General features: G+C 43.5%; 5 protein-coding genes and 2 long non-coding RNA genes across 13 annotated transcripts in view; 4 read left to right on the top strand and 3 right to left on the bottom strand.

Annotated features, from left to right (window-relative positions):
* Nucleotides 1-6,525: 6,525 nt before the first annotated feature.
* LOC118233089 lies at nucleotides 6,526-27,749 on the bottom strand. Its single transcript, XR_004766448.1, has 3 exons — nucleotides 27,353-27,749; nucleotides 8,755-8,961; nucleotides 6,526-8,246 (listed from the first exon to the last, which is right to left on the bottom strand). It is a non-coding gene; the product is annotated as an uncharacterized LOC118233089 (long non-coding RNA).
* A 7,692-nt stretch (nucleotides 27,750-35,441) lies between these two features.
* Nucleotides 35,442-50,091, top strand: LOC118233580 (extensin-1-like). Its single transcript, XM_035429339.1, has 4 exons — nucleotides 35,442-35,454; nucleotides 35,694-35,813; nucleotides 36,920-37,802; nucleotides 49,998-50,091. Exons 1-4 carry the CDS (start codon nucleotides 35,442-35,444, stop codon nucleotides 50,089-50,091), a joined length of 1,110 nt encoding a protein of 369 aa, XP_035285230.1.
* Nucleotides 50,092-99,099: 49,008 nt separating this feature from the next.
* On the top strand, nucleotides 99,100-119,548 carry xirp1 (xin actin binding repeat containing 1). 3 transcript variants are annotated; one of them, XM_035428712.1, is made up of 9 exons: nucleotides 99,100-99,199; nucleotides 100,292-100,493; nucleotides 100,674-100,728; nucleotides 101,146-101,496; nucleotides 102,200-102,284; nucleotides 108,997-109,139; nucleotides 109,702-109,758; nucleotides 111,153-116,060; nucleotides 116,524-116,616. In XM_035428712.1, exons 2-9 carry the CDS (start codon nucleotides 100,351-100,353, stop codon nucleotides 116,530-116,532), a joined length of 5,751 nt encoding a protein of 1,916 aa, XP_035284603.1. In that variant the 5' UTR covers nucleotides 99,100-99,199; nucleotides 100,292-100,350; the 3' UTR covers nucleotides 116,533-116,616. The 3 variants fall into 3 exon arrangements, with proteins under 3 accessions (XP_035284603.1, XP_035284601.1, XP_035284602.1); XM_035428710.1 differs by having other exon boundaries at nucleotides 111,153-119,548; XM_035428711.1 differs by lacking the exon at nucleotides 99,100-99,199 and adding an exon at nucleotides 99,205-99,275 and having other exon boundaries at nucleotides 111,153-119,548.
* A 5,520-nt stretch (nucleotides 119,549-125,068) lies between these two features.
* LOC118233235 (serine/threonine-protein kinase OSR1-like) lies at nucleotides 125,069-194,113 on the bottom strand. Of its 2 annotated transcripts, XM_035428713.1 has the most exons (19): nucleotides 193,852-194,113; nucleotides 178,779-178,891; nucleotides 163,493-163,601; nucleotides 159,873-160,014; nucleotides 146,873-146,928; nucleotides 141,046-141,155; nucleotides 140,635-140,736; nucleotides 139,880-140,013; nucleotides 138,340-138,388; nucleotides 136,866-136,931; nucleotides 135,538-135,660; nucleotides 134,660-134,683; nucleotides 132,629-132,664; nucleotides 132,068-132,265; nucleotides 130,843-130,907; nucleotides 129,998-130,050; nucleotides 129,826-129,894; nucleotides 129,367-129,431; nucleotides 125,069-129,021 (listed from the first exon to the last, which is right to left on the bottom strand). In XM_035428713.1, exons 1-19 carry the CDS (start codon nucleotides 193,919-193,921, stop codon nucleotides 128,947-128,949), a joined length of 1,659 nt encoding a protein of 552 aa, XP_035284604.1. In that variant the 5' UTR covers nucleotides 193,922-194,113; the 3' UTR covers nucleotides 125,069-128,946. The 2 variants fall into 2 exon arrangements, with proteins under 2 accessions (XP_035284604.1, XP_035284605.1); XM_035428714.1 differs by lacking the exon at nucleotides 134,660-134,683 and having other exon boundaries at nucleotides 193,852-194,112.
* A 2,673-nt stretch (nucleotides 194,114-196,786) lies between these two features.
* On the top strand, nucleotides 196,787-202,320 carry LOC118234552. Its single transcript, XR_004766681.1, has 2 exons — nucleotides 196,787-199,193; nucleotides 200,199-202,320. It is a non-coding gene; the product is annotated as an uncharacterized LOC118234552 (long non-coding RNA).
* Nucleotides 202,321-205,918: 3,598 nt separating this feature from the next.
* Nucleotides 205,919-255,172, bottom strand: LOC118233621 (mitogen-activated protein kinase kinase kinase 3-like). 3 transcript variants are annotated; one of them, XM_035429428.1, is made up of 19 exons: nucleotides 254,711-255,172; nucleotides 242,817-242,904; nucleotides 241,863-241,910; nucleotides 241,037-241,081; nucleotides 232,887-232,993; nucleotides 230,925-230,962; nucleotides 227,420-227,519; nucleotides 226,016-226,126; nucleotides 225,490-225,607; nucleotides 223,743-223,876; nucleotides 220,674-220,747; nucleotides 219,907-219,968; nucleotides 217,935-218,000; nucleotides 217,282-217,437; nucleotides 216,640-216,782; nucleotides 214,850-214,981; nucleotides 212,912-213,041; nucleotides 212,031-212,208; nucleotides 205,919-210,759 (listed from the first exon to the last, which is right to left on the bottom strand). In XM_035429428.1, exons 2-19 carry the CDS (start codon nucleotides 242,833-242,835, stop codon nucleotides 210,531-210,533), a joined length of 1,890 nt encoding a protein of 629 aa, XP_035285319.1. In that variant the 5' UTR covers nucleotides 242,836-242,904; nucleotides 254,711-255,172; the 3' UTR covers nucleotides 205,919-210,530. The 3 variants fall into 3 exon arrangements, with proteins under 3 accessions (XP_035285319.1, XP_035285321.1, XP_035285322.1); XM_035429430.1 differs by having other exon boundaries at nucleotides 254,859-255,172; XM_035429431.1 differs by lacking the exon at nucleotides 254,711-255,172 and adding an exon at nucleotides 253,869-254,087.
* Nucleotides 255,173-274,344: 19,172 nt separating this feature from the next.
* Nucleotides 274,345-288,219, top strand: part of LOC118234126 (1-phosphatidylinositol 4,5-bisphosphate phosphodiesterase delta-1-like) — a 29,477-nt gene continuing 15,602 nt past the window's right edge. The window contains exons 1-2 of one of the 2 annotated variants that reach the window (XM_035430482.1): nucleotides 274,345-274,611; nucleotides 283,873-284,031. In XM_035430482.1, the coding sequence (XP_035286373.1) occupies nucleotides 274,581-274,611; nucleotides 283,873-284,031 (190 nt within the window). In that variant the 5' untranslated portion in view covers nucleotides 274,345-274,580. Of the gene's footprint in view, nucleotides 274,612-278,368; nucleotides 278,605-283,872; nucleotides 284,032-288,219 lie in introns of those variants that run through there. The other variant, XM_035430481.1, reaches the window with a different exon arrangement.

Below are 288,219 nucleotides of genomic sequence, written 5' to 3'. Positions count from 1 at the left end.
GAGAGCCCTTCCGAGTGCTACCCTCGGCCAACTCGCTCCCCGACAGCCAATCACCGTCATTATCTTTCCTACCATAGCCCCGGGGACACGCAAACATGGACTGAGAGTCACCGAGAGAGAGAGAGTAGAGCGAGAGAGAGAGAGAGAGAGAGAGAGAGAGGAAAGGGTACGAAAAATAAGTCGATGTAGCTGAACCGTGGTCACGCGCCAGTTGTCAGAGAGATATCAAAATATCTTGAAATGTTGTCATGTTGCATTAACATCGCGATCAGCTGACCTGAATGGCTATGGTCTTGTGGGTGTTCTGAACGGTAATTAACCAATAAAGACCTTGTTTTTGTTTTGTAACGTTGGTACGTTAGCATTTAGTCACTACAATTATCTACCCATGTTCTGTGCTGTTTTAAGTGCATTTTTCTCCTTTGTATCATAGTGACAATAACTAATCACTTTTTTTTCCTTTTTTTTTTATTTTACTTTTTCGACTGGCTATAATTACATGAGTGGAGCTTCAAGATAACACTATGTCCTAATTGTAAGAAACTGTAAGGTATGGAATTTTGACGTGGTTTCCGCAAATGTAAGATGGTTTGATCTTAGCCCCAGACAAATGTTTTCACTTTCTAATTCTACGTTCCTTTGAGCAATGTACAGCTGACATCTAGATTGAATAAATATCCCCAGTATACAGTAAAACTGCGATTCCAGTGAGTTATGTACGAATATTGTGGCAACTCATAATTATGATAATAATTCCTGGTGATTGTGATGATGACAAAGTGCTGTCATATCCGGGGCTTCTGTCCCACACTGCATCTGAGATGGACCTGTCCCCACTTGACCAGCCTGTGGTGGAGGGGATGATGTTTGGCCAAAGTGTAGCCTGGGTAACCATCCCCCACCCTAGCCCAGGCTAGAACTTCATTCTCAGGTCGGGCTGGTCAGGAGACGCTTCACCTCCACTATAAACCCCTCTGGTGTGGTACCCCCTGTCTTCGGCTAAATAGGTGAGTCTGTGATCGACTTGACCATGCTCCACAGTCCCCCAATCGGTTTAGTGACCCTTCTTTATTGTATCTTCTTAATTCCTGCTCTGCAGCCAAACTCCTGGACCCTGGGGCGAAAGGGCACCTGGGGTAAAGGTGCAATAACACACCTGTTTTCACAGAACAATCCCCAGGTGAGCTGCAAATGCCAGCTGACAACAAGCAAAGGACATAGATTTTTCCCCCTCTAAATTCTCCTTTTGTTGTCCCACTGTGCTGGCTTTCCCAGTTAAACCTGTACCTATGCAATTTTAAAGATCAGTTGAAAATCAAGGAAAGGGGAAAACACTGCAAGGTGCATGCTGTTGCAGTTCAAGTCAAAAACAAGCCCAAAGGTTCGCCAGGATCAGCACGTGTGCCTCAGTCAGCTGATCAGCTGGGTATGACTTGAGGACAGCATTAGAATGGATTAATAACACCCGCGTCACACTCCGCTGGTAGAACACGCTGTGTAGGGTGTTTCCCATGTTAATGCCACCAAGGGATATCCAGTCTCACACTCTTGAATCTGTTGAAACAGCCCCAGGACATGCCTATGACTTTGCTTACAAACAGATTGGTAAGGGCATTTTTTGTCTCCTTGAGCACAGAAGCATCAAATGCATTTACATGGGAAACACTCTACACAGCGTGTTCTGCATGCGCACTCTGCCTATGCGCTATTGGACCTCCTGTCACCGTGGAACACCCAGCCGCAATTAATGCATGGGTCTGCAGACAGGGCTCGATGACCAATCATATCACCCCCAGTCATTAGAAGCATCCAATCTCATCTCCACAACAGAAATCTGTGTCCATACCAAAAACAGCATTCTACACTGATAGACATTATAGACACACACACACACAATATATATATATATATATATATATATATAGTGTGTGTGTGTGTATGTGTGTGTGTGCGTGTGTCTTCTTAGGGTGAGAATGCAAAAGTACTCTTGATAACCTGAATGTGCTTGCAGAAGGTCAGAGTTCAGTGTGGGGGTTGATGGTGTTGCCTTGACAAATCCTTTCAGTCAGACCTGAATACATTATTGAGTCCTTAGAAGTGTGCCAAAGTCTTTGCTGGGAAAGACATACCATAATAAGCGTAATAATACACCCAAATGCCTTCCATCCGTAGGGGAAACCCATGACTGCATGTGTTCCTTGGCCTGTCGAAACAAAATGCCAAATTATGAAAATGAGATGTTGGATGGCTGCCATATTACAGCTAGAAGTGATACTGATAATAATAATAACAACAGCCACTACCACAACAACAACAACATCAGAACGTCTGCCTTATTCAATGAATGTTTATTTATTTGCTGTAGAGATAGAGGGGGAGGTAGAGAGGTAGGAAAAAGACAGAGAGGGAGAAAGACAGGGAAGGATAGAGAGATCAAACTCTGAAGATTGTATGCTTATACTTTTCAGCAGTGAAGTCATTAAAAATAAATGTAGAAAGAAAGAGGACTTACTTTGAATCAAGGGTTTTATAAACATCTTTGCATAAACAAAATCCTATAAGCATTATTTGATGGATAACATCCTGATGCAAAATAAAATATATATGTACACAAAATGTAAAATATATGCGAATATATTTTGAATATACCACACAATCATAGCATCATATCTTTTCATAATTTTTCTGATGTACTTTGTAATACACAGTACACTATGTGTTATACTTAGCCACACTTTACTTTTTATTAACAGAAATTACTGAAACAAATGAACATTGCATTTTTCTGAACAGGTCTTCAACAGAATCCATTTTCAGCTCAAGAGATGGGATATCGAAATGTAGCAATACACATCTGGCTGTAAATTTATGGTTAGTTAGCATAAGCAAAACACTGGGGGGGGGGCAGAAGTTTATATCATGAAAGCTAATCTGATTGTTTTTTATTTGTTGATGAAGACGTACTGGTATGTACTGAAACGCTGTGATTCTCACAAGTACAACTTGTTCCAAGACAAGTTTTGGTTTCACCAGAAAAACAGTTTTTAAAAAAAATCTGTATTCAAGAGAACACAGGGATCAGTGGAAAACACAATCCCCCTCGCCTCTCACACACACACACACACACCACACTCAGACCACAGGGCTTGTGTAGTGATGTGACATCATCTGCCTTGCACCAAAAGGGAGGCCTCTTGTTTTAAATCAAAGCAGACGGCGGAAATATTACCCAGTTCCCTGCTAACTCTTTGTCGCCAGAGCACCGGAACTCTGCAGTTCCGCTACCAAAACAGGGCATAGTATAAACAGCACCCTGTGTTCTCTTCCCAGGAAATTCAGTCTACCTCTCACTGCACTCCGAGCCAATGGAGTCTATTCTCAGGCACAGACAAATATCTGAGAGAGAGAGAGGGGGGGGGGGGCAGAGAGAGGGTGGGAGGACACAGAGGGGCAAGGAGAGATTGAGTGTGAATGAGAGAGAGAGACAGGGAGGGAGAGAGAGCGAGTGAGTGAGAGAGAGGGGGAAGGGAGAGAGGATGGGAGCAGGGAGAGTGAATGAGACAGGCAGAGAGAGACAGAGACAGAGAGGCCCTATCAATCAGAGTTCTCTTAATCAACCAGAGCTCACTTCACAATGAAGAATTTAATCAATCCTTTGTCTCACCGTTTGATTGATTGCAGGAGACAGCGCTTATTGTTGCAGACCCAATCGCCATGGCCAAATCATTGTTTGGAATCAGCAGGATCAGTTCACCTTGATTAAACATAACTTCATACACTGTAGCTAGGCTTAATGTAAATCAACCCCCCCCCCCCTCTAATTATTATTATGATTTATTGACTTCAATGAGCACTCAGTAAAGCATAAATGGGGCCCTTCATAATATACTACTCTGTCAGTTTTTACTTTTCTACTCTGATTATGTTCATATTCCAATAAGGCCTTTACAGAGGGAAATCCTTTCAGTTCCTTTAATATATTGCTCAGACATGTATTTGACAGCGAGACAAAGAAATGCATTGCAAGACAATCTGAAATCTTCATGACTGCCTCTTTAAAAACTTGCACTTCAGGGGATTAGCTTGTTTTTTATAGGTTGTTGTATTCCTTAAATGAAGGTACGCAGGTCAGTCTGATCTTAGGCAGTGTTAAGGGTTAATGACACGGTCACGGTCGCTGCAGCTCTCCGCCCACTTCCACAGCGGCGTTCCGTTTCCGTTCCCCGCCCGGGCCTGCCGTCAGCTCCGCCCCACGCCCCGTCCGTCCACTCCCAAATGGGAACGGCCGTTTCCGCGCTGCGACCGCCCTTCCCAAAACTCTACTCCGCTGCAAGGGAAGTGTTCAGAGCCCCGATGTACTGAACCTTGGCTGAACATCATCCACACTCTGTTCTCACAGCAGCTGACCCCTGACCCCCCCTCCCCCTCCCCCCCACAAAAAAAAAAAAACCCAAGAGAGCTTACTGTAATGATTTCTGTGGGGGTTCAGGTTGTGAACTTCCAATCTTTGACTCCGGCACCCTGGATCCTACCTGCCTATTGGTGGTAGGGTACACTATCGCTGAGGAAACACATAAGTATATGAAAATAACTCATTTAATAGGGCACACGTGTCTATGTTTCGTCCTGTTCAGCCCAGGAGATCGGTGCCAGTGAACGTGCTTGGTGCAGTGCTAGTAGTCCATGAACCTTATAATGGCTTGCATGTACTGATAAAGATTTATGGGCCCACTTTTATGGGCTCCCCGTGTTCAGGGTGTCAACGAAGAGAATACAAACAAATACAATTACAGACAACGCAGGAAACGGACAGTTCATGTTTTTACAGACCGACCTCTGTTGCTGCACCCTTGCTGGGGAAGTTGATTATCGCAAAAAGCATTTTATCTTTTTCAGAGAAGCGCTGAAGTCACGTGAGGCAGGAGCGCTCTCCAAACTCTGCTTGTTTTACTGCCTGATACTTCAGAGGATCAATAGCGCCCGGCCACCTGTCGAGAAGCCTAATGTAAATTCCGCCTCACCGCAACACTTCCTTGTTCCTTCCTTGTCCAATCGGCATGCTGAGTGTGCTGTCCCCAAAATTACAACACCAAAACTCCAAGCCAAGACATTGTGCAAAGCAAACGGCTTTCATTTACGTCTAATGTTTTTTTCCAGTGAATTGGCGGGGGGGGGGGGGGGGGGGTGGGCGGGGGGCTGAAAACACAACGGCTATTTTAATTTACCCCTAAGGCACCTTGGATGACGTCCACGACAGCGCCGTCTGGAACGCGTGCAGAGAGCCAGGTTCATGCTGCGGAGGTCGATTAGTGATGAACGTCTACCTGTGATCCATGGTCCCCGATGGCTACTGCAAGAGGCTCTGCTCACCACAGGATGCACTTCATCTCCACTTCTGCCTCTCGTATGTGAAACTCCAGTCAGCCCCACTTTTAAACTAGGCTAATCATTCCATTCCACCCATTCACAGGGTTATGGCTTGTGATGAATATGCCTTCTCCCCTTCTCACGAGAAAGCAGAAGGGCTGGCCCCTGTCAGGAGTGAGCAGTTTCTAAATATTGTATTTTTTTTATAAAGACATGTCATTAATCTATCAGAGGCAGCCACTTCCAAAACCACACTGTTCCATGTGGTTGTCCTGCTCAAGCAAAATATATGAAGTAAGAGGCGAAGTAAGCCAGCTACAAGAGTTATTGGATGCTTGTGGTTCATCCACTGGTTACACACAGAGGATTGTGCACTGTGAAGAGTCTGTACACAGCTGTGTCCTCTCTATGCTCCTGAGCGTTTGGGGGCGGGGGGGGGGGGCATCTGCCTGCTGGTGTTAAATTTCGACTGAGTCCTCCCCCACCCCTGGTCTTAATGCCTGGGAAGAAGTTTACAGTGCAGTTTGTGTTTGGGACTTCCCCTGTAGCACATGTCCTCTACATAAGAAACCACAGCTCTCAATAATACTGATACGTGTGTGTGTGTGTGCTTGTGTGCACGTGTGTGTGCATGCATCCATGACTGTGTGTGCATCTCTTCTGCAGCACTCACACAGAAACTTTTTTTCTTTTTGCTTGAATGGGAAAGGCACTATCACCTGTGAAAAACGCTCCCTTTTTCTGAAGAAGCTCTTCTTCCTGTGGTCTCAGCTCAGCGAGCGCGATTGGACGCGGCTGTGCTGCCCGCCCGAGGCACGGACCGCCACACTTCCTGCTTCCAAAAGACACACCGCTATAAAGCGGCTATATCTGGACCAGGGGCAGTGAAAAAGGAGAGACTGTCACTCTAAGCTTGTGAGTGCGCGCGTGTGTGCGCGCGTGTGTGAGTGCGTGCGTGCATGTATGCGCGTATGCACGTGTACGGTGACTCTCTCACGTACACATGTAAAAAAAATACACGCTCTCATGTGTGTGTGCACAAGTGTAGAGGAGACAGTTACTGTACACATGCACACACACATATGTGCTCACTCACACACACACACACTCACAGTGACACCCTCTCCTGCGTGTGTGTGTGTGTGTGTGTGTGCATGACACTGTAATTGAGGTCAGGGGTTGTAGGTGGAGTCCTGTGAAGGAAAACACACACACCACCCTGTTTCCTCTTAGACTTCCTTATTTCTCTGTTTTCATATGTATAAACCTGCTGCTGAAGATAGATATTGGAATAAATGCTAACATCTTGCTAGTGTTAAGCTTTTCTTTCAGACAGTGACATCCCCAGTAAAATCCCATTTATTGAATGAAACATCCTAAAGCGCCTTTGTGATCATATCAGAACACTTCTTTCACCAACTGCACAATATCTGTGGGGATATTTGCATCATAATAAACCAAACTTTCCAGTGAGAAAATAGAAATGCCTCTCTCTCTCTGTAAAGAAATGGATTAATGTTATTATTTTTTGCTTACGTTGATTTAAAAAAAAAAATATATATACATTTTTACTATCCTTATCACATAGGAATGTAAATGCTTTCATTTTAGATACAGAAGGATATCATTATTAATGGAATGTTTGTTTATGGCCTGCAGGTTATTACACCTTCAGTTTATGTGTGTGTGCTCAGAGAAAACTCTAAAAAAAATACCACAAATTTTGTTTTGTGACATGACCAGAGCAATTCTTCTCAGATGTTAACAGTTTATTTTATAGAACGTATTGTGTTTAAAGCTTATGCTAAATGGCTTTCAGGAATATTTATCTAATTAATCAGTGCCCCAAGGAGTATCTGGGGTGTGCTAAGCACTTTGCACAGACCTCTAGCAACTTCATGTTAAACCTGACAACAATGAATCCAAAGATAGTAACTGCCAAGATCTGCCTTAACAAACAATTCACACCTACGTAACGCTTTCAACTGGTTTCTGGTAAATTACTGTTTTACAAAGACCGGCAATCCAGAATAAATCAGCACAGGAGCACTCCCCGCCCAGTTCCAATCCGTTTGTGTAAAGAATCATGTCATGTGACCTAACTAATACCAACTAACTACTCTGAGGGGATTTGTAATTGGTATCACTTTGTAAATTGGCATGTTCAGTTCGGTATAATTGGATCTTGTTATCACCTGCTCTTTGCACTCCAAAATTCCGCTCCTCAAAATAGATCCCACATCTGATGCAGTCCATAAATACACTGGAGGTACTGTTCCATGCAATTATTAGTGCGTCAAATGGTCCCAGTTTGTCTACTTCAGTGCCCATGTTATCTTTTCTATTATGTGAACAAAGACAATACTTACTGTTGCATTTTAATGAAATACTTAACTGCTATTTTTTGCGGGTGATTTTTATGTGGCATGTAAAATCTGAAACATTGTGTACACAGTGCATTTGTTCAGCATAACACAAAACAAAGGCTGCTGATAAAATTGTAAACATGGGCCTCAACCTGTGGTAGATAGCTCAGGAAGTCTGGAGAAAGAGGAAACACACCAGACCCCGCAAACTGATGGGCCTACCAATCAAATGAGTCCCATCCCTACTGTGGCCATATTAACAGAGTGACCAGTCCACATGCTTCTACTGAGAATAAAATAGAGAGCATGGTGTTCGTGGTATTTAAATTAACTGGTGAGCGTTCTTCGCCTTTGATTGCCCGTGACTAAAGAGCTGGCGAGCTCGCACATAACGAGGCGGCGGGATCCTACTGGTCTCGTCGTGACTTGAGCATGCACGTTTCCATGGTCACAGGGGCGCGCGAGCCAACCGCAGGTGCCGCCGGCACTAACATCGATTCTCAATTAGAGACCCTGGAAGAGGGGGTAAGATAATGAAATTCACCCACAGGCTGGGGAGGGTTAACTAAACGCTTCTGCAGTTATTTAGAGCTAACAAAAGGCTGGCTTAGGAGGGCACTGAGCAGCTAAGTGAAAAAAAGGGGTTGGGGTTGGCGGGGGGGGGGGGGGGTTCCAGTGCCCTCCCCCACCCCATTATTTTACATTCATCAGAGCACAAGGGACCCAAGTACAAGCCCCCACTGTGTAATCGTTAGGAATTTCATTACTGGGGTGGATCAATCACTAATGACAGGTCTGTGCTAAAAAAGAAAAAAACACTGAGTGCTTTAGTGGTGGGTTTTGATGATATTTCCGAGAAATTTCATAACAAATTCATAACACTTAATGCACAACAAGCAGTTATTTGACCCCCACCCCCACAAATTCCTCTGTGTGAGGTTTACTCTGATAAAAATTTTACAATGGGCTTTTTTATTTGCCTTACAGATGCTGTCAGCCTGGGGTGCCCTGGAGAGCTTACTTTTATTGGCACCCTCCTGTTACAGCACCGCATGTTGAAGGAATCCGAGCAGGTAAAGGGAACAGGAACAGGCATGGCAGCAGGGTTCCACCGCGGATTTGGATCGGTCGCTTTTTCTGAGTTCCTGTGCCATGATCTGTAGCTCACTGGTGACCCATTTTACTTTTGCATCGGTGTCCACGTCAGCACGAAAGTCTGTCTCATGCTCTGTGATGAGGGAGAACAGGTGAGCATTTCCCAGAATGCAAGACATTCGTTCTGCCACGGTGAAATACTAATCACACTTCAATTTTATGACAGAATGGGGACTTTTTTGCTAAAAGAAGTTTATGCTCAAACTGGTAAGTGAAACCAGAGTAAAAGATAAAATAAAACTGAACAGTTAAATCAAACACTTCACAGAAACGCTAAGAACAAAGGCTCAAATGAACAGAAGAAAGGAGGTGTTAGTACTCCCCCAACCTCCACACCCACTTCCACACCCACACACACACATACAAACACATCAAATTGCACACTCACACACACCCACCCGCACATACACATACATACGCACACACACTCACACACATACGCATACACACACACACACACACACTCACACACATACGCATACACACACGCGCGCACACGGTGCATATCCCCTAACACAGTGTGACCGCTGAACCCGTGAGCAGGTTAAAGCCTGTATTTAAGACTACCCAGGAGGAGCTCTGGGAACCTCGGGGGCACATGCGGACCCCGACGGTGAGGCAGCGGGGGGCGACTGCGGAGCCAGCACGCACGGCCCCCCCAGCCCATCCCCCCGTGTGCTGACAATGAGAGCGGAGCAGCGGGAGAGGAAGTTCCGGCGGTAATGTGAACGGGTGGGGGGGGGGGGGGGGGGGAGGGGGGGCGTGAAGGACGAGCCCGGCGGCCGCAGTCTTCTGCCAGCGTGAGACGGCGCCCCAGCCAGGCCCTGCAGAAAGCCTTCATTAATCACTCCAGCGGGGCCTCTCTCCCAAACGCACAGCCTTACATCCCTTCCACCCAACACCCAAGCACCTGTACACTGCACAAGCTCTGCCCTGTGCCCTGCCTGTGGCTCACTGCTGGTGTACACACTTTACATGAGCCCCGTCTGTACTGTGTACTGTCTGGTGTGTGCGCTCTCTGTACTGTGCACTGTCTGTAATGTGTACTGTCTGGTGTGTGTGCCCTCTGTAATGTGCACTGTCTGTAATGTGTACTGTCTGGTGTGTGTGCTCTCTGTAATGTGCACTGTCTGTAATGAGCCCTGTCTGTAATGTGTACTGTCTGGTGTGTGCACTCTCTGCACTGTACACTGTCTGTAATGAGCCCTGTCTGTAATGTGTACTGTCTGGTGTGTGCACTCTCTGCACTGTACACTGTCTGTAATGAGCCCTGTCTGTAATGTGTACTGTCTGGTGTGTGCACTCTCTGTAATGTGCACTGTCGATAAGGTGTCCTGCTTGTAGTGTGCACTGTCTCTAATGTGCTCTACCTGTAGTGTGCACTGCCTTTAATGTGCACTGTTTCTAATGTGTGCACTGTCTCTCATGCGCACTGTCTGTAGTGAACACTGTCTGTCATGTACAATGTCTCTAATGTGCAGTGTCTGTAGTGTGCACTGTTTCTAAAGTGCACTGTCTCTCATGTGCAGTGACTGTAGTGTGCACTGTTTCTAAAGTGCACTGTCTCTCATGTGCAGTGACTGTAGTGTGCACTGTTTCTAAAGTGCACTGTCTCTCATGTGCAGTGACTGTAGTGTGCACTGTCCATAATGATTCACTCCATGTTTGTGGAATGAAATCATTTTCAACTTGGCATTTACTGTGCTGAAAAACGAGCTTGTGTGTTTTGTGTACCGGTCAGGGAATACCCTGATTTGAAAGATAGGTAGGCAGATGACGATGAATGCAAATAAACACTTTGCCAAATATTTACACAACAAACGTACAATTAAAGTTCCAATTGGAAAGCTACATTCAATGATAACTGCAAGGCAAGCGTTATTTTCCACAAGCCCGTCCACCTTAATATGTCAGTGTTGACCAAACGAAAAAGCCACACCACAGTAACTGCCTGCATAACAATGACTTTTTACATCAGGATCCTTGTAATTTTACCAAAGAGAACAGCAGGTACATTTTAACAGTATTACACATCAGAAAACCCACTGTGGTCTTTCAATCACAAGTGATATAAACACTGTGATCTTATTACAGTTAAGCTGGATGGGCCCAATTAAAGTCAGATTTACCAAAATAACAGGGCAAGCCAAAGGAAAAAATGAGTCCGTTTCTGAAGTTGTATTGCCTGTTGCATATAGCTCAATTTGGAAGTGCATTGTCTCCAGAGAAACTGGCTAGTGTTAATAATCAGCATTGCTAATGCAGTTGCTAATGTGCTCGATCTACCTGTTTGACAGGTAAGGGGGCATTGTAAACCCAACCCACCCTCTCCATGGCCGCATCACTTTTGCTACAGTCCATAGCATGTGCCACCATGACATCACACAGGTCTCATAGGGTAGGTTCCAGGGAATCTGCTCTCAGTAGGCACCAAACAGCCATTTTGGTGGTACAGCACAGAAGATAACCTTTGTATAGTGCTGTGGATCTTCATCCAAGTCATTTGGTAGTGATATCCCTTCGGCAAGGTCTGTTTACATCAGCATAAATACAGCAGCTGCCATTATTGGGGGGGAGGGGGGGGGCTGTCTATAGGAGAGCTCACCAAGGTTAAGACCTATATTAAGAAAACCATCTTCCATCTTAGTCTTGGCTTTGTTGAAGTATTTTTACCAGATTCCTAAAAATATGCACTAAACGCTCACGAAAATAGACAGCACGTGTCCTTGTTTGCCATCGTTGTACAAGTATTTTCCCCCAAACTAAAATAAATTGTATAATCATATATCTTTTTAAATACATTGTATAACATGCCTGATACAGGACCTAATCAAAATGGAAATAAAGTATATTTTGAAACGATATTGATCTCATATGATCTTTATGCATTGACATATTTTTCCCTAGGGACACATAAAAATTTTTCCCTGAGGACATATTTTTCCCATTGACATCTGTTTTCCCTAAGGACGAATATGCCATAGGCATCACCTCTGCCGCTCAGTACAGTAGATTTTCCTGAATGTGATTCCATTAAGATCCCCGGGTGCGTTTGCTGATACGCGGTTCCCAGCGTAATGCTATCGCGCTCGGCGGGGTCGCACAAGCGAGTGACGTGAAAAGTGACAAAGTCTGAGCCTCTTTCAATTTCCACAGGAGGGGGAGGATGGGGCGGGGGGGGGGGGGGGGGGGGGTGAGGCATTAAGTGCCGGTAAGCTTCCTGTTCCGCAGCCCTGTTCATCTCCTCTGGACCGGATCTAATCCCACCCCGACGATTAGAATTTACGGCCGCGGCGATAACTCATCCCTGGCGGAAAGCGAGGGCAGGAGAGAGAGAGAGAGAGAGAGAGAGGGATATAAGCAGGAGGTGAGCGGGCGCTCTGAGCATATAAGCCCCTTGTAATGAGAAATATTTGTGTACGATGGAGAGGGTCGGGCTGGGTTGGGGGGGTGGGGGGTGGACGGCAGCAGAGGAAAGGAGGGGGGGGGCGAGGCGACAGCGGTGGGCGAGGCGACAGCGGTGGTTTGCGGCGAGCGTGTGGGTTTTTGAGTTATGTTTCGTCCGCGGCTGCACCTGCGGAGATCACCCCGGATACCTGCCCTTCTCTGATCCGATTCCCAAAAGCAAAGCCCTCTGCGGAGTTCAGGCCCGTAAATCAGCCTGCTCCTGTTCAGCCGTAACTGTTTCTGTGACAAAATGTCCCCTCCTGCTCGCAGGCATGACCTTCTCTCCTCAGCTTCCGTATAACTTTGCCAAGCTTTAACCGCCGTGGCTCGCTCAACGGTTAACATTTCCAACTCGTGAAAAACTGTGAAACCCATCGGCACACTTTCTGACACTTTCACTGTTTCCACAATTCCTGTTGGATGACAAAATAAAACCCAGGGAAACTGTCTGAATTTGGTTTTTCTGTTTAGATAAATGTGCTACATATGGTTTCTAGGTGCCCTTAACAACAAGGGCACCACAGCCCACCCCTGGACCGCCATCTTTGGATGCTTCATGCAACCTCTCTGAAACTGACAGATTTTGTACCCGTGAAGCCACACTCTGAGCTGGCCCCTACTGAGTCTGGTTCTTTCCAAGGTTTCTTCCTACATATCGTTCAGGGATTTTTTCCTTGCCACTGTCGCCTCTGGTTTGCTCTGTGGGGTTTGAGCCCAAACTGTGAAGTGTGTTGTGACAAATTCTATAAAATAGAATAAATAAAATGTATTGATAGATTGATTGGCGTCTTTGCACACCTGCTTGACATCAAACCACTCGTGTACAATCACACCAAAGCCACTGGATGTACGCATGGTGATGTATTTTCAATATTCTTGCAATTCAGTCAAGAGAAATGCATTAAACAACTCAACGTTTAGCTGTAGAATTAACCTACTGTATACACAATGCACATACAGAAAAAGCAGCTTTATTATTCTACAGTATGTGCTTTGTCCATCTCATGTTTCTCTCTTAAGTTCGACAGAATTTAGTTATGAGCAGAACTATCACCCTTGATGCGTGTAGCTCTCTTCAGACGACTCTCCTGGTCGATAAATAAGAGCCTGGTTTTCCCATTAGAATGTATTCTGTGGTAGGTCATCCGCAGATCCGGTACACTGACCCACACAGCCACTGGAGCCAGCGACAGAAGCAAGGACTCTCCTCATAAATAGGTCGAGAGAAAGCGCACGTCACTGTCAGTTTGATGAAGGACCCTTTAGACGCAGCCAGCTTCTCAGGGCTAATAAATCTACCCACCTGAGGCTCTCGCAGAAGGGTATTAGTCCTGTAAGCAATGTTATGGATGGGGATTCAATTGATCTGCATCCAACAATAATTGCATCTGAATCTATTCAGGATGAATGTGTTTCATAACCTTTGCAACGAAAGGGGCCCCAGCTGTAAGTCTACAGAGACAATGAAACATGCCACGATGGGGCCCAGTGATTTGTGTACAATTGTGTGCACTAATCAAGCATGAATCAGTATAGCTGCCAATCATAAGAGCAACAGCTGATGATACATTTATATGAGTTTTTTTATTTCTTAAAAAAGGTTTAATATATTCAAACTGATAGATGAGTAAAAGTACAAATAAAATGGCATGTTAAAAAGGGTAAAATCAAACCGGGTACTTAAAATTGTTGAGAATAATTCATGAGAGAAATTACCCATCTATTACAGCGATACATGATATAACTAATCACATATGATAATTATAGATCTAGTGCAAATTGAGGCCTATTCAGAGGTCTGTTAGTTCTACTGAAGCTGCTATTAGCACAGAGCTTTTATAGCTATTAACACCATTTCACAATAGAAAATGAAATCAAAGCCTGAACAGACTGCTTATCTGAAGACCACAAAACACTGCATTGATGCTATTCAAGCTCAACGAGTAATTGGTTTTCAACATTGCTCTTATGGATAGAAGATTGAGTTCGACTTGCCCCGTGTTTAAATTGTCCCATACAAAAAAATGTGTGTTTCTCTGTTGTCTTTGTGTTCATATGCATCAAAAGGTCACAACCCGCTTTAGCACACTACCATTTTAATAAATGTTTAGATGTGGGGACTGACAAATACACCACCATTTAATGCTTATTCACACAATTATTGTCTGCCTTATTTCATTTGTAGTGTAAAAATAAAATCTGGATACTTTTTTTTTTTTTTTGTTGCTTCAAGACCACGTCATATTAGAGAAATAATTTGCTTTAACTAGTATACATTATGATATCAGCAAACAGGACATATTAAGTGTGCTCAAAAAGTACCTTTGGACTGTATTATGTAAGATTAGTGATATCCCAATCACAGTCCAGCTTGTGAGCAATCTGAAGTGATAATCGCTGGTACTTAATGGAGAGGCACTTACCATGATAAAGAGACAATAGAAAATCGCAAAAAGATTTTAATTAGCCTAAAAACCGGCAGCACGGTCACCTAATCCATTCATGAATAAGGTGTTTTTCTGATATCTTAACATAAAGACGGCAGGCACTTGATGGATAAGGGTCAGATTTCTGTCTTTTGCTAAATCTGAACTCCTTCCAAAAGCATTAAAAGCTATATTTAAAGAATCTGCTTTAATCACACCAAATGATTAAATCAACTTGGAGAGCACATATTGTACCTTTTCGGTTCTGTTATAGATAATCATCACCAGACCTCGTGCTGTGATCATCCCATTAAAAAGTACTTTAGGCAGGCCTTTCCCAGCCAGAAATCTTTTTGGGGTTGCCACAACATTCCTAACGTTCCCAACATTGCCTGCTGTCCAGTTCCCAAATTTCCCTTTTTTTAAGTCACAAGGATCGCATTGCAGAAATGGTCTTGGGACATTATTTGAAATTTGTTATTCCAGTTAAAAGGGAATTTGAATTGTGGGCAGCCATTGGTATTTATTCATTTTATTTTATATTTATTTTATTTTTTAATAAAAGGAGAGTGGATAGTCCGTCCAGTTTTGGTATTTTCTGCTGTATTCAGACTGGAGGAAAGCAGTGAGGGTAGCAGGCAGAGAAGAGATCTCGGAAGGTGCCACAGGGATTTATCTGTGGTTTGAGAGTCTGCCACCCTATAGACTGCACCATGTGTTGCCATTCATATCCATTTCCTCAGTAAACACAGTAATGTTCAACTAATCTGCAATTTCAATTTGGAACGCTTAAAAAATCCGTTCTTTGATTTTTTTTCATGACTAAATTTGAACCCCCTGGGTATGATACTAGTAGACCTGGATGCAATACACCTGTAAAGTTTTTCTGTGACTTTGACAGAACTTTTTTGGAACATGTTTTAATCATGTTACCTCACCAGCCAACTGGTATATTCCCCAACATTTCGTATTAAGCGAGTTACCATTACATTTACATTAGATTACATTTATTTGGCAGATGCTTTTATACAAAGCGATGTACAAGAAGGGCATATCGAAGGTCATTATAGCTACAAAACACAGGGCCGATAAGGTACAATATTCATTATGTAATAGTTATTCATAGCCATTAACACATTAAGTCCAGTTCACACAGTAAGCATAGGCTAGGTCAGAAAGTTACCACTGTTTTGTTGTGCAGTTATTATATTATTATACGAGCCCTTGTTAATCAAATCCTGATGCTGCCAGTTTCAGTAACCAGGTATTTCTTATCTTAAAGACTTCTGTGGCCCATCGCATGTCTGCCCGTGCCACTCGAGATTGCAGAATGGAAAATATGTCAACATGTCATACATCACAATTATTATGCAGGCGTAGCATTTACTGTGAAACTGCATAGCATATTCTACAACACACGCATGAAAATATTAATATGAACATATGAACTTGGCAATAACTGACACAGAGAGTGACTAAAATGACTGCCGCTGAGCTTGTCCCCATCAGTGAGGTGTGTTTGACTCTTCGAGTATGACTCACTTTCGCCTGATCGCTTGAATAATCACTTCCTACCTCTTCCCTGGGCACCACCACATATTGCGCTACATTTAAGTATGTATTCATTTTTCCAATGAGCTATAAAGCCAGCTGGAGATTATCAAGATCCCAGTGGTTTCATTTCTCTTGCTTCCTTTGTTAATACAGGAAGTCATTTTCTTCTGCTACTAATTTTCCAAAGTAGAAATTACATCCTCTATTATATCAGACAATTTGAGTTCTGTAAATGGTCCAATGTGCATTTTGACCATTAGGGACAAGTGATATATGATGTTACAATGCTGTCAATGACAACAGTAGTTGTTTCTAATTCATGCAGTATTGTAGTATGCAGTATGGTAAAATGTTAAAATTAGTGTGATATCTCAAAGCACTTTATGGTGAAGGAGGGGTGGGGGTACTCAAATCAACTATCACTCACATCTAATGTGTGTAGCCCCCACATGAGTGATGCACAGCAGCCATTTTGTGCCAGAAAGCTCATCACACATCAGCTGAGGTCAGGTGAAGCATATAGGGTCTGGGAGCTGAACATGCCACATTGTACTGAATTATATTCTCCACATCCTTTTCTGCAGGGCCAATTCCATAGAAGTATGAATTTGCAGGGCTGCAAATAAAAGGTATAATTTTTATTTCATGCATTACAATTGCTTTACTCTTTTTTATTTGTTATTGTGAATGAATAACTGTGAGACTGGATTGATAACTGTATACTCGTACGCGTTAATATATTACATCAAAAGAAGAACATTGAAAGTACAGCATGTTTTTCCAACACAACTATTTGAGGCAGCGTCTATTCAGGCTTACAAGGAAGAGCTTTGGATACTTAAAAATGCAAATATATAAATTCATAAAAGGCAAATTAGGCAGTCATATGACAAGCAGGCTATCCCCACGGACACTCTGCTTTCACTGGAATGATTGCCTTTCTTTTGGAATTCTTCCGTAACTCAAACACAGGGAAACATATTCTGCTTTGACCTACGACTGGATTCTCCCCTCCATACGAGCAGCCCTTTTGCTTGTTACTCAGAACCATTCACAACCCTGGTCGCTGATTGACATATATAATACACGGCATATGAACACATAATTATGCAGCTTAAAATAATGATACAAAGAAATTTGATGTGGTGAGGAGCCTAATGTCTTGTATAACTTGCTTTACATTTTCTTATTTAACAGTAATCTAGTACTTATCTGTACTGTTATCTTTTTAATAGCTTAACTTTAAATTACATTCTAAAGTGTGTACATAATTTGAAAATTTGACAATAGTTTTTCTTTTTTCTTTGTATTCTGATAGAATTCACTGAGAATCTGCCTCAAATACAGTGTTCAATTGAATGCACATAGCAACCACCTGGCAGCAGATTTATGCAGGTTAATTATGACTGGGTATTTTTCTGCCTGGCAGGAAAACCCTACAGTTGGTCACGTTAAACATGGTCTGGAGTTGAGACACAGATCTCCTTTTTGTTTCCACTGCATGGGTGTAATTTTCCTAGGGAACCCCCAATGTGGCTTCATGGCATGTTATTAAGGAGGGGGGAAGTACAGGCTAAAATGCAAAGGAGCTGCTGCACCACTAGCCTTGCTCTCATCGAGGAAAAAAAAAGAAAGAAAAAAAAACAGAAAACCTCAGTGGGATTCTGCTTCCTCATACGGAGAGATTGCGCTTGAATGGCCCCTAGAAAAGCACCAAAGCGTTGCGTTAATGGCCGTTTACGGCCGCACGTGCAGACAACGGCGGGGCTTTCTGTGAACACCTTTTCCTGGTTACGGCCACGGGTCTGTTTGTTCATCTGAGAACAGCCGAGGATCAGACCGTTTTAAAATCCAAACCGCAGCATTTATAGACCGATCATTGAAGCCCGGTTTTAAGAAACAGCCTCCGAAACGGAATCACAAGAGCTTTAGTTTTCTTGATGTTTGCTCACATATATCTACAGGTAATAAACTGTTAAATATATTAATTATGAGTATATTTACATGTTATGTGTGTGTTTGTGTGTGAACACATTAAATGTAATATATTACTAATATGCTATTTGCTAGTGAGCAAAGATGAAACAGGCAGCAGGGAACAGGTGCATCCCTGGAACCACCTACCTCACAAAATTACACCACATTTAAAAACAACAAAATGAATCAGTCATTTTCTTGAGGGAAGGTAGGCTATTAGGTAGGGCATTCATATTGATTTCTTAATTTATATTACACCCATGTATTTGAAACACTGCAAGAAAAAGATTGTTGAACCCAGGGTCTTCAGGAGAGGATTCCATTGCCCCTCTGAGAGCTCTCATGTAAACCTTGAGACGCGTGGCATAAGAGGTGGCGGTGCAGCCTCATGGTGAGGGAACTCGGCTTGCAACTCAAAAACTGAGAGTCTGATTCTCAGATGGAATGCTGCTGTTACACCCACAAGCACGGATTTTATCTGAATCACTTCACTAAAATATCCAGATGTACAAATGGGTATGCTAAAGAATGTAAAACTGTGAGATTCTCTCTTCCTAACAGCATCTGCTAACAGCAGTGCACAAGAGAACATCTGCATGCAGAGTGCATGCTTATCTAATATCAGCTCAAGCTTAATTGACTAGCGAAGCTGCATTCTTTTGGGCTCTTGTATTGCTTCCTTGCCTGTCATTTATCAACTTGCTGAGCCAAAATGTAATCTTAAACAGCGCAAACACGTGCATTTTTACTCAGAAAGAGACAGACCGAAACTGGGAGTTGCATGGAAATGCTAGAAGATTTCTGAACAGAACAGAACCATGCGTACCAGCATCTCATTGGCCAGTGTGTACAAATTAATGTTGTAACACTAATTTTACACATGGCTGATAAAAAAGGCTCACACTACTCAGAGTAAGAAAAATTCCAAGACGGAGAGAAAAAACTTGGCTAAAAGGCCAGCTTTTTCCTATATAAATTTATATACAACCTATAAAATATATACAGGAAAGCCTTCATAGACAAGGCAAGACTAATCAAGTTAATTTTATGGTCATTGATGACAAGAAAGCTTCTGCTCTCCACAAGGATGTAATTTTCTTACAATGGTTATGCTTAGCTATAGATACATACTGATGGCTACACTTACTGATCTTGTAACGGTTTGGTGTTTTGTCTTAATTTCATCAGAAAACATTGTGAGCAACTTCCAACCAAAACCAGCCAATCCTAACAGCTAAGGTCCAGCCTCAATATCCCTTTACTCGTAAAGCCCAATAAATCTTCAAGGTTTAAATGTTGTGATGGGTATTGTAACACCAAGCCCAGGTGAAGTCAGCACATGCTGTCAGTACTTCACTGATTTTAAACAATAACTGTGTTCCATTGCGAAAACCAAAACCTCTTGAGAAGCTCAGTCAAGTCACTGATTGACAGCCAATAGCGGCTCCACCCATTTCTGCAGTCATGACATCGCATTATCTCATCCCTAACATAAGCTCTTCCGCAGGAGCCTTTCTCACCCAACATTCACACGGAAAACCATCAGCACACAAAGTGCTCTCAGCACAGGAAAGAACCTGACCAGGGAGGTCCAGAGGAATTCACAGTGCCATTCAAATGCGTGTGTACAGAGGGGCGTTCCCCCCCCACAAAAAAGGAGGATTTTATTTTGGGGAGGGGATAAACACCATTTTGACAAAAGCCACTGAGGCTACCAAAATTCAGAAAGTCCTGGATCAGCAGGGAAGCTACCTCAGACATGGAGACACAATGCTGTGCACTCCAAAGGCCAGGGCCACGTCCTCCACAGCGACAGACAGGGTGTCTCTCACCAGCACTATCAGCTATGCTGCTTTTTCCTGGTTTCAGTTACTGCTGTAAGCTGTCTCTGAGGCAGCCAGCTCATGTAAAACATATGCAACATATATATCAATAGTTACTCTTATAATGAGATTTATGCGCTTAAGGGTCTGTTTTTTTCTTATGTGGTGCTTCTGGATAACAGGCATCCACAGAAAATGTTGATACGTTTAATTCACATTCACACGGAGTTCACATTTGCCTTTTATAATTGTGAAGGACTACTGTCTCCACTTCATTATCTGTGTTTTTACAATTTAGCAACTGCATGGAGGCCAAATTGGAAGGATGGCAAAGGGCAAAATAACAGTGATGAGACGTATTAAAGAAAATGTTATATTTTATAACATCTGTTAACATAGTTAAAGCCATTAATGGCAGCTTCTTTTTTAAAAGGAAGCAGCATGTAATGAGGCAATAGTTATAGTGATGGAGGAGTCACACCCAGATGGGGGGTACCTTTGGGTACCCCACAGACAAAATCCTATATATAAATACTGTGTGAATGTCTGTGGAAGTACAGGTGAATAAATTTCCTTCTGGAAATCAATGACACAGCTCTCTTGGAACTGAAGATAGCGTGTGTTGTTACCACCCTTCTTTTCTCTTCTGTGCGGGTGTGGTGAAATGACTGCAGTGATCTGGGCTGTCACTCACATCCACCCGACCCACCCAGTATGAATGGTATTATTTCCCATAATCCTCTGGAGCCATTTCCCCCTTATGTGACTTCGGCACGGACAGTGACACTGATGCCCTCTGCAAAGATAATGGGCTCACAATCAGCAGCCAGGCTAACAAATAATAGGCAATGCAAATGAATGGCCAAATGCAAATACCCAGCAATATGGCTGTGATGACATTCAAGCCACAATACTTTTTGGATGTTGCATTACTTCCATGGACTAAAGAGATTGGGCCTGGCTCAATTTCAGCAAAATATATTATTCATGTTTTTATTTTTCATTCATTTATATTTAATTCATTCATATTATATATTCCTTTTTTGTAAAAAAAAAAAAGGACTATTTTGAATTTTCTCTCAATAGACACATTTGTACTGCATGTTCAATGGTGAATTTATTCTGCATTATTTATGATTTCATCGTGTTTTTCTTTTCCAGTGAGACAATGAGCAATATATTAAAAATATATGTCCAAAATATATGTATACAATTGAACGTGCCAGGTCATATGTGGGGCAAACACATGGCAGCCAACTTTTGACCACGAGTCACCCAGAACATACATGGGTTCAATCCCATACCGTGGTACCTTCTGAGCTGCGACCCCTTTTCTATCCCCGTCTGAATAAATCAACAACATATATTACATTTCGGCATTTAGCAGGCACTTTTATCCAGGGCGACTTGTACAGCGTATATACTTCTTCACACAATCCATTTATACAGCTGGATATATTTCTGAATTAAGTCAGGTTAAGTACCTGCTCATGGCCACAACAACAGTATCCTGCCTGGAAACTGAACCGACAACTATAGTCCTCAAAGCATTTTTACACATTGCCAGCTCACTGATTGGCACTGGTTACTGCAAAATCAAGTCATGAAGTGGAAGTAGAGAGTAAGACATTAAATGAAAAGTGTCTATATGCATTAATTTATGGATTTTTCCAGATGAAATATCGTTGGTCATGGTCAAAGAAAAATAATGATATTCATTAATCAAATTATCCATGTTCAACCAGATCTCGTGTATGCTTCAGATCTCATGTCATGTATTGATGACAGTAAAAAGCTAAATTAACAAGTGGGATTGAACTGTCTAATCCTGTTTGGTTCATGTGGACCATAAACTAAAGCATGCAGAAAAGACTAGTTTCTTCCAGACCCGTGATAAAATTCCTCTAATCTGTCTGCCCAGTAGTGTGGCCTCGTTTCACAGCTGACGATATTAGGACAGGACCAGATACACCCGCCTCGCCCCAGCGCGGGCCGCTGAAAGGTTTAGTTGTCCGTGGGGCTTCGCCGAGGTTCAAAGAGCCCTAATCGCATTAAGAAGAGACATTCCCAGCTCCTAAAACCCACAGTCTCCATTCCCTGAGCTCCGATCAAGGAGGGCAGAAGCATTTAAGACACTTATGTGCTCCTGTCAAATCGGGCGCAGGTCCACCTTTGATCCAGCGGCTCGGCTTTAATCAGAGCCCTTCGGAGAACCGGGCTACGCTATTTATTTACCATAAAGGTGCAGAGACCTGAAGCGCAAAACCTAGGCCTCTTCCTCGTGTGCAAAGTTGGAATGCATGCCGGGAATAAAAGAGAAAAATTAACCCAGCACGCTATGCAGCACTGCAGCCTAAAACGCATGCTACTGTACACAAAGGGCCAGACGCTTACCCCCCCCCCCCCCCCCCAACCTCTGCCCTCAAACCTACCTCCCACTCATCCTCAAACCCCAGCGGCCATCGATAAGCCTCTTAAGGAAAGACCCCAACAAGCTGTTCAGTACATTGACAAAAGGAATTTCATTACCATCGAGCAACTCATTATCTTATTGGGAGGGGGGAAAACATTAAGCCGGACGCACCAGCAACAGCTCAACATGTACGCAAGTGTCAGATGAACTCATTCCCCAACAAATCGCATGTTGACTAACAGATAAAAACGAGGGGGGGTTTCATAACGAAGAATGAAGAGGAATGAAATAACAACTCCGAAGCCCGCTCCATTATCCTAATGGCACGAAAGGAACAAAGTGTGATCAGTCAGTTCCTCTCGGCTTAGCGTCGACAACAAGGAGACAGGACACGGAGCGCGCCACGAATCCCTTTGTGCACACGTGATGAATGGCATCCCTCAACCCTCAGCGTGCTGTAAACTGCCAACAGATACCCTCTCATGTGTGACAAATGAGGTGTCTGGAAGGGTACAGGGAGACACGTACACCGAGATTACGCACACATCTCTCACTGACAGCCAGGCTTCCCAGTGAAATATTGAGACGCAGCGTAACACGTTTACATTCGTTCGCGGTGAGTCGGCCTTTGTTGCCAGGGTTTCAAAGAAAAGATTTGTTGGGTGTGTCATTGTGAGTTTTTCCCCGGTAGCGTGTAGCGCCACAATTTCTTCATCTTTTCGTGCAAATACAGCAGACACATGACGGAATTCTGACCTGACAGAAAAGTAGTGATAATTGTATCCTGTCCAATCGAAGCTGACTGCTGCAGTTTGTATAGACAAAGTATATTTGACAACTTCTGGCGATAACAAACCTTGGAAATGAAAAGGAGTTCAAAAGTACACAGACAGGAAAAATCTCTGAAGTATAAGGATTGTTGACTTGCTATTAGTGCTATTAGATTTTGGACGTGCACTCAGGTACTTCACCTACTTGACAGCAGGCCAATGACAATCCTCTCAGTCCTGTGTTAGCTTTCTTTTCTTTTTTTATTCTGCAGATGTTTATTTTGAAAATGGTGACCCAGTATCTTCAAATAGAGAGCTAGCACGGGGCCCACACTGATGGACTGGACGTGCGGGACGGCACATTTGCAACCACGAGCGCTTATCTTTCTCAAAGATAGCTCCATGCATTATGCACCAGCAGGAGAGGAGTTCTTCCCTTCTGCACAATTACACAAGACGGTCTAATTGCCCGGGACGGTGGTTAACCATTAAAGTAGATTTCTGGCACGTTTTTCCTCTGGTGATCGGCTCCATTCCCATTGCGTAATGGTGATAATTACATAAACCAGTTGTAGCTAGACTTGTAGCAAACATGTCAGCGAATGAGGGGGAATAATTACTGGGGTACTGAGACTATGTATACATCACACACATGGATAATATGTCAGAACATATTGCTGTTTAATGATGACTTTGCTAGCTTCTGGGCATTGAGAGCAGACTACATGTTTTTCCCGTGTTGAATGAACAAGCTTCAGCAATTTAACACAGTGTGTCTAAGCTCAAGAGCTTCTCTCGCGCCGGTGGGCTGGTCCTTCATTCCAGGACCCCCGGAGTGCCTTAAACAAGTGACAAAACTCTGCCGGCAGATCTTATCGGCACACACCGAGCCATTGTTCGCCAGACAGCACAAAGGTTGCAGCAGACAAAAGGTGGCTCCTATTTAAAAGCTTCTCTCGTTTTCCTTCTGGCCCCAGATCTGCTCGGTCAGCAACTGCCAACGTCCCACATCGGGATGATTAATAGAGCCGCACAATGCAGGGAATTTTCGTAAAACGAAGTTCTCGTGGCGCGCTCCTCGCAATAACATAGCCGTGCCCACGCATATGTGTCAGACGCTGTTTCTGACACGCATGTGCTCTCTGTGGAGCCCCAGTTTAAAGCCAGGAGTTTTATGGCTCTCTGGCGCTGTTTGCACACATGAGACGTGATTAGATCAGACTGGGAGCGAATTGAATACTTGGGACTCCAGGAGGCGATATTATTGTCTGCGGCAGGCTCACACACATGGCGAAGAGCATGTGTGTGAGCCTGTTTGTGATGGTTTCTATGACCTTCTTTGTGTTCAAACGCAGCCAACCAGGTACCACTGACTCCGGTGGATTGTGTGGAGAATGGCAATTCTAGTTGCAGTTCTAACAAAATTCTAACAAAAAAAGAAGGAAAAAACTGTCATGGTGCTGATGAAGCTTCCTGCGAATGGAGTTTGTTCCCAGCCATGTGCTCCGAGCACATAAAACACATCTAAAGACGTGCCGCAGATCGTTTGCTCTCCTTCGGGCCCAGTTAGGAGGCCTTTTCTGTTGTGGAAGTGCTTTCTTTCAGCGATTTACTCCTCGCCACAAGCACACAAGTGAGATTTCCCGTGGCTGATAAAAGGACAAAAGACTGAGCTCAATTGAGCATAAAGAGCAGGTAAATTGTTCTTATGCTTCATTAGGCTAGCAGTAGCCTGGGCAATGGGCAGGTTCCTGTTGACTCTGGCCCTGACTAAGCAATGTTATTTTCTGTCTACACTTTAATTTCCCTTCATCTGCCGTTGCTTGTCTTTCAAAGTGGCATTCAGACGAAATCAGCGAACCGAATTAGCCAACATGCTCAAGATTTTCAAATGCCAATTAATTATTTAACTCTGTCTTAGAACCCATTGACGACGCTGATAAATCTTTAAACACGTGGCTTAAGATTCCGGTTAATATTTCAGGGCACTTTGAAAGATATTTAATAAATCTCCAGCTCGGCGTATGTGTTAAAACAACACTCCTGATTTGAGTCATGAAATATGCAAAATATTGTGAATCAGAGGAGAAAACTATTGGGATAAATGAGGAGTGTGCAGGGGTGAGCTCTTTCTCATTTAGAATGAGAAACTCAATTACTCGGTAAGAAGGAAACAGTAATCTGACTGATATCTCACACTGAGACATGTTTAATCCTTGAAAGGAATATGGATGGAATATGAAATGCCCAATTCAATTCACTCCCAGCTCTTGCTAAGATATTTTTACTAACCACAGGAGTCATCTCAGTTGCCATTAGATAAACTCTAAATATCTGAGTCGGGTCGCAAGTAGGTTGTTATTCCACCCACATATTATTGCAGGATGGAAAATAATGAGGAAAAAAAGAGTCGCATTGTGTTCAAAATGAAGTGTAACTCATTGATTTCAAGGACAATGTCTACAGAACACAGAGGGAGATGCTTCTAAGACTCATTTTTACCATAGTGGTGGAAAACAGTATCACTATTTTTGGACGGGAATATATTTGGAATAAAAAGAGAACATACAGTACAGGGGTGTAAACTTCCCCAAAGGCAATCCTGCTGGCAGTACTGAATGGGCACTTTATTTCAGTGCAAAAGTGGATCTTGTACTTGCATAATTTTTCTGTGACTATAAACTATGCAACAACATGTAATTGGCATTGCATCAATGTCAGTGAGTAAGCAGCAATTGGTTGCACTGAATTATGCAAATGAGTGGCACCATTATAAAAACAATTTTGAGTAAAATAATATTTCTCACGCTCAGGAAGGCTGGAACTGAAATGTGTGCCAAATATATAGTCATATATGAATATATCATTCATTCTTCTAAGTGTGGAATACAATTCTTCAAATATTTGGAACAGAAATGTTTGCATTGCAAGGATACACGTGCAGAAAATGTGTATTTGTTGCACAATGTTCATTCATATTTTGTGTGCCTTTTAAAACTTTTGGGGATCTTAAATAACCATTTGGCTTTAAAAACGGTTAATTCGACTGACACTGATGTTTTCATTACAGTGAGACTTATAGTGTCTGACTCTTCGCAAAGTGTCCATGGTGAGCAGTCAGAATACAGTTTACAAAGCTGAAATCTACAAAAGTCCCTCATACGCAGCTGTTTCCATTCTCAGAGCCTGGCCTTCCCTCTAATGACCAAACATTCAGTACAAATCCTAATATATTCTCAACTAAACCTCTGTATTATGCAATGTACTGTATAATACATGTACTTTTTTCCCCCACTGTCATAAGATTAAGACTGATCATATATCACATGCTATATTTGTCTCATATGCTTGATAAACGATCCTATGGTATTCCCAGGTTCAATTCAGATTCTTTGCAACTGAGTAAATAAAAAAAAATGTCAATGTGTTTATATGGGAGTTTCACTATTCTTAGAAATATGCCACAAGTGCCTTCATCATGGTGCATCTTCAGTGTCACTAATCATCATTTAACATGCACACTTGCTTGAGGCTTGCTCGTTTATGAAGTTTTTTCTAATTTTGTTTTAGAATAATGCTAATAAAGATTTGAAAATAAGCTCTAGAATAACGTTAATGTCAAAGCAAACACTTTACCTGGATTTTACTTTCTTAAGAGCCATCTCAGACAGCTTTTAAGGAAGTTCGAAGGAGAACAGGACCGGTTATCGCAGCTTTGGAAAGTGTGGGCTAGTAATACGCCATTTCTGATAACGGCACAAACCACTTCCCTTTTACTGAAATCGGCTATGGCTGCTGAAAGACAATTTGCAATTTTGTCTTCAGGTCCGCATGCACCAGAGGTGATTTGTTAAGCTAGAGGTCAGACCACGGTCACGCCTGTCCAGGCTAGAGAGGAATGAAGTCTTTGGGAAAGAGTGGCCAAATTGCATTAAGGTAGAAAAGTGCGGAGCCTTGCTCTGCGCAGGCTGATAAACGCGCGGTCTGCTTCCGCGGTAGTTAGAGAGAGAGAGGCTTCCACTGCATGTTGTTGTTTCGTGCGGGTGCAACAAACCCCGGTCGCGTTGGAAGGGGAACTCGGTTCACATCGTGCCCGACGCCGCTTCCCGGCCGCTCGTCGTTTCCTGGACGCTCGCCGTTTCCTGACAAGCCGTCTCAGTCCTCGTAAAGATAAGCAACTTCCGCAAAGTGACGAAGCACTCACTGTTAACATAAAACACGTGACAGCACGGCGCAGATAGAGTAAACGAACTAATTCTGTCATGTAGGATTCGGCCCAGGAGACATAGTAAAATCTTTTTCATGTAGCTATGAGAACATGATGTCCAGACATGAGATTTTCAAAAACATGGTTTTCGTCATATTATCTGATGCTATTATGAATTATGAGGCAGACTGCTGTTCACTCATCAAATGAAATGGGAAAGAATTTCTGATTAGGCAAACTTCAAATGACAGACCATATGAAACAAGAAAATAAATACGAGAACATCTTTGTACTTTTGTTGCATTATTGGACTTATGTAGCGTGCCAAAACAGTGAAAATATTGATATAATGATATTAAATAATGCTTAATACTGAGATTAGTTCCATTCCCAGTTCCAGGTCCTTACAATGTTGACACAATAACTATATACAGAGGGAAATGTTGCTAATGAACTTGAATGTATCTTTATTACCAAGCTGAAAAGCTAACGGCTTTTAGAGGCTGCTAGATCAGCTATTACCACCACTGCCAATTACAGGAATCAGCTCATTCTGTTCAGCTGACTTCCTGTAGCTCCGAAATACAGCTGAGAAGAATTTCCACTCTAGAAAATCCCTGGGTGGAAAAAAGCCCCAGTTTGGAAAATTAGATGATTGAGCAAAAGGAAACTATTGACAAAATGAATGAAATGTGTGTATATATTACATAAACACCTACAACTTGAGGTGCTACTTACAATTTTTGTAAAAACTGAATCACTAATTTCCCATCTCTGCAAGTTCAGTCACACTTTTTAATAAACATACTTTTGTAAAGTACCAGTGCACTCTGGGTTATCGGTGTTCTGTAATTTGGCTTTGGTGTCGCACCCGAATTGAACTTTAGCAGGGCCCAAAGGCCACGACTACAAGGGAGTCACCTCATCCCTGCCGAGCAACAAGCGAGCTCGATCGAAGCCACATCACACACGTATCCTGCATCTTTGTTCTGGATTCTCGGATTTGCAAGTCTAAAGTAAAGACACACCATCTAATTATCACCGTTAGACTCAATCCATCTCCAGCTGCGCAGCCTATAAACAATGCTCCTCTGTTCACCATATTTCTCTCTGAGTTATAACCACTAACTGAATAGCCTTGCCTTGTTCCAGCTTGCAGCTCTGAAATCTGTGTAATCATCTTATTTGTCTTTCTGTAGCTAGTTCCATGTGGTGTTGCTTACTGGTCCTTCTGAGCAGACATAGTAGTGTCTCATGCCATTTTAGGTTGCTGATCTTTAAATGCACAAGAGACAAAAAAAATTATAATTTAAATTTTTCTGCCACCCAACCACCTCTCTCTTCCTTTATTTTTTTTACATGCTAATTGGCTGGATCCCTCCAAGTGCTGTAAAATATTCATGACTACAGCGCATTGCCAAGAATAATGGGAAACACTCCTGGAGGTTTTGCACCTTGTTAAAAGATGGAGAGAGAGAGAGAGAGAAAGAGAGCGAAGGCAGGGGAGTGAGAGAGGAGAGAGAAACAGGGAGTGAGAGAGGGAGAAAAGGGGAACTAGAGGGAGGGAGAGATTAACAGTGCATATGAAAGTGAGAGAGTGAATAAGAGAAAGACACATATGCCACCAAACAGGCACATCACCCAGTTCTTCCTTTATGTCAGCTGCTGTAGTAGTCACTGGTTCTCAAGGTTAGGGCAGCTGAGTCTGGTTTACAGTGGTCATCCTCACCTTCCTCTCAGGGGGCTGTGTCAAATGTTGAGGCAGTTAGGAGAATTTAACTCATTGTAAACTGTATACTATGGCTAATTTTACCCTCTGTATACTGCATACTGAGGCTGATTAAACACACTGTGTACTGAGACTGACTTGGCCTGCTGTATACTCAGTTAACTCGCTGCACACTGTGCACCAAGCACACTATTCTGTACACTGAGGCTAATTTTACCCACTGTATACTGCATACTGAGGATAATTTAACCCACTGTATACTGCATACTGAAGCTAATTTAACCCATTGTGTACTGTATACTTAGGCTGATCTAACCCACTGTAAATATTGTGAAAATCGGTGAAAACTGTTAAAATATGAAAAAGGAGGAATTTTCTGAAAGACTTTCAATACTTTATATCAGTGCAAAGTAGCATATAGTATGTTCAACATAATCTCAACAATATTTTGCTGTAATAAAAAAATGCAATGCTTGCGAGGTACAAAACCTTAGAATGTGTGTTGAGTGCTTGACTAAGGCTTTGTATATGGCCAACCAAAAACTGCTCCAAAGTTGTTTTTTTTCCAAAATAGCAATTCAGGGTGTTGTACATTAATTTTCTACCACCGAGATGCACTTTTTTATGATTTATGATAGGTATTTTAAAGATTTCAAGATAAATTTGATTTATGTCTTTGCTTTATGGAGAACATAAAAACCTCCATATTTCTAGAAGACATTGGAGTCATTGGGTTTTACGTTTTGCAGCTTAGCTGTTTCTTTTGTTTCCTGTGCGATGTGATGTCACTCACCCTCACTTGCTAATAACCGTGGGCAGGCCAGATTCTATCTGTGACAGTCATATTCACACTGAAGGCTCACTGAGGGGAGGGTCGCTGTCGATGCTGGCAGGCAACCCCCCCCCCCCCCCAACACACACACACACAATGGCTGGTTAGCAAGAAACTCTGCTTCTCGTTACTGACAGGAAGTATAATGACAGCAACAGCAATGGAATAAATGCTGCAATTATTCTATAGAAACAAGCAGCCGTGCGCATGTAAATTAAGGCTAGTAGTACTCATACTTATATAATGATGTATAAATCGGAGGCATATCTTTCACTCATTCGCAGGGGATCACAGAAAAATCAGCATGTTGATGAGAGGATGACCCATCTGGTTAGCCTTTTTTAATACTGGCAAAATCATATGGACATTTTGGATTATTCTTCATTTATTTAAGAATCTTGGAGGTCAAAGATGGACAGTGAGTGCCAGCCGTTCGTGCATATGCATGGGGGCATGCGCACACACACACACACAAACACACACACACACACACGTACACACACAGGCACGCACACAAACACACGCACGTACTCACACAGGTACGCACACACACACACAAATGTATATCAAAAAAATGAAAGCCAAACTGGACCTGACTGATAGCTGACAAAATGTCATGTATTAATTAACCAGTTTTCACTTAAATAGAGCAGCATGTAACGGATCTATCACATTGATTAATATACCCCCTGTCATGTTTATTTTTTGATACTTTTGAAGTTTGTGTTATTTATTTACCAAAATGAATGAATTTGCTGTTATAGACAGATCTCTGAAAATTCTGCAAATGTTAATATTTCTATTCTATGTAGTATAACATTTTGTTATAAGTTTTTAAAAAATTGTTGAAGAATCGCCATAGGAGAAATAATTTATCCAACTAAGTTCTAAACAAACTGTTCACATAGACATTTTAGGATGTTTGCGCTAAAAAACACTGAAGGGGAAAAACTGGTTTCTTTAACTTGTTTGTTTCTGCTTTCAGGGGATCTGAATCCTGAGATAAGACATCCAAAAAACTGCATTTGAACAGTTTCATTGGAATTGTGAAGCCTTAGTCTGGAGAAATACATTTTACCGCAAATATGTATATAAATGATTACTGGATTATGCGAAGCCTCAGTTAAATAGCAAGATCATGCACTGGACTGAAATGCGATTCTAAGTGGGTGGATTACATTTTTTTCTCTTTTTTCTAGCCTGCTAGCTGACAGTCTCCGTTTTTGGCTTCACTTCCAAGGAGTAGAGCAGTAAAGTGCTCACTCGTTTGCAAATTCACCAAATGCATCTCCGTCGCTAAATTCATAATCTCCTCTTAGTGTTTGCAAAATGAAAGGGTGGCAAAAAAGCTCTCCCATCAAAATATTTAAGGCAATTACAGTGAGCCCGCTCTTATCGTGCGAAAATAGACATCTGCTTAAAAGCAGGGGACATCCACAGCCTGAGGGAAAGGAGACTTTGGCAGCTCCTCACAAAGTGTTCATCTTACAGTGAAGAGCATGGGGGGGGGTCAGTCTGCTTAATCAGAAGGGGGTTGGAGTATTGGGGGGGGAGGTTATGAGAGCCTGACATGATCATATGCCCCCTTATTAATGATACTTTCTTATGGGCGTGCGGTTAATGCATAGTCGATACAGTAATGGCATATGCTGTCAAGTGCCAAAGATAGACAGGCTTGCGTCACTCAAAATTACTGCCCGCTCTGTGTGCTCATACTTTTTATTGATTTTCAGAAAGGGTCTTGAGAAGAAACACTTGTCCAATTAGCAATCCAGGAGAAAGAAAAACAAGTGTCTTTAGACTGAGGGTTCAAGGCCATTATAACAGCAAGACAGGGGTTTTGGCAGAAACATTCTCTGTCTTGTAGATGACTGTGCTCATTTAAAAAACCAGAGCTGCTTTTGGTGGCACTTTATAATCCATCTGTGGGTGTAGGTGGATGTAGCTCACTGTTGATCATATCCATATTGGTAAGAGGGCTGGAAGCTGGCTTGTGATGTATGATCAGGGGGTGGGTTCAAAAATGTTGTTCCAAATTCAGGCCTTAATGTCAACTGGAGCAACATTTATCCCTTTAACAAACCAACTGTAATATTACTTACTGATTATCTGATAAAAGTGTACCCATCTGCATGCCTTTCTGATGGCCCATGATAACTGTACCTTTGTCGTTCATATCTCTTAAGTACTGCATTAATTCAGTTTTAATTCAGTTTCCTAAGCAAGGCTCTTGCTCTAAACCTGCTTTTTGTTTTTTTGTTTCTCAGCCTGGCAGATAAAGACACCCAAAAACAGTCCAGTAAGGTCAGCGCAGTTCTCTACGCCATGTGGTACAGGGGATGCCCGCCGTCTGTCAGCCAGCCTGCGTATCCTGTCAAAACCTCTGAGATGATGGTTTTTTTGTGACAAGGCAGAGGCACTGGCAGCATTCCCGGCCAGCAAAAAAAAAAAAAAAAAAAAAAAGCCCTTTTAGCCCCACCGCCTCACACAGAGGCGCCGTGACCCAAATAAACGAAGGGAACAGGCGCTCGGGCGAGCGTCCGACGCCGCTGACCTACATACAGAACAAACAGCGGAGACGGCGCTCTCCAATCAATATGGCAGCCGTGCTGCGGACGAGCGCTGCGTATTGCTGTTTGCCTCGTGGCCGACCCACGCCGTCGCCTGATGAAATCTCCTGGAGGCCCCGCTATTTCTCTGCCCGTCTCTGCTCGATTGTTTGCTTGGATCAAACAGCACGTTCCCGCTGTTCTCTCTGGCCACCTGTGCATTCGGTCTGCTGGTGAGCTAATGGGAATTAATACAAATCAGGTGCCTGTATGCTGTAGGATTAAAGTATGAAGCATCCACAGATATCGCTGCCATTCTACCCAGCCCTTTGATCTATTATTAATCAGGAGAGATCCTTAATTACATCAGGGAGAGCAAATAATCATGCCTTTCACCTGTTTAAATTAAATCACAGCGGTCCACGAATGACTATCAATGACAGCGCTCCAACAAAGGGACACAGAGAGCCATGTTGGAGGAAGAGAGATGTCTGTCCGTTTGTCTATCTGTCTGATTGCACTGCCTCTGGGCATACTGATGCCCTGTCTCAATCTCCCCATAGCAGCAGCCTCATAGATGCATGAGTATGCACTTGGACCACACTACTGATCACTGGACATCCTGGGCCATTCAGACATGTTACATGTTGGCCTGTTAATTCCTCTTATATGGCACCTAGAGTCAATTTTTCATAAAGATTTAACTTAGGGAAAGTAGTTGACTCTTTTTTTCAGGACTGTCTGATTAGAATGGGCAGTTTAACACAAGAGCGTAAATACAGACACCGCCAACAGCTGCTTTGGGGTTTGCTGATGCCACAGGCTTCACCGACCCCCCCAAACCCAGTTTCACACCGCAGTGCAACAGCAGCAATCTCTCCACAAACAGCCACTGATACGCCCGCCGTTTAAAAATGGCACCTTAGTGACAATGGAATGATCGGTTACTGCTTTGCCTACTCGCCCTGTTTTTATCGCTCTTATCTGAGATCTTCTGGGGATGCGCCCTTAGGCCTGAGGACAGGGCTTCTGTGACAGCGCACATTTGACTCAGCGCTAGAGGTCTGAGCGATTCATTCACTCTGAAGCCGCTGCGTCTTCCTTCTCTTAACTCTTCTCCCCGCAGATGTGACAGGGGCGCGCCGAGGTCTTGGTTTGGGCTGAGATGAATGTTTGGAGCAGGACTGCTGTGATATAGCGGTTCGGAAGGCTGCAGGTTTCCTCCTCAGATGCCACACTGCCCTTACACCTCTGAGCAAGCAGCCATCTGTGTAAGAGGGTAAGGTTTTTTTTAAGTAAGATTTCACAGAACAAAAATGCAAAACACAGGAGAATACACTAAACTAACTGAACACTCAAATAATATAAGCAATATATGTCCAAACTTTGCATAATATAAATACAGGTTGATCCAGAAACTCTTTGGATAAGAAGGTAATTCATCAATACAGCAACAAACAAATTTGATGTCAATGAAGATTTGAGAAAAAAAAAAAAATTATAGCTTTGATTCAACTTCAACATAAATCTAGGGCCACACTCCAAAATAATTGGCAAAATCTTTTGAAAAGCCTTTCCAAGAAAGGTTGATGTTGAAGAGCCTCCTTCGCTAGATTTGTTAACGTCGTATTTGGACTCAACACGTACAGTATGTGGACAGTAGTGTAACTTGAGATTCTGGGAAGGAGGTTCGGAACAGCCGACACAACAGGAGCCGCTTTAGTGGGGGAGGAATAGAGTGGCAATAGCCAGACATGGAATATAAATGAATGTGCAAAGCAGTCTATGCAAATTCCTTCCAGTGGGATCTTGAATTTGGTTTCAGCCTTACACTGAGGGCATCGGAATGCGATAAAGACTGTAGTCACACATCTTCAAAGCATCACCTTTTTTTCTTTTTTTTTGCTTTAATGAGAGAAATATTTTTTTAATGATTAAAAAATTCGAGCAGGGCTCCATATCCTTTGTCGCGCAACATTTATTAACATGAAGCAGATGATATGCCTTTCCAAAAGCAGCGTAGCCGCAGTCAACCACCATAGAAACCATCATTTTTATACGACATCACACGTCTCTCTGCTCCTCCCACTGCCTTTGAAGATCCCCCACCTCTCAGTGATCAAAGTAAAGGCTTTTTAAGATCCATATGTTATGGTCAAAGAAACGAAAGAGCTTTCCATTTAATTGCTAAAACCTCCCACTGACTTGATTCCACTCAAATTTTAAAATTCCCTGTCAAGCATTTTTCCAGGGCCTCATTAATTTATATTCTAAGCATAATTTTCCTTTTTTGCTCTTGCACAGAGTTTTCACGGAGTACATCTAAGGACAAATAAATGATATTGCATCTGTGACACATGAATTTCTGTAATAATTGCTAGAATGTCAGGCAATACTCACACTTGGTAATAAGTTCAAACAAAACTCAACAACTACAAATATTGAAGGATGTGTTCCATGTCTGGATCCTTGCTTGTGTGAACTGGAATGCCTTCATTTAAACTTTGAACAAGTACACTCTGATTGGTTGAAGGCTAGATGTAAAAACAGTAATGACTCCAACAGTCAACCGAGTAAGTCTGTGAGTTTGCGTCTGTTTACAGTGGACTTTTATGTTTTTTGGATCAGGTTCCTACACTTACATCTGAGATTCCTGTACTTGAGAATTCCACAGTGATTTATGGTTATGAGTGTGTGACACCCACAGCTAGCTTGAGGCAGTCTTTTCAGTCTCCGTGCAAGGCTGAATGGTGAAAGCTTATGATACTGATTGAAAATCGACTGGTGGGAAAGCTCTGATTCTCCACATTATCTCCAGGGAAAAACATGTCCTCTGAAAGTACGGAATTGTTTTCAAATTGCAAATGGTAGGTTTCATCCCACCAGAGACAAGAACAAAAGTATAATTTCAATAAATATTTTCCCCAGCAATATTCCCTCAATGGCCGCATAAAACTGGATTGAGAAGCCATGCCAAGCCTCTTTTGTTCCTCCTCTCTCCGTACACGCTGGTACCCTGCGAGCGCCAAACATTTCTTATTTACGCGTACGCTCCCGCATTCCTCTGGATTACCGCAGGGGAGAAAACTTTGGTTTCCCAGGATGCCGTGGGAGGGGCAGATTGGGTGATTCACCCTCAGGCGATCCCGCGCCAGGCGGCTAGCATTCCTGGCATAGCTCCCCCGCCGTCAGACGCTGGTGTGAAATTCTTCGGAGGGGTTACGGCAGGGTCCCGTCTCTAATGTCCCTACTGCCAGGTTTTCTACATCGAGGCTCAGAGCGGGGGGCTGCATGACTCGCCCAAATCTAATAATAGCCTAATCTAAGACGTAGGGGGGTGTCGTGAGGACGGGCTGGTTTTAAATAACTTAGCAGTCACACAGCTGCAGCGAACGCGCAGTAATTACTGGCTGTTGTGTTGTCAGTTGTCGTGATGCACGTTGCAGGTATTTTTTTTAAAGATTTATCTAGGAAAGAGGTTGTTGAAGTGGGGTGAATTAACCCATAATATATGTTTATTGATGTGAATCCTCATATAGACTTATTTCCATGGTCATCCAAAACAGATAAACTCATATAGGAAGTGCATTCTTATTGGTTATGTGTGTGTGCGTGTGAGTGTGCATGCATGTGTGTGTGTGTGTGTGTGTGTTCATGCATTAATCACATTTCACCCAACAATTTGGAGTTGCTAATATCTTCACAAATGTGTACACGAGGAATGTATTCCTTGAAACAGGAGAATTCTGCCATTTTTACATCAAACTGCCAGCATGTTAACACATGTCCAAAGACAGAAAAAAAACAGTGTTATTCTGAAGAATCCTGACAGTCAAAAGGAAAAAAGGGAAAGAAATGGGAGAGGTGGGCTGCCCCTCGGCTGCCTGTTTGATGTAGACATGAGCATCAGCTTCCAGGCTACAGAAAAGAGAAAAAAATCTATGCTGGCAACACTCTAGCGTGCTTCCCCGTGTTCCTAATTTGCTGGAGTGGGAATTGGGGCTTTGAAGCCGGGGCGGCGTTCCCGGTGCTCCCAGTCCGCTCTCCCTCTCCCCTCGTTTTCCCCGCATCCCCGGGCTGCGCGCACGGCCACGGCGAGAAGGTAGCGCACGCCGTGTGCAGCAGATGAAAGGACCCCGCCCGCCGTCTCCTCGGGAGCCGGGCTGCCCCACTGACTGACTTTTTAATAAGTGATGAGGTGGGGTATAAATAAACCAGGAGGAGCGCCGCCGCGGAGGAGCCGCCGGGGCAACACCTCGGAGCAGGTGAAGTAAACACGGCTCGGTTTGTGTTCCACGACACAGCTCCTATCGTGTTCCAAGACACGGCTCCTATCGTGTTCTACTACACGGCTCCTATCGTGTTCTACTACACGGTTCCTATCATATTCTACGACATGGCTCCCATCGTGTTCCACGACATGGCTGCTATGGTGTTCCATGACACGGCTCCTATCGTGTTCTACGACACGGCTCCTATCGTGTTCTACTACACGACTCCTATCGTGTTCTACAACATGGCTCCTATCGTTTTCCATGACATGGCTCCTATCGTGTTCCATGACACGGCTCCTATCGTGTTCTACAACATGGCTCCTATCGTGTTCCACGACATGGCTGCTATGGTGTTCCATGACACGGCTCCTATCATATTCTACGACATGGCTCCCATCGTGTTCCACGACATGGCTGCTATGGTGTTCCATGACACGGCTCCTATCGTGTTCTACAACATGGCTCCTATCGTGTTCTACGACACAGCTCCTATCGTGTTCTACTACACGGTTCCTATCGTATTCTATGACACGGCTCCTATCGTGTTCTACAACATGGCTCCTATCGTGTTCTACGACACAGCTCCTATCGTGTTCTACTACACGGTTCCTATCGTATTCTATGACACGGCTCCTATCGTGTTCCCTGACATGGCTGCTATTGTGTTCTATGACATGACTCCTATCGTGTTCTATGATATGGCTCCTATCGTGTTCTACGACACAGCTCCTATCGTGTTCTACGACACGGTTCCTATTGTGTTCTATGACATGACTCCTATCATGTTCTACTACACAATTCCTATCGTGTTCCACAACACGGTTCCTATCGTGTTCCACAACACGGCTCCTATCGTGTTCCACGACACGGCTCCTATCATCTATAGCGCGGGGTTCAGGGGGTCTCGAAAGAAGTGTGGAAAGCAAAGGCGTTGTTTTAATCAGCCGCGCCATTAACTTGCCGAATCGTTGGAAGCAGATGTCACGGTCCTCAGGTTGAAGTACGCCCTACTTAACCATGCTCAGGACTGATTAGGGTCTAATGAGGAATTTTATGGCCTAGTTTAAGAAGACCCAAGGAGGGTTTATTAGATTTGAGAAATCGATAGAGGGAATAATTATGTATTTATAATAACCTAAAAACTATAGCCAGATTATGTTTGACTCTATGCAGAATAATGATATCAGAATTATGATGCTGATCTCATAATGTTTTCAGAGGTTAATTACTGATGCACATGGGCACATTCTTGTAAGAAATTCATGATTTGTAGGTTTTCCTTCTCAAATGGCAGTTTTAGTTCAACTGAAACTAAAATATCCAATAATTAAATAGGACAATACCTATTCACATTTCAAAAGCATCATGTGTGACCTTTAAGGAGCAAGTTGCAATGGAAACTACAGCCATATTACATGCAGTACATTGTAACAAGTTTTCTCATTTCAAAACAACACAATCAATCAAGGTGTACGCCAGTGACTAATAGGCAATAAATCATAAGACCAGTTTATTTATTTTCATAATCATGCACCACACCATGTGAATCAGTGTCCTGAAAATACAAGCCGCAATATGTGTTATTATATTTGTAGCATATTCGTTGTATTCTGCGGCCGGTGGAAGAACTTCACTGTGTCCATGGTAAAGTTATTTTGTGGTCAGTTGCAGGGGAGGAGTGGGGTGGAATGAAATAAATCTTTGCTCCTCTAAGCAATGGCTGTGTTTTGTAACATAGCAATAACCTACATTCTCTCTCTCTCTCTCTCTCTCTCGCTCTCTCTCTCTCTGTCTCTCACTCTCTCTCTATCTCCCTCTCTCTATATATATATCTCCCTCTCTCTCTCTCTTCCCCATCTCTCTCTCTCTCTCCCTCTCTTCCCCTCCCTCTCTCTCTCTCCCTCTCTTCCCCTCTCTCTCTCTCTCTCTCTCTCTCTGAGGTTGTTGCTTCCTGATTCTTGTGTCCCACTTTCGCATGTGATGAAACGATGCCGGCCTACATAGGGTACTTTGCAAAAGTTTAGAGCCTCGGGCCGCTAAATCCACCCCCCTGTTCCCTGCAGATTATGTCTCTGGGAGGTGTGGGGGCATTACAGCCCTTGCCATTATTGCATTACTCAGGAACAGGAAGAGGCATCAAGGGTCTGATAATGGTGTATGACATGTCATTGTGTATTTTTCTGCAGAGAAATTCTCTTTCTCATGATACATCAGCCCGTATTAATATTTTAGACATTCAGCAGATGCTTTTATCTAAAGCGACTAAAGCAGCTTGATATTTTGCTGAAGCAAGTCAGGCTAAGCACCTTGCTCAAGGGTGCAACGGCAGTGCCCAAACTGGGAACCGAAACCACAGCCTTTGATTCACAAGCCCCTAACTATTACACTACACTGCCAACTGTGTGTCAGTGGATGTCTAATGGACCCCACATACTCATCTGTTGTGATGCCTTCTGTTGTCAGGTAGACAGGCAGGTTGAAAGTCGCTTCACTTTACATTTGGAGTTCAGATAACACATAATATGGTGCAACCATCTCAGTGAAACAACAAAATTATCATTTAAGACTGCCCTAACGCACCTGAGATGTCTTCTTGTTTAATGAGCACCACATAAAAATGCTCTTTTGAGTTTTTATTGTTTGTATTACCTCAGCACTTTGGTTGTACTACTCATCAGTTTCTGTGCTTGAGTGTCTGAATATTGAAGAGGATTTGATCGATCCATTAACTGCTAAATGCTCTTTAGCAAGGATGACATTTCAAATTCTCATTTAAACTCATTTATTTTTTATTTCCCCTCTTCACAGCTGAGCTCAGTAAAGATGACACCGTGGGTAAATACTGTAAATGTAAACTCCACTCAGGGACTTTTAGCCCTTTTATAGTCTGGCATCTGATAGTGCCCCACTGTGAAAACACACACTGTCTTGCTTGAATGATTACCACTCTGCAGGTTTTGTGATTGGCTTCCCCAGGCTCTAAGCCCACATTCCCTCTCTCCCCCTCTCTTCCCCAAACTCCAAGTCCCATTCTCTCTCTCCCCCAAGCTCCAAGTCCCATTCCCTCTCTCACCCTCTCTTCCTCAAACTCCAATTCCCATTCCCTCTCTTTCCCAGGGTCTAAGCCCACATTCCCTCTCTCCCCCTCTCTTCCCCAAACTCCAAGTCCCATTCTCTCTCTCCCCCAAGCTTCAAGTCCCATTCCCTCTCTCCCCCTCTTTTCCCCAAACTCCAAGACCACATTCCCTCAGTTGCCCTCTCGGTTGCATCCTAATCCTTTGAGCAGACCTTGGGAAAACACAGTGGTCTGTAAAACTTCCCTCAGCCATTCAGATTCATAAATAGCAGCAGTGGCCGGGAACCCAGGACTCACCTCACTTACTGCCGATCTGCCCCACGGAAAACCACACATTCCTCAGAAGCACATACTGGATTTCCTGCCCCTGAGAAGTATGTGTGTGTGTGTATTATATACAGTGTTACATGGGGGGGGGGGGGGGGGGGCAGTGGAAAGAGCAGCATCGTTTTGTCGAAGCTCGTTCTCTGACTCCGCCTGGCTGATAGCTGACAGGAGGGCAAACAGGCGAGGTCTTTCTGACATCCTGGATCAGCAGCCTGTGCAGCTCGTCCTCAGAGTTACAACCTGTGAGTGTAAGAATTAGCATCACGTCAAGCTTTCACAACAAGCGCTTGCCCAGCCAGTGGCCTTCAGCAGGCTTGTTTGGGCCATAAACACCAGACTTTCCCTCAGCTTGTACATCATCTTTCACTTGCAGCAGTTTTTACTTTCTTAGCAGGTGTCTATAAATTATGTTTTGGGGGTGAGGAGGGGTAGGGAGGGTGTGCAGAAGGGGATGCGCTTAATGTATATTTTTGGCAGGCAGACCAATGACTAATTTATTTCATCTGCATCGATTTCACCTCTGTGGCTGGGGTCCAGGCCTACATGGTCTGCACAGACGCACACGTTGCACGACAGTTGTGAGGTAAATGACATCTGCTTTATGTAGAATTCCGCTATGTGCCCTTTAAGAACTCTCATATACAAACAGTCCAGCTAACGGAGATGACACACAAAGAGAAGCATCTACAGTTTAGAGTGCAGCTGCTATTTGGTGGGATGAGTGCTGACCTCACCTCACCCTGACCCGCAATAATAAAGGCCACCATCAAAGGCCATGGCAGCGTAATTATCTATTTGCTTAGCGGAAGCCTTCATTGAGCTTCCATTACGCACATCTTTTATTTACACAGTTGGGTGTTTCAGCTGGAATCATTTTGGCTTAAGCATCTCACTCAAGAGTGCAACTGCAAGGCATTACCATGGGTTTGAACCCACAACCTCCTGGTTATAAGCCCGGTTCCCTAATCACACAACATGAATAGACAGCACAAGGTACCATGCATGTATATGTCATTTGCAACTTAGTTGCATGACTGTTGTGATATTGCCTTTAAAGACATAATGTTTCTGAAGCACAGTTTCCTTACAAAACCACGTACTGTGCTCTACTGCAATGTACATCATAATGCTTTGAAGACAGACAGTAAGCTATGTGACCATATAGAGAAGAGCCTAAACATACATAATGACCATTCAGCCAATCTTGGCTTGCCATTTACTTACCATTTATACATGACGAGCAATAGTTTTAATGTCAGTCAGCCCGCAAACCTGAAATAAATGATTAGAACAAAGGAAAACATAGAAATGAGCACTACCTGTGTGCACTGTAAATGTATAAACGAATACAGACAGAAAGAGCTCTTTTTACAGTATTGGGGTAATACTAATACTATAGGTACTGAGACGAAAAACCAAGGAACAAAAAGCTGAAGCATCTCTCCTAAGGATGGATTTATAAGTAGGACTACACAGGAAAAACAGAAGCTAATTAACTCAATCCATGTTCAAGAGCAGCAACGTTCGGGGCAGAGTAATCACATTAATTCTTCTAAGAAAGCGTGGTCACGTGACTGGCGCTGGGTAGTTATATCTGCTTTTCTCTTATTTATTCCAGGGGGTCGTGCGCCATACCTCAGCTCTGCCACCCCCCCCCCCCCCCCAGCCCCCTACCCCCCAGCTGCAGACGGCTGTTGGGCTATATATAGCCACACACAGAGAATAAAGGCAGATATGAATTAATGTTAATGAGGCTTGGCTCCTGTGACACACACTAGGAAAACTGCCTGCATGTGGGGAGAGCGGATGGTACAGTCTCAACAGCGCAAATACCACAGTAAATCTCCCACATATAGCATATGGATTAAAGTACACTCTACAGTACATGCACGCACATGCACGGACACACACACTTGCATATGTATATAATATGCAGTGAATACACACACACACACACACACTGCAGACACTACACACATACACTGGCGCAAGTCAACACTGGGGATGGGGCTGTCCACATGTGGAGCTCATGGGGAGATGATTGACAGTTGGGGCCCGTCCCCCTGTAAAGCCCAGAATGCATCATCTTGTCTGATCTATTTATACTTTTTTTTTTTATCTCAAGAGTCCCCCGGGACCCTCGTCGCAACAGCAGTTCAATTGTTTTCATTTGCTAATTGCTTTGCAGATTTTTATTGTACTTATCAATAAGCTAAAATCTGCACAACGCGCTTCACAGAGCATCCTGTCCCTGGAGATTGTGAATATTCATGTGTTGGTTAATGACAGAATAATAAGAACCAGATTACATTAATGATGTGCTTCAGTCAGAGAGATCTGCTTGTTTCCATGTTTGTTCATCTCGGATGGATGGCAGTTTATTATTTGTTTATTTACTTATTTTCTTTTGTTTTCTCTCATAGTCACTGCCATGCCACGCACAGGAAATGTACATGCAGGTCTCTCTTGAAGAAGAGATCTGGATCTCAATGAGACTACCTGTTTAAATAAAGGAAATATAAATGTGTTACAGGAGTGTGAGTGTGAGCGCTTCTCCAGTGATCTTGCCGACAGGAATAGGAGTGTTTAACGCTCATGGTGGACTACAGGGAAGCTGATAGGGAGGAGAGGAGAGGTGAACATTGCGCTGATGCATTATGGGACACTTTGCAGGGGTATCCAGAGAAACCCAGGCTAACTAAAGCCTATCCAGCGCAGCTGGGATGGCCCCCCACTGTGCCCAACCCCTGCAGATTCCTGCTCATTGTCTGGAAGTGACACAGGTCACGTCCGAGCTGGCGGAGTCTGGGCTGTGAGGTTCAGCCTGTGTTCACACAGACATGCAGGACTCTGGAGGGTGCCATTTTGTGTTGGATATACAGCTTTACCATATTGTTATTTTTTACTTTAGAGGTTAAATGCCACAATGTTCAAATGATTCAGATCAATGCTGTCACTGCCTCATTGAAAAAAAAGGAAAAAAAAAAAGATTTTTTGTGCAATGATTAAGAAACTTGAAATGCGGGTTCAACTCTAACAAATATCCAGTTATATAAATGGATTTCATATCAAATGTAAGTGTAAATTGCTCTGGATAAGAGCATCTGCTAAAAGCCTAAAAGTAAAATAATTATCTAATTGCTTTTTAAGACATTATCTCTCACCAGTCTCCTGTAAAACGCATCTTCTTCATGTAGTCTTCCTCAGCCACACTCATTTCCCAGGCTGGTCGAGCAGGGGACGCCTTTAATGCTAATCTCTGGTCCCGTTCCTCCATCCTTTCAGCAAATCGCCATATTGTGCTGTCATCTTTCCCCGCATTGTCTCCCAACACCAATCTGAGCGCTTAAATCCATAATTACTGATTTTCCCATGCAAATACGAACCCAATTAATACAAAGCCAGGAAAAAGAGGCTTGGGCGGTAAAAACAGGCCTCGTTAATCCGTCCTGGGGAAACGCTCTGCCCCTGTTGGTTAGCCTGCCTTTTTTTCGTCCCAAACCCTTGCTGTTCAAACCACTTCACCTGTGGAGCACAGCCTCAATTTGTCTGCAAGGCCAGTGGAACCATCGATTAGAAGCCGCAGTTTTTAATAAGGTCATCATCATTATTGTCTGTGATGACTTTCTGATGCTGTTCCACACATCAATCTGACACTGACGATCGTTTGCAACAAAGCTACATTTGAGTAACTTATGTTGCACTGATGGGGCTTTGCCCAGGGTATAAAATGACAGACACAAGATAGGCTGCAAGATTCAGTCTCATGTCTATATAGAGGTATATAAGATTTCACATCTGTATCTATTTACTGTATTTCACCTATATATATATATATATATATATATTAGCCAGATGGATAGATAGAGAACGAAAAGATGTATAAAACAACAGATCGAAAGATCAACAAGATAGACAGGGGTTCGAGGCCGAACTGGCCACTGGCTGTGTCATACCTTTTGTTTACTTATCTCGACCACACAAGACCCTTTTCTCCTGAGGCTCTGCTGGTAAGAGTGCAGGGCAAAGCCTTTTCATCACACCCTGTCCTTTCATCAGCGGCTGTGATGGCCCTCTGCACCTCTAACACAAGCTCTCTTTGTTCTACAAGGTAGTCCTTTCAGCCGAGAGAGAGACGCCGGTAAGGACCAGGGAGTATGCCGCCCCCCCCCCCCCCCCTTCCCCAACTCTGCCACACACTGGGAGAAAATCGGTGCAGGGACAGCAGATGGTGCCTGGGGCGCTGTCTGTCACTGGGGACGAGATCCCTGCACACACACACACACACACACACACACACACAAACACATACACACACGCACATGCACAGAGACACGCACTCACATACATACACACACAAATAGACACAGACATACGCGTACACAAATACTGTACCTAAACACACCCACACACACACACACACACGCACATGCACAGAGACACGCACTCACATGCAGACACACACACAAATAGACACAGACACACGCATACACAAATATTGTACATACACGCGCACACACATGCACACGCTCGTACGCACACAGCCGAAGAGTGTGAGGGGGTTGCGCTCAGTCGGGGTAATGTGACCTGTGTAGCCCCCGGGGGCGAATGACAGCCTCTCGCTCACAAATGACAGGGCTATTTTCCTGCCGTTCACACTCCGCTGCTCACCACCAATTCGCCGCAATTTGCTGAACACGGATTTTTTACGATGTTGACAAATAAAATTTCGCCGCACGTCGCTCTGCGTGCTCATGCTCAGTCAAAAGGTTAAGAGGGCACATGACAAACCTGTCTGTTTTTTATGAATGACAGCGGGGGGAAAGAAATATTTTTTAAAAAACGGATGAAGGCAGACAAAACGCAGACAAATCGGTTTGGGGAATATGTACACTCACATAAACCAGAGAATTCACAGCTATCAGCTATTCCATCCTCGACATTATAAATCAAGCAGAGTGAGTGAGAGAGAAAGAGAGAGAGAGAGAGAAGGGAGAGAAAGAGAGAGAGAGAGAGATGGACAGAATGAAATGGGAATGGAGATCTAGAAGATGCTATAAATGTGTCTTTTCACACATTTATTTCTTAATTTTGGGCACAATGAAACACAGTGCTCCAGATTAGGAGAAACCTCGTCCCAGCGGAATCAGCAGTGATGGGGGTTCCGGGGCCCTTCAGGGTCCGCTCTGGCAGCGGACGGAAGGTTCTAGGTCAGCGCGAGCGGGGCGATCAGACACCCCAGCGCTCGGCCAGCTCGTCTCTCAAAAGATCAGCGGGGGGGATAATTAGAGCTCGCAGTGAAGCGGACACTGAGGTCCGGGGGCGAGGCGAGCGGGGGTGGGCCGGGCGGGGGGGGGCGGGGGGGCGTCTCACGCTGCGCAGCCTGTGTCTTGGGGAGAGCTGGGCTCGGAGGCGAGCGCACGCGGGAGCCGCATCTGCCGCCGTCGCCGTGCTTAAAGCCGACACCTGCGGCCTCCGCCTCGCCTCTCCTGCGGCTCCCTCACACATCTGCGCTCCGGGTCAGCTCTGTGAGAGCTCGGGCTTTCGCTTGGCTTTCAAACCACTGGCTCGCAGCACCATTTGTTTTGGAACTGAGGAATTCATTTAAAAACACTGACCGTATTCCAGTATGGTGCTAGCCAGTAAAAATGCCCAGTTCACATTTGGGACAGTTATACACATCTTCTTAAACTATTCATTACTACACTCAGGCATGACTCTTCTTATATATGGAATATACTAGAGTAAATTCACTGATGACCTCATGCGAATCAACTTGCAGTTTTGCACACGGCACATTCTGTTGTGCACTAAGTGCAAGAGTTATGGAACACCGTTGCATCCAGAGTTATAACATGCCTGTTCTACCTGGAGTTGAAACGTGCTGAAGCGGAGTCTAGTGCTCTGCCCGTGCATCAGCTATGGGTGACGCATAAGGACACATGTTCCACAGGTTCCACAGCTGGCGTTCATCTGCTGGGCTGTGAACAGCCAGCCCACAAGCTGCGGCCTGGCTGTTTCCGCCACTGCTCTGACCCCAGATGACCTGAGGTTGAACGCTGCGCGAAGCTGCGCTAAACGCTTTAACCGCGGTTCCCGCCGCCTCTTAGCTAGACGGTCGCTCGCTTGCTCGCGCGCTCACACGGTTTCCTGTCCAGGGGAGGACACCGAGTTCCCACCACAGAAGACAGAACAGACTCCGAATCTCCAACCGGCCCCAAGCCTGACACAAGCCGCCATCTATTATTAGAGGGAAGGGAAAAGATTAATTAATTTTTTTTTTTTTTTTTACGGTGGAAAGGGAAAAATCCTCTTGGCTCAGAGACGAGACCGTCTGCGGACCAGCTCGACTGACAGGAACGGGCCCTCTCTGGAATTACATTACAGGGAAGCAACAGGGGATGATCTGGGACATCAGGAGTCACGCAAGCAAAACCACAGGTTGTCAGAAACGACGCATGCTTCCTCCCTATGGTCGCTATTTTCATGCGAGATCTGACAGTGTTCAGGGAAATCAGTGAGCTATGCCTTTCCAGTTGGCACATTACTACTGCAATCATATTGAGGAGGGGGGCGGGGGGGCGACCTGATTTATTACTGGGGTATATTAAAGATTCCTTTCATTTGGAACATGGAAATTTCATAAAATTCCAACACGTCAGTGATAACAGTGCCTAATAAAAAAACTGCAAATGTAAACCAGCTCTGAAAAGCAAAATTTATGTCTGTTCTGCACAATGTCCTGACCCATTAAACACAGAGCCAAGCTATTCATAGACCCTTACCTCATACAAACCCCTGAAAGGAAAAAGGTCACAGGGTTAGATCTTTTAGACCAGTCTTATTCAGGCCAAGTGCTGATGAGAAACATTAATCATGGTGACACTGGTTTACGTGAAGCAATCTCGGTGCTGTACACTATGGCAAAAATGCGCGTGCGAAAACTACTGAACTGGCAAATTCCCCGAGCAAGGACACGCATAATTACACACACAACCGAATATGCAAGTGACTGGCAACCTGTGGCATCTGGGGTCATTTCCAGCAGTTTGAATACAGCTGGGCCAGTAGACTGCGCGTGTGCAAGTCTCCTATGTCTCCTAGGACTGGAGCTTAAATTCTTTGCTCAGTAAGAAACCTGAGCATGGCTTCCAGAAATGCTGTGCGACTTACAGGGACTACTCTAGACCATGAGGTACAGGTGCCCAGACCACAGGACACATGTGTTTTGAAGGCTCTGATCTGATTAGTTATTTATGAAGAGTACATATGTAACCTTTATGAATGGTACAATTTGCTGTTAATGATTTTATATTTACGACTGTGTTTTTTGCTTGAAGCTGCAGTGTCTCATTTGGGATTTGAACCTGCAGCCGTTTGCTTAAAGCCATAATGCGTCTTCGGACTGAGGGCATAACACTTTGCCCAGTGTGGTGGGTTTCCAGAGGAGACCGCAGCATGCGGTCAAGTCAACCGAGGCGAAGTGTTTCACAGAAGCGCCCGTCTCCCCGCCTCTCGCGACCGACCGCAGCCGAGGCACAGCGAGAGCGGAGGCAGAGGCGGCCGGTCCGATTCTGTTTCCAAGGCGATCCATCACTTTCAGTTAATCAAAGAGGGACGGGGTGCACTCGATGACTTCAGCCTCTCCGCCAGGCTCCACCAGGACACGCAAGGTTACCTCAGCATAATGAAATCTGCCAATGTCACACTGTAGGACAAGCTGTGAGGACCGGGACGCACAAAGGAGGAGTCACGCTGTTCAACCAGGGAAGGATTACCCAGCCGCTCTAATCTCCGTCGTTAGCATTTACATAGGGTACCAAGGATTTCACAGAGAAAAACATGAATAAATCACCATATGTCATATGCTGCCATAAATTTGATACAAATTAGGTTTGCTGCATTGTCAAGAGATAGATAGCGCCCATGCTGACTTCAAACACGGGTGAGATTTCTGAAACAGTTAATGTGGAGAATCTTTCAAATCATTTTTCAGGAATTGGGGTTGACATATGTGGTAAAAAGCCATTGTTAAAAAATAGAAAACATCCCCATAAAAGCTGGTCAAAGACACACCCTCTGTATAAGCAGCTTTAAATATCGCCATAAGGATGTCTCATTCAGAACAGTACATAATAATCATTAATGCCAAAACCAATCTACAAAGTAATTAACTTGACCACAGATTATTTTTATGATGTAACGCCAGTGTACCTAGTTATTCCTTTAAGACTATATTATGCATAAAGAAAAAAGATTAAACTTATATTTTTTAAGCTGCTATAGCATGTAAATTCATAAATGTAACATTATGGTTTGTCGATGTAGCAGCCTGAACTCTGTGCCGTGTCGAGCTGTTTGTCATTATTAAACACTGTCCCAAGGGACCATTTTTTTATGGCTTCAATTTTTCCATTCCCCGCCCCCCTTCAAAAACAAGGGCATAAGGACCATTCATCTCCGTTTTCTCCTCTGACGAAACCCCTGAAACAGAACTGATCTGTCAGGAGAGGGGAAAAAAACCCGTTTTAAAAGGCCCTTCCTCTGGTGACTTATTGAGCAATTGAGCAGAAAATGACTGCGAATGGAAGCCAGAGACTGGCCAATCTGTCAATTATGCCTCTTAGAATGGATCACCTCTGGAGTTTAATTGAAGCCTTTAAAGGGCGGGATGTGAACTCTTACACTCAGGCGGCAGTGCGGCTGCTAGTGCCTCACTGAGAAGAAAAGCCCTAAATGACACTGGCGACTCTAACGTAAACATTCATTAGCGTGAGCCAGCCCTGCTGTGTACACACAGGTGTCGGGGCTCTGATTGGCTGAAGAAAACAGTAATTACAGTATAGGTGTACAAATCTTCAATAAAAGCTTTCTGCAGAAGTCTGCAAAAAAAAGGAAAAAATAGAAAAAACTAAGTAAAGGCCCACCGCTGCTGATCTTGGCCTCGAACAAGGTGCCTAATCTGAGCTTCCTTAGCAAATATCCAGTGTCATGGTCAAAATATTGAGAATGCACACCCACTTGATTAGAAATCAATAAAAGGACGCACAAAATCCAATGCAATTCCGTTTGATGACTAATAGATCTGACCTTGTGGATGAGCAGTCTGATAATTGGGCTATGTGCACACGCAGTCCTGCGCTCATCGAGCACAAGGCTTTTCCCCCACCTGCCTCTGACCGGGGACTCAGCAGGCTGACATCTCCTTTATCTGTCAGGCTGTGACAGGGAGGAGGTGCACCAGCAGAGATGACCTCACAGCTGTCAGAGCGTGTTCCCATAATGCACCTCACCTACAGTAACAAATGTCCTGTGTTGCTAGAGCTGTGTACGCTGTCCACTCCCACCAAGGATCTGACGGCAATGCTAATCTCACGGAGGTAGGGGCTGATAGGTCATTGTTTCTCATTCTTTATCGGCCCCTGAATTTAAGTACAAAAGGCCTAATGCTGACCTACTTTAAATGCAAGTGTTCCCATTTTTTTCTAAAGACTCTGGCAAGTGTAGAAGTAAATAAACAAATAAAATTTGTGTTAATAAAAATCAAATAAACCTGAGGGTGAGTATTGACTGACAAGCTGGGACAAACTTATGTGATCTGTTTTTTTTTTTACCTGTCTGGTGTCTGTTACTCACACTGCATTGGTTGTTGTGAGGCAGACTGTGCACCTGAATGACATTAGGGTCTGTGTGGTGTCACCGAAGTCCCTGGGACCACCTGCAGCAGGGAGACACAGACTCGCGACCTCACAGGTCGCGTAAGAGTGAGAGTTACGAGAACGCCGCTCTGCACCTGTGACCGCGTTAGCAACCCCAAGCACCTGCCGCGCAGACACGCTTTCTCACACGCCGAGCCTGTCGACCGTCTTCCTGTCCAGCGGGGGGAGGGGGGGCGTTACACATCTGCTCTGACCATTTTGCTTCATTCTGAAGAACAAGTGTACAGTGTCATTATTCATGAAAGTTCTCGGCGCAATGGACAATTTATTTGTATCAGCGTGTGTGGCACTCCTCTGCACTTCACTAGAGGCATGTCTTTGCAAATCATCAGGAGATCAGAACCTGCATGCTTATTTGGATCATTTCATGTGCACAGTGTCCGTCAGGGTACGCAGGACCAGAGTTTAATTAGGGTAGCTGCATGACATCATGGATACGGCATCCATTTCATAAGCAGAAGGTAGCAGGCTCTTAACTTGGACTCAAACTTGCCTTTGCGTTCTCGCACAAAGTATCAAAATGAGTGATTGCAGTAAAAATCAAGCGTATAAATATGACAATGTTCCAAATGCCTGATGAATTAGCATCTCTGGAACCTGTTAAAAAAATTCATTACATAATGCATACAATTTGTGCTTTAAATTTTTTTTTAAAGAATAGCACATCTATTTTGTCAAAAGGGTTTATGATATATTTACAGCCATTTAGCAGGTATTCTTATCCAGGGTGACTTATATACACAGAATTAACCCATCAACAAACACACCAGTGAGTCTCAACAAACTGTCTATCTTTTATCTGAACCTTGGAGCTGTGAAATATTTCCCGCTGAAACAATACATGTGGCAGCATTCCATGTTTGGCTTGAGGGCTGGGCTTATTACAGCGAGGCACTGTCACTGACACTTATCACTGTCACAGCAGTGATAAAACCATGCTTTTAGCCCATTGTTCTAACACCATGTGACTTCTGATGACCGCACCAGGTGTGACATCATCTTCGACCCACACATTAGAACCACACAATGTGTCAATGCTTCACCAAAAGGGAGATGATGGAGCTTTCAAATCATCTAAATGTGTATCGTTAAACAGCGAAAAAGTAAAAAAGCAATAATATAATCTGCAGAACTCTTCAGGATGCAAACCAACGCATTAATGTAACTGTATTCGTGATTGTGTGTCATTTTATTTGTGTACACCTGAGTGTGGGTGTGCTTGTGTGCATACGTGTGTGTGTGTGTGTGTGTGTGTGTGAGCGAGAGGGTAATAGAGCATAAGTACAAGCGACTGCTTTCCCCTGCTCCCCTCAGGGTCACCACGGTAGCATTTTGTAAAACAGGCTGCAGTTTGTGTAATGGTAGTGTCCCAGGAGCCACTACTGAATTCAGGGGAAGGGTTATTTTGTGAGGTGCTGTGTCACCCAGAGCAGGGCCAAGGGAGCTCTCCTCAGCTGACCTGCCACCTTCCGGTGTTCCTGGAACAACCCCAGGGTACACTCTCCATCTTATTAGGCCTACGTCAGCTCAACTGATTATCAAAGCAAATGTTTCCTCAGCCCGGAGACAGAGAAAATCCTGGTCGACATGTCACTGTTCCTAAGAAGCAACTGGGTCTTTTAGCTAAATATGTAAAACACACAAGATCATATCAAATGTCTGTTGGCATGCACTCTCTTTAGAAAAGTAATGAATGAATGAACAAATTAATGAATGAATTCTGAAAAAAGTTTTTAAAAACAAAAAATTTGAAATCCACACTGCAGACAATATCAAATGCAAAATAAAAATAAAATAAAAAAACATTTTTTCTACAGCCCTGATTTTAACATAAAATGTATACTGCTTAAATTTTGGGTTTCATATTTCACCAGTTATTGATCTTCACATGCACTTAATGATGCACTTAACAGTTATTTGATATTGTCCCCTTTGCTTCATCTTAATGCTTAATAAATATTTTTAGTGTAATACCATAAGGAGAGTAAATTACTTTATTTTCTCTCAGAAAAAAAATATTTATTAACTTCCCATTAGATTTTTTTTTTTTTTTTCAGAGCGGTTGCATACACAATATAAATTGAGACGGGCTAATCCAGTGACCATGAGAAGAGTCGTCCTCTCCCTCCACAGTACTGCCCCTAACACACTGCTGTCAATCACTGAGCATTAGTGGCCGTCATCTCCAATTTGCTCCACATCGCTCCTCCGCTGGACACGCAGGGGCTGCCAGCTCTAATGAAGCGCATGAAGCTGGAGGGAAAGTAGATAACGGCCCCTTGTTTTGTTGATTTGCAGGCCTTCCTCTGCATGTAATAATGAGCAAAATGCCTCCGACTGCTGCTTCTCTAAAACAAAAAGGTGAAGAGGGAGGAGAGGAGGGAGGGGAGAAAGAGGTGAGGAGAGAAGCAAAGAAAGGAGAGGAGGAGAGGGAAAGGAGGGGCAAAAAACAGAACAGAAAAAAGAAGAATGGAGGACAGAAATAGAGAACGGTGGAGCGTAGAGGCTAAGACCGTGATGCGGATCACCGCAGGAGGCCAAATGCGGTTACCGATGACGACGGGGGCAGCGGAATCCTGGGGTCAGGAGAACAAAGCCTATGCTCCAGTGTGGAAACACAGCACCTGGGCCTGGATCGCCTCCACAGACAGGGAGAAAAGCAGCAATCCTCATTGGCTGAGTGTCCGTATTGATCGCAGGATTACTACAGACAACCCACTTTGAGCCTGGATTCTGGGACCGAAGCCAGAGCTCACAGATGGGGTGCAGGGGTTTGGGGGCAGTGCTAGGGGGGCAGTGGGAGCATCTGGGAATAGCTCCCAGGACCCCTAATCCAGTGCCCCAATTCCACACCATCATGCACCAATACCTCTATGGGCATCTGTTGCACAACGAGAAAGATGTTTATCACCAGATGTGCTTGTGCACCTGTGTGTGCGCGCATGCGTGTGTGCGTGTATGTGTGTGTGCGTGTGCGTGCTTGCATGTCTATGTGTGTGTACGTGCATGCGTGCACATGCATATCCTTTTTTTCATTATGAAATGTATATCCTCATGTATATCCATTGGTTTCATCATGACACTGCCACTGCGGACAGATATGAAACAGCAACCGCAGAAATGACAGGCGCTTGCAGTGAACATGTGGGAGGACCTGTCTGCTCCGCATGACAAAATCCTCATTCCGCCATCAGATGACACTTCAGCGATCATGTGTTTCTACACAACAGGAAACCAGACTTCAGCAGTGCGAGCACGCTGAACATTTATTCCCTGAAGATGTGCTCACTGACTTCCATCTATAACAACAACAACAACAACAACGATGGTTATTATTCTTTTGTTTTAAATTTATTTATATGACACACAAACTGAGCGTGAAAGAATTCACAAACAAATAAAAAATTCACAGAAGCAGAACCAGATAGTACATTGCCCATGTGACATTTGATGCCTATAGCCTAAAATAGATCATTTGAAACAAAATATAGAATATGTTGGAACTTCTCGTGCAGTAAGTACTATAAGAAGTATACTACAGTCATGTTAGAAATATTTGGTCAAGTTTTGTAAGACCTCAGTGCCCTTGGTCCAAAGGCTCTTGGATCTTCAGGATAGTCCTGAATCAAAAGGATGTATTTTTAAGGCATAAAATCACACCATGGTACGCCATGTAGACCTGCTTTTCTGCCAACCTGCTTGTCTGGTATTGCAACACATGTACAAACTCCCCTGTACTGCTGGTTGCATTTGCTTCACAAGCTGTCATGTGAGCGTTCTTGGATCGGAGCTAGCACGAGAGCAGACACAAGAGCTTGTGTTTGTCAGCACCCTCAATAATAGCAACAGCAGCATCAATATAGCTGCACGCCAGAAATCTCCCCCGGCATGAGTCATCACATCATACACAGCTTCCTCAGCAAGACCCCAAAAATAACCACAAAAACTCACTCCTGAACACGACTGACATAATACACCACACAGACCTCTACAGATGAATCGAGTTTACATTAGCCTACCCCTACCAAGATGTACACCACTGCCTGTCGCAAGCTAAGGACTCTATTCAGACCAATCAAAATGTGTTGTCTTCAAATCAGAGGGATATTAAAGTTATTAAATTTAGATTCTAACAAAAATGAAAGAATTTAGAAATTGATTTATTTTGTAAGAAACAAACCAGCAAGCAAACAAACAATAATATGGCAACAGACAAATAGCTTGTCAGGGCTAAGCACACAGTATTTAAATTGAAAATATGAATTATGGTATTAAAAAATGAATAGTGCCTTGCAGGGTGAAAAGGATATGTTAACAAAGGAATCATTCTTTCTGCATAAACGCTTTTTATCTGCAGTGAATTTTTTACTTGTGATTGCATTGAAAAAGAAATGATAAATAACACTGCACAAGATGCGTATAGGAAAAATCTTCTGAAAGACAAAAGTTTCTGAAAATAAAAGCCCATAGATGAAAGTGTAGTCTTTTATCTGTGGTCATCAAATGACTGGGGTAAAATGTCAAGCCCACGGTGTACAAATCAATTGAGTCAATTCTTATAAGTCTGTAAAATAAAGTAAATGAGTCAGCTCTTTTCTATCGTAATTCTTTGGTAATTTTATGGTGGTTGGAATTTTTTTCTTTCTGTATCTGTACTGACATTTTCAGGTGTTAGGTTCTCAGAAATCCCTCAGGGGTCATCCTGTATGTGTTCACATCATATACTTCCTTATGGAATAATTCAAGTAATAAACATCCTCCTCTTTTTCTCACATACTTTTTCATTTTAAATGGTGCTGCATGTTAAACAATCTAATTCAGAAGCCAGATATCTATACCATACCTTTAGCCTTATATCTATACTATGGATTACCATTTTATATAGTCATCAGGTAATCATGTGAACTGTCGTGAGTGCTAACCAACAGAAATTTAGTACAATTCCAAGTTATATAATTGTCTTGCATGCAGTAATTTTAAAGTACTCAAAAATACTGTGTATTTTCAAAGAACTAATCATCTCAATTCAGCTGTTAACAACAGAAACAGATTCACAATGTGGGCTCAGTACCCAGGAGAAGATGTGTGGTCTCCCACTCATAAGATCACTAATGTGTGATAAGAATGTTCTTAACTGAACATTCTAATGCTGATGTAATAATCACTACTGGTAATTAAAAGCAACAGTGACTTATAAGTATGAGCAAACATTCCAAAATCTACTCTTCAAAGGGTTAAACATTCGAACTGTCAGAATTCTCCGAGCAAGACTTGGCTCCTGTGCAACACAAGAAGCAGGAACCTTATTCACGAGCTACCGTCTGGCGGCAGTTACACCGTACAAGCTGTTGTCTTGTCTCCTCCCTCTTTTGGCTGATGGCCATGTACTTTTTGTTACTCCCCTTTCACCCCCTTAAACGCTGGGTTGCCAGTTCCTGTTGAATTCATATGGTAGCAGGTGTCTCTTAACTGTTGCAGAACAAAGGGGTCTTTTGGTTCCCTGCATGTGTGGATTCTACCCTCGTAACCACTCGGCTCTGAATGGACAGGGCCCATGCTTGTTTTCACAGAATTTTTTATTTTTATTTTGTTTTAATTGAAGAAAATATTTCAAAAGGTCACAAACACAGGCTTCCCATAATCAAATGCCACAGTACGCTACCAGCTCAGAAATAGCATCAATGTTGCGTTCTATTCAGAAGGAAGGAGGTCAACAAAGTGAAGACTGCACAGGTGCAATGTCATTGCAACCTCCGTAGAAATGACAGTCCCCTGAACTGCGATGTTTTTTCATTTGAACTTTTTCCAAATAAAACCTAACCAATGTCATTGTGATTTCAATCTATACAACCCTTTAAATTCATGCACAGGTACACAGAATTGACCATATCTTAAAATTTAAATCAAAAGGCAGTGTGCTGGAGTGCCATTGATTCATTCTAACGGCCTTGTGTTCAGATCTATGCCCAATTAATTGTCTTAGGGAGGATCAAGATAAATTATGAGGGTACACCGATGAAAATTTGTGGAATGTGGATTACTACAGACTTTCTCGGATAGAAGGAGTGGGCAGTTAAAGTTTTTGGAGCAGGGGAGGGGGTGGTGTAAGGCAACGGGCTTGGTCTGACCTTCTGTTACCTCCATTCACCTACACCTTCCCCTCCCCCACTCCCAACTCTCACCTGGCCCCATCAAACTCAGGCAGAATGGTGCCGTGAGGCATGGCTGTAATCCAAAACCTTATCTTCAGTGCCTGTGAAGAAACTAGAGATGCAGATTACAGAACAACAGTTATCTGGGCTGTAATGCAGAGGTTAATGAGGAACGATACATTGCTGTTGACTAGTTTAAACACAGTGGTGACAATTTACATATATTCTAAAAAGGTGTTTCACTCCATTGAATTTCAGGCAATCTGTGAAAACATAGGAAAGTTCTTGTAGACCTTTGTTAGCAGCCCAGTGTCTGTACACAATACACATGAAGAATAGTCCTGTGTATCTGAAGGCATTGTATTCACCAGGTGGTTTGTTATTTTTGGCGATGGTGCTTACCCCCACATTGAGCAACCCATCAGGTTCCAGGAATGCTACAACCGCCAACCCTCAAAGGCCCGTTCCATCACAGAGCGGGATTTTGGCGTGAAGAAAACCAGGTGGCGCAGTGTTTTCTTCAAGGCCCTGGAGGTGGGCCACTTGTTATGCTAGCTGCAATCACCTGTCATGCAATCCTGGACAGTGCCTGCCAGAGAGCTGGGGACCTCAAGGAGCCGGTACTTGAAGCAGAGCGGGACAATGTGGATACAGCACCAGCACCAGGGCCGGGGCCAACACCAGCACCAGGTACTGGTCAGGTCAGTGGCTTTGCCATGAGGAACAACCTGGTAGGCCACATCACTGTGCCTGTCCAGCAGCTACTGGACCATGATGATTTGCAGCTATTTTTGAGGATTCTTAACACAAAAATGTGTGGACTTGCAAATAGTTTCTTATGAAAGGTATTTAATTGCATTTTTTGCACTTTTTTTCACAAGTCTGTCAAAAAACGTATTAATATTTGCCTTGATTTATTATTAGTCAGCTCACAGTTAAAAATAAAATACTGGAAAAAGTTATATATAATAGGTTCATTTATAACTACGTTATAAGCACGTAAATATTTTGTAAATAAATAAAGATTACACCTTATTTGACGGCAGTTCAGGACATTCTAGGAATCCGCAGAATAGTCCTAAAAATTAATTCATAGGTCAAATTCGTACAATAATGAACTGTAAACATTGATAATAATAGGCTGTTATCCGTGCTGTCAAGTGAGGGTAATGATGATGAATGGTTAATGGTTAATTAAGAGCACTTAGAGTAAACACTATCAAAATAGCATATAGTAGAATTCTGAGAGCATCACTGCTTTTCATTGGATGAGAAAAGCATGAATGGAGTCAGCTCAGCTCAGCATGAACAACAAATAAGTCAGTGACCCAATACGGATCCAGTCTTATATTCCTTTGTAACAGGTGCACGGGGAAAAAAACACGGATTCACGCGTGGTTACGAAAGGAATGAGAGAGAGAGAAAGAACAGGGTCACTTCGCTGCCGTTTTTCCGGTGGAATGACCATAGCGGGGCCTCGCAGTGTTGTCTTTGTGCGATGTGAATGGGGAGAAGGCTGTGTGGCCACCAGCCGATCACCACAGCTGACTGGTGTCAGCGCGACTCCGGCTCATTCTCAGTGCTTAAGAACGTGAAGGTCTGCGATGGGCAAGGGAGGCCGAAACAAAGCAATAACAGTATAATGATGCCACATAGATATCGTTCACTGCTTTCAGCCAATCGAATGTTTTCTTTTATTTAAAAATATATTTTTTGGGCTAGAACAGTGTAGAGAGACAGGAAGAACTAGGAGGGGAGAGAGGGAGAGAAGTGCGACAAAGGTTGGCGGTCGGATTCGCACCGCCGATGTCGCGGCTCGCATTGAGCATGTGGATAGCGCGCTACGGGCTGCGCCACTAGAGGCCCCCAATCAAATGTTTTCTGCTGTGGAGAGCAAAGTTTTGATTGGTTCATGTGACTCAGTGACTGACAATACATGGTACATAATTGTAGCTCACATGACAAGCCATTGCAGGGAAATATGAAGCTGGTGCTACCATCTCATCACCTTTGTTTTCTCCTTTATTTGTAAAACAAATGTCCCTGGCCACAACTGGTTCAATTAGCCATAGCTAGCGTGCAATTAGCTTTCAGTGTTTGGAAATATTGGCACATGCAATCAAGCTCGTCACATCAAGCTGTGAATGAGCTATGAAATCAGCAGATAAGCACATGACGAACAGCAAAGAAACATGTAATTCTGCAACAATGAGATTGTAAATTGAAACATGCGTTGTGTCGACACGTCGCGCGTAAAGCCATCCGCCCCCGGGTCACGATCAATTTACAGTTTTGACACCATCATCAGGCCTGCTTGCAGGCATGTGTATTTTAGTCCATCAGAGACGTCAACGCTGTAATTATAGCACCTAAACCCAATCACGCCTTGCCATCTGTGATTAACCACCGAAGATCTACGATGTCCTCCACAGACACCCACTTATCTACTGAGCCACAAAACTTAAACTCTTAGATTCTGCACAAAACATGCATATCATTTCAAACTGTAAAGCCTGGAGGACTGTGATTTTGCTAGAATATCATCATGATGTCCTGTCCATTTTCTAAATTTTAGTTGGAGAACAGTCCAGCGGGAGAAGTTCTCTGACCTTTGGATGTTATTTTTTTTTTGTTTAGCTTCACGGTGGCCATTGAGCAGAAGAGATACCAGAACTAGAACCCCACCCAACCAGAATGTTGAAGGCTCACTGACATACAATAAAAACGATGCTTTAAATGCTGTTTACATAATGATACTGCTTGTCCAAAATATTCATGTGTGTATGCCAAACTGGATTGTGGGATACTGATATAGAAGGAGGTGTCACATGCAAACAAATCTGTCATGTTTGAGATGTGCAAACCAGTGGGCAGTACAGGATTTCACTTTTCAGTTCAGAATGTGATATTCATTTTTTTTCTCTGAGTGTTCGTCTTGATCATCATCTCAATGCATGGATGTGACGGAAATGAATGCAGCTTTCGCTCGAGGTTCTCATCCACCGCTTTGCACGGCAACCCAGGAAGCGGCACTGGAGAGGAAGCCCTGAACAGCGCGGCCCTCTTCCCCCGGAGTCTGACCTTCGACCCATCCTCCGCTCTCCGTCTGATCTGATAATTGTGGGGTTTGTACGCTGAGGAGGAGGAGGGGATGAATGGGGTCATTGTGTGGGTCCCGGGCCCCTCGATGTCGGCCTGCAGGCGATGGGGAGCTCGCACATCCTCCGGCAGGAAGTGTCAGTTAATCACATCAGGAAGCTGCAGCCGAGGGCAGGCAGCCGACCGTGAAACCAAAACAAGCAGCCGGGGTGAGACACAGCCAACAGGCAAGTTATACACCGCAAAGCTATCAGCTAACAGCTAAGCAGGGTACAGCACAGCACAGAATAGCTAACAGGCAAACCATGCACAGCACAGTTAACAACTAACAGTTAGGCAAGACACAGCACAGTACAGCCAACAGGTAAGCCATGTACAGCATAGTTAACAGATAAGCAAGGCTTAGCATAGTGCAGCACGGCCAGCAGGCAAAGAACTTACTGAACTTACTTACTGTTACTGCCTCCCCTCACCCTGGGACTGAATGCAAATTAACCGTCTCATTTCAGAAAACACCGACACGGGTTGTTTTGTTTTGTTTTCTCAGGAAGCGCTGAGCTGTGACGGGTGTTAATATGTCCATAAAGGCTATTTCCAATCACTGATCCCACATCAGCCAACTTACCCTTCCTCTCATCAAAAAAGATAAAGGTGCAACTTAACAAGGTTTTTAAACAACTTTAACTTTTAATGGCTCCAAATGAAAGAGCAGCCTGAACCCCTCAGCAAGTCAAGGCAGGACAGCAGAACGTGCGGACCACCGAGCGGCAGGCAGCGTCCGTAATGTCTGGGACCTGTAATGGCCCCAAACCCTCCTACGGTAATGCGACCTGGACACTGTGTCCACGCTGACGCCGTTCACTGACTGATGGCCGCGTGTGATGTAAGCGCAGCGCAGGGACGCCTGATTTAACGTCGCAATAAAACTGCAGAAAGTGCCTCCCAGTTTCCTCTGCAATTAAGACATTGTCTCATCAGGAGGGACTTCTTAAGAGGCTTATTATAAAAGCAGCAAGGCTTCCCTTAATAAGAAACACAATACTCTCAGCACAGCTCAGGGCTGAGGAGGCCCACCGGCTCGGCTGACTGCTTTTGATCAGAACAAACACCAAGAACAACACTGCCCCAGCAGCCACCCCCAGCCACCCCCCCATCCTCCCCCTCACACACATCCATCCTAACCTCGCTACGGCTACTGCATACTGCTGTCTTTGCATAATCCCTGCTTCTACAACATACTGACCCTGGAATGACCACACATCGGCCTGTTGGACCTGTCTGTGAGAATGGACTGCAGGGTAGGGAGCTGAAGGTTTGGTATGTTCACAGTCTTGTTCTACTGGTATGAGAGATCAGTGGGTTTACTTTGCGGTATTAATGAATTTGTTCTGGCTGCTGTTAAGGAACAACTCTTGACTCTTTTTGATGGTAGCCTGTCACTGAAATGGCTGTTTGGTTGAGAACAATCCCATTTCATTCAACCTAAGCAGGTTCATAAGCTCTGAGCTTTCGGTCTAACAGCAGTATAGACTAAAAAAAAAAAAACGTTTTTTACAAATTTACATTTTTTTGCTTTCTGCAATTTTATTTGATTTAAAATCTTTTTTTTATTTCAGTTAGCATGAAAATGAGATATGTCAACCATAATGTAGTGTAAAAAAGTACAGGATTTAATGCGTGCTTTAACATGTTACTGAAAGTGAAAGGGGAAGAGCATTTCTGCTAGACTGAATAGAGGTCTTTTCCTCTTTCTGATGTCTTTCTGTTGCTGGTTTTGAGCCAGGCAAGCTTTTAAGTGACCTATCACAACTCACAGCAGTCTTGATTCACTCTCGCTTTCATTCTGAATATATTGATTTCTCTGACTTCTCACCACAGACTGAGCTTTTAATTATTAATGAACTCTTATCTGAATGGCAGTGTCTGGTCAGTGAATATAATATGCGGTTATCAATCAGGACAGGACAGCACCAGTGTATCAACATCCACACAAAGGAGAAGGAAATAACAGGCTATGCATCGCTGATTAATATATCTACTTAAAAAAATCCCTCCTCTAATCTATAGCAAATATGCGTCATCATCATCATCATCATGTTCTCTTGGGTGACAACGTAATTATTCTTCACAATGATTTTATACTGTTGAGTACTTGAAATGTGTGTGTGTGTGTGTGTGTGTGTGTGTGAGCATGTATGTTTGTACAGTTATCCTTTCTAGATACTGTAATAAGCAGCATAATCAGACATGTCCAAAACTCTGTCTGTTCTCTGATGTAGGTGCGCGCTGCTCTTGTTTATGGCTGAGTCAGCATACTGAGCCAACAGTGGCACTGGACCCAGACCCAGACATTAAAGACTCGCATGGGAACCGACCTGTCCAGCCCTACTGCTCTACAGGACAAGTTAAACAGGATATAGCCAACCCTAGCCTGACCCTCCACCCTCCCCCACCCCCTTGTTATTTCCCACAGTGGGGTCACAAGGTCAGCTATGGGGATGACCACCATAAACTTCATTCTTCTGTACTTTATGATGCCCCAACCCCCACTGACTCACGCACTGACCAGAACCATTAGTGCACTGAGCCCAAATGTGTTTTACCCCCCACCCACCCAAAACAAGTATACACAGCCTGCATGACTCACTTGAGGGTGCTTAGTAACAAAAGCAAAGTCTCTCTCCCCCCCACCACCATAATGGTAATAACACTACTACAGGTCTGTTTGCTAAGATCGCTTTCTGCACTTTTGACTGCAGGCAGAGTTTGTGGCCTCAGCAGAGCTGAAATTAGCAAGGATCCAACTGGAGCCAATAACAGAGTGCTGTTTATGTCTGAGAGAAATGTGTATTCTCTGTTTGTGTGTGTCTGTGTGTGTGTGCACTTGTTTCTGTATGAGTTGTATTTACTTTAGGCAGAAGTAGGATCAGTGTGAAACATATTTGCAATCTCTCTCTCTCTCTCTTTCTCTTTTTTCCTCTCTTCCTCTTCCTCTCCATTACAATGACTTCTAGGCAGTTTGTACAGTATCTACACTGATCTCCAGAATTAAAAGTGATTTATACCACCCCAGTCTTGCCTGGATCAAGCCTCTAAATCATGCTAGACATTTTACAACCCTTCCCAGATCCTTAAATGTGAGTAAACGTCACTTACTGCTCAACTCCAAAACCCATAACTAAACAACTACGTCAGATCACCCAGCTATTGGCCTTGTTTGCTTTGGACCTGAAAGACCCGAGTTATTTTGATCATTTCTTTTGATGGGTCTCCTGTTCTAATATATACTGTACTAGCTCCCAGCAGCATGCTGGGACTTTGAACTTGGAACCTTGTGCTTTACTTTTATCTGTGTGAGTAGTGTAGTCATGGCGATATGGAGTGACAGGTGCAGGCAGATGCAATGCATTGTTTTGAGGGGAGCCATCGGTGGGAGAAAACGGGCCACAATTGCTCCAGACCAGCTGTACCTTTTGTGCACTTTAATAGGTTAATGCACCCTACCTTATGGTGACCACCTGGTGCTCTCGAGACCAGTAAACCCCGTTTCAGCCAGACCCCCTTCACTCCGCCTCCTGAAAAGGTCTCCTCACCATTCATCTGACTAGATTCTGGCTGCTGGACTGTTCTGTGGTACAGTAGCTGCTGCAACATCTCTCAGTTCACCACTTAGATACATTTATCTGAGAATTTTTTTTGAGGTCAGCTGCATTTTACAATCAGAAAGCACAGAGTACGCACACATACCCTAACCTTAACTACCAAAGAGAAATGCTATTTAAAAGTACCATAAATCAACCTTATTGGGGAAATGTACATCTGGTTTGCAACCAATGCTGTTAAAAATGCAGCAGCTCTGTATAGTAAGTGAGCCCGGTCGCAGATGAAAACAAAGCATATAATATTACTCTTTATAACACAAATAGTAGTGTAAACTATTAGTACAATGCACGGTATGTACATGTTCTGCAGACTTTAAGGAAGTAAACATCATTGGTATTCGAAGTAGAGTAGTACATTTTGAAAAATAAAAATGATTTAGTTATAAAAGCCAAAAAAAAAAAATGAGAAGGGAGACTGAAAGCATGAGAATTTCTCAGGCTTTCTTGAGAACCACTAAACCAATTAAGCGGCAGTTTTACGGCCCTTGTTATCACTGTGCTGTTTGTTCGTCTCATTCGTCCTCTGTTCACAGACTCCCTCGGGAAGCAAGCTGCGATTCCCAAGAGCCAATCCTATTTCGGCAAAAACAAACGGGAAGTTCCAGGGAAGAGATTTACTTCCCGCTAAATAAATTATCTGGGAGGAGATTCGTGGTATCCTGGCCTCTTTTGGCTTTGGCATTTAATGCCAGTGCTTTCCAGAAGCTTTTCACGGGCCTTAATGCTTAAGTTTTGGCGAGCTGCTTCTGGAGAGCTGAAATTAGCGTAGGAGCGTTAGAGTCACGCGGGGTTTCGTGCTAGACAGAGTAACAGGAACACAGCATGCCTTAGGCTAACAGTTCCTCACAGTCAGTGGGTTTACATAATGTTTGAAAAAGTCGATTTATTGTATTAGTCCAGCTAAAACTGGACTTTTAAAAATCATGTAAACACTTAGTGGGTTTACATGATGTTTGAAAAAGTCGATTTATTGTATTAGTCCAGCTAAAACTGGACTTTTAAAAATAATGTAAACATCATAGTCCGATTGAAATCGTACAAAGTCAATTTTTTTTAAGTCGGACTAACATACCTAGATAATGCGGTTCGGGGTCGATTTACTACACCATGTATATGCTTCAATCGGACTACAATTGGCCTAGGCATTCTGCGCATGTTCCGTAATTTACGTAGCAACTTTACGCTCATGGTGGCCAAGCGGAATCGATAACGTGGCAGAAAATATATAAATTAAAAGATTTAATTCAATCTTCTACTGGGACTTTTGCCGTTCATTGAGGGTGTGACAGAAAATTTTGGTGTCGCTGACTATAATCGAATGTTTTTCACATTTTCCATTCGATTGAGCAAGTACCATTCAAAGTACATTTTTATGGGTTAGTGCTGTCCGATTGTACTTCACATTAACCTTGTACGGTGATCAATAAAGGCTAACAGCACAGTACCACTTAATTATTATCACTTCTATCACATTACATTACATTACAGGCATTTGGCAGACGCTCTTATCCAGAGTGACGTACAACAAAGTGTATAACCATAACCAGGAACAAGTATGACGAAAACCCTAGAGAGAAGTACCGGTCCAAGTGCAGGGAACAACCGCATAGTTCAACTTGGACCCTGAAGGTTAAACTGTTTAACACTAACACAAACGAGAACAGCAACAACGCAGTCTATGCAAAAATACAAGCAGTAGTTAAGACAGGTGCATTAACTAAGTCACCTACAAAACAGCTACCTAGTTACAACTATCACCACTGTAATGAACTAAAAAAAAGGCGACAAAGGACCTTTTCTGTGAGAAATGAATTGTCGAGCTCACGCGCATACATTGCTGGTGACATTCTAAAGCTCCATTTCACCCTCCCTAGTATCATGGCGAAAAAAAACACATTTCTGGATGGACGAGGAGACCAACTTCATGCTATCGCAACTAAAGGAGTTAAATATCCTAAAATACATGAATGGAATAAAAACGCGGAATGGCAAACTATTCAAAAAAGTTGCGACGAAATTGGAGGAAGCAGGATTTATAAGAAGCCTTCATCAGACACACCTCGGTCAATAATTTGATTCTTTCTGAGTCATGTATATTGGGACAACGACAATAATCCAATTAAATCTCATCTTTGGCCAAATCAAGCTATTAATGTAGCTCGATTTAAACTGTGCATGTAGACGCACTGACTGTGTGTGCTGGGACTTAGCTTCCATCCACTGAAAAAACAAAAAAACCCTCCTCAGAAATCACCTTAACACTGTCTGAGTATTTTCCATCTCTCTCTCAAGATTGAATAGTCCCGCAATTCCATGGAAACATATGGAATATGCAGTGCGACCTGGAAAGGTTTCCGGTGGGAAACGTTCACGTCCTGGTGGGCTGCTCCAAAGCGCTCAAGGTTCCACATTTTTGAAAGTCTATTTTTCCCCAGCTACACAACAAACATTAACAGACAAGGGACAAATGTTGCATGGGAAATACTGAATTCCTCTGCAGCACTGTGAAGTGCTCTTGCTGTGCGACATGAGTGGCAGATTATGTACATCCAGTCGGCGCGTCTCCTTCCCGATGCCAAGCCACGCTTCGTGTTGGGAAGAATCCTGAGAAGCTGAGGCTGCTGGGAGGCGCTAATGGTGTCTCACACTGCCAAGAGCTGGAGAACAGAACCAGTGCCAGAGGCACAGCAGTAGTTCTCCTATTCCTGGAGAACTGCATGTAAGATTTCCAAGGGTGCACAGTGTGTGTGTGTGTGTGTGTGTATAAATGTGTGTGCGTGTGTGTGTGCATGTGTGTGTGTGTATGTGTGTGCGTGCTCCTGCAAGTGTGTACGTGTGTGCGTGTGTGTGTATGGCGAGAGGAGTTATGTAGAGACAACAGAAAGTGTGTTTTGGGTCCTGTGCAAATTGGTGCATTTTATATTGTGGGTTAAAGCAGAGTACCTGTGCAATCCAGCAAGTCCTTCAGCTGGGAGCCAGAACAGCAGGTGAGCACTAGATTCTAATTTCCTTATAACCCTTTCCCTGGAACTTCCAGAGCATTCTGGCTCTGTCCCCATCAATAAGAAACTTATATGACGCATTTTATAATGTGATGTAATAGGTCAACAGTTGCGCATGATTTTATACTGCATGACTAATGAAGGATAGGAAAAAAAAAAAATCATGTCGTATGGAAAGGGGGATGACTTCAGTCATAACAGTAATAAGGGGGAAAACGGTGTCCATTCATAAACTTGTACACCTCCAGCTACGAGTCATTGACCACACAAGAGGAGGGGGACAGAATTAGAGTCCCACTCATCCGCCGTGGAGAGGGATCACCTGCGCTCTCACATTTGATTGACTGCTTAGCCGTCTTATATGACGCTCGACATTAATGTTTAGCTGTGACTCACAGTGTCACACACTCTTCCCGTGCTCAGATGACGTCACGCAGCTCCATGTCCTCCGTGGAGGAGCACCAGCTCTGTCACCCTCCCTGGGTGGGTGGGGGGGGGTGAGTCATTCACCACCTGAACTGCTCCTTAGCCTGAATCATTCTTTATTAGCAAATGAGCTTGTTGCTGGAGATTCACAGCTGCATCACTAGGAATTCAAACCAAGATGTTCCTGTTAAAACACCTGCACTCTCACATTTGATTGGCTGTTTAGCCATATTACTTGATGCTGAACATTAATGTTTATCTGCCTCAGTAAGGCGAAAGGTTAGTTTAGAAACTCCTCAAGCACGAATTGTAAGAATTGTGTGCAACACACATTTCAAAACATTTCATCTTCATAGAGCCAGTTTGAATCATTCAGCTGGAATGATACACATACATAGTAGGGTTCCATGTTAAAACGGAATCATGAGGGCTCTCCTAATATTTAAGAGGTTCACAAACAGAATCTTGTATAAAATATTGTGTGTTTTTGGAGAACACAGATCTGCGAAACGTGAGGCCCTTGAATACAATGAATTGAGGACAAAACAGCCCTCGGTATATTATTTCTACACCCCAAATTAGCAGCCTCTTCAGCCTCTTACATGCTCCCTGTCTCTTCAGACCAGCCGTCTTAAAAAGACAGATATATTACCTCCACACTGCCCTGTGCTTATGTTCATATGATATCAGTTCCTTTCCCTGCTGCCTAATCACTTCCCTGAGTTCTGGTTGCCTAGCTACCAGTCCCTAGCCATTAGAATTTTTATGCATCACTATGTCCAAAATGATGTCACAGTTGCTATAGTTACTATCATACAAGGTAACCATGACAGTGTTAATCATCTTCTTTTTTTAAAATTCCAACTTCTCCATACTTCTCAAATCTCTTTAATATAGCAGGACTAAAGTTTGGGACTGTGTTAATTATGTCCCCCGGACCCACGACGTCAGGCATGAGTCACACTCAGTAACCGCAATTAAACAATGGTTTCCGTCTACAGGGATCTTAAGCAATATACTCGCAGTACAGCCAGTCGAGTAGTGTTTCTTGGAACTGACTCCTGCATCTTGATCCGACACCTTGTTTCAAACCACGTTTCCATTAGGTGAACGATGAAGTCTGCCCTAAGCACAGCCCTAAGCAGGCACTGTGATCACCCTGATTTTCTGTAAAGCCCGCTAATCTGATTTCTCAAAACTGGTCCTTAAATCAGAAAGTTAATATTTTTCCATTTTTAGTTATCTCAGATATGTATTCATCGCAAAATCACTATTAATCCAATAAAAATAATGGACAAAACTGGTTTGTTATGCAAGGTTTTTTTTAAGTAAAAGTAGAAATAAGGCGATGTGTTGGAACAGCAGAGCACTTTACCATCCGCGCTTCCATTAGTGTTCATTTGTGTGATTCGCAATTTTGTGCAATGCTCCTAATGGGAACAGACATTAGGCATGTAAAGTTAAAACAGACCTGAGTGCTTTTAGTCAAGAGTTCATTAAAATGTAAAACAACGCAAGTAAACATGCATTGGAAACAGGTGTGCACACCATCCAGTGTCTTGTCTACCTTAAAAAATGGACTGCTTTCTTATATATAGATGACTTATTCAAGTCATCACTAACCACAAACATGTGTCTTGGCAGGTGATTTGCAATCCCAGCATAACACACACCACTCAATATCAGAGATACACAAACTCCCTGCAATCCACATGGGGACAATGTTAGTACTGTGTAATTGCTGTGATAATAGAATTGTTATTTCACTAAGAATTATGTTATGAAAACTTGCCCGTGGTGTTCTGACCACAAGAGAACAGACAGGATGTACTCAAGGCAATATGTTCTGCGCTTAATGCAAATGCCACAGGAAAGACTGGCACGTGGTTATTTGTCTTTTGTGACTGAGATTTATTTGAATCTCAGTTCAATCATAGAAACCTACCCACACATCCAGCGGGGCGCAGTGCGTGTGCTATCACACAGATGCTGAACTGGCACAGCACTTTGGACTTTGTGATGGTTTAAAGCCTTCAGAAGCAGCTTTCTCCCACTACGTGATATTATGCTTTGCTATGCTACCTCATGCTGTGCTATGCTATGATATGCTATGCTAATACTACACTATGCATTCCATATGGTAGTATCAGTAGCACAAAGAGGCAGCAGTGGTAAAACTATTCTCATCTTTTTACCCAGGATAAAGGTCAGTTTAATCCAAGAGTTCTTGTTAAAATTCTCAAAATCCGGATTCACATTTGCTTGTTTAAATAAATGTTTTAAGAGGCAGCACTTGGTCTCATCCTCATTCATTTTTAGCCATTTTCATCCATAATGGCATTGTTCCATAAAAACATTAGACCTTTGAAGCAACTATACTCATGATACACTGTATTAATTTCCTGCAGTGGGGCTCATACTGGACTGGCTTTAAAGCTTCAGTCATTCTAACAAAGTGGCAGATGTAGGCATGTTACCCATTCTGTTTTAAACACAGCTTTCTCCTTTACTTTTACTCAAAATGAAATGTGCATGCTCAGAACAAGGAAATCTCAGAACAAGGAAATGGTGAAGGTAACACAAGCATTTTATTATTTTACCAGAATCCCTGTTGCCAGTTCTAGTATCGAGTTTGTTCACGCTAAATATCTTTATTTTTATCCTGAATAATAACCTCATTAAAAAAAAATTTATGGAGCCGTCTCCAATAATAAAGTAGGTCAGGGCTTATCTCCAGCCATTGCGTCTTTATGTATCTCAATCACCTATCAATCGACTGTAAATGAATGCTGCCAAACTGCAGCAGGATTCATTCAGATTGCTTTCTGATTATTTTACTGGGACTCCACCTGGCTGCAATTTAGCGTCAGCATTAGCCAGCCTAGGAGAGAGCTTTTCCGACCGGCCCAAAAACGAACTCGAGTGAACCGGTGCCCCTGTGAGAACACAGCTGCTTTTTTAAAAACCACTGCGCTGCCGTTCCATTATGGAAAACAGGTCACGGGCTGACACCACCGAGAGCCGAAGCCACAACCTGCGCATTTCGCAACTGAAGCAGTCAAGGAGCCGCCGTGCTACCGGCGCTAAATGTCGCTTCTCGCTTCTCATCGAGTGGGGAAATCGGGGGCGGGTGGTGTGTCTGAGGAGAGGCCCAGCCAGTACATATCTTCACAACTCTGGCCTAAAAAAAGCAAGCGGTGCTTTGTAAAATGTTCAGTGTTGAATCAGCTCTTACAGAGCACTTATGGTCTGTATTGGACTCACGTGCACTCTGTTAGATTAGAATTAACACTGGACATTTAGCTGTGTGCTGCTAAACGCTTGCGTGGCAGAGAGCATCGCTGCCTGAGTTCTGCAGGACGGCTGCATCTTGAGCGAGGAAGCTGTGCTCTTTTCATCACTCTGTGAGCTTATCTGTCTGGCGGTGGCGGCAGCCTCCGATTTGTGCGCTCCCGGGGTAAAGCCCTACCAGAACAGGCTGCTCTACAGCGGATTATTTGTGTCAGTTTCTGCTGGGCTTCGTAGAAAACAAGCCCTCGGATTGCAGACTTGCAAGATTGAGTTAAGTTCATGGATTCCTGTGATTTTCTTTGAAGAGCCACTGCATGGGAGACACTTTAACTGCACGCGTGTTGTGCACATCTGTTTGTTTAGCCAGGCTAAAATTATGAGGGGGAAGCCTATAGCTCATTAAAAAAAGGCTCAAGCAGTGAAGTCAATGACACACACAAGCGCGTGCACACACACACACACACACACCATCACCACCACCATGTTCAAGAGTTTCAGTTCACAGAAAAGAATTGGGGTATTCCTGACCCAACACCTTATTTAACAACTGAACATGAAAGGCTTGACAGGTTAATTAAGAGTTGAAAATAGACAGCAGACAGCTAACAGCTACTGTATTGAACAGAAGATAAATTATTAAGTGGCTTGTATTTCCTGTTGTCACTTCTCGTGTTAAGATAGATGTTTTTGAATCCTCACATTTCACATCACCTGCAGCTGGATGCCACGAAATGAAAATGCACAGAAACTAATAATGCATGATGTTGAATAATGGTTAGGGAACTGGGTTTGCTACTGTGCGGTTTCAGGTCCAATTCCTAGGTGGGGCGCTGCTGTTGTACCCTTGAGCAAGGTACTTATCCTGAATTGCTTCAGTAAATATCCAGCTGTATAAATGGACTGTATGTAAAATCTGCATAAGTCCGTCTGGTTCAGAGCATCTGCTGAATGCCTAAATGTAACATAAAATGTAAAACAGAAGATAAACTACATTTATGTATCTCCTGTGACAGTACTGTGCTAAGATAGTGCTGATTTTGCAGGAAGTACCAAAGTCTGTAAAATATACATTTTTTCCTTATATCCGAAAAAATGTATATTTGAAGAGGATAAACAAATTTTAGAAAACAGTTTTAAATGTTTTTCCTTCAGTTGAGTTCAGGTTTAAAACACCACAACTGAAGCTGATTTATTAACATAAAATGAAAAATCCTAATTGGTATTCTTTGAAGGGAGACAGCTTGCCTCAGAACAACATTAGATTTGGCACAGAGTAACCGTTAAATTTTGTTGAATCTGGAATCGTCCAATGGTCATGATCCAAGACATTAAAACGCTTATTTTGGCTACGGCACTCTGGAAATTTATCAGTGTGCTTGGACAGATACACTTAAGTCCTGCTGCAGCTAAACTCCCGCTGTGTGAGTAGAGGCATAGAACAAAGAAGGTGGAATCCAATGATAAAATAAATGCTAATAATTGACATAATAATGCAAAAAACTTCATTACCGCTTGGAAAACCTTCCTTATTAAAGTCAAGTGTATATTCATTCATATATGTACTTATTAATGCCTTATACATATTCTCCACAGATGTAAATAAATGTATGCAAATCTGGTCATTGTATGACCACTACACATTACTAGAGTATGTATCACCATCAACATGCACAAGATCATAAATTTTGCTTCCTTGGGCTTGGACTCTCTCTGTTCCCCCAAATATATATCGTTAAAGTGGTGTTTCTGAGCAAAATGAATACTTGCATTTATTTATTTTTGCCAACATTTAAAATGTTGATTGAAACCAGGCCATTTCCTCGGAACTGAGGTTTCAGGTGTTGCTCTTTTAAAGGTTCATTTACACAAACTTCAACTGACATCAGCTGTTAGATTAAAAAAAACTTTTACTTTCATACAAATCTACCGCTTTACCTTTTGTACTCTGCTGTTGTTGGTTTCTTTTGATGGAAATGTCACTGTTCAGTTGAGAAAAAGCTACACTTTGCAATACAAGTTTGGTTGTGGAACAAGTCTGGCATTTTTACGGCCCAGATACCCGCCGTTAACAGTGCCTAAGATGGGTGTTCAGCCACAGTGTGTTTACATCAGAGGTGTCAAACTGCAGCGTCCACAGATTTTTGTGGTTTCCTTTCAGTCAGCAGCCAAGCATGGCCTTGTGGACATGGTATGTGGATTCTCTGGCCAGTCAACAACTCAACTGCATCACTGGTACTGAAACATGTCACAAACCAGCAGACACTGCGGCCCTCCAGGACTGGATCCTGACACCTGCATGAAATGTTGTTGCACAGCAGTTGAGTTTATTTCCCACACACACACACACACACACACACACATACAAAACACCAAGCAAAAATGTGCACCTAACATGTGTGCTTAATATGTCCAACTGGACACTTTCCCTGTGTTTTTTTTCTTCTTTTCTTAATACAGTGTACATAGGTCCCTATTGCACTTTTAGGTTCTTTAAAAGCCCAGGTCCTGGCTACAGTGGACTTGTTCACTACCGACAGAAGCATAAAGGATTTAAAATAGCAGAGATATATGAACAATGTGTAATGAACCATTTAGAGATCACTGCAGTACACCCTTTCTGTGACCATACAATTCAACTACATACAAATGTTTGGCATGCGCTTAAGGAAAATGTACGTATTTGTAAAATAAACACTTCATGCACACTATACAGGTACTGAATATCAAGCCATCTGTTTCACTTTCAATTCAACTCAAAATGGAAGCGCTCAATTTGCAATCACTTATAATGCTTGCTGTTTAATTGTGATTTTGTGGAGCTGACTGTGGTGTTGAACACACAAGACATAACGTGGGCTTTCCGCATTTCTGAAATTGAGGGAATTCACCCCTAGAGGTACCACAGCAAGACACAGTGCACCCCTGCAGCTGTGCGCCAATTTAAACCGCGAGATTTCATTCCCTAATCCATAACCACTTCTCCGTTCTACCCATCTGATAAAATTAATGAACATTCTGGAAATATTCCCCCACTGTGGGGAAGGAAATATATTGTGTTGTTATATTCTCCACAGAGAGGAAAATGATCACTCACGAAGCAGGTGGCTACGTTTTCTTTTTCTTACATTAAAATATTTTCCAATTTCATATACAGCTCGCTGGATAAAAGGATACAAGGGCACAATATTAAAAATACCATCTGTATTCAAGGTAGTCCCCAAAAACTTCCCATTTTTGTAACAGTGGTAAATATTCATGACATGTCTGCAGACCTATTTTGCTGTTTTCTGGGAGCAGCCAGCAGCTGTCTGATGTGGGGCTCATTCAGTGTAGGCTGAAGGAGAGAACAGACACTCGCTACAAGCGGCTCTTTCTCCACACATGCAGTAAACAGCACATGGTGTGTTCAAAAATAGGCATCCATTCAGGAGGAAAGGGGCAAATAAGCTGCTTTATTAAAAAAAACAAAAAACAAGTTCCCCTTTCAGTGCTTCATGTTTAACACAGCACTTGAAATGCGTGCGTGTGTGCGGTGTGTGTGTGTGTGTGTGTGTGTGTGTGTGTGTGTGCATCTGTGGATATGTACATGTGTGTGCTTCCTTTCTGTTATGAAGTTTTATTTTTATGCACTGTCTTTCTCGGTCTCTCTCCCTACATCTCCCTCTCTCTCCCCCCTCTCTTCTCTCTCTCTCTCTCTCTCTCTCTCCCCCCAGCACACACTGTTCTGTTTAGAAGTTCCACTCTGTGGGGTTTCCTCTGTGAGGTGGACTGCAGGGCCGGGGAAAGAGGGGGGGGGGGGGGGTGTCTGGAGGTACGGGGGGGGAGGTGAGGCGGTGACAGGGGGAAGGGGAGCACAAGGGCACGGAGAGTTATTAGCCGTGTGGAAAGATGTGCAGAAGCTGTGGGTCTGTCTGAGGCCAGCGCCACTGGCCTTACAGGCTTAGTGAACATGCCCCTCGCACCGTGCCCAATATTTAAAGATCGTCACAAATCTTCTAGTGGCAGTGTGATTTTGGACCTGGGCTTGAGAGAAGAGAATTGTGGGTACACATCAAAGGCGTGATGTCACTCTGTTGAGTGCCTGACTAAAATTGAACAGAATTGCAACAGCATGTTTTACTGCATGTATAAAATTAATAAAATATGTTTCATAAGTCTAGATAAAAGTGTATGTTGATCAAATGAATAATATATGTACAATTCTAGTGGTTATTCAAAAGATGAAACCTACTTATGTATGCAGTTTGTTTTCAATCAAACATCCACTGCTGAATTTATATGATTTCAAAGAAGACAAGGGAGGTCCCTCTTACATGGGAAAGTGCCAGGCCACTTTTACGGCCTCTAATGTTTTTGAATATCACTGTTTCATATTGCGATGACAGCAAAAAAGGGCTGCGCCAGCCTTAGCAGTTAATTAGCCATGCTAACATAACACACGGTCTGGCTCCCAGGCTATAGGGTGGCCCCATGAGTAAACACAGGGAAAGCATCTGGTTTTAACAAACCTGAATACATATGCAAATACATATGTAAATCTAAGTGGACGTGGGTCTTTGGTACTTCACTTTTACGGAACACAACATTTCAATCGAGTTCCAATTAGCCGTTCCTTTTAAGCGGGAATGGGTCCAAGTTCCATTTGAAGTGCTTCTGTCTTTTCATGTTTGAGCTGATTGTTCAGTGATTTCCTTGCAGTAAATGCCCCCAGCTGTTTTCCAGGAGAGCAGCAACATTGACGGCATGGGGCGGGGGAGGGAACTCCCGCTTGCCCGGGTTCAGCCCCGTTTCTGCCCCGGCCTGCTTTGAAGACGGGCTCATTTCAACTCGGCTTGCCGTCGCATGGACGCACAGTGCTAGCGGGCAGTTACGCAATCACATGCACTTCTGCACTGCTGCTCCTATCAGCGCCTTGCGATCGGCCTCAGAAAGCCTGACACATACCAAGGTCTGCACAGGTCCGATTGGGTCAAACCGAGTTCCTTCGGCCACTCCCCCTGAAGGAAAAAGGCCCTTCCACCTCCTCCTGGGACTCCCTGATAACGGCTCTTTGCGTAAACACTCATGTCCTCCCATCCCGAGAGGGACTCCAACCCGCGCAGTCGCAAAGCGAGGCTCCCTCCCTTCCTCACGCTCGTTCGTGAAGTACACGCAGCTAGTGGTCTTCGCTGTGACGCAGAGTTCAGATGTCAGCTCTAGAAGAACAGGACACTGCGCACATGAAGCGTGCCTGGTCCCGTGTAAGGGGATTCTCCGAGTCCCCATTGAGAAGACATGCTGAGCATTCCCCAACCCCCACCCTACCTCCCACTCTCTTTGGGAACTTCTCCAGATCTCCCAGTCTGTCCTTGGCCCACTCTCTGTCCCCTACACTGAAGAGGGAGGAGAGAGTGAAACTTTCTGGAGATTCTTACTGTACCTCACACCCGGTGGGCCCCTAAAAACACACAGGTTGTGGGGTCAGTCACGTTGTCTTCGCAGACACAATTTGTTTACTGCCGCTGTTAAAATGTGTAGTTATTGCAGATAAATCACATGGCAACTTTCTGAACACAAGACAGACGAATATATCAGCCACTCCATTAGTCATGAAAACGGTAAACTCCAACAAAGTTGAAGGGGCAAAAGTGAACTTTTTTTTTAGCTTTCTGCATGCACTCTTGTGGCCCATTTCTCAGAGCAAAGTGCATGCATTACACATTACATTACAGGCATTCAGCAGACGCGCTTATCCAGAGCGACTTGCACAACTTGTACATAGCATGCCCCAAAGGCCTGCTGCCGTGAACTCGACATGAACCGAGCGAATCAATGACCTGAATGAAACATCAGTGCGTTTAGCATGTTTATGAGAGCATAGTACCCGCACTGAGACAAACACTTCACGCCAGTTTTACTGCCACAGCAGTCAAAAAAGAAAACATAGCGAGGAAGGAGAGAGAGGCTCAGAACAGTTATCTGTGACCACACTCTGTGGACACACGTCTGTAGGTGTAATCTTTCTCTTTTTCGAAATCGCGGAGTAAGAACACATTTACACACAGTTGCAGAGGACTTGATCTGGTTTCAGAGAGGATGAGATTGACTGCTGCGGGAGGAATCATAAAAACACGATCTTTTGCGGTGAACATGCACTGTGAGAAAAGTGCATTACTGGTTTCACTATGTATTTCTGAGGTGATCGTTCCTCTTCATACTCACGAGAGCTGGTGAGAAAGCTTGCAGTGTCTATGGTACTGTATTAAAGGCGTAACAGAAGTAGCAAAACATTAGCCGTCTTCAAGAAGCCCTTTTTAGCACAAAGAGGCCGTTTCCGTTCGGCACATACACCTAATGCTTTACTTCCCTTTTTTTTTTTGCGGTTATTATTAATGGGCTGGCCTGACAGAAACATCCATGTGTGTGGCACGCCGTCCTCTGGCCCAGTGATGCTCTGAAAATCTGCTTTGGAGCTGCCTGACCAGCGAGACAAACACAGATGTTTACCCGCCTAGATTAAGACATGGAAAAAAACAGCAATAAAGCACAAACAACATGTTTCCACTGAGAATGTCTGTGGATAAGGCAAAAGCATGTATCAGTATAATCTGTTATTCCAGAGTAATCTCCAGTCTCGCATTCTAACTATGTGTCATTGCTGTCCCAGTAGTGAGTAATCCCATCAGAGCCCTTAATTCCTTGAGGTGCACAAGACTAAAAAACAAGGAAAAGAACGTTTTTTGTATACAAAACTGACAAGTGCTTTCCTCTCAGCGATTGCAGCTGAAATGGAAAGCATCCGTCTCCCAATTCAAATGAAGGAAAAGCAATCTATACCAATAAATCATGCAGTATAAATATGAACATGTGATATACAATCTAAAGAGTCTATTTTGAATGTATTACATTTTATTGCAGAGTGTGCAATATACAGTATAACCAGCTACCACTTTCATGTGATACTTGTGCGTACACACATACTACATGCACATTGTAGGCATTTAGTAGATGCTTAAGAGTGATTCATACAGTTTACATTCTTTTACACACAATCCTTTTTATACAACTGAATAACAGTTGAGCCCCAGCTAGGAATCCAACCTACCTTTGGTTATAAGACCAGCCCCCTAATCACTATACTGTACTGCTATACGACATATCGTGAACCTACTTTGAGATATAAGCAGTATATTTTGAATTTTTTTATAATAATAACTTTTCATGTATTGGAATATATTCCAGTTTTTATATAGAGTCTATCTGTTACACAGTCTAAGAGCTTGAATCGGTTAGGTACCGTTAATTAGTATGATAAAATGAAAAGGATGTAAGGTCTAGAATCTAATTATATTAGTTTAAGCAGCATCTCTGAAATTTTGAGGTGTCTCCAAAGTCTGAATTCTCAGAAGACTGTGATCCTGAACAGAGCAGTACTCTGTTACATATTTCCTGTTGTTTCCCAAAAATCGTTCACCAAGTGGACTAGTAGGAAGACCACACTTGTCAAATTGACATTCATCCAACATATTCAGCCACTGGAAGACACAGAGACATACTTAAGGATTTTTGAAACCTATTACTTCTCATAAACCAGGAGTCACAAGGAGTGTATCTGATACCCTTTCTCAGATGAATCCATAGGTCTCATCTACTCCTTGAAGCGCATGCCAAGGTCACATGACTGGGGCTCCTGGCACGTGTCACTTCCACTCCAGTTCTTCAGACTGAATGCTTCTGCACTGACAAAACAGCATGAACAAAATCTAACCACAGGCAAACAACATTTATAACCAGCAAGCAGTACTATGCTGTCAGGGCAGTTCCACTCCCTTTCTTGTTTGTTTTTTTTCCCCCATTCAGGGGATAAATCAATGACAGTGAAGGCTGGTGCACACTTCCGCCAAGAGACGGATAATCTGTCTAGATCACAGACACTGACAGTGATAATCCATCCTGTACACAACATTCCATACACCAAGACCGTCTGGAGCCATACTGAAGCATGGCTAGTACAAAGTAGGTAAAGCGCTTGCGGGGTGGAAAACACCAGGAAATCTGTTATCGTGGACAAATAAACACAGCTATCTTTGATATTACCACTGGTAAGGCTGCAGAGCCCCTATAGGTAGACAACGGTAGTGCACCTGGCAGGTCACAATTCAGAGCTGTGCTGTTTCGTGCAAACGGTCTGAATCTATTTTGACTGACTGCCAAAATAAATACACTGACAAGGAAATAACTCATTTTACAGACTGTTGTGCTATACAGATATGGATGGAGCAATCAAATATGCGCTCAAACATAACTCAAATGATGAAGAAAGCCAAAATAATGACTATTCAATATTATTCATTGTAGCAGATTATTCTACCGTGCTGGAAATGCCAATATAATTATGTTTTTTTTGCTAAATCCAATATAATGAGAGACTACTTTGCCATAAATAATTCTATTAAATACTTAAATACATTTTGTTTTGTTTAACATGGATAAGGTACAATGTGATTCATACAGCACAACTGTCTGTGGTAAGAGCATTGTGACCAAGTAGACACTGGGCCTCTTCATATACTGGGCCTCTACGCTAACATTTTTTTTTCCAAGGGGCACAAGCTGAAACATTTAGGAGCACACCAATGCATCCCAATGGATAGATGTGCGCCTAAATTATTTTTCCAGTTAGCGCACATCAATTTTCAGGGTGCAAACGATCCTAAAAATGGGAGCACCGTAGAGCCCTGATTATACCATGCCACACAGTAGCCACACTAATATCCAGTGGTGCATTACACACCTGTCCCCGTGTCCCTTTGCAGTCTTATCTTCGGCCAGTCTGCTGCACTCCATATGTTTGTAAACACAGGAGAGAAATAGCCAATAAAACGGCAAGACGAACACAAGCATCTTAGGGCGATGTTTAAAGGCGCAGGGGTGCAGTTAGAGCGCCACTCCGCCCAGGTGTCCCTCGTCAGCAGACGCAGGGCGCGTGACGCCGCTGGAGCGTGACGCGCTGGGAGGCTTTGAGCACGCCAGCGCAGAGCGCAGACACTGCGGCTTCCGGAGCGCACCGAGCGAGCCGCACGATGTGAAGAGTCAGCACTTTCACGCAGAGCGCACACGCACGCGCACTCGCGCAGGCGCGCACACACACACGCTAACACTTTAACACATACAAATGTGCTCTAAAATAAGCACATGCATCGCTTACACCCATACACAGTCACATAAATATAGGCACACACACACACACACACACACACGTTAACACGCTAACACATACAAATGTGCTCTAAAATAAGCACATGCATCGCTTACACCCATACACAGTCACATAAATATACACACACACACACACACAAACACACACACACACACACAAACACACACACACATGTTAACACATACAAATGCGCTCTAAAATAAGCACATGCATCGCTTACACCCACACACAGCCACATAAATATAGGCGCACACACACACACATATATATGCATACACACATACATACATGCATACATACACACATACATGCATACACACACATACACTAATACATACACATACACACATATACATACATGCACGTAGACAGTATACACAAACGCCCATACGTTTCTGCCCATTATTCATTCCTGCAACCTGAGGACTAGGCTGGGGTATAGTAGGCTGGGATGGGGTATGGGGGGGGGAGAGTTACGTTGCTGGCTTTGATCCATTTCTGAGGCAGCGAGTAAAGACAGAAGCACAGGCAGCACGGATGACCCCAGAGCACGAGGCCCTGTCTGTGGGCCCTGAGGAGGGAGTCACATGTGACTGCATGTGAGGAGGAGACTCTCACTGTACTGTGAGCCGCCCGCACAGGCTCCCCCCCCCCCCCCCACCTCCCGAGCAGCCCGTCCGTGTTCTCCGCTTTGACCGCAACACCCGCTGCTCGCAGCTGGGCGGGGGGGTGGGGAGGGGGTCCGATAGGGGGACCCCAGGAATTGACCCCTCAGTTCTCTGGCAGGATGCCCGGACAACTAAACACAACCCCCCCCCCCCCCTTCCCCATCCCCCTCCCTCTTGCAGGACAGCTGGCAAAACAAAAAAAGCAAGAGGCCTGCAACTGGTGGGACAGAGTCGGGAACATCTTGCCACTGCAGCCGCGTCACAACGAACGCCCGGCGTGACAAGTTCACCCCGTTTCTGTTTTTTTTAATGTTTTTTTTTTTTTTGGGTTGAAAACGTGCATTCGATTAAGCGTCGCTTTGCTGCTCGCCGAAGAACTCTCCGCAGTTCCTGTGCGGGCATGTGACTGCTTTCAGAGACACGCACAGAACTGGTTTTTTAACCGACAAAGGAATGCAAATGATCAGGCACGGATGGACAGCGGCAAACACAAAAGGCAGAGCCTTTAATCCAGCAGCCAGCGCTGACGATTAACCCTTTAAGGTGTAAGATCACGAGTGATTAGAATGTTCTTAACTGAACATTCTAACGCTGATGTGACAATCGCTACTGGTAACTGAAAGCATTTGAGTTCCAGAGCACTGACTTAAAATGTTGAAATAACATTCCAAAAACCTCATCTTCGAAAGGTTAAGAGGTCCAAATACTTCATTTGCAAGATTAATACAAAGCCTGCCGAGCAGAGATCGTGAAATTAAATTAAATATGCTCTGTGCAAATTTTGGTGCATGACTGTATGTTGCCAGTCAATTTAATTCAATACAAATCTGCCATTGGAATATATTCCAATTGTTCAAAAAATTGCTTTGATGAACCAAGCAATTAAACTATTACATTTTTACAGCCAGAATGATTAGTAAACCCCCTCTTCCATCGACCAAGCATGTTATTTTTTTGCGGACTGCAGTTGCTGTACACCTATACGTCCAAAGGAGAGTTCATAAATCACACTGATTAACTTTGACCAGACCCGACTCCAGCAGGCAGAACCAGGCCGCCATTACTGCCTTTATTCGCAGAGCGAGGCAGCGTCCTTGCTCTCCGGCGCGTCCTCGCTCCCCGGCGCGCTCAAAGCGCCGCCGGGCGGGAGCAGGGACGGGAGAGGGAGGTGGCGGGAGCGGGAGAGGAGGAGGAGCACGGAGATCGGCAGTAACCCACAAGCCCAGACTGAGCAGCACCCTCCCCGGGGCTCTGCTCCCTGCCTGTTCCCATGGCGACAAACAGGTGAGCGGATGGGCCCGAGGACTGCTGGCGGTAACATGGGGTTGGCGGGTGGGGAGGGGCAGGGGGGGGGGGGGGGGGGGGGAGTGGGGGTGCCAGGGGAGGCTGGAACACTATCAGCGGGAACAAAACGTACAGACACAACGCTGACAGCTGTTCCTTCAAGTGCCCCCACGAGATCAGCTCCCCTTCCGGGACAGGCACGAACATTTAGTTCCCCCCCCAACCTCATTTAATGACCGATTTCTGAACACCAGGAACACAGCGGATCAAATTAATGACCTTAGATTACAGATTAAAAAACAAAAAGAACAACCACAAATAGCAGTAACAATAATTTGAACCAATCTCTAAAACAACGGACCACAGGCAAACAAATTCAGCGTTTCGATACTCGCTTTCATTTTTCAGATCCTCACAGTCGAGGTTTTTCTATGGCCCAGTGAGAATTTGAATAATTAGAGGAGTAGGGGGGGATGGGAAGGAGATGGGAGTTTAGGGGGAGATTAGGGCCCAAGCAATTAACAGGGCAATTAATAAATTATGGCTAATGGTCTGATTCTCGGCATTTGATTGATTGGGCTCTTCCACAAATATGATAATACAGACCTGTCCTAATTTCTCATGCCGGTTAAAAATGCAGCCTGTCTGTGACTTGCCTGGTGATCTGATTCGTTTTTCAGTTGTCGTTTTCTTTAAAGACGGAATGATCCCATGGCTTTAGGATATGTTGGGTCCCAAGGCCAATGAAACATCCACCGGAAATGCTGCATGTAAAACCATTTTAATTATTTATAATTATTCGCTAATAGCAGAAACAAAATGGATTGAAACACTACTTGGCTTTCTCATTATTAGGCCTTAAAACCATCCCTAATTAGGCTACTATACAGTATGTGCTATATTTACATTATAAAACCAGAGGATGCTTTCAATTTGGCAAACCCAAGCTGGAAATAGTGAACTCCTGCATGTTGTACGATGTTCATCTGAAACAAGCAAAAGATAAAGACATAAAGACATAAATCGTAAATTTAGTAACGTCAACATTCAATGTCACTATCAGAAGCGAGTACTCGTGTATTTTTTCGAAATGAAGGCGTTTTTTTTTTTACTTATTTATTTTTACCATAAATAATACATTTGCAATCACCACCAAAAGAAACCACGTGTACAAATAATACTTACCAGAAACAAAGAAATATATTTATTAAAAAATATTATACTGCATTTATAATATTATACATGCATTTTTCCAAGGCACCACACCACTTTCCTATAACCAGTCTGCACGTATGCTGTAAAAATTACTTACATTGTGAAAATGTGAAATACATTCACACATCTACTCATAGCAAGATTATAATCATTGGCAGTTGTTTTTAATAAAAGTGATGTATTTAAAAATATATATGAGATATGTTTTCTTTTCTTTTTTTAATTGTTGAGACCTCTATCTAGGGTGGCTTACACACCACATTTATTGCAGGCTAGACATTTTTCGTTTATGCAGCCGGATGTTTATCAATGCAATTTAGTGCAGTAATCATGCTCAAGGACATCACAGCGGGATGCCATCTAGGACGCAAATATGCAACGTGCTGATAACTGGTGCTTTGGCCTTAACCACATCACCGCACCAAAAACATCTCCCTCTCAATCACAGGTCACACAAGACCAGCCTGTGCAGACGCCAGGCTTCGGGACACGCTTATAATTAAATACAATACGAGCTTGCATCTCAAAGTCGCGAATTCTGGAAACGCCTGTGGATCGGTTGTAGCGGTCACCAGAGAATTGCGCTCCTGTGTTGGTGCTGCGTTGCACTGTCAGTTCTCCTAAATCGGAAGACCTATAATTAAACCGAGACGTGCACGTGTAGCTTCGATTCCTAACGCATTCCATTATGTCATCAACAGGAAACACTTTATATTTATGTCAGCATGCATGTGCTTGCTGAATCATTTGCAGTCTTGCTATTCCAATTACCAAACAATCACATACACCCATATAGACATGTACATATGTACTCATATGTGATCTATACATTTCAAACGCGTTAACATCCGCATCCTGTGAAGAATTTAGGCTCGGTTGTATTTACAAAAAGTTCCAAAAATTAATTTCACCGCAGAAAATACACGATCTATGGACTCGATAAAAGATCAGAACGAAATTCCAGGAGTGAAAATTACAACGTTCAGTATTAAAATGTGAGACTTGATCCACTGTTGAAGTCTCCACTTTGGACCAAGATAACAGGATCGACGGGTCAAGCACTCTAATCTTTAATGACGTCAATAGGATTAAAAAATCTGTACTTGGCTGCAATTCACCAAGACTGCAATTACGGAAGTGGTTGGTAATGCGATGGATATATAGTTTTACAATTCAGTAATGAGTAATTTTTTTTTCTTAAATGTTCAAAATATGTTGGCTATTGACACATTTATGCTTGCTTATATAATGTGCATATACAGTAAAACTGCTTCATAAAATGGGAAATTGTTTTGACTATTTGGAAATAGAATTATGTGAAGCATTTAAATATGCTATATACAGTCTTTACAAATACAGTAGGCTCTCAAATGACCTGTTATTTATAGCTATTTATATGTGTATCCATTTCACAACATAGACTCATTATTAGGTACACTTATCTAGTACCAGGTAGGACCCCCTCTTTGCCCACACAACAGGCTGAATTCTCCACAGCATGGAATCATCAAGGTGCTGGAAACATTCCTTTGGGATTTTGATCTGTGCTGACTATACAGCATCACACAGTTTCTGCAGAATCTTTGGCCACATATTCATGCTGCAAACCTCTCATTCCACCTCACCCCAATGGTGTACTGCTGGATTGAGATCTGGGGAGGTTATTGGAATAAACTGAAGTCACTGTCATGTTCATGGAACCAGCCTGAGATGAAACGTGCTTTCCGACATGGTGCAATACCCTGCTAGAAGTATCCATTTGAAAAATGGTAGACTGTCAATAAAGTGCATGGTCTGCAACCGTGCTTAGGTAGGCCGTGCCATTCAAATGATGCTGAGTTGGTATTAAGGGGCCTAATGTGGCCAGGAAAACATTCCACACACCAGTACACCACTAACACCAGCCTGCAGCATTGACACAAGGCAGGGTAGATGCATGGATTTATGCAGAAATTGAGCTTTGTCAGACAAGGTAATGTGTCTCCAATTTTCAGACGTCCTGTCTTGGTGATCATGTGCCCACTGTAGCCTCATCTTCCTGCACTTAGCTGACAGGAATGAGACCCAACATGGTCTTCTGCTACTGCAGCACATCCACTTTGAGGTTCGATGTGTTGTGCATTTAGAGATGCTCTTATGCTACACACTACTGTTGTAAACAGCTGTTATTTGAGCATGTGTGGCCTTTCTGTTCACTCGAATGATTGTGTTGATTATCCTCTCACCTGTCTCATTAACAAGGTGTTTCTCACCCACAGAACTTCCACTCACTGGGTATTTTCTATTTATTGCACCATTCCCTGTAAACTGTAGAGACTGTAGTGCATGAAAATCACAGAAGGGCAGCTATTTCTGAGATGCTGGAACCTCTACGTCTGGCTCTAACAATCAGACAAGGGTCAAAGTCTCTTATACAATGCGTCTTGGCCATTCTACTGTTTTGCTGAACAACTACTAAACCATGTCTGAATGCTTTATATATTGAGTTGCAGCCACGATTTGCTGTTTCAAGGAAATGGTTATTTGAGTTTACTAACAGGTGTACCTAAAGTGGCCACTGATGTACAGTAATACACTGCTTTATTAAATGACAAATGTAAAATAGTTTCTACAATTTGTAAAAAAAAATTGTGATGTATTTAAATGTTATATGTTTCGAAATACAGTAGGCTATTAAATGATCAGTTATTTACACATGTCTGTTTATTTTGCAACATATACTGTATTGCATTCTCATGTCCACCTTGTGGAAAGATAGTCCAGCCTCATCCTATCCAAGGTCAAGCTGACCCACACTCTTTCCGGTTTCTGTTGTTTGTCCGATAGGTGAAGGTGAACGAGACACAGCCTCCCCCACCCCCTTCAGACATGATTAATGTGTGCCTGATCATGACCCTGGGGCTAAATCGGATACCTGACCAGCCAGAAATGCGGGCTAGCGGTGCGCGGTGGTGCCTACGCAGGCTAGCGGATGGCTGATTTCTGCACCGCTATTAATTTCATTAAAGATCTATAAAAAGAATCTAATTTGCATGCAGTTTTTTGTTGTTGTTGTTACTTGGCTGGGTTTTGTGAGCCTCTGTTATTCCAGCGAGCGGAGGGAAAAATAGCATAGGTGCTCCTGTCTGTCTGGAGCGCTATAAATAGCTTCAGTCAGATATTCCTGACTCTCCACCGAGTGGGCTCAGTGATGCAAGATATTAATATCGGTGCTGCCGTGGTGTTAAAAAAAAACTAGATGGAAGCCCCTGGGTGAAGTTCGGAGGTTCATTTTATTCCTCTGCACAGAACTGCCAAACGCACCTCCATCGAGGGAAGACAGAGCCATGGTTTCGATTCTTCTCGTGCCCTCGTGTCATGACAATATGGGCCCACTGGATCACAAGCTTCCAGAGCAAACCACCATTTATTCAGAATTTCAGCACCCAGCACCATTGCCTGCCAATGTCACAAGCTAACAGCATTAGTAGGACATGGTACTGTTTCCAGGTAAACAGAAAGGTATAATCTCAGTCTGCTCTCTCCTACTGATGTAGCCAACAAAGCCTTGGGAAGTCCTTTCACCACTGTAATCACTGCTGCTCCCAGTGCCATGACCTGGACTCAGGAAATTACAAAGAAAGCTCCCTAGTACCTCTCATTTTGTACGTAAAGTACCTCCTGCTGAAAACTGCTTTGATCATCTATCTACTGAATGCATTACAGGCCAATTACCCATGATTCCATCCAAAGAGGAGCACATCTCTTTGTGACAGGCGAGAGTAGGTGTTTTTGGGTTCTACAGTGCAAGAACAAGGCTGTGATGAAAATATCAATATGGCAATACATCGTGACATGCCTCTTGACAATCCTCATATTGACAGTGATTGCCGCATTGATACGTTTATAGTTTTTTTCAAATTCATATCCATAAAATGTTGCATTTGTATTGCCAATGAGGTGCTGTTTTAAGTGTAAATGTTTGAGAAAAAGAAACTCTAGCCTTCATAAGCATTAATACTAATTATTTTTGTATAAAATGTATTGTGTGAGAGTTCACTGAACTCAGAGGCTTTTGTATATTTTTTGTTGTTCCTTTCTTTTATGTTTTATATTCACAATTAGAAACAACTTTAACTCAATGACATTTTTCCCAGTCATATCCGATTTGTTTAAAAAAAAATTTTTTTAATTCACATCCTCATGTGTATCGGAGGGTCACTACCAGGGATTTTTGGCCCCATGAAAAGAGGCCCAGCACCCCACCCTTGCACAATTACAGCACAATTTTTTGAGGTCCCCTGTCAGTCAGGGCCCTTTGAATCATCCCGCTCTTACCCCTGGTATCACAAATTGTATTGCATTGTGCTACACATATTGGGATATATATTGTAAAGGAACCCCCATATCAGAACTTGTATTGCATTGCAAAGCACCTGATAATAGCTCACTCAATTAAGACCCCTGCAGTGATTCAACCAAGATCAAAATACCAAGAAGTGTGCAATGTCATTCAAACATTTCCTGGACCAAAGGCTTTAGTTTACAGTCCTGCAATTAAGTGCCGATGTGCTTGTTTTCACCACTGTGCTAACACAGGACAGGATACTCTACACGTAAAACATTTACTCTGTAGTACATGTACTCTGTTACTGACTCTAATGAGATAAGTGGGCTGAGGTCATCTGAGAATATGCTGGTCGGTGATAATCGCTTCCGCAGATAGGCCTTTTTTTGCCGGAACAAACCATTTAGTTAGTTTTTGTTGTGAACCGAACATTTGCATAATACTCTCTCTTCTCCAGCCAGCGAATCAGTCCAGCGTAGACCCAGACTGAGTCAGACTGGGGAGGGGGGGGGGGGGGGGGGGGGGGGGGGGCAATGGTGCAGAATGAACACAGCTTAATTTAACACAGCAGAATTCCAAAGATTTAATTCTGGTGAATATGCAATGCTAGGTGGGTCGAATCTCAAATTTGGATGCAAGTTTGGGAGTTCATGAAAAACAATTTTATGCATTTATGTAACATAAAAATATTATGTACATGTTCCATATTTGCTAATATAGGAGTTTATCTAATCCTTAGTTGCTGCATTATGTAACGCCTAATAAGAAATGTATAGATGTATATGCAAAGGTTATTGTGCAGTGTATGATGCTTGTGAAATATTCCCACCAAAGCAATAACCTAATATCTACACCCTAGTCGTCACTCTAATCCTATGTTAACCTTTACAACTATAAACAAATCCCACACCCATCCATTATACAAATAAAAACTGCTAACTGCACAAATACCCAGCATCACATATTTCCAGAGTACATAGTTTGATTGCATATATTTACATACAATTACATCGGTTTATTGCCTACTAAACAGGAAGTGTGACCTTCTGTTTGTGCCGTGCGAGCGAGAGCAGGCAGTCAATCAAGTGTGAGAGTCACTTGAGAGTCACTTGATTTGTTCAATCAAGTAGAATATAAGGTGAGAGCAGCAGTTGGGGTGTTCCGAAGGACAGAGACTACAGCAGAATTAATACTGCAAAGCGGCAGCCGGCTTGCCTTTCACCAGACACAATGCGCTCTGTATTGAATTACGCGCCCATTAAGAACAAAAGTTAGCTATTTAGCACCTCGTGCGACAAATAGCGACGCGCCACTATACTTTCCAAAAAAATAGGGCGAGCAACTAGTGCCTTCTTTTATTGGCGCTTTTTGCAACGGAAGCCAGGCTAAAAGGCCTATCTGTGCAAACTAGCGGTGCATGAAACAATGAAATCCTTATTTTCCCTCTGTTGCACCGACAATGGAGCTCCCACAGTGGCTTATTAAACATGTATACTGTGAATAACATTAGTGAAATACTTTAATTAAATCACTGCATGACTGCAGCCATTTCAAAGCAATTATATTTTATGAAGTCATTTGCGGCGTGGGGGAGTTTTTAAATCAGCGTAAAATGGAAACGCCGTAGGTCAGGGCAAACACCCTGCTTATCTGGCTCCCGATCAGGTGCGTATGCCGCTGCTCTGACTCCGTCTCTTCAGTCTGAAGCTGTGGTTTGGTTTCATGTCTGAACATGGTGTGCTTTACGTTCAATAGTCTTAAACCCTCAAAATACACAGTGTACTCTCACTGCACTTCCCAGTAAGAATGCCAAAACATTAAAACTGCTTGCACCTGAGAATAATAATTTTTTTTTTTAATAAGAAAATTAAAAAACAATAAAAAAGCAACAACAACAACAACAACAATAATAATAATAATAATAATAATAATAAAGAAATAATAATAATTATTATTATTATTGTTATTATTATTATTATTATTATTATTAATATTATTAATAATAATAATAATAATAATAATAATAATAATAATATAAATAATAATTATTATATTAGGGCTGATGCCCCTATCCTTGCTGAAGACCTTGATGAATCCATGTATTCAAAAGTAGACTAATAAATGTACTTTGTTTAAAAGACAGCAGTAACGAGTACAGTAGTAACACAATTCATGCATGCTTACAGAAGATACGGTGCAGCACAGTGTGACAGCATACATTCATTCATCTATAATGTCAAGCGCCCCATTGAGCACTTCCCTCTACCCCTCCACCCCCCACTGCCACCCAAGACTCCCATTGATTGCTTGCATGTCTTTAAAGTGCATACACACACACATGCACTATAACAAATCAAATAAAATGTATATAAATATATATTCTATTTATTATTTTATTCATTATTTATATATTTTATATGTGACTGTGTGTGTGTGTGTGTGTGTGTGTGTGTGTGTATGGGCATTGCAGGAGTTGATTAATGAATGTTATTTACGCAAATTATTCATGATATACTGAAAATACTCCGATGAGAAAGACTCAGATGAAAGGAAATGTTTATATATATAGAGAATCAGGAAAACATTGACAGATTTTTAATACTAAATTATGTGTCTAATTACAGATTAATGGACACATTTTCTCAATGTTAGGGCTAAAGTACTACAGCACTTGGACTTCAAATGCAACACCGTTCTGCCCTTTGAAGCACACACACACACGCATGCACACACACACGCGCTGGGGAAAAGGGGAGATTGATGCACATCTCTCCAGCAGAGTAAGGCTGTGCAAAGCTATATCATTAAATATGCTCAGAAATTCATTTGCATTTGTATGGTGGGTTTGGGATTGGAAGGCTTTCATTTGCATGTGCAATACATGCCCTTGAAGTTCCCAGTTCCCTTCCATTTGCTTTCAAATGCACTTATTGCAAATAAAATACATCAGAACATTTGATACGTGAAAACTGGAATTTAAATATGTCTAAACAATTACATAACAAACGGTAGCCACTCGTGTTGTCAACATCTATGATATAAGTGAAACTTCTGCCCGGTATATCCTGTGAGGAGAAGTAAAATTAGATCACCAGAAGCATTAGTCCAACATTACAAATGCTATCAGATTGTCCATTTGGATGAACCGGGGGAAAATTCCTTTCATTGAATAAAAATCTTCTAAAAATCAACAGACCCAAAAATCCACAAATATTAAATATGATAAAATATTTATTGCATGCCATTCACGCTAATACTGGAAATCAGATGAGTGATTTTTTTTGACTCAACACATTTCAGAAACATTAAATCAGCAGAAACATCGCCATCAGGACTATTACTGCTGAGTTCTGAATGTTTGCACATCATTGCTAAATCCATTAGCCTTTATAATTTACATTTTATTTCGTTTATATCATCGCTAATGTGAGTAAAGATCAGGATGCATATCCCACATTAGCAGGCATTTTGTTATGGAGGCCTCTAAACACAGGAGTATCAGCGTGAACAGATTTAAGCACACCGAGTCCGATGCATCGGCCAGTTGTGAAATTAGTTACGACACATTTGCCTGGGCTGGCACATTTAAGCAACATTGTAAATCTGATTCTCTGGACTGTGACCACAGTGCTACTCTACATGTTTAATGATTCACTATTCAGGTTTACCTCCATATTTGCGCTGTCCTTCCTACAACATGAAAACATTTAAGAACAGTCATTACCAAATCGAAAATGGCAGTTTGCAGTGAGCTTACTGGAAAATGGAGACTGAAATGAGTGATTGATGACACTAGTGCACATTAGGATAGCTCATAAGGCCTGCATGATTAGCATTCTTGTGGAACACAGACGTGCGGCTTCTGTGAGCACTGAGATGAATCCTTGTCAGAATGCTGCCACCTACAGCCACAAATTGGCCAAACAGCTGGTGAGGGACTCCGTGCATAAATGCAGGTGTACACACACGTGCAGAGTCTGCAGACACATACGCTCACATGGCACGGATGCACACACACACACACACACACACACACACACACACACACAAACACACATTTTACTTGGACCTCATACGATGATTAGCATAGCTGCCCTGGAAAGGCAGAGGGAAGCCCACTCCCTGGCAGGGGTTACAGCTATAACGGGACCATCAAAATCAAGGGGTGTCTAAGTCCTATTTAATCCTTCAAATTTTATCACCAATTCCTGAAACAGAAGTGAAGGCCTGCCAGTCAGTCAGGAGTGAATCTCTCCGCAAACACGGCCCAATCGGCTGGCGGGAACAGGTGCCTGGCATCCACCTGAGCTGCCCACCGCGGCCTCGATCACTGCCGTCACCTCAGGAGAGGCACGAGGGAACGACAGGCGGCTTCAGCCCAGCGCGACAGACAAAAGGAACTGCAAAGACTCAACCTGAAAGGTGGCCCAAGAACTGAAGAGCGTTCAGGGTCAGAGACAGAACCAGACTTATGCCTACTGTATAAGATGTACTGTCTGTAGGCTAGAGGCACACGAGAAAAAAGCTTCTGAGCTAGCAACATGGTTGTGATTTTTTATTTTATTTTTTATTTTGGTTAATTGCTAACAGGACAGTATCATTTTTTGGCTCACTCTCCTTTAAAAAGCCTGTGAGTGAGAGAGCTTAATCACTTCAAGTCTTTCCAAGCAGCCTCGTGAACATGTAAAGTTCACACATACTACAGTTGCCTGTGAAAGTCTTCATGCACAGAAACATTAGTATTGTCGTCAGGAATAACAAAGGCGCAGCTGCGATAGCTACAAGCGAGAAGCAGTGGGAAATCACTGGGCTCCACGCTAAATGTTGTGGCAGGTCTCAGAACGCAATGGTTCTGGAAAGAGCCTCTGAGAGCCTCCAGGAAACTTCTGTCTGGCTCCCTGCTGAGGACAAACGAACATCTGAGCTCCTGCCAGGCTGACCACACGTGTTCAACGTGCACGCACACGCCCAGAGGCACATTTCCCACTCGCTGAGCAGCACGGAGGGGCGGAGCCACAGAGCGCACACGTTCTGCTCTTAAAGGGCCGGTTGGAGGGTCGGAATGTGTCTTCTGTAGCCAGCCCACGGCACGTTTCCTCCACACCTCTCTCTGCACGATTTCAGCGGTGACATCACAGGAAAGCTATGTCCCCTCTCACAGCAAACAGCAATTATGCAGAGAGGGAGAAAACAAAGGAGATGTGTTGAGTCGTCCGTGTCCTGGGTCATTTAAGAGTCGACCAAAGCGGTGTTTTGGTCTCTCGCATCTGGAAGGCATTTCATTACCACATCAATGGCGTGAACGCTAGACCTCTGACATCAGAACAACAAAAGCTGGTGTAAATCACTAGCTTCAGGCGATGTCCACCTGCTGGCAGTGGAAGCGGAGGACCTGCATCCATTTCACAGCACCAAGAACTGATTACTGTGCTGTGCGATTCTTTCAAAAAGTAATTCACATTCACATTCACACACTAAAAAAATAAGGTTGGAATGTTATAGGTCAGAGGTCAAAGGGTTATACCTCCTGTGGTGCACATGCTAAGCATGCCCAATTAAGCTTCTTTTTTTAAAACAACGTTGGTCGGGAAGATGATTTTATATAGTTTAGCATCACAAGTGAAGGTTTCCTCTTCATTTAGATTAAACCTTCACTAAGGGCTTAGTCTTAAGGAAAAAAATCCACATGATAGATGAATATGTCAGTTTAATGTTTAGTTTCCCATTAACTGATACTCAAGATATGGAGTCTTCGTGGGGGGGGGGGGGGGGGGGGGGAGTGATAAGCTTTGTTGGGTAATATCAATCAGCTTCAGAGGATGAAACATATTAACAGTCCAGCTGGTCAGATCATTTTGTCACACTTTCTTCAAAGTACTGGGCTTTCCTGTCTGTGACCATTTTATAATCCCTATGAACACCAGGTCTATGAGTTTGTGTTGGAACTGAAACCGTTCAGCTTGGGGTTAGTCTACTTTCTATGGTCATCGATCATAAATTAGTTGATGTGGTTCTTTAGCGGGGGAGCAAATTAGAAGATGTCAGCAAATGATACAGTTGGATCAGCAATTCTTGTTAAAACGCTTTTCACCAAGCCCATGGAGTCAATGGGAGACGTTACAGTGACTTGGTTCGTTTTTTTCTACAGTCTATGTGCTTTACACTTTAAAAACAAATGCTTATCTTGATTGGAAATGTATTATTATATTGGTGAGGAAAGCCTAGAGAAAGGAAAATGGCACAGAACCTTTGCACACTATGTGCAAAAATGCTACGTAATTTCATGTAGTAGGCATGTACTGTAATGCCAAGCTCCCAGAATGAGAGATAGATTTTGCATATCCAACTCCCATCAAAATTTACTAAAAACAAGATCAACATCCTTCAGGCAAGACATAACCGTTTTTGAGCTATGGGAAGAAAAGGGAGACAAGCTAGATGTTTTATGACTTCTTATTTGCTTTCAAGAACGAGTTGAGCTTTTTGCCATGGTAACCAGTTTTTGTGATGCCGGCATGATTCAGATAAAAAGGGAGAAAGGAAAAAAACACGGCCAAACAATCGTTTGTCTTTTCATGGCAACAGGGGCCAAAACCATGCGTGCGCAATGGCGTCACACTGCTGGTCCTATTTTTACAGAGCGTGAGCCATCGTCTTGTGTGTCTGGGATTACTCACTCTTCCTTTAACAGCTGTCCTAGGAGTTACCGTGGTGACACCCAGCGGGACCGCTGCCGGTCGGGGGAGGCGCGGGCGCTCAGATTACCGACGCACACAGTCCGGTCTGAGTCACAGAATCCTCGCCGATTTGCATTGTGCGAAGGCTGCTTCCCAGGCTTCTTTTGGGATATTTGACTGCGCACTGTTTAACGCTGTTGGCTAGAAGACAAAGTGTACAGCATCCACATGAAAGCTTCACATCTGTGTAAACTTGCTAGCTATCACAGCTACTTAAATGAATTCAGTTAATTCAACATCACAGTACTGTGCTGCCTATCGAATTCTTTCTTTCCTTCTTTCTTTTTGTCACTTTCCGTTCTGCTCATTAATCTTCGTCTCGCGTTTTAACAATACTTCCACTGAGACCTGATATTTTCCTTGGCCAGAGATAGTCCTGTATTGAAGAAAATAGCAACCTTAAGCCAATAAAAATGTGTTCTGTTGAATTGATTATTCTTCTGCCAAACCACTCGATCAGTTATTTTAGATTTTTTGGCAGTTTTCAAGTATTTCAGTTTCTCCTAAGTGATATTGGTAATATAGTGGTTACCTGTTGCACCAGATTCTATCATATTGTATTTTCTAAATATTAAATAATGATGTATTTTAAAAATATGAGTAAGTATGGTGATCATGAGAAAGAGCTCGTATTATTTGGTTTTTGGAAAAACACGAGTGGCCTCTCTGTGGAAACAGAAGCACTTTTGGACACTGAATAAATAAACAGCACCCTCTTTTTGCTGAGACCAACAGTGCTGACTTTACCACATTCATACAAAGAGAACTACTACAGGCTCGCATTGTCCAAGGAAAAGAGTAGTCGGTCTATGCTGTGAATACTGGTCCCTCTGCTGGTCATTGGCTGAAATTACCCTTCAATTTTCATTTGGACAATTTATATAGACGTAATTTCGTCCTCAAACAACATTTTTCCCCTGCATTTCATCTTCTACTCAGTAAGATATGAAAACAAGCCTATCTATTAAAATGTGTTTCTAAAAGTCAGGTTCAAAAGCATATGGAATTTAGACTGGAGAAGCCATTAATCCCATATAAGGTTGTTAATAGACAATTATCACTGGGATTCATTCTGTTTGTTAGTGTTTCTATCCTAATCTTAAAGAATATGATTAATTATTGTATTCAAGAAATGCAGACGAGCTTGCATTCAGGGGATTCACCATTTCATCCACAGAGACAGGTTATCTGCCCAGACCAGAACATCAGCTGAACACTGTTACAACCTCCTGTACAATAATCAATCACTGAAACAAGTATCAATCAAAAAGTTAAATAAATAAAGCAGAAATATCAGGGTTGCTGGGCAATCCAAGAGAGGCCAGACGCCCAAGGGATTTTCTCCCCAGCAATCCATCATGTTGAATGCGCGTGTATCAGAACTGAACGTCCCTGTCTGCGAGTCAGCCATGCGGCTGCGTTTCTGCGAAGCCCGTCCATCCCGGCGTGCACGTCAAAGCCCCAAATTAGAACCCTGCGGCTCACAGACCGCCACCGCGGCGTTCCGACCCTCCGGATCTTTTTAACCCGCTCTCCTGGATGGGGGGATGGGGGTGGGGGGGGGGCAGATTGGAGGAAAACACGGTGGGGTAAAAACGCAGCCGGCAACGCTCCTGGCACACGAGCGGCGCTTTGCATACAGCTGTCAGAACGAGCGCTGCACACAACGAGCCGCTCTTCTCCTTTCTTCTCTTCTGCTCGCTTACGGAGAAGGCTCTCCTGTGCAGCGCGAGACAGAGAGAGAGAGAGAAAGAGAGAATGAGCGCGTGTGTGTGCGAGTGTGTAAACCTTCCTGCCCCGTGCGCATTCCTTTCCGAGGAGCCGGGGCTGCTCGTCGCTGGCCCTTTAATCACGGCTGACAGCCACGCAGCTGCATCAGAGAAGCCGGCATTCCGGCGCAGGGGCCATGGCTGCGTCTGGCTCACAACGCCGCTGAGTTCAGTCAGGGGCCCCTGCTTAGCTGTTCCCTTTCATGCTCCTGCAGCCTGAGCGAGAGAGACAGAGAGAGAGAGAGGCTTGAGGTGATATTCAGCGTACCCATTAAAATGTCAGCCCCCATTTTGTTTTGCCTGGAAAAAGTCCTTTGTTTCAAGCGAAACTAAAACAAGGCTTGAACGGCGATGGAAATTGTGCATTAAGTAGCAGAAGTGACCCGCAAGAGCACAAGCTGGTCCGCATTTTTGTGGTTTTGTAAAAACAAACTGTAGTTAATTGTCTGTATGAAAGGTGTGCCAGAGGCAAAGGAACACTGATTGGAACAATGCTAAGCCTATTCTTTATCAAGGTGAAGCAATCCATTTTGTTCCAGTTCTTTAACAATGAACACAGGGTTCTGCTTGTTTTCCATAAAGTGTAGGTATATCATACTTGTGTTGCATTGTTACCCATAGCGACTGTACTATGCACAAACCCAAATTTTGTTTTACATATTATTACCTGGAGATGCGATGTTAAAAACACACATATTGGTTATTCCTTCAATATTTCTTTGAATGAAATGTGAAGTGCCACACATTACATTACTGGCATTAAGCAGACACTATCATCCAGAGTAACTTTTACACAGCATCCATTTATACTGCTGGATATGTACTGAAGCAATGAAGGTAAGTACCTTTCTCTAAGGCAGAACCATAGCATTCTAGCAGGAAATCAAACCTGCAAACTTTGGATTGGAAGCCCATTTCCTTAATCATTATAGTACGGAGTACAGTGCCACCCAGTGTACAGTGTACACTGAAAGTACCAGGTGTTCTAAAACAGGCTATTTTAAAAATAAAGTGGGGCTTTTGTGATATTGAGATAAGATTTTTCCATAAGCGATCAACTTATGATTGTGGTTTCCCCATTACACAAGAGGGTTCTGTTCTGGTGGTTGGCTGGGCTAACTGCTCCCCCTATGGTCCTTAAGTGATGCTGCATATTATCATGCAGATAGCTTGTAGGAGACACAGAGGTCAGCGGGACAGCACAGTTCAAGGTGAGTAATTATTTAGGTGAGCAGATGGGGAATATTTTATGATTACCACACTGGAATTACATTTTCCTTCCCTGTGGACTCGGTGGAAAAGTTGCAGGGCAAGCTTTTTCTTGTGATCAATTATCAGCTCCCGTCCATAGAAATGAGTAATTGAAGAAATTCACTTTTTAATGACCATGCATTCTTAACACAAATAGGGCAGAGTGGTTTTCCAACTTAATAATTTATGTCCCAGAATGCCAAGCTGAAATTTCCCAAATGAGAAAAGGGGGAAGGCGCTGCCAGACTCGGAAACCATGTTGTACTTCTCCTCTAACACTTCACCGCTGTTAGACCTCTCATTTAATGTGCATTCCACAGGGGGCCCGCTCTGAGCTCTTCTGCTGCAAGAAGCAACCTTTCCGCTGAATGTGATTTGTGAGCAGCCTGGAGGGGGCGTGTGTCAGCGTGCGCCCTGTGCTCTCTGTCGGGCCTGAGGGTGCTCCGAGGAGGTGGAGGAGCAGATGTCCTGAGCCATCTGTGCCACGCAGCACGGGAAGAACGGGGCCCAACTTTGAGTCGCCCTCCGAAAGATGTTTCTGCAGCTGCCGCAGTCACGAGGAGGGCTGCGCAGCTCCCTCTGCTAAGTAGCTGTGGAGCCACGCCCAGTTGATAATCACAGCCACAACAAATCAACAAAACAAACAAAACCATCACTACTAAAAATGCATTACACTTAATTGAAGATTCCAACACAGTGCAGCACAAATACACCTTACTCTCTGAGGGTAGTAGATCACAAAACCCGCTACGAATGTCTACTGTCACAATGCGGAGGTCAGCATGCTCAATATTGCAGTACCTCTCTATCTGATTGTGCAGTTCTAGATGCTTCCAGAAGAGGGCCCTAGTTAAACACGATGAAATATGTTCTACTCAAGGAAGATGTATATTCTTTCTTTTCATGTAGTAGTGTAGTGTGCATTCATGTATGGAGTAAATCTGAGAAAATATTTGAACTATAGAAACATAAACATACTTGTAGTCAAAATTATATAAATGACAGAAATTAATTTCAAGCCAATATTGTCAAATATATTTTAAAAATTATATATATTATATTACATCATAGTAAAGAGGTGTTAAAATGCCAATTGCATTATTTTCATTTTATCATATTTCTCAAAAGGCAAAGATGATCATTAATATCTTAAAGCGAGATCAAATGTAGGCACAATTACATGTAATTCACCATTGCTCTAACACAGCAACACAGCTGTGTAAACGGGTTACATAATGAGCAAGATTTATTGTTGTACAGTAGCATTGCAAGCATAGCAATCTAAAAGCCTATGGCAGTCTGTGAGGTAAATCATTGATGATGTGGAGATAAATTACTCTTTTCAATGCAGGCATAGAAGCAATAGCAGAAAGTGGTTTCCAAAAACTATAGTCAAGGAGCAATAGTCTGTGTCGTTTATGGGCGCTAGGAACCCAGGAGAAATGAACGCAGGTTGAAATTTCATATCAGAAACTGAGAGTATAGCCTTGAGAGAGATACATTATCCACCTGTATACCAATAGCTGTGCACTCTTGGAGAATCTTTCCAATATTGTTGGAGCAAAGACATTACAATGCAATTATACAAACCATGACTGACATAATTTCTGCTGTGCAGCTATTGATAAATGTCTTTTGAGTCACACACAGCTCTGCAGGATTACCTTACAGTACAGTTTTTGTTCTGTTTTCCAGGCATCCCTGTCCATGGTGTCTGACAATGCATAGTTTACATACTGCTGGTTTATATACTCCAAGATTTTACTTATGCAACAAGCCCATATGAGAGTGATGGCAACCTTTTGTGCAAATGAAATTATGTCTATTACTATTTAGTAATTTTTTGAGAATATATAGATCTGTGGAAATAATTAAATATTTATTTATTACATTTTGCTTCATCAACACCTTTAACTATACATCCATTTGAGTAGAACGTACATCAAGGGTACTCCAGCTGTGCCTCACCTAGGATATAAACCCAAACCACCTCTCCACACTTTACACTAGATATAAAAACTGAGGACAGAGAGGCTGTAGTTCCTCCAGCAGCCAGGAGTTTATAACAGGGCACTTAATAAATAACCTTCTGTTTGATGGGCAGAGAACAACACGATAGCATTCACCAAAGGTGCAGGCAGTCTAGAGCTAACCATCCATGTGATCTACGTGTCAAACACACCCCAGGATAAGGAGGGGTCTAAAGTGATTTTCGGCTGTGGTCCAAAGGGTTAATGTGTCAAGCGCTTTCTGTAAATTTGCCACTGCTACTGCAGATTCCGGCACAGCGGGATGAATCTCTGAGCAGACAATGTCTGGCATTCAGCCTGTTCTGTGCCACCCAGCATCTGCTTCAACCAGCTGGTGGGGCGGCCATCCCAGCTATTCACCGCCAGACAGTAGCTGTGCCAGCATGTCTCCCATAGTGCCTTGCAAAGCGATACTGTCAAGTGTCTATCCGCATCAACATTTAAATGTATCAGAAAAAATAGGATTATAGCATTATTAGATAAAGAGATATCACCTTGCAAAGAGACATTGTACCCTAACAAGGAGAAAACACTCCGAGAATAAAGACTATATATATATATTTTTTTTTAAACATTCTCTCAAAGTTTCATGTTAGCCATTTTTTAAATTGATAGTACATTATTCCATAGTTGACTACTCCGTTATCGCTGCTTACAGTAGTAATTTTACACTATCATAGTTGTCTTGGTGATACTGTACACTGCTTAATAAATGTTTAAGAAAAACTTAAAAAATCAAAGGCCTACATTAACAAGACAGAAAAGGATTACACACAATCACTTGTACATTATAATACACATGCATGCATCCATGCAAGCACACCCACGCACACACACAGAGTTAATCAAGCTTCAGCAGTGGGAAAAGTGTGATGGTTTTATGACATGTTTTTATAGAGATGGCAGCGGATTCAAATGTGAAAGGCTGGTTAATCTTTCCCAGTTTTCCCAGTGCGCAGCATGAGGTCCGTGAAGGAGAGGACTTTGCTCACTGTCAGGGGGTTTCTGCAAGCAAGTCTACTAAAACTGCTCCGTGAGTCAAAGAGGAACATGGGAAGCGGTCGACTTCTCTGAAGGTGAGCGTTTCATCTGTTGGTTGGCTCATTTTGACACTACATATATTTAGAACTACTCATGCACTGAGTGCTTCAGGTATGTTCATCTATGTTTTAAATTTATGCACAGAAGGGTTTGTGTCTTATCCTACCAATAAGTCTTGATGGTTGTGAGCCTATGTACGTTTTATTTAATATTGTTTTTTGAAGATTTTCTGAGCAATTTCATTGTCTTTATAGTACAATAAGGGGTACACATACAACTACAATAGCATGACTGTAGTTGCTGTATTTCCATCTGTTCTATAATCTTCATTAGTAACATTGTTCCCATCTATTTGATATTCTTTGACCGTGTTAAAATAATTTATATTATTCTTTGAGTTCAGATTAATTTCATCAGCCCACTAATTCAATTTAAGACAATTAATTGCATATACTTCTCCTGTATCAGCTACACACATCACTAATGCTGGTACTTATTGAATTGCCTGCTCTTTTGCTTAAATCTAAAAATCTAATTACAAAGCCAAGATGCTGATGTTAGGAAGAGTGAATGTTAAGGTCACACGGGAGTGATAAACATTAACAGGATCATGTGAGAGAGAGAGAGAGAGAGATGGTGCACATAGGTTGAGCACTGATCCTATGTCTGCCTCCGCATGACATTCAAGTCCTCCAATTAAGACAAAGAGCTGAGCTGAATAAAATGCAAAATGTTGGAGTAAAATAAAACAACCTGTTCCTTTGATATTCTGAATTGTCTTTTGCTGTCATTTACATAGGTTTTATTATAGGGTTTCTTTTTTTCCTTAGAAAATTGAAGTAAAGTCTTGCTTATTGTGTGACAGAATGTTTACAGGCTAAACAGAAAGTAAAGTGCCTGACCTCCGTGCATACAGTATCTGCGCTATAAATCTGTGAAAAGTGTGTGCTTTTCCTGTTGATAAACATCTTCTCACACTTTCCCTGTGCAGTTAAGTAACTGAGAATGAAAATATCAGGGAAACATGAGCCCTTGCCGTGTCTCCCACAGAAAGAGGACAAAATGTCTTCATCAAAAGGGCTCCTCCCCCTGGGGTCTTAATGTTTCTTCATCCCCCCCCCCCCCAGGCCAGGTCTGATCTGCATCCAGCAGCATTGCTTCTGACAACCTGAGTGCCGTCACCACGATGGAGATGAGGACCACAATGAGGAGAGCCCAGTCCCTGAAGAACCTCTCCACGGGTCACAATGAGTGGTGGGGGGCCACGGGGACGGGAATCGGGACAGGACGGTGGGACCGGAGGAAGTCTGTCTCTCAGCTTGTAGAACAGTGAGTACAAGTATGGAGCTGTTCATTCAAAAACGTTTTACTAGTACATCATCAACCGAAAATAAAGCACATCTGCACCAGATGTAAGTACGACTTCCAGGTTAGTTATACATCAGTTATGCGTACATATGTAATTATATTAGCTTCACATGGTGTATGATTTTGTGTATGTTTTGGCAGGTATCAGAGTTCCCTAGAACTCCGGAGCATTGGCACAGAGGAACACAAGCAAAAGGTTCAGTTGACCGCTTACTTGAAACTTTACATTGAGTAGCCTTAATTCCCATGTTATTACAGTTTAATAAAAAGACTATTTAATACTATTGCTGATATTTAAATACAGTACACATTGCTACGGAGTATTTACAACCAAAGATTCTGTTGCTGGCTGTATTTTATGTATTTCATTTTGAATTGGAAATTCATTGGCCATTCATATGCGTTAGCTAGCCAATTAATTTACTTTCTTTCACAGAATTTAATACTTCAGAACATGTAATATACAATACAGTTTTTGTCACTGTAAGTATTACAGGGTCAAAGTACACAGGTATTAGGGCCATATAATGTAAAGTGGAACTGATGGTCTTTTAGGAAAATACTGCGTAAAATACTGTGAAATGCTTATTCCTTTGTTCCATTCCCAATGTAGTTCACCCCTCCCAAAGACCCAAAATCCACAGGCAGCAAAGTAGACACCCTCCTGAGGAGGTATGAAAGCAGAGAGTGGGCCAGGCAGTCAGCCCGTGACGGAGGGGGTCCTGTTCTGTCCCGAAGTCGCTCTATGGACTACCTGCCTCCACACAAACCCACGGGTACTGAAGCCATGAGGGCGCTGTTCGAGTCCAAAGCCGCCCTGCAGCACAACTTCTCCAGCACCCCCTGGCTCAACCCCAACCCCAACACCAACAACAGGCTGCTAACTGTGGGGGGCACCAGGGGCACAAAAAAACAAACACAGAGCGCCCCTCCCACTCCAGCCAGAAAGGAGACCACTCACCAGGTGAGGGGGTTTGCAGAAATATTCCCCTTGTGTGTCTCTTCTTTGTAGAATGAATGCATGAGAGCCAAGAATTGTTAGTTTCGGGATGTAAGTAATATCAAGAGTTTAATATATTGTGCAAAAAAAAAAAAAAAAAGAAATTCCACGGTAAGTCATTCTTGACAAAACTATCAGCTAAATTTCTATAATTGTAAGCTCTCTAAGCACTGATTTTTAAAAATGCATGGCTCATGTATTTTGCAGAAGACCCTTTCCTTTAATTAAAATCAGCGTTTGCTGTTCTCTCCTGTTTGCGATAAGTAACTCCAGGAAAATTCAGTATGTGTTTATGAATATGTATGAGCAGGCTGGCCTGGAACATGTTTTTGTTCTGACTGAATAGGAGTTGCACAGTTTATTCACTATGTAGCAGAATTACCACAAGATGTACCGAGATCTCAGCGATAATAAATATTCATAAGTCCACACCTCCACCAGAGCTAGAAATGGTTGCTATGAGACGGTAAGCTAAGCCAATTGATCATACCTTGTGTAGTGGATATTGGAATTCAGTAAGCAGAGATGCCATAATCCCACAGAAAGGAAGCATTAGACAGTAATATGTCAAATCCATGTGATTCATGGCATTGTGAGATAGGTAGTTTATTACAGCATGTGGCTTTGAGCGTCTTACTCTGCCTGAAACTGTTATCTTGATTGCCAGCGGGTGAATACCGTTCAGCAAGAGCGAAGGAAGACAATTAGCGGTGTCTCTGTGACCCCTGACAAAACACCTAGTCTACCGAATGGTGAGTTTATTACTTTTTTGAGATTATGGAATGAAATATTATTATTATCGTTAGGGCACACAAATGATTTCAGCTGTATCTCTTATTAGCCAATTTCATCATAACCCGGTAAAATTAGATTTAGCAAATTTGCTTATAAATCCACTATCGTACAGGTCAGAACATTATTAACTTTATCAATCACTAAGCAACAGAAAATAATTTTCTACTTCACCTTTTTTGCAATTGGATTTTTTTTTTAACTAGACATTATTCCTCAACACTGGCGATGTATTGAGTTTGTTTGTGCAGTTGATAAGACGCTGCCTTGGCTGTGACCTTTGCAAGGTCACTAAATCCTGGGCCGCAGCTTCATGCTTGAATGTTTCCAAGCCCTTCTGTCGCTACGACATATAGACACTCTAAATAAACGTATAACTACAGAAGTATTTCTGCAGTATTTCATGGGAACCTATTTGTACGCACCTAATTACTTCTTGCGGCTCAATTTCACATTACATTTTGAAGAGGGGAGATTGATAATTTGTCAAAAGTTTTTCCCCTTTTATCTCAAATTACAATTAAGCTCAGATGGTATGCCACAGATAGTGAATGCAGCCTCTGCAATGGAATTTTGGAAGATCAAAGAGCGCACGAATATGACACCGTCGCGGCCACCCCTCGCCACAGCACTCAGACGGCAGGACAGTTGTTAGCTGGCATCTGAGGCACCCCCCCGCCCCCCTTCCCTGAGCGGTATCTGAGACACCCCCCCATTCCCCACCCCGCCCCTCCACCCCCCCCCCCAGCGTTCAGACACATCCATCAACGACCACTTTCTTCATCTCGCTATGGCCACCAGTGAGCTTGGGGGACCGTAGAATAAGTTCTCCTGAAGAGGCTGAGAAGTGGACCGTCCAGCCCCTTCCGCACACTTTCATGGGCGGGTCATCATTTGCCCACGGCAAAAGAACGCAATAGCTGACCATTCCCAAGGCGTTAAAAATATTCCCAAGGTAATCCAAACATTGTGTTACTCTGGAATTCTGTCAGAGGACAGAAACCCATTAAGCCAACAGTAGCTCCAGTTTCCTGACCTAGAACCGGGGGAAACTGCCAGGATAAAATTAGTCCAACAGCGCACAGCCGAACAAGCCTCTATGCGTATAGTTCTCATGCCAAAAGACACACAGCTGGTCCCGTTTTGGTAAGTGACACAGTCACAAGGCCCGAGGATATGATGGGGTAACTCCACAGACTGTCATATTCTGTTCATATTATGCACAACTCTTTGACCTGCAGTGTCAGCAAGGTGGCTGTGGCTCAGTGGTTTATGGGAGTAGGATTAACCTTCGGCCCCGAAGGCTCAACATCTTCATCACCTTGCACACATTTAGGCCCATTTGGGGGTGGGGGTGGGGGGGCGGGGGGGGGGGGGGGTCTGTGACAGTACATGCCAGAGTAAATCTTTACACTTGGTTCCAAATATAATATTTACCGAAATTAACAACAAGAAATATTCAGGAGCACCAATAAAAATGATATCAAACACATTTCCTGTTTAAGTAATTACATGTTGTGTTCATGACTTACAGTTATACATTGAAAACAGTAACCCAGAGTATAATAAAACTAGTATTTCCAAAATGAAAAATATATCTCAAATTCCTTCGGGACATTCATTGAAGTAAAATTTCATTTAAAGTAAATTTGACCTTAAGGGCTAACCTTTTTAAGAGTAGCCAATCAAAAAAGGACAAGAAATTTAATGATTTTATTGAAAGTAATGAGTAGAAATACAATTTGAATAAAATTTGAATTCGTTTTTTTATTTATTTTGATTATGGCTTTTTCAGTAGGGCTACTATTACGTCTCACCTTATGATATGACACACCTCAAAGTCAAATTATTTTTACATTATTATTATTACAGTATTTAGCTCTCTTGCTCTTTAGCATTGCTCATCCGTCTCTTCCAGTACTTGTATGCTCATATGAGCGAGCATTATTATTAATAGACTGGGCGCGTTAAGGATTCACTAAACGTTTTCTGACTGACAAGCAATCCAAAAGAGAACCTGAGCAGAGCAAGAGGGGTGACGTAGGGACGTTTCGCTTGCAAAACACCTGATGATGTCATCAAGTGGGCAGTTCTGCCGACACAAACAGGTGGTGACATAGCGGTGGAAATGGGGAAAGGGGGCATTCCCCCCGCCTCTTTCCCCATACTTCTCCAGTGACTTCCAGAAGTAGTGATTGACTCAGCCTGGTGGAATACTGGTCGTTGCCCATTCCAAAAATAGCGGTCTGGCTTCATCTGTACGGCCTGGCCGGGGCTGATAAAAATCAGCTGTCACTCGAGCAGGGCCAGTGAGAAGCACAGTGACACTGACAGGGAGTGAGAGCAGAGCAGAGCAGAGCAGAGCAGAGCAGTGCAGAGCAGAAGTTCCAGCCTACGGAGCAGCAACACAGAGACCAGCCGTGAAACGGGACCGGTGCACCGCCACAGAAACCAGGCTTTATAATTTACACGGGCGGAGAAGACCCCGGGAAAGAGACTCAGATATCTTTAACCTGCTGCGTGAGTACTGAATTATGTTGCAGCATGCATATCATCTTCAGTGAATGAGTGTTTAAAAATTTTGTCTTCTGCGCTAGTGGCTGGCCTGTTTTAAAAAATGATAAAAGTGTTAAAAGCGATGACAATTATGAATGACACTTATGAATGAGGCAGGGTGCTCCAGAATAGTGATGCGGTAAGATGGCCGGTGTTTGAAAAGTATGAGTGATAAAGTCTATCCGCTGCCATTTAACAGTATGATATACAGTATAGCAACCAATTGGTGGATGTGAATCTCTCAGGTTATATTAGTTATCTTGCAAAAGAATATAGACAAGAAAGATTATGTACATTTATAATAATAAAGCTGCAGTTGTGCAGTAGCTTCAATTTTTCAGGTCCGATATAAAAAGCACACATAGTAATAGCTTATAACATACCATTTGTGGTTTCAACTGAACTGTATATGAAGTCTTGATAAAGGTACGAAAATACAACAACAAAATGTAAATAATAATGTCCTTTAGCTTTAAATAATCTTTGTTAATCTACAGACTTGTCTTTGACTGAACTAATGCTTACAATATCAGAAACAGACCAATATGCTTTAAATATCGCAACCTGAACTGAGTAAAATTGTTATTTGTTCTCACAGATATATCATTTTGAAGTACATTCACACAGCACTTGTGCTAGTGATACGTACTCTAGTTTATATGCGTTATAAATCTATAGGACTTCATGTCCACACACTCCTTACATGACTTTGAGTAAGCACTTGTTTCAGGCCCCCTTTTCAATGCCTGGATCAGTTTGGTCCTCTCATCTTTTAATCTTGCAAGCTTGTAAAGTGTCCAAGGTCAAAGGTCAATCCTGCCCAATCACTGTTCTCTCAGTGAGGTGATGACACACATTCAAGACAGCTCTCCAACTCTTTTTAACTTTTTCTTATTGATGTTAATGGTGTTTTAAACCAAATTGATTAGAATGATCCTTTCTGGAGAGAGGATATGATTTTCACACAGATTTATTTTCACAGATTGTTTGGCAATGCAACAGTCTGTAAATCAGGCCATGCGGTTGTATTATCTACCTGCTTATGCCAGTTCAAAGAACCCGCTCACGTCCGTTATTGGCAGTGTGTCTTATGTATAATATCACTGAGTTGATACGAGGTCTTCCCCTGTGAAGTCAAAGAGACAAACATTTGTAATTGATCGTAAATTTAACCTAGACTGAGACACTGCAGTAATGTGGATTCTGACAAAACAGCTGAAAGCTTTTTAAAACACCAACTGCATCTCCCAGCCATTTGAGCAGCTGTCGGCGAGCTTAAAGATCTTCGCATTTCTGAGCTTCTAATAGCTCTGCCCCTCATTCCCAAGGCCTGACAAAGGCAGACAATAGCCAAGGCTGAAAATCCACCGGATCCCTCTTTATGTGCATTTTACAGTTCAAGAATGGTTTGGCCTCGTTAACAAACTGGAAAACTGGTCGGGATGCAACCTCTATGAATCAAGCTACATGCAAGAGTATTTTTGGCCAAACCTAATTGTCGACTCTCATCTCACAAAAAAACATTGATTTGATTGCTTTTTTTTTCACTTTTGAGCAACGTTTCTATGTGTTTTATGTGGCTGTGCGCAAAAAAGCTATGATATTCAATTATGTGCTTATGTGTGTTAGAAAGAGGTACCGGCCAAAGAACAAAGTCTGAGATATGGTGTTATGGATGCAATTAACTTTATACTCAGCAGTAAAAGCTGACAGTTCACTCAAGTCCTATACTGTATTACGCTGAAAATATGTCATATATTAAACAAAAATTACATTTTACTGAGCAAGAACAAGTTTTTAATTTCTTGTATTTGCGTTGTAAAAATGGCAAGACTGATGAGTACCATGAATGGGTATGCAGTGTTAAAGGCGATCTGTATCTCCAGTTTCGGTGAAGAATACGCAGTGTGGTAAACATGTCTGCATGCGCCAAAAAGCTATGTGGTGAAATCACTCCACCAAGATCCCAAGCTCTGTCAGGCTTAAGCAGGGCTGTGCGTGCTCATTCTGCACGGTCACCGAGCTGTGAAAACGTTTTAATGCCGAAAACGTGCGCGTGGCGCCAGCTTCCTGGTGGTCCTTTGTCTAGCGAGTGCTTACGATGTGAAAAACAGCATAGCTCCAGCCGGGCCATCGGGCCTGCGTAAGGCTGGAGGCTTGTTGTTTATGTCAGCTCTGGAGTTCTAAAAGTCTGAGGGCAAAGAATGCTGATGTTCATAAAACAGCTTTATATATATTATTTATTTATTATATATATATATATATTTTTTTTTTTTTGCTTGACACGTGGAATATATTTAAATGTCATTACATACACCTGTTTGCTGTTGAAGGCTTTATCTGTGCCATTGTCATTTTTGGCACTTGCATTCCATCAAATGCTCGATTTCTGCATTGAGACATTTAGAATTTACCAACAGAGACTTCATCAGAACTATATATATATATATATGATCTGTCAAATGGTTATTTTTTGTGACAGAAATACTAAAATATTAAAAATTCATAGACAATTAATTAAGACGTGCATAATTGTATGATTACATTTTTCGGACAAAGATACATTTTTGCTTTGACGATTATGAAGTTACTTGAGTCAGAATTTTGCCCAAAGACTATCCCCATCTTTCAAAAAGACTTTGTACTCTAAAATGCATTGCACCTAATTATAAAGCACACATAAAGTAACATGGAACTGAATTTACATAAAAAAGGTTTTATAAATATTTATCATATTTTCGTGGATGAACTGCATCATATGGCATAAACACCTGATGTCTACTTGAGGGGTGGGCTGACCTAGATGCTGTAGAAATGTTGTTCCTCCTTTAGAAAAGTCAAGCATTTGCTAAAATGGCTACATGTAATGTATAAAAGAAAGTGAATGCTTCTAATGAGGATCAGAAATAGTCGTATACAGCAGCCCCCCTCCACTCCCCACCCCACCCCACTGACAATGACAGGAAAGGGCGCTCCCTCTGCCCATTGAGCCTGCTCCAGTGCCGATGGCCTCAGAGGTAAGCCACAGGCACATTGTTGGCTGACAATCCGGAGCGGGCTCCAGCTGAGCTTGCAGCTCTTTTCTGTGTTATTTGGCCAGCCGGCAGATTGTTGGCATGGCTGCGCAGCCGGAAGGGGGGATATCAGACGCTGGTTTAGCTCAGGGTCCCGCAGAGCTACAGTGTACAGCAGCTTCACTGATCTGAGATCAAAGGGGAAGTGATGCACTCTAACCTTAGCTCTGGTTACCAAAGAATTATGCACAAATACACTAAAAATACCATGTCGGGATATGAACTATCATTGGTTTTTGCCAGTCAAGGCTGGAGATAGATTGAATCTGTTCCCTGATATGAAATTATGTTAGTGTGTTCGATATTTTTTTGTTGTTGTTTAGTTTCACTTTTTTTGTTTTGCCAGTTAGTGAATGACTGTGCTTGCATGAATTAGCTTCAATCATGGTAGTATAATCAAAGGTAGATGTTCCTGGATGTTATTTCTGAATTCTACCCTCAGTAAAAATGCAAAAGATGTAGTTGTTTCCTGAGAATGACTTAAAGGAAAGTCAGTGTTTCAGATAGTAAAGGCCAGTCATACATGCATTTCAGGGTTCACACTTGATTGCAGTCACACCCTTCAATGACTGAGACAGCATAGTTTCCACAGGAATTTGAGGTACAACAACAGTAAATAGATAAGGGTCATAACAAGTGCCCTGCTGCTATTTATACACCGCTATCTGGGCTTGTCTTAACAGACGCCAGACACACATTTCTGAATGCCACGGCCAGTCATGGCACAGGGCAAGGACCATTACTGCCTTATCACTCTCTTCCGAACGGGGTCAGGGAATTCTCAGCAAAAGGCACGTATAGAAATTCCCACAGTGTCATGCCGTGATACTGCCCAAAATATCTGTGCTAGAGAACATTTTTGTCACAGGGACAGACAATCCTTTCAGGCACTACGTATCATTTCTCTAATTCATTATTAGTGAATGCTTATCAGCTGCCCAATCTTTGCACAAGGATGAAAGGATATTGTCCAGGTCAGAATCAAAGAAAAGCTTTCATAACATTACACACACTAAGTTGCTTTTTTCATTCTCTACTGTAGGGAAGAACAGACCATCACAGCCAGACCTGAGGGGAAAATCTGCCATCACACAACTAGAAAGATCCTCTTCGGTGAAAGCCAGATCTGCTTTCTTTCTCTCAAAGGCGGCAGCTGCTGACTCCACAGTCAGTCCCATAAAACAAGTAAATACCTGTCATTCCAACCAGTCCTCCAGTGCAACCTTTGACCTTGGTGTCAGGGGTCAGGTTGTGAGGACCCTGGTGTTCAAATGGCCTTTTTGGGGTTGGAGGGGACAGATTGTTAAGGGCAATGTCAAATATACAGTCAGCATTCTGGTATTGAGGCCTCTACACCTAAATAATCATAGTCTGACATTTCTTAACTTGGATGGAGGCATGGTTCTCTGGTTTATTTATTCACTTAAATAAACTGAGTTAATTAAATTAATGATTACATTTCAGAGAAACATTTTGAAAACATGTTTAAAATTGAAAGCAACCACTGGATAATGAGCTGCTATCTGTTTTTTTTCTGCAGGAAATGTTCATGTTCATAAATAGCACCAGTTTGCATGTTAAAGGCAGCGGGTGACTGATCATTAAATTTACACACTTTAATTAAACTCTTAATTAAATGTTTGATAATCACATCAATCTTAAAATTGAAAATGAATGTATTAATTATCCAGTGATTTCTGTTAGATTTAAATTTTTAATTCACTTTCATGTCACTTCTTTATAACAGGGCGGTGTAATACAGGACAGTCCCATTTCTTCTGGAAAGAAAGCAAAACCAAGCAAGGTATGACCAGAGTTGTTGAATTGTTAAATAAATTCTGTGTGCAGTGCAACTGACTAACCACCACCAGGACATAACAACACCAAGATGATAAGCATCTGGAGCATGTATTCTAGTGCTTTAAGGTTTTTACAAGTATTTAGTTTAGGTAAATAAATCAGACTGAATGTGGAAAAGTTGTCTTGGTGGATGATGGAGGAAAAAATGAATGAATTAATGAAACATTTATATAGCACTTTTCCGAACGCTCAAAATGCTTTACAGTGATGACTGGGTACTCACCTCACCCACCACCAATGTGTAGCACCCACCTGGGTGATGCACGGCAGTCAATTTGCACCAGAACGCCCACCACACATTAGCTAAGTCTGAAAGGGAGAGAACATTTTTAGCCAATTAAATCAGGGGATGATTAGGTGGCAAGTTTGAGAGAGCCAGGTTGGGAATTTAGCCAGGACACCGGGGAACCCCCTACTCTTTGCGATGAGTGTCATGGGGCCTTTAATGACCACAGTGAGTCAGGACCTCGGTTTAACGTCTCATCCGAAAGACGGCATATCCCACAGCACTGAGGGCACTGTCCTATTCATCGGTCTACTGAACTGGAAAAACAGGGAAACCATGTAGACACAGTATTTATGGAAAGAAAGAAAGAAAGAAAGAAAACAAGAAAGAGTTAAACCAATTTCAGTATTTCAAAATTAATTTCAGATGGTAATTTTAGCACCTTGTAAACAAATTTTTAAAGAGTTGGCCGGGATAGGCGGTAGCAACGCATAAAAAGTAATGGGCCAATGAACAATTTTGTGATTTCAGGAACACAAATGCATTCCAGCTTTTGACATGTCAGTGTTACATTACAAAAACAAAATCAGATTATCCTGAACTAGAATAAGAATAAGAATAAGATAATCTGGTTTACCATTATACCATTGGTTGCAATATCATTAAAATGCAGTACCATTAAATACCTTTTCTCATGTAAAAAACATGGATGCAGCTGAACACACAAGTAGCAATAGGATCCTCTGTGTCTCAATCTTATTATGTCTCATATATTTCATATCTTCTCTTAAGTCTTCACCTGAATAAGAAATCAAATCACAGATGACAAAAGAGCATAAATTCAATCTCAGAATCAAAGTGCAATTGAATCACATAAACACGGGATACTAACCAGTGTGGAGTTCAGCTAACCTTGCTTGGAGTGAAGATGGTTTGCAGTGGCTCATACTCTGTGATGTCTTCGCAACTCACACAAAGGTACAGTGTCTCAATTGTCTTGTGCATGTCTATCTAACATTGTATATTTAAAACAAATATTGCACTAATTTTACTCGTTATTTTAATGGAAGATGAAAAAATAATACGAGGAATCCCTTCTGTTTTCACCTAAGATGGCTGACAAAACCCAACACATAAAGGTTTCACATGGACCTGGTGAGGAGGATGAGCTCCCACCTCCCCCCCCTCCCCTGCCCAGACCTCACCTGGAAGGCTCACCTGCCACAGGGGACCAAGGTCAATCATCACTGCCTATCCCTCCACCAAAGGAAACATTCTCATCATTCTACCAACAGCGGCAGAAAAGCGAGCTGAAAAGGTTGTTTAAACACATTCACCCTGAGCTGGGGAAAAAGATGGAAAATGTTGTGGATGAGGAGCTGGTGGAAGTGCTGAATTCAGAAAATGCACAGTCGGCAGCAGATGCAGGGTATCAGGCCGAGGTCCAATCCATGAAGTGGATCTTCGAGAATTGGACTCTGGACAACATCGGGGATCCTCACACTACTAAAAAACTACTGGAGGAAGAAGGTCTCCAAGTGGGTGATGTGAGAGGCGCTTCGTCCATGTTTGAACACCGTGAGTTAGACAGCGCTCAGTTTTCCACCTCCACTTCAAGGAGAGGCCAAGTCAAAGGAGATGTCCACACGGCAACGTGGCTGTTTGAAACGCAGCCTTTAGACTCTCTTAACAAAATCACCCCAGAGGAAGGAGAGCTGGTGGAAGCTGTGCTGAAGGAACCTATCCCCAGAGGGGACGTTAGAGGTGCAAGACTTCTGTTTGAGTCGAAGCCCCTTGACGCCCTCGGCCGCTGCAACTCTATCGAGGACCACAGCTTCCTCAAGCTGAAGTCAGAGATTCAGGAACAGAAAGGTGACATTCAGAAGACAATAAAGCTCTTCCAAGCAGAGCCCTGCTGTGCCCTCCAGGACAGCAGAGGAAACATTCATGAGATTAAGTCCATCTGTCGTGAAGAAATCCAGACCAGTAATGTCAGAACAGCCCGCTGGCTGTTTGAGACACAGCCCCTGGATGTCATAAATAAGGATATGTCTGGGGTGAAAATCATTCGCGGGATCTCATTGGAAGAGGCTCAGAAAGGTGGGGTTGACTGCAAGAGATGGATGTTTGAAACACAAACCTTAGATGCCATTCATGAGAGTATCCAGGAAGATCAATTCAAGGGGACTGTAGAGGTTGTTGAAGCAGCCGACGTTGGGAGCAAGCGACAGCTTTTTGAAACGCAGCCTTTGGATGCACTAAAAGGGGAGTCCTCAGGAGAGGCTCAATCCAAGGAGGAGATCATTGGAGGAAACGTAAGATCCAGCCTTTGGCTGTTCGAAACCCAGCCCATGGAGACTCTGAAGGAAAACTATGAGGTTGGGCGTCTGCAGAAAGTTACTGTTTCTGAGGATGAAAAGGGAATGGTGAAAAACAAAAAGCACACATTTGAGACCTGTACCTTAGATACAATCAACAAAGAAGAAGCTGAGGGAGAATCCAAAAGTGAAACCCAGGAGATACTAAGGGGTGATGTTAAAGTCTACAAGAACCTCTTTGAAACAATTCCACTTGGCACTATTTCACACCCTGAGAATGTGCAAGTTGAAAACCCTTATGACATCACAGCTGGGGATGTAAAAGGCAACAGAACTTTATTTGAGTCCACACCTCTGTATACTATCAAAGACTGGTCTGGGAACTTTCACAAGGTCACAACCGTGAGCAGAGAGGAATCAATCAACGGAAATGTCCAAAACTACAAATGGATGTTTGAAACCCGACCTCTGGACCAGTTTGATGATGGAAAGGAAAATGTGGAAGTCATTAGAGGCATCACCAGACAGGAGGAACAAGCTGGTGATGTCAAGACAGCAAAATGGCTTTTTGAAACTCAGCCTCTTGACTGCATCCATTCCAAGGTCGACCTGGCAGAACAGCATTCATCTGTGCAGAGGAAAGAATCACAAGGGGGGGATGTAAAGACATGCAAGTGGTTATTTGAGACGCAGCCTATGGACATATTATATGAAAAATCTGAAAAGAAATCAGAAGAAGAAATAATACCAAAATCTGATGTGAAATCCCACACATGGCTTTTTGAGACACAACCTCTAGACAGCATAAAAGATGGTGAGGAGCATCATTTGAAACTGTGCAGCACCTTTCAGGATGAGAATAAGAGCGATGTGAATGTGAAAACAGTGAAGCACCTTTTTGAGACAGAGACTTTGGACAGCCTGTCAATGACAGCAGATGCAGACCAAGATGTCCGGTATGTCAGCAAAGTTGACGTCCGGTCCGGGGATGTTTCTCGAGTCAAAGAAATTTTTGAGTCAAAGTCACTTGATGAAATAGGCCTGTCATCTGTGAATGTTTCAGAGGCTGAGGATCAGGGTGATAACATCCAGGCAGGCTCTGTTCACAAATTTACTTGGCTTTTTGAGAACAATCCAATTGACAGCTTGAAAGATCAGGAGGATGGCACCACAAGCAAATGCACTGTCGATGATGTGGAAGGTGGGGATGTTGGCAGTAAAAAGTTTATATTTGAGACTTTCTCTCTGGATAAGATCCAGGATAAGGACAAGCTTCTTGAGCACTCCTCTGTCTGCGTGGAACAGCCTGTGAGTACGAGTAACGTAAATGTAAAATCCAGTACAATGCTGTTTGAATCCCAGCCTCTGTATGCCATCAGAGACAAAGATGGGCAGTTCCATGAAGTTACCACTGTCAAAAAAGAGGAGGTCATGAGTGGAGATGTCAGAGGAGCTCGGTGGATGTTTGAAACAAAACCTCTTGACACCATCAAGCCACAGGAGGAGATTTTTGTTATACGAGCAGTGACCCAAGAGGACGTTCTGAAGGGTGATGTGAAATCAGCCAGATGGAGGTTTGAAACGCAACCGCTGGATTCCCTCATGAGTCGAGAGACACCCGTGGTTAAAACGGTGGAGGACATTCAAAAAGGTGACGTCCAGCTGAACAAACAGCATTTTGAATCTCAAGCAACTGCTAAAAATAAGTATGTGAGAATGGTGAGCGTCACAGATGTCCAGCAAGGTGATGTCAGAACATCCACTTGGCTATTTGAGAATCAACCCATTGACTCCCTCAAGGGGGAACTTCTGGAGACAACCCCTGTGCACAGAGAGGACATTCAAAAAGGGGATGTGAAGAGAAGCACCTGGCTATTTGAAACGCAGCCACTGGACACAATCAAGGAGGCTGATCCCACTGTTGACAGCACTGTTCAAGAGGAACTTCCACAGGCAGATGTGAAGAGCACAACCTGGCTGTTCGAATCAACTCCCCTTGACAAAATAAGTTTTCAATGCAAGGAACAGTCAGTCATCTGTGAAAGCGTGAAGGAGACTTTATGCCACCTCTCTGCTTTCAATGCCATTCATTCACATGGAATCGTGATTGAAGCCAATGAGTCCCGAAGTGTGAAAATGGCTAAATACCATTATACAAGCAGTGAGGGAGCACAAATCCAAAAGGAGGAGATAGTTGAGGGGAATATCAAGAATATTATGTTGCAGTTATTATACAGAACAAACCTGGCACCACAGGTAATGCTCCTTAAAGAAGATGAAAAAGGACATGTGAAGGCCACCAAACTAGAGATGCCAACCCAGCAAACGGCATCTAGTGCAAAGCAAGACAAAGAAAGCAAAATGGAAAGTGTAGCTCAAGTTATTGAGAGTATTCTCAGTCAAGATATGTCTTTGAAAAAAGGAATTGTGATACAAGAAACTGAAAGTGGTTATGCTGAGATGACAATCTACTCACTTTATGTTCACACTGAAAATACAGAAGAGAGCTCTGAAGTAATTAAAGGAGATGTGAAGTCCACCATTGGCACCCTATTAGCTACTGCACAAGACCAGAGGACCCTTGCATCATTTCAACCAGAGCAAAGTGAGAAAGGAAATGTCAACCTGTACAGGAGCTGCATTGAGAAAGGTGACCTACAATATCTAAAAAGCCTTCAGGTGGAACCATCTGAGGATGAGCTTGACTCTGCCCCAAAAGATCAGATTGAGATTGTGCAGGGAGATGTAAAGGAAGCAAAGAGAAACCTTAACCAGCTCAAGGATCAAGTAGAGAGAACAGTCCTGGATGTTGTACCTGGGGACGTGAAGAATGCCAAAAAGGTCTTCTCTGAAGGCTCAATTGATCAGTCTATTTGCGTGCAGAAAGAGGAGATCGTTCCTGGAGATGTTTTCTCTGCAAAGCAGTCTCTTGGTCAAGTCATCAACCAACCATTTGTAGTTGAAAAGGAGGAGATAGTGTCAGGGGACGTTAAGGCTACTATGCAGTCTCTGGAGAAAGCCAAACAGCAAAGTATGCGGGTGGAGCGTGAAGTCATTAGTCCGGGAACCATCTACGACCTGGACGTTACGTCACACGAAACCTCTGCAGAAGAAACAAACAAAGCCCAACAGCATGTCACTGTAACAAAGGAAGAAATTGTGTCTGGTGATGTCAAGGCAGCAAAAAAGTCTCTGGAGAGAGCAAGAAAATACAGCAACCACGTGGAACGTGAAGTTGTAGTTCCAGGAAAAATTTACGATCTGAATGTTCGATCCCAGGAAGAATCTTCCTTAACAGAAGGGCAACAGAGGACCCAGACAGAAGAGGCCTCTTGTGAAAAACTAGAAATGGGGAAATCATGCCAAGAGAAATCCACTGAGGTTAGACCAAATGAACAAAGACCCAACCTTCAAGCAGCTACGCAGAACCTCTGTCAGACCTCAAGAGGAGTTAAGGTAATTCGACAAGAAACACAAGAGAAGCAACACATAGTTGTGCAAGGAAAGCAACAAGTTGTTTCTCAGGAACACTCAACGCAAAAGAAGCAGGTAGTTTCTCAGAAGACTACAGGAGCCCAGCAAGCGAGGAGCCAGCAAACATCAGTGCAGTTCACTCAAAAGAAAGCAACCACTCATGCCTCAACATCAAAGCAGTCTACATCATCTTCAAGGAGCCAGCAGGTCACATCAGCTAATCAAAAGGTCAGTGATTCTGAGAAGACTCAAGGAACTGATGAGAAATGTGAAGGTTTCCAGAAAAGTGAAGTTGCAAGCGGTGCAGATATAAATGTTAAATCAGGCGACATGCAGCCAGCCTTCTCTCTTGTAAATCCTGTCGTAAAGTCAGAGAGTGATTCACAGAGTTCAGAAGCACAGACAGAAGCAGAGATTGTTGTGAGAGGAGATGTCAAGGCTGCTATAAGATCTCTGCAAAGTGCTTCCACAGAGCACAGACTGGTAGAAAAAGAAGACATTGTAAGAGGCAACATGCAGGCAGCTCTTGATTCCCTGGAGAAGTCGAGCGTTAATGTTTCCAGGGGCGACTTTAAAGCAGCAATGATATACAGGAATGCAGGACAGAAAAAGAAAAAAAGTTCAGACAATGTATGCAAGCAGGCTGATGTAAAGTCTGTATGTCCATGTGACACTGAGTTATCTCCTTCAGTTTCAGTGACTTATGGAGAGCAGCCAGCCACCCCAGCACTGAATTTGACACCGGTAGCAGATTCCTGTCCAGATGACATCTCAGAGAAACTACCCATTTCCTCTGCTTTGACAAGTAAACCCAAGAGCCCACCACCACTTCCTGCCAAAGCATGTGAAAAGCCTGTGGCTCAAAGGCCAGCCCTTCCACCGAAACCCCATCGCTCAAAGACAACCTCTGATGATGTCACAGGATGTGCACCTGTTTCACCAAATATGCCTGAGCAACTCAGAGAAAGCCAACAAACTCCAGTAATACCCCCTAAGGCAAGACGCCTGGGAAGACCACTATCTCCCCCACCACTGCCTGCAAAACCTGCATCTAATCAAGAACTGTCCAAGGACTTGCCGCAGGATGCTACAGAATCTAAACATATACCAGTAAACTGTGACCAGGCACAAAAGCATCATTTTGGAAATATCATTGGAAAAAAAGAGCATCAACCCATCAAGAAAGAGACAATTCAGAACACTGAGACAAGTAATCTAAGTACCAAACAGCTTAAGAAAGAAGCTAAATGTACAGAGGCTAAAACAGACAGGCAGGAAGAGTATATCAATAATTACTCATCAACTCCAACTTGTGCTGAAGTGGAGAGGGAGAAACTGAAGCAACATCAGAAGACACATGGATCCGAAGAGATCCATGCATGCGTGGACTCTGAGAATGGTGACAGCAGTAATGAGATCCATATAGATTTTCAGGCAGCTCTTCAGAATTTTGGAGGGAGGAAAAAAGGCGTTGTGGTCACTAACCCGGTCCTACCCAAGAAAATTAGTGTGGTTCATGCAGAGGACAATAATGAAAGAAGGCAAATGGCTAAGAAAGACACCTGCAGTAGGCAAACATATGTCAAAGACCAAGAAAGCCTTCACTTGGACAGACTAAAAAATAGCAGTGCTGATCAAAAAAGCCTTTCTTCTCACTCTGAAACACATACCCCTTCCACAGACAACAGTCATAGTAATTATAACAACCACGAGGTACAAGAGAATAAAGTAATTCTCAGGGAGAAAAAAACAAAAAGAGAGACAGATGATGAACGTAGGCAAAGACTATCAGTCCATAAGGATGAAATTATGAGAGGTAACGTGAAGGCGGCAATGGAGATTTTCGAAAATCTGAGGAAGAGAGAGGAGCTAAAGATAATTCTTTCAAAAGTAGAGGAAATAGAAGGAGAGACGAGCAAAGTTGATGTGCGATCTTTGAAAAATTTATTTGAGAATGTGCCAGCTTGGATTGTTGCTCCTGGCAAAAATGCAAATGGGGGGAAGCCCAAAGGGGAAAAGAATGTTGAAAGGACTGACTCAATGAAAGATTATTCAGAAAATACTTCCTCCATGGAGGTTGTATTTGGAGATCTTGAAAGAGCAAGTGTAGAAATAATGAATTTGAAAGAGCAAACGTTGGCTAGGCTTATGGATATAGAGGAAGCCATAAAAAAGGCCTTGTATTCTGTCTCAAATTTAAAATCAGAGTCTGATATTGCTGGGTTATCTGGACTGTTCAATGAATCCCTGAGAAGTGAGCAAAGTCCTGCCACACCAAAGAACATAAGGAAGATCAGTATAGTTTCCAGCAGAACCAAAACGGAACAAGGAAGGGAGGCATCAGGAACAAATGCAAAGCAAACAACCGGCTTGTCAGGAAAATCAGAGGAAGTACAAAAGCCAGGACTACAAGCATGCACATCCAAACCACAAGCAGTTTCTCCCTCTTCTCCTTGCTTCATCTCCATTCAATCTGCTGCCAGAAAACCTGTTGAATCTCCCAAAACACAGTGGTCTCATTCAACTGCCACTCATCAGGGGACAGCTGAGAGGACACAACATTGCCACAGCACTTTTGAAATTAATGGCAACCTTGGCCAGCCTTCGGCTCATAAGGAATCAGAGGCTGACGTCAACAATGCTCTTCGTCCCAAGCGTAAAGTTAGCGTGCTAGAGGTACAAACAATGCCAGAGGCTACTGGAATTGTGGGCACCAAGACTGTCAGTGAAAAATACGAAGAGACCGATTGCTTTGGCAACAAGTTTGTCTCCTCCAAGACTTCAACCATTGTTACTAAGCAATCTGAAACAAAGACTTCCTCTACATTTGAAGTAGTTGCCAACCCAACCAGATATGAAGTAATGACATCACCTCTTATCCGGAGACCCGTTCACACTTTCACAGAAAATCCTCAATTCACAGGCAAAGAGGAAGGAAGAGTTTTTGTCACATTTGGCCACCCAAAGACAGGGAAGCATTAATATCATATTCAGTGTAATGCTCATTCAATGCTGCAGGAGTTGCTGGGTGATTCCTTTATGTTTTCCTCAATCATAGATCTAATGCTATATATCTTCTGTTGTGCTTATCATGTAATATAGATGTTTCAACCTGTGATTTGTTCTTTTGTTTTTATTATGTTGTTAGTATAGTATTGTGTATAACTATTTTATTTACGATTGCCTTTGTACAATTTCATAACTTTTTCTTCAATAATTACTGCACATGCAATTTACTAGATTCTTTTGTTTTCTATATCAGAGGTAAATTGTTAGTTAATTACAATTTCTAAACAAAATAATTTGAAATGTATATTGTTGTAAGCCAGAAATTAAATAAAGAATTTGTGCAAATAATAAAAAGTGACTGTTTCATGACACAATTATATTATTGTGTTCATAATTCATCCAGTTGTACCCCTCCACCACAAAAAATCTCCCACCCATCTCAATGTTACTGTTCACACTTCAATTGTCATATTTTGTTATTGTGTATGCTGTAAAAATATTAAAGGTCACTATCATGACATTGAGAATCACTTATATAGCATATGCTTCAAGGTCTCAGTGTCCCAAGCAGTATATTCAATATCTGAATATTCAAACAATGAAACAAGTGTTGAATCATGGGTTCAATATCTATTCCTGAAATTCAGCAGTAAAGATACACTTTGCCAAAAAAGATACCCTTTGTCACGAATGACTTATAAAGGCATTAATGGTTACAATTACATAAATATTATAAAGTCATTTTGATTGTTGATGTCATTTAATAGTTTCTAATAGTGATGATGTCATTATGACAGTTCCAGCTGCCTCCAAAGGAACTGTGCTCTGCTTGTTTGGCGCCAGTTTACCCAATGGAGAAAATGGTGGCTGACAAATTAATCCTCCACTACAACTGCTTTTGCTGTAAACACTGCAATAAAAAGCTGAGGTGAGATATGTGGTGCTGTAATAATAATCAAAAATACAAATTCTTCACCCACACTGATGGCAAAAAAATAATCACACAAAGAACAAATCACACTATAATAAATCATGAAATGCATAGTCCAACTCAAAGACTGGATTTGCTCGTAGCTTTTGCTCCTAGCTCCTAGTTGTTTGTGGGAAACTGTCAGTTTTTACTCTGATTTCTTTCATACTGTAGTATATTAAACAACGAAATTAGTTTTAATGGACTTTCAAATCCTTAATCAACCTTCCAACAATATGATCATGAATCATACGAGTTCAAATTTCCATATGTTTCATATTTTTTCTCTCGTCTCTGCTTTATCACAGAATTCAGAACTATGCAGCACTTTATGGGGAGTTCTACTGCCTGTTTCATTATCAGCAGCTTTTCAAAAGAAAAGGGAATTATGACGAGGGATTTGGTCACAAACAGCACAAGGACCGCTGGCTTCCAAAGGCAACAGAGAAAGAAGCTGATGACACAAGCAAGGATGAGGGTCCCAAAAGGGATGTCAAGGCCAGGGAGGTCATTTTGGAACCCCCTGCTGGTATGTTCATGCCATCACCTGATAAAAAATTCCAAGTACCGAAAACTGAGAAAGGTTCAGATGCCTGGAACAAATTGAGAATCAGTTGGCCGCCAGAAAAGAAGGGCCCTGGTATGCATTCAGTGCCACAGGAATGTAAGGAGACAAAGAGACTGAATGATCTGATCAGAGAGAAAAAGACTGAATTCTCACAAAGCAAACATGGTTCAGAGAAGGATCTAAAAAGCCCAGGCAGAAACAGTTTAAAGTCAAGAGAGCTTGAAGTGGACACAACAGGTCCTTCCTCTTCGACAGTGAAAAACAAGGCCCGCTCTTCTTTTGTAGCATTAAGGGAAAAGGCCAACATAGAATCATTAAGTCCAGCTCCTACATCTTCAGATGCTTCTCAACCATGGAAGGTTTCATCAAAGATTGCTCTTTTCCAAGAAGGTACACCAACAAAGTTTAAACCTCCTTATACACCTCCTAAAGTCACTGAAAAATCACCAAAAACCACTTCCACCGCAAGAACAAATTCAGTCACTCCTGGCTCCATTTATAATGAGGCAAGCACTTCCTCTGCTAAAATTAAAAAATCTGTTCGATTTACATCAAGCATAGATGCTGAGAAGGAACATACAGTGACAACTGGTGCAGGTACGGCACCTAAAGATAATGACAACACATCTAACAGAGGCAACCCTGAAGCTGAATTTAATCATGATGAGATGGATAATTTGACAGAATTTACCTTGGAAGAGGATACTAAGGATTCTCCATTAAAGGCAAAGGTAGGGGACCCTGACAAATTTCATAATCCTCATGCAAAGTCACAAAATGGCAGGAGAGAAGTGAATTTTGGAAGCAAAGAACATTTGGATTTTTCTCAAACAGATGCACCAGAAGAAACAGGCATGAACATAAAGAAAGAGATTCCACCCACCTCTGTTATTTCAGAGCTGCCTGAGGCTTCCATCCCAGTAGTGGCTGGCGTTCATGGAGGCCTGATGAAACAGGCTAAGGGTAGTGATGGTATTGATAGTGCACAAATACATGAGAAATTGATCGAAGAAGGAAAAGAAATTACTAATATGCAACAATGTGTGGAGGAACAAGATGGCAAAAAAGTAGATTTGGAGAAGCTGGATCCTGAATCTAGCATGTCTTCAAAGGACACACAGTTGAATCCAATAGAGACAGGAAGTGACAAGCAGGAAGGGGACACAGACACTCTAGAAGCCAATGCTAATCAAGGGAAGGTATCCAAAATGGCTGAGGACAACCTGAAGGTCTCAGAGAAACCAAATTCCCAAGGTCCCTCTAACAAACCGAATGGAAAGACACATATTCGAAAGGAGTCATGGTCTAAACTGTCAGGTAAAAGCCCTATATCCAAGCTCTTTTCTTCTGGTGGGAAAACAGACAAGAAGGAACCTGTGGAGGGCAAGAAACCAGAGGCTAAGCCAAGATCCATCCTGGGCAAATTTTTCCAGTCATCACCAGAGAAAGGGAAAGACCCAAAGAATGCTCAGGGAATTAATGCCGACTCATCAGGTAGGAAGTCAGATGTGACCAATGAGAATGCTTCAGAGGTTTTCAGGGATGAAGATAATCTGCTAATCAAAGGTGGAAAAAAATGCAATGATGATATGCATGATCCATCACTCCCAGGCAAAGCTGAAGCGACCAGCACCACGGACATAGCAGAGTCTCCAAATCCAGATGCCTACAGTCAAGGGGAAGCAATGGATTCAGCTGCTCCATCTGCACAAGACAGCAGTGAAGGTAATGTCAAACCCCCAGGCCCTGGTATAACTATATTTGGTGAAGTACACCCCAGTAACACCATTTCCATGAATGAAACCAGCCATAGTCCAATAAACATTAGTATTTCTGACCCTATTCTGCCCCAATGTGAGCCTAGTGTTCACATCACTAATGAAGGCAGTCCTGGCATTCTTGAAACAGGGATCATGGATGTGTTTGCCTCATCTGAAGAGCCAGTCTACCAATCACAAATCAAAAATGGTGATGGGAAGGGAAATCTGCTATTTTCAGATCCCAGCACACCCATTAGCTTTGATCTTAACCAATCAGGATACTTACCACCCCATATACCTACAGATGCCATTGTAAATCCAACTGGTGTGGAGCTACAGGCATCAGACACAGACTTCATTAACAGTAGCACTGTCTTAAGCCCTGTAGATAACAGTCAGACCCTCAATCCATTTGGTCCAAATGAACCAAAACCGGATGTCAATAAAAGTATGCTTGATAGGTCACAGTTAGATACCAGTCACTCTGCAATTAATCCTGGAGAAAATCAGCTTGATGTATTTGGTATCAACAGTGGATTTGTGGTTCCTAATCAAGCATCTGTTCAACCAGTCAATGAACATGTAACAACAATGAATTGCACTGAAGACAAAAGCAGTCATCCATTTTACCAAAATCTGGCACCTCAGCTTGGGGATGAATCACAAGCAGAACATGTCAGCTTTGACATATTTGGTCCTGACAGCGGAATCCAAGATCTTTCGAGCCCTACCGATGTGTTTGATAAAGATTTAGATGGTTTAGATGCCTTTTCAGCTCCACTGTCTTCGACTCTTTTAAAAGACCCATTTGGGACAAATGAATTTTCAGACAGTGGAAACAACCCAGCTATGATAGCATCTCCTGGACATTCCAACATCTTTGATGACTTCTTGGGGTTGGGCCAATCAACTGTGGCTAGTCCGATTAAGTCCGATCAGGAAAGTCTGTTTGCTGATGATATATTTGCATCTGATTCCATTGGTACCCCATTATCCATCCCAAGCGTGGCAGCTCCAAATTTGGATGGGATGGCACAAATGGGTTCAGGTAGTACAGACACAGTAGCATCAATGGAAAGCATGAATGACAAGTGGATGGAGGATCTGCTGGGTTAACGGCACGTTTGCAGCCCTGCTCCTATCTTTGAAAACAGCCATTACTGCTCGTATCTGATAATATGGCCATTTGAGAGTTCATATATATGAACTCTCATATGGCCATATTATCAGATATGAGCAGTAATATATATATATATATATATATATATAAAGGCCCCAGTTAAGGGAGTATTCTACACAAAAAAAAGTTTTAATAATTGAAATTAAGTTTGCACTAAGCCTTTTCTTAAATATGGTGATCGATTTATTGATTTTTTCCTATAAAAATCCATATAAAAGCTAAGAAAGCACAGGTAGACCAATACAGACTGATTATACTGAGTGTATTTCCCTGGACTCATATGACTAAACTTTCAAATATATATGCACAGAATGTTTCATAACCGCTGGATTAGCTTTGGAACCTAAATTCCTATGCCTGTCTGGTATTTAAGCTCAAGTAAAAACCCATGATTTTAAGATTGCAAATTTTAACATATACATTTGAAATTGATTGCAACATGAAAATGAATGTAAACATGAAAATAAAAATTAATTACTTGTGCCGTACAGTTTTCCAGCCCTTTTGTCACCTTAATTGTTGCAAACCTGGGATACAGTATCAGTGTATAAAACAAGACACTGACATCTAGTGGATAGGCATAGGAATTAGACCATCCTCTTCCTCCTGATTTCCTATTATCCCAATGGAGAAATTATTGTTGAAAAAAATCAAAGACACTGTCAATGGCAGATCATATATTCCATGGGTTAAGATAGACTGATGTACACATGTATTAATAGCAAACCAGCAGGAAAAAAGCCATGTAAACAAATGAAACTACCGTCTTAACTCTACCTTTAAAAAATGTGTTAAAACTAAGAGTTTACACTTGCCTTTTAAAAGATGAAACCATATTGAATTCCTAACATACAGTAAGCAGAGAATTTATTTCCAGTTTCATTGTTATATTTTAAACTTTCAAATTTTTAAAAAGGTTTTGCAAATTCACTGATTAAACAATATATTTCAATAAAGAAATGCAAGTAAATCATGTAAATAAGGAGAAAGAGTGAAACAGTCAAACCATTAATTATTTTTTATTTTAAAAAACACTTGTTTTTTATAATTATGTCTTTTTATCATTCTTGATTTCAGTTCTTTTTGTTAGATGCATGTGCATTACATCACATCTTGTATTACTGACAGTAACTAAATTTGTACATTAAAAGTGAGATTCAAGTTTGAACTATTTGTCATTTTTAATAACACACAGTATGTTATGTGGCATTACGTGGTTTGTACGTTATTACATCAATCTTTCATGTGTGCTCACACACGTCACATGTATGTTGAGCGGCGATCATGCGAGACGATACAAAAGATCACCGCTGGATCCCTTTGTTAGTTTCCAAAAAGGGTTGCTAATATGAAGGTGGTGTCATTAGCAAAGGAAGCTAGCCACACTGATTCTAGCACTACTGCTTCTTCACAATAAACAAAAAACAGTGCAGAAAAAAAAGAGGAATTCATTTTAAATTCAGTTGAGGTGGAGATACATTTTCAGAACTATAATCCCAGATATCAGTAAAATTGCCTCTGTCCCCAGTGCCGTGTGTCCACGTTTGAGATTTGGAGTGGTTCTGCATACTGCAAGAGCACAACACAAACAGGCAAACACAAAGACATTACACAATTGCCACAATGTGTAATCACACATGCAGGGAGAATCAGGCATACTCCGTACCCTTCTTCAAAGGGGAGAAAACTGAACATCAGCAATTAAATCTACCGCCTTTTTGATGAAGCATTAAATAAAACAACCAGGAGAAGGATCTGACAAGTTCATTCTTTATTGATTAAAAATAATAATTATGGAAACATGCACTGAAATCCAAAAAAACAAAAAAACAAAAAAAAAAAAAAAAACTTGAAAATAACAGGAAGGGAAACTGAAATATCTTACAGCTTTGTGTTTAAGTCTACAACACACAAAGTCATGTGTAAAGGTGTTCTGTCCCACTGATACAATGCTGTTAATTAAGTTCGATTTATTACAGATAAGAAAACAGACAAGGAAACAAAAATAAAAGAAGTGGAGCAAAATCAAATAAATGAAGATTTGAATGCAGTTTGATCCAGGGTATAATCCAGTGGGTGCCACTGATTGAACAACGATTATACTCATATAGCCATACCAGCCACAGCAGTCAAGTACAGGCAAATGGCACTCAATACTTCAAGGTTGGGATAATACCTAAATCTCATTATTACTCCTCAGTTAAATCAATACCATTACAGAAAACATTTATTTACCAGCTGGACAATTAATAACACTAGCCTGCATAACACCCACCAAACTTTAAACCACAACGGTGCACCACGATATTCGGACAACCTTACGAGAACATCGGCGCAATGTTTCGTAAGGTTCTAATGGGGCTTTGGGTATCAAAGTGACCGATTGACTAGAGAATGGGAAAGGTGCTTTTGGAAGTCCAGTGGAGGAGTGTTAGGCCAGACATAATGATAACTGTACTTCTGACGAAAACATTTACCGGTAAACAAGCATCTTCTGTCAGGAGACCCATAAAATCAAAATCAAATCAACTTGACATAACTAAACTTTCTCCCAATCCAAGCATTCAAGTCACACTATTCTACAATTCACAGGATTTAACATACAGTGCTACATAAATCAAGAAAGACCACGACTTACATCAGATTGATTATATGCATTTCTCATGTCAAATGTCAGACAGCCCACTACATCCAACTTTATATTTGACCAATAAAACATTAAGCCAATAAAAACTGCCCGCCATGGTGAATTAATGAGGACAAATGATGTCACACAATCATTGACACACTATATTGTGACATCACAAAGCATTGGGAGAACACAGGCTGCTGAACAAAAGCACAGTTCAAACACTACAGGTGACATCACTACTAGAGTGTGTACATATTCTTGTAGCTCGATTCACGAGTGTAACTCATGAAAAGCTAATGATACCATTTTTTCCTTTGTAGTTTCAGAGAAGCACTAGGCAATTGAGAGCAGTCAGTAGGCTTGATAAAACATGCTGACATACAAGTCCACCATCACAATATTGCTTAAAATCAGGAGTGGCGTTTCAAAAAGGACTAGCCAATAATCACAAAATACATATAGTTATATTTTTTTTGATTTACACATGGCAATCTAGGGAATACAAACACCAATAAGAAAGAGACAGATAACCCCAAGTTTTCAAGCGTGCACAGTCAAATACATCAGTGGGTCAGTTTTGTCAAGCTGAGAAAGATTGAGAGAAAGGGTCAGTGATATCTGGCACTCTATTCACCCGTCCAATCGAAAAAGGCTTAAAGGCTTAATGAGAGAGAGCACCTCCAGCGAGACGAGCAGGAGGCCGCGAGGGAAGCAGAGCGCTGGAACCCCGTGAGCGGGGGGAGAGAGAGAGAGAACACGGCCGTTTCTGGATCAAACCCTGCCGCCACATCCGCCGCCGAAAGAAAAGCGAACGAAACGCGCGCGCCCTCCTTTCTCTGGCCTCCGCGCCCCTCCACCTCCTCTCTTCTTTTAAGATACAAAGGCCAAATGTGAAACACCCAGTATAAAAAACAAATCGACACCAAATTTCATTATTTACACGCTAACGTCGTCGATCAAGTACTCTGCAGCCGCTTGCCATCCGTGCCAAGCTAATGTGCGCTACGGTCTTCCGAATCCAAAGTCTGAGCCGCGAACAGACCCCAATGCGCCACAGGCAGAACGTGTGGCTTCAGTTACTCCGCCGTTAAACTTCTTAAAAATGCTTTTTTTAATATATAATATATATGTACACGTTTAAATACATCGTCGTGAGGATCAGATTTCAGACACAGAGCTGTGGAATACTTAGTGAATTAGTGAGATATGTTTGTGTTTAAACTTCTTTCAAAAAGTGGAATTATCAGAAATTCTCCAGAGCCTTTTTGCCAGAACTTGAGATCTGAGGAGTCTGAGATAGTATGAAACAGCCAATAGCGGACCGGGGTTTGAAAGTCCGGTTCCTGCTGCCGTGAGCAGTGACTCGCTGGGCCCGGTCCCTTCATGGTACCAGAAGCGGTCGGGCCCAGAGGAGAGCATGCGCCACGTTTCTGGGCATTGAGCGTCACACCTTAATCTGGAGAGGGTTGGCCAGGGCCAGGGTGCCAAACCTGTTTCCTGTGGGCAGGACTGTGGAGGGCGAGTGGGCATTAGTAAAATGCACCATTTTCTTTTTTACTGTAGTGGGGCACGAGAGCTGGTACACTGACCCCAGTTCCTCTGGGACCAGCCCCTGGAAAGTAGTTGAAGAGGGTCTTACCATTATCCTCTAGCTTTCAAAACATACCTTTCACTATTTTATGTCATTTAAAATTTGATGTGAAATTCTAAATCCCAGATTCAAAGGTTTTGACGAGGTTTTGGTGGGAAGCGAAGCCTCCTTCAGGGCTTTATGGAAATGATATAATTTATTGTTCCAAATCCAGGAGGGCTGCCGTGTCTGCTGGTTTTAGATACGTTCCAGCACTAAAGTCCTAAATTAAAGTCAGTGATTGGCTAAAGAATCTACACACGCCTTGTTTCCAAGGCCTAAATTGGCTGCTGATTGAAAAAAAAATCACAAAAACCAGCCGAGACTGCGGCCCTCCAGGACAGGAATCTGAAGCCCTTTGCTGTAGAAAGACAGATGAGGGAACAAATAGGATCAAATCAAATGGATTAAAGCAGGGACCCACAGCAGTTCCAGGGGCAGGCTGGAATAAAGAAAGGGAATTACACAAGGGATGCCCAGGAGCATTTAGTAAAACCTGGAACCCTTTCGCAATGGGAGTCATTTATTTTCTTGGTTAAAGTGTTTGTCCATTTATCTTAAACCACTCCCACAGCCTAACTTTCCTCTCTCCATGTGGTGGATTAGGACAATGATATTTCTGGCCAATGTTCAACCCAAAAATCTTCCAAATGGACTGTGCTGGAGCCAAGCAAAGCCACTTCAATGCAACTGTTTGATCAGTCGATAAGTGCGTTTCACACAGCTGCGACAGACGCAGGCGTTTTGGGGGAGACACTGGCTGCAGCTCCATGCACAGCTCAAAAGTGTGTGTGTGTGTGTGTGTGTGTGTGTGTGTGTGTGGGTTTACATGGTACGGTATTGCCATTCTGACAGCACGTGTTCACAGCTCCAAAATGGGATGGTTTAACATGAGTAACTGAAACCACATTAAATTCAATCTACAGTTAAGCTCCACGACTAAACCGGGGACAGCCCCATCATGTTCTCAGTAGTACTGTTGTAAATAAGGCATTTTACATTACCAGGACTTGCAGGAGTTGGTTCAGATTGTGCAAACGTACATCTTAAATTACAAAGACGGAAAGAAAGACAGACAGAAAGAAAGAAAACTCAGAGGAAATGGCAGACTGGTGAGTTGTGATGATTGCGTCCTTCTACACACACACACACATGTAAACCTTTTAACTGTGATTCCTACAGTGTACAATGCATCCTCAATGCACATCCTATTAAATGGTTCTGGTTCCTATGGGCTGATGACAAGGTCTTTCTCTTTGGCAGTAGTGGTTTCTTTAGGCCAATGAAAGTCATTAGAATGCACGGGTGTGCCATACTGTTTCTGTTTCTTTAGGCAAGTGGTGTCCCTGGTAGCAGTACTATGGTCTAACTAATGCTGAGTTGTGCAAATCCCATAAGTTTAACATCGTCAGGAATTTCAGAGCCTTCCACTCCTGAAGCCTGGAAGGAGAAACAAGCTTGTTAGATCAGAACTTTACTATTCGTTTTATTATTATCATCATTATTATTATTATTATGACTACTACCACTACTAATACTACTACCACACCCAGTAGTAATAATAATAATCATCAGCATCATCATCATCAAACTATTATTACAGTCAGTGGTGGTAGACCACCTACCACAACAACCATCAAAACAGGCAACAGATACAGAACATCCTGTTCTGGAACCTTTAAAATTACTTGGATTTATGGGGATACAGTTCTCATATTACACCAGGAAGCAGATGGCTGTGCATGCACTATGTACGGTATACAGCAATAATATTTCATAACTTACCAACTTGAAAGTGACATTTTTGTTTGTTTGAGGCTCATCGACAATTTTCTGCAAGTTAGCAGCAACTAAAAGGAGCAGAGAGGTCAGTGTAAGAGAACTGCTACTGCACTGAGAGCAGAACTGCATTCAGCTCTGACCCGCCCGCACATATTTACCACACATCAATAATCTGTCCTTTACCAGCATCCAGTACATACATACATGTTTGGGTTACAGCAAACAGGAGCGGCTCCTATACTTTTACATGCCTAACATGTTAACCACATCTTATTCGAATTAAATAAAGCTTTTAAATGTTTGAAGGATTGCTTCGCACCCACAATATTTCAAGCGGAGGCTTCGGGCTGGTTACCCTCACATTCCCAAATCTCTAACATCCACACTTTTACGTTGCTCTGGCAACCACCGTGTCCAGCCATTGGGCCCCTCCAGCCTCCTGGGCAGGGCCCTCTCACTCACCTATTACCAAGTCCCGGCCGTCCACCAGGCCCGCAGACACCAGCTCCTGGGACACTCCGTCCGCCGTGTCTGAGCGGGGCGACAGGCGAGCATTTTTATGGTGTTTTTTATGGCTTTAAGTTATATTTTAATGTTTTTATTTCAGCTGAAACCCTCAGATGACTCTACTCACCCCTCCCGGGCATGAACTCGAATCGGATGTCGTTCAGCTCCTTCTTTAAATTTCTGAAAGAGAGGAGAGATAAATGAAGGGACGGCCTATCCACACTCACATGAGAAACCTCAGCACAAAAACCTGATTGGTTAAAATGAGCTGCTGACACAGCAAAATTTAAAATCGAAAAGGCACTGAGTTCACACTGGAGAATGTATAATTGCTAGTTGACTACTTCCTGGATCGATGCTTTCTCCCAAGCTGTTCTGTCACACAGTGGTGACAAACCATAAAGGAATTAACCGTATTCAATTTTCAAAATGGATGCGTAATTTGCAAAATGATCCTTAAAGCAACTATATTTCATGGCACACATTCAAATAAAATAAGTTGTATTGTTCATTCATTTAATAAATACATATTTTTACAGTTATCATTATTGCTGCCACTATTATTAGCATTTATTTATTCTCGCTTTTAATTCACTGGTTCAATATTTGAACTGCACTAAAAGCAACTGCATTGCATGTTAGAACAGGGAAAAAAGCTGAGTGCTACTGCCCTCTTCTGGCCATCCAGGACATTACAATAGGTAGAATAAGTGAATTACAGTTGCTAACAGGTAAAGTTTCAGGTAATTTCCTACATTCTAAAGTACAGAAAACAATAACTGACCCTTAAAGAGTTGGGAAACAGCATTTGATTAACAACAATGACAGAACCACCATCTCTTCTCTGTATGACAGGATGAACACAAGCAAAGGAGAACCAAAATAGGACAGCACACAATACAGGGCCGTATTCAATTATGTCCAGAGTATATGAAGTCATTTGCACAAAAATGTACTACACGTGACACACACCTCAACCTTAATACCAAGCTAATGGGAGACTTGGTGGCGTCGTACGAGAGAGCTGCAGCTGGGTTCTGTAACGGAGACCAGAGGTTAGGACAGGAGGAAATGGCAGAAGAGCGTACACAGAGCTTATGAAGAGGAGTGCTCCCTCATCATCCTCAATTTAATCAATATGAATATTAATTAGCCTTTTGGGCACATTTGGAGTCTCACAACCTGTAAGTTGGCTGCTCAAAATGTAAACATTTTTTTTACAATTATTACCAGTAACAAAATCACCATACGTCAGTGTTTACCAATCCTAGCCGTGGAACCCACATGAATGGGAAATTGAAAAAGGGGAATTCATCTAAAAAAAAATAAAAAAATAAAAAAACCCTGGTGTTTGTCGCTGTTGGAGTGCGTTTACAAATACTTAGCCCCTTTCAAGCTCAACTTCCTGCTATAATTTATCCTCTCGCCCGCTTCACTGGAAAGCAGGAGATCAGACGGGATGCTGGGACTCACAAGTGCATGAAAACAGGGGCGTTTAGCACGACTAAAGCCCTCCAGCAGCGCCCACTGCAACTGCCAACCATCAACTGCCAACTGCCAACTGCCAACTGCCAGCTCAACAGAAATGAGGATTCTGAGGGGAAATCGGCTTTGTGCTGCGAGAGGCTTACTCCTGGCGAATCGAGCTCGCGGCTGGATTAGTGATCTAAATACCCCCCCCCCGAAAGGGCTGCCAGCCGTCAGGCTCGGAGCGCACCTGCGCTGCCACACCGGCTCGCGTTCGTCTCCCACGCGCCACAAGCTGTCCCAAACACACCCCCGGCAGCGTCAAAATGCAGAGAATAGATTTACTTCAAATTCTGCATCACTAACACGGTCTCAAACGACCATACTATTCCTCTCAGGTTCAGAAGAGCTGTTTAAATCAGCTGTAGCTGTGAGCAAATGTACAGACACATAACCCCAGAGTGAACGGTAAGGACTGAGGGCCCCAGTCTAGTACAGATACAGTAAGCTGGTTAGACGGGCTACGAGGTTGTGTGGTTTAGGCACTGAGGGGAAGGATGATGAAAAAGCAGCAGGTGGGGAGCTGTTACTCTGCCTACACCACAGCAGCTGAACCGTTTTGGTAACCATCCAGTCAGGTGAATGGGTAATGTGAAGTGCGGAGGGGGGTTGCTACGCTGAGCGCTAACAATGTGACATACAGGGAGGAAAGGGAGGTCCCGGGCCGTACCTGCGTGGTGGCGGGCGGGCCTGGTGCCACGGCCGGGGCCTGGGCAGCGGGTGGAGCGCTGGCTGGTGGTGCCTGCGTGGGGGCTGGGGCGGCAGGCTGAGGTAGCTGGGCCTGGGCCTGGGCCTGGGCCTGGGCCGGGGCTGGGGCCGGGGCTGAAGGCTGGAGGTGACTACCTGAAGGTTCTGTTGATGGAAAAATCTAGAAAACGGACAACAGACGTTAATCATGACAAACCCCCCCCCCCCCCCCCAAAACACAAAAATTGTACTGTAAATTTGATATATCTGGTTAGCAGATTTTACATTATTACATTACATATACTTAACAGGCACTCTTCTCAAGATCAACTTAAAATGCAAGGCAACACAAGTACACGGATGTGTTTTACTTTCACGTTAGCATTCTTTTCAGTAAAAACAGCCCAAAGTACATCACCACAGAATGCGATACAAATCAAGATACATTTTAAATTTTATTGCTATATTTTCAGGGGAAAGACACATTTACCATATAAACACGTGCAAAGTCTCAAAGACAAGCCCAAGTGCATTGAGAACCCACCTCTGAATTCTGCGACGCTTCCTTCACTCGAGGAGACTGAAAGACAGACACAATGCCAGTAAGAATGTTTTTTCTGGATTACAGAGAAATTATTATTATTTTTTGCTGTCACCAAAAGCAGTACAAGCCAATATACAACTGAATCAGCGGGCTAATGGCTACACAAATGACATTTAAAAATGAACCCACAGCCACTAAAAGAGAAGGATTATGGGTAATGGCCCTACAATTAGACAATCACAGCTATTCAACAAAATGAGGATAACCTTGAAGCCTCCAAGCTGCTCTGCTTGGCTACAGCTCTTTAAACTAGCCTGCTGATCTTCCCATGTAAATATGAACAAATTACCACATTTTCTGGAGGAAAATATAAAAATAATTGATATTGATGAATTTCTGTATTTGTAAAATAAAAGCCAGACAGTATGGGGTCAATTCCTTTTCATGTCAGTAAATTGAGGAAATTAAATTAAAATCATGAATTGAAAAAAGCCTGTAAATGAGGATTTTTCAGTGAAAGGAACTGAAGTCGAATTCATTTCCTCAAATGACCGAATTGAAATAGAACTCCAACCTACCTTGTGAGCAACAGTGTGTGTCTGGCATGTTGAACTTAACTTTTACCAGTGGTTCTTCTGCACTTGGAAAACTATTAAGCAGCAGTTGTACTGCTGACACAATCACTGAGGTCTTCCTGAGAAAACTACTATGAAGCGAATGCAGGCCGTTACTCCATTACATACAATGAACCTCTAACCAGCACCCTACTACTCTCTCAACCAATACCTGTGAGCCAAACTTCCGTGAGTGACATCACAGTGCTCCTCGCCCTATCAGAGTGGAATGGGGCTTCTGGGAAATCAGTCCCTGAGGCCTGAGTTATGAGGTGACTGGCGGAGTGCACGGACATCCTGACGCTTTCCAGGCTGAACAGGGCCGAGCAGAGAAGCCTAACAGTCATCCCCGTGACTCCCTTTCCCAGAACCCCTTAGGAAGACTACGCATTAATCAACCCTTCCTCCTTTACAGTATGACCCTGATTTGATTTGAGTTCATATTTGCCACTTTATAATTCACAGTGAGTGAGCACTGTGCCTCTAACGACAGTTATTCCGTTTACTTTAGAGAGAAGTTACTTCACGCACTTCGGCGACACAATTCTTTTAATGCAGCTGGCCAATTCTTGCATGAGAGCCATTGAAAAGAAAAAAGAAAGAAAAACACACTTGAGCACATTATTTGGGCTTTCTGCGATCTGTGAATGGATCTTAGCCAGACTGAATGACTGCTTTGAGCCAACAGCAACAGCCAAGCAAAAGCGGAAGGGTAAATATAGTTGCAGGCAGCAATGTCGGGGGCCAAGCAACAAGGGTGAGCTGTAGTGCATTAGTGGGCATTTTGTAAAGGACTGCAAAACTAATTTTACCATTTTGTATTGGATGTAAAATTAACCTACATGGATGCAATTGGCGTAAATTTGTGGCTATAAGCATATCCTGGGTGTGATCAGGCATTTTTGCTAAATTTACAGTGGCCATCTTTCGACATATAAAAATTTCCTTCAGCGACGTGGCGTAAATTACACATACCATGAGAATCAGGCAAAAATTGTAAAGTATGAAAAAAGTTTGTTATTCCAAAAATTCTAAATGGCAGAAAATTCAATATAGTGCATATTATTTCTTCAGAATGACAAGGTTGACACATGGAAGAAATTTGGTGCATGTATGAGAAAGATGGGTATAATAATTTTTTTAATGTTACAATTTTTTCAGGTGGCACAGCAGCACCACCTAGAGTGTCAGTTACTTTGGTGCCATGCATAATAAATTGGCAGCCATTCTAGACCTGCCAGCCGAGTTTCGTGAGACTTTGAGCATGGGGAAGGGTTGAAAATTTAGCAAGTAGAAGCAGTAGAAGAAGAAGAATCCTAGCCAAAACTACAGGGGCTCTACACACCCTTGGCTTGACCCCCTAAATAAGCTCAGCGCTGGATGAACACAGCGTGTACACATCCAGCCAGTCTCTTACCACAAGCACGGCTCTCAGTCGACTCTGGAAGCCATGATTTGAAGCAAGAGAAAATACTGTATGTCAAAGGAACCCCATAACCAAATGCTGCGGGACTGGGACTGTGGAACACATCTGGGCTACAGTGCAGGAGACGATGAGTAAAAAGCAGAATGAAGAGACGGGAGTCAGGCCTCCTTGTAAGGGGGCAGGACGAAGGTGCCCTGCTCTGCTGTCACTGGGACTTTGATAGAAAGGGTGAATAAAGGTGCTGTGTGGCAGGGTGAAGAGTGAATGGGGAGTGATGCGAAAGGGGTGTGATGCGTATGGGGTGTAATGCGTATGGGGTGTGATGCGTATGGGGAGTGATGCGAAAGGGGTGTGATGCGTATCGGGCGTGATGCGTATGGGGCGTGATGCGTATCGGGTGTGATGCGTATGGGGCGTGATGCGTATGGGGCGTGATGCGTATGGGGCGTGATGCGTATGGGGAGTGATGCGAAAGGGGTGTGATGCGCATGGGGTGTGATGCGTATGGGGCGCGATGCGTATGGGGTGTGATGCGTATGGGGCGTGATGCGTATGGGGAGTGATGCGTATGGGGTGTGATGCGAAAGGGGTGTGATGCGTATGGGGCGTGATGCGTATGGGGTGTGATGCGTATGGGGCGTGATGCGTATGGGGCGTGATGCGTATCGGGCGTGATGCGTATGGGGCGTGATGCGTATGGGGCGTGATGCGTATGGGGTGTGATGCGTATGGGGCGCGATGCGTATGGGGTGTGATGCGTATGGGGCGTGATGCGTATGGGGTGTGATGCGTATGGGGCGTGATGCGTATGGGGCGTGATGCGTATGGGGTGTGATGCGTATGGGGCGTGATGCGAAGCGACCCCTCACCCGCAGCGCTAACACGGCAGCCCTTCCCTCCTCGCTCTCCTCGTCCAGCTCATCGTCGCTCCACTCCCACTCGCCGTCCTCCGTCTTATGCAGCCTGCCGCTGGAGCCTGGAACTCTCCGCACCTGCACATATGTGCACGCACGCACACACACACACGCACGCGCACGCACGCACACAGGCATACACATACGCACACGCACACGCAGACACATATACACACACGCAAAAACAACACACACGCACACACATACATGTACACGCACACGCACACATATACATACGCAAACATGCATACACATACGCACACACGCAAAAAAAAAGCACAGACACACACGCAAAGCCAATGCACACACAACAAACACGATCAGCAATCTGCCATTACTGAGAGAGCAGGTGCTGTTATATCATGCTCTCCCTATCGCACTGCTTCTACACGTGTGACACGCCAGCGGTATGAAACAGAACCCTGGCTCTCTCTGACGGGGGAAGCCTCGGAACGGCAGATCATATTCCTCCATTTTCCACTCCACTGTCCAGCCGTCCCTGTTGCTCCCTCACGTACATCTGCGCTGCTCAAATATTCATCTGGTCCTGCGCTCACGCCTCTCTCCCTCTCCCCCAGCACGTCCTGACACGCCCTAACACGGACATGGGCGACCTCGGTCCTGGAGTGCCAGCAACAGGTGTGGTTTTGTTCCATCTGAGCTTCACTGGACAGTCTGATAATTCTGCTAAGAGTCAGAGCCAGAATGCAACGGAGTAAATGCATTCATTAAGCTGAATAATTAACCCAGTTACGGTTAAAAATATACATGGAACAAAAATCTAAATAAAAAGACCCACGTTTGTCCCACACGCAAACAACAGCTCCCTTCCCAAAACACAGTGTGGCAAAACGCATTTTGCAGAACATTAATACAGAAAAGCAATCTGTCCAGACCACAGATGGGGAGAACTGGCGAGAGGTTCCAGCTGAAACAGAATCCCCTCACAAACAGCCCTGAGGAACCGAGAGTCTTCAGGCCGCGGCCTCTGGACCGTTTCTGGGGGAGCGCGGGCCGCATAGCGCGACAGAGGTGCCTATCCAAAGCCCGCAGCGGTGTTTTCTCTGAAAGCACACCTAAGAACTCACGCTGAACTTCAAAAACTTCTTTGACACTAAGTGCTTCAGAAGAGGCTCGTTTCCTGTCTGCCGCCAGCAGGAGCGGCACCGCGGGACGCACGAGGCTGAGCGCCGTGGGGAGGTTCTCGCGTCGGAGTAAATCTGAGGAGCAGCTGCCCGAAATCAAGCTGGCGTTTCTCCTAAGGTTCTGCTCGGTTCTCTTACCCTTCTGGATCGTTCTCCTATTGTGGGGGCCCTCTGTATTAGCCTTTCTTGCAAGTATTCGTTGTTCTGAGGAGGAAAACAAAATGCAAAAAGCTGAAAAATCCTGCATTGCATTCGATAAAACTGTGACAGTGATTTAACACCTCGGTGATTAACCCTTTTGGAGAGTACGTTTTTTTTTCAAAAGGTTTTTCAAAACTCAGTCAGTGTTCTAGAACTCCATTGCTTTCAATTACCAGTACTGATTGTTACATTGGCCCCAGAAGGTTCAGTTAAGTTACACCTTAAAATCATCCTTTAATGTGAAATAACACTTCACTTCAGTGCAAGTCACAAACTTTCCTGGAAGAAAGCCTTCGGTAATGCTACCATACGTAAAGGACGATGTCACAGAGTATTTCTGCAAAGTTATATGTAGGGAATCACATCAGGAAGGAAATGAATCCCCTGAGCTGTCCACACAAACACTACGAGTCAGTGATATACACAGTGATTCACTTTAGTAGCTGTTTTATGGATTAAATGAGTCCTCCTGATGAGACACAGCAGCCGCCCGCGTGCGTTTAAACGCACAGCTTTATGGGAGATATTCAGCCGCTCATCCCCCATGGTAATGACCTCTGTGTGCAATACATGGGGACTTCTATGGCTGAGAGACCTTGGGATTTACCAGTTAAAACTACTGTGCTGATAGACAGCCACCTGAGTACAGAAATAGTAGCCAGTCGCTTCAGTGAGAAACTGAGAAAGCGCAAGCTAAGGGGAAATATTTGTTGGGTTGCGAAGTGTTAAGCAGGAACGTTATTTTCCAAAGTGCTAACTAAGCATTAATATTAGCAGGTGTAACATGTAGCTGGAAGAGGCTGACCACCTCTAAAATGTTGTGATTTAGAACACGGCTGCGGCAGTGACACCTACAGGCTACATGTAGAAATGCAATCCAGTTTAACCCTTCAAACAAGAGGTCTGATAACATGGGAACCACAGCAGCAAGACTGACGGTCAGTGATGCAGGGCAAACTAACAAGGGGTGTGTCTGTTTCTGCAGGGAGGGGGGTGTGTGTGTCTGTGTGTCTACGGGGAGGCGGATGTGTGCGACTGACAGTCTGTGGGGGGTGGGGGGTGTGATCTCTTCTTCCAAACAGCAAACTGCTGATCCAGCACAGCAGTTGTTAGGGCAGAGCCCGTATCAGTTAGCCAGGCAGCTAATCCCCCCCATTGTTACAGTGCACGGCCCTTCAATAGCGAGGCCGGCTGCAGCGGCGTGCGGAATGTTCCGGGTGGCCCGAGCGCCTGGGTCACGCGTTCAGCACGGGCGGATCGGACCGCTCTGAGCGGCTCTGGGGCGGCCGGGTCTGGGCGGCAGCGTGACCTGCAGGTGCCCTCTGGGCGGGGCATCGGGGGGTGAGGGGGAGGGGCGGGCGCTCGCTCAGATTTCTCCTGGAAACGGGCGGGGCGCTCAGCCGGGGCTCACCTTGGCTTTTGTGAAGAATTTGTGCTTCAGGAGCTCAGCAGCTGTGGGTCTGAAATGGAGTTGCAGTTTAAAACAATCTTACCATCAGAGCACACAGAAACTACACTTTACAGGAGCAAACGCCTCATAATATCAGTAAAATGCCCTCACTAATGTGCATTCAACTGGCTAATGATCAATGATTCCAACACCAGCTCAGTAAAAGTAACACCCAACAAGCAAAGCAGCCCTTAGTGCCACAAGGAGAAAGGAAACGCATCAACTGGAAAATATATCAGTAGGGATTTAAGTAGTTTTTGCTACAAACCAAAGAAAAAGTGCTTCCTTAATTAGTTTATAACACAGCAGGAATACAAGCTGCAACTCATCAGGGAGCAAGCACACAGCAACTGGCCTGTAACGCAGCCTATAATAAAGTTAAACATGAGGGGAGACACTTCATACACACATAAAAATGACTCATACGACACATAAAAACTGGCCTCGCTATTAAAGGGCTACCCAGGTCTGTGCTTGCAGGTGATGTCCACTGAATCATTTTCCTCACACACACAGCTAAACTACACTCCCTTCATTCATATTATAGCCATGAGAAAAGAAGACACTAATACTCGAGCACTTTAAAAAAAGAAAAAAAAAGAAAATAAAATAACTGTCCTACACCAGGACTAAAAAACCCTGGTTAAATGATTAACAATGACAGAAGTATGTGTGTGTATGTATGTGTATGTGTGTGTGTGTACGCATGTGAGAGACTGTGTGTGTGTGTGTGTGTGTGTGTGTGCGCATGTGAGAGACTGTGTGTGTGTGTGTGTGTGTGCATGTGCGTGTGTGGATGCATCTGTGTGCGAGAGACTGTGTGTGTGTGTGTGTGTGTGTGTGCATGTGCGTGTGTGGATGCATCTGTGTGTGAGAGACTGTGTGTGTGACTGTGTGCGTGTGTGCATGTGCGCGTGTGGATGCATCTGTGTGTGTGTGTGTGTGTGTGTGTGTGTGTGTGCATGTGCGCGTGTGGATGCATCTGTGTGTGAGAGACTGTGCGTGTGACTGTGTGCGTGTGTGCATGTGCGCGTGTGGATGCATCTGTGTGTGAGAGAATGTATGTGTGTGTGCGTGTGTGTGTTGTGTACGCATGTGAGAGACTGTGTGTGTGTGTGTGTGTGTGTGTGTGTGTGTGTGCGCATGTGCGTGTGTGGATGCATCTGTGTGTGAGAGACTGTGTGTGTGTGTGTGTGTGTGCATGTGCGCGTGTGGATGCATCTGTGTGTGAGAGACTGTGTGTGTGACTGTGTGCGTGTGTGTGTTGTGTACGCATGTGAGAGACTGTGTGTGTGTGTGTGTGTGTGTACACATGTGAGAGACTGTGTGTGTGTGCACATGCGCGTGTGGATGCATCTGTGTGTGAGAGACTGTGTGTGTGACTGTGTGCGTGTGTGTGTTGTGTACGCATGTGAGAGACTGTGTGTGTGTGTGTGTGTGTGTGTGTGCATCTGTGTGTGAGAGACTGTGTGTGTGACTGTGTACGTGTGTGCAAGGTCACCTTTTCTCTGGGTCCTTCTGCAAACACAACGAGATCATCTTTCTGAAGGACTTGCCGTATTTCTTGACCATCTCCTTGTCGGTGACGCCCGTCTCCAGCCCCGGCGGGTCGTTCTGCAGAGTCAGCATCAGCACCTGCAATGCGGCGAGGGCTCGTAAAGCGCTGCACCGGGACGGGGTGGGATCACAGCCCCTGAGGGGTTTGGGCTCTACTCCTGAAAGAGGACAGCTCCCCAAAGCGCATATTCTATATAAGTGCTAATTCAGCAATTAATGCTATTCAGATCAAGCCAGAAGTTACAGCTTGATTATTTCAATAACTTCAAAGCCTCCAATTATGTACGCCCATCTTTAACAATCCATTTCTACATTACCTGTTTCATGTTAGCCATTTAGCAGACACAGCAACTTATACAAAATACATTATTATAAACAATCTATTTATACAGCTGGGCATTGTGTGAGGTAATTCAGTAATTCGTGCTCAAGGCCACAACGGCAGAGCCCCAGTTGGGAGTCAGAGCTACAGCCTCAGAGCTGCAAACGCAGCTCCCATAGCCGTTACACTGCACCGCCTCCCTACACAGACGCATAGGGCAGGACTGTGTGCGACCCAGTCAAATACAGAGCAGGACACTTACAGTCGGCTCATTCCCTCTGAAGAGAAGAGACTTCACTCATGCATAAACTAGACGTCTTTACAACACTAAATTCCTAGGCCTTGCTCATTCCCTTTCACCACCCCGTCTATCTTACCTTCATGGGGGGGTACTTGTGATAGGGGGCGGCTCCTGTCGCCAGTTCGATGGCTGTAATCCCAAAACTCCAGATGTCCGCTTTGAAGTCATAACCCCGGACCTGAGGAGAAAAGAAAGATCATTTAATTCCCGTTATGCTGAGATGACCTGCTGGCACATGGCGAGTTCAATAATAGGGCTTATTATACATGTAGTGAATTTTATCTTTTCAACATTAAAGAAAGCTGGAAATTATTAAAAAATGAAAATGTAAAGTAGGACATATTGGCCCTCCAACCATGACACAGGGAGGCCTGTTTCATTAAACCAACTTCCCAACACAATACCAGAGCTATATGAGATTCAAAGATGAGGTAGCCCTCCTGTAGCCACATCAAAGGGCATGCTGGGAAACTGCAATGTCACTCACCTGCTCCATCACCTCTGGGGCCATCCAGCAGGGGGTCCCCACAAACGTCTTCCGCACCTTATTCCTGGTGATGTCGCCCCCGGTGGCTAAAAAGGCACTGACGCCGAAGTCTGGCAAGGAGAGGGCCGAGAGGGGGGAGGGGTTAAGAGGGAGGATAGATATGGAGAGTTGGTTGCCAAGTCAACAGATGTTGTCGGCATTCTAAACATGGTGGTGATGTAATGGGTCGGTCAGAGTTGGGCAGAGTTCTGTGGGGTGTCATTACAGACACAGCCACACTAAATCACTCGCAAGCATGAGAAATGCGCTTCTTGGAAGGCCCAGCTTTAAGCCCCCTGGTTTCCATGCGCTGCTAACTGACTCACTATCAGCTGCAGGTTTAACCCGAAGAGCCCAAACCACAGAGGAGATGGATGTTTATCCAACGTGCCCTTTGTGAAAACTGCATGGATATCTGAGGAAAAGTCCTGACATGGCTCTGATCAGATGACTGCCAAGCCAATGAGAAGCTAGGCTGTGTGGATAATGATGTCTGATTTACAATATTCATTTCATTCATTTCAATGAGCTCTTATTCAGGGCATTGCGAATAGCTTGCCTTCTATATTAATCCCTTATCCGACAGGATAGTTTACCAAAGGACTTCAGGTTGATTACTGTACTTCAGGGTACACCAGCATTGTGCAAAAAATTTGAACCGGCAACCTTCTACAATAAAAGCTACTACCCAATACAGCACCATTAGTGGCCAATATGAGAGTAGACACATTGTTCCATATCGGAAAAACCAGAAGCGATTACAGACAAATGAGCACGGAATATTAGTGACATCACACACGGCAGGGCTCATCCGATTCATCCAACCACACGGCGCGGTTGCCCCGGCAGCCCTGTTAGCGGCACGCGCGAGCCGGCGGAGAGGAGACAGAGGCGGACCGGCCTGATCTTAACAGCAGCAGCAGCGCTCCATTAATAAGCTTTCAGAGCAATCAGAGCGGACTCTCCTCTTACTCAGCTGGGGAGGAAGAGCCGTTACTCAACGTTTTAATTACCCTGCAGCTTCCTGCCAGGCTGGGGCCGCTCCAGCACGGGCCCCGACGCAGCGGAGGAGCACGCTCGGACGTAATGTACGAGGGGGGAGGGGCCTGTTAGGGCCGTTTCCTCTGGCCAGGATTCAGCGTTGGCCTTCTGCGCGGAGAACGGACCGAGAGCAGGAGTAAGGAAGTAACCCGCAGTCTCACAGGCCTGGAGCTCTGGCTTTCCGTTAGCCTGCCAGGCTATAGCAGAACGCCATCTCCTGCGGTCAGGAAGCTTTCCTCCTCTGACAGAGGCCGGTCAGTTTCCCTGCCATGACACTGTGATCTTCGACCCTAACAGGAGAAAGCGTTACCCCTACTAACCGCCAGGCGTTACAAGCACATGATTTTACACTGCTGTGGAAGACCTCAATTCGATGGTACAGCTTCCTGTTGCGGTGTCGGTTGAACATGAAGGACGATGAGGGCTGCAGAGGCTGCACTTGCATGGTGTACACCAGGCAGGACACACTTCAGATGAACCAGAGGACGATAGCAGCTCTGTTTTCGTTAGTTGGACGCAGAGCGTCGGTGGTAACATCACTGACGCGTCGGAGAAAACAAACTCCTCGTTTGCTTTGCTTTCAAACGGCCTGTTATAAACACTCAGGAATCTGATTTCATGGGCACAGAGCTGGGAGCGGAGGTGCAGAGTCGGTCGTGTTCGGGTTTCATGGTCCTGGCGTCCGCAGCGGTCACATGCTCTGAGAGGGGGGGGGGGGGGGCGGGGGCCCTCTGCGCCTGGCACCTTTCTGCCCTCACAGTCAGAACAGCCTGACCTTTCAAGGAACAGGCATGGAAGTCCAAGGCTCTGCAATGCACACTAACCCTAACCCTATCCACACTGACGGGTGTCCTGTGAGGCGTGCGTGTGGCGTAGGTCTGAACACTGTTCTTCCAGGAGTCTGAACTCTTTTGGAAAGGAAACACAGTTAAAAAAAAAATTAAAAATGAAAAAAGAACTTTCTCAGGGGTGTACAAGGACACTTTGAGCAGCGCAGGTGAGGCTGTAGCAGGCTTAGACCCAGAGAATTATAAATCACCTCTATATAAATACAAAACTTTCAATTTCTTCTGAGTGAACGAGTGCTGGGGAGACTCATCCATCAGAGAGCCGACCTTGACCTTTCAGGACTTCATCAGCCCACAGCACCAGCCTTTCCAAGACCAGCCTCCTTTCAGAACGCAATATAAATCAGGCCTTCTCATTCACAACCAACTGCTCATGTCTGGCCACAGAGGAAAGCAATTTGCCACAAGCAGAGGACGACTGGCTGTGTTTTTGGCAGCGACCGAAAGTTGAATATGAGTGAAAAGGCAGTCAGGTACGAGTCCACAGGCAAATGCAGTACTCAAACCTTGGGCTGGGACCGCCAAGGGAAGAACTCTGGGGGGGGGGGGGGGGGGGGGTCCAACTGCACTTAGAAGAAATGCTTTAAAGGCTGAGAGAACAACATACTGCATAATAAACATTTCACAGACAATATCAGTGGGCAGTGAAATCCTGCAGAGCAGTGGATCCTGTGGATAGGAACCGCATGACCGCATGCCCGCTATCCCGCATGCCCGTTATCCCGCATGCCCGCTTTCCCGCATGCCTGCTATCCCGCATGCCCGCTATCCCGCATGCCGGCTTTCCCGCATGCCCGCTTTCCCGCATGCCCGCTATCCCGCATGCCCGCTATCCCCGGGCACACTGAACACAGCTGAACAGTGAGCACCGGCAGGTTCGTTTACACGTCGTGTTTGGGTCTGGAGGCGTTTGGGCGTATGTCTGTGGAATCTTCCTCACCCGGAAGGCGGGTCTGTCCGAGGTGGACGGGAGCAGACATGAATGATGATTGGACACAGAGCCGCCTACCCCACAGGCAGCGGCGCGTTGCTACAAACACCGCTAATGCTAATGGCCTAGCCTGTGGTTTTCAATTTCTTCTGTTGTGCTTTAATCAATGAAGAAAATCAAATCACAGCAGCCGGCTGGGCTAACAAACCTAACCACCTAACTACAAATTTAAAAATGCCCTGATTAGATGTAAGCTAACAAGGGAATTTCAGTTAGTCTTTTAGCTCAGCAGGGAATTTTCCTTTAAGCACGAAGCAAACGTCCATCCATGCTGACGATAAAAAGCCCTACAATGCCTAATTTAACTGACAACAGTGTCTTTGCCATTGTCGTTTAGTATGTTCCCTTGAAATCTATTACAATCGAGCTTTGTTCATCCAAAGTGCTTCGGAAATAATTCAACGAATAATTAATACTTAAAACACTATATATATATACGTATATATAATAGATTTTTTTTTTCCCAATGAAATCACTCTTGAAAGTTTTGTGAAACCCATTTACTGCCTGCATTTCTGTCATAAGCATTAAAAAACCCAACCACCATGACTATACTACCTTAGGTTTGGGCTCAAAGACTCATAAAACCTGTGATTTTAGAGCAGAGGATCTTCATTTGCAATGAGAGAGCATGACATGCCATTCTGATGCAGGGCTGTTTTATCTGCTCAATATCTTCCTACAAGAGCACTGGCTTCTAAACTGGAAATTACGACAGAGCTGAAGATTATAAGCTATTGAAACTGACCGTGTGGTGCAAGAAAAGTTGACTTTCAGGAGTCTAAGCAGCTGAAGAAAGGGGATTAAAAGACTGCACAGCTAGTATTCTTCACCATCCAACTGTCTTTCTCTCACTCTCTCACACACACACACACACACACACATGTACATGCACAGGCACGCACAGCACGATTCAGGTGTATCTGTTCAAACCACAGACCTCCTCCACACACACTCAGGCCTGAAAGTAGCAATACCAGCAGTACTATATTATTACTCATCAGCGTAATGGACGCCTGCTGTATGCTAGCCTCTCACAGCTGAAATCTGAAATAAATTTAACTTCATAGCCACTGATGGAAGTCAAGCCAAGTGCCTCATACCACGGGCCGTGAAGGTAGCGCCTCGTTTGGGATTTGAACCTCAAACCCGCAGGCTCGATGTATGGCCCACTGCTCACTAAACAGCGAGGCGCACTTTCGGGGCGGGTCCCGCCTCTGGGCTTTTGTTTGGGATAAGCAAGTTTGGGTTCTGGCACGAGGAGGCCCCCTCCCCCCCGCTGACAGGCACCTGGAGTGAGGCGGGGGCCGCTTTCGCGGAAAGGCCGCGTTTCCAGGAACCGGCCCGGAGAAAGGAGCGGTACGGTGAGGAGCGGCGTGCGGGGGATCCCAGCACAAGCCCCGCGTGCGCCAAACCACATGTGAGCCGCCGCACATCCAGCCCCCATCCAGCCCCCGACCGCACGTCACAAAGCTCCGCTTGTCTGCTGGGAACCTCACACTCCTGGCCTTCCGCTCACCACACTCCCCTTCCCCACTCCTCACTCACTCACAACTGGGAATACACTGGAAAGTACCGCATAAGCTTTTAGTGAAAAAATCTATGTACCATTTAGGATTGAAATGAATAATGATGCATTAAGCAAAAGCCCTAAAACAGCTGCGGGGGATAAATTTAAAAAATGTCTTCAGTTTTGGCGTGTGCTGAGCAAGTGACCTCACCTAACCTTCTTCTTAGGGCTTTTAGTATTTGCAGTCTGGATGGCCACCGTCCCCCCCAGCCCCCCTGATATTTGCCCCCACCACCTCCATGACCTGGGAAGGGCAGTCCAAATGACTCAATTTGAGCCATACCATTACCAGTCCCGCGGTCACTCACAGAGGTTAGAGAAATACGGGAGAGCAGGCCTCTTCATTCAGAGATATGTGTCCCAGCTGAGCCTGTCCTGCTAGTGTCTCCAGCCTTTACAAGTTCAGGATATTGCACAGGGTAGAACGGTGATAACTCTGGAAACTTATAGCTGGATTCAATCAAAATCACAAAGTTGTCTTCAGGGATAGTGGCGATAGATTAAAAACACCTTCAATTTTCCTACAGTTTAAAGACGATAAGTTATATTAAAACCGCTGCCACAGAAAAACAGCACTTTTTCAGACTGAATTACAAATTAAGATGAATTGGCAGATTTGATTGAATCCCACCGTGCTGCATCTCCACGGTGACATTGATACACCAGCTGGGGAGAGGTTCACACTAAATGTGCCCCCCGTCAGTGATGACTGCCCCCTCATGCTGCAGCAGATCGTCCTGTAACAAGCTCTTGCCCCTGCAGGGTACAGCCTAACCCACAGAGATGCCAGCCTGCGTGTACGCACGTGCGTGCCCCGCACTGAAACAAACTAACTTCAGAAACACAGCCATGATGAAACAGTCCAAGCGACACCCATGTCATTTCCTCAGATATTAATGCACGTAACATTTCCTTCTCTTGATGAAATTTAAATGTATGTCACTGCATACTAAATTCTGAATCACCTGGGAACAAAGAAAAAACGATCCATAATATCATATCCTGCAGTACCATACTTACAATTGCTGCAATAATCTATAAGTACTGCATCAGAACCGAGCCATGTTTTCAGTTACACACAGCTCAGTATGAACACGCGCCATGCTAAATGTACAGCGATGCTGAGCAGCAGTCATGTGGGACCTGCGTGCAGATCTGAACAGCAGGCAGCGTTCGGGCTCGGATATTTTCGGCACTTGCGCTGAGGGCGTGAGAAACGTGTGGTGTGTCTCTGGCACTCCTCCTCCTCCTCCTCCTCCTCCTCCTCAGCTCCCTCGGAGGGGTGGGGGCTGGGGGCGGCGGCGGCTTGGTTATGTAATAAAAAAAAAATGTATTTACCTGCAATTTGTACCGAGCCGTCTTCTCCCAGAAGAATGTTTCCAGCCTTCACATCCCTGCCCAGGCAAAGACAAACAGCAGAGTTTAACGCACAGCTTATGGAAAAGCAACACACTTAACATACACTGAAATAAAATACATCATTACATTAGCAAAAATACATTACGTAATACTACACAACTTCATAACATATGGCAAAATGTACACATTATTGCTGCTTTCAGATATTGCCATACATTTATAATAAAAAAAGACACCATTATCAGAACTAATTCTGAAAAACTCACATATGTAAACACTCTGCAGTGTGCTCTGTTTCCATAAGGCATCAGAGCAGCACGGTGAAGCAGTAAAGGGGGACCAAAACAGACAGCACCCCACACACAGGAAAATAAGTAACATTTCCGTCCATGCCACAGCTCAGAATTAAGTTCTCTCATAAAATTCCCAGTTATACAGTGTAAAATGTACACAGGCCACCCACAGAAATCACTGCAATACACAAGGCCACCCACAGAAATATGGAATCCCAGGTTGCACCCGGTGTGACTGCACCAAAGTGGACTGCTGTGAACACCGAGGGGTTAATTCCAAGCACGACCAGCGGAGCGCTTTGAAAGCACAGCCGGCTCTCACCAATCGGCAAAGAGCAGGCGACGCGACGGACGCCCTAAAGGGACTGGCAAGGGGGACGCAGGCGGTGTTATGACTAGAAGATTCCAGCCCACTCATGTCTTAACCGCGTGCAGGTGCCATTTTGGAATGCATGCGCAGCACTATCGTTTGCTCTGTGGATTTTCAGCACCGCGTGGCGTGCCTTTTTGGAGCCTCGCGGTCTCGTAAGGGACCAAGAAAGCTTCCACCAATCACGGCGAGGGCCGGACAGAAAAAGGCACTGTCCGCCCTGAGGAGGTCTACCTTCAGGCAGAGTAAACGCCGGTCGCTTTGCTAGCGATTATACTGCAGCGTCTCTGATCTTGTTTTACATGACGTGCCTGAAATTTACATGACACGCATGAAATGCCTGAAAGTTCTTAAAGCTTTACCAGGAGTGAGTTAAAGGTGCCCAAACATACTAACATATGCGCCAGCCTATCTGTCCACTGCCAGCCTGCCCGTTCTGGACAGGTAATAAATCGACGTGCCCGAGGATGCTTCTCGCGGCTGCCCCCTTCCGTCAGGCCCTAATCCCTGTTCGTGGAGCCCCTGACCCTGTTTAACATCCCAGTCCTGTCCTCAGTTCATCTCTCTCCAGAAGGTTCTCTAGAATGCGGACTGGCAGCCTCCCCTCAGCTGGGAACAGGGAGGTTAAACTGCAGCATCTCTGGGGGCAGCAGGGGGACGTACAGGGGGAGCAGACCTGAAGTTTTACGATAATGGACTCAGCGGTGATGTGGGGCGAGGTCACCAGCTCACGAAAAAGGCAGAAGACTTCCCCGACCGCACATAAAAACGTCTCTCATCAACGGGTACAGTCGACCAGGGACAGAGCCATTCACACAAAGCAAACCCGCTGTTAATATTCATATTTAAAGGGCATCAGGGAAATCCAGTGAAAGCACGGAACATTAAACCACTTTTCAAGAGTCACTTTAGCACAAATTTACTTTGTTTCTAGATTTTTAAAGTTCTATGCTTACTGATGTGAAAATAAAATTTTAAAAATGAATGATAAAAAAATTAATATAGCATTTTCTTACGCTTCTTTAGTGTGCGTTTATATATCCCTCACAGAAATAGGTTCATATGAGAACAATGATGTATCTCATTCACCCTAAAACAACAGCAGCTTTGTTCAGCATATCAATCGGAACAGAATTTATTCATTTATGGGTACATCTGAAAGAGAGAAGCACAGAAAATATTCTTGCCAAAGAAACGGTTGCATCTAATGCTCTGTACATGTGTACATACATGAAGCTGATGCACGTGGATTTTCTCGTTAATGAACGAAATGTTAAAGAACACGACCAATCAAAACCTCCCGGCAGTTTCAGAAGCCCGGACAAAGGCAAAGAAAATCCCTGTCCATCGAGCAAATAAAGGATTAGCCCATCTCTCATAATGAGGCACTCAGTACTACACACATCTTCATTTAGGGGCTTGTTTAAAGGTGGAAATAAGCCCTCCTGCCATGAGCCAAATTACTTTCCCGCGTTTGCCTGGCTTAAAATATTTGAAACGCCAGCTTATTTTATGGAGGAGGTTTGCTCAGGGAAAAAAAAAAATGTAATCACCACTTGCTGCACCCAAAGAGTGTTTGAGACCCGACACAATTAAAAGGGCCTTAGAGAGTGCTTGGTAATCCTCCAGAAGAGCCCTGTGTGTGAGGCTTTTGTTGGGGTTCTGACGAGACTGGGGAACGCTCGGAGGGGGGCGAAGGCTCCCCGCTGATCCCCGACGAGCGCGGCCAGCCGGGACGAGTCCCGCCCACGGCGTCTGGTGACATCACCCCTTTGTCTCTGACCCACGCCCGTCAGCCTCCCGCTGCGGACTGACGTCATACAGCCACGCTGGACTTCCTGTCCCACAGGTCCCCCGATTCTATGCCACTACAGCCAGGCTCAGCGTTCATTTACTTTGAAATTTAGAGTATATTCATTCAAACAGAAACAATCAATTCACAATCACAAGCACAATCATGCTTAAAATCACGTCATCAACAAATCTACAATTATCTTTAAAAAGTTCACTTCTACACACAACAATGTTTGTGTGAATGGCACTTTGCTATGACCTAACATAACCTGACATGATTTATAAGTGACAGAAAAATGAATGACAGTAGAGAAGAAAAAGGTGAGCTAAGGTTAAAAGTGCTGAAAAGTGCCTGTTCTTCTCACACCTGGCACTGAAGGGGTTAACTTAAGGTGGACAAACCAGTTAAGAGCAGTTGCTAGGCGAATAAACAGAAGCACACATCCGAGAAGTCACATACATTAGATAATACCCGCACGATTTAACACCTAACTTCACCACCACCCGCCCTCCACCCTGCATTCACGCCAAGGCAGGTCACAGTGTTCCGGGAGCAGACCAGTTATGTAAAACAATCTTCAATAATAGACCAAACTATGAAATATTGAACGTGCTACAAAAAAAACGCCTTCATTTAATAATTTTATTGGACCTTGAAGGGGGACTCTAGCACAGGAAGAGGGCAGAGCGCGTGTCAGCAGAGAGGGCGTGCACTGCTGTGGCCTTGCTGGGACCACACAGGGCACTGAAGGTAAGGAGCCTCTTTATGCACCAGACTAATGCCTCTCAGTGGACTCAAGGCCCCAGCAGTGCTTTCGTTAGCCGTGAGCATTAGCAACACAAACTCTGTGTCCTATGGTGATGGGACAGGAAGTGACATCATCTCCTGGAGCGACTGTTGACCCACTGCTGCCCCAAATGCCGCACTCCAGGGTCTTTGACCAATGGAGATTAAAAGGTTTGATTCGGTAGTTTGTGTCATGTGGTTCTGAGGCCACACCCACTCATACGGCTTCCAGTGACCACAGCAAGACACGTTACCGTAGATAAGATTCCGATCAAGGACTCACAACGTGGGCGACCTCCCCGACCACTGCCCCAACGTGGGGGACAAGAAGGGGAGTGACGCGCATTCCAACCTCCTTCCAACCACCTTCCAACCTTCCAACCTCCTACCGAAACCTAAAAGAGCACTTATCGCAAATGACCTGCGCCCACTGCTATCAATCACAGCCCGGCTAATCCCATGTAAGAGCGCGGTAATTACCACTAGGACTAAGGTAGCAGCACAAAGTGCTCTCCACAGAACATTCAGAGGAAATCATTCATTTATCCATTAACCTAACTTGCAAGAGAGACCAGCCAAGAACACCATTTTTTCATCAGTCAATGTATATTTTATACTCAGTTTAAGTGGACCAATGTTCACACAGTTATTTATTATGAAAAATTAAAAATAAAAATAAAAAAGAGAATGGGATTTATTCATGCTCAGAATATAATGCATAATTACAACTAAGGTCCTTTGGTCAAATACAATATTAAGGCTATGCAGTAAACTGTATACACTACTGAAGAACACCAATAATGGCCAGCCAACCCTTACACTATGCTGTTTAGAAAACCAGGAAGCGTGAAGTTTAGTTTGGGCGCGTCAGTAAACAGCGTTCTGAATTGTGTTTACGCAGGGAGTGCCAGCTTTACCAGGGCACTCTGAGGCCCAAAAAATGGCTCTTTAGTGCAAACCGAAAGGCATGAAATGCCCAAGTGTAGCAGAAAGCAGATTAGCATGGGAAAACACATCCCTGAGGAAAGCAGCAGGGGTAAATTTGGCCTTTAGCTGAGCGCGCTAACAGTAAAAGGCTGCGGGTTCAAGTCCCAGGTGGGGTACTGCCATTGTATCTCTTGGTCAGCGTGCGGCGAGGCCCGTGCTTTGAAACATACACCGCAGTGCCAGGATTCAGCACTGCTGCTCACGAAACTCTGCCAAATGCGGTGATGATATTTCAGCGGCTAAGTCGCGCTTTAAGCCAAAATGACCTTTGACCTCTGGCGTCGGGGGAAGCTCAGGCGCTCAGGCAGCCGCCCGCCGCCTCCCTGGAAAGCGTCGGGTTTTGTTTCCACGGCGGCGGTGGCCCGCAGGGGAGCGGGCGACCTTCTGCGCCTCAGCTGCGGTCGCGCGGCTCAGCGCGGCGCAGCTGCGGTCGTTCGCGCTCCGCTCGCGCGCGGTACACGGCGGGGGAAACCTGTCCGGGGCGGGGAGTCCCACTCTCGGCCGCGGGAGGCCTCCCTGCGCCCGCTGCCGGTAATTCCCACCAGAAACCTTTCCCAAAAGTAACAAGCTGCTAAACGGCGTCGAAACGAATCGCCCACTTACTGCGAACAGCCCTCTGTGGCCGTGTTCTCTTAAACATGGATGCCTGACCAACCCAGAAATAATCTTCCTTTTTATTAATGGACTCACTGTTAAACAGGCTCAATCATCAGGCTTTTATTTTCTCCGATGCGCTCCAACTGCTTTCAGAAAGAGGCTATGCTTTCCTTCATTGATTTGTTCGACAGTCCTGCAGGCAGACGGAATTACAATGTAAACATAAAGTCTGTCGTTCCAGAAATGAAACACCTCCCAGTGGAAAAGAAGCCATCAGAGAAGGAACTAATGCAAGTCTGTGAAAGATGCACCTATGCTGGCTTTCAAATGCGTATTTGTAGCAACCTCAATCAACCAAAGGATTTATTTTAAAAAACAGGTCTAAAACTTTAAGGACATTAGTTTAACCATTATTTTTGTAGAACTTCCGATTCTAGTAGTTATGATTCAGTCTGCTTCATCTCTGTGACTACCTAATATATACAGTGATCTAAACTAATGTAGTGATGTCATTATATAAACATTTTAAAAAGCCCATGCTTTAAAACTGAGGATTGAGCCTGAGGATCAACCCACTCCAAGGATCTGTGCCTTCACGATTAGCTGGGTCTGACAGAATCCTATGCAGTGAAATAACTGAAATTTTCCCGGCAACACCTGTATGACGATAACTACTTAGGTTTCTGATATTCTATTACTGCCACTCCGTACAAGCAGGCATATTTGATAACTGTAAAGGCCAGGAGCTTACATTCCATCCATTTTGAATTTCAGGAATAATTACATCACCACTCCATCAGGAGGTGCCAGAACCATAGCGACTGTGCACTGCACAGAGATAGCATTAAAAATAAAAAATCCACTCATTCATTTTACTGAATGAGATACCATAGAACCCACAGCACACACGTGAGTCACACTTCAGTAAACTGGGACAGATGATCACATTAAACACATCAAACGAAGCGATACAGACTGGCAAAACCCCTTAACCACAGTTATCAAAGATGAGCGATACCAGGTAGACTCACTGTACATTTCTTACAGTCCAACAAGGCATGGTCTGCACCAGTCATGTGACTTTGTCCTTTTTTAAAATATCTTTGGTAGCACCCCTCCCATCTGACACAGGCTCGGGACGGACACTGAAACGCACGTGTCAGATAAGCTCTTCCTTTACTGCTCTGGACAGAGGGGTGCAAGCAGACCAGCAGACCAGCACGCCTCAATCTGCAGCGTTCTGCAACATCAACGAAAAGGTTGGTCGGGGGTCAGCTGTGCGGTAAAACGCAAGCAAATACAGGCATCTCCCAAGCTAATGAATAATTCACTGGACTCAATATAGCAGCCTAGCTAAGCCAAAAAAACACTCCAGTGAACACACAATATTCTCAAATGCTCACGCTTGCACGCAAACACACGTGCTCACACACACACACACTCAAACAAACACACACACACACACACACACACACACACACACACACACAGCCACACAGGCAGGCACACGCACGCATGCACATACACACATCAGCTTGTCCTAATCCATGTTATCTAACCACCAGGCATTACATGGTAGCATGATGGATCCAGTCAAGGCCTTTAATGCGCAGTTTCAGTCAAGTTTGACAGGCCCCAATGCATTCTGGGAGGAGCTTCACTCTTCACATCCGAGCTCATAACGTTATCAGACAAAATGAACATGGCTGCTTCAGGACCCTTTACATCCAAGGCACAGACGAATGGAGTTCTCCCACTGTCGTCCGTCCATGACAGCACCTCCGTTCTGCAGGCCCACAATAATCATTTCACATTTACATTTCTGGCATTTAGCAAACGCTTTCATCCAGAGCGACTTAAACAGCTTAACATTCTTTTTACGTACAATCCATTTATACAGCTGGATAATTACTGGAGCGGCTCAGGTTCAGTGCCTTGCTGAAGGGCACAACGGCAGTGCCCCACCCCGTGAACCGAGCCCACAATCTTGGAGCTGCAAGCCCCGCTCCCTAACCATTATGCAAAGCTGGAGAGGGAAGCGAAATGGGCTCAAACAGACACTAAAGAGCTGAATGAGGAAAGGTGTCTCTGTGAAACCAAAGCAGGGCTGTCCAAGCCTGTAGCTTCTCACTCCAACCCTGACAAAGCACACCTCATTCAAAAGCTAGAGATCTGCTTGAACTTCTGACCAGTAAAATCAGGTGTGCCAAATGAGGGTTAAAATGAAAACCTAGAGGATGGCAGATCTCCAGGAACAGGGCTGGGCAGCCCTGAACTGAAGCCCGCGGACGCTGCAGCCCTGCGGGATCTGTGGGCGGAGGCCCTGAGGCGGGACCGGCCCTGTGACGCCCCGCCTCTCGGCTGGCCCCGCCCCTCTGAGTGAGCAGTCCTGCTTCCTCCTCAGCCCCGACCGAGCGGCCTGCACCGCGTCCCTCCCCGTCACGGAGCTTCCTCCTCCCACATTTAGCAAAGTGACAGCGCGTCCTATAAAAGGCACTCTGCTGCAGACGGGCTGGCTCGCGTTCAATTCGATGCCTTTTATCTACTGCAGATAAAGAGTCTTCCTCCTGCAGACAAGATGGCCTCCGGAGCAGGGATCAGACAGGCGGCAGGATGGGGGCATTTCAGAGCCCCTAGAAGAGGACAGTGTGTCACAGACTGTGCTCAGAATGTTTAAAAACTCACATGTCAATGAATGGCCTCATAAGAGGCCAATGCCATTAAGTGTGATTCTGCTTATACCAACTCAAACACTAACCATTACAGTCTTACCAAGGACCGCGCAACAGAACAGTTAAGAGCCATTGTCTAGGTTGTTCTTAGAATGGCCAATATAAACTTTCTCTGGGTTTGTTTTAAAAATATATATAAAAGTCTCATTTTATTTCCATTCATAAATTTATGACAAACTCATCCCTGTGAATTTTAAAGCATGCCTCTCCATATAGGGTGTCGTTATGCCGTGTGTGGCAAACTCAGCACCCAAAACAAGCACAAGCCTGGATGATTTAACAATTCCTCACGATGAGACAGGAAATGATAAAACATGAGGTATGGCCACGTACCGCCCGGCTGCAGTACTGTTATGCCTTTAAATCTGCCGGTCGCAATAAAACACGCGCTCCTCTCCTGGGACCCGTCTGCTTCACTGCTTCAGCTGGTCACATGCGCATACCAGGAGCTCTCCGTCTTATGCCATCACATCTTCGGTCACGTGTTCAGTTAAAGCAATCACTGCAGCAAATCAACCAATCAGACGGCAGGAGCAGGCATTAGCCCCGGCTGAGATGATAATTGAAATGAGGGGGCTTCCTCGTGCCGGGTGCGAGCCTGCCGCATTTAAGGCAGCATCATCTCTCAAAGCCTCGGGCAATCTCCGCACGGAAAGAGGCGGAAAGAAGACGCACGTTTCCTCAGGAGACACAACGGGATGCTAACGCACGCACTTTTATACCCAGAACTCACGGGCGCTCCCGCGAGACCTCAAACGAGCCGCGAGGAACCAGCTTTCTGACACCGTGCTACTGATTTTTCCCCCTTTTTTATTTCCCTAATAAAGAAAGCTCACATACATTTTTTTTCCACCAGGTTTAAGTGGTGCGCAGCACTAACCAACAGAACAGGTTCAGCTGGCGAAGCATATAATTATGAACGACGAAGACAGAAATACCGCCAAGGCGTCAGAACCCCAGCGCTATTTACCGCTAAACCTCCCACATCGCCTGAGACCGCAGAGTTGGGGACAGGCCTGTGAGCAGCCCAGGTCATTAGGGTCGGTGTTTCTCCCCCCCACTTCAATCCCCCACCCGTTTCCTCAGGGAGCCTCTAATAAAATCCCACATCCTATGATCTGTGATCCCATGATCCTTTGCTCTCAATGAGGCAGGAGACTGCCGCAGCGCTGAATTTAAGGAACAGGGCTGATATCAACCCACCGCGCCACAGCGCACTGGAGAGTACATAATATAACGGAAAAGCGAGACTCTCACTCCTGTCCCACTCGCTCCACCTCATTCTGGAGACTAATTTTATAGCTTGGTTTAGGTTCTGACATTTCATCCAGGTTATGCACAACGTTTACACTTGCTGTATTGGCTCTTGGGGCGTTATTAATGTGGTGAGCCAAGCCTGTCATCCTTGCCCCTGGGTCCTGTTGCGGGAAAGAGCTGGTATCCGTGCAGAATTCTGCAGTGCTGACATCATCGTGGGAGAGAGAGTGGAGTCTCGGTTGATGGGAAGGAGAGGCTGTTTCCAGGGGGAGGGGGGTTGGTTAACCATGTGACCACACAGGAGACCTGCAGGGCCCCATTAGACCCTGTACAGGTTACAGCTTGGGGAAATATGCCCCCTTCTCTGCTATATGGCCTGCACCTACACGGATTTCAATACACATGCAATAAAGCTACCAACCATTCAAAATCCAAGTTCAAACAAAGGTTTCTATCAATATGTATTAATATTATTTACATAATTTAAAAAAAATAATAAATGTATAAAAATAGATACCTATCAATCTTGTGGCCCCTCAGAATCCGTATGCCTTTGTCTGTCTGTCTAGGCAGTATCACTTTCATCTCTGAACTTGCCCTCTCTCGATCCTTCTTTCCATACAAAGGATACTCCCATGGCGAGTACTGACACAGAGCTGCTGATGCAGCAAATCAACGGGACTGCATGCTGGGATGCGTACGAGGACAGACATTCCTCCGATGCAGCAGCTCTTCAGAGGCCAGTTACGGTAAAGCAGGGGCCTCCTGACTGACCGTGAGGAGAAACCCGGGGTGTCTTTAACTCAACCTGACGTGCTCGGGCGCTGGCTTCTCGGCTGCGGTTCTGACTCACTTCTGAGCAGGAGAGACGTGTCACCAGGGAGCTGGCGGACGACACGCGCGGCCCTCTCCCTGGGGTCTGCAGACACACCCAGGGAGGGGAGTCAGCGGTGAAGAGCGCTTCCCAAAGCGGGAGAGGCTCCGACCGCATCCGACCGCATCCGACCACAAGCCTCCGCGGTCTGCTGCGGTCCGAGAGGCGCGGGCGCGGTCGGGAAAGCCCTGGGGTCCCGTGGGCCATTGTCTGCGTGCTTCAAGGCAGGGCACACACATACACCGAAATTCACAGCCCCCACTGCAACCCTACAGCCTGCATACTGGCCCCTCAGAGAGGAGGAACACTACTCTAAGTACCTAGCATAACGCCCTGGCTCTAAGCACCGGGGTGTACGATTTTATTACAAGAAAGAGGAAACGTGTATTATGCATTATAGTTCTGAAACCGGTCTCAGATTCCCAGGAAAAACAAATCAAATGTTCCAGTTATCTTGTTGCTTCCCGGCTCTAAAATCACCACTTGATTATTACAGATTGTGCAAAGGTTGTGCGTGCTCATGCATGCTTAATGATGCAGAAACAGCCAAGTGTGTCTCTGACTTGTCAGGGTTCAGCGTATTATGACATGACAGCATCACTAGCTCTACTTCTGAATGAAGATTCACGAGGCCCACAAAACTGGTAATGAAATAAACTGCACACCAGTATTGTCATCATAAATAGGGCAGTCCTTCGCCCTGGCACTCCGTGGCCAGATCATTTTACACCTCCTCCTCCTCCTCCTCCTCTGCCCTGGAGTTCCGTAGCCTCATCGCATTGCACCTCCTTCGCCCTGGCACTCAATGGCACTCATCGACAAACATTTCTTCCTCCTCCTTCACCCTGGCATTCCGCTCCTCATCGCTTTACCGCTCCTCCATCGCTCTGGCGTTCTGCAGCCTCAGTGCATTACGCCTCCTCCTCCTCCTCCTCCTCCTCCTCCTCCTCCTCCTCCTCCTCCTCCTCCTCCTCTGCTTCCTGTCTCCTGCTCGTAGAAGGCCAGAGCCTCTTGGCACTCGCGCGGCGTCGGTGCGGCCGCGCCACCTGATGTTTTATCGGGGCCGTAAATCGTCTTCCGAGGCGCTCGTCTCATTTCGTACGCCGGCGTGCCCGGGCGCCGTGACAACCGGACGGCGGAGGTCGGCGGGGAAGGACGCGCGGCGTCGGGAACGCGGGCCTGCCAATCAGGCGGCAGGCTCAGACGAGGTCGTGATGGACGGTTCTCCTGCACCGCACCGTAATCAGCGCTGTTTAATTATGGGATTCCAGACCCGTCGTACCTCCCGCATCAGAACCTCTCTGAGCCTTGATTTATCTCCACTGTACATCTCGCACAGGGCTCTCTAATGACACCCTCCTCCCCTCTGTAAAGGGGGGTCTGCCCCTCCCCTCTGTAAAGGGTGTCTGCCCCTCCCCTCAGTAAAGGGGGGTCTGCCCCCCCCCCCCATGGTAAGGCCAAGCCAGCGCCTGTCAGAGGTGCAGAGATTTACCTGCGTCCTCATGTCTCCTTGCGCTCGGCTTGTGGAAGAGGGGGGGGAGGGAGACCCTCCATAGCCTTAGACTAAAGAGAAAAAAAAAATCTGTCCAGAAGGCCCTTTCCATTATCTACAGATTGGCTATGTGAATCAATTTCGAAATAAAAATAAATAAAATTCTGTATTTTAAAGAGCCTGAAGTTTCTATTAATATTTAAACTGTTTTTTTTTTTAGCAGTACACCTTCCCAAATATCGCTTTTGAATTCAGATAGATGCCTGCACTCATGACACTCAACGGGAAACAGCTTCTTACAAAAATGAATTAGTGCACAAAAAAGACCTTTTCGAAAGAACTTCTTGTGCTGTGTTCAAACTACAGGTGCAGAAGACAACTGAAAATAATTGGCTCAGAAGAACACATATGTCTGCTCTTTTGCTGCTGAGTTCAGGAATCTGTGGAATGCTGTGTTTTCAGATAAAATGGGCCTCACCTGCCTGGTTTCACAACACAAGCCCGCAAAGCATGAAAGGTTCTCATAAGGACTACAGAAGCTACATGAGAATATTTAAGGGCCTACCAATTAAACAAATTCCAATACATAGCCAACCCCATCTCCCCAGACACATACTATTTGTTCTGAGGTCGCATGCAAGCCAAAAAATCATCTTAAAATTTCAAACAGTCAACTACACAACTTATTACTATGGCCCCAATGAAGACTATTTAATAAGGAAATTGCATGATAACTCTTAAAAGGCAATCAAAGGTTTTATGTCCTTTCTACAGGTATACTGCCATAACAGCACACACCAGCGTGCACAGTAGGGACCGCCCAAAGGTGATGAATAATGTATTAATCTTCAGCAGCTGGCCACAGGGATCATAGAGCTGAGGGTCATCAGGGTTTCTTTAGTGTCTCCGCACAGACGGCTTGCCTCCATGGGGCTCTCTCTTACTGTATGTGGATGGCAATGAAAATACAGCAGAGGCAACTCTGGAAAAATCACTCTTTCGTTCGCCTTACTGTTCTTGCTTAGAATTATTACTGAAAAGTCCCTGGAACAATTTAACCGGTGTTGGAGAACTGCGCCCAGGAACAACTTGGAAATAGGCATTTGATAGAGACCATGTGGTGTCGTCCACATGGCAACTGACTCTCAAACCCATATGTGAATCCCCCCCTGCATGTCCAGTGGTTAGACCCCCCTGCACAGCCCTTCCACTGGTCCCACTTCTATCTGTAACCCTCTGCAGTGACCCAGGCGGAATTAAATGAAAAGGTATAAGGAGGGTGGACTGTCTGCTCTACTTTCAAAAAGAAAAAAGGCAACAGGTTACAAAGTACCAGGCATCAAAACATGCTGAAAAGTAAGAATCAGATCTACCAGCTAACTATAAAATGCTAGCGTTGGGGTACTAGCCAGCTCTGGGGTTAGAACCATACAGCGCTGGTGCTGGGGTGCTAGCCCGCTCGGGGGTTAGATCCATAAAGCGCTGGTGCTGGGGTGCTAGCCCGCTCGGGGGTTAGAACCATAAAGCACTGGTGCTGGGGTGCTAGCCCGATCTGGGGTTAGAACCATACAGCGCTGGTGCTGGGGTGCTAGCCCGCTCTGGGGTTTGAACCATAGAGCGCTGGTGCTGGGGTGCTAGCCCGATCTGGGGTTAGAACCATAGAGCGCTGGTGCTGGGGTGCTAGCCCGATCTGGGGTTTGAACCATAGAGCGCTGGTGCTGGGGTGCTAGCCCGATCTGGGGTTAGAACCATAGAGCGCTGGTGCTGGGGTGCTAGCCTGCAGAAGAGCGGCTCACCTGTGAATCTGTCCGTTCTTGTGCAGGTACTCCAGCCCCTCCAGGACCTCCCTCAGCATGGTGGCGATGCTGGCCTCATCCAGGACCCCCGTCTTGTGCTCCCCCCGGGAGATGATGTGCTTGATGACGTCCAGAACAGAGCCTGACAGAGGCGGGGGGGGGCAAAACATAACTGTCATCTCAACTCTGCTTTTCATTTTAACACAACTTATATCCTTAACGCTGACTGTTTGGTCCAGTCAGTTAGCGATTTGTCAATGATTTGGATGGTGATATTTTATGCTTTATGATTGCGGTCATATAAAATCAGGTTGCTTCTTTTCCTAGGCAATATCAAACGCAAGTAGCTGGCTGCAAATATAATTTTAAATAAATTACAGGACAATGCCAGGTATATATATATATATATATATATATATATATATATATATGTAATATTTACAATAATTTATGGAGGTACTGGATCCTGGAATTCCCCAAAAAATGTTGAACAGACATGTCAAAATTTGGCAGTAGCATTACGTTCATTAGAATTCCAGAATTAAGAGAAACGTCCAATCACCACATGTCGTGGACATTATAAGAATCTCATGAAAGATACAACCTCCAAGCGTATTACGCCAGTACAATATGTTTAATGAAGCAACTGCAAATTCTAAAAGCCAAAATAACAGGAGATAACAACATATGATAATAACATATTCATCAAGGCTGCTGGTCCTTCTTAAATTATTAATGGACTGCTTAAAGAATGAAAACAATCTTCACACTGCGGAATTTTCCAAGGTCTCTGGCTTCAGCCTGGCACAGCTCTGGGCAGCAGAGACAGGGCCCAGTGCCAGCCAGGGCAGGGATACGGACTCTTTATCAGCACCAGCACTTGGAGACGTGCACCTTCAGCAGATAATAGAGGTGTTTCATACGGCAGCTCTATCCCCCCCCCCCCCCCATTCCCCCGCAGCCACGGAGGCCAAAGTGACCGCAAGGCTGTGGTTATGACTCAAATACTGGGGGAGGTGGGGGGGGCGAGCAGTGTGACTGCACCACGGGCTGCTGACATCGCCAAAGTTTAGAACATTCATTTGAGAGGGTGCTCCGCACAGAATGAAGTGAGTGTGAGATCTAACGGCATTCTCTCAGCTGCCAACTGCAGCGAAGGTGTGACATTTCAGTTTGACTGGGGGGCTGCTGTTTGGATGGGGGGGTTGCAAAACAGAATGTACTACCTGAATGTAGTGTTACAGTACAACCACATCCTCAAACACTGACCCAGAGGCCTGATGACAAAGTGCTCACAAAATTCTCAAAACATTTATGTTGAAGCACGATCACTATTATAAGGCTATAATCCCAAAAGGAGCCATTGAGAAGCAGTGACAAATGTCTATAAGATGTATTTTTAAAAAATCCTGAAACCTTTTTCTAGTTACACATTTTCTTGACCGCAGGAAATGGCATAGCCAGCGTTATCATTAAAAAAAATTGCTAACACTAAACTGCAGACTATTGCACACAAATTGGACATAAGGCAAATACAACCTGGCAATAGTTCTGAAAACTAAGAACCAGAGCCAAGTTCAAAGAAAAAAATTTCTTTTTAATCTAAACCAACAGGGATTTATGCGGCTTTATAAATGCCTCCTCTGTGTTGTGTTCACTTTACAGAAGTTACAAGGTGAGATTAGCAGCAGATAAAGAGACAAAGTGCAAAAACAAAAACCAAATTGTTAGATGGTTTGTATTATATTCTGCCCTTTCCTATGTCAATCAATCCCGATACCTCTGAAACGCAATGAGTAATGAGTCACAAATTTGTAAGTAGAGCACTTCGTGCAACAGGGAAAATGGTCTTTCTTCCTTAAAAAAAGTCAATGTACAAATTGCAAGATGGTGTTCTGAAAAGTGATTTGTTTTATTAGTGATACCACTTATTCAGAATACATATTTATGAACATCCTTCCTAGAAATATATACATACACACACACACACACACACTTTTATCTGCTGCTTATAACAAACAAGACGTTTATCCTACCACTGTAATCCTTCATGGCCACCAGTTTGCAGGCGTTACCATGAGCTTTATCTCACGCTTCCTTATCAGAACATTTCTCTGACAAAGAGACTTCCGTCTTTGAGGTGTGGAGTATTAGAAGACGACTGTGGCTGACCACATGCCTCCATTCCACCTGGTGAAGGGAATGCAGATTACCCCAAAACCGCGAGGGGCAGAGAGGACGCAGTCAGACAGCCCCCCATCTCACCATTCTGAAACCCGGCCTTGAAATCCCATTAGCAGGCTGCTGTGCTGGCATGCTTCTCCGGGGACTCATCCGTGGTTAGCGTGCGCTACGATAAAGGCTAATATAACGCAGGCCTGAAATCTAATCCTCACCCTGCCGCTGGCATGTTATCGCAGGCCGAGATCAGGTCAGGGGCCTGGACCACAGCGGCGGAAGGAGCACTTGCGTGGGGCATGGACCGAGGTATGCATATGGCAGTTTATAACAGGCTTACAACGTGCTTATGGTGCGTTTATGATGGCCGTACTTCTGCCATAATCATATACATATATTGCGATACTACAGATTTCAACCCAGGCCTTGGGGACCAGTGTACTGGTGAGGTGTTTCTCCATAGTTTTGGTATCTGTCCCAGCTCTGGAAGGATGGGTTGCCCCTCTGGGAAATAGGATTCCAGTACAGCTGCCCGGTGGAAAAGCGATGGGTCCAAATCCAGCCATGCACAGCTGCTGCTGTCTGGACAGCCATGCTGCTTAGAGCTGGCTTCTGCATTACGCTCACGGCAACTTCCTGTCAGCACACGTCACACACGCCAAGGCCACAGGGCTGAAACAGGGACCTCGGTCACACTAAATTTAAGACCGCCTACGATCATTCGCTCTCAAAGAGAACAGAGAATGGATTGAGAGATACCCAGTTGAAATAAGGGTGGTGAAAATTTCTGTTAATGTACAAAATCGTTGCATAAATGACACAAAGTTAAATATATGAAAACCAGACGCGTTGATAGACTGTAGGAATTCAGGTCCTCCATTTGCATGTTTGCCTCTATTGGGTCTCATTGCAAACGAAGGCTCATTAAGCTCTTTGTGTGTGCGCCTTTTTGAATGAGCATCACTTCGGCTAACCTCCTCTGCAATGGTAGCAAAAACATGCTATGAAGCTCTGCCCACTGTCCCGGTTAAATGGACTAGAGGGCTTCTCATGCAAAGCAAAGTAGTTAACTAGTCAGTTAAATTGGTGCAATATTGGGGTGGGTGATGTCACACATAACTACATGGAGCCCTAGAGAGGCCATGAAATTAAGGGAAGATTATGCCCTGCTTTGCTTCAACGGTGCAGATGAACAGTTACCGATAAGGGTGTGCCATCAAAGAGCTCGGCATAATGAGTGAATTCGTTAAGGTCTCTCAGAGGAGGGCCAGGAGCACAGAGCAGAGAGCCGTCCCAGCGGGGTTTGGGGTGCAGGCGGGGTGCAGACAGGGAAGCACCGGGGTGGCGCCAGACTCCAGAAAAACAGGCAGGAGTGCCCTGAGGGATAGCAGGAACAGCAATAGAGAGAGAGAGAGAGATAGGAGAGAGGGGCTGTCACTTACCACCACTGAGCAGCTTCATCACCAGCCACAGCTCATCCTTCACCACAAAGGAGGTGTAGTAGGACACTATGTTGGGGTGATGGCACTGACTCATGGCCTGGATTTCTTTCTGTAGAGAGAGGGAGAGAGAGAGAGAGAGAGTGTCATTTTGTGCCAATTTGTGTTAAATTATATTTAAATGATGATGTGTAATTATGAGTCAGTACTCCTTGTTAATATGAGCTGCTAGTATCCTAATGGTTAATATCATCTGACGCCTTCGATCTAAATCCAAAATGCAAATTGTCATGAAGTCAAATTTAAGCAGGCCAAATGATTTTCTTCTTTACTCAACAGCCTGAAATTAGGTAACCGTTAAAGGTAGGCTATAATTCTATAAAACAAAAAAAACATATTGCACCCAGATATAAGGACAAAGCACAACAGACTGGAATAGACAGCCCAGTATTGTTTTTGTGAGAGCAATAAAATTGACCAATGATGATAAACTTTCACAGCGTGAAGCTAAGAAGGGCCTCAACATTCAGCAGAGATATGGGGCTATAGGAGAAACTTCTCCCACATAACAAACGGGAATATGGGGCCATTTCCTCCCTCTGTCCTTTGAAGCAGAGTCTTCTGGGCCACAGCGAAGAACATGTGCGTCAGACTCCTGCAGTGGAGCGATGATGTCACCCAGGCAGAATTACCCAATCTATCTACACCCAATGCAATCCTTCAGTTCTCCAGAGTTCAATAAAAGAAGGCTTTTCCAATTTTCCATTTTCTAATTGAAGTCGCAAGGAGATCAAAGATTTACGTAATCAGGCACTGCCTGTCCAATAGAAAAGGCCATGATTGGGTATACTGAGTCACTGCAAAAAACAGCACATCCACATACTCATAACAGTCATCCTGAGCTAACAAGAAGAAAGGTAGACTTCTTTTGGATCATGTCCAGCGATAGGCCATAGGAAATCTTTTGTTCCGCCTATGACACTGTGAAGATACGATGAAAATAAATCAGTTTTCTGAGGAAGTGGTGCAGGCTGTCCTCACAGGTAAACATTTGAAAAGAACGGGATGAGATCTGGACAGAACACATGCAGGAAGGAAAGAATGGCTCTTTTTGGAAACCAGAAACGTGCCAAAGAAAGAGTCTGCCAATAAAGTTTGGAGATCAACGAAAGGGAGAACTAACAATGAGGCCCTCTATTCCTCAAGCCACTGACCCACAGAAAAATGCCCTCTCTTTTACAACAGGTCACCGGAGGATTTACTCAATCTTAGACTTGGCACTCTCAGAATACCCCACAAGGGTAAACAAGCTACCCGCTGCCATAAAGTCACACCCGAACACAGTCCTGGACCTCTTAGTCTTTACAAGCCAACCAACCAGGCCCTGCCACATCTAAACCACCTTCCCTCATCATCCTGGGAAATAAAACAGAAGAAAAATTTGCAGGCATTCCAGACCTGAACAGCCGATAGCTGAAACAGACTGAAACCTCCATACACCTGACAGTTCATATCAATTTTATGTCTGCTGTCCTGATGTCAAGCATGGGCATCTAACATATTTCACACCACCACCCAGCAGAGAGAGAGAAATCACGACATGGGGCGACCTTCCAGCTCTTCAAAACTAAAACAAAATCAAAGCAAGACCTTGCAGAAAAAAAACACGACACAATTCTTTCAACATTCAGTGTCATATTGGTGGCATAGTGTCTCAAGAATGTCTCAGTTTTGCCAAAATGCAATCACGCTGAAACGGTTGGACAACAGAGACTGTTCCAGCATGAGCAGGGGTTCCAGTTCCAGACCCAAGATGCGAGTTGGCCGTCAGCCTGGCTCAGCCACAGGGGCTAAGACCAAGCCATTAATACGGCCTTCAGTCCCCTGGGGTCATCAGCGTTCCCTGTGCTCGCAAAATTAAACGGGGCCCCTGAGGAACCCCCTGCAACAGAAAACTGCGGCCATTGCCATGACGCCATGCTGTTCCTGATCAAAAACAGAGGGAACAATCTCAATAAGAATAAGGAAAAAACAGGAAAACAATACAATAATCGAACAGCTGCACTGACACACAGCCGAGCTCGAGTCCCACATTAAGCCTCCAAGAAAGCCTGAATACCATGACACACCCTGCTCTTCTGAAGACCACTGCACCCTTTCAGAATGTAATGTATGCAGATCCAGTTTCAATACACAAAGCAAAGAGCCTTCTTCAGCAGAACAAGTCTTTCTATAACACTCTAATTTGCCGTGTAAGTTCCTAGACAAAGAGAGAGCGAGGTACAGGGTTACAGGGGGCACAGTAAAAGGGGGGCGGGGGTAGTAAATTTAACACTGTTCAATTTCTTCAAGTATAATGCTATTATTCCCCCCAATCGGCAAGGCACCCCCAGCAATTCTGCAGCACCACTTCAAGCCCACCCTCCGGCCTGCATTCACGGCTCACGCGACTGCATTTGGGTTCGCAATTCTGAGACAACTGACTTCCAGAAATGCTCTCAGTGCCCCTGTTCTGGGGTGTTAGCCAACCTCTACCTGTGGGGGGGAAAGTATTACAATTGTCCAATCCTAATCCTACAACCGTAGTTCGTTTTGGAATGTGGTGCACTCTAAGGTGTAAAACCGGATTTATGAGAAGCTAGCCCCTTCCAGAGAGGCTAAAACGGTCCAATTAGACTAGATGGGAATGTCCCATTTACAGATTGTTCACACTGCAAGTCGAAGTCCTTGACAGATGGCTGCCTTCATTCCTTGGATACATGTACTGATAACTACACCTGCCTGACTACGAAATGATGTAAATGCACCTTTCATTTAATCACATTATTACACCGAAAAGCTCTTATCAGATACTTGGTTCTAAGGTCTAAATGGATATGAATGTCAGACATTCATGTATAACCTGAAGCCCTGGCATTAGCAATCGCACCAAACTGCTGTTATAATTCCTGGATTCATGTTAGAATTTTGCCAACACGAAACCATTCTCAGACTAAATTTGACTTCACATTGTTACTATTGAAATAATAATTGCCTCGCTGCTCTAGACAATTTGGATATGAAAAGTTTCAGCAGAGGACTTCATTCAGTTCCATCGTTCCACTGCATCCACATATCTGATACCAGCTGAAAAACCAACGCAAGAAGTCTCAGAAAGGGATCTCCTCCTCACAACAAAGAGCAATCTTGATTATAATCATGTGAGGGGCCAATTTCCTCGAACACAAATTCCTAAATCGAGTGTGCACCTGTATTTTTAGTCAGCGCGTCTAATTTTTGGCGTTTCGATGTACTGAGATGCAAGCGCCTAACTTTCTTGTGCTCACTTGTCTCCCTGGCGAGGCGAGATGGGAATTTATTGCTCATTTTCTAGCCTCCTTTCACACGCCTTTGATTTGTGCAGCCAAAACCCCGCCCGCTGAAACCTCTGATCACATTAAAGCACTCAGTAACCTTAAACACCCCGCCGTACGGAGAGAGCGTGGCGGCGCTGCGGCAGTTTTTACGACACCCAAGCGCGAGGTGAGGAAGAGTCAGCCCTGGACTATGAGGACGTGAAGGAGGAAGAAAGGTTCAGAGGACAGGCAGATGACACAGCCGATATACAGCTGCTCAGTTAATTCCAGAACTTTGACACATCCAGCTTGCGACACCAGGTTTCAGTACTGATAGGCAACACGTATCCCAGCATGCACTGCCATGACTGAAACACATAGACATTTTACCAAGTTAAAACGCAGAACTAACGGTAGCAACTCCATTACAAATTACAATTAGGCCTAGTTCTAAGCAATCAGGGGAAATAAAATCAGCAGTCTTGAAACCACAGTCCTTTAAAAACATCTCAACTTCATGCTATTAATTTCATAACTCTCCAAGCACTGAATATCAGACACAGAAATACCAACACTATGACAAAAAGGTGTGCAATGATGAAATCTGATTTAAAATTCATGAGAAAATACTTATTCATCTACCTAGACCTGCATCGAAATAAATATTTCTCATCATAGGACATTTTTCTAAATGACTGATTCTAAAATAAGCAGGAAGTCTACTCAAAAACCACTGGCAGGTTTACTTCCAAATGTCCCTTGTCAATAAGCAGACCCTTCAGCACTTCTGCGCAGCATGCTAAATGCTCCGTTTACTTCCTCTGACATCATCTGGATCACCACGGCTTTAAACTTGGTCCATGATGGTACAGTGAAACGTGCGTGTCAGACAGAGCTGTCGGGGTACAGCCGGCCCCCAGTTCCATGAAATCGCACAAACACTCAAAGTCTTTTCCAGGAAATGTAGTAAAGGTATGAAAGCGAAAGCTGTATTTGTGGTGCTAATTCAGAGGTCTCGCCAAGTCAAACACTTCGGTGAGGTAAGAGGTTCTCCTCTCTCTCTCTCTCTCCTGTGGATTCAGATTTCAGCTTTTCTCCTGCCCTCTCCCAGCCTAGACTTTAGTGACCCGGCCGGCTGTGTGATACAGACTTACACCAAAGATCTCACAACAGGAACCACCTTATTCATATCAATGCTGACTGTGAGGAGCCAACTATTATCAACAGAACCAACTTCAAAGGCACCTAGAATACATCAATAAGAACCTGAACCCATGGGAAAGTGTGTGGCTGGACAACCCAAGGCCTCAGACTGACAACTAGGAGCACAGATGTTTAGTGTAGAACATCCAACTCAAGATTTTCGCTGGTATTTGATGCTGACTATCAAAAATGGTCTGTTTAAAATGATATGCCTTTAATACAAAGTTAACTAGTTAAAGGTGTCATAGGGAATGCATTTGAAGGGCACAGCATAAAAATGATGTCAAGAGGACACACTTTATTACTCATGCTTATTTGTTTCGGCTATGTTGAATTAATTTGTAAAAACCCTTTTTTACACCCTTTTGAGTTCCATTCAGAATTCATGGGTGACAACGATCCACCTCAGAGGTACAACAGCAATGCTACTCCCTGAAAGTACAACCCCACATCTGCCCTCAACACTGACTAAAACACAATGGCCAGCAAACAACAGTGTCTCTATACAAGCTCTCTAGTACATTCCACGGGTATCAACATATCTCATCTCCATTAGAGGAGAGCTATTATCCAATCAGAAATGACAGTTCAATGTTCAATTAAAATAAAATTACAACTATAAATAGGCCTATAACTTGCAAATTAAATTCAGCTGGTGCGGTCTGGTGACTGGTGGTGTGTGAAAGTCTATTTGACTCTTCTCACCAAACTTGGAGACCTAGAGAATTTCCACTACTGTGGCAGGTCCATGGCTCTCGATGAGCTCTTTATTATCATTATGTCGAGACTAAGAACAATGGAGCGGTTTAGCGGCACTCTATCCAGAGGCACCAGCTCTGCACAGGTAGGGCAGCAAGCCGTTATACAGCCAATTAACCTTTTTATACGTGCAGCTTTTGACAGAAGCACTGGAGGAAAAAGGGAAGTCGCATGACTGCACAATCATCAATTCAATTCAGCGAAGATTTATGAAGTCTCACCTGTTGTTTGATACCTCATTTCACTGTTATAGGGCCAGGCAGACCAGTTATGAGCCTGCCCAAACCAGACCTGGACTTCTCCAGGTTTCAGCAGCTGACAGTGCAATACAGATGGCCAGACAGAAATTCTGGGCCGGAACTACTAAGATAACAAATCAACTCTTCTAGCTATTGCCATGGGATTTTAAATTACCACAGTGAGCCTATTTAACATCGTACCCAGCAGATTTCACATCCTACAACAAAGTGTCTCTATTGAAGCATTGGATTATGGGCATTGGATTAATCCAGAGGGAAGCCTACTTTCTATTGCCTCACCAGCATTACTTCCAGCAGTAGCCTGGATTTCCTAAGTCTCCCATTCAAGCACTAACCAGGCTCAGTCCTGCATAATACCTGGGTTACTGCACGTATAAAAATGGATTATTTATAGCATGCAAACGATTATACAGTGAGGTGACTGCTCATTAAATTCTGAAATACGCATGGCATATGTGCAATTAATCAACTGCACATGTAAGACAAACCCAATTAAGAGCACTTTACATCAGTGATTTCTCTCCTCCACAATTGGGATCATGACATTACTCTAGCAGCAACCGTGCAGCAATATGCCTCAGCTTAACCCGGCATAGACACGGGAGGCAGTGCAGCATAGCGCTTGGAAACTCTGAGGTTGCGGGTTTGATTCCCAGGTGGGGCACTGCCGTTGTACCCTTGAGTAAGGTATTTGAATATATCCTGTTATAAAAATGGGCTGTATGTAAATGAACACGCTGACAGTCATAGCAGTACTTTTCCGTAGACTGACGAAGCTCAGCCTACCGCAGTCACAGTCACCCGCCGCATACAGGAAGTGTGCATCTTAATCAAGTCACTTCCCATTTAAAGGTGACTGGGATAAATCAGAGGACACGACTGCAGAGATTCTGCCGGCTCCACGCCCCCCCCCCCCCCCCCCCCCCCTCACCCCGCCCCCCCCAGCCGCACGACCTCCGGAGCAGTTATATACGACTGAATGGGTCAGCTCCAGGTTCCATCATGACTGCAGAAGGTTTTGGAGTGCAGTAAAAAGTACATTCAGTACCTGCGGTGTAAAAGATAAAATTAATCCTTAACATCAAAATTATTTTTTCACTAGAGCAATTAATATCATCCATGTAAATAAATATTTAGAACGCACATATACATATATGTTATATATTATCTTTTTTTAAAATACATTTTTTTTTAATCTTGGGGAAAGCAATATATCTTTTGTCTGGAGATGGGTCTGCCTCCACAGTGAGACGACCACGCCATCTGATGCTCGACACGTCCGACCCGTGACGCATTTCAGACCGCATACTCAGGACGGGAAATTTACTACTGCAGTCCCGTCGCCTGACGATGATCCTGCTGTGAATACTGAATCACTGCCGTCAGCTACTGAATCAGAGAAGCGCCGATGAAGCTCCGCGTTTGACAGGAATGTCGGGATCGAGTGCAGGAAATTGGATGCCAGCCTGCGCTACTGTTGCTGCGTGCTGAGGGACCTTAAGATGAAAGATTAAACGAATAAAAGAAAAAAAGGAAATTCATTTCATGTTTAAACTCTCTCTGCATATTAACTCTTGGCCCCTCTATGCAGTGATGAACCTCTGTTCTGTTTTTTTATATTCAGTGTCTGGGTGAGAACAAATCAAAATATAAAACACCCTTGTTCAAGAACAGCATATCACAGAGAAAATGTAAAATGATATATAGCCTAATTAATAATGGAATTTAATGTCACACTGCTCATTACTTTATTTTGCCTACTTATAATATCAAGTCTATTTTAGTTAGTTGAGATTTTAAATTAGTTTTATTCATTTTTAATCCTGAAAGTAAAGTTCTAATGGTGCCCACTACCAGAGCATTTGTAATCGTACATTTAAACAGTCAGAGATGCACCATTTTGTGGGCCACCAATCAGAGATGCACTGTTCAGTGGGCTGCCAATCCAAGGTGCACTGTTCAGTGGGCCACCAATCAGAGGTGAGTATGCACACATTATGCACAGGTCATGTCAGTCCTCACACGATCATGTCACATGACAGAAATGATAAAATATACATCCAAAAAAATGTCTATTATATATCTGTAAATTTTTATTTTATTTATTTTTTAAGTCTACATCATTATCTTGTGGCTTAATGAACACACGAATTGCCAGAAAACAGTTATTGTGCACTTAATTGTTGCTGACGAGACAGTTATCCTGCACATTTAACAGCATTTAGCACACCATGCAAACCATTTACATCACAGAATTTAACTGTCGAAGTTTAAAGAACAATCTTTGCTTATGGGTTTAAGAGCAGCACTAACAGCTGCAAAAGATTTCAAAAGACCCTCCACAGAGCATTACAATAAATATGGATATGTACACACTCTGGTTGGCTTGACAACTGAACACAAACAGCTCCTGTTGGCACAGTCAGTTGTGCATGCACTCAAATTTCATAACTGCCTTATGGGTGAGAGCACTATTAACAACTGAAACCAGAATGTTACACACAATCCACATGTTTCTGGTCACTTTTTGTTCAACGTTTTTGTGGTTTAAGTGCATCGAGATAACACACAGAAACAGTGGACACCAAAAAAGAAGAAAAAAAAACTCAAAGCAGCATGAAATATGGTCCAGCTCCCAGGGAAAGCCAAATGTGGGAGCCAGCATCTACAAGTGGATTTCAGAACAGTTCCCAGAGAACAGGCCTAGATTTTCAGAAATGGAAAAGAAACCCCTTTCTCTCCCCCCCGCCTGCTTCACTATCTCAGGTGACTGTGGAAATGAGCAGCTGACCCTAGGGCTGCTCCGTAGGTAATGAGATTAAAGGATCTCGGGCCAAACACGGAACGGACCCTCGGGCCAGGAGCCGCCACCGCGGGCCTGGCGGGAGAAACCCAGAGAGCAGGAGAAGGGGCCTGCTGCTGAGCAGCGCCTCATTACCGCCACTGACATTTAGAAACTGGACACCGGAACTGAGGGAAGGGTCCATGACAGCAACGCTCAGGCTCGAGGCTAGATCAAATGGAAAACTCGGGCTATGAGGTAAACAGCAGAGCAAGCCTGTCATTACCACTAGACCCACTGGGAGAAATCACGGTAACAGAGTTCAGAACAAACGCAAAGGGAAGCACATCCCCTTTCCTGTTTAGGTTTCAAAACAGTGGAACTCGTATTCATGTGGAGAACTTTTTGACACATGATCTTACAATACACCTCACGGTTCACCTGCTCACCTTTAGACCACAAGACAAGGCAGTCCTAAGTCGACCTTTTTACGCCTGTGACCAAAATGGCACTTTCCCCGTACAGTACTCACACTGCCGGTCTGCAGATGGGAAGCATGAAAGAGCTTTCAGTGCCAGTCCTACAGACAGCAGGAGCAAAGGGATGGAGCAGGACCCAACGTGGCAGAACGTAATGACGACTGCAAAGTGGCCGGCCGGTGGCCAGGGGCTCATCGCCACAGCTAGCCTCTTAATTCTCTTAAGACAGTTTTTTCTCAATCATTCAGGTCCGCAGTGTCCTAGATCAGCACTATTGGATCCGCGCTGTCACACGCAAGAGGAGCTCCCCTGTCCTGCCTAGAACCCCCTGGGAGTTCAGAGCACATCATTCTCCAGTTCTTCATCCTCCCAAATCATGCGCCCAAATCATACGCCAAATCCATCTCCCTCCCCAACCTCTCTGCCTGCAAGGAGGCTGGCACCTCTGCTTCTGGCATTTGTTCAGATTTGTGAACAAAGTGACCAAGCAACTTACAAAAAATAGGCTAAATGAATTACAAAAAATGTTTTAATGTACATAACATCCCCTCGTTTTTGAGTAACCTGGAAGGGTGTCGGGCACATTGGCAGCTGCTTTACGGCGAAGCCGAAGCCTCCATTAAGGTCCATCACCAGAGTGGTGGAAAGTCTGGCCATTAATCCATATAGCCGACGGACGCGTGACACACAGTATAACTACAGATCCATTACGGGCATTAAATCAGTCACCGCCGGCCACTCCGAAAACACTACATAACCCTGTCCTCCCTCCAGCCCTGCTGCAGGGAAGGCCCACAGCGCACTAACCAACATCTCATCCATCGTGAAATCAATCATTACTCCCATTAACTCATCCTGCCCCTGAAAACATTAGCTAAAACCGCGCTGGTCTACCGCGCAGGCAATCACCAACGCAAGCAGCGGAAGGCTAGCGCTTGTGTTGTCCTTAAGGAAATGTCGTTTTGCCAGTTGTTCTACATAGTGGTAACCTGCTATGCTCTTGGCAGTGCCATGACCATGGATGGGTAGCAAGGTTTCTGATATAGCTAAATTAAGGCTAGATCACGGTGAAAATAATAACTAGGCTATTTATTACATCTTTTATAAATCATTAGAGAGCTTGCACACCCGCTTCACACACTCTAAATACCACATCCTCTGCATAAAGTAGTTCCTCTACATTGAGTATTACTTCCAGAATTTAATAGAATGTATAACTAAACTAGAATTCAATAGTTCTACATATTTTATACTCAAATTCCACCTCAATAACAGAAATCATTGTGAAAGCGATAACCATTAGCCTCTTCTCATCTGGTTCCAACTCCATTAAATTCCCATTACAATAAAGTTCCATTAATTTTGTGATATTCATAATTTCATCAGTCTGGTCATTTTCCCCAGTGTGATTAAGGCATAATGTATAATTAGAGATTTAAAAAAAAAAAAAAAACCAACACAAACACAATTTCAATTTCCACACACTCAGGCTAAGGTCAACGCGGCCCACCGGAACACAGTCCACTTAGCCGAGATGAGTCACTCCATCAGTCTTGAAGGATGGAGGGCTAAGAGTGGCTCTCAGTTCTAACGAATTACCCCCCCCCCACCCCCACCAAAAGTGGCATCCCACAATACCCCGGGGGAAGCGTCAATCCCATGACCGCAATAGCCTGTCACACCAAGTGCTGACCACAATCTGCACCCACACGACACATTATGGAGACAAGGGCCTATTTCAGTCTGTGCCGAGGAGCCCATTAACAGCAAGTCGACTTCACTTCCTGGTTGGTGAAGAGTAAGATCGCTAAAGGACGTGGCTCTCCAGATCTCCCCATTCCCTAAAGGAGGCATTCATTAGCATCATCGGTAAACAACGGGCCATTTCCTCGCGCTGAGGTCAGCAGGATCATCTGTCACATGTCATGTGCACAGAGTTCAAGGGGCGTTCTTCTTCAGGCATCAGCCATAAACCATTGCTGACGCCGCAGGACTGTGCTGGGTACACACGTACTGCATGCTACCCCTGGAGAGACAGTGTTAACATACACACACACACACACAGCTCTGCGCTGGAGACACACGTGCTGCATGCTACCTCCAGAGAGACAGTGTTAACATACACACACACACACACACAGCTCTGCGCTGGAGACACACATACTGCATGCTACCTCCGGAGAGACAGTGTTAACATACACACACACAGCTCTGCGCTGGAGACACACGTACTGCATGTTACCTCCAGAGAGAAAGTGTTAACATACACACACATACTGCTCTGTGCTGGGGACACACATACTGCATGCTACCTCCAGAGAGACAGTGTTAACATACACACACACACACACACACACACAGCTCTACGCTGGGGACACACGTACTGCATGCTACCTCCGGAGAGACAGTGTTAACATACACACACACACACACACACAGCTCTACGCTGGGGACACACGTACTGCATGCTACCTCCAGAGAGACAGTGTTAACATACACACACACACAGCTCTGCGCTGGAGACACACGTACTGCATGCTACCTCCGGAGAGACAGTGTTAACATACACACACATACAGCTCTGCGCTGGAGACACACGTACTGCATGCTACCCCTGGAGAGACAGTGTTAACATACACACACACACACACACACAGCTCTGCGCTGGAGACACACGTACGGCATGCTACCTCCGGAGAGACAGTGTTAACATACACACACACACACACACACACACACACACACACAGCTCTGCGCTGGGGACACACGTACTGCATGCTACCTCTGGAGAGACCAGAACAGCTTTAATAATAAAATACACACTCACAGAGCACTGCTATTCCTAAAACCTGGGCAACACATTCAATTACACACAAATATAAAAGCTGGAACGTAGAGGGTTTCAGTGATACTGGAAGCTAAAGGCAAATGAGAAAAAAAAATGCAGATTTGTTCATGATGAAAAGTACATTTTTTATAAAGGAAACAGAGTAGAAAGGGTTTTACTTTTTTCCTTTTTTAAATAGCGAACACCATTCTGTCAAGAGAACATAGCTAAATATTTATATCCATTGCAAAAATAGTAAAACACAGTTTTTTATAATACCGGCATCAAGCATTGTGGTTTTCTTGCATCAGACAGGCTGTATCTCACGCAGCTCAGATAGTCACAATTCATTCTGCGTTCAGGTCCTGTCATCTCATCTCACGTCACGTCACGTCATGTCAGAGACAGCACACTGATTATTCAAATAACAACCAATGAGCTCACTAATCATCAGCTGACTGTCCCACCAGAAAGTCTGAGTGAAAGCAGATCTAACTCACTGAAGCATTATCTTCACAGACAAAGCACTGGACATTTGTAAAGTGTATTTTTTTTTTTTTTGGGAGTTAATGCTTAGATTAATATTGAATAAATAAAAAAGTATGTGCATGTTTAATACTTCAAGCATTGTGTGATTAAGTACACCCCCCACCTCCCTAGCCCAAAAACATCACCCCAGACACCATGGCTGAAGTAGGCCTAGCCAAGAAGACATTTGTCCTTGTGCCTGTAAAAGTTTTTCAGCACTTTTTATTCAGTGCTGTCTGTGTGATTGTGCAGGTGGTTATATCACTGCTCTGCATTACGCACCCAGGGAAAGAGCCTGAATAGAGGCGACACCCTGAATCCAGGACGTTTTGTTACACGACGGGCAGAGAGCGAAACATACAGACGCCCGATCGCGGGCGCGTAATTCACTCTGGCGGCCGGCAGGGCCTGTCTTCGCTCTGGACTCTCACCGCCGCCGTCCCGTTACAAATCAAGGGTCCGTACCCCCCCAGACCCCCCCCCCAACACACACTCCCCATTACTCCAGCTTTTATATTTCCACTCGAGCACTCTTCGTTCTCTGCCGTCCTGTGGAAAATAGGGTGGCGGAGTATGACCAAAAAGGAGAGCCGTTGATCAGTGAAATTACAGAAAGAATCTCAACTGCAGCGCATGCTCTGAGGCCCATGTGCAGCTTATACTGTACGGCGCTCTCTGCATTATTGCCACTGCAGTTCATATTTTATATTTCAGCCATTTAGCAGATGCTCTTATCCACACACACTTAAACTATATCCTGTTACGTATAATCCATTTGTACAGCTGGATATTTACTGACGCGATTCAGGGTTAAGTGCTCGAGGGTACAATGGCAATGCCCCAACCTGGGATTCAAACTACAACCTACAAAGTTATATGCCACCTTCCCGAATGATTACACTACCATTGCTGTCCTGTACCCAATGGTACATCCACACTCCAACACAGCTGCCCAGTTTGGATCGCCTTGTTAGTGGCACCAATTTTTACTTTATTAGGACCGAGATCCCAGAGACACGTAACCACGGACCCACCCTGTATGGCTATGGGGTTCCGGTCCGGACATGCAAACGTGACACTTCACGTCTATTTTAGACTGCCTTCGCTGGCAAAGGCTGAACCGCGGTCCACGCAATGCTTGTTTCACCAAACAGGAATCTGCAGTTGTTCTGACAGGTCCACAGTTGGACTGAACAATGCGGACCCTTACGGCATTTTCCTGGCATGTCCTTCCAGAGGGGTTTAGGGATGATGATATTGAGGGAGAATTTCTTGCATCTATATTTATAGAAAATGTTACATTTTTTGTCTGGCCTCTACTGTAGAGCCAAAGCTGGGATACTGTAGACTGCTGGACACATTGCTACACATGGGGCACAGACCAGTTAAATAATGTAAACAGCCTGAACTCATGCTGACTGCAGAACACCCTTCAGGAAATCTCTGACTACAGAACACCATCATACAGTATGTTCAGTACGTTTGGTAAAAACACAACTGAGCGACTTGGCTGTGTGGGATTTGAAGGTAAAGTTCGGCCGCTGTACAGGTGGTGGCCAATCCCAAGGGCTGAAAGCTAGTCAGACAGGATTATAAAGTAAAGGCGGAGGTTGGCGGATGGGGCTGAATGAGGGAGTTCATTGGCTGGTGAGCTCAGGGGAATGTAAGCCTGGGTTGTGGGCCTGTAGGCTCCTGGATGGCTCCTGATAAGAGGGTGACTCTATCCCCTATGAAAACAAGCGCCTCCGATCGCAATGGCACATGGCCCGGATTGTGACTCTCCAAGATTCCTGCCTGTTGACCTTTCATTTCTAGGAATGAGGCCGCAGTGCCTGAGGAACCGCAGGGCCGCGAGAGAGCTTAACGCAGAGCTGCAGGGGAGCTTAACGCAGGGCTGTGGGAGACCTTAACGCAGAGCTGCAGGGGAGCTTAATGCAGGGCTGTGGGAGACCTGAACGCAGAGCTGCAGGGGAGCTTAACGCAGGGCTGTGGGAGACCTGAACGCAGGGCCGCGGGAGACCTTAACGCTGGGCCACGGATGTCCTTAAAGCTGGGCCACCAGAGCGCTTAACACTGGGCTGCTGGATACCTTAACGCAGGGCCGAGGGAGAACTTAACGTAAGGCCGAGGGAGACCTTAACGCAAGGCTGCGGGAGACCTTAACGCTGGGCCACGGATGCCCTTAAAGCTGGGCCACCAGAGCGCTTAACACTGGGCTGCAGGAGACCTTAACACAGGGCTGTGGGAGACCTTAACGCTGGGTCACAGGAGACCTAAATGCAGATCCACAGGAGACCTTAACGCAGGGCCGCGGGGGACCTTAACATCCACCGCTGGTTCACATCTATATGTACTGCACACAGTCTGCTGCTTTTCATTCTGCAGAGATTCACCTCATTAGTTTTGATTTGAGTTTTTCATGGAATACCAATCATTGGCCTTTGGATTTCTACACAAAATATGACATAAATACCTTAAAATAACTGTGCCAGTTAGGCTACATCCATTGTTTTTTTAGGCAAAGGCATTCACTCAACATATTTCAGTTAATATCAGCCCCTATAAAACTGCCAGCAGTCTCAATTAAGTTTGTTGCTGGTTCGATTCATTTTTATAGGCTCAATTTCATTGGTAATTACACTTAAAAACTCACAAATTAATATCTGTCTGAACCCACACAGGCAACAGTATGAAAGGACTAACAGTGGCTAATTTATCATGATCTTGAAACAACAGTCCAATCCAATTATAATGAAGGTCATTTATCAATGAAGAGATCTCCATTGATAGCCCTATAGTACTGGTGTACGTTAAGCAATTAACACTAAAAGGGAGCTAATGTGAAGGAATGTACAAGAAAGGATTCAACAGCAGGGAAGCAACATAACAGGAATAAATCAGATTCTTTAATCCTCAGTTCCCTGGAGACCATTCTGAACTACTATCCCAAAGCACCTGGACAGAGAGAGCAGGTGCCATCGAGACCTTTATTCATCTTATATAAAAGGCACAGATTTGACACAGACATCACAAACCTAAAATCTATTTTCTATCACCGATAGCCTCTGAAGGTGAAAACTGACTAAAATCTACCCAGTTTAAGAGAAAGACTTTACCAAAAGCTCGTCCATGCTGGTCTGGCACTTCTCCAGGTTGATGCGCTTGATTGCCACCTTCTCCTTCCTGGGCATACAGTAGGCCGCCTGGACCACCGCAGTGGCTCCACTCCCTGAAACCAGACGGGGACAGACATGAGACACAGGTACACTTCCCAAGACCACCCAACTGGCACCACCATTAAGGCTCTGCTGCCTAAAACCAGGCAGAGATAGACATGACATACAGGAACATTGAACTTGCTGAGACTGCCCACCTGAAACTACCATTGTGGCTCTACTCGCTCGCTACCTGAAACACACCGAATCTGTGGAAACACCAGTAAGGTGGAATGTGCTACATCTAGCCACAACACCCAGCAACATGGGGACGAAGTAAGTTACTACATCAATATGAGACCAACTGACAAACCCAAGAAGCTGATAGTGGTAGTGTCAGTCAGCCACTGGGCACACTTCCATCTGGACTAAAACAGAAAACCAAGGACCTTGTGTAGTGAAGGATGGGTTAAACAGAGGCCCTAATTGTGGTCACCAAAGACCCTCTGACAGGTAAAGGGTAGGAGTTTCATTACATCCATCACACTTCCTCTCTCTCCACCTCACTTATGTACTAAGTGTTTTCCTGCAAAATGACTGCCATAGATCACCCAGTGAGCGACACACACTGGAAGTGTTTTGAGTGTAATCATTCCTTTACAATGTAAAGTGCTTTGCGAACCATGAAAAATGCTAAACAAATGTATTATTTAAAGGCACACATTTCCCTCCTAAAACCACTGCTGCCCAACCCTTGAAATCTGAGTGAAAGTGTGTTGAAGCCACAAATTGAGTATTAGCCTATCAGTAATAAATTGGAAACAACAATTATGGCTCTAGTGCTGAAGTAGCTACATTAAACCCAAAACGTCACCGTGGCTAAAGTCGTAAGAGCAGGGGAATTATTTTCACATTTCATTTCAAGGAGATGACGCCATCAACACAAACACAAACTAAAACACAAACACAACTGAGTTGGACCATCATTGTATTTTTAGCCTCTTTAGCCACCACAGGAGTAGAAAAGTCATTTGGATCCATAAATCTTCAGTGACATGAAAAACAGAACTGCACAGCGATTTGTCACAACTGATGTTTGCTCGGACATACCTTCCGAACGTAACTAACGAACAGGAAAACAGGAGGGCGAGGGTGGGGGTGGGCGGGGCAGGGGGTGTGTCTGTGTTCTGGCCGAGCCGCTGTGGGTAGTCACATAGGGAAGGACGCGGTCCTTCCAGCCGGCCGAGCTCGAGCAGCAGGAGACCCACCGCTGGTCCCAGTGGAGAGACGGATTTAGAGTGGCTTTGTTGTTTCAGCCAGCGCACTGCCGGCGAGGGGGTCCCCGTGCGGCACTAGGGCTGGGCCGCCGCCGCGGTACGAGCGCCTGCCCCCATCGAGGGAACGAACAGCTGGAGCCCTGAGTCAGCGAACCGCGTCCGCAGAGGGACGTGATCAGCGCTGACACACAGCCATGCGCGGGGAGGGAGGGAGGGGGCGAGCTGCCTGACTCCAAACCCCATCGCCCGCCCACCACTATGACCCCCAACCCTCAGAGAGCGAGCCTGATGGGTAGGGACCACTCTGCTCACAAAAGCAAACCCTCCCCTCTGTTTCTGTGATGACTGCGATCTCTGACAATTAAACCGTTATTCCCTCTCTCCGTTCATCTTCCACACATATGTCAGCCAGCACAACTCACGAATGGGAGCAGACACCTCACATACAATTTTTCACCTGAAATAATGTGGTGGTGTTTCAATTTAAACGTTTAAATGTTTTAAATGTTTTATTACTTTTTAATCTCGCATCAAGGGTTGGTTCTCAGTCCGTTTCACCAGATCCAGAGCCAAGATTAGCAGCCAGAGGCGTTGGCGCTGTCAGCGTCGAGAAGACTCGTCCTCTCAGTGGTGCTGCCAACCATACCGACCACAGGAATGTGATCCCAACTGGAATTCGCCCTGCCATGTTGAAAGCGCCGGCATTTTCGACAAGTACCTCTGAGCAAAGGCAGAAAAAGTCTTTGTTCCGCGGCACAGACGCCATTTTGTTTTGAGGTGTTTTTATACATATATTCTTTGCGGAGTCACACCTGCAGCTTCCATGTTAGGCTCTTATTTGGCAAATAGAATAGCCCTGCCCCAGTCACCTTCAAAATCCCTCCTGCATGGAACTCCACTCTTATGGGGATAACCTCTGTTCCACTCTCTGCGCAGAGTGCCACACGGCACCATAGAGACTCACCTCATGCAGCCGATTGGCCAGTTCAAAAAACTACTCGAGGAGCGCAGCCTGAACGTCTCTGGTGGTTATGCCCTTCCGCACTGTGAGCTGCAGAACCGTTCCCCTGACGGGAGGCCGGCCACTGAGTTCACGCCCATCTCCGTGCCCAACGACTGGAACCGGATCCTTATGCTACGGAGTTATTTACACCCCACTTTGTTTAATGGAAAGAGGTTTTGCCAAAAGCACATTGTGGTTCCGAGCCCACACAGCCAATTTGTTTACGGCAAGCTTGCATCAACTTCCAGATTTAAACAAGGTCCTCATTGTCCTCATTGAGTCAGCAAGGAATAATGGCTGTAAAAAAGGAAAAACTAGGCTAAATCTGACAACAGTTCTCAATTATTAATGTTTTCCACCTCTCCAGTTTGGGTCAAAACTCTTGGTTTATTGTTCTTCCAAATTGAAGAACATAGGCTAGTTATTTCCAAAAGAATATTAAAAACAAATAAAAAAACTAGTATTATAAATTGAGAGTATAAATTATAAGTTCCATTTTGATTGGAGAAACCACAAAGATAAACACGCAGCTGATTTCAAACAACCTTCCAAGGGTAACAAGTAACGTAATCTGTAAGCAATCAAAGTCTAGAATGCAATCTACACATGCAGGAAACACAGGAATGTACTGCTTTCTCCAAATCAGTTCCACACAATAGACTTTCATTCTAAAAACAGCAAAGAAAACACCAAACTACATTTTGACTCACTGGTTTTTTTTATACAACCACATTTATTTTAAACCATTCATGTTCTCCAAGCAAAATATTCAATTCAGTGTTTAAGTACACAGAGGAGACCGCAGCACGTGGGCGTAAAAATGTCAACCTGCCAGTCAGCACAACGCGGATTTCACAAACGTTTTCATTTGTGACGGATCCGGCAGGTGATGTGGCGCTGAAACTAATCCCTGCTTAATAAAGCCTCCAGTTCAGCAGGGAACCCAACGCGAGCCGTGGGCATTGCTTTGTTCAGTAAACCGAGCTCAGCGTTAAGAACGCAACCCGCATGCCTTCACAGCACGACAAGAAACACCCGAAGCCACGCTCTGAACAATTCCAAGCGGTTTGCTGGAGAACGACCATTCAGCATGTAACCTACATCCAACTGGACCCGGACATAAATATCAACGTTCCTAGACATAAAGGTTTTGAAAATGAGGCAAAAGGAAGGCTTGGCGTGCACGCAAAAGGCACGCCTGCATAGCCTTTTATAAATTCTTTGCATGTCCACTCCAGAAGAAACCCCGCGGGCATCAGAGACTCACGTTTAAGAGTTCCTCTGCTGGGATGTAGCCTATATAGCAAAGAATGCAAAGGAGACACTGAAATGTCACCGATCAGTCAACCCTGAAGGGAAATAGCCCAATGGGGGGTCACTCTCAGGTCACATGATGCAGAAGGATGAAAAAGAGGTAATTCAGGTCTTTTTTTTGTGAACTCGTTAAGCCAAACAGGGAGGAATATTCACAGTGGCCACGTGATGTGACCATTTGAGGCCATGCAGCAATTACCGGATGAAGCTCCTAGAGGCTTCTGGGAAGACAGGACACAGCAGGGTCTGCGGAGCACAGGTCTCAGCACTGCAGTCATTACCTTACTCACACGGATAGAGGAGACCAAATGCAGGACTTCTCTATGGGCCAGGCATATTTACATAGCAATCAGCTATAGCCAATAAGGACAGTGCTACGGTAACCAAGGAAACCTGGCTGAGGAATGTTCTTGTAGCACGTACAGAGGGAATTACAGTGAGAATGGCGAAAAGGCGGAGCCTAGAGCAGGAGAGGGATGAGATTGATGACTCCACAGAGAGGTACAGAGGTCATTGGTCAGCCCACATGGGTGAAGTGGAAGAAATAAGCAGGGGTCAGCGACATTGGGAAATGTTCATTTAAGATGGATGGAATGGCTTTGTGGGAAGATGGCCAACAAGAACACTGGACTCCAAATGTAAACCTGAGACCCGGCTGGGGGGCAAAGATGGGGAAAGCTCAGGAGCAGCTCCACAAATCAGATAAAGCAAAGCCATTGGATACCAGTGCAATACGCAAGCATTGGTCCTAAAGACCAAACAACAGTAGCCCCAAATTAGAGCCTTGGGGTACTCACCCAGGGAGGGGGAAAGGAATTATAACCTTGATCTGATAGCAGTTACAGTAACAGAACCAAGCATCAGGAACGAACTACGTCAGTGGCACTCAGTGGTCATGCTAGCACATGGAATGCTGCGTCTTTGGAACGCAGCATTCCATTTAAATTAGGCTTTTTACACGAATCCACTTGAGTTCTGATCAAAAGAACTACTTTTGCCTTAATATGCCAAACTCACAACAATAATGTAATAAATGTAGCCTAAGCCATGTCATTCATAATTTTATTACGACACTTGTAACAGAAGCAGGGTGAAAACACCGGGATTAGCAGGATGAAATAAGCAATAAATAATGCTTGGGCATTCTGATCGAAACAAATTGTTGGCATGCAAGCTAATAATAAAAAACCAGAGGAGCAATTTCTGTTTTAATTTCCTCATGTTGAGCACGCCAGCTAGAGCGTGGCATCTCCTTTTTGACTTTTCATTAAAATCAAGTGCTTTGTCTTTGAATCGTGTAATGCTACCAACAGCTGTGTAAATATTATGATCAATAAACAACAAAAATGTCATTACAATAAGACAATTAGCTCAAAGAAACAGGTTATTGTTGTTGGGCTGTTATATTGCTGTACTGGTTCAAGTCTGGGCCATCACCAGTTGTAATCTTCAATCCAATATGTGTAGGCTACATCTTGTGTACATCGTGTTTTGCCCCTTGATGAGAATGTTACCTTAATATTATACGAGGAGAAAAGTAATACACTGGCTCAAGTTTATGATAAATAATTCCAGCGGATATTGCAGGACAACATTCTCTCAAGCAAGATCATCATCTAACTGGCAGTTTATTAGTCTCTTACGGGGACAGAATGCCGACAACACCGCAAACAGTCAATGATGCACCGGGGAATCCATAAAGTACTTGTTGGAGGAGTCACGTAATCAGCTCAGCAGTTCAGAAGGACCTGCTCTGAACAGAAGCAGGAAGGCAGAAGCTGAGCGCTGGCAGCTTCAGGGTGAAGCGTGGAGAGGTGGCCGTTTTCGGCACGGCCTGCATTGCTGTGAGCAGGAAAGGGCCCGGGGCCGGGGACCATCCCGCCATTTCAGGTGCTACTCTTTTGAATCAGATCGTTAGCACCAGGACACAGGATAGGACACATCTCAGGGGGTTGTGGAGGCCAATACATAGGAGGCCAATGCATGGGCAAATGCTGCTTTAAAGATATGTGTGCTGCACACACGATTCTTCTCGCATTTCATATAGCCTATCTGGCTGGATTGTACTATGAATAAAATTGAACTGGTAACTTCATTTAAATTTACTTAAAAGCAATATAGGCCCATCAGACATGCCTACTTTGCTGTATAATATTTCTGTACTGTATTATAACAAATAATTTTCTGACTAAACACTGATGGTTATGCTACATTTGAAAATCATGCTATTAAAACCCTGGGAAGTTGCTTCTTACAGTACAGCAGTGTACTGATGTACTTCTATTAATAATGACTTCATGACGGGTAGGCTAAATCCTGGGGAAACTGCTCCAAGTCATTCAAAACATTTTGTACATTCCCATCCAGAACAAGTCAAACACCACACACAAGCACCACACTTCTCCTTGGGAGTCAGTAGCACTCTAATGAAAACAAACATGAGACGGACACAAACCCACACACACCAAACTAAAAACAAACTAAGAGAAGCCTCTCAAGAGCTGTCAGGGACTCGAGGCTAGAGCTCCGAGCTCTCCTCAGAGCTCAGAGCCGAGCAGGCCAATCGCTGGGGAGGTGACCATGACTTTGAAGGCTGAAATTTCAGCCAGAAATGAGTGAAGGCTCAACTGGACCGGGCAGAGAAACCAGAGTGCTGGATTCAGGATATATTTGTAGTAAGGCCTGAAGATAAATCGGCCCAGACTCTGAAACTGTACCCGGTCCAACTTTTTACAAGTCAATAATATTTGTCTAGAGTTATTACTGCATGAGGTCACCTCCCCAGAGCCATAGTAGTATGCTACCACACACATTCCAGGGCACCACGTTCAGATACAAACACCTTTTCTGCCCCAAACTGCCCAACAGCTCTCTCCCCCCCTCACACACACACACTGCAGAAGAAAATGCAGCCCTACCAGCAGTCAAAAACAGGCAGTTTCTTCACTAACTCCCATAAACTGCTCTGGACATAAATATGGAAGCACCCTTCAAGCTCCCTAAAAATGATTCAGGTCGGGAAAGAAGAGAAACAGCCATGAGTTTAATTCTGTGAGCAGAGCCAGGACGCAGACATGTTTACTGCAGCAGGAGAAGGAAATGCTCTTCCCTCAACTCCCAAACTTCATTTGGCGAGACAGCGGAATGAGACGTGTGAAAACAAATGTCTTCCCCTGAGAAACTCCTTCAGCAATCATGTTCAAAGGAGCGCACTCAGAAAAGAAGCTCCCCTCCCGCCCAAACCCCCCCCCCCCCCCCCCCCCCCCACATAGGTTGTGACAAAGTTGAGATGATGGAATTCTCTGCTGTCTGTATGGGTGCCACAAATTGCACAATATGAAAAACCCGCCACTAAGCTCTGCTGCTTTTTTCCTACAGAATAATGCAATTCTGGCCTATGAACTCCCGCCCACCCTGTAATTACAGGAAAAACACATTTGCAAAACGACAGGTTTTTCCTAAAACCGCTGCCAAGTTTGCATCTCCGAAGAGAGTGAAACAACGGAACGTTTAATCTACGAGGACTGAACGAGGACGACCCGCGCTGTGTGTGGCAGTGAAAGGGATCGATAACTATACGTCTCGCGCGTTGCCGTTTTGATAAATTGGCAACATGGGAAGGACCCAGTCGCTCACTCCGCCATGTGATCAAGACGACGGGACCCTGCTCAGAAGAGAAGGGGGAGGGGGGAGGCTCCCTGGTCGCTGGCGAACCAACGCGTAGGCCGGCTCTTCCCCCTCAATGGCGCAAGGCGCTCTGGCGCTCCACGCGAAGTCTGCACACGACAGCCCATCAGAAGGCGGACACGGAGGCCAGCCGCCAACGCCCGCGAGCAGGAGGGGGGGCCCCATGAAAGACGCGGCCGGGGCGACCTGAGCGAAATGTCAGGGGTGTAAACTGAGCGCGCGCCGGGACCGTAGAGGCGGGAATGGCATTTAACACGTCCTGCAGAGCGGAATTCTCCAGGGCCCTAATCAGCGACGAGCACAGCGCTCCTCCGCAGCCCCGGTCCGTAGGAAGAAGAGCCCCACTCCGGGCTCCCGAACCACGAGCGCAACCCAAAATCATCTCGCAAAGGACTCGGCACGGAGAAAATGGCACCCTCACAGCACAGGAGTGTTTCTGCTAAGCGTCACACTTGCTTAGGTTACCAAACGCAGTCTCCAGGAAAGGCAGCTGCCAGATTTGCTTTTTGCCGCAGGACGACAATTTCCTTTTTTTCCCCCCAGTGTGAAGCGTATTGAACAGGGAGGTTTTGGGGGGGGGGGGGGGGGGGGGGGGGGGGTATTTCTCATTTGGGTTGGACAATGCTCAGAAAGAAATAGGCCTATATAAATTAATTACCAGCTAAAAGGGGATTCAATATTGGGTAGAGGGGGCAGACTGAATCATTTTTTTTCCATATTTAAACCAATACTAAATCACCCAACATGAAAAAGTGGTTCTTTCACATATTATAAAACAGACTGCAAACAGAAAACATTAAAAATTATTGTTTGTCATTTTATAACAATGGCTGGAGTTTGCCCCAAAAACAAGAATTAAAAACAGAAAAATGAAATATGAGCGATGTCTGGACACAGACAGAAGTAAAAATTATTTGGATCAGCCATGGGGAGCAGCTTATTGGGGTAATGGTAAGGCTCCAAAGCAACTGCATATAATTTGGTCCTGATGTGGAGGCATTTGAAGTAGCTGGATTAATAAATGTGCTACTCTGATGGTGATATGTCTCGCATAATGAACTTTGATTGAGCAGACGGATAGAGTAACACCAAACAAATGAGTAACCAGAAGCCTAATGAATGAGGGAAGAGTTCTGGGACCACATTAATTAGCAAAGACGCGTTATCAAACTGGACTAAATCACATTCTGAAAGGCTGCTGGGGTCGGGCAGCTGGTTTTCATTCAGGGAAATCTGAATGAAATGATAGAGAAGAATACGGAGGAGCATCAAGAAAGAACCTGTGCATTGATCTGCGTGCAGCTAGTGAGAGGAGGCCACAGTGTGTATGACTCAGCAGCACCACAGCAAAATATCCCTACGCCTCAGGAGAGAGTGCCAGACAGTGTGTGTGTGCGCGTCTGCGTGCGTGTGTGTGCGTGAGAGAGGGGATGAATCACGCAGAGGAAGATAAAGAAGCTGCAAACACGACTGAGAGAAGAGTGCTTTATGTGTTATGTGTTTACAACCAAATGTCATGGTTAAGTTACTCTGCCAGTATTGTTTTAGCTTTTTATGTGAAAGACTCATTTCATAGTCTGCATTATAATTATTGTGCTTTGGCCATATGTAGCCAACTAATTGCATGCCATGGCAGTAAAGCTTTGTGAAATTAAACTGAACTGGGAGATGTGGAGACAGACAGACAAAAAAGGAGGGGGGGGATGGGGTGTCACTGAAAAACTGCCCAGAACAGGAATAGTGTTTGTCATTGTTGCACACAAGCCTGTCTGGATCAGCCCTCATACAATATTCTGAAGCATTAAATGCATTACTAAAAACTGTGAATTAAAAGTATCAATGCATTTTCCCCCAAAATGTTTGTTTTATTTGTTATTTTCTCATTTCCTTTTGATAAAGGCTTTATCTGCCATGTATCAGGAAAGAATTTAGCCCATTATTCTGTCAGTCTCCTAACTTGACAGTCCATCACAACTGACTAGTCTAGAGATTGTGACAAAGGGAGGTAGTATATATGATAAACTTGTTTTCCCCCTGGGACCTAGCATCAGTACCTTGTGAGGCCCTGTTAACACCAGTCTGGAGACAAACAGCCCAGTGCCAAAGAGTAACCCATCTGCCATGACGTCAGCCAGGTATCCTGAGTCCATTAGCTTTGGCTTAGTGCAATACAATGCTAAATTAACTAATAAGGTAAATTAATCAGTGTCGAATGTTGCTCTGTTGCACATCAAAGGTTTTCGTACTAGTTTTTACTGTGTAGGCCTCTGCTCAATGTCTTTTAGGTAGGATTTATTTCTTCATTCCCATACATTACTGTTGTGGCTTGAATAATGTTGGAATACAGCAGTTTCCAACATCAATCGCTGCTTTCATTACCAAAACAGCCTGAAGTAACGGTCAACTTAACATGCACCTCTGTGTCCAGCACATTTAAAAGACTAATGCTAAAATTAACTTTGGCCAATATCTACAAAAAACCTGGAAGCAGTGCTCACTTTAAGTCATCTAAGCGGTAAACCACAGTTTTCAGAACATAAAGGGGAAACCAAGTTTGATGTAACCAAGTCATGATGTAAATACGTATTTGCCTGTGCACACTGTTGGAGCAGCATCCTACTCCAGCTCCTCTGCTTTTGGTACAGGACTGTGCTTTTCAGCAGAGCAATATAACAAAACAGGTGAAGCGTGCTTTCAGTACGTTAAGGCAAGACAACCATCCAGTCACATCATTCCATGTAGTTTCAACAATGCAGAGACAAAGAGCGCATCTTAATGAATACAGCGACGACCTTCCCCACATTCCACAAAGGGAAGGCAAATCATTACTCAATCTCTGGCTCGTTGTTCAATCGGGGGAGCTAGGGCCCAGCTATTTCTACTCATCTGTCTGCACCTTTCCTTCCTTTCATGATAGAAGCTCACGATCCACTCCACTCCCTCTCAAATCTCCTAACCCGCACATCACCCTTCATATATTTATTTCAGCCTTTACGGACAGCAGTGCCTCCCCTCCTCTAAAGCGCACAAAGCTGGTAATTAGGCAGTTCTGAGTACTGGTCCATTCTTCCTTCTTGCTAATGGTCCCATCCGTCATCAGCCAGCCATGTGAGCCTTGTGTTATCAACCATTCTTGTGTTCTGTAACAGCAAATGTTTGGCGTGCCGTTAATAGTATGGGACACAATAGAGTGACACAAGTCATGCAGGAGCAGATCGCTCCAACCCACGTCACTGCCGTTCCCTCTAAGAAGAGATGAGGCATTTATTAAAATCAGTGTGCAAACGCAGTACAACACCAAGCCAAGAGTCAAGGTGTATACCTATTTCATTCAACTACAATACAATAACTTCAAAAGAACCCCTTGGTATTTTTTTTTCCATAAAAACATGAAATCTGGCCTGGAATCATCTCTGATTTGAAAAGTGGATGGTAAATTAGAACCTGAGCAAATGACCCAAAAGTTTGAAACAGGAACGGTCGGCATGCTGCGACTACGCTGAACATGCTCAGTGGCACTCAAATGTCTTGAGAGCACAATGTCTCCTTCTTCAGTCAAGACAAAAGTCTCTGGGTATTTATAGAATAGTGAGTCACCTTAGTGCTCATACAAAAGGTAAACACAATTTAACTGCAAGGAACCAAAACGGTGCTGGACTTTGGAAGACTATAAGGGTACCTTGCCGTTTTCTGAGAAGATATAGGCTATCCGCAGTTCACTTCATAATTATAAAGTTACAATGAATTATACATTACTTCAAACATGTTCTTCTGACAGGGGATGAACACAGCCAAAACGTTGTCTCCAGGGTGGTGCAACTGATTATTTGGAAAAGCAATCCAAGTTCAATCAACAAGCCAAGCACACACCAGGTAAGTGGTCTTTCACATCTTAAAAACCCAATCATACTCTCAATTTACATCTATATCATCATGGAACCACCAATATTGGTGCCTTTCAAGCTACTGCATAAGGAAAACACACTTGTTTTCAAGACTTTGTCATTCCAGAAGTTTCTCAGCACACTAAAGAATAAAGATGGCAGACCTCTGACAGAAGACAATTACAGAAATATTACAATTACAGGGCTAACACAGAAACAATGCACCCTCTCAAGGTAGAGTCACTCCATCAGAACCTGACTCAAGTAAAAGTAAAAAAGGATGTAGCCTATTATTCATGAAAAAACATAGCCTACATCTGACTTGTGGAGCTGCTTCAATACAATGCAGATCACGACCCTGCCTGAACTGTCCAGGTCGACCCAATTCAGCTGCTGTCACTTGCAAAACCAGAAGGTCATGGCTTGTGCTGTGTATGAAGGTAGCTTTATCCACAGAGGTCTGCGCTGATTAATTCTGCAAATAAGCACTTTTTACAGGGCCGTCCGGAGTTAGCCTTTCTGAGAGGGTGAAGGCAACGGCGACAGCAGATGAAGCTTCTTCCCCGGAAGTAAATCAACAGACCGGATTCCAACATTAACGCTGATGCCATTTCCTCACAATGTTACAATTAGATGTGTGCAAGTGCTTTCAGGTCCTTAGATATTAAGAGACAAAATGCAGAGACAAAATGCAGGTAATACAACATGACCAAAAGTATCAATGTGGCACATTATGTTTCTGTCACAGTAGCTCCATGCCATTATATGAATATGAGAATAATTTCACTTCAGAGGTAGAAATAAAATGTGGAAATAAAATGTGGAATTGCTACAAATGCTGTCATAATAGAGGAACAAATAGCCTGCTTTATGTTTTAAATGTTCATAATAACTGGGTGCCCACTCTTTTTCAAGATATAGGCTAATTTTCCAGGACATTTTGTTTTTATGTGACCACCAACACCTATACAGAGTGGAACATTGCAACAGCGGAACAGGGGAAGGGGGGGGTGACAATTGCGATTCAGGACCAGTGGGGGGGGGGGGGGTGAGGTTGCGATTACGAACAAGGAGGTTGTCATCACAGACCGGGGTGGGGGAGAATGAGATCACAAATGGCACCTTAGGCTTTGGCCTCTAAAATACTATACAAAAAATACTTTCCAGGAAAACTAATTGTTTTCCAGGACATTTTGGTAATTTTGTCATTTTCTACAAATTTTCCATGACTGGAAATCTGAATCAAAAAATTACAGGTTTCCCAGGACCTGTGGGAACCCTACGGAATCATTTGATCAGGAAAGTATGTATCTTAATATCATATGGCAGCCCTGTTATTATCTGATAACTAATCATTAAGAAGGACTTATCAAGCAGAAAAAAGAATGCCCCTTCCTACATTTTAATTGGCTCTCCACTCTCCAGCAACCTGTCACTCAGCCAGTATTCCACATAAACCTCTTATGAATGGATGAGTAGAGTGGGATCTTTTATTTGGTTCAGCCTAGGGTCAGAGCAAAACTACCAGAACATACTAAACTGGACTAATGATTTACCAACCACAGCAAGCAATAGGCACGGGGACTCATGTGAGAGCCTGAAACCATTCGAACAGAACTGCAAGTACGCATCTGTGAACCAAGCGTGGGGTACATGCCAACATCTACTCACATAACACCTAGTAGGTGTTAGCCAAAATGAAATTTTAGATCTGCAAATGGCAGAAAGGACAACACAGAAGTGTTCAAAAATATAATCCATCACTAAGGAATATGCTTAATATGACACAGATTAACAAGGAAAAAGAATCTGTGACAGATGACAGATCACAGATCGCAAGGCAACAATGTAAACTCAAATTAAATGACAACAAGTGCATCTATTCATTGTTAGCCATGTGTTAAAAGAACAAAAGGCACTGAAACAGTTACTGAACATGGACTGCATCATGTTGAGAGAGAGGACCTTTAAGCAACCAGTGATTAGGTTTCCAAATAGGAAATTGGTTTAACTAGCAGATCAAAATCACAGGACACTGCAGCTGCCCTCCAAGCTAAGGGATTAATGTCTGCGTGGGAGCAGAGGGACCTGCAGAAATCTCAGCATCTGTAGAAGGCAGGGGGGAGGGGGGTTGGTGGGTGCACAGACTGATGGGATCTGCTACTTTTCTTTTCAAAAGAACAGGGAGAACATTTCTCAATCATATGTAAATATGATTCATTCATGGTTCATGAATAAAAGATAAGACTCATTCACAAAGTATTTAGTCCACCCTACTCATTCACTGAGGAAAATTGAGACGATCCCTTGTCTGAATATGTCAGTCTTTCAGTATTTCGCTACTGTTCCATAACACTTCACAGCGAAACGTGATGATGTACATAATATGAGGGTCCAGGCCACACACATTACAATATTAAAAGCTCTTATAAGGTTTCAAGCCAGTGTACGGTATATTGTGTTTCTAGTTAGAAAGTAAAAAGCATTTGGCATTTCGTTCTTAGATTTTAAAGTAACTCAGTTTAACTTTTTTCTGACTGGCAAAGTTTTCATATTTAAAACAAGGTTATTTTTTTACTTTGGTACAAAATTCAAAACTTGAGGAATGATGACAGAATGATGACAGTATGATGGCATCTGTGAGCCGAGTCCAACCGATTAGGACAGTAACGCTCAATTGATCCATATCAGCAGACTGCATAAAATAAATGACCGTCTCAGTATGATGTACATTAAAACGGTAGCTGAAACCAAGAAAGATACTTGGCCAACTATGAATCAAACTATGCAGCGATAGCTGGTAGCTACAACTTAGCGCATGTTGGCTAGCTATCGTGCTCTAGCCAGGAAAATACATACCAAGGTAAACTTTGCAAATGAAACGATATGGTTTCTTTTACGCAATCAAGCACTTCATGATTTTTTGATAGGTAACTCATTCTAATCTTTCCATCAGAACAAAAAAATCTGCATAGCGACAATTAACGCATGGACAACGCAAAAGTAGCGTTATATTGGGCCCAAAGCCTTTACATATTGCAATAGAGCACCACCCACTTTGACAGGCATATGGACACCACGCTAGCTTTTAGCAAGCTACCTAGCCTGTTACTACGTGTGGCGATTAGTAAGCTAGCAGACGTTAAGTTAGCAAAGATATGACAGCCTTGTTTGTCAGTAACATTGGCGTAAGCGATCTAGTCTATCTGGCTCGCCAACTGGTCATCAGGACCAGTATTTCAGCCAACTTCGTGATCCCAACAGAAATGCAGTCAGCTCATTGAGGCTACCTAACGCTAACGAACTCCGTAGTATGCTGACAGCAAGAGCTCTCATGAAAAAGACATGCTGTAGCAAGTTTACTTTACACACCTATGCTGACCAAATATACACAACTAGCTAGCTAGCGCTTCTATTGCAAGTTCCATTGCCGAAGCCACTCAGCTAGCCAGTAGCTAACGTATTTCAGCTCAGAAATAATTTCGCTTGGTAGATCGCCAGCTAACATTAGCCCCTAGCTAGTTAACATGTTAGCCGGCTAACGTTTTACAGCAAACTAGCAAACGAAACCTGACAGAAACATCCAGTTCTGCTGAATATTTAGCTGACTAAGTTAGCTGCTAGCTACCTATACACTACATAGTCTACAGTCTGCGATGACTCCACATGAAAGGTAATTGTCAACTAGCTGCTAGCTATCTTGCCACAGCTATCCGACAGGAACGGAACGCACCCGTTATTATATTCAAGAAAGTTTTAACAAACGTTAGCCGGTAAAATCTGTACGACCAGTTAGCGATCTGCTTGCTATACATCTAATTTATCGCTTATCTTAGGAACATTAGGCGGTTGGCAAACTAAACACTCACCAATCACCTCCTGTAGCTCATAATCATCTTTGTTGATGGACCAAGGTTGGGAGCTCAGGTCCTCCGACATGGCTTTAGTTTGCTTTTTTCAAGGTGCACAATGCAGGCAGTACTGGATCTCGAAAGAGCGGCGTATTTTCCTCCTGAAAATGAAATATGGTTATTATTCCACACGGATCATAAACGCTACTCTTCCCCTCAGTTGCAATCTTTCACAGCTCCTACTATCATTCCCAAACTTTGCCACTAGCACGGCACTCCCCGCCCACCACGTCCCTGACACAGCCATACAGACGCGGAAAGCGGCCATTTTGTGTGTGGCAGATGTGTTCCCAGGTCGGTTATCATGCTGTCCTGATAATTTTGTATCCCTACATATGTTTGTCCAATGAACGCCATTAATGATAATTGGTGAATATTCCCACATAATTATTATTGGGGGCCAAGGAGCGAAGCTGCGTAGAGGCACCCATTGTGTTTCTACCTTTTCTTATTATTATGCATCATCATCTTTTTCTTCTGGCTAGGGTGTCTATGGCAGCCCCTAGAACCGTAAGGTAAAACGTTTTAAAATTTGGCACACTGATTAGGGACAGTCCCATGATTCTTTTCTCCACGATTCATGTCTGCACCTCGAGCGCTCTAGCGCCACTAACGGGTCAAAGTTTATGCATGTAAGTTTTGAGCCGTATGCCCGATTTAAAAAAAAAAAAAAAAGGTACCGTTGGGTTCCTTGGATCAAGCCGAGTTCAATGTTCAATGCACCCATAGACGTCAATTCCCACCATATTGGATATTCCGCCATATTGGATTTTCTGAAAAAGTTTTAAAAATTTTCACAGGCCACAAATTTTGTCCAATCGTCACCAAATTTGGCACAGATGGTGTTCAGATCAAGTTATCAGATGGATTTTTGATTTTTGAAAGTGTTCGTCCTTCACAGCCAATTGAAATCGGTCATTTCACCACTGGGGGACGCTGCAATAAGCAAAAACAACTTTTTGCCTCATAAGTGTTGATGTGTTTCCCTTAACAAAAGTGATTATTGTGTCAGGTGATACTTTGGGAGATCCCAAAGATGAGATTGGGTATAGATGATCTTTGGACCAAGTTTCACTAAAGTTATCAGATGGGTTTTTGATTTTCGAAAGCATTCATCTGTTACCGTCAAAATCGGTGGAAAATCCACCAAACAGGATGTGAGGTCATATTTCAGCAACGCTTTGATGTGCTGACACTAGACTTGATTGACATACTCGGTACCCAGTTCCCTTTAGGATATCCAACAAATCTTGAGCCATTTGGCCACTAGGGATGCTGCAGTAAGCACATGTGCATCTAAACATCTTTTGACCACTGCCATCCTCTAAGAACAACTTGTCTAATCCCTCTGCATAGTACTGCGCTTCCAAACCTGGCCCACCCTGTTCGTTCGCTGAATACACCTTAATTAAAACAATCAGCCCCTCAGCGTTCACAGACACGTCAACTTCACCAATACTGATGAAGTGCTCTTGGATCACCTCCACATCCCTCATGGAATTGCCCTTTTACCTCAAGTAGGCATTTCAACACCAACATAGTTTGTCCAATCTTCACCAAACTTGGCACAGAACATCTTCAGACCAACCCTCAAAAAAGTTTTCTGATGCATTTTGAGCATTTTATGCAATTTGAGCATGCTAACAGTGTTAAAGGCAAAACAGCATGCTCTTTCTTTCTGTGATGGGCCAATTAAGTAATTAAATGCACAGCCTAAAAATGTATATTACTTGTAGGCTATTTGTTCCAAGGCTACTTGTTCCTAGCAGCGGTTACTGTCAGTTTTTTTTTTTTTTTTACTTCAATCACTTGTTCCTGTTGCATGTTATTTCAAATGTTTCCCTTTGCTGCTCATGAGATCTATTAAGTAATTTAATAAATAGGGTTTTTAAACTCTGATTTCTTTGCTTTTTTCAGGCTTCTGTGATTTTCAACAACTTTGCCATGACTGCTCCCTGACTTGAGCCTATATTTTCTGTGTCAAACACACAGGCGTATGATGATGTACAAAATCTCCCAGAATAAATCAGTTTACATGGAACAGTAGGATAGATGATGTAATTATGTCAAGGCTCAAATTTCATCACACTTCCTTAAACACAAATCATTGTAATGGATAAACTGAATTTTGATGTCTATGAGAAATGTAATGTAAAAGAACACGTTTAACATGTATTATTGTACTGCAGTAAGTATAATGAAGAGAGGAAAGGTTATATAACAAGGTGAGAGAGGTTGGCCGGAGATGGAATTTGGGAGGGATCTTGGGGGTGAAATGTGGACTGTAAATACGGCACTGCAGTTTTCTTAGAGGCACGAGGTTAGAAAATAGGATTTTAAAAATTAAGGGGAAATAAACATGCATTGAAATGAACTACACATTCCGGTACAGTAGGTGGCGGCATCCACATGTAACGTTGGTCATTCGTCATTAAATGCAAAGAAGAAGAGGTTTAGTTGTTGTTCAGCGATCCGCCATTAAATGCAAAGAACGAAAAGTAGAAGTTGTTGTTCGACCAAACATTAAAATGGGCAAAACGCGTGATCTAAGTGACTTTGACCGTGGTACGATTGTTGGTGCCCGATGTTATGGTTCCAGCATTTCAGAAACGGCTGCCCTCCTGGGATTTTCACGCACTACAGTGTCTAGAGTTTACAGAGAATGGTGCGATAAACAGAAAACATCTAGTGAGCGGCAGTTATGTGGGCGAAAACACCTTGTTAATGAGAGAGGTCAGAGAAGAATGGACGGGCTCATTCAAGCTAACAGAAAGGCCACACATGCTCAATTAACAGCTGTCTACAACAGTGGTGTGCAAAAGAGCATCTCTGAACGTACAACGCGTCGAACATTAAAGCGGATGGGCTACAGCAGCAGAAGGCGAAGGCAAGTTCCACTTGTGTCTAGTGATGGGCGGGAATCGGGAATCGATTCCAGGGAACCGGTTCCAAGCGCGGAACCGTCGAGCCAGTTTAAAATTGTTGAACGTAACGATTCCGGTTCTTCGTCGTCTTGTTCCAAGTTATCCCTGCCTGAGTGCACTATAGGTAATAATTAAATGGACTACATTTGGCAAAACAGATATGAATGAGTTCAAAAGCAACTTCCGGCTACTTTTAAGAGATTATTGGAAAGCACAGTGACCAGTGACGCTTCACATGACCGTGCATGCTTGAAACAAGCAACGGAACGTGAGAGTGAATCCGATGCCTTTAAAAATCAAATTGTTGAAATGAAGAAAGACGTTTGCTATACATTACATGTAAATAAATGTGTTTATTAAATAGCTGCTTTATGTCAGTGTGTTAGATTTTACATAATGATTTCACTTATTCATTCTAATGGAACTTTAACCAAGAATTCCTGTGTATGTAGGCTCTTATGCAGGGTCAAGTGCAGTGGTATAAGCCTGGAGATTAGTTGACACCAATGAATTATAAAACTATATGCGATTAATGATGACCTATATATGGAAACTTAAACTATGAAAAGGAAAGGTTGTTGGCAAATCTGACCAGTGCATGGTTTGTTTTGGAGAGTGGTTTCACTATCCTAATCAGTTAACATTGGAAATAAACATATTTGCTCTGTCAGATCTGTCTGTCGGTTGTGTGCAGGGAAGCAAAAACCATTTTGAAGTGGGAGAGTGGGCAAAGTTTTACATATGCCTATTTTAGGCTCAGTTCCTGGGTGAATTCAGGTATTCTGGGACATCAAGTAATGTGGGACCTATGCCTAAACTACCTAGACTTTTCCACCTCAATAATAATGCTTACATCAAGGAGACTTTGTTTATGTTTTCATAGATTTATTTCATTAACATCAGACAGATTACATTTTATCAGACAAAATACAAAGCAGTGCATTGACTTTTGTCAGGATTTCTTTAGACATAGTTTTGAAATGCATCCATTGCACTTATAATTATGTTGAGTTTTGTTATAAATCCCATTCAACCTTGTGACCACAGGACCTCAGGCCTTATTGTTGTCCTCTAAAGAGTAATTGCACTCACTGTTTCAGCCTGGCTCCTTTTAAACTGTGTGACCATGATTTTTGACCTCCTCACTGTATGTGACAGATGCGGTCTTGTCATTTTGCTATAGTGACATATAAAAACATATTAAAAATATGTGTTTTAATATGAAGGTTGATAATTTTGTCAGTGTGATCAATGCCTTTCTGTCATACAGTTGAAAATGAACAATCAATATAATATAGGCCTGTGCACAGGACATTGTAATTTGACTTAACAATGGTTGAGGTACGTCAGGGCTGGATTGGCCTATCGAGGCACATAACTCGGACATCCCCTTCTCCAGAGTATGCAATTTTGTTGGCTGGGATGAGGATACAGTTGGGCATGTGATCACCAAACCTAGATGAATGAAGACTGGAAGAACTTTGACTGGTCTGACAAATCTTGATTTATGCTGCAACATGGAGATGGTCGGTTCAGAGTTTGGCATAAACAGCTTGAATTCATGGATCCATCTTGTCTTGTGTCAATGGTTCAGGCTGGTACTGAAATGGTGTGGGGAAGGGGCAAGGCCAGAAATCGCCATTTGGTTAAGCTTAGGCAAAATAGAGCAACGTTTGTATGAAGAGAGGTAAAGATTACGTATTACTGAGAGAGGTTAGATTTAGAAGGGATATTGCAGATGGAGGGTTGAAAGTAGGGTACTATTTTGTTTTCTTATACACAGTTAGAAAATAGCATTTAAAAATATTATGGGGAAAGAAATATGCAGCGAAATGTACTACACACTCCGGTACAGTAGGTGGTGGTATGCACCTTAAACATTATGTAAATCCCGGCATTACATTCAACGAAGAAGAGGATAAAGTTGTTCTGCGATACGCCATTAAATGCAGAAGTTGTTCGCCCGAAGACTACAATGGGCAAGACGTGTGATCTAAGCGACTTTGACCGTGGTATGATTGTTGGTGCCAGACGTGGAGGTGCCAGCGTTTCAGAAACAGCTGCCCTTCTGGGATTTTCACGCACTACAGTCTCTAGAGTGTACAGGGAATGGTGCGAAAAACAAAAAACATCCAGCGAGCGAAAATTCTGTGGGCGAAAACACCTTGTTACTGAGACAGGTGAGAGGATAATCGACACAATCGTTAAAGCGAACAGAAAGGCCACACATGCTCAAATAACTGCTGTCTACAATAGTACTGTGCAGAAGAGCATCTCTGAACGTACAACGCGTCGAACATTAAAGCGGATGGGCTACAGCAAGGCCGTACCGGATTCCACTCCATAAACTAAGAACAGGAAGATCCCAGCGCAGAGGTAACATCGTGTGCGGACTGATTGTTGCTAAATCACGTCGGCGAGGACAATAATGGCCTTCCATACATTTTAACCGTGATATCAACGTTAGTGACGTTACGTCATCCAAATATTTCACAGACACAGCGGTCTTTTTATGGTATTTTTAAGTGTTTACTGTGGAGTATGTCAATAAATATATATAATTTGTACTTATTTCATTTCTAGAGCTAGAACTGCTTTAGCGTTAGCTGGCTCCATGCTTCCTTCGTTTAAAGGCATACTGTGCAGGTTTTTTTTAAATCCTGGCTGTGATCCTGTGTTTGCAATTTTAAAAGTCTCCTCCTCCGTCTTTAACCCCGCCCACTCACCCCGTGTTACCGACGTCGGTCATCTAGCTACTAATGTATCTACTTGGATAGCCATTGGTAACGTTTAGGTTGAAATGAGTGACCCTGAGGGACAGTAATTTGGCAGATTCGAATATAGCTTATATATTCCATTAAAGACAGAATTTGCCAGTGCAAAATAGATATGAATTAGCATGGTTATTTGATGAGATTTCTACCATAACAATTCTGCATAGCAATCCTTTAACTATAATTTTGAGGCCAAAATTGCTCCCTAGCGCCCCTTAAATTATGAAATAAAAAAGCAGTACTTAGTTTTATTTCTCATCGATTTCCAACAAAATCCAAATAAATTGAAACAACCAAAATAATGGATTTTATCCTCCTGTGTAATTTCACCTTTTGCCCCCATGTGGCAAATTATTATTATTATTTTTATGTTAATGACCTGTTTTAAAGCTACTGTTAATACATAGAAACGGATGACTTAAATGATTTCTCTAACAGTCAACATTTGTGCACAACCAAATGTGCGTATTCGAAATGCATCTAGATGAGTTAAGATGCTGATCAGCAGGGTTGGCTCATTCTACTGTGTATCTGTTGTACATGTGTTCACTGCTCTGAAACTAACCAAAGAGCTAATCATGTTTTATTTTGTTTGACACTATTATAGCTGCTGTCATGAGATGGGATTAGTTGGCCAGTGAAACATCCATCAGAAGTGCTGTCGCAGACCAGCTCAAGCATGCACCAGGAAGAAGCAGGGGTGGGGGCTACAGGAAAGGGAAATAACTTTAAATAAGCTTATATGCACTCTCCATTCAAAAATGAAAATTTAGTCATTATCTATCTACTCTTAGGTCAGTTAAAACTGCACACTTAACACCCAGTGAGTTATCTAAATATTAAAAGAAACAAATAAACCTTGTTTGAACTATACATTTAAAGAAACAATGCTACCTGACAAATGTTTAATAGGCTAAAATTCCAGTGCCCTCCAAAAGAATGCTAACGGTAGAGTCAAATTTGTTATTTTTGCTATATACATTTGGATTTTTGTACATTGGCATTTTGATTTGAGATCAAAAGTTGAATATGGGACAAAATTATAGTCTTTTATTTCATGGTATTTACCTATGTATATGTTTTACCATTTTACAGAGGTAGCTGTTTTTGTGTTGAGTCCAATGAGCCCCTACCAGGTTGGTGTGGTAGCAGTTAATTTAACATGATTCAGGTAACTTGAGGACAAGTGGAACAATGGATGTCCAATTCATAGCCACTTAAGATCTTGTCCCGGATTCATTTCGAGGCAGAACTTTAGCTGTTGAACTGTTTGTCATGTGCTGCCACACAGTGGGAGGTAGTGGTATTACAGCTAATCAAATGCTTTTTCAGTGTTCTCCAAAAAATATCAGCAGTTACCATACCCTACATTTATTAAACAATTACATATTTAGAGTTTGAAATTAATTTAGCATGGACTGGGAGAAGATTTTTTACCATAAAAATCAGAGAAACCTAACTCCTGTCACATGTTATGTTTCATTTTTCTATTTTTCCATTAATGATCGCAGTATTTCAAAATGAAATAAAAGCATCTAAAGACGCCTGAAGGCTGATGACACAATATTTCAGTGTGACAGTAATATCATTGTATTTTTCTATGTATTATGTTACCTAAAGGAAGAATTTTTAAACTTTTGCATGGCTTGATTTTGCTCTCTGGTAAGTAACTGCAACAGTCTATTTTTCAAAGTGACTGCATTCTTTAAATTTCACCTTTCTGGCATTAAGCAGAAACTCGTATCCAGGGCGACTTGCACAGCTTACAGTCTTTACGCGCACTCCTCTTACACAGCTGGATATTTACTGAAGTGGTTCAGTTGAAGTAACTTGCTCAAGGGTACTATGGCAGCGCCCCATGTGGGAATTGAAAGTTCAGGCACAGTGTCTTTCGGGCGATTGGTAGCTAATGAATGTATCACTGAGGAGGATCCCTGTTATAATGTGCTTGTGCTACAAAACGGAAGCACGCTGGTCAGAAACAAAATAAGAAATAACATGGTTTGAACAGTACAATGCAGGCCTAGCTCTGGATGGAAAGAGCAGTAGAATATGTCTTCTACCCCATTGGAGATTTGATCGTGATTACGATTATGACGTCATTACTGTTGTTGTATTTGTTATTGCAGCAGTACCCAGCGTAATAGTAGTAGTACCACAATTAACTAATTACTGTAGGTAGCATGCTATCTGTAACAAAAATAGAATTAATGAATTAACTAATGAATTACTAATTTTCGAAATACCATGACTGAATTTACACATTAAAAGCTTTTTGAGGCTCCAGACTTTAATTCTGGCTAAAAGAAAACACAACCAATGTACACTATATATTATGTCTACATTGAACCAGGAGCGTTTAATTTGGGTTATGACTTAGAATTTCAGATAAGAAAGAAGGTAGAAGATGAATATAGTTTAGTTTTAATTGTTAGTGACATTGATTCAGTATCTGGCTTTCAACAATTTAGCATAAATTTCAAAACGCCAGTTGGGTGATGGGATGTTACTGCAAATACTGCATTTGAAGAACCACATTTTGAGTGTCAAATGTATGTGCAGTTATTCTAAGGCCTGATATATTGGTTATTTTAAAGAAGACCTTTTTCCCAGTGTTCACAACCCAGTTATCTTAAAATCAGAGAGTGGACCAGTAGAATGCTATACTATAGCACAAATGAAAATGATCTTTGTTTAGAATAAACATATGTGCTCTGCAGTTGTTTAAATCACTCTTATGCAAATTACTATCACAGAAATATAAATAAATGACCTACAAGTGCAATATTCCTGTAGAATATCAGTAAATGGAGTGTCAATTGCCCCTCATTTTAGAATCCCTTTTACAGAATCATGACGCAAATCTGCCAGAAAAATATAATGATTCCTCTCTATCACAGTATGGCTTCAATTTAGCTGTTTATTGAGTGAGCCGGTAGCTGCGTGTCATGTTCCCTTTCAGTGAAATAAATGATAATTGCATTTCAGTTATGACTGTAGTGTTTTTCCAGGTTGGTTATCTGACTCACCAAAGTAGTTGTTGTGATATGTACAGACCGTTGTGTAAAATATTGTGGCATTCCGCAGATAAGCAGTCTTTTATTTGTGTTTTATATGATAATGTACCTAGGGAAAGATTCACCTTTGGCAGCTGTGTACTTCTGCAATAGGCCTCTTTAGTACAATATCCCCCTAAGATCCAGCAATGAATTCTTGTCCCCTGTAGGGGACATGAGTCACTTAATCTCAAGAGCCACATATTCTACAATGCTGAAATCTACGCTACAAGGGACATTCAGTAATGACAGTGGTTTCACTGCAACATATTTTTGTCATCCAAGATGCCTCGTGCCCTGTGGATGGGGGCATTGCCATCCAGGAAGAGACTACTCACATCAGGATAGAAATGTTTCGTCATAGGATAAAGGTGATCACTCAATAACTTTGTATTGATTTGCAGTGGCCCTTCCCTAAGGGGACAAGTGGACCCAAACCATGCCACGAAAATGCCCCCCACAGCATAAGAGCCACCAGACCCCCCCCCCCCCCCCCCCCCCCACTGTAGGGATCAAGCATTCAGGCCCGTACCGTCTGTAATGTATATGTAGCATTTTTATATCAATTGATATACAGCTGGATATATACTGAAGGAATTAAGGTTAAATATCTTGCTCAAGGGTTCAACAGCAGTGCCCGACCTTAAGGTTACAACCTCAGTTCTTTATCCATTATACTACATGATCAATTCCATTTCTTTTTAAATGTTATAATCGCATGGAGATGTAAATGTAACTGATCACATTGAACCTGGTGGAATACTTCCTTCATAATCCTGAACTTGTTTGATCATTTTGTACTTCCTGTTCTCTCTGGGGTCATTTCCTCTGTCAGCACTGCAGAGATGTTGCCAGAGTTACCGAACACGTCATAGTCCCCGTCACAAAATAACAGATTGTTTTCTGTTGCTAGGGTGTCAGCAAATTTAAGTCAGCAGAAAGGTTAATATAAAAGTAATGCGTTTATATGAACCAATAAAAGCAGCACTCTGGTAAAAGCGGTTTCTCCTTATCACTATTAATACAGCTAAGATGAAGCTAGTACACACAACAAGCTGAAGTTACACAGCTTGACTTCACATATTGTATTGTGAGCTTTGAGTAAGACCTTTCTAGAAAAAACTCATTTTAATTCAATGTTAAGCACAAATGGCACTGCATTTAGGCATAGATTACATTTAGACCGTGGCTTCAGTCTATTTCTAAAGTCTTATGGAAAAGGTTATGTGAGGAGGGTGGCAGGTCTCCACTTTAAAGCAACATCGCATCCACAAACTTAATATTGTGCCAAAACAATGTAACCAATTTCACAGACCTGATCTCATTATGAGTAAGTATTCACTCCAACAAACAATTTGTAAATGTGCTTATGGGTTGCCACTGTGTCCTCTAACCTACAGAGGATAAATTATTTCTAGAAATTCTACAAATATTTTTTTCCTATTAGTTTTCAAAGGTCACGTTGCTTTTTTCAGTTTCTCAGACACATTTGGAATCTACCCCGAGAAGAGTGTAGCCTTGGATATGACTGTTATTATCTGCTTATCTTGGAGACTGAATTGAATCCACCATGAATAAAATACCTGGGATCACTGTGGCCTAAAAATATTTCCCCTTTCTCTTGAGTGAGTAATATTCAGTACAGTAATAGAAGACAGGTGGCTCTTTTATGATAATGTATTAAACCATGAATGCTTTTTCATACCAGTATTAGCTCATCACCTCTCAATGGCATCCTGTCTTTTCACAGTGTCAAATAGAGTTCCTGGGGGAGCAGCTTTTATGTTGCTTTTCCCTTCATCCTCTGTTCAGTTATTCTCTCTGGCTGGCATTTTTTTTTATTGTGTAAGAAGCCAGTATGCATATCCTGTGATAGGATCTGTGCCCCATCTCTAAGGAGGCACACATCATCACTGCCTAATAAAGAATACGGCTCTGTTCCGAGCAGTGGGTAGCATTACGCAGTTTGGACATGGTGTGATGTTTAGAGGCACTAGAACGCAGTCGAGTGTTATTCTGGTTGATGGTTGCTTACCTGCGGAGGGTAATGTCTGTCCAATGTGCAGAGTGCATGATGATGATGAGATAAGACATAACGCTGAGGACACAGAATGGAAATACAAAATGTTACATTTTGTTTTGTTTCACTGGAAGTGTCAGAGTGGTATTAATGGAATATAATAAGCAAAGGCACTTGCTTTGTGCTGAGACAACATTATCTGTGTCTTCATCTGTTCAACCAACAAAAATATGTATCTAGACGGTTAGCCTCAGTAATGCACGAAATCAGCCCTATATACAAAATCACCTGGCCCAATATCTCTGTGTGCCTTCAGTGTAAATCAATAACAATGATCTACAGTATCTATGCAATGCAAGGTCAGTGAAGAGATTAGTGATGTAACCAACACTATGGCTTTAGCAGGGAATCTAGCAGGGAATCTATCATTTGTGGAAGAGGGTGCACATGTCTGCCTTATATCTAGCTCCGCTTTGGAAATGTCACCTTGTTCTCCTCACCATCTTCAAGTGTACTAAATTCAGCTTAGAGAAAACATCAGTCAAGGCGCAAGTTTGCCACTGCATTCCTTAGAGAGCACACTGAAAGAAGATGGAATGAGGACAAAAGGAAGGAGTGAATAATAATAATAATAGGCCAGTAAAAATTACTTGATAGCCTGTTTGCTGACAGTCCTCACACAGGCAAGAACTGAAAGATAAGGGAGGTGGTGGAGGGAAACAGTAGAAATGAGATGTGAGTGTGAGAAGTCTGGCTGTACAGGAGGACAGAAGAAAAGTAGCTGGGGGAACTCCGGAGAGGAAAGAGACTGAGAGATAAAAGGCAGATAAAGAAGAGAAGAAAACAGTCCGCAGCCAAGAGTCTAGGCAGGAGTACAGAGAGAAGGAAACAGAGGAAAGGGAGGAGAGATGGATAGTAATAAAAGCGAAGGGAGGGAGGGAGGTAGTGGCGAGAACTACATCCTAGAAGGTCAAACTGGGCTCTGAACAGACAGCTGATGAAGGATTGACCTATTAAACACATCGCAAAACTCTACAGCTCAAACAGGAAGCAAGGTTTTCCCAGTGCCTTGAGCAGTGCTGAGAGACAACTCCCTTTTACAGAGCACGCCAGGGAAGAGGGTAAGACCTCAGGAAGACGAGAAATGTTTCAAAAACACAACGCCACACAGGTCAGAGTCACTTTCTACCCTGCAATTCTCATCCTCTCGTCTTCTATCATTGGAAGAAAACAAACACACAACTCAAAACATTCTGGTCTGAAAAAATGAGTTTATTTCATCATCCTTGTACAATAATTCCTTATTTGGCAAAACCTTTTTGTGGTTTGTCATTAGAAGGCATACAAATGTCAGTGAGCCTCACTCAAAACAATTAATTCCATACCACCTTCATTCTGTGAAATACCTGGTCTACAACCACCATTCATTACAATGCAAAGACTAAGCAAACCATCTCAATATACAGAATAAATTCCTGGACTCCACCCATTTGTATAAAATTGAATACACATTCCATCATCAAATGCAAATAAAAGAGGGGTGATTTATTCCTCCCAAGATCAGATTTGTAGAAGGCACAAACAAAACATCACAATCTCTGGCTATTCATGACCCTTCAAGGAATTGTGTGTGGAAAACATAATGTTCAATCCTACTTTTTTGTGTTTTAAAATCATCCATTGTTCATTTGCAGTTTTGAGATATTAATCCAAACCCCGGATGATCAAATATTGGAAACAATCACAGGTCATGGCATTCTTCAGATACTTTCAAACAACGCATAATTGACCTAGGCATTGGCGACAATTGGTGATAAAAAAATCAAAAAAACATTTCCTCCTATAACCATATCGGGCCATAGGCCATAGTTGCAATCTAATGAATGAAACCAAACTCAAACCCCCCACTAGGTGGCGGTTCAACTCATCACTTTGGAAAGATACACCGAAATACTGCTGAAATAAAAAAAATCCACAGCCATTCCACCACATATGAATACTGCTGAATTTCAGTTTTGCTCAAGATAATAAGGATCCAATCCGATTACTGCCCCATAAGTTTGATTAATAGTGACATTAAAATCATCAGTAAAGTACTAGTCAACAGAATGGAATCAATAATTGCACATCAAGTTCACCCAGACCAAAAAGGCCTCATCAATGGCAAACACTCCCCAAATAACATACACCGCCTATTCATTCGAATGAGTATATCCAAAAGAAACAAGCTGAATACAGTCATGGCATCACTGGATGCCAAAAAAAAAGCATCTGACAGATTTAACCAGAACTTTTTTGCTATATTGAAGAAGTTTGGTTTTGAAGAGTCACTCATTCAAATCTGTATAACTCCATATTCACTAATGGTCTTACTTCACAATGTTTTCACACTGCACTGTGGCACGAGACAAGGATGTCATTCCACTCTCTCCAGCATGTTTACAGCACGGCAAGCCACTGCATCAGCCAAAACGATAACATTATCAGAATACAGACCATAGATTCATCCCATAAAGTAGGTTGGACCTCAGATCTTGATGGTTCACGTGTAAACATGTACATCAATAAAATTATAATAACGTTGACCTCCAAAGCAGGGCTTGGGGAGGTGGTGGGCAAGGAACAAAAGATGAGTTTGTTTCATCGTCTTCCTGGTATAACAATTCTTTATTTGGCAAAACCTTCTGTGGTTTGTCATTGGAAGGCCTGCGAATGTCACTGAGCCTCACTCAAAACCGTTCATTCCATAGCACCCATCATTAAGTGGTACACCTGCTCTACAATAATCTTCATTAAAATCTGCCCAGAGCAAACCGTCTCAATATACAGAATACATTCCTGGACTCCACCTATTTGTATAAAAGTGAATACACATTCCAGCATCAAATGCACATACAAGAGGGGTGATTTATTCCTCTCAAGATTAGACTCGTAGAAGGCACAATCAAAACATCTCTGGTTATTCATCACCCTTCATGCTCAATTCTACGTTTTCACGTTTCAAAATCGTTTATTGTTCATTTGCAATTCTGAATGATCTGCTCCTACGCACCAAAAACAAGTTATATTTTGTCATCGTATTATAACGTAAATGACGATTTATGAGTTTAACATCAGACGGAGGAGCCATCAGGTGTCCTGTCACACGACTCGTTCTCAGTGTCGCCGCGCTCTGAAGCTTGCCACCCGACCCTGACCGTGTTGGCGGCACGTCACCGGCCACAGCGAGGCAGGGAGGGCTCCTGAAGCAACGTTCTCCACGAGACGCACGAGAAACACACGAGACACGGCCCTGCCTGCCCCTCCCTGCGCCCGCCTGCGACTGGCTACGACTGCCTGCGCTTGCCTGTGCCTGCCCGAGCAGGCAACGCAGTGCGCCCTCGCAGTGACTAGACGACGCAGCAGATTGGGAAAGAATTTGGCAGGGTGCATCTTGGAGGACAACAGGCTTGTCCGCCCTCCCTGACAGGCAGGTCACTGCAGCGACTGGGTAGGACTAAGAACATACCCAATATGGACTAAAAATACCTGCTCATAGAAACCGGTAAAGAAAAAAAGATTGACTTCATATGAACTTTCCTGTGACAATTTTCCAAACAAGATCTTGCTATTCCAATTGTAAAGTAAGAAGTTGTGTTTGAGGAAGCAAATGAGTCACACGACAGAAAAAAAATGCTCTGCTCACGTTCCGTATTTAGACGAGTAATGACGCAATGATGCAATTGAACTACATAGGGTGTAACACCTCTCCACGTCCAACGTACACTCATCTGTGATCATTTTTTAAAGGTCCCTGGCGTTGCTTAGAGGGGAAAATGAACTATGTTACAAACGTATCTGAGCTCATATATCCAGTGGGAGTATTAACATGGTTAACAGACAATCAAAGAAATAAACAAACTGAGCATTGTCCAGATGTAACTTTAAACACTGTTCAAAAGCATCCAAACCGGGCCCCCTGGCATTCTATGTGCTTAGTTCAGTGGTGCCTATGGTTTGAGGAGGGTATCTATGGTGACATATTGAAGAAACTAATTTCTGTATGATAACATAATTTCCACTGGTTATCACACCAGGCAAATCAAACACAGCAGCTGTTACCCACACTTCACTAGTTAAAGTGCGAACGGTTGGTTTGACTCTACAAATGCATTTAGACATTTTATTATTTTATTTCACTCATCCCACGGGTTGTGAAAAGTTCTGGAGCCATCCAATGAAATGTTCAAGCTGAGAATTATTTCTTGGGCACAAATGAGAAGATAATTCCTAAGACTGATAAACCCTTGTGAAAATACACTATGCTGAAAATATATTGAAGTAAAATTCAAAAAGTATTTTCAAGACACCGCATGACTTCACAATATATGAGCAAATATACAAATTATTGTCACTTTCAGATATTGCAAATGTATTTTTCCACACATTTACAATATTACATATTGCCATGTACATTGCAGCAAACTATTGTACAATATTATATGGTACATTTGCAACTGCTTTCTGGAGCAAACAAAGGGACAATTTAATAAAGATCATATTTCAAATATGAACAGGCTTTAGCACGTAACTGGAGCGAGTTCACTGACTGTCTTTGGCCATTTGTGTCAAGTTCGATTATTCTCATACAGATCAGCCTAATCCAATCCAGAAACCTACTTCATTGTCTGCGTTGGGAGTATTGCTTGCCTTTTCCCTATCTACAACGTGTAACCTACAGGAGGTTTCTATTCCTATGTAAACAGTACAGTGACCAATAAAAACAGCTTGTGTTATTAAATTATTTAAAAAATGAGTTTTATATTATCAAAAATATTCCTTTGTAATTTCAATAGATTATTCTACATATTTTTCTCCTTATGAATATACAATAAAAAGTGCAAGGACAAAATGTCATTCATTCATAAGGGTCATTTTCGAGTGTGCATTTTTGAGTCAGGGAGCTCATTTAATATAATACAGTACAATGTAGGTGTGTGTGACCTTCTCAAGACAAACATGTTCACTTCTGTTGGCAAGAAGTAAATGCACTGTGGCACATTTTAACATCAGTCCAATTATGAGAAATGAATGTTAATCATAAAACAACTAAATTAATGGGTAAACCCATAGATTCCATGCCCATTCATTTCACAGTAAAATGTTCAGAGTTAATTCAACTCTGAGTTTGTACAAGTCCAATAGGGATCACATTTACTCTCTTGGTAACATGTACACAATCAGAGTCGATTTAAAAATGAGCAGTTTTACAGTGTGGGCAGAGAACATTTCCTTATCACATGATTGGCATCAGCCTATGTTTTTTTCTTTAACAAAGACATTTCTGACCTGCTACTGAGTTCAGGGCATAAGGCATCTTTTGAATGATTGGCAGCTCTTACTACTTCAGGCCAATTTCAATACACTGACCAGTGTTGCTAGGCATTAAAGAAAAAGGACCACTTTGTCAGTGGAAGGTGCAAACTGTTTTCAGCTAAACGCATAAGCATCTCATCTGAAAGCTTTCAGCCACTAGGTGGCACAATGGAGCCGTCAGGGCTCTGGGCTGAAGGCTCGGTGGGCTGGGGGAGGGGCTGCCAACTGGGGCGGTGCTTATGCCCTCTCATCCCTCTTGCTCTTGAGAAGGAACATGCGACAACAGCTCGATTTTGTGAGGGGGTAGCGACGCCCCATCCCCGTCAGGGACGCCCTGTACCCACTGCACGGGCTGGAGGGGTGGGGGGTAGAGGGGGGAGGCTGTAAGCTACAGCGCGGCCAGATGGCCGGAGCCCCGCAGAGGCAGCTTTCTCATGGACGTGCTGGTGACTCTGGAGGTCAGAGCGGTGCTAGTGGAGGTGCGGGAAGGGGTGGGGGCGGGTGGAGGCTAGAAGCCCCCCAGGATGAAGGGGTGGCTGAGCAGCTCCTTGGCGGTGGGCCGGTGCTTCTCCTGCACGAACACCAACCTCAGGAAGTCCCGGCAGGAGTCGGACACGCCCTCGGGCAGAGAGGGCTTGGTGGGCTGGGTGGCGATCTTAAAGATGGCGGCCATAGCCTCAAACTCCGCCCACGGGGGCTTCTGGGTCAGCATCTCCACCACAGTGCAGGCCACGCTCCTGAGACAGACAGACACACACACACACACACACACACATACACAATATGCCACCCGGTCAGCTTAATCAAGCAACAATGTAACTGGAGGTCAAGCTCATCTAGGCAAGCTAACATTAAGTATACACAACATAAACAGCTGCCTTGTTGAAGTGTTTTGGAGATGTTATGACCTGAGAATGCGGACAAAGACAGGATTTACGGAACTTGTTGAGCAGGTTTGGGATGAGGTAATGCAGGAATCCCTGGCCTGTAAACCAACCTGTCTCCCAGTTAACAAGGCTGTGTCACGATTTCATTTTGGGATATGCATGAACGCCGACACACTTAATATTAACTGTAAGTTACTGCACGACTCCAGAAGTACAGATTTACTGCTAAAATATAAATAAAACAATAATTGACTGATTTTAATGTATGTTTACAAATACACAGATTATATCACCCACTTCCGGGAAGTTAACCTTATACTGTATTATTAAACACATAGTGATCTTTTTGAGATTCCTTAAGGATTTCAACATCAAAGTCATGCCCGGACAAAGCTTTAATCTCTAAAAATAGTTCATTGTACACCAATGAAAACGCAAGCAGTCTATACAGACCCCAACTGAAATACACAATGGATTAGCCTTTAAACGGGCGCCATGCACAGCACCCATTGTGCCTGCACTCGGGACGACAGGGTTAAGGTTATCAGAGGAACTCAGACCCGCCAAAAGGCCCGCGGCGTTTCACGCTCTGCTAAAGTGGGAGTTTCACAGATGCGGTTCAGTATCGAGCGGCCAACGTTTGGCCCTTTGTCAAAATTCTTCCTTCACATTGCAATGCAAGTATGAAGTAACTCTAAAGTTATTGATGTCAGCAGCACGAAGCTTTTTTTCATTAACGCTGACAGCAATGCACCTGCAAGGTAAACTTTATGCAGAGTCATTCAGTGAACAGCAACAACCACATTCATTCCCGGACAAAATTTGTAAAAAAATATGGCTTTATGCAATAGCTAGCCAGAAAAAAGTAACATTTGATTATATGTATATGGTTAAAAACATGAAAATTACCATTTGAATCCACAAAAAAAAACAGCTAATAGGATTATGCAGCAAGATGATCCTTCATCAGGCTTCATCAGAACAATATAATCTGTGGTGGATAACAGCTGCATCAACCAAGCGAATGGCTTTGTTAATCATGGGGGAAAAAAGGCCGCTCTGTATTTTAGAGCACCTGGAATTAATGCTTGAACCACTGAAGAGCCGTGGGGATTCCTCACCAGATATCTGCCTTCCGTCCATATCCCTCCCCACTGATGACTTCCGGGCTCATCCAGTAGGGGGTGCCGGTGACAGACTTGATCCCCGTTCCGGACATGCAGATGGTCTGGATGCGCTTGCTGGCACCGAAGTCGCCCAGCTTCACGTTCCCAGAGGAGTCCCTCAGAATGTTAGCGCCTGTCAGGCACAGAATGGCACAATAAATATCTACTTCATGAAATTATTTCCTCGCCATTGTGAGCAACAGGGGTTCACCTGACAATGTTAACGCTTACACGCTATGGGAATGTGAAGGACGCGTTATTTATGCAAAAGAAAAAAACAAATGTCCTCTTCCACAGCATCAAAACATTTTACATGTAAGAACACTGATCCACGTTTAATGCCTGACTGTTAGGTCTTTCTCCTTCACCCTGCTTTGCTGTGATTTGTAAGCAAGCCGGCCTGTTCGACTCGCCTTCTCAGACGTGGCTGTCTGAACGGTGACTAACTGGCCCCAGAATGGCAGTTCCTGGCAGAGCAATTCTCACAGAATAAAGACAAAATATAAACAGAAGTGTCATCTGTTCCTGTCACCTGTTTTATTTCCTAAAAAAAATTATTATGGGAAACTTCCACTGTTGTCCAACCCCATGATAAATATAAACTAAATGGTTACTGTTAGTGGACTGACTGTTCGCAGACCCTTTGTGGTCTTATATTTGTAAATTGAGGAATTTCTATTAATATTATATGTTTTTTTTTCTTAGACATTTTAATTTATTTACATCTGTCGGCATGTGAAGGAAATTTAACCAAATATCTTCTCGCAACAGACTTACATACTGCACCTTTAAGATTGCAAGTAGAAGGTGATGACAAATTGCTTGCCGTGTGTTACCTTTGATGTCTCTGTGCACGATCATATTTCTGTGGAGATAGAAGACCCCTTGCAGGATCTGCCGCGTGTATCTCCGAGTCACTTTCTCCGTCAGGGCGCCGTATGCTTTCAGCTGATCCTTCACCGAGCCCTGTCCCCAAAAAACATAAATATGAATGGGCTTGACAAAATATGAAATATTCATGCAGTACTATGAATATTTATGAATTTGATTTTCCATTAGTTTCCTGCAGAACTGTATTTCGAGTCATTTGTCCTCTGTTGGTGCTAAAAGACAGAATAAAAGTATAGTATAGCAGTATTCTTGGCAAAGCTGTCTGCTGCACATTTTGCAATACAGTCCCGGTGGACATTGTGAATTAACAATAGACTGGGTTACACAGTTTAATTTAACATTTAAAACCTTCATATAGCTGCATATTTACTGGGGCGTTTCTGTCTAAGCACCTGGCCATTTAAACTGATAACAGGTCCAGTTCTTTAACCACTCTGCCACACCACTGCCCACATATGTACTCTACTGATTCTGGTTCAGTGAGACTGTGTGCACTGTGACTCTGATACACTGTAACTCTGGTACACTGTGACTCTGGTACACTGTGACTAATTCACTGTGACTCTGGTACACTGTGACTCTGGTGCACTGTGACTCTGATACACCGTGACACTGGTGCACTTTTAACTCTGATACACTGTGACTCTGATTCATTGTGACTCTGGTGCACTGTGACTCTGATACACTGACTCTGATTCACTGTGACTCTGATACACTGTGACTCTGGTGCACTGTGACTCTGGTGCACTTTAACTCTGATACAGTGTGACTCTGGTGCACTGTGACTCTGATACACTGACTCTGATTCACTGTGACTCTGATACACTGTGACTCTGATTCATTGTGACTCTGGTGCACTGTGACTCTGATACACTGTGACTCTGGTGCACTGTGACTCTGATACAGTGTGACTGGTGCACCGTGACTCTGATACACTGTGACTCTGGTGCACTGTGGCTCTGGCAAAGTTCACCATTCCCCCGCAGTCTTCCCAAAAACACCCTTGAGATGTGCTGTTTTTTTCTTTTGTTCTTTTTTGTTTCCCATTTTTTATGCCCAACATAGAAACCATTTTTCACAAGAAAAGTGTTCCACAGATGTCTGGAGGGTGAAGCCAAGCACGCATTTAGACAAACACAGTCTCTCTCACACGCACACAGGCACGCGCACACACACAGTCAAGCACACATGGAGACACAAAGAGGTCTGCTTTTCCACTGTAGTCTTTAGGAAAGCACCTTCCGGAAAGACGGTCCAATCCCTCTTCACTCTTTCCTTACTGGAAGCTTCCCCTTCCAAACTCCAACTTGCACAAAAGTGTTAGGGCAGAGAATCTTATGGAGGTATTGCAGCGGAAGGTGGGGGGGGGGGGGGGGTTAATGTAGTGGAACAAGGCCAAGGCCCTGACCGTAAAAACCAAAAGCTGCCAGGAATCTCCTCCGTAACATAAACACCCCCGCCCCCCCTGGCCTCAAACAATGTATGACTAAGACGCTAGCTGATGCGCTGCAGATTACCGCTGCCCACTGCTACAACACCATCTATTAGGGGACAAAGCAGCGTCCTCAAACGCACGCGCAGTAAAACGAGCTTCAGAGAACACGCATGCTAATCTGCGTATCCCCAACTGAAGGGCTGGATGCTGCAGCAATGGGTAAAAACAAAAACGAGTTTATATTCACCTAATATTCGGTTTAACTGAGCATTACAGGATAGTCCACGCCTCCGATGTTCAATGATTAAATAATAAAATTTGGCATAATAACTTATTCTGAGTAATTTATTAGGAATGATCTGTTTATATGGTATTTTAGTTCCTGTGTATGCAGTAATCCTGTGGGGACTGTTTTCTGAGGTTACTGTGTCTCCAGGTTCACACTCACCCCTGCCATGAACTCCACGAAGATGGAGAGCTTCCTGCTGTCGGGGTCACGCAGGCAGCCGTAGTACTGCACGATTCGCTCGTGCCTCAGTTTCTTCAGCAGCTGAATCTCACACTCCAGAGCGTTCACTTCCTGCACAGAGGGAAAGGAACCAGGAGCCAAGGCATGTAAGCCACAGTAAGCCACAGTAAGCCCCTACAGTCTCTCTGATAAACCACGTCCCCCCAGGAGTCTCCCTGACAGACCCCACCCCGTACAGTTTCCCGAATAATCCCCACCCCCTACAGTCTCCCTGATAAACTCCACCCCCTACAGTCTCCCTGATAAACTCCACCCCCTACAGTCTCTCTGATAAACCCCACCCCCTACAGTCTCTCTGATAAACTCCACCCCCTACAGTCTCTCTGATAAACCCCACCTCCTGCAGTCTCCCTGATAAACTCCACCCCCTACAGTCTCTCTGATAAACCCCACCCCCTACAGTCTCTCTGATAAACTCCACCCCCTACAGTCTCTCTGATAAACCCCACCTCCTGCAGTCTCCCTGATAAACTCCACCCCCTACAGTCTCTCTGATATACCCCACCTCCTGCAGTCTCTCTGATAAACTCCACCCCCTACAGTCTCTCTGATATACCCCACCTCCTGCAGTCTCTCTGATAAACCCCACCCCCTACAGTCTCTCTGATAAACTCCACCCCCTACAGTCTCTCTGATAAACCCCACCTCCTGCAGTCTCCCTGATAAACTCCACCCCCTACAGTCTCTCTGATATACCCCACCCCCTACAGTCTCTCTGATAAACCCCACCTCCTGCAGTCTCTCTGATAAACCCCACCTCCTGCAGTCTCCCTGATAAACTCCACCCCCTACAGTCTCTCTGATATACCCCACCCCCTACAGTCTCTCTGATAAACCCCACCTCCTGCAGTCTCCCTGATAAACTCCACCCCCTACAGTCTCCCTGATAAACTCCACCCCCTACAGGCTCCCAGATAAACTCCACCCCCTACAGTCTCCCTGATAAACTCCACCCCCTACAGGCTCCCAGATGAACTCCACCCCCTACAGGCTCCCTGATAAACTCCACCCCCTACAGTCTCTCTGATATACCCCACCCCCTACAGGCTCCCTGATAAACTCCACCCCCTACAGTCTCCCTGATAAACCCCACCCCCTACAGTCTCTCTGATAAACCCCACCTCCTGCAGTCTCCCTGATAAACCCCACCTCCTGCAGTCTCTCTGATAAACCCCACCTCCTGCAGTCTCTCTGATATACCCCACCCCCTACAGGCTCCCTGATAAACTCCACCCCCTACAGTCTCCCTGATAAACCCTGCCCCTACCATCTCCCTGGTACAACTCCACCCCTGAACAGTCTTTCTGATAACTCCATCCCTGAGTATTGTCCCTTATCAGGGTTGACGTTCCTTAGATACACAAGTGTTCCATGGAGCTGTGATTCAAGGTTCTGTAATTTAGGTTTCCAGGATTCAGGGTTTAGAGATCAGTGCATTGCTTCTTTTCTTTTTCTGGGAGTGGTCTGTGCTTGAATTGCACAACCCGCACACTGTAGGCATTTATTAAACAACTCTGACAGGCTTGAGGGTTTCTCAGTCATGATTTTTTCCTTTACTGTGCCCAGTCACTTACTGATAATCTCGTAACTGGTGCCAGCGAGCTCTGTAATATGTAAATGTGCATAACCACCAAGCTCTTTCACCCTGCTGACACCTCTCCACCCTGAAAAGGGACAGTTGGGGCACTTGAGGTGGTACGCAGGCTCACCTTGCTGGTCTCCTTGCAGTCGGGATCAAAGGGCACCTGTTTGACTGCCAGCTCCCGGCCGGTGTCGGCGTCATAGCACAGGAACACCTCTCCAAAGGCCCCACGACCCAGCAGCTTCCCCAGCCTCCAGTTCACAGGAGCGGCTGGAGGAGAAAAAAAAGCCTTAGGCCTGTCTGTCACATGGGCCAATCAGATCGGAGATGCCCACACCCCTGGCTGGCTCAGTTACAGTGAAGGAGCCACATTCTTATTCAATGACAGACTACCAGAATGTACTGATAGTGTTTATCCAGCAGGAGGCAGTGTTGAGAAACAAAAAAACATCTTTTACAATTTACAAGTAAATTAGTCTTCCTGTTTGGGATAAGTTTTTTTTGAGGGGTAAGTTAAAATTATTTTCAAAACAAACAAATTGTTGCACTTGATTTATGACAAATCAAATTATAAAGTCATTATTCAAGTATTTCAAGTAAGTTAATGGTAGCACTCATTAAAATGATTTCTTATTCTATAATGAGAAATAAAAATTGAAGTTATCAGTGACTGCGAGGACAAGCATGGCTGATTAGACCTTTGGGGCTGATGGGTTTATTGTTTTATGATAAGTGAAGAGGAGGCGGTGTGTTAGGCAGGAGGGCTCACAGTTGGAGGGGGAGGTCTTGTCGGGGGGCCAGCCCAGGAAGTTCCGGTCGCAGTACTGCAGGGTGCTCTCCCCGTTGTAGCTGCGGGTTCGACTGGAGGGGACGGGCGGGAACAGGCTCTCCTGAGGCATGAAACTGCGTGGGAAGGTCCTCCGACCTGGACGGACACACACACACACACATTCATGCACACACGCACACACACACACAAACACACGCACGCACGCACACACGCACAAAGTCACAGCCAGAAAAAAAAAAACTGTGAGTCAGGGCTGATTGCCAAGAAGAAACCAGTGCAGTCGTTGAGCATAATGCTATTCTCTCTATACACTCTTCCTCAAAGAGGTAGCAGACCTGAGAACTTTTATAAAAGCCAATATCATAAACTAGGGAAACATAAATCCCAGTACTGCAAAGGCCCAGATTCAGCAGACCACTGCAAGCCAGTAAAAGTAAGTCAAAAGTAATAGATTCTGACCCGCATTACCTCTCCTGGTATGAGTGTAACCTGGTCAAATGTACCCTGCCCACACACGAAACACACTAAACACTTTTAGTTCCCCCAAATGAGGTCATGCGCCAACAAAGCCATCACTAAACACGCAGACAAGACTTTCTCTTCCCCCGCAAGCCGGCCGGGCCTGGACTCACCGTCATCCTTCCTGTGGCTGGACAGGTGAAACTGCCTGGGGAACGTTCCGCCTTTGCCGTGTATGCCTGCAGGGGGGGCAGTGGAGCACAGCGTTAAGACGCACCAGCGCAACCGGAGCTCCGAACTGCCTGCTGGCTGAACACGCGCTCCCCTCTATTCAAAGCGGCGGCGCGTGACTCTCAAACGGCCGTGGGACTAAACAAAATGGGGGCCGGTGGGATTGAAAGAGGCCCGGTCGCCGCTTAGACAAGCGTCAAACCGGAAACGGGCCGATCCGGCAGAGCCAAACGCCGAGCGCCCGGCCGTCTTTTCCGTTTCGCAGAGAGCGAACGCAGACGGGGCCGACCGCCGCTGGCTGCCTGATGCCGCCATGCGCCAGCTTTACATGGGAAACGGGCTTAGGGGCCGGGAGGCACCGCACAGAGGCCTGCTGGGATTGAAAACAGCTGTTAAGTGAGAAGAGTAATTCTCTCTCTGTTTGTGTGGTGGTTTGCCATGGAGATGGAACTATTTATGTCTGTTTTGCAGGGGAGGGAAGAAAATTCACGTTTTTCAACAGTGAAACGCACCTCATATCCCCCCGTTCTGGAAACTGAGAACCTGTTTTAATCCATGTGTCCAGCTTTACCTCACTGGTAGAAGAATGTTGACTACACGTGCATGTGTGTGTGAGAGAGAGAGAGAGAGAGAGCACGTGTATGAGTATGTGTTTGCGTCGCCTGTTCTGCACACGTGCGAGTGTGACTCAGTGTGTACGTGCACATAACATCTGTACTTCTTTAGTGTTTGCATATTGAATGTGTGTGAACATCTTTGCACTGAATGAACGTGTACAGGTTCAGTTAACATGGCTCTGTTTTACGCATGTAGCCACAAGTCAGCATGAAAAAATGTATGGAAATGCAGGCATAGGAGTTATGTGCTTTTATATACGTCAGTGGACTAATTTGCCTAATCTTCGCGGGTCTTTAGGCCGCGGTGGAAACGCAGACAACAATGGGCTGAAGGAACCTTTTAGTTCCTTGAAAAGTAGGCTAGTTCCTGGGACTAAAAGTTCTGGGTACTTTGGGTGGAAACGCGGCTCATGTGACACTGCAGGTGCGTTCATGTGCGACAGAACGTCGCATTGCATCCCTGCGGTGCTGCGTGGCTGTCTGTAACTGTGCATGTGTTACTATGTCAACCACTTCATTCTTATTTGAATTTGGACTGAATTTTCACATAACAAGTGTGCGCTCATGGTGGCCTGCTCACCATACTAAGCAGCCATGCTGAAGCGGTACATGAATGCTTCCAATCTACTATCTATTCTACTGAATTGAAAGCAGCAAACTGCACGCTGACTAGCAAACAAAGGTTTATTAAATTTGACAGATTATGTAGTACTATTACCACTAATTTACTTGGCAAAACAGGGGAAAATAATAAGTGACAGATGTTTAAATTTACCCGAATTCTAAAGTGTGTATAAATCTTTGCATAATTCAGTGGAAACGAGTTTTAATGCATGACTTGTTCTTAATGTCTGCTTAATGTACGTATTCAAGATAATAATGAACCACTGTTGCTATGGATACGCAGACAGGGGGGTTGTAGGTTCAAGCCCTGAATACGGCACTGTTGTGCATCCTGGTTTTGCACACATTTTCTCCATTAAAATATTCAACAAGAAAACCTGTAAAAGTACAATTCAATCTTAAACATACATATACGCAAAGCACTGCATAAGGGCCACAATTCAGCAAAGCAACAGCAAAGTGTTCCGCTTTCATTCATAACATTCCGTATTCTACTGGAGAATATGTTCACTATGCAGTGTTACGCAAATAAGGACGTCTCTTAGATGACAAATACATTCATAATGCTGAACTGCAGCATGTGAATCTCTTAAAGCCTGGGACCCGCAGTGCTTGCGGACAGTGAGAAGCAGTGCTGTCATTAACGGGCAGGTGAAGCCAGGGGGAATCTCACCTTTATACTCCCAGGCGATGTTCAGGTAATTATTGTCCCGGCTGCCCTGGGAGTACGACGGGCTGGAATGACACACATAAGCGGGAGGAGACAAATGAGCGGGGCTATTTCTGCCTCTGCTTCCCCCAGCTCCCCACACCGCTCACAGCTCACAGAGCAGCCTGTCCTACATTCCCCCTTCTGCAGGGGACCGGACCCTTTCACATGGCACGACCCCAGATCCGTTTACCGCGGGGTAACCCACTCCCCCCCCACCCCCCCACCCCCAGGATGGGAGGAAACGTCTGGATCTGATTTAAATGAGGGTTCAGGGTGAACGCGGTTTGCGCTTTTACCAGAACTCTCGGGATGCTCTGCTTTCTGTAGTCCCTGCATCAGTTATCAGCCGGGGGGGGGGGGGGGGGGGGGGGGGGCTGGGCACTGAAGTGGGACATCAGATGAACAAAGAGAGGGAAATGTGGGGCAATGGGAAAATGGGGGGGGGATCTCCATGCAGCTATTTCCTGCCATTGTTCTAGGGATGAGGGTCAAGCTGAGACCCGCTCAGGTACTGCCACTTCCGGCTACCTCACGACAGTAGCAACTGGTCACTGGGGCAACTGTGTGTGTGTGGGGGGGGGGGCGGGGGGTAGTTCACCTTTGAAGTGCAGCATGATTGATAAAGGCCAGACTGACACAAACACACACACACACACACTCACAAACCCACACATACAAGCACACACACACTCACACTCACGCTCACAAACCCAAACACACACACACACCTGTCCAATGCCTGATCCAGTGATTGACAGCTGTCAGACAGTGAGTCGTCTCCACTCCCAAAGGGATCCAGGATCTGAAAGAAGATACAGGGCCGATCATTATACAGGTCTCTGCCCTGCTCTTCTTAGACAATCAGCAGTTTGTCTATCCTGTGATTGGGGTGGCAGGTAGTTACGCCTTGGCGGGGGCATGCCCCATACCTATACAGCACCGAGAGTTTGGCACTTTTCAGGGTTCCCCACAGAAATAACCACAACAGCCACAGACACTCAGCCCTTAAAAACATTAAATTCTGTACATTCTGACCCCATTTCAACAGACAGAGTTCATAAACAACTTCACATGTCCACACAATAAAGCCCCAAACTAAGGGGATTTTGCGTTTTCTCCTTCTTCTTCTTCTTCTTCTTATCATTCTTATTTTTCCTTCCGCCTATCCCACTTACAACATGTCTCCCCATTGGATATTTTACCGACACCAGCCAAATCTTCACCTACACGACCCAATCAAAAACTTGCATACACATGCGAAATACCCATACCTTTCTACTCTGAAACATTTCCAGTACAAACAGCTAGTCTGCCTGTGGCCTCGTGGGCAAGGTTACAGTCTTGGGAACATTGGGTAGTAGGTTCAAGCCCAGCTAGGAACATGTTTCTTTAACCTGATTTTACCCTCACTAATAATTGTCTACTACTTCTCAATTATTGCTTTTGCACCATATCTACCCGCCGTTCACCGAACGTATACACTGCATTATGACATACCGTCTGCACGTTCAGTTATTAACCGGCGACAATACTGCAAAGCCATATGGATTCAACCAGAGCTCTTCTGTGCTTACTGTTCTGTGTTCTTCTTTAAAACCACGGACAGGTTTGCTAATGATATTTCACGCATTGCATAGCTATGTCATGGTGCTGCACTAACAAAGTCACAGACTGGTAAACCTCCGGTTGAAGGATTGAATCCCGCCTCGCCCTCAGGCAGATAATTTCCTCTTTTACACTAACGTTTTCTTACGCTTATATTTGCTTTACCAAAACTCACTCATGGCCACCCATATGCATTTCATGACGGCAAATGTATTCCTTTTATTAAAAAGTTACACCAGTTCACCACTGTGCTATTTCTACTAACTATATATCTTTACTTGGCTACCGCACAAAACCTTCTTATCAGCAAACGCCACGTTTCTACATTCATGTTACCTCGCCCTGTTCTCTATCTAGCCACATACAAACAATTACTACCCGTACGTTCTGGAACTTCCCATTAAAACATTACACTTTTTAAATCATGACTCACTCATAATTATAACTACTACTACTGAACATGAGAAAAGCACATCAGTGCAATAGATTTCACACGTTACTTACCGCTCCACTTCAACAACTAATGCTTTATACAGACTGTTATATATACCGTTCGATAAGGAAACTAAGCTCGCTCATGGTCACTTCATTTACTTCGCACTATAGTCTGTGATCATGTCAACCTTCACCTACATGCCCATTCTGCTAAAAACATATTGTTTCAACTACGCAATTTAATTTTTTCTCCTAATTTTTGTTATTTCCACATATGCAAAGCCTGCTGGGACATATGCGTCTGCTCCTATTCTCCACTATCAAGTTTTCCAGTTCTAGCTTAGCAAAACAGCGAAGAGGATTCCTACCTGCAGATAAGCCAATCAAAATGCCTTATAAACCTTACAAACACTAAAAGTGCATCTCCACGAAGTAACAGACAACGGAGCAGGACAAAAGGGTACACAAGTTCTGACTTAGGGAGCTCTAATTCTACGGGCTTGCTGATTCTTTTGTCAATCAAGGCTCGTTGGATGGCCGTCAAATCCGTGAGTACATACACTGGCCATATTTCACCTGCGTTTCTGATGCGTTTACACTTACGCCACCGCACCCTTTGTCACAGCTACTGTGTTACATATATAGCAAACCGAAACTGCTAAATGGTACACGCTCATCAGACCGTACAAATTCACACAAGGATAGCCATAATCCACAACCGTTTCTTACAGGGTCACTTTGCATTTCTCACTCTCATAATAAAACGCTTTGCAAAAAGAAATATCTCATAAAAAAACACGTTTTCAATGTACAAAAATGCCAAGTTACTCACACATACAAGACATACACCGTCTATAACTCATTCACTGCCAAAATCCAGGTCTGCCATTAAAAGTATTGATATCAAAATGACGCCAAGTTATGGTACTACAAACAATATAGGCTATCCTGCCTCACCGAAATTAAATAAGATGTATTCCAAAGCAATGCTACCCAATATTTCCTCAATTCTTTCAAGTCACTTGGCCCTGTGTTTTGTAATCTTACCATTTTACAATGTCATGCAAACTTTGTGTCAGATCAAAGTGTCAAATATTTCAAATTGCCTCATGGAACACATTGAAATTCATGTAAAAAACTGCTGGTCAGTTTTTGTACGTTGAAAACGTGGTTTTTATCAGATATGGTGAGATCAGATAAGCACAGAGCGTCAGAGAAAAGTGTCACAGACTCATACTCTAAAAGAGAGTTCCTTTCACTTCCTCATTTCACAGTGAAAATAAACAGCTCTGTCACCAGTACACATTATCCTCTCATAACATCCACCTTCCCACTGAAATGAAAATCGTCCCTATTACATTACATCACATTACAGGCATTCAGCAGTCCCTCTTATCTGGAGCTCATATCTGGAGTGGCTTACACTTAACCATTTATACAGTTACATATTTACTGAAGAAAGTTAGGTTAAAGTACCTTGATCAAGGGTACATGACAGTGTCCTACCTCGGAATCAAAGCTGCAACTTTTAAGTTAAAAAGCCAGTTCCCCTAAGCAGTATAATACCCTGCCATCCAGTACCCCTATCCGGTAAAGGGATTGGGTTGGGGGGAGGTAAAACCAGAGAAGGGGTAAAGGGGAGGACTCAGGCTGTGGTTGAGGAAAGGAGAGGCGGTGGGATTAGGGTGAAGGGGGGGACTCAGGCTATGAATCAGGAAAGGAGAGGGGGTGTGATTAGGGTAAAAGGGGGGACTCACGCTCTGGTCCAGGGTTTCGGGGATGAACTCGCCCTCGCTGTGGATACTGGTGTAGGAGCCCTTCCTGGCGATCTGCTGCTGCTCCTCCGGAACGCTTCCAGGAGGGGGGGAACTGCGGCCAGTATGCAGAGAGCCTGGGGCAGAGACAGGAGGAGGGGGGAGAGACGGGCTGTCAGCGATCAGGGAGATAAGGAAACGCCTCACTTCTCAGAAATGCCGTCAGCTGTCTTCAACATCCCACACGCTGAACACCCCTCCCCCCGCCCCCCCAAGAACACACTGTAATGTCATCACTCACAGAGGTATGAGCGGTAAACTGGAGCACTTTTTACACCAAACAAATAAAAAACAAACGGCACCGGCCACCATGCAGGGAAGAGAATTTCTAAAACACGGCCCGACGGCCGGGGCGATGAAGAGCTCCGCAAGGAGCCCCTGTTCCGTGCCGTGGCCCTGATCCTCCCATCACCACGCAGAGGGGGAAACAGCTGGAGCGAACCCCCCCCATGGGGTTATCACAGACGCCCTCACATGCAGCTGCGGGCCATCCAGGCGTGACCGCTATAGACCGGGTTCATATCGACGCTTAAAGCGCGCGCAGCAGAGGCGTGCCCCACGGCTCCTCCTGGTCGCTCTCCGCATTACGGCCTCTACAGTGGGAGCGGGAGACCAACTCGCGCTGGGGCAGGAAGTCCTGAGGTTTAAAGCTGCGCTGACACAGGAGAGCTGCGACTGCACATGCACATACACAGAATGGTTCTCCCAGCATGTACTGGAAGGGACTATTAAAACTGAGGCACCGCCCCATTTTTCCAAGGCTTCACTGCAGTCTGTGTGAGAGGGGTCTGTTCCAACCTCCCCTCCTCTCAATACCAACACATGCACACTGAAACCAAAAGTGTTTCATAAACAAATGGACAAGAGGGGAAGGATGGTCCTTCCCTACAACCATGTGTTTGAACAGAGGGCAGGAGCCACCTGATTGGATGTGGAAAACTGCTATAATGTCCGCCTTCGTTTGATAGGAAAGATCAGGTAATATCTCGGGGGAGCCATCAAGACTGCCTTCTACGAGCGACAAATCACCCTGCAGCTTAGCCGGAGCGTTTGAGTCTGAAACCTGAGCTTCCTGATTTAGCCGTGTTGCTTGGCATCGCCGCACGTGCGTCTCAGCTCTGTTCTGCACACCGCCCATCAATCGGTCGCCTTGGTCACGCATCGGCAGTTCCGGCTGCTTCGCTTTGGCACCTTGGTTACGCGTCGCTGCGGACCGGCGGCGGAGATCGATGTCTCCGAGCGATCTCACGGGGGGCATTAGCCTGACAAATGATCCCTGGGAGAAGCAGGTACTTCTTCTGCGGCGGATAAGCATGTGTGGGGGGGGGGGGGCGCCGCCATCGCACACCTGGGCTAATTCCATGAAGGATACCTGAGCGGGATGTTAAGGTACTGAACCGCACCGCTACGTGAGCAATGTGCAGACTGAGCACCGGCTCCACAAAACAGACACACATTAAGGGCTCATCAGGCAGCTCTGACAATGTGGCAGAGAGAGAGAGATTGGGTAAAGAGCGATAAAGGGACACTGTAGAAGTAGACTGAGGGAGAGAGAAGGAAGACTGAGAGGGAGCGAGGGAGAGAGAGGAGGGAGGACAGTTTAAGAAAAAGTGTGGAGAGAGAGAGACAGAAAGAGAGAGGAATGCTCTGTAAGTTTTTTTTGACAGCGCACTGTGGACTGTGGGCTCACCTGTGGAGTGCTTGCGTACCCTCTCTGAGCCTTTGTAGGGGGAACCCTTCAGGTCACCCAGCGATTTGGATGACCTCATCTCAGACTGCTTATCATCCCTGCTGCTGACCTGCAGGAACTGCTCAGAGGGAGGGAGAACGGGAGAGTGAGCGCCCCGCCTGGAAATAATCAGATAATCTAGATAATCACCGCATAATTACTACTCAGCTGGTTTTGGGCCTAATGTAAATCTGAAAGCACTGCTAATGGCCACTTCACACTCACATGCTGTTAACAGACTTATACGGGTCAACCGCTAATATATTTAGCATTTTTTAATATATTTTTTAGACAGGAAACCTCTATAAATTTTCCAAAGTGGGTGCGTACATGCAAACATGCAAAACCTCTTTAAAATAAAAGCAGTGGAAGTTTTTTTTCCACTCTGCTTCCAAGCTGGAATATAAACAAATAATTACATCCTAGGAAAGCCTAGCCAACAAGAGAGTTGTCAGCAGATGCAAGACGTTCAAATGATGTGGCTCACGTGGTTCTTTGGACTCTTGACCAGGACTCTCAGACTGGCAGAGGCTGGGGCTCGGTCCAGGGTGTGCACGGCCCGGTCCAGATCCCCCTGGCACTGAAGAGGCAGCAGGACCTGAGGGACAGAGAGAGGGGCTGAGTCCAGTACCACTCAAGACCATGGCACTGGATGTACAAGCAGGGGGCTGCAGGTTCAAATCCTGTTAGAGGTGGGATTCTTGAAATGACGCTTGTGCTCAATATCCTGTGTAAATGTGCATTATACAGTTAATCTTATAGGACATGGGAATATACATAAACCCTGAAAATAAGACTGGGTTTGATTCAGAGATGTCAAGGAGCACTTTCAGCAGGGGAAATGTCCCACACAATACTGAGAAATGTCCAATTTATTGGGCAATGGCCTGTTATTTACAATAGCCATCCCCGCCTCTGTTCAGTCAGTTTTTTCTGGTAACACTGCAAGTAACACTGGTAACAGTGCAACTTTTATGAGTGAGTATTTAACAGTGTCGAAGGTGAATTGGAAAGCTGATGCCCCACCATCCAATTCGTTATTTATTTAATTGTAAGTGAAACCAAAATATACTTGTTAAAGTATGCCTTAATATCATAGTTATTACCAATATACTTAAAACCTTGAGGGAATTTGAAGCTTGAAAATCAGCTGGGTTACAGAAGTCAGCTAATAGCTTACTAGTCTCTGTGAATGGTGTATATTAGCCTCACTTGCAAACTGTACTGTGATGACATGCAAAATTAATTTTCATTCAATTTGTCAGAAAGCAGCTGGGGTTAATTACACAATTCTCCTTCAATCACTAGTTCCTTAGCGACGAAAAAGGCTGTACTGATTTTGTTCACACAGCTCACAAACTGTATCGGAAAGTGCCACACTGCTTTGGGTCTCCCCTTTGTCCTTGGTTCCATTCCACCGTAGAGGTTTACAAATTGAACAAAGGCCTTGTTGGTGACCTCACACCACGAAGAATCTCAGATTAAGGGAAGTGCTCGCGGTCAGTCAAATTGAATAGTGAGTGTATTCATGCCACAATGCAAGACTCTGTAAAGCGTAAAGCAACTGCACTTGACCTTGTGTTAAATGGAGCTGTGATATCTTGAATTCAAACCCACGTTTTTAATTCCAGTTGCCTACCACTCAAACATCAAACTGTTGGTCTTGTCAGTTCAGTCACAACAACATGCTCCATTGAACTGGAGCACAGCTCACATAAATCACTGGCAAAGTAGGTCATCTGACAGCAAGTAATGTTAAAACTTGCATTCTAAATATACTCGGTAGTATTAGCGCTATTCTGGTGTTGCAGCCCTATATTTTTTTCCATCGTTAGCTAGAATTCTCAGTCTGAGAAGCGGTTCTCTGGGCAGTCCAGGGTGAGAGCTCTACCTCTTTATCAGCGTAGAACAAGTCCATATTCTGTCCAAAGGCATTGGTCACCTTCTCAAGGAGCTCTTTGTGCTTCAGGGGCCGCTGGCATAAGATTATCCTGAGCGGGAAAGAAACGGTGAGGTCAGCCACCTTGTTTCAAGGGGCTGTGTGCATTTTCATAACAGACTTGTATAGTGTACAGCAGGAGTACTCCAACTGTGTCCTGGAGAGTTGCAGGGTCTGCTGGTTTTTTGTTTTCACTTTAAAATCGGATCAAATCTGACCTAAGAAACCAGATAAGATGAGTCTATCGAGTAGCAAATGGCTTTAGTTTCTAAATTAAGTGCTGAGCAACACTGAAAACCAGCAGACTCAACAGGCCTTCAGGACCACGATTGAGAACTCCTGGTGCATACACTGGGTCCACAAATTTTGGGCTTTCATTGCTACAGCATGACTGCTTGCTGACACAAAATCTGCCTGCTCACCCTGATGCCCCTTATCAAACTGTTCCCAGATCAACTGCGCTCTTATCTTGACCTAACAGGTCATCTTGCATCACTTCCTGTTTACTTCCTGACTCACGTCAGGCTGTGTCATGTGTGCTCAGCTTCAGCACATCCTACATCTCTGACTCTTCTATATCTACAATGGAATTCAATAGCTCCCAGATTCACCTGTGCTAGGCTACAGCAGTCATCCATCTTAACCTTTAATATGTGGGGAAACACTTAATCCCTGTTCAAATCTTGCACGGGAGGTTCCCTCAAGCATTGTTTTTTCTGACATCACTGAGACAAATCACTTTTTAGGCGGAGGGTAAGGTTGGAGTAGGAAAAACTTCATTGTGGGACACGCATTTATTTGCAATGAGCACAGTTCAATATTTTTATAAAACGACTTTGTTGGTCTGTGAAAACAATGCAGGTTTTTTTTTTGTGCAAAGCAATAAATAACAAGCTGAACTGTACTGTTATCTTGTGAGCCCAAACCTGGATAACATCTATCATGAAGAAAAAGATCTATTTGTTATTCTAACCACAGCTATAACCATACGCAGTAGCTATAGTCACTGGGATTATGCATTCTCTGTAGACAGTTAGCGGTTGAACCAGGTCATTTCTTTCCACAATATCCAGAGTAATGCATTAGTTAATAAAGTAATTTATGTCCTCTCTTACGTATTTACCATTTAATGGTAAAGGAAAACATAACCCATGCATTACACTTACACTGTACATGCATTTGCCAAGTTTTTGACTGGGGTTTCTATGTTCATTTGAGTAGTCTCTGTTCTAAACAGGGCTCAGTATAGTAGTGGCCTGTGAAGACAGATTAGCCAACGAAAGCGCAGGGGACCCAAGTGACTGACAGTTTGGGCTGAGCTCACGGTGCTATGAGGTCATTAACGAGGCTCAGGAAAAGGAGTGTCCTGGCCTGCAATTGTAAAAAGAGGCTGCTAGCCCTGAGCGATGACCCCCCAAACAGACAGCGTGGGCCCCCGTCACAACGCCTGCCAGCCCGCAGTCTCGAGGAGGTGGGGGGGGGTGGGGGGGCACAGGGCTGATGGAACGCTTAAGGTCGTGGAACAGTAGAAAAGCTACAGGAAGCTGTTTTACACCTCTGCTCTCGGCTCACCGAAACACAGGCCAGCGTCCCCACATGCAGCATTGCCACACTCCCAACGTCTTCCCTTAACCCAGAAAACCTCAGAAACTTGCACCATTACTCATACAGCAACAGCAAGACCACTGATCTAAGGTCAGTTTAGCCTTTTTCTTTACAATGGAGGAGGTTAGGGTATGGTCCAGGAGAAACCTAATCCTAGATCAGCACCCCTATTCAGAGACGCTTTATGAATGTGCCTGCCCATGAGACAGATGGACAGGGCTGGATATTCTGTTAATCAAAATGCTTTCTAATCAAATCTCCACAATATCTAAATGAATCTCATTGCTCACCTGCGTTCAGTGATACAATTCTTAGTACAGAATGCAAACATTCAGTGGCATCTGGTCAGAACAGGAGGGTCATCATTTATACCCTTATTTGGTGGGAGGCGGTAGACTGCAGCAGTCGCAGCATTGAGGAGAGGGGGGCCCTCCAAATGAGACGCGCTTCCTTCCTGTGTGAAGGCGGCACAAGATAACGAAGCCATTTGCCCTTTTCACCCCCGGACGCGACCCTTCAAAGCGTGGAGCCTCTTCCCTCCTCCCCGTTCTGCCCACTTCAGTTCTGCAGAATTAAGTCGAATGCCTTGTCGACTGTGTCCAATTAGGACTGTGGCCTCTGATGCTCTGAGTCGACATTCCCCTGGCTGTCGGTTTTCACTGAGAGCCCCTGAGAAAGGGCCCTCTCTCCAGCCCGTTTCAGCTCCGTCTCCGCAGCTCGCCTGAGCGGATTTACTTAACGAACGGCGATGTCATCTTACGCGTGGACCTCCATCTCGCCAGCCACATGCAAATCAGTGCCGCCTCAGTGCTTCAGCTCACAACAGAAAGGGATCTCAGTCAAATCAGGGACTGTTTTCATTTTGGTTTGCTCACAAAGCTGTTTTCACAAAACCAGTCAACACATCCAAGATGTTTTTAAAGGCCTTCACCTCTGAGGAAGCAGTCATCCCCCTGCCTGAACCTGTCTACATTCAGACTGAACACGGTTCTTCCCAATTAATTCACAAAGTGCCATCTGAAGAAGTGTCATCTGATCTGGCCTCAGAAAGAGCACACATCATTTGACCAGGAGCAGTTTAAAAGGTTCTTTTGATGAGCCAGGACCTTTGGCAACCACAGTGGAGCAGCTTTGTTGCATGGGACAATCTAGATGTGAATTGTGTCTGCTGTCATTCAGGACAGCAGCATAGAGTAAAAGCAGGACTTGTAGTTTCCCACATCTGCCATTTGGGTGGTTTGGCAGAGAACTAGTCCGACATCTGCATTCACTCGATCCATCATGCATTCCAAAGCATAGTATCTCATTTCAGAATAAAACAATGCAGGCTCTCGGAATGGTAAAAATATTCAACGAAACCTCCAAATGACGTTGCACATGCCGATGAATAATCTCAGGAAAAACAATCCAGAAAATTCCAGAATAAAATGAAGTTCATCATACTTTTATACGAGGGTGGAAACAAATGGTTCATAAAGCAGCCTAACTTGATGAAGGAACATTCTGCCTTTTTTCACCTCACAGGTTCTGAGAAAACCTCTACTCAAGCTTAGAACACTGGCCATAAGGTCTACTACAAACTGTCTGCTGGAAGTACAGAATGAATACAGTCTGGACTTTTCTACTCCCACTCCCTGATGGGTTCCCCACCTGTCAATCATGCGCTGTCTGATTATTCCTCTCCCCATGCCTGTAAAGTGCCTCCACTCAATCGATGGCTGAGTGACTGAATGACCCTGTATTTTTCAGCTTTCTCTATGTGCAGCATGATGCTATCAGCTTCATCTGCTCTCACCCACATGAGGTCTCTGTTATCACAAAAAAAAAAAAAAAAGGGAAACTTCCAACTCACCTTTTCTCCTTCTCGTGCTCCAACTTTATTCGCAAGTCCTGAGGGTGCAAAAAAGAAGAATCAGCACATAATGTGTGAATGCATACAAGAGTGTTGGACATGTTCTGATTTGTGCTTCAAGGTCAGGAAATGTTGTGTATTGAAACCCGAAAGCCAATGTTATGGTTTCCATAGCAGTGACGAGAGAAAAACAGGAAAACGAGGACTAGAGCATCAAAAATGGAGGGCAAAATTCCTTTGTGGAAAAGGAATGAAAAGGACAAAGGTCAAATGCTAATAAAAGCACATTCCTTGACGTGGACCTTAAACCTGGAGCTGTGTTATTTATATAGCACACAATGAACTGCAGAGCGATAGGAATGGGAAATCACCCTGAGGACTTAGGATCTCACAGCACGTCTTCTGTGATCATAAAAATTAGGAGTCAACTCAAACCATTAAAATGTTCAGTCTGTAGTCATAAATGAACTTGGGACACAAGTCACATTTCACCTGGGTAGGTAAGTATGAGGTCATGCAATAGGAAAAGAAACCTTGCCTGCAGACAGGGGTGATAGCAATGTAACACTAAAGACAAAAGGGCTTGTGGGCTTCACACTAGCTTTACTCAGAAAACACAGTATTTTGAGGACTGCTGCAAAAGAACGAAATCTTCTGGACTTGAGATCCTTTGAAACATGAGGGATCTCTCTCACGTGACAGCAGTTTCAGTGTGGAAAGAGAATCCTTGGTGACCATGAGGCAGAACGCCACAGCTTGCACTGGTGGCATTAAAACCAGGCTTTGTTGCCATGCTGTCCGAAAGCAATTGTTCCAGAAGCATTCAGGTCTGCAAACTGTTTGTGTGAACTTGGCTGTTTTTTTTCTGTCTGAGAAAGGATGTAACACTACTACCACTTGGAGGTGGACCAGATGGGGTATGACTACTCTTCTGTGTGTGTGTGTGTGTGTGGGTGTATACGTGCGCATGTGTGAACAATTTAACTATGGATTTGCATGGTTGATAACTCGGAATTAATGACGCAAATATTTTGGGGCTGCTACATAATGCACACATAATTACAAACAGGCTTCTCATTTTATGATGAAAGGAGGGGTCCTCTGGTTTTAAAGGGGCCCTTAACTAGGCCACCTGGCAAGAAGAGACAATTGTCATGGGTAGAGGGTGAGTGAATTCTGTGCCAGTTCTGCCTCAGGCAAAGTTCAGAACTAAGCTGGTTTCGTCATCCCAGGTGATGGCGGAGAGTGCATCATGCAGAACCATGCGAAATAACAGCAGAAAATACACTCAAGCTTCCAGTCACCTTTCAGCTTGCATGCTGCCATGGTTTCAGGCTCATATCTGGAGTTCAGCAAGGGAATGTATCACAGAGATTTTTGGTTATGAGTTCATGCTGTACTGCTGGGACGAATCTCGATCAATTTTTCCTCCCGCTCCTGCTAACTCTCTGCAGGCCACTCTCTGAGTGGCTCTGTTAAAATGAAGTTCTATCCAAATGCCTTCCTAACCATTCTAAATCACTTTTTTTCTGCATCAAAATAAATAATTGGGAAGTTGGCTTCACACAGAACTCTACCAAGACACAAATGAGGAAATGGAAACATGCCTCTGCTTTAATGCAGAGTGAGGTAAATTCCCTGGAATTAAGCTCTGCACACTGCTCAGATCCTTTTTACTGCCCCACGCAAAATCAAACCAAAATAAAGTACCTCGCCACAAGCGCTCTCTTGTTGGCTATGTCATATAGCAACACTTCCTTCAATTTTCACAGAACCCTCCACTGACCATTTATAGTCAGAGGTTAAAATGCAGTACTGACTCATCGGGCAATGAGGTAATCATCACCCCTGAATGGCAGGGGTACGTAAGGATGGTCAGGTCTTCAGCAGGTTTCCCATTCATGGTATCCATGAGACAATGGAAAGGAGAGCAGGGAGGACTGTGGGTAAGCAGAAGCGTACCTGTTTGAGGGGCGGGGCCTTGGTTTCAGGCTTGCTGCCACTGAAGTTGCAGCAGCGACCCAAAGCTGCCAGGTCCTTCATGATGGAGTTAAGAGCCTTTTCATCATCTGGGGACACAGAGGGGTCACAGAGGTCACACAGCGGTGCATACTGGGGTCACACTGGGTATTTCTGTGACACACAGTCAGAAACACTAAGGGTTGTAGCAGGTATTCCTTTTCCTCAAAGAATCAAAGTCACCTGAACTTTTCTGAATAACCTATGGAAAAGCCCTGGGACAAAACACAGCCATGATACACAAACAACACCATGGGAACCCACTGCTAGACTGCCAGCTCTAGACTACTGCCATCTTTAATAATAAACTTTATTTTATAATGACTAAAGGGGATATAACAAGATATTACACCAATAGTTTATGATGTTATTCAGTATGGCATCACAGTCAGGTTTTGCAAGATAAATAAATAGAGCTCTGGGGAGAAATTATTTTCAACTGGTGACACAGCTGTGTCCCTGGTTTTCTACTCTACGTCAACACAGATTCTCCAGATCATTGGCCCATTGAGAAAGTGCCCTCTAGCTCACTGGGGACCCACTGCACTAAATGGCAACAGGCTACAAACCCAGGTCCCCAGCTGAGAAATAAGAAAAAAATTCAGACACATAGACCAAACCATAGGTGTACCAAAATCATCATTAAAGACAGCGCTGGTGAGCTCAGTAATTGCAAAGAGCCTGGTAGGCCAAGAAAGACCTCTTGATGACTGAATAATTCTCACAATAATGCAGAAAGGCCTGCAAAAACTCCTGTTCAACAAATCAGAAACACTCTTCAGGAGCCACGCTTGGATGTGCCAGTGATTACTGTCTGCAGAAGACTTCATGAACAGAACTACAGAGGCTACACTGCAAGGCACAAACAACCAATTAATTAATTTCCCTGTTGAGGCTCTGCCAGGCATGTACTGCAGCCATCTTCAGTTCTGGTTTGTTTTAGAGATGTTTGCCTTCAGTCTGGTCTTCAGCAAGTGAAACGCATGTTCAGTTGGATTAAGGTCAGTCAATTGGCTTAGCCAGTCAAACAATTTCCACTTTTTTGACCCTGAAGAATTTGGTTGCTTCAGCAGTGTTTTGGTTCATTTGACCTACTGCAAGGTGAAGCACCAGCCAATGAGTTTTGAAGCATCTGGTTCGATCTGCGCAGGTGTATGTACAAGACGTGTATGTACAACTCAAAATTCATCCTGCTGCTGCTGACAGCAATCACATCATCAATAAAGAGAAGTAAGCCAGTTCCAGTACCAGCCATACACTAAGCCCAAGCCATAACACTACTTCCACCATGTTTCACTGGTGATCATTAGCAGTTTTCTTTCTCCACACTTTCATCTTTCCATCACTTTGGTACATGTTAATATTAGTCTCCTCTGTCCATAAGACTTTGTTTTTTTAATATACTTTTTAGCAAACTCTAAACTGACTGTTCTGTTCTTGAGGCTTACCAGTCATTTGCATCTGGCAATGAACCCTCTGTGGTTTTGTTGACATAGTCTTATAATAGTATTCCAATAAACATGTATGCCTACACCCTGGAGAGTGTTCTTGATCTGTTTGATAGTTGAAAATAGTTTTTTCTTCACAACTGAAAGTATTCTGTCACCCACTACAAGGGCTTTCTGTGGTCTACCAGGTTGTTTGCTATTGCTCAGCTCACTTTTGTTAAGAAGCATTCTTGCTTCTTAACAATGTATCAAACATATGATTTTGGCACACCAATGTTTTGGGTTTATCACTGATCAATTTATTCAGATTTTGCAGCATCATGAAGGCCTGCTTAACTGGGCTGCTTTTGTTAGCTTTCTTGTGCATGCACTAAAAAATATCACATTTTTCAAATAGCCAAAAAGAAACATCCCCCCTGCAAATCTTCCCACAATACTCTTTGATTGGCACACATCAAGAAGCTGATCAGGAGGCTGAATCCTCAATCTGATGGATTTTACCCATTACTGGAGAGTCTTGTTGGCACTGCAGTCATCCTCAGGGTACTGCCTGATTAAAAGACTACTTCACATCACAAGCTTAAATGTGCCTTTTAGATCCCTCCCTTTCTTTATATGAGAAACAGTGAGATGGCAGAGAGATCGTCTTTTCTGTTATAAAAAGCACCATCTGTGAAGACCAGTTGCAGATGAAGCCGTGCAGGAAACCAAATATAGTGCTCTTGAGCTGATCATTAACCACTAAAACCAGAGCAATGCAAAGCAGCGCTTAAAGAACTCTTAAAGAGTGGCATGACCTGACAGGATGAAGTGATTTTGCATGAAACTATGTGCCACAGTCCAGTTTCAGAATACATGAGTACAATATACTTTCAGCTGACAACAGCTCAGCCTTGTGTCTTGAGTAAAGAAAAAATGATATTGATAAAATTATTTCAAACTGTTATTTCAAATTGCATTCTATTAGACTGTGATATTGAGTCAGATAAATTGTGGCAGATTAACTAAAGTGTGGGTGCGTTCAGGTCTAATATCCTGTTATCTGAACTCAGTGGCAGAAAGCTACTGAACAACGTGTTTGCAAAAAGGATACTCATTACATTACATTACATTACATTTATTTGGCAGACGCTTTTATCCAAAGCGACGTACAAAAAGTGCATTTCATGGTCATAGACAACTGCTAAACACAGGTTCAGTAAGGTACAATACTTATTTTGTACAGCTATTTCTAGGCAAGAACACAGTTTAGTTCACACAGTGAACACTATTCAGACCTAACCTCTGCAAAGCCAACTAGGCAGAAGAATAAGCTACAGTATTAGGACAAATACAAATTACCAAAAAGTGCTGGGATGGAGCAACATGTAACAAGTGTCTCAAAAATACTCAAAAAGGATACTATCGGCAAGTGTGGAATATCTGGAAACCACAATCTGCAGCTTCTATTACTGTTATAACCTGACTGAACTGTCTCAGAAAATACTGAGTTGTTTTAAACACATTAAATTTGTGCGCAAAGTAAGTCACCCAGGGTAGTGAGGTCAGAATTAAGCTGCTTTCAGTGTCCCAGGAAATTTGAACGACGATGGTGACATCACAAATAAATATCAGCGCAACAGACTTGCATCATCATTCAAAACAGCCTCCTGTTCATCTTCTTGCTACAAAACGCTTTGTAAGAAGACCAATCAAGCTGATGGGGAAGTCATGAACTAACATTTTTAGCTCTGAGGATATCTAATAAGCATATTAGCTGAATCAGGTAATCATGTTTGAAATGCAATTTGCCACAGCCATTAACACAACAAGCATCTTGACAAAACGCGAGAGAGTGTCATTTCCATGGTAACGGCAGCAAAAATTTACAAAAAAATATTGAGAATTCCCTCCATTTATTCTGCACTTGAATCAAGCCCCCACCCCCTCAAAATGGCAAACACACAATTATAAAAAGCAACTTGATGAACGGGTACATTCCAATAAAAAGTGGCAGTAATATATTTGTTATCTGTTAAGTTTTATTCTTCTGATATTATTCATTCTTGCCAAAAATACATTTGTGGTGCCATATCTGCCGTTTAAATTTATTTGTGTAAACTAATCACAGCAATATCCACAGCCCCTGTGATGGAGAACAAGCTTGAGACAGAGAAGCGAAACTGTGTCGGCATCCCTCTGAGGCTGAAACAATGTCAGTGTGTCACCCTCCTTCTCTACTCTGAAATCCCATTTGGCGAGGCTGATGAAAGAGGTGTTCCTCAGTATTCAAAGCGATAACCTCTATTAAGCCTGATCAGGAAGTCTAGGGACAGCAGACACCAATTAGCTGGCTCGTAGGTAGACTCTGAATTATATATGAGAACAAACTCAAAAAAAAGAGTCTTTGCAGGGAGAGAGAAAGAGAGAATGAAAGAACAAGAGTGAGTGAGAAAAAGAGAGTGACAAGGAAAGAAGGCAAGAATAAGAGAGTGTGTATGAGAAAAAGAGGGAGAGTGAGAGCCACAGAGAGAGAGAGAGGGAGGGAAAGAGAGAGCAAGGGTGAGAGAGAGAGAGAGAGAGAGAGAGAGAGAGAATAAAAAAGGAGGTAAACGAGGGTGTGAACAAATCTGGTTGACGGAGTTGTGAATTTCCTGTGCTGGATTGCCCTGGAGCAGAGAGCAGAAGGCCAGACCTACATCAGTGTCTGAGTCTCCGCCAGGCAAATAGCACTGTGGAAAAAGCTCTGCCAGCACACAGAGAATCAAGCCCAATATTTACCGTTATAACTAAGATATATTTTTAAACTAATGCAAAAAAAAAATAGCCATTTCTGGAGTCATTCTAGAGTCCAACTCTGTTACTATTTGTTCATAGAAGCACCTGGAACAGGTGTGATGATGGGTCCTGAGAACTGGGAATATTCCAAGGATGATGTTATTTAATGAGCCCTTTGATGTGGGCTGAGTGCCCTGGTGACAATACAGAACTGACGAAGCTCTTCTGAATGAGCCTGAAACCATGGGGGTTCTACTGTCCCCCATGACGTCCCCCAAGTTCTATCGGTTGTGATTCAACGTAGTTTACAAGTCTTTACAAGTCATAAGAACTCAGGACCCTGAGAGAAAAGCAGCAGACAACCTTGGCTATGCCCATCCCACAATACCTTTTGCCAATATGCTTCAGTGATAAAAGAAAGGCTTTTATTGACCCAATACCAATCCAGGAACAGAATGGTATTATATTCAGCCAAGCTCAAAGGTAGGAGAATTTAGACTTAGACTTTCGTCTCTTGTCCCGGGTCTAGATTTGCAAACCCACCAGAAAAATGTGGAAAACCTGCCAAGCATTTTGTAAGAACACATCTGTGTTTGTTCCTCGTCTCTATTATCCTTGTTATCTCTGTAAAATAGTTATCGTTTTCTTGAGAAAGGCAGGACATTTGAAACTTTGACTTTGGTTCAGGGTCTGATTTGTAAAGCAAGTGCATAAACAACTTTTATGAGAAGAACTACAGCTTTGATCGCCACAATTATTCCAAGTGAATGCTTGTGTGGTTGGCTGAGAATTTGCTTGGCAATGGGTGGATTCCATCCCTTACAGTACCATGAAAAAGTATTTGTCCCCTTCCTGATTTCCTCTATTACAGCATATTTCTCACAATGCATGGTTTTAGACAGAATGTAATATTAGCCAAAGGGCAACTAAATGAGCACAAAACACATTTTTAAATTTATTATTTCATTTATTTAATGAAAAATCTAATCAAGCATCTATATCACCCATGAGAAAAAGTAGTTGCCCCCTTAGTTACTCAATCAAATAACCAAATTTAATTGATAATTAGATTCAACTGATTGAACACAGTCAGGTTTGATTGTAGTCAGCCCTGTTGTATCTAAACCTTATGCATATTGAACCTTACTATCAGATTGAATTCTGTCTTGATTTGGCTCGACTCCACAATTCAAACACCTGTGAATCCATTTGCCCCAAACATTATGGCACTCTGAAATGGGGGGTATAAAAAGCAGTGCAATTCCTACATGGTGTAACCAAAATGTATAAAAATACCCATAAATAAAAGATGAGAATTTCCCACAAGTGAATTGTTTGATTACAAATCCAAAACTGTGGAATACAGAGCCAAATCAAGAAAAAAATATTTTGGAGCTCACTGTACATACACACTATGTGTGTATAGATACAATATGTTTATAGTTTTTTAAATTAATTTCCATGATACTTGTCTATTTGAATTAACAAAGAGCTGTTCTAAGTGCATTCAAAATAATGGATTAACCCGTTCCCCTTTTCTTTGTTTATAATGTATTGTGTGGGGGTTCATTCAACTTCAAAGGCTTTTGTTAACTTTTTGTTCTTCTTGGTTGGATATCAGCATATGTATTGCACTGTGACCCCCATATCGTGATATGTATTGTATAGCGACCTTTATATCAGGATATGTATAGCATTTCAATCCCAGTGTCAGGATGCACACTGCATTTTGAGGCACATGACAGTACCCAGTCCTGCTTGTTCTAGAGCCTGGATTACAACACGATAAGCAAATTAAGGGGATGTCTGTTCAATAATAATCCGAGTTGAGGATCACCTCTGAAGCAGGCTTGTCTTGCCCCGTCCACCCAAGGCCCTCCCTCACCACTGGGAAATCCCTGCAGAGTCGAGGTGGCAGTAGCAGGGGAAATTCATGCAGGCCTGGGCCAGACCCTTAATTAATCACAGAGTCCAACACGCCGGCGACTGAAGTGTTGACTTCAGGCAAAAAGCCCAGTGAAGCCTTGCTTAACACCTCTGTCTAATTTCCTGTCTGACATTTGATAACGGAGCAGTGAACTCAAAACAGGGAAATGTGCTAAAGCTAAAGGAAAGTCCTTCTTAAAAGGAAAGCAACCTATCAAGTGTGATAAAACTGAGTCAACGGTTCAGCAAATCTAAGCTAAGTGTGTTAGTATGGATTGTAATGGTTAGTTTACCTCACAAACCATTAATGTTTTCCATGATAATACAATCATGCACAATAAATTTAGTATGACTAGGAATACATCATTTACACCTGATAATTTGTACAACTAGCTACAGTATGATACTGTATGTAAAACTGACACCTGTAGAATGTAATATATGACAGCCAAAATCACGCATTATGAACTCCACAGGTAATTAGTATTTTTTTGATGAAGTGAATAAATAAATAAATTAATTGATTAAAGAACGAAACAGCAATTGAATGAATACATGAATGTGTTAGTGAGATAGCAAATGAAGGTGGTACTGGTTGACCGAACAAGGGAAAGCGTGAAAGAATGGAGTTGTTGAGTGAATGAGTAAGTGAACAAAGAAGCGGGTGAATGAACAAGAGAACAAGTGAGTGAAAGTGTGTAAATAGAAGCTCCTTGCTTTCCCATCAGTGTCAGTAAAACAATTTGAGAGCCACAGAGGGTCAGTGTGTCCAGGCAAGCCACTCTGCTACGTTGGTCAGAGGAGGTAGTATAGATGGTGAGTCCCAGAGTACCCATGACTCAATGAACACACATCCCCTCCCCTCACTCCACCCCAAGCCCACAAAGACCTACAGTTCTCCTTTTGTCCGTCTGCTCACCCCCTCCTCCGGGACTGGGGCCTAACTGCCCCTCGGGGTCCTGGTCCAGGGGCCTAAAACAAATGTCTGGGGGCACACGCCGCCCCTGTGAGGCATGCCTGCTAAATAAAGGCATGACATCACTTTGCTTTCCCTGCCCTGAGCCCGCCAGGCCTTCCTATGCAACAGGAACTAATCAGAGCTCTGAGGCCTTAACCAGGACAATCATGAGATTCTATCTCAGCATCTCGCAGGACTCCGAGAAACTGGGATTCTGTGTATGTTTTCTTTAGTGTGTATGTTTTTTTTTTGTTACCATATTTAAAACTTCAACCCAGAGTTTGAGAGTTTGCGGGACACTGTTGGTTGTAGAAAGACTGTAGAAGCTGCGGAAGTTGGGCTGACCCAGCAGGTCAAGCACCGAGGGTCGGCAGACACTGAGGATCTCTCTCCCGGCTGGTGACTCATCGTTAAAGGCATCCAACTGGACTAATTAGTCTGAAAAAGTCCAGACTAACAGCTCGTGAGACAAAGCCTCTTGAAGCCTGCAGTATAGCTCTTCAGTTCCTCTCGATTAAAGACAGGAAACGCTGCAGCCACATTCTCATAAATACAAACTTCCTCCGCTATCTAACCCACACATGATCATTTGTCAAACCCAAACTCTAAAAACTCCACTGCAGTCACTAAGGTTACTGGATAAGACATTTCTCCGTTGTTTTGATATTATTTAATTTATTTATAAATGAGGCTACTCGGATTTCAGTTTGATCGAGAGTCGGCCACCCTACAGATGTGTCACAGTTCCTGCCCATTTCGCTGTTGTTTTGACGATCTACCATCACCACATAAAGATGATGCAATTAAACTGCTTGTTTAACAATCTTGACGTCTGTCTGCTGTTCTTCAATAGGTGAGCACCCAAGTATCCCTCTCTTGCACAAATAACATCTCGGCCATGCTGGAATGTTTGAAATGCAGCAAACTGGACTGGGCTGTGATGGAGGTAATGTCAGACTGCTGCAGAGAGAAACGTGCAGTCAGTCCTGCACGAGACCGCTCACCTAGCGAGTTCCTGTGATGGCCAGGTCCAGTGGAGACACTGTCATCTGTGGGAGGGAGAGCCAGTCAGTCAGACCACACACAGCCAGCACCGTGCACTTTCCCCAGGCAAACCACGGACTAACGCCAGAGGCTTTCACCAGGAGACCATTTCACTAATGCCAGAGGCTTTCACCAGGAGACCATTTCACTAATGCCAGAAACTTTCACCAGGAGACCATTTCACTAATGCCAGAAACTTTCACCAGGAGACCATTTCACTAATGCCAGAGACTTTCACCAGGAGACCATTTCACTAATGCCAGAAGCTTTCACCAGGAGACCATTTCCAGGTGCGACAAGCAAAACAATGTAGATGATGATTTTTTTCCCTGAATTTTCTTTTTTGGAAGAAGGTGAGGTGAGACTCTCCCAATCAACTTTTTCTCATTTCATTTCAGTTCAGTTAACAGCATGGCTTTACTGCATGCACCTTCTGATCTGTCTTTATAGCATTCACTGGCCTGTCTGAGGTGCGCTTTACTGATCTGTCTGTAGAGCATTTACTGACCTATCTGTAGTGCATTTACTGATCTGTCTGTAGAGCATTTACTGACCTATCTGTAGTGCATTTACTGACCTGTCTGTAGAGTATTTACTGACCTGTCTGTAGTGTATTTACTAACCTGCCTGTAGTGCATTTACTGATCTGTCTGTAGAGCATTTACTGACCCATCTGTAGTGCATTTACTGACCTGTCTGTAGAGCATTTACTGACCTGTCTGCAGTGCATTTACTGACATGTCTGAGGTGCACTTTACTGAGCTGTCTGAAGAGCGCTTTACTAACCTGTCTGTATGTGTGTGAGTAGGCCAGTCCTCTGTGTAGTACTGTGACCTAAAAAGACAAAAAAAAACAGGAAAAGAGCCGTCAGAAATGTTGGCGTGTGGTAATTTAGTCATGGTGACTATTATTTTTAACTGCATCCATTCTCTGAAAAGAGACTGTTTCTCAAGCTCTGGCAAAAACGTGCCAGAAAGATGTTAAGACAGTCAAAGGCGTTTCCAATAATAAATAATATATAAATAATAGTAATAAATAAATCTGCTTAATAGATCCTAAAAGGCACCTATACACAGTGACACCATGTTCCTCATTATTAACAGATATTTTGACTGTTGGTCCATCAAATTCTCTTATTTATCATTCATTGCGTTGCAGCACCTCTAAGCAAACGGAAATTGTTGTGAGCAGAACAAGTCATTTTTCTGTTACTTGCCACGCTCCTCTAATAACTGAAAGAATTGCAACTAATCTCAGGTGTGTGCGTGGGTGTATGGGCGTGTGCGTATGCCCTAAGCACGTGTGTATGTGTCGGTGTGAGCGTGTGTCCCTTTTGGATAAAGCGCCGTTTCATCTCCAAGGCTACCCTGTATTATCCACACAAGGACGCAAACACATTCTACACAGGAGCCACCTGGAATTCCTTCTGTCCACCCACTCACTATGTAAACACATTCCTCTCACATATCTTTGCTGGGAGAAAAAAAAAACCTACAGTGCATTTATGGGAGGGGCAGGCTATTCATCCATGTCCATGAGTATGACCCCCCCCCCCCCCCCCAGCAAGAGGGTGCATAGAGGCTCAAACTGCGGACCATTAATACGTAAACATATCCGCAGAGTGTACGCCAGATTTCCCTCACCGCCACGGCTACAAAAGCCAGGGTGCTATCGGTGCTCAATCCTCTCTGCTGTTCAGTCCCTGAGCTAGCAAAGACTGGCGGCTATTCGACTACTCACCCATGTTCACGGTCATCATCGGGGGCCTTTCTCGGGAGAGGCCAAGAGCGGAGAACGGGACACCACTCGCTCAGCAAGGTTCCTCACCCTGCGAACACATGAAACAGTCAGAGCCAAAGCCGGGGACATCCACAGACTTCATTACCATAAGAATCCCCCGGAAAACATGCCCACAAACGTCACCCTTCCAACCTGCTTAACTGCAACCGGAGTAACCACTGTCATCATTACCCCACCAACCCACTGGGGCGCTTAAAGGGAAATTCTTTCTGCAAGTTTTAAAATTGCAGTGTTGTGAAACGAGCACTTCTAGAGCTACTTTGGATCCTTTACGGTTTATGGCACCTAGCCCATAGCAGGTAAATTAGCACTGCTCCAGTAAATACTCACCCAGGCCGTATTAACGGATAGAACTGCAGTGTTAAGGGGGAAAGTATTGAGATGTAAAGCAAGGTTTTTCATTTGCATGCTACAATTTAATGTATGTACAAAGGAATACAAGCCTGTTTATCTAAACACAAATAAATAAACTGCATAGGGAACTGTAAGAGTTTCATTTAATCCTCTTTGCTGTAATCCTTCTGGGAAAATATAGTTGGCACAAAAGTTGCATCAACTGACCAGCAAGCAGATTTCTGCGATAAAAAGTCGCCTTTGACAAAATTCCATACCCTTTAAATGATGGGAGGATTTTTACATTTGAAAAATGATTAACATGAAGTGGCAGGAGATAGGCCTAAGTCCAAGAACACAAGAGCAGCCAAATGTAAACAATGCAGAAGAAATTACAAAAGACTTTCTCTGACGTGGGAATTCTTCAGGCAGCCAAGAGTGGCTTCCACTTCTATAAATGCTTAATTGTATTTCAAGTTTTGACATATGAAAAATTTCTCCTTCATGTGTGTCTTACTCACAATGCACACACTCTCAATGATGACTACAGCTGCTCCAGATTTATACAGATTTTCATCCTCTGGTCAGAGAGTCAAACTAAGCAGCCTACTCCATTTCCTAAAAACAAACTAGTTTCTGCAGAACAATTTGTACTTTACTTTAAAACATGAATTACACCAGCAAGAAAAGGCATGAAAAAGATTCATAAGCATGCTGTGCATACAAACAATGCAAACAATGCATACTCTTTTTAGCCTGCTACTGTTCATGAGTAGAACAGGCTTATCAAGTTAATTTAGCTGCAGTGATAAGGTGAACACATCTGTACAGTAAACAACAATTAGCCTCAACTGTAATTGGATTTGTCAATCTCCAACACTGTTGCTGGAAGCAATTTCAATGACAAAACCACATTAAGGAGAGAGTCCTGAAGTACTGATCTGTTTAGTCTGAAGCATATAAGGAGGGCAGTGAAGTGAATATCAGGCAGGTAACACACCTGCAGGCTCTCACAGAATGGCTGATTGGTCCATTAAATTTAGTTGAGAACAATAACAGAATAACACGCCATTACCTCAATTACCCAAAGTGACAATTAGTACAATTCAACATATTTGAAGCATAATTATATTAAATTGAATTAAATTATACTTCAAGTAAACTATTTTTACACGGGTCAGTAGCACTTCTTTATATATACCAGACAGAAATTCAGTTCAGTGAGACCATATGTCATGAACAACTGAAGAGACACAATGACTCTAGACTTATTTGTAAAAACCATGACTTCCTGTCACGTCGCTTCTGCGGTTGGCAAAAACATCTTCCCAGCACAGAATAAACCATTTTCGAAAGGCAGCTTTCCTCTGTGGAAATTAATGCACTGCTGTTACTTTTCCAGCCCGAGTGTCTGCGGGTTTGTCTCCTCAAACGCAGCGGGAGAAAATGTCCCCGAGCCAGAGCCTCCCTCGCCGCTGCCACAAAGGCTGTCTGTTATTTTCCGGACTGAGAGCCAAGGGTCTCGCCGGCGCTAAAGTTTAGCGTCGCCACAACAGCGGGGCAGCGGAACTGCAAATGCGCCAGACAGCTACAGTGTGAACCTGACAGGAAACACAGTCGCCACTCCAAAAGAGCCCCGCAGGTATGAAAGAGGGACCGTGGGCGGGGTTACATTTTTAGGCCACGCCTCCTAGAACTGGGGTTTTTATGAAAGTGCATGAGATGAGATGCTGGAGACCGGAAAACTGCAGGTCCATCCATTGGTGCAGGAGCTATGAACCCTGAATAGGGAAATGCTTCCACTTAGCCTAATTTCACAAGGAATCATGACCTGTGTAATCGCCACTCTCTCGCTGTTTACTGTAGCTAATGAAAAGCAGAGAGGTCAGGGTTAACGAGGAATGATGTCACGAATACGTTCAAGCAGTAATCTCAGCAGTAATCTTCACAAAAGTGCAAGCAAGAAATTACATTCAATTTTATCTGTCATTTCGGCACAATTTAGTATGCAGCACAGTCTCGGCAGAAACCCATTCATTAAGACTGAGCTGGCTGTGTTTTCGAGAGAAAACGGCAGAATTTTGCTGTGCACAAGTATCACAGGGAAAGGAAATCACATTCCTTCCAAATACACCTTTGAAATCCTTTCTGCCAAACATCTCTCAAACTGTCAATGTGCCGTGACATGCGACATTCGAGAAGGAGACAATGCTACAGAGCTACGGGGTAGGTGTGCCCCTCACTGGGGGTAGAACTGGCAGAGGGAGCAGTCTAAACGCTGCACTTCTTTTTAAAAATCTACGCTGCTCTTCATGCCAGTGGGCGGGAAGGCAAGCCATCTGTTGGCCGCTCTGTCCAATGCGAGCCGCGAGCCGCTCCTGCTTTCAGCAGGTCGTCCGACTCCCTCCCACGCCAATTCTTGGCAAACGCGAGCAGGGTGACTGCCCTGTTCGATTCTGACCTTAGCGCACCGTGGCTGAACTCAGTGCTTGCGGGTCCTACACTATGCTTACTGCTCGAAAAGAAAGAGGAGATAAAAGACAAGCTGATTGCCATGGAAACGTTCAGCCATTAGAAAACGTGGGCTCCGACGTTGAGAAGCAATGATGTCTCGTGCCACTGGAAGCTTTTACAGGGAAGGAACAGTCACTGTGCTGCAGTCCTAAACTACAGCACAAATCCCCATTATTGCTTTACTGAAGCATTTCATTATTGGGCAATTTGGGCCTAATCAAAACAGTCACATACACGCATAAACTTCAAGGAGTGAAAATGCACACCTTATGAAGCCAGAACTCTCCAAGACAACAAATATACATCCAGAGAAAATGAATCTGCATTCTCTACTAATCAAAAGTGATAAAATATTGGAAAAATTCAGTCAAAGTTAAACTGATCTTTCAGTGAATATTGTAAGAGCATGCATGTTTTGAATGGCAGTACCAGGGCCAACATTTTATTTGTGAAAGTGTCCAATGCTTAAACTTAAATTAAGACCTAGGACTTGGAAAGGAGCATTTACTATGGAAAGAAATCCATGACTCTGAAAACCCTGCAATTTGAAGTGGAAACCTGAAAATAAAGTTCTGAAACCTCAAGACCACCACTTCTTAAAAAGTCAGTTCTGACTTAGCCAGTAATCCTCTAAATACATATTGCATGAAAAAACCAACAACTCACAGACATCTAGTCTAATGCCAATGGAAAAAGAATGAATATTACATATGCTGAACAACTAGGCTACATTTCTGTAACAGATACAAATTCAGTTCTCAGTTAACAGTTGCACTCACAGTACAGTTAAAGGTGGTCAACTGAGAAACAGTAATTAGATGAACTGGCTAAACCATTATACCTTTATAAGCTATTCTGCAAGGCCCATGGACATGCTTAGTGCAGTAAGTACATCTAAACCCTTTTCCTGAGGGTATTTGCTGCCAAGGATCTACTGACATTTTCCAGAATATGAAAACTTCAACAAAAAAAGAACTGCTAGTCCAGATAGCTTACATTACACTGCATAACAGCTGCTTAATAGCAGCTATTATCCAGAGCAACTTACAAAAGTAGAGAACATCAGTGTTAGTCTCAGGAACACAATCATGCCCGATCACCAAGCAGGTTAAGGTTTTACGTTGCTTATGCAAGATTAACCACTGATAAGTTTTAACACAGCTCTTGAGTGGGTTTCATTTAAGGCTGGTCTCAATGCTAAGCTCGGCAGATCCCTGCCTTCCCCTTAGCTTTGTGCCTTCTTCTCCAGCTGTAGCTCTACAGAGTATGACCTCATGTTCAGCTCCAAGACTGGGCCCAAGGGAACCCGCTCTGACGTCAATCTTTCACAGAAAGAAATGACTGGTAACACCACAGAAGCAATAGCAGATTGAACAACAGCTGACATGGCATAAAAACAGCATTTAAAACAGCATTTAACCAGGCATACAATCTCACACACGGACACATACAGACACACTCACACACACGTACATACATGCGAGCGCACACACATATACTCACACACTCACATATGGGCATGCACTCTCACTCACTCACACACACACACACACATGCACACACTCTCAATCACTGTAGTTCCAATTATGCCCAATTAATCACAAAGGATGTCTCATTGTTAAATGGAAGGCAACAAATTAGCTAGAAGAAGCTCGTCTTAAGACTCAATTGAGTTTTCACCATTGTGTCAACTTGTTAGCCAGTGAGTAAAATGAAATGAAACTCAAAAGCCAGCGAGGAGAGAGGCAAACTTAACCTCACCACAGCGCTAACCAGACAGAAAGAAGAAAGCTGATGAAATCTAGATATCGATTTCACAATGGAATGGGGACGGAAGGTGGTTGTGTCAGCTTTGAATCAAAACTCAGTCTAACCAGATTCTGAAGGTGGTACAGCACAATGCCCCAGGCATAGAGCATACAAAAAACATCTGCGCAGCATGGCGTGATCGACTGCATCACACGGAGGAGGAAGTTTTACAGCCGAGGGACATCCCCTCCAGATATTCCCCCATAAACCACAAAACAGTTCATACTACCACATTGTATATAGGCTATATAGTGCAAGGTTGAAAAACTACACATTTATGTGCGTATGTGTGTCTTTGTGTGTTTATGTATGTATGTATCCCAGGGATTATCAATCTTGCTTTAGATTGCTTCATCACTCCATTGTGCACACCCAGCATACAGTATGCACACACCTGCAAGTGCACGTACGTAAACACACACACACACACAAACAGATTACAGTAATCAGATGTGTAGAAAGGTGTACAAAAGGGAGGGAAGTCAAGGCTAACGGCTAAACATGACAAAATTATAAAAGAAAAATTATCAGGATTCAATTTTTTTTTTTTTTTTTTTTTTTACAATGTCCTTAACTTCGATGTACAAATGAATGGAAATGCAACTGCACAAATACAGTTTGGAGAGTTTTGCCGGTTGCAGAACCATGAGTGCTTGATACCCTGCATTCAAAAACAGTAGTTACTGATCCAATTAGATGAATAAAGCTTTTAATAGGATGAAGACAGAAGATTCACTGCCTGTCCAGATCTACAGTGTAGCCATAACCCTAATCAGAAATACTTCAAACGCTTGAAAATGAGTACAAATCACTTAAATGGGCAGTCATGGAATACATGACTACGACTGTGCACTTAACCCTCAACTCTTACTCCTGGTGTATAGCTGCAACCTATAACACACAAATCACTTATGACACTAACAGCCTGGAGCCAGACAGAAAATAGGCTACTACATGTCTAATGCATGAAGTCATAAGTAAGCTTGTTTTTACTTTTTTACCCCTCATGCTACCAAGAAAGTCCCACAGCGAGTAATATCTCCCTAGCAATGGGGTGTCCTGGCCAAATCTCTGAAGATTTCACTGGCTGTTCATTTGTGACTGATGAGCCGAACCATGTAAACTAAAGCATTTTAGAAATGTGTGGCCTTTAAGGTTTTGACAACCTGAAGTCATTTGATGAATTGTTTTTTTTTGGGGGGTTTTTTTTAAACATTGCCCATGCAAGAAATACATAAGTGTGGACTTAATTTCAGTACTGTCATCATCAGACTCAGGAAAACTTCACAAAAAAAAAACATGAGAAATGTGAATACAGAAGTAGGGAAGTACTGTGAGCAAACCCAATGACGCATACCCATAGACGCTTAATTGAAAATTGTGAAATAATCACCACGAACGACCAGCGTGGAACCTACAGTTAGTTTAAGCTTTCATTTTTAACACAGCATGAATTTCCCCCCTCCAGATTTAATACTGAATTTGCAGCCAGACAGAGACCCATCTCAGGTGCGCCGTTTGTGATTAGTAAGCTTTTCAAAGACTTGATTTAAAACTGGCCTTCAGGGGACCCGGCAGTCAGTCCATTTCCTGCCCCAGGACATAAATGCTTTGCTAAGGATGGCCTCCGTCAGACGATTGGCATTAGAAACACGAGGAAGATCCTATTGCACTATGCTTCCAGCAACTCTGGGGAATTTTGGATCTCTGAAGCCTTCCTGGACCCCAGAAGACCGGGAGACAAAGAGAGGTCTGTGGTGGTGTGTGTACCTGGGCTGTCAGTCTTTCTATCGCAGCTCCCGGTTGGGGCTGTATGTGAATGCAACGGTGATGCCAGCCCTGCAGCCCACAGGCAGCCGCTCCGCCCACATCTTTACAAGGCTCTTTCCATTGACACCCGTGGTATAATTCGGAGCAATCTCAACCTCAGACCGAGTTCAGGCCCCATCTGTTGCGTGGGTTTTCACTTTCAAATGATGAGAGGAGCACTAGGGGCAAACGTCTTGCCTCTTCTCCTCAACAGCTGAGAGGCAGAGAAAGAGCAGCAGGAATCCAAACAAATACTGTCAACCTTGTGTTGAGAACACAAAGCCACCCAACTAGGCAGGGGGCAGGTAACCCAGGTAACCCCTATTCCTGAAATAACGGAGACAACTTCCAGGTTCTGTTCCACCGGAACTCTCCATCGCATAACTGGTTCAGCCAATACAGTAAATGAAGGCACGGGCCCTCGATGCACTCTGCAATTCGGTGGCTCACATTTATTGAACGTACGACTGGATCCAATAATTTAATTAAGTGCTGGAAGAAAGCAAAGAGCAGATCATCACAGGCATGCCAAAAGCCAGGCTGCCCACTCCTGATCTAAACCCTCAGGGCAGTGCCAACGCGGAGTTGGACATCAATTCTAGGAAAGGGGGATAAACTTTTTAACTGCTTAAAAATATGAGGGACACAAAGTGACTCAAACTGAGTCAGCTTGCCAGTAGTGGACAAAGGCACTTTTCCACCACAAGTGCATCGTAAAAAGCCACCGGGGTACACAGTGCTTTCTTCCTGTTTTTCTCAATCAGAGAGTTTGTTTATGTCCTGCTATAAAAAAGTGTTCAGCAGGACAGAAATGAGAATGGGTCCTCTTGGCAAAACAAGTATTTCTTATTAAACTAATAAATATTGTGGTTTTCCAGGAGAGAGAGATAACAGAGCTGAAGGTCCGCCAGTAAATGTGAACCTTTCTGCGCATGCGGGGTGGCATTAACAAGACCGTCTGAATGGAGACAAATGGGAAGACTCAGAGCATCCATTGCAGTAGAAGGGCCCCTTTAGAACATGAAATACTCTACTGTAACACATTAGAACAGTAATACTTAAGGAGTTCTTTTCCAGAAGAACCCAGAAACAGAAGTCACAAATTGGGTTTCTTTTTGTGATTTAACAGTACAGAGGAAGGCAAAAAAAATCAAGCATGGTAGGACGGTTTAATTCACCTCAGAGCTGAAGGACTTGACCACTCTGCTGCCCTGAACACACTAAGGTTAAGTGTATTCCTGCCCTGCAAAGACCAGGTTTGAGACTTCTCTCTGCACTGCTACATAATTAGCCTCGCATTCTGCTTGGCATTTCGCTTGCCTTTTTACTCAGCTCTGGGTTTATATCATCAGAATTTAGCATAGTCAGCGCTGGACAGTGCACTCCGGTCATGACCTTTGGCAGGCAAGTTTGCTGCACATCAAGTCTAATAAAACAGAAGGCCCGCAGACCATGCAAACAGTCTTACTCATCAATGCACAATGACCACTGGTAAGTTAAACACAAATACAGCAAAAAAAAAAAAACTATAACTGACAGACAACAGTAGAGCTTCATACGTGCACAACTATAAAAAGAGATGGTGAGGACGTAACCTGCAAATTACCAGGGTTTCCCCCAGAAAAGTTGTTAGGCCCGGTGGCAAGTATCTTTTGACCGGGCCCGGCGCGGGCCGGCGGCCAAGTGTCTTTTTTGATGGGGGGCCAGCGCGGGCCAGCGACAGGCTCCCATCGGCAGCATTAAGGAAGGGCCCTATAGTTTCTGTGATAACAGAATCACGGACGGAATCACAGAATTGAGAATTTAAAAAAGCTATAAAACAGATTCCATAGGGCCCTACATTAAGTCAGTGCTAAAAGCTGACTGGAGATTTGAAAATATGACTGCGTAATGTGAATGTTGTTGTAAATAAGTCATTTATTCAACACACATTTTAAAAAATAAACTATTTATAGCATAGCAGAGTCTTACAAAGAATCTGACAACAATGTACAGTCTTGGAATGCTGTGTTTTCAACAACAACAAAAGAAATTTTATTTAATTTAATTTAAATAAATAATATCAAGGCTTTTGCACTCTATAAAAAAAGTCCTGATTGGCTACTGATTCTTACAGCCTTGGAATGCTGGGCACATTTGAACAACAACAAAAGAAATTTAATTAAAATAAATAATATCAAGGTTTATGCACAAAAAACTTGTATTCACGTCCTGATTGGCTACTGAATCTTACAACAAGCCTTGGAATGCCGGGCACATTTAAACATTTAAAAAACTGTCCAAGGTTTTTTGACTTCTAAGCAGTTTTCACGGTCCGGAAAATTTTTATGACAACGTTGTCGTGCACATTAATGTCATCAAGCTAACGTTATTAATAAACAAGTGAATTCGTTATTTCGTTGGCGATTAATAAGTCATGTAATGTTACAATATATCGAACGTTACATTAATGCTACTAGTTTAACGTTACCTACACACTGCTTTATAAAAAGAATGTACTTACCGACGAGATGAAGTGATAAAGCAGTTTGTGACGAGGTTAGTTAGCCTACTAAATAAGAAATGGTGGCTTGCTAGGTAGCGTTAGCTTGTGATAGTTGGAAGCGTGTTGAATGCAGAGACGGTAAAAAGGTTGAATGTCACTACGCACAATGAGGGTAAAGAACACTGATCTCAGACCTGCTGTTTTCCTATTGCGTTCACGTTTTAACCAACACAACAGATGTCGCTGGTGAACTTTTCAACCGAGCCGCTCCACTGTAACTGTAGTTCAAAAACATCTTAAAAATACATAAAATTTTATTTATTTATTTTTTTCCCCGGATGCTTAGGCCCGGTGGGCCGCCAGGCTTGCAATACACTGGCGGAAACCCTGAATTACTCTTTTTACAGTGTTTTTCTTTATTTTCTTCAAGACTGCTTCGTGCTGGAATACAATCAGGCTCTGAAATCCAGAGTGATGCAACACACGCACACACACACACACACACACACACACACACACAGAGTGAGGCAATGCATTTCTCAATGACATCACCTCGGAAAGCACCTTTCATGCATTCTACAAGCAGAGCGCAAAGCAGAACTACGCAACAATGTTGCTTTCCCATGGCGTGCAGGGGAAATGAAGCCAGCTGGAAAAATTTGGTGCAAAACCTACAATTTTATTAGATGGGTTCTCTTATCCAAGGCCAGTTACAAAGCGTGCATTTCTAAAATGTTTGTCCCTTATGTGGCTCAGGGGTAGTGAAGCATTACCAGTGCCATAAATTGAACCTACAACCTCTCTGCCTTTTTGGTCACAAGCTTTAACCATCAGGCAATTCACTGAAAAAAAGAAGCCGAAGTCTCCTCATTTTTTAGTGTGATAGGGCACGCTGGTCTCTGGGGGTTCCTGCGGGAGGTCTGGCTCTCGTCCCGTCCCCACAGTGAATGACCGCTGTCACTATTCCCGTCTGCCACAACATGCCGGGCCACTGACTCATACTGAGCTCTGAGGCACTCTGCTCTGGCAGAGACAATCTCTCCTTTTACCGCTCGGCTCACATCCATGTCTTCTTTAACGGGCCAGCAAACACTTTTTGGTGCAAGCAGAGCTTGTCTGAACAGATTCCAACTGTCCCAGCACTAGCGCACAACAAGCAACTGCAGCTGAACTGCATGCATATCTGCGTTCACTCGCTCTCAGTCTGTAACTATTTCCATTTAGACAGGCCACACAGTGCTACAGGAGAGCTAGCACCCTTCGGGGAAGAGGAGTACCTCAGGGTTCAAATTGCACTCTGGCTTCCAGGGGTCATGGGGGATCAGTGATTGTTAATGGGGGGGAAGCGATCGCAGATTGGAGGGGGGGTGGCTCAGGTTTCTTTCGGGGGAATGCGGGTCTCTTACAGGGGGCTGAGGTCCCCCTGGCTCCCCAGTAAATCAAGCCCTGGAGTAGGCTACCTTATTGATTTCATCAGCTAAGAAGTGTGAGTGGTGTCACATCTGACTGCTGCCAATTGTTTTACATGGCTATGTTCTCCAAGGGTCCAGTCTGTACATATAACGAATGCATTTACTGACTGATTAGCACTTTATGTCAGGAAAGACAGCTACAGTGAGTTTTCGTAAGACCTACTGTAAGTCACATAATAAACAAATGACCATTTTCCACAAAGTGAATGTCCATGTCTGTTTGAAAAGATCATCCCACTAGAATGCCTTAGAATATTATGTATAAAATATTATGTGGCAAAACAAAGGCATATGAAAAACGCATTCATGCTTATTATTGTAAATAACTTCATTGATTTCATGCTTCCAATATCAATAAGCATTAGCTGTTTACTTTTTAGTAAAAATATTCTTTTTTAAACTCAAGGTATAACCGGAACTATTGCTAAATATTGCCACCGTCCTCAAATATGTAAATATTTTGAAACTGCATTGTATATTCAGGTATCTCTATGATGATCTAATGATTCATTCAAATACTAATGCCATCCGACATTTGCTGAAGAATAATGACTTTTAAAAAAAACTTACTGTGATGAAGAATGCCCTTTCACTGCGCGTAAGGTGTTCAGGTGTAAAGAAGTGAACCTGAGGTAATTTTCCATAAGAGTAAAGGGGCGTGCCCTTTAAGTCGCGCGGTTAGCAACGAATATGTGTCCGAGGTCTCCGTAAATTTTGTGGGTCGCACATTCGATGTAGATTTACACCATCTTAAGCAAACAGTCAATCGCTATCACCATAAATGGTCATTCATTATTATCAAGTACGGCAACTGGCCAAATTCTAAAGAGAAGAGCTGTGTTTCAAGACGGAGCAAAAAAAAAAAAAACCGCTTGCAGTGTGGCCAGGAAAATGCTATTCCACCATGTAAAAAAAGGTTAATTTAAACTAAGCGGTTTTCATCCGCTTCCCAAGGTTGCATATGTACATATTTATTTCCGTAATAACCGCACAGGTACGTCACGAGTTTCAGTCAACAAAGGGTAGTAGGATATGCACTATTGTTAAATTGCTAATGCTCATTAGTAATTACTCTGAAATACAGACAGGTAGAGGACGAGGTGCAATAGTAAGGCTGCCCAAGGCATTTGAAGGTAGAATGCCATAATTTGGTACTGCAAGCAAGTTACAAAATGTCGTCGCAATGATTTAACCAGATCAGTCTATTGAAATTATAGATTGTGACGATTGGACTTTTATTATGTTAGTCATATTGCACAATCAGTTGTAACAAATAGCCTACTTAAGAATTCAAAAGGTAATTTGCCTTTTATTCCCGGCAATGACTAAAACTGTTGCAGCTATATCCAGGTTAATTTTATGACAAATAAATATTCTGATTTAACATCCACTTAGTTTACTTGTGCGCTCACCTGTTTAGCTAGATGTGACAGCTCATGTCACGTGAAACTAGCTTATTGGGGAAAAAACAACAACAAAAAAAACTATCCCAAGTAGCCTATTGTTGAAAAATCTCATTAAAAAAGTCAATCAAATAGGAAAGCCAAAGAAAAATCCCACCGATGTGTGCTGTCTCCGGCAAAGACCTGCCTCCCCCGTGGCACTAAAATCCGGATATTGAAATAACTGCACACGGATGAAATACGGTTGTCAGGCGTGTTAAATTTACAAGAACGATTAAATCCAGCGTTGCAAAAACTTTGCATTTAAAATCCTTCTCCGAACATTGTCTATAATCCAATCTGACCACCAAGCATTCCGTGAAAGCTGCAAATTAGTCCTGCTTCGAGTAAAGTTTCTTTTCTTCTCAAGTCGCTCGGCTTCGTTCGACGTTGCCACAACTAAGCAATGGTTCTGATGTCAGCAATAACGTGAGCTCCAGGAAATGGTGACGGCGAGCGGGTTCACTCAGTGCCGCTGTGTCCCTGAGTGTGGAATTACTGCCCCCAGCTGGACGCACGAATTGCCTTCCGTGGGAGACGGGCACTATTCAGGCGGCACTACAAAACGTGGAATATTCTATCTTTTTTAAACGAATTGTTTTAAGGTTTTAGAAGTGTTAGATAATTACTCTGAAACAAATGAACATATTTTATATGAACAACTTAAAGAAATGTGGCGACTTATAACCTCGTTATGGCACTGGGAAAACAAATTTTTATTTTCCTAAGATTCCTGCTGCGAACATGCAGTGCAAGATTATATTGGCCTTTGTGTTGTAATGGTAGTGCAATGTAATGCAATGTATAATAAATGCCTGAATTGGGCAGGGATAATAACGGGGCTTAAAGAGTCTATGGGGATCAAAGTGACTGCAACAGGTGGGATCTACATATTGGTGATGGTTGGTGTTATCCTTGTCCTTTCTGAGGTCATGAAAGGTACTACTTCATAAATGCACCCACATGTTTTGCATAGGCTAGCATTTTCTCGACCTGGGGGGATATGATGCTATATTTAACGTCAATTGCGTTGGTTATTATTGAAGTAATGGATGACATTGTGAAACGTTTCCCAATAGCGCATTATCTTGAAGCTTCACGTCACATGCAAGTGTCAGTGATTAGGTTTGTAAAGAGAAACAATTAGCTAATACTTGCCGAACATAATTAGTTTCTGAACTCATACACGGCTATATTTAAACGCATATCTTGTAACGTAAAGATGTGATTTTTTATGGACTGATGTTAAAATTTCTCGCACCGTAGATTCTTCAGACAATAAGCCAAAAAACTCGCCAATTGGGGCAGAAAACGCGTTTGTGCAGGCCCAATTGCCCCGGTTCAGGATCTGTGTTTACAAAAAAATATCTGGAATTATAACGCGCAAAATGTCTTGTAGTTTAAAATGTAACCATACCGATATTTTAAAAACATTTCCACTAGATGGCGGTAAATGAGCACTACACAAAAATGGATAATCGTACAAGATAAGTTGTTTGCTTACCTAAAAGTAGTCGGCGCCTTTCTATAGCTGTTTAAAACGTTTTGAGAAGGGAAACGACTTGTCGTTAGAGAATTAGAGTAATGTTTTAATTTATTGTTGTCTAATTAACCTTGGGTTTTTTTGTTGTTGTTTTTTTTTGCTTCATTACTATATATCTGCTTATTCTGAGTTTTGCCAATCAATTATGTTAGAACTGAATGTCACAACAACCTTACATTTATTAATTTATTGATGGCTTCATTAGTAAATTGGTACATTGAATGAATGTGATGTTGAAATGCCCAATTTCTATGATTATTGCCTATTCTGACAGTCTTCTTTGTTCATTCAAAATGAATATGATATCCATATGAATGGTTATCTTCAACTTGGCAGTCACATATTCTCCCTCTCAGGTCAGGGTCATTGGTCAGGGCTCTGTACAGGCCAGTCAAGTTCTTCCACACCAAACTCGGCAAACCATTTCTTTATGGACCTCGTTTTGTGCACGAGGGCATCGTCATGCTGAAACAGGAAAAGGGTTTCCCCAAACTGTTCCCACAAAGTTGGAAACACACGGTTCTCGAGAATGTAATTGTATGCTGTAGCATTAAGATTTCCCTTCACCATGGAAAACAGACCCAGACCATTTCTACTCCGCCAAACTTTACAGCTGGCACTATGCCATGAGGCAGATAGCATTCTCCTGGCATTTGCCAATACCCAAATCCGTCCGTCTGACTGCCAGATAGTGGAGCCTGACTCATCACTCTTGAGAACGCGTTTCTACTGCTCCAGAGTGATGTGCTTTACACCACTCCAGTTGATTCTTGGCATTGCGCATGGTAATCTTAGGCTTGTGTACTGCTGCTTGGCCATGGAAACCCATTTCATGAAGCCCCTGATGAACAGTTCTTGTGCTGAAGTTGCTTCCCGATGCAGTCTGGAACTCAATAGTGAGTGTTCCAACCGAGGACAGACAATATTTACTTGCTGCGTGCTTAAGCACTCGGCAGTCCCGTTATGTGAGCTTTTGTGGCCTGCCGCTTCGTAGCTGAGCTGTTGTTGCTCCTAGTTGTTTCTACTTGACAGCAGCACTTACAGTTGACCGAGGCAGCTCTAAGCAGGGCAGAAATTTGACAATCTGACTTGTAGGAAAAGTGGCATCCTATGACAGTGTCACGTTGGAAGTCATTGACCTCTTCAGTAGGAACCATTCTACTGCCAATGTTTGTCTATGGAGATTGCATGGCTGTATGCTTGATTGTATGCACCTGTCAGCAATGGTTGTGGCTGAAGTAGCCAAACCCACTAAATAGAAGGGGTGTACACATACGTTTGGCCATGTAGTGTATATTACACCATTATTAGCATTACATAAACATGCATAAACACTAAATGCCAATCACCAGTGACTCTCAGATCATCTGAATTTAGCATATGTGCATCATAGGGTGCTGTTTACATGGGCTTAGCCACGGCTCATTGGCAGGTGCACATTGACATTGTCACCAGGATTTTCATTACACATGTGGCAGTGTAGCATAATGGTTGGAGAACCGTTGCTGGGCTTGTAACTCAAAGGTTGAGGGTTCAATTCTTATCTGGGGGCACTGGCATTATGACCCTAAGTCACTGTATTTTAAAATATCCAGCTTTACACATGGATTGTATGTTAAAAGAATGTGAGCAGTGTATGTAGCTCTGGATAAGAGTATCTACTGAATGCCTGACCGTGATGTAATGGCAGTAGTTTGGCTGTGCTTTGCATGTGCTGAGTTGTGTTGTGTGGAATCCCATGAATGCATATAACACACTGAAACGTGATAGGGCAGCTGCAATAAATCACCCCAGCAAATACTTGCTCTTTCAAGATGAATCAGTTCAGCAGACACAAAAGTCAAATTGGTCAATCCTTTAAACCATGGTCACTGATCGTCCACAGTCACGTTTAGAGCTGATACTGTAAACCATGGTCACTCATCGACCACAGTCACATTTAGAGCTCATACTGTAAACCATGGTCACTCATCGACCACAGTCACATTTAGAGCTGATTCTGTAAACCATGGTCACTGATTGGCCGCAGTCACATTTAGAGCTGATACTGTAAACAGACTCTGCAGAAGATGAAACCCTACAGCGATGGCTGTGCCGAGCAGCTCATTTCAGCTAATCGCTCGAACACATCCAATTCGTTCTGAGATATTACCACGATGGACGACGCAAGCGGCTGTGCTGCACATGGATTAGATAAATCAAGTAATTCCCTTTGAACTTGGATGGCTTCTCGGTCCTGCTCTAATTTGAGCTGCAGATCTGACTGTTTTCCACAGATTCACATGACAGAGCAAAGAATCTCTCCAGATAGCGGCAGAGAATTTGAGCATTAAAGCACTTCACGGGTGAGATCACAAGGGTCTGTGTCTTCATGGTCTTTCAGGTTTTTCTCATTTTGAACTTCCTTCATGACTGCAATGTTTTTTTCTCTCCACAGTGCTTTTTCTCAGTTAAAGACCATCTTTAAATGTACTTGCACCATAAGATAACAGCAAGACAACAATGGCCTGTACTCAGTCTTATAGCAGTTTCTTAGTTTTTTTTCTTAAGTTTGTTGTCTTGCATTTAATTGCAACTTTCAGTTTCCTTTGGAACTGCAATACACATTAAGTTGTTTAAGTATGAGATACTGTCATATTTGAATTCATTGTTAAATATCATACACAAGTAGGACAAAATGTACTGTGGTGTGCTGAAGGTCTGTACTGAGCAAAGCACACTGACCCTGAAAGGTCATAAGGTCTTGTACAATAAATGTGCTACATGTTATTCATCCAAAATTATGTGGCATGGACGGTCCTTAGTTTCTGTTTTAAAATTACTTTTGGCTTTCGTTTCAGAAAAGCTTGTGTGTACTTTTAGGGAAGACTGAAATGGCAGTACATCATGTCCCACAGTTTTGCAAATCATAGCTTGTTTACTTCATCATTTGAGGTTTGCATACCTCCCATATTTCTAGTCTTTCTTTTTATTGTAGCTTGTGTAAAACCATACAAGGATTTGTGGTCGGACTATGAGGGCCAAACACACAGAATACCAACTCAAATCCACGGGGTGAGATAGGTATTCTGTGAATGTAAAGAAAAACATTAGCCTGAATAAAATATATATTCTATGTGGATTAAGGGTCAATTAACCATTCTCCTCAAGCATTTTATGGTCTGTTAGAGCCCGTATTCATACACACAAAGATCCGGATTTTGTTCCTTCATTTAACATTATTTTTAAACAATAGAATCTCCAATGTCTGGCTATGACAAATTATTCATCACCAATATGCTTAGGAGGCCTGTTGGAACTGGGTCCAGACCTGTCACTCACAGAGGGTCCAGAGCTTCTGCTTCTGTCCCACTCTGATGCCGACTGGAGGTCTAGCGTAGGGGGAAAGTGGTCCAGCTCCGCTTCTTGGGTTGGCTGTTGTGTGAGCTGCACCCTAATCACATTCCACATCTTAACTGGTCTAATGAGTTAACTGGCTGTGTGCATAATTATGTGCAGGCTGCTTCTGGTCCCAGGACACGGGGTGCGTCACTACACTGTGAATGCTTGGGCTTGACTCGCTGCCAAACAATCCCACAACCAAGGCTTTTTTTTTTTAAAAGAAATGTTTTTGAATTAAGGCAGGAATGAGAAGTATGTGCAATCCAAGTTCCAAACCATTATATATATGTGGCTTCATGTTTAACAAGTATGCAAAGAAACCGGTTCTCTTTTTTTGTTTAATTTAATTTTTAACACAAGGCTGCTACTAGTTGGAGGGATTCAAAGCTATGTTGTGGTGAGTGTTTGTATGTGGGTGATGGTTTCAGACTATGTACCTTGTGTAAGGTTAGCAGAGGTGAAAGTGGGGTTTGTGGCACAGCTGAGACGACCCCCCACCCCCCCACCCCCCACACACACACACACCCGCACACAAACACACAAGCATACTCAGACACGCTCACACACGCACACAAACACACACAAACAGTACTCCCCCCTCATCCATTCCTTTTCCTCCAAGGCACTTCAAAGTTAATGTGTCTCCAAAATCAATCTCCACCTCCATGACCTGCCTGTTCACAAACTAAAAAACATCATGCATAAAAAGGGGAAAGTTTGTATAAGGCATCACACATTCAACAGCAAAATCCACTGCAGGGCACAAACAGGAAAGTTACTGAGATTCGGAAATCCCCTGTTATCTGCATAAAACAGTATAGCCCTGCTACTAAAATGACTTGGAACTATCGGCTACTATAAAATGCACTGAGCCAGGGCTTTCCAAAAATCCCATTCCTTGTTCCTGATTATGTAACAGGAAGCGAAGAGACGCTCTAAATTAAACTTGGAATGGAGGACATCTCCGTGGCGATGGAGACACAAGACTTATTGGCTCCATTTTGAGGACGGGACTCAAATTCATAAAAACATATCAACAGCAAGTGTCATAATTGTTTATAGGAATCTGGAGCTGACGGTTGGGGGGGGGGGGGGTGATTCAGCAAAATAAAATAATAACATTCCCTTCAGCCCTATACCTATCAAGTTTGAAAGCACACATTCAACAAAGAAGGGCATTGTGGGATGCATTTTTTGGTGTACTAATCATTACTTGGCACGCTTTGACGATACTTAGGCGCTACTTACATATGACATTACATTTTTATCATATCACAGTAGAACTGGACTTGCAGTCCTCCACCTCCCATCAAGCAGTGTGTTCAGTGCAGCTCAGGGCCCTGCACTTTGAAAACCAACACAGGAGATGATAGGGTGTGCCCATTCCCATCATGGCACTATACAGGTGAAGTCAAACCATTGTTAAAACCAATTACAAATACATTTTCATGATAATACCTCTGTTTTACAACCAGTTTTTTTCAATGTAGAGATACACCATAAATTCAGGAGTAGGTCTCCATTTGGTAAAGGAGAACAATAAACATTTAATTGGCTGTCATGAACATGGCTTACATTTGATTTAGGTCAGAGTTGCCCAACCCTTACAAAGAACACCTCGTTCAAGAGATCTCGTTCAGCAGCTTATAAGTAGTATCAGGGAGGCCAAATTAAGGTTGAAATGAAACCCTATAGGACAGTAGATCTTTAGGAACAGGGTTGGGCAGCCCTATTTCACTTTTACTTTAAACATTCATCTGAAGGAAAACCTGCCTTATGAGGGCTTACTTTGAGCCCTCATTTAGACCTGGAGTAGTTGTAATCATTCTATATTCTGTATGAAACTAGAAACTCAAGTTAAATCAAGACCATACTAAGTCTAGGACTATTAAAGCCACTTTGATTTAGTCCAGCTTGTAATCTATGGCAGTGCAACAGGCACATAGTACGGTGGCCTAATAATATATTGTTTTTTCTACAAAAAGGGGCCAAGCCATTAAACATGTGCATTATGCATCCATCGTTTCACCTTCATAGTTGATGTGTAACTTAATAGCGGAGTGGCACTGAATTAAAATGAGTCCAGGCCCAGAAATAAATGCAAAGAAAATTGAGGAGTGCTAATCGGACGATTCACAAGGGAGGGGCCACAAGCTGGAAAACCTGAGCCAGCTAAAGTGTCGGGGTAGAGCTTGTTGTCATGGCAACTCTCGCCGGAGGCAAGAGGCACCTCCAGCACCCAAACAATAGCATTATGATATATTGTCCCAGTATTATTTACTCAGATCCAAGGCTGGTGCCCAGCTGTACTATACTCTATAGCAAGGTCCTCAGCTGACCTGCATCACCCTTTTAAAAGCCATGTTGATGTATTGCTGTGACCTGAAAGAGATACTCCTCAAACATCCTGTTCAGCATGATGTTTAAGGAGCAGACTTCACCTGAATTGCTGTAAAAAAAAAAAAAAAATTTTTTTAAAACACAGTACATAGCTCATGAAGGCAGCCAGTACCTCCTGCCATGCATGTTAATCTGCTGACAGCAGCTTCCTCTGTTTCACTAGTTTTGCCAGGCTCCGCCTCAGACTCTGCAGCTGTAAGCTGCATGTGACAAGCCCTGATCCTTTCAGGCACAGCGAAGGCCCACAGATTTTGTAAAGTCCCGCCTGCTGACAAATAAGGGATCTGTTGCCCGGAGGAGAGTACAGTGATCAGGGGCAAACAGCAGCACATCTCGTGACAGCTTTTGAAGTTCAGAGTACATCCATCACACAGTCACAGAGGATAAACAGGGGACACACAATATAACCTCTATGGTGCTTCCTCTCAACTTTAAGCAACAAAGAAATTTATATATGAAGCAAGTGTATACATACTTACACATCATATTTACACATCATTTGATGGCTCTCTAATGAGAAATATTTTGGATGGATGCGCAATGCAAAATTAAATGATGTGCGATAATAGCTAAACACCCTGAACTCTTTAAGGGGGAACTTGGGCAATAGTATTCCCTGCTTCTACCCTGCAAAACCTGAAATCACCAGTTGTGTCTCCGTTTCTCCACCAGCACTGACCCAGTCAATACTGCAGCAGAAGTACCTGTTCCTGGTGTACTCACCTGCAAACCACTGGCTATTTCACTTGCTACAGGCCAACATGGCACTACACAAGACCTACTGCCCAACAGGTGCATCTCTCCATGACGATAACAACTGACAGTGCCTGGGGAGTCCTGGGGAGAAAATAAAGCAGCAAAACCCAAGTCATCCAGGATTAAGCCTCCCCCATGCAGGCTGGGAATAATTTTGTATTAACACTACAGATTCACAGTCATACTCAACTAACCACAAACCACAATGTTCAAATCTGTAAGATGTAGGCTTATATGGACCATAGGAATGTATTTCCTGGGAGTGCCTTTTAAAACACTGTATGCCTGCTTGTTATGTGTTGAGCAAGGAGAAGGACTAAGTTGTCATATTTATTTGTCCGTATTCAAAAGCTATTCATCAGGTCTGTCCCTGAAACAGACGCTAAGCGACGCTAAGCAACAGTTTGTGCAGTTGACGGCATGTATGTTCTGGGACAGCCATAGCTTCAGGACAGGAAGTAAAGTGGAGGCTGTGATGGAATGAAGTAAAAGAGTGCCATTCCTCAAATGGTATGGAGAAACCCATAACTCACCCTTTTCACTACAGATCAGGTGAGGTGACAGTCCTGACATAGCATGGGTAGCAGGCATGTTATCTCTCAGCTTCCTGTAGATTTGTGTAGGTTACTGGAGAGGTTCCAGCTTTGGAGTTGGGCTGGGGTTCTTTTGCCTACATTGGGGGGGGGGGGGGGCAGTTGGGTGGGGCACAGATATAACACGTAATCAACATATTTAGACATTCGGAATGCCCAGACGTATTCATCATCAGCTGCAACCTGTGCTATTGACCTAGCAAAAGCTCCCCTTCTCATCTACAAGCTGGAAGACACTTTGTGTGTGGCTCAACAGACGGACCTCGAACAGCCATTGACCATTAGATGCCGCCATTCCTGTGGACTGAAACCCTCCCATCCCTGGGCAATGCTAATGCCTAGCCCTGCAGGGCTGCCATCCACAGTCCATACTGGCATGCAACTTATGGTACATTTTGAACAAAACAGAGGCCAGTGTAACACAGAAATTTTATCCAGGGCAACGCCCACTGTGATTGTCGTTGATTTCTGGGAATAACAACCTGGACTGGGAGGAGCCAGCAGCAGTAGCCCATGTTCATGCAATAGAATGAAAGCCTTTGTGAGCTTGTTATCTTGTTACGGGAGGTAACTCGATTACGTAACTGCCCTGTTGGGGGCGGCTTTTTGTTGCTAATGAGAGGACCTTGGTGCATGGGGTATCTCACCACCACACGTGGATCGGTTGTGCGCTGAAGAGCGGTTGCAAGCAGTCAGATGTTGGAGAATGTGGGTGTTTGTGTTTCCTCCACTGAATCAGAAAGACCTGGACTCATAGACAGACAGTCAAACATGGAACACTGCACAGCACTTAAGGTGATTTCATTAATCGCCCCAAATTTCACAGACAGGGTAACGTCTGCAAGAGCATCAAGGGGTGGTCAGTCAGTCTGAGCTAGAAGGAGACCTACAAATAAAACCTTCTGCAAACCCCTCTTTTTTGTGCCTGTACAGTGCGTCAATTTGAAAGGCACTCCTAAATAAAGCACTGAGTCACGTGAGCTGCACTACATAATGCAAGGCGTAGTAGCTGGTATCACATTTCAGTCAAGGCACTTACACTTGTGTTGCATTTTCAAAAGCCATATGCCTGAGGTTATTTGTCAAAGTGCAGAGGCAGACAGGGTAGCAAATGCATCACCATAACTTTCTGCAATAATGTAATTACATTTTTAAAGCCAGCCCTGTAGCACTCACATATTCGTAATGTCCTTGTTGCGACTATTTTTAGCATACAATGCATACAATGATCTATACCAGCAACACTAATACATCATAAAAATTTGCAAACACTCTTTCCATTCAAAAGTCTTAAAAAGAACAGCAGAATCCCCCTGCCTGGCTCATCATAATACAAAAATAAATATCTGACAATTTTTTTTTAGTAATTTTATTCAAATATACGCATTAATTTCTTGTTTATTGTATAATTATATATTTTATGCATAAATGTGCCTCTGTTGCAGTGGGCAGGTCTTGATTTGGGCTTGCGCGAACAGTTTCTGATCAGACTAGAACTACAGACCAATGGCACTTACAATTGTAAAAAGATTTTAAGAACACGGCAAGTACGAAATTGTGCTCTCATTAGCCCGTAATGTAACCCTCCAACTGCGAGCTGCTGATACAGCTTTCACACGAAGACAGCTTTGAAACCATCATTGACACATATCACATTTAAGATTAACTGAATGGTCCTAAATAATCATTTAATTCCAGTCATGCATAATTGCAGTATGTTGACACTGAAACACATGCTTGTTCCTTGATAGGTTGCTTCTTCCAGTAGTCATCTGTTGGATTACATCACTCGTGATTGATTTAGTCTCCTTTAATTTAATTATTCATGGCTTTGTCACAGTCGATTATGTTATGTAATGAAAAAGAGCAGCTGGAGACACATTGTGGATTACAACTTGAAACTGCAAGCTACCAAAACTTCAGACTTCGGAAAGAATTGGGCCTACTAGGTAGACATCATTGGAGGACTCTATTTTATAAGGATTCTACATTATCCAAGCACATGGAAGGTCTGAAATAGCAAAAGCAAATTTCCATATATGATGCCAGGGGATGTTCTCTGCAATTCTCTGATTGCTATAAGCTGTAGGAACGCCTATCTTAAGTAAACCACTGTATTTTGCAAGCTTAGGTACCCTGCAAATAGCTGTCCGCAACCAAAGCATTAGTGCTATAGATTTCAATACTGCAATGTAAGCAGATGAGAGTGGCTATTTATTTCTGGAAAAGTTTGAAACCACAAAAATCAATAAAAGTGTGTTACGATACATAGAAAGCCACTGTACAAAAAACTGCTCTGGAAAATATGTGCTGTGAGCCTACAGCATGTGAAACTACTGAAGCTAATCTGAACCCAGTGAACATTTTTGTGGTGAAAAGTTGGTGACAGGTGAAAAGCCACTTACATTTTAAAGTTTCTAACTGACTAGGAAGTGGCCAGGTTAAAACCTGAGCTATACCGGGGGTTATCCTAGCCAGTAACCTTTATGTCAAAATGTCTCTCAGCCTCGATTTCCACCCCTCTAGATGTCCATGTTCTGTATTTTGCTCTTTGGGTACATGCAGTACAACAGGCATCAAATGTAACAGTACAAATAGTTTTTTAGGCCGAGGACTGTCAGTGGGTGCATTTGCCACTCACAGCAGGAATTAACATGCCTCTTCACCTCGGCCTTGAAACCCAGTCCTGCCAGACGGGATGGGTCACATTCCTGTTCTCTGACAGGCTAGGCAGTCATGGCCCCGCCCCTTAAAGGGACAGCCTCCTGCCGACCTGCTTCATTTTAGGGACTTTTTTTGGGAAAAATCGACACGGTCACAGCCTCCATTTCCCATTTGCCGCTTTTCAGTAGAACGTGGGTGTCCTCTCTAAAGCCCTATCAGACCCAGTTCAACACCACGTCATGCCATTTTAAATAGTCTCACCAAACCATTTATTTAGAATGTTGAACATTAGAAGGTATCGATCACATGTAGCACGTTTTTTGAGAAGGCTTTAATCAAGCTTTTATTTGTATTCATGCCTGACATATTTCAGGTGTGTTTCGTGGTAACTGTAAGTACTTTGCTTAGTCCTTTAATATTCATTGTTTTCACCACTTTTATCTTTAGCACATGAGACTTGAGTTCCCTTTCAGCGTGAAAGCACATATACTGACACACGGATAGGCTCCTTTGTAAATCTTGAAGGTTCTAATGATTCTACTCAAAAGCGGAACTGTGAAATCTCTTTGTCGCCTTTGAAATGATCCCTTTGGTTTGGTAAGTTCCGCTCCCACTACGCCCCCCTCCCCCGCTTCCCAACGCTCTTTCAGTGCAGCAAGGCTTATATTTTGCAACCAGACCACTGTGTTTTGTCCCAACCTGCCCGAATGCTTGCAATGTACCTTGGGAAACAGTCTTCCACTGACCAAGTCAGGATGAGATTTTCAGTGTGAGGAAATGGAAAAGAATTTCCAGTATGCTGTTTGTAAGATTTCTGATAAACCTGTAAGCTGTCCTCATGTATCGTTTGAGAACTTTCCAAAAAAGACTGTGTGCACATGATTGTATATGACAAGATTACCATTTAAGAACTAAATGAAACTTTTTTTATATAGAAGTTACTGTACAATCCTGTCTGATTGTAGTTATGGTTCATACAAACACATGACTCACACAAGAGATTTTGTCACTAAATTCCTTTTGTGTTCCTGAACCAGTGCAAAAGGAAATGTTACCTCTAGCACAAATCTAGCACGAATGCAGATATCACCTGGGACCTTCTAGAATAAGGCATCGGGGAGGAAAGAATGCGGGAGCTGACCATCTGGTGCGCAGGAAAAAGTCTGTGGTAAAGCTACAGTACTTCCTGGAAAGTGCAGTGTGTGTGTGTGTGTGTGTGTGTGTGTGTGTGTGTGTGTGTGTGCATGTGTATGTGTGTGCATGTGTGTGTGTGTGCGTGTGAAAACCTGCTTGCGCTTCTGCTGACTATGCTGGGTCTAAGCCAGAGCTCAACTGAACTGCTGAGCAGTATCAGAATCACGGCCGGCGGTGCTGCTATTGTGAGCCTATTGTTCGTACCCCGGCGGAGCTCTATATCGCAACGATCAGGCAAGACACCCCCTCTCCTGCCCTCCCACCCCCAGTGATTCCACACCGCGTCTGCTCCCCCAGCCACGCTACAGCACAGTGGCTCACATCCAGCCCTGTCCACATTCTGCATGCTCTTTATCAGTGTTTGCCCTTCCTTCACACACAGTATCAACAAAAGAGGAAAAAGCATTCATCTACAGCCAGCAATACCTCGATTATCGCTCTGATCTTTCAAAGTGCATATTGCCCTTTCCGGTGGACAGTTTAAGCTCTCTCTTTGAAATGCATACTGTATGTATGTGGTTGTTTTTGTAAGATGTAGGTTTCCTCGCTTCAGCTGCATAATCTGTCCAAGTGGCATATTCTAAATGAATATCAGCAAGATTTGTTCAAGGTCTTGATTCGCATGGTTCAGGAAAAAAAGGCTTATTGCAACTACAGCTAAAATGTGTTGCATTCTGGAGAGTTAGGTGGTCACTGGTAAATGGACTGCATTTATATAGTGCTTTTATCCAAAGTGCTTTACAATTGATGCCTCACATTCACCCATTCACATACACACTTACACTCACACACCAACGGTGAAAGGCTGCCATGCAAGGTACCAATCAGCTCATTGGGAGCAATTAGGGGTTAGGTGTCTTGCTTAGGGACACTTCAACACGCCCAGGGTGGGGGATCAAACCGGCAACCCTCCAACTACCAGATCGAACCGGCAACCCTCCGACTGCCAGACAAACGCTCTTACCTCCTGCCCCAATATTTACTGTGTGTATAATATTACTTTTCCTGAGACCTGAGTCTTTATAGATAACAGACTGCCTCTTGCTGGATTCTGGGATGTGTCAGAGCTATACTCTTTCAAACTATCCAGACACAAATTGTGATATCAGGTCTTATATATAGATAACATATGTTTTTTTAATATCCCTATACAAGTCCTATGCAAGTTTTCACTGTTTCTCTGTTTGATTAACTAACATTTAACATGGTCATACCCTAAACAGTATAAAAACGTTTATTTTATGCAGTTTAAAAAACGTGTTAAAACAGCATAGCCAAACCATGAACCAACAAGCACCACCGTACATGTTGCTTAATTACATGAGAAAGAATCCCAGACACCTACCAATTAATGTGTTCAATGACTGTTTTCTCTGTGGTTTTGGGCCTGTGGCAATCATTCTTTTTGCCAAGGCAACAGGAAAGCAGTTACAGATTCCAACTGCTGGAACATTCCATGGAGACCCAGCACTGAGTCCTTGCACACACCCAACGCACCCCAAACAGTGACTTTAATCAATATAGCATGCTGAGGCTTGTGGGAAGATACAGGCGGAAATATGAATTAATGGGGCACCAAGCTTGAGGGTAAACTAAAGGTTATGTGGGTTTTAATCCGGATGGGGCACTGCCACTATGGGCCCAACCAATAGTTCAGCACTGTTTCTTCAGAAAAAAAAGAACAAATTGTAAAATGTGTAATGCAGTCAAAATCTATGTGAAAGAATGATTGTCTTAATGTGATTGATTCATTAACATTGGGTCTACTTTTTTTCTTTAATTTTTCTTTTTTTAATATATAAAACTCATTTGTATCACTCTGGAATCTGATTATTAAAACATTTAACTACAAGACCTGATGATTACAACATCATCAGCACTGATTTAGCTATTTAACTAATCATGGTCTTCAATGAAGAAGACCTTGATAAGTAGAATAAAACAAAAAACCTGCAACCACACAAGCCCTGTTCAGATAAGAATGGACCTCCCTGATTTAAATCATTAAACCTTCAGGGACAGAAACATTGCCGGCTGCACAATGACAAGCAATATCCAAATAATTTTTGGAGTTCTGTAGACCTGTCATACTTTTTACCAGTGGCAAGGAGAGGCCACTGAAAAAGCCTGCTGGGAATATTGAGAGGGGTACAGTTACTGTGGCAACAGCTTCACGCATCGACACTGCCTGTTTGTCTGCAGTTTGTGCCAGTTTGCTTGCCAACGAACAAGGAGTGGTGACATCCATAAATTTACAGTGCAGTATTTTAATAGAAAAATGAAAAGGGTCAGATTCAATTGAAATGCAATGTGGTTTTGTTCGTAGCATTGAGTTAAGAAATCATCTCAGTTTATATGAAGTGAATCTGGTGAAAAATGGCTTCCTTGCCTCACCTAGCTGATTGTTACTGCATGGTGGCTGAGTTGAGACCTTCTTCTCTTATTGTCATTTATTTATTGTAAAATGCTTCTGTAACTGCAAAGTATTACTTTTGTTGATTTGTTTTACAAAACGTATGCGTGTGCAACTACTGAAATAAAAAAGATAAGCATAAGTGATATTCATATTTATGACAAAACACATTGTTAGATTAAATCCAAGCCTAAGACCAGAGGATTGCTAATGATAGGCTTCCATTGGGTGGTACAATACATGTCTTGGTATGGAAAGCATGTGATTATCTTCAGTAATAATGTTATACCCAGCTCTGCGGGAGGCCGTAAGGCTTCTGAAGCCTCCAGGTGTGAGTTGCAGATGCATGCCCATCAATAAGTCCGTTTTTAATGTATGGTGTTCATTTTGGTGACATGTGGGGTCTCATCATTACATTACAGGCATTTGGCAGACGCTCTTATCCAGAGTCTTATCATAGACACTGTTACATTTAAGAGCAAATATCAATTGAAACAAAATTTATTTATAACTAAAAAACTCCACACACCCCCGCATAGACATCTCTCTCATCTCTCTCTGTTACACTATAGTTCCCATTTTGTCCAATTCATCATAATGTATGACACATGCACATCAGGCCTGAGAACAAAGCTAGGCCAGTCATTCCTCAGTAAGACGGATGGGGTACATATGAGGGTGAGTGTCCTGTGCCTTGTTTTATGTAAATACAGTATCTGACAAAAAAATTCCATCTGTCTCTTCCCCATTTTCTCAGTGGAAAAACCCGCAAAACTCCTAATGTCTTCAGTCAACAAATAAGATCAATGAAAGCAGCAATATTCATTAACGTTTTAACCTTCTAACTAGGCCAAAGACACAATAGAGGCATTTAGAAGACACTCTTATCCAGCAGGATTTACCCAACATCACGAAAGCAACTTAAGTTAAATACATTACTCAAGGAAACAATAGTAGAGTTCTACATGGGAATTGAACCTGCAGCCTTTAGGTTACAAGCCCAGTGCCTTAACCAGCGCTCTCTGTGACAATGGCATAAATACTGTATAACAGCTCAGTTTGCACACTCACTTCCAAAGGGCTCTAGCAATGAACAAGACCCACTGTGCAGGTTGGGTGACATCACATAGCAGAAACAGGGGCGAGACGGGTGCTTCACTTCTGTTGAAATGGGCCAGGCACACAAAGTATATGTGCCAACTGCACATGGAACCCCCCCCCCCCCCCCCCATCTTTGTTGCTATTCTAGCACATTCTTCTCATCGCAGGCCTGCCACGAGAGTTTCGCTTCGAACCCCCTTCGAACTATCTGATGATTCCAAGGATATATAGACACCGGCTGCAGTGTCACATCAGATGTCAGGGATGAGGATTGACACTGGCTGTACTGTATTCCAACAGTCTGCTCCAGTCACAATGTCAGCATCTGACCTTTCCGTCAGCCGAGACTCAGCATGCATGAATGCAGTGTACTGGGCTCCAAGGAATTCTCACATGATCAGTTATACCGTCCACTTTTAAATGAGCGTATACTGTACAGAGCTGAGCTCTGACAACATTTTCACTTATGTAAGCAACTCTTTGACTTTATCACATGCAGGTTACACAATGAAGCTTGTTGATGTTGCTACTCGGTTACTTTATAATGTGCCATGCACATGCAGTATGTCCACTTCAGGTATGCTGTAATTCATTCTCAAAATGAGGTTAAACTTTTGGATAAATGCCAGTAATATGAACTCTTCCTGTCTTTAAGAGAGCAAAAATAATTTTAGTAACTTGAGAAACGAGTCAATTATTGTGCAGGTTAAGTTAAATCTTCACTATAGAAAAAGGAATAGTCAGTCTTACATGCAGTGGTGTGGCATAGTTAAACAGTAGATGCTGCAGGTTCCAGTCTTGAGTAGAAATGCAAGTAGACACCTGAAAATGGTGTAGGCCTGAAGTATTTTGGTATATATCCAGCTGCATGGAAATATAAAAATAAAAGCAACACAGACTGCCCTGCAGGTATGGTAGGAAAGAATTCTGGAACAACTTTTTCTGATTTATGAGAGAAGATAACCATCACTCAGGAAAAAAAAATTCTTTGCACTTACATTTCCATTTCCAAATATTGTAGCTGTCAATATTTGAGCCAAACACAACTACGGAGTGCCATCAGCTTGCTTTTGGATTTCTCTGATCTATTTGCACAATCAGAAGTGAAAGGAACATTGGAGCATTGTTTAGACTGTCTTTTAGATTTTTTCTTTTCTCACATTCCAGGTTTTGCAACTGAAGAAGTTACGCGCGGCTGCTGGAGTGCCTTGGGTGGAGAGGTCTGGGAGGATTCGGCCTGCTGCTTTTCTGCACGCTGAGGGCTTCGGCAATGCACAGGGAAACAGGCAGCAAAGTGCAGTGCCACTGAAATGCTATGTTTCTAGCTCCCAGCTGCATTTTGTAGAGAGAGGCTTTTTTCCTCTGTTATGTAGGCTACACACTGACAATTTGAGTGTAATCGTTTAATGCGGTAAGTGAATCATAGAAATTAACGACAGCTGTGTCTTGCAAATATTATAATAGTTTCTTCCAAATGATCATGATTCAGTCTAGTTTTGGTCGAGATCAATCTGAAATTAACATTTGTTGAAATTATTTCCCAAAGCTTAGACACAAAATACCATAGTGGTTAGATGGAATTCAAGTCAGATATTCATGGACGATTAGTGAATTATGCTATGACATATTTGTCTTTGCAAACATAAATTTGGCCAGGATGATTTACCTTGCGTTAAATATTATCCATCCATCCAGCTGTGAGCATCAGTCAAACAGTTATGCAAAACAGCCAATTTATTAAAGTTATTGAGTTTGACTGACAGGTACAGCTGAGTGTCACAATAATTTGTGTGTAGCTGGAATCTCATGCCCTGAAAACAGTGCATTCCTTTGCATATAAAGTCATTTCAAAACACACCCAGTCATGCACACACATACAAACGCATGCAGAACACCATCTCTATGTTTTTCTCTGTTCATGCATCATCTTATCCAGTCAAAAAAGTGTCAATAGTATCTCTGAGAGTTGAAAGTATTACAAAGAGAGCATTGTCATGGCGATACATTTTTTGAATGCCAACAAACGGAAATGCACCAGATCCCCTCCCAGGAGACATTAGCCAGAAATTAACGAGAGGCGCAGTGAAATTAGAACGCACTATAGGTATAATCACATATGTGGTTCGGTTGGCAGTGTAGTATAAAGGTTAGGAAATTGGGCTCATTTCCATCAAGGTTGCCTGAACATCTACTTACATTCCAGCCATTGAAATAACACCCTTTTTCTTTATCACTGTGATCATTAACAAATAAGATCATCAAAATAATGAGACAAGCCTGAAAGCATTCTCATGGTTTAAGAAGTGCCAAATCAGTCTTGTAAGACATTGCCTTTCAGTGCCAAGCTTAACACATGACATGGACACTTCCAACTGCTGATGTCATGGTAAGATTGTGGGTTCTGACACTGTTCTATGCAACATTGGCCATCTGCTGATGCAGGCTGAAGGCCCGCCTCTTCAGACTGCATCTTGATCGCCCCCCCCCCCCCCTCCAATTCCCACCCCATAGCTCTCCAACCTATTGTTGGAGAGTCAGGTCATGGTATTTTTATGGTTTAAGGTTAGAATTTTTACGGGTTTATGTTTCTCGGCTTAGGACTTGTTATGGGTGTAGTCTATGTAGTTTGAAACTGTACTTTGGTTCTTGATTAGCACTTGCACTGGTACTTTAGTGATGTTTATATCTTTGCATGCTGGTCTGGGAATGTTGTTAGCCAGGTCCGGCACTATTGCCCATGTAAATCAGATGAATGCATTTGTGTTTTTCCTATACTGTTAGCGTTAGTGGTTCTGGATAAGAGCATCTGCTACATGAATGACAAACATCTACTAAATGAATGCAATGTGATGTAATGCAGGAACTAACATGCCATACATTCATTCTTCATGATCTCTGTCTGCAAAATGGAAGCTTGTGCTTTGTGTCAAATAGTATTAGGCAGACTCAGTGGTTCAAGGGTTGTAGATGACATTCCATACTCAGAGAAATTCTACTTTATGTCTCCCATTCAGTGAAGAGAGTCGCATTTACCTGTGATCTCACAGGTGTTAAGAGTTCTGTGAAAAATTGTACTTACGGTAGGCCTATCTATTTTTCTATCATGGCCCACCAGCTCGCAGCTTCAATGCATGCGTGGTTGATACTACTAGGGTGCGGTTAATGATGAAACACCAACAAACTTAATGAACTCTAGTTCACCTGATGTAAACAGAAAAATAAGAAATTGAAAAAACGTAGTATAAAAGCCAGTGGGTGCGCAACGTGCATATTTAAAAAAAAAAAAACTTTTTTAACAACAACAGAAAATATAGTTTGCTTTTATCTATTTGGATCGTTAGACTGTTGGTAACAATCCCTGGCTTATAATAATTTTTAGTGGGAAGCTTTGTATGTAGGTCTACATTCTGTGTGCGCAGTGTGCCTACAGAAACATGCAACATGTTTACGGAATCCCGTACAGGGGTGTGGCATGGCTGAACCTGCACGTGACGTCACAAAAAGAGCGAACGAGCCACTGAAGTTTGTCAAGCCGGTGGGTGTGGACCCTGAGCAAGAGGTCTTAGCTTCGAATACGTCCCAACAGATCAGAGTGCCCGGAGACATCTCGCCTCAAGTTTACTTTACGCCGTCCTCTTCTATGTCGCATTCGACCAGTTCGTTGAAAAGACACATTTCATTCAGAAACCACTCGGTATCTGCTTGGTTTGTTCCTACGAGCGTGGATAGATATCGCATTTTTTGGAGATTTAACACCTAAGTGGAGGTTGGCAATCCAATTCTACAGTCAGAAATATGGAATCAAATGGCATAGCTGGAAAACACGGTAAGCAATATATGCTATATATTCAGCCTTCACCTAACATTGTGAACAAAGTGAACTAAAGTTTAAGTACTGTCTTGTTGTAGCAACAGTTAAAATACCTCTGTTATGGAACAAGTGTGTGTATGCATGCGTACTCGCGTGCTAGTTGGTGTTTGAACACATCTTGGACTTAAAATACCATAAATAATAATTTGCGATATGGCCTGTTTTGATGCGTCAATAACTTTAGTAGGCTTTCCATTTAGCCTACAGCGCTACGCGCAAATTAAATAATACAGAATGAAATAGGCTATGTAATCTCACGAGACATTTAGAAGTCGATTGTGATACTTGAGGGTAAAGAGGTGAAATCTTAACTACAGTAGCCTTTTATACCGAATAAAAATCGGACACCTACCAGGGGCTACGTTACGTGAGAGTTAAAGATCTGTGTGACCTATATCGTGTCGGTTAATCAAGCGACAAATCGCATATGAATGGAATTAAATTTAAGACATTTTCTTTCTAAAAAGAACTCGGAACCGTTACCTGTCAGATTTTAGAAAACGACATAGGTACCCCAACAATATGTGGAAACCACTTATTTATGAGACACCATGGACAGCTCCGGTCAGTACAAGCCAACCGGTGACCAAGCTTGTTGCGCAAATCGGGGAGACGACGACTCTGGAGCCGAACCGCGTAGCTTCTGCCTCATCTAATTCATCCAGTAGACACGAGCAATAATTTATCCAGGTTCTGCGTCATAAATAAACTGTGAACGTGATATAATCAGGGTCCTCCTCCACGTGGAGATACATCCCTGGAGATCCATCTTAAGTGTATCACTCCTAGACAAATTAATTATTGCAATTGTAGACAGTTGATAACTTGCTCAGCCCTCTGATGGCACCATTCAAAAATCCGTACTGTCCCTAATGGATCATGCAACACTTCATTATCATACTACATAGATAGCAAATGAGCTTAATAGATATTATTTTAAAAAGACAAATTCCCACACCATTGACTTGCTACCTACAAGGCTTTTAAGGTGTTCCTTCTGTGGGGAAGACCATGAGATCTATTAGCAAGGCCCATCCCTGTAGCTATCCACATATTTTGCCATATTCACTCATATTTTCCCCAAAAGGTTGTCAGTGAGATTTCACAAAGATGGTTGTGTTAGTATGCTCACAACCCTCAATTCTTCTTTCCTCCTCCATCTAGCATCTCTTGACTCTCTCAGGTTAAAGGATTTAGGATTAGAACTGTTTTAATTCGCACAACAGGATTTATCCTTTGTTGCCAAAGCAGTTTAACACATGAACATCATATGGTTCATGTGGCCCCACCTGGTCCCACATGAACATGCTGCTTTTCAGCTGATTTGACAGTGGAGTGTATTGTGGCCAGATAATGACTTATATTTGCAGATACTGGGTTGAGCTACTCACAGGGATTACAATGTGCTTTGTGCCAGGGCCAGTAGCAGAACCTTCCTCCATGGTCAATACAATGGTGAGGGTAAGGCACTTGGGACATAAGAGTAAGGTGAACAGACTTGGTAATTGGTCGTTTAACACCAATACTGTAGTACAGTAAGAGTATTTTGTAATGAGAGCAAATGCTATATCTACTGCACACTTGTATCTACGTCCTGTATCAGACAAACACTACAGATCAATAGAAGGATGTGTATGATGCAATAAAACAGCCAGCTGTGTGGATAAAGGATTTGTTGGCCACCATTAGCCAAACAGGTTTTACTGGCACAAAGCAGAATGGGTGTGGATTAGGGGTTTCAGCACTGGATACAACTGATACTGGGTAGAAAGGAATAGATCTAAGAGCACTTGTTAAGATGATTAACATCGTAATTCTCTCTCACACCTTACTGATGGTCTATGTCTTGGGTTCCCATAAAATATTTTGGTTTTTTCTCTCAGAAATCAAGAATCTCTGCACTGTTTTAGAGGTTAAGGGCAGTGAGTATGGTGGTGTTAGTACTACACTCTAAATGAGAATTTGAATCTCTTTATCAAGCAATAGATAATTTTTCCAGACAGTTCCCAAGATGGGTGGGGACTTAGACTCTACTTAGACTCTTTGTAGTGCCAAATTTACACAGAGCACTTCACAGGTAGAGGTACCCGTCATTTCAATGGGTCCTGAATGGGCGTGTTAGAGAAATGGTACTGCTGTTGGCATTGTTAGTCATGCTGGATAATAGCACTGCTAAATGCAGATTGATAATAAAAGCACAGGAGGGAAAACAAGACCCGCGATGGACCTGCACCTGAGGCGGTTCCTGTCACCAAGCTGCACAACCAGATTGCCCTGGGACAGGGTGGCACTGTTGGCACCTACATTTGTATTTCAAAGTACCTTCTGTTTACACAGTGTGTAAGGAGCTCAGAGAATCAGGAATGTCAGGACATTGGAGGAAAAGGTTGTAGTTCAATCTGAAATAAGGAACTAAGCATACAAGGTGGGTTAATATGTGTGCGTCAATAAACAATGCTTATTAGAAAGCATAATGTGTTATATATTTTATAATAAATGTTGTGGTCAAGTCTAACTCATCCAGAAAAGTGAACCAAAGACCAGAACTGGCCCTTGAGAACAGAATGTTGAGAATTTAACAAAACGATGAACTGTTCAACGATAGATTCCTAATGTTTTTGGCTTTGGCAAATCATCGTCATTTGCTGACATCCGCACAATTGTTTTGTGTACCCCAATACAAATACAACATTGGTTTTAAAGAATTGTATGCGAAATAGGGGCGACATAGCTCAGGAGGTCAGACCGATTGTCTGGCAGTCGGAGGGTTGCCGGTTCAAACCCCGCCCTGGGCGTGTCGAAGTGTCCCTGAGCAAGGCACCTAACCCCTAACTGCTCTGGCGAATGAGAGGCGTCAATTGTAAAGTGCTTTGGATAAAAGCGCTATATAAATGCAGTCCATTTACCATTTACCAAAATGAACGTAGGTCTACCCATAAATAAAGTCGCATAATTTACCACAAGGGGGCATTATAGCATAGGCAACCATTTTATTTATAAACTTCCACGTTATTGACTTCATAAACCTTCAAAACAAACGTGTTAAAAACAACGCACAACGCACAACGTGCAATTAGCACAAAAACTAGTAACATCAAAAGTTTGTTGGATATGAATATTTTTGAGAGTGCATGCGTTTGCTTCACACTGAGCCTACAACAATGTGTATTTTTTGCAGATAAAGTGTATAGTTACGGTTGTACGATAGTGATAATATAAATAGGCCTAATGAATAGCGAATTTATTGTTCAGGGTCAAGGTTACAACAACAGCATACCACCACAAAAATATTTACATGAAAACAGTCGGTTACATTCTATTTATGAAGTAACACGCACAAGTATCCTATATTGTCTGTTGTATGCCACAAATGATAAATTAGGCAACTGCAAAGACGTGTAATAAACGCGGGGAAATTACGCCAGAATAGCGTTTTTTTTTGTTTTGTTTTTTTTACAGAATATTATGACGGAAAACAAATAAGGGTAAACAAACCAGCATGTTGATGTATGCTTTTTTCTTTTTTTTGAAAAGTAGCGAGTAACGTCAATAGACTGGTGTCTACACAACAGATGGAAGAAGCTTGAAAAATAATAAATAAATAACCGAACGTGTCTCTTTAACTCTTGATTAGATAATATATGGTGAATTAAGATCACCGTTCCCCGATCATCCCAGTCAAGTGTAGACAGTAACGGTTTGTAAACCGATGATTGGACTTTGACTAGCCTAGCACACGCCCCAAAGAAAAGACAGGAATTGGAAACGTCATATTTACCCTACTTTGTTTCGAGAAAGCAGCGGTTCGTCTTGGGAAGGATAGCCGGCTGAAATAGCCTACTTTCGCTATGCAGTGTCTAACGAAACAACCTAGAAGAACTAAATCAGAAGAATTAATTGACCAGGAGAAGAGCAGGAACACTGCCCGGATAAATGGAAAACTAATAGGTAAGCTGATATACTGTAGGTAGCCAACTAATCCACTGCACTCCTGTTGCGTAGGTTACCACACGGAGCATTGAGCGACTCTCTAGCTACTCTGTGGAGTCATTGTGCTCAGTTTTGCGTTTCGCTATTTTTCTATTGTGGTTGTTGACCATAGCAATAAAATAAAACGTGCCTTGTTTGCACGCATGTACTCACGGCAGTTATAATAAAGGGACTGCACGCTACTTCGTGTTGAGAAACCAATGCGATGACGTCATTTGTACACTTAAGCACCGTAAGTGCTGACACACCTGTTGACCACAGGTAGGATCAACCACACGTAGTCCAAAATATTGAGAGAACGTCAAAAGCAATTTTGTTGCAGCGATGCACGACAGCAGAATTGGGACTGTCGTGGGAAATCATGTAAACTCTGTAATAGTCACAATGTATAAATATTTATTCAATTACGAAGTTGAGGTAAACGAGAGATGGGGAAGAAACGAAAGACCACTCGCCAAACGGCGAGGGACAATTGGGTCTTGTGTAGATCGCGCCTTGGACGCTGCTGGTTTTTGTGGGAATAATTCATTTCCAAAGGGATTCAAAGTGATGTCGTTTATTTTATTGATAATGGTTTCTCTGATTTGTTAACCGCTCTTGGTCATGAATATTGCTGTAGTGGTGTTTCTGTCTCTTATCGTTTATGTGAGCTGTTTGCGTTGTGGGAGGACGTTATCAATATTGCGTGTTAATGTGTTAATGTAAATGAGGAGTTTCTCCCTCTACAGTGTTACGGATCATTATGCATTAACCACATCGTAGTTTAATTGGTTACAGACGTTTGTAGTATATTCACAAATTTACATCGAACACATTTTTGTTAAAGAATGTATCCTGTCTGATTTATTTATAAAACGATCCATCTGTAATCAGATGAATACGTAGATACGCAACCGATGCATATTTCAGAAGTTTGGTTGAGGCTACTGTTCTGAGGTGGTAATAGTGGTAAAGTATGGCCCCAGGGGATGGGTAGGGTTGTGGGTGGGGCAACTCCCGTGGTTTCTTACTCGGAAAATCGTAAAATGAAACCTCCAAACAGATACCCATCTCTATGGTGGCAAAATAAATAAATAATAATAATATGTGTGAAGGCACACATCATTGTAGAACCAATGCGACATTATCCTCGACCTTCATTATTTCCTAATTGGCTTTAAAAGAATGACTAGCTATTATCTAGGCATGCTAATGATAATATATATCGGTACATTTACATTATATGTAAAAGCTGATAAACAATGAAGGCTGCCAATATTTTACAGCTTTATTTTGCAGTTAGCCTGGGTATTCGACTAAAAACTCCTGTGCTTCTGGTTCAGTCACCTGGTGCAGACAGGAAACTGTGCTGAATTAGCTATGGTGAAGTGCAGTTCTCATTTATCTTCACGTCTCACTAGTTTGGCTTAGTTTGAAATCAACACATCTACATTATATGTCCCGTGTTGTGCAGTGTTGTACTAGAGATCTGGATCTGTAGTTTTAAATGATGTATTTTGTATAGTGTTCTGAAGCTTTGCTTAAAAATAATTGTAATGCATGCATCAGGTTCTACAGCCAGGTTATATTTACCCTGATGTGCTGGAGTTTATAAATATATAAATATATTGCCAGTTGTGAAGATACAGCCACTGTTACATACCTTCTGTTAACACGTGTAAAATTTGTTTAGTCGCTGAGAGCTGCACACCTATAGTCATATGAAATGTGAGTATTTGAAAACAGTAAAAATATATTGAGGCACATGCAAAGCACCAGAAAGCTTTACTCCTTTTGGTCAGCCTTTTAGCCTTGGGGCTGATCTACAAAACATCACACAGTTCACTAACCCCACCCTACCCATGGCTTGCTTGTAACCAGACCGGGAAACAGCAGGTTGTGGTTGTGGAGCAGAGCAGCTAGTTCTCAATCACCTTGACAAAAAGAAAATGGTTAACAGGAAAAGCACCAGGTACCTGTACTCCTGTAATAGGCCAGGTTCCACTTCCCAGCAAAAAAAAAAGACGTGCGTGGAATCCCTGGGGAAGATGAAAGGATGGCCCTTCTCCCTACCCCGTAATTTGGCCCCTGTTCTTTCTGGAGCCCCAGGGGCATGCATTCCAGAGCACTGTGTGCACAGTTTGCCATCTCCGGCAAGCATGAAAATCCCCCGAGTTCAGCCATACTGGAGGATGGTGCTGGGATTCCTACTGCCATTGTTTCAGCCAGGTTTAAATGGATCCATGCAGGCAGTGTGTGTGGGTGAGGGGGGGGGGGTTGCAGTTGCAGTTTTAAATTGGAAATATTGTACATCAGGCATGTGTGTCTGTGTGTGTGTGTATATATATATATATATATATATATAGTACATGACAGAGATTTAAAGGTATAAAGGCCACCTAGGTTGCTAATATGAAAGAACCCAGTGAAAATGTTAGGTTGTTCTTACCAAGCATGTATAAATCTTGCCAAAGCCATATAATTGTTACATTCCTGATTCTGTGGTACACCCAACCATATGCTTTCCCTCAGTTTCAGTTTTTTACACTTTGCAAAATGTTCTAAGAAACTAAAATGTGCTATCAAGCCCATCCTAATGTACAAATGGGAAGTATCAACAACAAGAGTGGAAATATTTCAGGTTTCAATACCCTGGCTGCATGTTAAGTTTTATTAAATCGTGGTGTTTCGTATTGCTTAGTGGCTGTGATTCCCTAGACAGAGGCCAAAAAAACCACCACATTCCGTGATTGATTTCACAGGAGAAAAACAATTAAGCCAAGCTTTTCTAATAGTGTGTGTCATTTCCCATTTTTCTGGAAAATCGGGGTATTATGTGAAATTGGACCCTTCCCTATCTTTTTTTCCTGAGATTTGTACACGCAACGATCCACATGCAGTACACAGCAAGGGGTGGCTTTGATTCCTCATTAGGTAAAGGGCATCAAAGTGTCTCAGCAAGGAGAATGCTTCTGCTTTAAAAGTTGACTGGTTTGTAAGGATCAAAGGGACAATGTATGCTTGTAGCTCCCTTGTAACATTTTAGGAGCTTGCTCCATGGTGGTTTGAAAAGGTGAGCCTATTCTTAATGAGTACTCTTTAACCACTAACAAGCCCCCTCTCCACGGCTTGCCCAATGGAAACAGTGCCATTATGAAAAGTGGAGTGCAGCACTGTGATGCTCCTGGAGCACAGAATCCCTATTTTCTCACTTTGAAAAACTATGCTGATCATCATTAAAGGTGGATGATCGCTGTGCATTAAAAAACCTGGCGTACCACAATCCCTCCTACTGTTGCTCTGTTTTTTAATCCTGTTTCAAACACCATATGATGCATAGCAGCCACCTGCAGATTAGAGTTTTATTGCATCACTAGAGGTTTATTGCATCACTAGCTTAGCAACTGTTACAGGCAGAACCTAAAATGATAACCACACTTCACTGGATTCAATTAGTCTTCCATTCAAAAAAAACTGATGAGGTTTTGTGCAGAATATATTGTTTTCACAGCATGCAAATAATGCCAAACAGCTCGGACTTACATATTCATGCTGGGCTGGAGCTATGGATGTCTTAGAAAGGTGGGCTGGAGAACCAGTTGTTGCAAGTTTGAATCCTGGGCAGTGAATTGCAGTAGAAATTATCTGGCTGCTTTCAGAGATAAGCTATTATACGTGACCTGCATAATTTGTACGGGCCATTTTTTTCATAAACAAAAAGTGCGATACAGGCAAATCTCATTTGTATGAAGGTGTCTCCTAACATTAGGGATAATTCAGTAAAATCAGGCTTAAAAATCAGTTTCACTTACGTCTGACATGGTGGAGAAATTGCTAGCAAACAAATGCATTCAAACAGTATTTAAAGGATAGCACATTGACTGTGGATGATAGTTAGTCTCATTTTTATAGTGAGGTCATGTTTTGTTTTATGAGTACGCTTTGTTTGTGGCTTTAATATTATGCAGTCTTATCAAAAAGAATGTCAGTCTCAAATAAAAGTGAAGAGAACAGTAAATGTGACCAACACAGACCTCTACAAAGTTCACACTTTAGAGTCATCACTTTGATCCTTGCACACTACATAAAAAGTAACAAAAAGCTAAAAAAATGTAACAAAGAACCGTCAGCCCCTCCTCCCTCCCCCCCCCCCCCAATACAGTGTCCATATACTTGTAAACACCCCCCGCTGGAGCTGTGGGGACCTAGTAAAATGCCTCTGATGTCATCCCTCCCACACCCTTGGGCAGTGCGGGCTCACAGAGTGGTGCCAAATGGGCAATGCCTGCAACCTCATCAGCAATCTCCAGCACGCAACCAGAGTAGCCGGCTGGCATTCTCTGCGCGGCACATGGGAGGCTTGAATGAAAATATTCTGATACTGTGTGCCCCCCCCCCGCTCCCCCCGCTCCCCCATTTGTATCTTCCTATTGGCCCTGCTACGTCTGGAATTCTTAGTGCGTGCTGGAATGCTGGAACTATCTCAGAACTCCACAGATTCCTGTTTGAAATATGGCCCGTTAACACCCGAGTGCCATCTGCCTGTGTTCCTTTTTGTGTGTGAAGATGATATTCTTTACAAATGGTTTTCTACATCTGTTTGAAATCGTCAAGTGCTCAGATAGGTCATAGTCTCCAGGTGACGCCCAACGGACGTCGGTATTTTTGGTGCAATGCTGGAATTTCCTCTTATGGAAAGCAGAGTTGCTGCCCTGGGGATTGACTGGGCTAGATAACAGGCCTTGCTTGTCAGATCTGTCATGCTGTGGCATGCAGACAGCAGCAGAGCTTTGTTGGAAGGTTAGCGGGTGGAACACACAAAGGTACATAGGAAGTTGCTGAAATACTCAACACTCACTTTTCCAATTTGGAATTAATGATTACTATACCACTGAGCCATGTAACCAGTATATTCCTATATTCTGAGCAGTTTAATCCTATATTCCCTATAATATTTTGTACCATTGCAGTAATATGGCAAACAGACCTGTAATGTAAGCATGCGGCTAACTCTTCTCCTTCTCTTCCCCTTCTCTTGCTCTTTCTCCCTCTCTACTTCATCCCCTCCCTCCTTCCATCTCCTCCATTCTTCTCCTTCTCTGTCTCCTCCATCTCTCATTTCTCCTCTTTCTTCCTCTCTTACCCTCACTTTGCTCCTGTCTCTTTCTATCTTTCTTCCCCCATCACTTTTCCCTCTTCCTCTCCACCGCGTCCTCCTTCATACCCCCCCCCACCCCCCCACTCCAGGTATGGAGGGAGACTCGGACCTGCAGTTCCTGCTGACTGGAGGGGACCTGCTGAAGGTGCGATCCAGCTCCTGGAAGAAAACCCGCTTCTACAAGCTCCAGGAGGACTGCAAGACCATATGGCACGAGTCGCACAAGACCCTCAGATCCAAGCAGACTTGTGAGTGCTGGAAACGGCCACCTACACGTGTGTGAGCCCGCTCTGAATCCAACCCCCCCCTGCACTGCCGTCACCGGGGGGGGGCTGCCACTGCTTGGCACTGTGAGCTTCCGGGGGGCCATGCTTTCCGGTGTGAAAGAAGGGGGCATTTTGCAGATCCGCTCTCTGTCTGATGAATAAGCAGTTATAATGAATAAGCTCTGGACCAGAAAGTCTACGCCGACCAGGCCTGAATTCATTCATCTCAGAATGGGAACGCTGATCCAGGATCAGTTTTGGCTTTTAGGTGATGATGGATATAGTTAGGATATTAACAGGGTAATTCTGATCTTGGATTCTGGTTCATGGATCATCACTTCCCTTGCTATAAATGATTTTAAAGTCTTGTAAAAGATCCGTTTTAAGAGGAAATACTTGGTCAAGAAATTGCCAAATATTGCCAAATGCCACAAGCACTTTCCAAACAAGTGAACCAAATATGCTGAGCTGAAAGAAAGACAAAAAAATAGACTTGGTGTATTCACCCTTTACTTTACTTTTTTCTATCTATGATTTTGACTCATTAAATGGAATCTTTGAGTATCACCAGTCCTTAATAACCACAGACGTATCTTTCCCACATCAAGTCAGTTCCTCAAGGGTACACAATATTCATCTCAATCCTAAGTAGGTCATACAAAACCTTTTCTTCAGTTTGCAAGTTCGTACACTGAGCTATCCGCATTTCACAACAGATACCCCTTTCACACTGAAAAAAAAAGTAGTTTTCGAGACGGCTTTGATACCGCACTTATGTCTGTGTGAACACTTTGCAATGGCTTTTAAAACACCGCATCGAAAACGCCTCTCTCTGTGTTTTCGAGGCGCCTCGACTACCGCATTTCTCCTGTGGGAACGGGAAGCAGCATCGACGACTGCTTTCTGGGTGGCGTTTGAATTACGTTACAGATCTGCGTTCATGCTCACCTATCTCTCAACCGAGAAAATGGCATACAGACGAAATACCTGGACCCATTGAGAACGCGAGAACTAATAACATAAAAAATGCGACCACTTGCACTATAACAAGTAACGTTATAGCTTTGGGCCTACATCAAGTGTGTTACTATGGTAACAGAATGTACACAATTCATTCGCGGGAGTTGAGTTCTGTGTGTGAAAGGTAAAGATGGCTCGAATACTGCATTAAAAATTTTGTGGGAAAGGGAACCTGTTTCCGCATCAGAGGCGGCTCAGATGCGGTATTAGCTGTGTGAAAGGGGCTAGATTGAATTAAATGCAGAAGTGAGCTCTTACTGTTCCTCAAAGTTGTAAAGGGCTTTAGAATTCCTCTATTTGAAACAGGAAATAGTTTCCATTGATGTCACACATTAACCAATCAAAATAGCACCAGTCTATGCCTGGGTTTGTCTCCTTCATAGGAAATTAGGTTTTATCCAAAGCATCTGTGGACCTGTGCAGATTTCAGGGCTGCAGCTTTGCCAAGTAATGGTTCTGTGAAACTTCCTAGGGATATCATAATGCCATGCTCACTTCCAGCGCTCTGAGTGAGCAATATTTCATACGGTCATATGGGGTACAGATGACTTTCTTTTTTTGTCTCAAACAATATGGGCCAGGATGAAGTATTTAGCATGGCTGTGTGATGGAGTGCTTCATAGGAAATTCCAATGGAAGATTTGGGCTAGTGTTCTTTTGATTTGACTTTATTTTAAGCCTGTAATGAATATTCTTTACTATTGTGCATTTTAGATACAAATGGACGTGATTGGTCTTTAATTTCATTTAGACTGAGCTGATCCTCTGGTATGAACATTTGATTGATTTTGTGCCTATTCTGACTTTAATGGTTTCTTTTTTCATTTTATGAAGCAAAGAAAAATGTTTTGGGGTATTGTTGCAGCAATTCAGTACAAAATTCCTATTTGAAGCAAACTAAATTCCTTCAAGGCTGGAGGGGTTTGTGGAAGAAATCATGAAAAAGCATCAGAATGCAGATGGGCAAAGTTGTCACTGCCCATTTTGTTATCAGACTGAAATGGCTCATATCCTACCAATCTGGATTTAGACAGATTTCTCTCATTGACCCTTCCAACTCTCCTGGTTGCTCACTGCATTTTGTTTGGACGGGAGAAAGGGAATCCGCAGCAGGAGGAGGGATAGATTTGTCTGTAGTCCTCACACATCAGACATACAGCGTGGTGCCACTGTGTCAGACTTAGCGCTCTTACTGAGTCAGACCCATTTGGGGTGGGGGAGGGGAGAGGGGTGGAGAGGCATAACAGACCATTTCTGTTATCTCTGCCAGGCCCCTTTAATCCACTGTGTCTGTGTAAAACAAAGAGTCAGAGGCCCAGATCTCTCCACCCTTCACTAGCAGTGGAGCAGGCCCAGCTCTAGTGTCCTCTCACTAGGACTGAATGTCCCAGGACCGCGTTTCCCAGTGTCCCAGGACCGCATTTCCCAGTGTCTCAGGACCGTGTTTCCTAGTGTAAACAGGACCGCGTTTCCCAGTTTCCCAGGACCGCGTTTCCCAGTGTCCCAGGGCCACATTTCCCAGTGTCCCAGAACTGCATTTCCCAAGACTGTGTTTCACAGGCATGGAGATGCCAAGAACGTAGGCTTTGTTCGGAAAACTTGGCAATGGATGCTGTTTACTGTGTGTGTAGCAAAGACGAGATAGAACGGCAACCGGGCAAAGGAACAAAAACAACCACGTGAATTTTTTTCTTTGTTTTCTCCTCTCCTCATTCTGGGTGAATTATGAATGAGTTGTAATCTTCATAAGTTTTTTGTTTTGTTTTGATTTTGGACAGGGGTGGGTGTGGCACAGAATCTGCAGAGATAACATATAATTTTCCAAGCATATTTAGGAGAATAGTCCATAATTGAGTTTCCGCCATAGAGTTTTAGCTTCAGCCACTGTTGATGTGTGTTCATGTTTGAGTAAATATTTATACTATTGTTTAACAAACAATTCCTTTTGGTGAGGGTGGGCTGATTATTTTTTTATTCCATCTGAAGTCCAAACATTTGGGAATTTCACAGGGACTTTTGGAATATCACATGCTTTATTTCCACACCGAATCTTGCCTTGCACATACTAGCCACACTTGCAAATAAAATAAAGGTTGGTCAATGTGGATTTGCTCCAGCTGTAAGCTTGTGAAATTTTATGGCAGTGCGGCGATTAATCATTAGAAAATGGTGGCTGAATGCCCGATTCAGCTCAGTCATGCATTCTTACAGAATTAAGTTCAGCCGTCGCAAGGTTCCCTCTGAAAGCGTACAGTAAACATGGCACGCAATGGACACTCTTTTGCTGGCATGTGGCCAGAAGAAGGACCGTCTTACAGTGAAAAACGTTTTGTTTTATCGCATAGTGTACTGTTCAGTCTCAGAAACCAGCATATACACAGGGTTCCCTGTTCAGGGCTCTGCTTGATGCTCGAGTTAGTTGTTAATAATATATTCTTAATGTATTTTTTTCGTAGATTTGGAGTCCTTGCATTGGCCTTACATTGGCCTAGTGCCTCATGTCAATCAGTCACACATTTCCCACTGTGGAGTGGATAAATTAAATAGCTGTGAAGATACATGTTCTTGAAAGTTTGATAAGCTCGGTGTAAAGTATGATCAGATAATAATCTCCTCATTGCACTAGCTATGGCAGGAATGTCTGTTTAAAATATTGGGATCTCAAAATGACTTGGCCTTGGTGCAGAGATTGTTAGGGTAGAGGAATGAGCTTTGTTTGGGGTGTAATCATAGACTAAGGCACAACAGAAGCCCTTCTTCGACTCCAAGCAGCATTCCCTATTGCAAAGCACAAACTATGGTGTGAGATAAACAAAAGAAAGATAAGAGAAAGTCAGAGGAGAGCACACACACAACATTTATCTCTTTATCAGTTACCTTTGCCATTCAGGAGGATATATATAATATATAATCATTAATTTACCACAGGATATCCAGATATATCGCTGTTTAGTGTATGGCAGTGTATGCTTCTGTTACACAAAAAGGTGAAAACATGCTTGCACACGCACACACACACATTCAGACACATTCTCTCTGTAACACACACAGACCGACATCTTTCTCTCTCACACACATACACACACTCTCTCTCTCTCTCTCTCTCTCTCACACACACATACACACACACACCTCATCATAATGCTGTTC

This window comes from Anguilla anguilla, chromosome 8 (assembly GCF_013347855.1).
Source record: "Anguilla anguilla isolate fAngAng1 chromosome 8, fAngAng1.pri, whole genome shotgun sequence".
In the NCBI taxonomy this organism is placed as follows: domain Eukaryota; kingdom Metazoa; phylum Chordata; class Actinopteri; order Anguilliformes; family Anguillidae; genus Anguilla; species Anguilla anguilla.
Note: the sequence above shows the minus strand (reverse complement) of the source record. Positions and strands in the feature narration are given on the sequence as shown.

Excerpts from the sequence above, each read along its gene's own strand:
- LOC118233621 (XM_035429428.1), bottom strand. Across the intron at positions 217,438-217,934 it reads CAGCCACAGGAAGGATGACG|GTCGGAGGACCTTCCCACGC; the intron begins GTGAGTCCAGGC and ends GTGTCCGTCCAG. Across the intron at positions 213,042-214,849 it reads TCGTGGAGTTCATGGCAGGG|GGCTCGGTGAAGGATCAGCT; the intron begins GTGAGTGTGAAC and ends TTTTGGGGACAG.
- xirp1 (XM_035428710.1), top strand. The coding sequence starts at position 100,351 with ATGGAGATGAGGACCACAATGAGGAGAGCCCAGTCCCTGAAGAACCTC. Across the intron at positions 100,729-101,145 it reads CAGAGGAACACAAGCAAAAG|TTCACCCCTCCCAAAGACCC; the intron begins GTTCAGTTGACC and ends TTCCCAATGTAG. Across the intron at positions 109,140-109,701 it reads CAGTCAGTCCCATAAAACAA|GGCGGTGTAATACAGGACAG; the intron begins GTAAATACCTGT and ends TCTTTATAACAG.
- LOC118233235 (XM_035428713.1), bottom strand. The coding sequence starts at position 193,921 with ATGTCGGAGGACCTGAGCTCCCAACCTTGGTCCATCAACAAAGATGAT. Across the intron at positions 146,929-159,872 it reads AAGAACGGACAGATTCACAG|GGATGTGAAGGCTGGAAACA; the intron begins GTGAGCCGCTCT and ends TTGCCTGGGCAG. Across the intron at positions 140,737-141,045 it reads CCCCAGAGGTGATGGAGCAG|GTCCGGGGTTATGACTTCAA; the intron begins GTGAGTGACATT and ends TTTTCTCCTCAG.
- LOC118233580 (XM_035429339.1), top strand. Across the intron at positions 35,814-36,919 it reads TCCCCCGCCGTCAGACGCTG|CTCCTATCGTGTTCCAAGAC; the intron begins GTGTGAAATTCT and ends TCCACGACACAG. Across the intron at positions 37,803-49,997 it reads TTCAGGGGGTCTCGAAAGAA|TCCCTGGGACCACCTGCAGC; the intron begins GTGTGGAAAGCA and ends GTGTCACCGAAG.